This window comes from Toxotes jaculatrix, chromosome 16 (genome assembly GCF_017976425.1).
Source record: "Toxotes jaculatrix isolate fToxJac2 chromosome 16, fToxJac2.pri, whole genome shotgun sequence".
In the NCBI taxonomy this organism is placed as follows: domain Eukaryota; kingdom Metazoa; phylum Chordata; class Actinopteri; family Toxotidae; genus Toxotes; species Toxotes jaculatrix.
In genome coordinates this window covers 20,007,062-20,293,846 of record NC_054409.1, presented here as the reverse complement: position 1 = coordinate 20,293,846, position 286,785 = coordinate 20,007,062, and the positions used below count along the sequence as shown (strand labels likewise).

The following is a 286,785-nucleotide window of genomic DNA, read 5'->3' as shown; positions in this document are numbered from 1 at the left end:
CATTGTTGTTTTCGGTGTTGTCATGGGATTTGCTCACAAAAAGAAAAATGTAGAACATCTTTATCCTTTAACTGTATTTTTTTGTACAAACAAAATTCCACTCACTTCCATTGTGTTCTGTTGAAGGCAGAAATCTCAGAAAGATCAGGGCGGCTGCTGCTAGAATCCAGAGACAAACAAGGTCACCTCCCTCGCCAGTTGTGCGGTAGGAAGTCACCAGTGGGTCAGTCACGGGGGCCATTTTCATCTCTCTCTCAAAGCAGCTGCTTTGTCCTTGCGGGATCGATCCAAAGTGGCATTGTCGGGTCGGTTCTGCCGTGCCCCCGTCAGCGGGGAATCCAGGCGTTCCTAACAAGAGCACGTCGCGTGGCCTTGGTTCCCCTTCAGGGTCCAGATTCACCCAGCTCCAGAACACATGTGGTCTGGCCCACTGCCATCTCTACAGGGGCAGCACACACATGACCACAGTACCTGAGTCTGACTGTGTGTGACAGTGCGTGTGTTCATGCAGCTGCAGTTTATGACCTTCTTTCTACCTGTGGGACGACAGAAGGTCCTCACATTGGGGAGCTTTTCTATCACTACTTGCAAAAAAAAAAACAACTTTTACCCCTTTTCTTCAAGGGCGATTTATGAGTTTGGACAAGATTTTGAATCTGTCTGTGCACCTAGGATTCTTGTTTTTACAACCCAGAGGTCCTTTACACAGAGAATGATGAACATGTTGAACACAGAGTGTCACGATGATCTGATTTTGGCGCTGCCTCCTTAAGCAGGGAGTGGAGTTAAAGGGATAGAGAGATGAAAGACTAGTGAGCGATGGTGAATATCTCTGCATTGTTAACCTCGTGGCACCCTGTTCTCCTCTGCTGGAATACAGACACACTGCTTCCCACTCAATCCCATTACCTCAGCTGACCTTGTGTTGCCCCAGCAATACTCACACTCATATTGTCTCCAATTATGGGGAGACAAGCAAAGCTATAAGGTGTTTACACGCAGGTTAGAGCAGCTGTACTGATGTACAGATCTTGGCATTAACCCCACACAGATAAAACCTTGTTCTGTTTTGTTACCTTCCTCCCCTCGTTCCCCTCATACTCACCCCTCCACTCTCTTCCCAGGGCAACCATCAAGGCTGTTGCGCAACGAGCCGTAATTTTTCCAGCTCTTGTTCGGACATCTTTTTGTGTTTAATCGTGAGAGATTGAAAGGATTAAACTGGAGATTACCAATGGCGGGATTACACTGACCCCGATATCGGGAGGCCTCTGGGATGGGATGAGGAGAAAGAGGTGCAGCTGAGAACCATGGGGCTTGTCAGGGGTAGACAAGGGTATATAAATGACGAGAAAGAGAGGTGAAAGGGAAGAGGAGGGAAGGGGGGAGATGGGAAGGGATTTGGGAGATAATTGTGTGGGATGAGAGATGTGTGAAGAATGGGGAAAAAGAGTCAGAAGAAAGAACAGAGTCAGAAGAAAGGACAGCAAGTGTTTTTTGGAGGACTGGGTCTGGACAGCTTGATTCTCACTTTTATAATCTTTATCTTTCCATTTGGTAATAATAAGATTATACTAACTCAAAACTCAAACTGTCATGGTCACTGCTTTTTCTGTGCATTGTGGGATTATTGCCAGCTGTCTGGGTGCCTTCAATTTTACCAAGTACAAAAATGTTAGGGATGGATTTAACAGTTTGTTTGTCTGTACTACTGTAACACGCAAATGTTAGCATGTGTGGCTAACTAGCATACTCCCAACAGTGCTGTAGTGACCATGTTCCAGCTTCTTAAGTGGCAGCTTCTCGTTGCCACGTATCATAATAAACTGAATGTCCGTGGGTTTTGGCCTTCTGGTCAAACAAAACAAGACGTCACCTTGGTCTCTGCAAAGTTGTGATGGGAATCTGTTTTACACTTCATGAACAAAATGATTAATCGAAAAATGCCATTAATACATTTCGAATAAAAATTTGCGCTGCAGTTGGTGAACTTGTGCATGCTGTCTTCGCTGACACATGGAAGAAACGCATTCGCACTTTTATGTTCTCACGTAAGCAATAACACATGCACAGACACTTACATGCACACACAAAACACTTACGCCCATACAGAGTGGCTTATTACAAATCCACATCCCATATTGACGGATTTATTCATCAGATTCAGATCAGATTCTGTGTCATCTCTGCTTATCCATGTTTCATTCATTCAGAAGTGCCAGTTTTGGTTTAACTGGGAGTCAGAACAGATTTGTTAGAGCTATGGAGAAGAGTCAATATAATGTGTCTGGACAGAGAGAAAGAGAGAAAGTGAGAGAACAGATGCTAATGGAGAGACACTACAGTTTTAGTGGATGGAAACCTTGACTGTGCAGCATCATTCACTCATAACTGCCACATCATGTCGTAGTCATTGTACTGACGATAAGGAAGGAGTCCATTCATGAAAGTGGCTATTAAAAGCTGTCTGGTGTTGCATGTAGTGAATTTACAACTTGGGTCAAGTTCATGCCGTAACAAAACACTTCCACTGTGCAAGTTAAAACCAAAAAAAAAAAAAAAACCTCTTCATGTGTATGGCCATAAAATGAAAGATCTACCTGTAAAAGAAATGTGAATATAGCATTCAGCGTCGAGGCCACTCAGGCAGACTGACAGGCACACCTTCTGCATCCACATCCTGTCCTCCTTGTTTACTGCGGAGGCTCTCCTTTGCATTGGTTACAATACCTTGATGTCACCCATCGATTGTCAGCAGTTAGAGAGACGCTGCAATGCCCTGATTAGCATACAATTAGGATTGACCTGCTGCCCCTGGGACTGGATGGAGCAAGGGATGGATGGAGTGCTTTAGAGGGAGGCAGCGATGGAGGGAACAGCAGCCCGACACAGTGGCTTCTGTTTCTGCTGACACGCGCAGGACAGTGGCGGGGTCTCAGAGGGCACCGTGGGCCAAGGTGTGCCAAACCTGTATTGACGTCTGGGAGAGGTGTCTCGGCCGCACTGACAGACGCCACTATGAAGGCTTAATGACCGTCACAGCTGGGGAAAAGGTGTATGAACGTGTGCGTGTGTGTTTGTATTGCTGTGCAAAGTAGTTTGAGTACACGTTAAGAGAGTTCATACTAAGATTTAGGCCTTTTTAACAACAACACATGGTCTGGCAAAAATAGTTTACCGCCTTATAACCCAACTGGAAAATAAACTTTTCTAGCAGTGTGGCTCTGTGCATGGCAGTGTTGGTGTGTTGGTCCGTCCACTTTGGTCCAGACTGAAATACCTCCACAACTATTTGATGGATTGCCATGAAATTTTGTATGGACATTTATGGTGCTCAAAGGATGAATCCTAATAACTTCAGCGATCACCTGACTTTTTCCTCGAGCACCACCATGCGCTCGACATACCTGGTTTTGAGTGAAATGTCTCAGCAAAATCCATCATTAGATCAAATTAATTTATTTGAGCACTTTGGTTTATGCAAAATAATGAAATTAACCTCAGCTGTTTTTTTTTTTGTGTGTGTTTAAGGCTAATTAGCAAACATTAGCACGTTGTCATGCTAAACTAAGATCAGCACATCAGCATGTTTGCAAAGTACTGCTGTGGCAGTAGACACTCCCATCATCTGAAATAGATCGTTAAGATTGAACTCTAGACTGTTGGCCTTCAAAACAGGTGGTCAGTGATGGAGAGTTGTTCCTGTTTTGCAGGCTCTTGTTTTAGCAGCAAGAAATAATTCTGGAAAACTTCGTCTCAGGAGACACCGAAATAATAACTCAGTCACGTCATCAGCATAAAATATTTGAACTTTGCCCTTTTGAACTATGTGTTAAATGGTTCCAGGTGAGTCGCAGCATTAAGGATATGCAGCGCCGACACTGGTTAACTGTCCATGAATTCATATGAGTAGAGCATGCTGAAATATGAAAACGTTCCACTAAAATGAAGCATTGCTTTGGGAAACTGTTGTAATTCTCTTGCCGGCCTCTGAATGACCTCACATGCCTGCGCTTTAATGGAGATTTATATGTTTGAAGATTTGACCTTTCTATTATCTCCTCTGGTGAGATCCGTTGTCATCCCACTCCTCTCCTCTCACACCTCTATGCCCGGGCCAGTTACCACTGCAGCTGCAACGGTGAAGCCTTAATCAGGGGTGCGTATCAATAGTATCGAACCTAGAAATCCCCTTGTGTCCCGTGGCGTTTGTTCTGATGCATTGATGTACTATTGACGGAAACAGGACGGCCAACGGTGACAAATTAAAATGTCAGCCGTGGCAAAGGTGAGCCTCGCCTCTCCTCGCTGCGTCCTTAAGGTGGGGTGACAGGCCATCGGCTGAACGATTCCTGATAAAATGCTGACACCTCACTCACACACACACACACATACACACACCAACAAGGACACTGGTGACAAGGGGAGTTGCGTATTAAAAGGAAGTGAGTCAGGTGAGAGGACAGGGAGGTGGGGGGGGGGGGGGGGGGGTGTAGGCTGTGACATAATGGTTTAATAATAGGATTCTGGTTAGTGATTAGTGATTTTGGTTATGATCGAGCTGAAACTGTCAGTGTGACTATTTCTTAAAAGCTGCTCCTGATTCACATATTACAGCACAAATTACAGATCAGTTATTTAACCGCTTGCCTAAATCTCAGTAAAATATGATTATAGAGTACTGATGAACACTGCAATTACACAAACGAGAGCTTTTTCCCAGAATCAGACAAATTATAATGTTTGTGTGTCATTTAGCGTGAGTAGGCTTGATGCACATTGATTTCATGCAGCGTGTTTGGAGGAGTGAGATGAAATGAAGACAGAGTGACAGAGGACACGAATGCTAGGCATGCTGTCAACATTTGGCCATCATCAGGCCTGTGCATCTGCTCCCACCCATCTACCCACACACACACGACACAAAGATAGAGTATATGATAACTGCAAAAAATAAATCACTGATCAGGCTTTGCAAGAACGCGTCGTCTCTCTTCTGACTCTCTTTTGACTATTTTGACAGTTGATCTGGACGTAATTGTGGCTACTTATAAATGTGCTCCTCCGCACGTTAATCTGTCAGTGTCATTCTCCTGATGTTCCAGCTGTTCTCTGGTTGTAATGGTGCCGCGTTGTTGACGAGCACAACTCTGACAGCCAACTGTCCAACCGGCCCGGGACGGCTATGGTAGCCCGGCCCCCAGAGAACACTCATCAGCCAACCAGGGTCAAGGACTGTCACTGATTGACAGCTCTGTTTAAGTTAGATCTACATTAAGTCATTGTGTTTACATGACATGCATTCTAACTTCCAGGGATTAACGAGTGCCTCAGCTGTAGGGGTGTCTGGTTTCTCAGGCCAGAAGGCTCCTCTGATATCCTGCTGTTGTAAGTAATGGATGGAGGGAGTGGTACTGTTGGTATCAGGTTTGTTTTATTCATGTTCTCCGTTGCAATATTAAGCCTGCTATCGAGCCATCCTTGACTGACCTGTGCTAACGGGAGCCTCTGCAGTATGAACAGACCACCTCCTCAACTCGCTTCTGCGTAGCCCAGATTCAGCCTGATCAACATGAGCTGTAGTCTAATTTATGCATATCAGCATGCAATTTACAGAACAACTATTAGCATAGCATCTGTCATCACAGTCCTATACATCATGAGAAAAATGGCTTTATGTAAGGATGAATCTGCGTCATCCTGCCTTGTGCATTAACACAGATATAAAACTGCTTTGCAGACGGCATCGTGATGTGGTGCTTAAGCATTTACAAATAAAAATATGGGCAGTAAAAGGCGAACAGGTCAGCTCCTCCTGCGCCCCAACGGCCGCTCCAGTCCCCTCACTCACTCTCCGATAGACAAACGACTCTGAGTTTGTTCCGTCCTCTACTGAGAGTGCCCTGTCATTGAAAGTTTGCCACCGTCCATGTAAATCAATAAAATAAATATCTTACTATCATAGTTTAGTAAAACCCTCCTTACTGTGTGGACATGTTATTGTACTTTTTTTTTTTAATTTAAGAAAGTTTCTTAGAGACATAAAGCAAATCAATGGCTCTGGCCTAGTGCATGAAGTCCCCTCCTCAATGGACAGACCATGTCAAGCCAATCAACAGCTCTCTGACCCAGGGGACCCCATGTCAGTCATATCAGTGGATGGATCTGATTGTTACAGGTGCTGCAGCAACTGTCCATTCAATCATTATGCTGCTAAAGTACAATATAATGTATGATATGATGCCACCTTCAAAAAGTAAATATGCCTCTGGCACTGCTGAAAGAAAAATTATGAAAACAAAATTAAGACAGAGAAGAGTTCAGAGTTAGGTGATATCAATATCATCTACCTCTCAGCAAGAAACAATTTTCCAAAGCTTTTATTCTTTAACAGTGCACTCTTCTTTTTCCCTCTGTGTCTCCCAAACATAAACAGTCAAACAGAAAAAAGTTATAGTTTACACTACTTTATTTTTTAACATGTTCTGAAACATTTTATTTTCCTCATCTTATCTTTTTCCTAGTTTTACTTTTTGCCATAGAATTTATAAATTTGGATTTATTTCTGTCACTATAGATGTGACAGTTGCAGTGATGCAACTTTTTGTATAACTCTGGATATTGTCATGGGTATCTGAGAACCCATTACACATAGTTAAATCCCTCCAGTGATTCTAGCAGCTCCTCTTTTCTATATATATAGTTGCTCACTTACTGTATAGTTTATATTTTTATTTCATAGTTCTCGGCCCCAGGAAAGAAAATCTTGCTTATAGGGCTCCTTGTTATTTAGAGCTGGCCCTGTTTGCAATAAGCTAACAGTATGAAGTCCTCCAATAGGCACAAAGGATAACTTTCTTGGATATCTATGTACAATTCACCGCTACAAAACTGCAACAAAACCACTAATTGCTAACAGAAACCAACAAAGCAGGAAGCAACATAGATAAACTGCAGCCGTCACACTGATGCCTCGTCAACTCTGCAGGGAATTTCCTGCACTAGTGCTAGTTTTTACACTTAGTTTTTGTACTGATTAAACAAACAGGATAAACAATATATATAACATTAAACGTTAATTTGAGTGCTTTAGAGATGCTGGTAGTTGGATGTTGGTACCCTTGGACAGGCTAGCTGTTTCCCCTACTCCCATTCTTAGTGCTAAGCTGAGCTGAGCTAACACTGCTTCTGGTAATAGCTTCATATTTACTGTACAGACATGTGAGCGGTATCAATATCAACTGTATATCAATCACTATCTAACTCTCAGCAAGAAAGAAACTTCTTCCAAAATGTCAGAATATTCCATTAAAGCTCAAAAAGGCATCCGGTTTCTCTAAAAAGCTTGTGCAGCAGAATCTAAGACACACTATCCACACTAAGTCAGCTAAATCTGAACAAAATCTGTGTTACGTGTAAAAACATCACATTACATTAGGTTTCAGGTAGTTTTCTTAAAGCTCTTTATCTTTCTGCAAACAGCAGAATCTCTTTTTTTTCTCTTCCTTTTACCAGCAAACAGAAAAATTGTGCTAACAAGGAGCGAGTGGTTCATTGTTTTCCAAAAGCAGTTTTTGTTGTTCAGATTAAAATGTGTGGTCGGGTTTTGAATTTGAATTTGAATCTTCAGTAGAGAATATTTTGAACAGTTTGGGGTGTGAAAAGGGCCAGTTTAGTATTTTGGGATTTTTTTTTTCGTTTGTTTGTTTATTTGTTTGTTTTTTGTCTGTTTTGGCACAAATTATGTAATTATCTTTCAGTGTGTCAAAATACAAAAGACTTGATTTTATGAATTGGGACCTTCACAATCCCAGCGGATTCTTTATCAATGAGAGAATGCATAGAGACAGTCAACAGATCCGTGGCTCATTTTAGACAGAAGTCACAGCTGTGACAGGGACACCGGTCACGTCTATTTCTGTCACTGTTCTTTGCTCAGTTTCAGTCTTTCTGCATGTGACATATGGACACCGCACAAGTCCATGAGTAATTTTTTTCTGCAAATAATTTACGCCGTATATTTTTTGGAGTAACGTTTGTGTAACAGTGCGTCATTTTAGCATTTCATAGTGGTGACCAGTGTATTCAAACACTCACTCACACAGTGCTGTAGTGTTTCTCTGGTAAGCTTCTCCATTCCCATGATGATTTATTTATTTTTTATGAAGAGACAAACAAAAAAGATTTAACTGAACGTGGACAAAACAACAGCCTGTCAAGTATTTGTTAAAAGAAAAAGAAGTAAAATTCAAATTTCACTACTTGAAGCTGCTTTGAATGTTTGAAGCTGCCAATAGTTTGACAACTGCTGCAGATGACCGTGTCAGTCGCAGATTAATAATTTGCTCACCATCGCTAACACGACATGTGTTCACCTGGGTGAGGGAGCCAGTACCTTGATGTGTTGCCAAGATAATAACATTGCATAGGATACACTAGTTAGTACATTCTCTGTGACTATGGATGTTTGGAGTCACATTGGAGATGATGGAGCCAGCAGACAGTGGCATTGTTGTAAGTCATAAATGGTTTGGATAAATGATTCCCTTTCTCCATATGAGCATTTCTCTCACTCTACCACAGTATTATCATAATGAGAATATATATTTAAGTAAAATACTAAATACTCAAACTTGCATTAACTGATTTTATGATCCTTTGCACATGGTGCACAGTAGGTTTTTAGAGTGCTGCAGAGTCCTAATTATCTGTGACCTCTGTCACATCCCTGTGTGCAGGTAACGTGATCTATTGTTTATATAAAAGTATTAGATTATAGCAGCTTTAACAAAATTTAGGGGACACATCAGCCACGAATCCCAAAGAGCAATGTGGAAATGAATCCAGCTTGAAATCTGCCTCCTGCCTCACTAATTTCTCTGGCAAACATGGAACAGTTTTAGATATTTAAATTGCTTCAGTTCTGAGTTATAGATCCTTTCAGAATCATTGTATCAATAGCTGTTGGCTGTTTCTCTCTTGACTGCGAGAACAAAGTATTCTGGCTTTGGCGGACCTCTGAATTTCCATCTTTGTGCAGTGCTTGTAATGGCTGATGAGATTTTGTGCCCTTCTACCTGTCAAACAAAGGAAAAAAAACTTTGTCTGGAACTAAAGTAAAACGTTTAATTAGCTCTATGCTATTGTTGAATTATCCAAGAGACACCTGTGTGTCTGTGTTGGGTAACATTGATGTTATTGTTGAATATTTTATATATATGTAACACCTCAGTTTGTATGCTATATGGCTGACCCTCTCAATCGTTCTCGGATATATGAAGATTAGCACTAAATAATGGAGACCTAAATGGTGAGCTACACAGAATTACACTCACAAACATTCACACTAAATAATTTGCAGTGAAGTTGGTCACCAGCGCTTAGTCAAAGACCATCTCCTTCATGTTACAACAAAGTCTACTCTCAGCCTTGTTACAGAGAGTGTTCCTCCCTTATTTCCCTTCATCTCCATCATTTCTCATCTATTACCATCTTTCTCTCTCACTTTCCTCTCTGCCTCGTCTTCATTATCCCCCCCTCCCTCCCTCCCTCCCCCGCCGGTTCTCCCTCTCATCTGCATCTCTTGCTCTCTGCCTACGTTTCCTCGCTGCCTTCCCGGTGGTGGAGCCACGGCCCAGACCTAGTGGTCGTGGGGTTCCAGATGGTCTGGCTGGCAGAAGGTTCAGAACTGACCCTTCGGCAGCTGATCCTGTCCTACCTCAAGCCCCAGGGGGTCCGAGAGGGAACACGTATCTCAAGCAAGATGAGAGGCAGAGGACAGGAGAGGGACCCGAGGCTGAGGGGAGAATTGTGTAACAGCCGAACCTGTCATTTACCGCATCTCATCCTCAAACAGTCTGAGGCTTTTTCTTTGAAAGTGCCTGCACTTCGGAGTTGTTTGAAGCCCAAGCACACACACTTTGCTATCACTCAAGCGCTGTGTAACAGAAAAAAAAAACTGACTTGAATAGCAGAGGAAGGGAGTTGGGATGAGGAAAAAAAAAATCAGACAGATCATATTACAGATAGAAATGTGAGAGAAAATCCAAGACAATGAGGGAGGGAGAAAGGAAAGGAGGACTCAGCGAGGCATGGATGACAGCTTGCGACGCCACATTAGTCACTGTGCAAGAAGACAGAGGTGTCTACACGGCCTCTTTAGCACTGTCTCCTCTAATGGCTGAGTGTGTGTGTGAGGAGGTGTGGTGCCTGCAGCCTATGGTGCGTCCCGCCAATGCTGCCCGTGTTTAGACAGCGGCTGCAGCAGTGTTGATGGAAACACACGGGGTGGGTGGGGAGGTGTAGCAGGGCAGTGCTAATTGGGACAGAAGATCGGGGTCAGGAATAAAAGAAGGAGTAGAGGAGAGACAGGGAGTCCTCAAGCCCTCCGGTGGCTCACTCTGCTTAATGATGCATCCCTCTCGTAATTAGCAGACGGTAATTAACGCTCGGATCACCTGGGTCTCTGTGGGTCACATTCTCTCTCTCTCTCTCTCTCTCTCTCTCTCTCTCTCTCTCTCTCTCTCTCTCCCTCCCTCTCTCTCTTTCTCTCTCTCTCCCTCTCTCTCTCCCTCTCTCGGCCACTCCACATCCACGCCTCACTACAAACAAGCGCCAGTCACATCCCTGCGGTCCAGCTCCGCGGACCTCCCAGCAGCCCCTGTGGCTCAGACTCAGCTAATAAAAGCATTCCTTCCATATGGGACACACATTTTATGGATTTATCTATAGCTCTGTCTAAACCAGCTTGTGTTTATTTTCTTGTGTATGTGTTTGTCTGTTTGTCGCTGCTTCAGCGCTGCTCTGCTGCATGTGTGTGTGCGCGCTAAGCGAGTTTATATGGGAGGCAGCCAGTGTTTTGTACACACGGTCTGTCAGGCTGTGTTAGAGTGGGCCTCACCTCCAGGCTGGTTTAAATATTAAGACTGAGTGGTGGCTCAACATGCATATTTTAATGCAGCCCTTGTGTGGATGCAAGAAGTGGCACATTACTGGTTATTCAACATAACGAAACTTCACACTCGGACTCCAGCGCTGTGGCCTGAACGGGTCGGATCGCCTGCACTTGCCTGACCTTAATGAGCCAAAGACGCTGCGCGTCACGGAAGCAGGTTCTCACACACACACACACACACATTAAAAACACATTTGGTCGCGCACAAAAAACGCATGCAAAGAAAAATACACACAGATGGTGGCGCAAGACACAATATGCTTTTGCTGGCTTGCTCCACGACCGTTAATAAAACATGGAGTTGGTGAGACATTCATTCAGACAAACCCATCTCCAAACAAGGCTTTGTGCTTAATAATACAGATACGAATTTATCCACATCTCCCCTCTTCTATTTCTCCACTTGTGTGCCCTGGGATTGGGTCGTGTCGAGTTTTGCCCCCCCAGGGGTGGCGACGGCTCCCGGGATGTTCACTTTCTTATTAATTGAATTTTAAAGTGACCTTGCAGTGATATTGATCTGCATTTGATGAAGCGCACACACACACACGCGCGCGCACAGGGGGAGAGAGAGAGAGAGAGAGAGAGAGAGAGAGACAGACGCATCCATCCTGCCTTAAGCATCCTTCACAAGCTCAAGGTTAGTGTAGAAGCAAAGTAAGCAGCGAGTTAGAGTGCTTCGTCGTGTAGAATATTTGTCAGAGTTCTGTGATGGCTGAAGTTTGGGAGTTGTGCTGAGCCGTGCAATAAAGGGCGGGAGGGGCCAGCAGAAGAGACAAGGGGAAGAAGGTGGAGGAAGGGGAAAATGGAGTGTAAGAGTGAGAGAAGGAAGGGAGGGTTGGAGGGGCGGGGTGCGTGTCCAAAGTGCTCGGGAAAGTAAATTTGATGGTTGTGGTGGGGGGTAAAGAGGATAAAGCAGGGGGTGTTATTGTGTTATTGGATTTTTAAAGTAAGCGAGGAGGAAGCAAGCGCAGGGTACGGCCAGGTGTGAGGGAGAGAAAGACTTCTCTGACCTATTTTACAGAGTCTGGCTGCTGCTTGGCCGCAGCTTCCCCATGAGCGGCTCCCTCTTCTGGTGCACAGTGAGCAGTACACCCAGAAACTAGCTCCAGCAAGTGTTTTCATTCCTCCCAATGTGCAGTGAAAGTCAGCTTTTTGCAGATTGCGTGCATCTGAATACGTTCATTCATCCCCGCGCTTGTTAACAACAGCTGTCAGAGTGGGCTTTGATTTTCCACACCAAAGCAGACAAAAGCTGGTGATGACTGAGACTCCAGGAAATGGTCCAGAGATACCCAAATGTCTCTTATCCGTGGCAAAGATCTCACATTTTTCTCAAAGAAAAGTATTTATTACTGTGCCTTCAGAGTCTTGATTCTGCTGGATTACATGTGAAAACATATGGGATTAGTGTGTCGCATGTAGCTGTGTCATACACACAAGTGTGAGCGTGATCAGGCGAGTGTGTGTGTCTGTGTGTGGGTGTGTACTCACATGTCTGTGTGAGGGTGTGAAGGAAGAAACAGTGGAAAAGACAGTATCTCTACATAAATTCAGTTTCTGTCTCTTTAGGTCTGTCTTTCAAATTCCCTTCTTTCTTTACATTTGTCTCTTGTTTCAAGTGGGACTCTGTCCAGTCATCTCTTGTTTCCACTTTAATCGGTGGGGGGACAGAAATATGTCAGGCTGTCTGTGAAAAATGGGCACAAGCATGCTCAACCAGGACAGATTTTTGGAAGCAAAAACCCAGTCTCTCTTTTTTTTTTTTAATACTTGAGAGAGTTTTACTCAATGCAGCGACGCTTTGTTTAGCTTTCTAAAACGTGCTGACAGTCATCATGTGCTATTAGTCAGGCCAGACATGGGAGCTGGGTTAAACACAGTGAATCAGAGATCTGAGCTTTTAACTTGGCGACGTTTACAGAGACAGAAGGATGTTAAACACCCCCAAACAGTTTCTGGCATTTATCACGAACATTGACGCTGATTGTCTGCTTAACTGGTACACGCAGGGGTTAATAGCAATTGATTGGTCGCCGTTAATCACCGCGGTTTGTGATTACCTGGCAGGGTCGTATTGATTGCTCATTGATCAGTGCATCTCCGCCACATCTACCACTGTGTCTGTGAGCTCACTGTCATTTAGCGCTTTGCTGGTGCAATATTGTCGTTATTACACCCCAGGCGTCGGTCTTGCTCAATGACTCTCTGGTGGCAAATGTCTGCTGTGTTACAGAAGCACCGGTTGGTCGGCCAGAGTTTGATTTACATAGACACAGAGTGGAAAACCAAACTGGAGATAAAGTATCTGAGTTAGGCGGCACCTCCGTCTCTGGCCTTCAGGCTCCCCTCTGCTGGCTTGTTGTGGTTAAATGGTCACTTCCTCAGGTCTGTGGTGAAGTGAGAACGTGCTGTGAATTAAGAATAAACGTTTACTCTCTCTGTCTCCATCTCATTCTTTTCTGTACCTTGGTGTTCCTGGATCCAGCCTCCATTAAAAACCTTGTCTAAAGTAATGAGTTTAAAGTCAGGGCACCTGTCCCAGGGAGGGGACAGACACAGAGGCACCGTGTGTCTGTGGTTCTCTCACCTCATGTGAGTTTGTCACTGCAGGATTTTGACAATAATTGCATGTATTTGTGTGTCTGCATGTTTGTGTGCTAAGGCTTTGAGGTATGCTTTGACAGCTGTGAATTTAATAAGCAAACGTTAAAGGTAGGGGGGGTGGGGGGGGGGGGGGGGGGGTATTCACAGGGCTCCGCTTATGAAATATGAATGACTGTTTCTGCATCTTCTTCAGCCGGTTTGATATCGTCTCTGGTTTGCAATTCCCCTGTTCTGCTCAGAGCAGGATGCACAGTCCAGCGGGGGGGGGGGGGGGGGGGTGTTGTACTGTACATAGATATCTCTCCTCAACTTGTCAAACGGAGCTGCACAGCGTTTTAATAAGCTGTGTCATATCTTATCTTAAAGCGATATTTCTCTTCGGTGGAAGATTTTTTACATTTTAGAATGCAAACCACATTGTGGCTGCATGAGCGGTCAGTTGCCAGTACTGACAGACTGAGCTCTTTACTCAGTTTAAAAGTTTGTGTTAAAGTAGCAAATTACCTACAAACTAAAGCAAAGTAAATCAGATGATGAGAATGTGCTTTGCATTGTAGCACAACTTTCTTAAACTTTAGACTGGTTAATAATCAATTAAAAGTTTCTCTGATAAACCAAAAATAATATTCATAACTGACTACTTTAGGAAGTAAAAAAAAAAGAAATGTTGAAATATACCCACTGAATACATTAAAGATCACTTGGAGCTTTACTTTATGATCAGGTTATGCAAGAGATTTTGAGAAAAGAGGAAAGTCTGGGAAATAGTCTTCAAAGTTGTGTTAACAAATGACACCTAATGACTAATTCTGTGTGATATACCTTTGATTTGTCCTTGGGATTCCTGGTGTCATCTGGATCACTTTTATGACACAGGAACAGCCAAACTACAGTAGGTACAACATCATAATAATTCGTTTCAAATCCCTCTTTGACATACACGTAATCATGTAGTACAAAGGGGTAATTTAGCCATTTAATATTCCATTTCCATAAAGTCTGGGGTCTTGCAAGAGACAGATTTAGGAAAGAACTGATTCAGCAGAGGTTGAGATATCTTGACTTTGAAGCTGTGTCCAAAATCACTCCCTCGTTCACTCATTCACTCTTTCACTACTCATTTATAGATGCAAAAACCACTGTTGGTGCATTGGTGGTGCAAACTGACTATATAAAGCATAAATATTATACTCAGAACTCAGAAACATAGTTTAAATCTTTGCAGGTAAATATTACACAATATATAGTGAATTCAGACATAAGCTTAATTCCTATGAGTTCCTATGTTGAATCCTACATTTCCCACAGTGCAACAGAACGGCATCTTTTCCTTAGGCCTTTGCCACCTTCTGTTAAAATATTTTTGCTCTTTCCGATGACGTCGTCAGGGTTTTATTCTCTTACACTTGACGAAACTTCTCCAAAGCCAAAGAAAACTTTGTTTTCTGAGCATTTCCCCCCGTGATGAGTAAACTGACATTAATGTGTAAAATGACTGGAATTCCCCTTTAAGTATTACTCCCAGTCAGGCTGGAAGCATTTGGTTATAAAACATAAAACATTTCAGGTTTCACTGGGAAAGCAATATTTAACATCAGCCTTTGCTAGATTGTTTTGTGAATCCACCTTTAGATGTAGAATACGTTCCTATAATCTGCTGAGTTTTGTGAGCGTACGATAATCAAGTTTGTAGCTTAAAAAGAACCCAAACTTTAATAAGTTATTTTTTCCAGAATGTGCTTATAAATGGCACCTTATCTAATATGGATAAGGTTTTAGATTGCAATACTGCAAGGAGATGCCTCTCTCCACACTGAACTGTAATAACTTAATGTTACCTGCTCTTTTTGTCTTTCTCTCTCTAAACCCAGCCACTGCCCTTTCTGCTGCTGTTCAGTTTGGTATAATTTCTTCAGATAATAAGTTTTAGTTGTGCTGTGCATGCTGAAGACAACAACAACAACAGTTATGTCTCATGTCTCACTGTCCTGCTAACAGTTTCTTTCTATTCAATAAAATCTTCTATTGACTGAATATTTATTCAGAAGTTTAGAAATATGCCTAAAGAAGCCTCTGTCTGTCTTTGTTTTTTCAGTAATGCTGGGAAAATACAGACAAACAGAAACATTAATACAAGAAAACTTTAGTTGAAAATACTTTCAGGATGCTCTGCAGTTCAAACTGAGTGTGCAAACCACAGAGGTAAACCTCAGTCTTTCACAGCTCAGAATACAATTTAGGGACTGATGCATGAACCAGTCTTGAGAGAAACAACAAGCAGTAACACATCAAACAGTGATGAGATAGATTGTAATAACAGTTCCGTCCCATAGAGTAAGCTTCAGTGTTGGCAAGGAAGAAGCAACGATGATTTCAAACCAAAAGATCTACAGCCGAGTCCAGTTGCTGTCGATTCAACTCTTCTTGGATGTTGGTCACATTGTTTATCTGTAAGCTAATAAAATATCTCATCATTAATATTCTGCTTGATTTAGCCCGAGGCCTGAAAACCAAGTACATCTCAACCATCCGTGGAACGTGCTGACTTTCAGAAGCTTTGGTTTGGCTTACAAGTGATCGCATTAAAACAAATTTTGATACGATTTACAGCTCAGAATAGCAATGTATCATGAAAGGCTTTGTCAGACACATACTGGCGCAGTAACACTGAGGTGGGCCCGTGGTTTGAACTAAGTAAGAACCCAGAGTCTGTCTTTAAACACACCACATAAGTGAATAAAGGCAAACAAGGTCATGAGACAATTAACTTTCTTTGTTTTCCTCATCTGTTCTCCCATTTCTAATGTTTATTAATTCCACCCCCTCAACCTTAAGATTAGATTCCTTTCGTCCCAACAGAGTGGCACCCCCCCCTCCCTCCCCGGCCTACAACACGAAAAAGGGTGATGAAATGCATAAGAAAGGGATAAAGAAAAAGAAACCAGCCTCCGTTTCTACACATCACTGTGCAGAGAGGGAAACCTTCCCTCGTCTGTTCTCCCAGATGCCACAGGTCTCCATAGTGTTCAGTTTAACCCCTCCATCCTTCTTCTTCAACCCTAATTACACACACACTCAGACTCACGCGCAAAATTGTTGGTTTTTCTATAGTTGTGAGGACACTCGTTGACACAATGCATTCCCTAGCCTCTGTCCCTAGCCTTAACCATCACAAACACAGAAAGACATGTAAACACATGCACATCTTTTTCTAGCCCCACAGTAGCAGCGAACTGGTCGCATGCAGGCTAGGCTCAATAGGATGAAACTGGTGGGGTTACAGGCACATTCAACAGCTCTCATTAGCAGTCTCACACCGATAATGTGGAGATGAAAAGACACTGCACCCCTGTGTGTGCTGTGCTGTGTTCTGTGAGCTTACAATATGCATTACTGCACTGCTGAAGCCTTGAGAGAAGCACAGCAGTGCTTATGGCATTGTTTTAAACTTGCTTTGTGCAGGGGAGAGACCGTCTCTTGCCCAGCCAGGGGAAAACACTTTTGTTTCCTTGAGAACAGTGCATGACTGGCAACAGGGATGAGTAGCTAAATTAATGTATATCGTGTCAGGCAGTATGAATGATTATTGTATTGCTATCAACCAATCTGCATATTCTTTCAATAAAATTTTCATTTGACCTTTTACACGTCTCTTGAGATCAAAATCTTGTCTTTGAGCGAGCTCTGGATAAATAAAGTTGAGAGACTGCAGCTCACGGTTATTTTCTTTAGCTGTTGGTCTGACGATTATTTTCTCAAAGAATCAGTTAATTGTTTTGTTTGTAAAAAATCAGAAAATTGTTTAAAATTCCAAGGTGACATTCAGATATATGTTATCCTGTCTGACAAACAATCCAAAACCCAAAGATGCTCGGTTTACTATCACATAAGATAAAGAAAAGCAGCAAATCCTCACAACTGAGATGCTGCAACGAGGGAATGTTCAGCTTTTCTAACAATAGCAAATCAACAAACTTATTTATCGCCTAATTGTTTCAGCGATATAAAAAGTTGCTCCCAAACTCCAAGCATTATCCAAAACATGGGTGCAACATATTTTTATTTTATTTATTTATTTTTTTTACATTTTTTTTAAACCAACTTCAAAGACACAGAGACTTTTCTCCTGCTGTGTCGAGGGCAAAACGCACACAACATGCCACCAGTCACATGCGTGACTTAAATTAAACAATCCTTTGGTGAGAAAAGAGTCCACAGACACTGACACACAACACAGATGTGGTGTTCACACAAAATACCCCACTTCAGTAAAACACACACACACACACACACACAAAAAAGGCTTAATTAAAACTTTCAAAAAGACAGGGCATCCCAGTGGCTCGCTGCTTTCGAGCACATAGTGTTCAGCTATGATGAATGTGGCCTGGGGCCCCATGAACCAGTCCAGACTGTGTACAAATTTGCAGTCAATTCATCTCATCAGCAGCACCAGAGATTTCATTTCTTGCTGGGAATTAGGACTGTATGGAATTTGTAGTTACTGCGTAAATAAAGAAGGGCAGGCGTGGACGTGTGGCATTTGAAAGTCAGTTTCAAGTATCAGCTTCCTACCAACACTTCTGATGATTCGCTAGCAACAGCAGTTGTTTTTTTTTTTTTTATTAATAAAAAAACTATTAATACTTGTGTAGACAGAAGGAAGGCAGACAGCTTTGGAAAACTCTGTGACGTGTGGTGGACGAACGCTGAAGATTAGGTGTTGAGAAAACTGAAAGGATAATCTGCAGCTTAAATTCGATTGTGGGTCGGTTTTGGGGAGAGTTTTGACCAGAGCCACCAGCCACATCTTTCCCCGGCACAGTGCCACCTATAAGTCTAAGTCTTCTCACTGGTAGCAGGGCAGGTAGATGCAGTGGAATACAGTATGGTGTGCCCTCTTAAACATGCTGCTTTCTTTCCTCACTTTCTTTGGCCAGTTTCTTTTCCTCTCCTTGGAGAGTTAGCAGAGAAGTGCTAAAAGCCACTGTGGTGTTGACGGGTTGCACTTCCACAATGGCAGAGATCAACCGTCCGTAATAACCAGCTGGTGAGAGTCTTGGTACCGTACGTTTTTAATATGTGGTTAGAATTCTGTGCAGGAGTATGTATGTTGTGTGTATTTTTATACCTGAGCAACATAACTGCACATGCATTTGTGTATTGAATATGTACATAGTTGTTTTTTATGAAACCATACGATGCCAGAATGGACAAATGGAAATCTAGAAATTTCATAATCTCAGACAGAGTTTTTGTAAGCAATGCTATAATGAATGGCACAGCTCGAGTGTGTTTTATATTTTGGGTCCCTTTCAAAGCCTTCTGTGGATGTGGGTGGAAGGCGCTTGATCTTCCCTTGTTCATATTAAATAAGTCAGATTCCAGCCCCCACCTCAAAAACCTATACTCACATTTACACAGGGGCTTATTGGATGTGAATATGAGCCTGTGTTTAGCTTTCCTTTCAGCTAAGGCCAGTGAGTTTGAGTCCTTTTGAACAGGCAGTAACATGAGGCAACTATGACAGGCAGGACGACCCTTGATCACTGTTAATTATCTAAGTGGATGTGAGGCCCCCAAACCTCTAGAGCGATGCAGCTAGTGCTCTTCATCAGGGATGGTCTGTGCATGTGTGCTTTCATACCCAGCGTGCGACACCGAGTGGATGCACTTGTGTATTTGTGTGCATCTGTGTGTTACCGTCATGTTCGCGATCATGTTCCTCAGCGTCACTCAGAAACAAAGCAGAGTTTGTCCAACTTGTCAAACACAAAAGCACACTCAGGAGCTCTCGAGTAGCATGTCTTTAATGAAGCAGAAGCCATTTAAGATTTATGAAAGAATTTTCAAACCCAACTACAATGGACTGTCATTACACTTGAATTCAAAACGGTTGCATCATCTCTTTAGGAAATGATCTGTACTTGGATTATGGAGATGATGCACTGAATTCCCTGGTGCTTAAAAGTAAAGAACAGGAAGAGTGCAGTATCAGTTTCATACGTGTTCAGAGCCATTACTAAACTTTTAGATCTTGTGACTTAAAAAGGAAGGAAACTTAAAAGATATTTGACATTTTTCAAAAAAAAAAAAAAAAAGGTTCCAAGTCCCTCACATCGACTATAAAAGTGTCCTCAGTCCGGTGCACATTTACATAACGAGTCAATGTTGGGTGTTAGTGAGTCATGACAGTCCAGTCAGTGTAGTGCCCACTGAAAAGCCAGAGATTAGAACATAGATGGTCAAAGTGCCCTTGGAAGTATCGACTGGCTTACAACATATCACTGATAGACAGTAGACGTAATCCCACTGTTTCTCATGGGAGGGAATCTGCCAATAACTTAAGAAGAGATGACCTGTTTTGCACATGAAACCAGCAACCTGTGGGCGGTTTCATCAGTAGTAGAAATATACCGATAGATTTCTTTTTGTCTACGCTTTGTGCCTTAATTTGTGGATAAAACACCTGTTTTTTTTTGTATTTGCTTTGTGATTGCTGTCTTACAGTGGTGTTTGTCCCTGCAACATGATATCAGATATCAAGATTGTTGTTGGTTAGGTCACAAAGGGACAAAAAAAACCAAACATGAGAGCAGCAAAGAACTTCCACATATATCTAGCATCAAATAGCATCTCTGTAATGTCTGGGTCTCTCAGAGAGAAGAGTCAGTTGATTTTACTGGCAATATGAATAAAATGTCCCTTCAGTTTTTCTCCTTCTTTTTCCTCCTTGTCTTAAAAAAGTAAAAATAAAATCTTGCTTTCTTTCTGTCAGCCTTGAACCAAATAACAGCCATTTAACAAGTGGGATCTTGTTGTCAGTTTTCCTAAGCAGATACGTCCTTGCATTAGTTGTCAGCCCACAGAGAAATAACTTCTGAGTGCCTTTACATTTATTCCCCTAAGATGTACTGAGAAGAGACTAGAGTAAACAGAAATGCTCTGTGACAACTTACATCTGCACAGAGGATGCTGAAGGAAGTTGTGAAAAGACTATGGCTAAGGGAAATTTGCATCAGGTCCATGGACTTTCCATCTGTCATTCTTTGTGGAAGGAAGGAGCTAACTATGCCATAGGCCTGAAGTGTTAGTTACAGCAGTGCTGAGATCCTCCTTCCCTCCTTCTCCTCTCAAAACAACCACCACCAGCACTTGTTGTAAAATGAAATAAAAAATTCTAAACAACAAAGTTCTGGGGATTAGGATTCCTGTTTCCCCTCATGGTTTACTTTAAAATGTTGCTCGGGGGGTTCCTGTCCATTTCTGCAGGTCATGGTTGTTGCTCTGACTGAGTGTAAGTATTATAGCATGTGTGTGTAATCTCACCATTGTGCAGATTAATGTTTGCAAGCTTCATTGTGTGTGGAAAGAAGCAGAAAGCAAGTGAGAGATAGAGGGAGAGAGATGCAGGGGGAGCAGAGAAAACAACACTATCAAAGGAGGGCTTCAAAGACTATCAGCTACGTCTCCTGGGTAATTTGCAATCCTGCATTCTTTCGACTTCAAAGGGCCGCTGTGTGTTGGAATACTGCAAGTGGGAGAGTGAAGGGGGGAGATGAGGGGATGGAGAAGGGGGAGAATCTGATTTCTCTAATAAATGCTGACACCAGGCCTGTTTGATATTAGATTCAGGGAACAGTTTGATTTGTTATCGCCTTTGAAACTCTTCGGACGTCCTTCAGAGAGGCAGGCTGACTACCACCACATCCCAAGTTCAAGAGAGGAGAGCAGAGAGCGCCAGGCTGCTAGGACAATTGTCCAGCTATAAAGATGACCATTAAGGGGCTATTGATTAGGAGTCTCTCTGTCTGACTCTTTGTCTGTCTCTCTGTTGAGACTCATTCTGTACACACTTTAACACACTATCAACAATTCAGTGCACCCAAAAAAACATTTTAAGCAGCCAGTAAGTCAGAGTGTGCTAAAGCAATGTGGTGTGATAGAGTGTGACTCAACAGTTCTTATTCGCGTCTATCACAGTTTAGACCACTGCTTCAAAGACATGTTTTCAGTGCACTTGTATTAAGGATGAAACTATGAGGGGCCAAAATCGTCCTTGCCATTTGCAAAATCTGCTTAAAATAAGAAATTTTCAGTGGCCTCTGGAGAATTTTCTGACCATGCAGAGCTTTTAGTGAACGGCAGCAGGGAGGAATATTTTGATACCTATCACCATGGGCGCCATGTCAAGAACAAAGGTGGGAGTAGCATGAAAATGTTCGAGAAACGTTTGTTAGGGAGAGCACGAGAGATGGTTGTTTGTTTTCCGCTTCCTTCCAACAGTCAGCAGCATTTTCCTTTAATCCCTTACCACAACTGCACCCCAAAGTTTAAACCCAAAAGGTAATTCTTGTTCCTACATCTAACCAAACCTTAACTATATCAACAAACACCGTATTTTGTAGTTAAGTTTAGACGACTTGTTGGCTAGGGACTCAAGAAACTACCAACATCTAATCCTTTTCATTGCCTTTTGTCCTCAGGGTTTTTGATTTCTGAGAACTGCACAGTAAATTTAGCTTCTCCTGACTTACATCAGAATTTAGATATTTATTTTGACCCATTCCCACATTTAGTAATAGCAAAGTCCTAGTGGTGCGCACATCACAAGATTCTCTTAAAACTGGTAATCATGCAACATCACACACTGACAGACTTCAACTGGATTTTGTTCTTTTTTTTTTTTTGTCCTTGGACAAAGGCCTTCGAGGCAAGACATCATCGGCATCTCACATAATTTTCGTTTTGATGCTGGAACAGAATACGCACTTGAAGTGGAACATATCAAGCACATTTGAACATTATCCACATGCCTCCCAGGCATGTTCAGACAACTTCCTGGTGAGACTGTGAGCGTAGGATCAGCAGGACGTTGTACCTTTTCCCAGCAGGGTGCCCACACGTGATTTCTGACATACTGTTTTTAGCACATATGGAACTGGTCCCTTCGTATAGTGGTCACCGCTGCATTTTCTCTACTTGAATTCACAGGAAAACAAAAAAAAAAATCAGAATTACACCAGAGGCTGTGTTAATCTTAGGCTGATATGCATAAATCTGTTTGTACTGCTTCATTAATAAGACTCTCCTGTAGCAGCTCCCATTATATCTGTCTTCATTTTTACTTAGGCCACTAATGTCAAACTACAGTCTGTGCTCTCATGGCTCCCTGCTCTTGAATTTACCAAGGGTAGATGCAGAGCTTTTAAAAGGGCTTTTATGTGGGCAGCTCCATCTGCTTGGACTGAACTACAAAAGAATTTGAATTATTTTAAACACAAAGTCACAGACATTTGAAGGAGTGAAACTAGAGAGTGTGAATGTTTTAATTTATAGTTTTTAGTTCTTTGTTGAGAAATGGTGTGTTATTAATGTTTTAATAATAAAAACAATAACGCCCTTTTCCCCTCTTTTCCTTACTGTACATGTTGGCTCTCATAACTGTGTTGCCATTTCATCCACATCTCTCTTGAAAAACAGATTTTGATGTCAGCAGATAAAGTGTTTTCTGAGACTTTGGTTTGCTAGTCAAGCAACAACATCGCAACGAGACAATTTAGTTGTAAATAAAATATCAGCAAACAGAAGGCTCAAGTCCTCTGAGGAATGAATGTCTCTAACTCCAGCTTAATTTGAAGTCCATTCCAGTGGTGAGAAGTGGAAATCAGACCTCCCCTGAACTTTTAAAGCAAAAGTATCCTGTGACCCGGTGTCATGGTTACTAGTATTTAACTCAGCTAAGGATGTCAAATGTCTCGAAATGTTTGTCTCTTTAAAATGTCTCATATCCCGGTTTTCAACAATGCAGCATGACTCAAGATAACTAGGTTTAACTGTACGTCACACTTTCAAGGTCACTTAAAAAATCTTTTAACCGAATTCAAGTGAGGATTTTAACCGACAAGCTCAAACATCCAGAATGTACCAGCTCCGCGTACGTGAAGTCATATTTGTGGTTATACTGCACACATTCCTACTTTTCTACCAGCACGTTTTCACATACCTTCAACTCACCCCCCCCCCCCGTACGCAAATATGCAGATGCACATCAAAGTGGATGTAAGCAGAAAACACCTGCAGTGTCATCGTCTTGCCCCACATCCACAGTGTACACTGACCCAGGGGAGCAGCGTGGTGTTTGATTATGCTGAAGGGTGACTGATGTATCATACTGCCACTGCGGTTAGTATGCATATGAAAAGCTTGCATCGCCATTGATCTATTGATGCATGGGATTGTGCAATGAATATGCAAAACTGCGGCGTACAGGCTGCACATGGGAGCGATTGGCTATCGATGACATCATCTCCAAGTCACAGGTGTTTGGTCCCTGCTGTCCAGACAGGACGCTAGAGGTTTGTAAATGAGATGTAATCAGTACGTCAGTACTAACACTCTTGTATCTGTGCCAGCTGAAAAACACCCCATCATGCCACCCTCAAATATCTCTCCCCTCCTCGTTGCCCCTGCCAGAGTCCCTCCCCTCTCTTCCGTCTCTCTATCTGCTCATTAGTGCCGGGTTTGGAACAAAGAGCCATCTGGGCACGGCTACCTGCCAGCTCAGGTGGGCCTTTACACAGAAAAGACAGCTTCTCTTCAACATCTGTCTGCCAGGATCAAAGACATTTCTGTTTACCCCTTTAACTCCCCCCCCCTCTCGCTTTCTCTCTCCGTCTCTCCTTCCCTCCTTCTCTACCTCTCACTCTCTTATTTCTGCCGCCAAAACTTGCCATACATTAGATAGGGAGCAGACTAAATGCAGCGCCCTCCTCCCTCTTCATGTCTCTCTCCGCCTCTTTGTCACTTCCCGGCTCTTCTCCTAGCCCTCAGGGCGTCATGCATTCTCCCAGACTGCTTTGTTTTCTGTTTTCAGCTTTTTTAGATAATTGTTTCCCTGTATGTATAATGAGGGAGACATGATTTTGGGGGGAATTTCTCTGTGCTTTGCATTTCAGCAGTCACTTGACAAAGATATCAGGATTGTTTTGTTTTTTTTTCCTGTAGTTATCTGCTCCTGGTAGCCTTGGGTTTTAGGTGCAAACACATAAAAGAGAAACAAGTTCTTGTGAGTGTTTATAGAAACTTCTTACAATTTCAGCTAAAAGTGGTGCTGGCATTTTTATAGGTGTTTGCATAAGGTATCACAGTGTCCATTAAGATCAATAAACATGCTGAGCTATATGTGTAGACAGGGAAAAAAAAAGGGTCAGCCAGATTTACAGCTTGTAATCAGATGCAGGTGGGTCCCCAGTCCCTCAGTGAAGGCAGCTTATATCATGGAAAGTATTGATGTTTTCTTTTTTTTTTTTCTTTTTTTTTTAAATGCCATCCACTTTCAGAGAAATGATGCCGGCTGCCATTGCAGTAGGTATCCCCCTCCGTGGTTATGAGATGGTGTATTCATCTGGCCAGGCCCTGTAGATACAGGGGATCAGGGGAAGTGTTATCCTTTAAGCCAGGTGCTGCTGTTCAACACAGCCGGTTCCTGCTGACTGTAACACTTCCCTGCACGCTCCTGTCTGCTTGTCTGACTATGCTCTCGCAGGCTCGTTGTTTGTGTGAAGAGGTTACTCGGGCCCTCTGTCTGAGCGGCGAGTGTGAACAGTACGAATGCGATGAGAGCGGCTGATCGTTGGAGAGCAGACTTTCCAGAAGTCTCTCCAATATAATGCTGGCGCTTCTGTTGTTGTTTCAAGCCTTTTGCTCAGAACTAATAAAGATTGATCAGTCTTCCGTTCGAGATCAATGGCCACGCTATTTTGGTTATGCCTGTTTGCCAGGATGCATTCTGATCAATGACAAAGCTATTTTTTGTGTCGAGGGCAGGGCCCAGTCTACTTCAGGCAGGATGAAAGGGAAGGGCTTGGCTGATGGACCGTTCAAGGCCACAGCAGCACCAGCATCTCCTCCCTCCTCTGCCCTGAAACGTCTCCTATTCTGAAAACGCTGATAGTGAATTCATTTTTGAGAGATATCACATGCTCTTTGTCAGACACATTACCAGCAGGAGCAGTTGCATCACTGTCAGATTGCAACTTGCAACCCGCTGTTCTGCCAGTTTATAAAAACACTTTTGGAAACTAGCTAAAGTGTTACATGTGCCCTCTTCTCCCCCCTGTTTTTCCCCCCCTCTCTTTCTCTTCTGCCTCTCTCTACCCCTGACCCTTCTCCAGTGGAGGCTTTCTTCTGCATTGACTTGTAACTGGATGGATGGAGGTGGGGGTCATTGTCCATTTTTCTCCAGCATCATGTTCAGCAGGAGACAGCCAACTGGAGCGTAAAACAAGGCTGTAGTCTGCAGGTAGCCACCGGCTGAGCTCACCTGCTGCTAAATTCACTCTGACAGGTGAGATCACAGCCTCGTAGTGGGGCATGGCACCCGACAGAGAGGCGAGAAGCATGTGGGTCTAGCAGCTCAACCTTGTAGGACCTACTTCTGCACTGCAGCTTATAGCAACAAGATGGTTAACAGTGAGACATCTCATGGGTTACGGGGCTGGACTGGCTTCAATCTATATGTGGAATGGGCCACACAGGCACTATAGTCACTTAAAAAGAGAGATATATTATTTCAATAACAGATATCAACTTCCATTAAAGGTGGTATGAACCACACAATACCAGGAAAGACGTGGGAGGCATTTAATGAGTTTGAACCAGTTGTTATATTGATATTGAAACGATGAAGTTAAGTTATAGACAAATCTACATTCTTGTTTTAAATGATTTTACAAATTAAAAACAAGGCATCGCACACGAGGTACAAGCTGTTTTTGAGTGTAAATATGATTTTGTCGGTTTAATTTGTACAGAAGGGGTCTTTAATCTTTCATGACCCAGGGGAAGCTGAGGCCTTCTGGTCCTAACAAGATAGGAATTAAGGGTACACTAAAAATAGACTGGATTTTAGGGTCACAGCTAACATTTGTTTGCCAGCAGGAGTCCTACAGTACTGTGACCAAGTTTCAGCTCATCAGTGGAGCAGAAGAGTCACAGCGTCTCTCATCCTAGTTTTATCATCCTCTCTCCTCAGTGATAGTTGAGTGTTTTTATATTTTTATGGGATGGATGTCTGAAATGAAACAGGAGTTAAGTCAAAACTGTTCCTTTTAAACTTTGCAGGGGGAAAAACAGTGGTGTTCTGCAGAACACCGGTGTGTGTGTGTGGTTTTGTTTGTCACATTCTCTGTTGCCAGAGTGTTTTTATTTGTTTCACTCAGGTTCCAAACACACCACAGGGAAACCACACCCCTACATGCACACACACACACACACACAAACCTCCCGACTCAAACTTATCCCAGCTCCACCGCTGCAACTCAGCAAATGTGGCGGGCAGGGTTTAATTTTCTGGCCCCCCGCCTCAGCCCCAGCCTCATGCATTTTTCATCACCACCATCCTGTTCCCACCCAGCCACTGCCGCTGCACAATGCTATTGATTGGCGATTAAGCCATCAAACTGTTATAAAGAGGTTAATATTTTAAAGCTGTTACGCTTTTCCGCCCTCCTTACATTAATGTGTACCCTCTCGTGCAGTTTCAAGGGTTTTTAAGAGCTTCCGTTCTTATGCCAGGTCAGGTTATGAATGTTTGATGTAATGCAGACGGCAGTGTGTTTTTTATTTTTATTTATTCCCCCCCCTCTCCGATACAGTGCTTACTCCAGCTCTGAGGTGGTGTGTTCGATCAGCTGACTGTGCCAAAGGTCGAGAAGGAACAGTGTCAGTCAGCAGGGAGACCGGGTGGGGTCATACTCTGCTAACCCCACATGTGGGATATGTCTAGTTGTTGACCAATTTGCTTATGGTAATTCTAATAGATCTCTGGGGGCCTCGATATTGAGGGTTCAGCGTTAATTGTGACCACTGGGCAAAGAATCTGCAGTCTCATCCTATTCCAGCGACTGATGAGCATCTTGAGTTATTTTTAGGCGTTAATCCAGAGGAAAGACTCCTTTTCCTCCCCTAAAGTAATGCATGTAAATATACTGAACTCCTCTATGATATTTTCACTGTTTTCTTGCCCTCGTCGTGTTTCAAAAGGCAATAAAATTAGTCTACGTTACTAGATTTAATGGAAATGTTTTTTTTTTTAAAAAAGTGCTTTTCTCTGACAGATATTTTTGAATCTCCTGGTGCCCCACAGCCCTGGGAGAGAAACACGAGAACCCCTACGTCGACACCAAACATCATGTTCAAAATGTGCTAATTCAAACTAATTTTTAAATGGAGCCGTCATTGTTTAGTTGGACAGGTTTATATTTGCACTTCTAACACAGTTTCAACCATTTCCCCATTACCTTTAGTTGACTATTTCAGCTATTTATCCACAGCTGATAGACCATTAATTACAGAAAAGTACCCTTTACTCCACTGCTGCAAAGGATACCACAAATTTTTAGATTAATATCCTGTGTTCAAGGCAGCTACTGGTTTCTGTTCATTTCAAGGCTATGAAAATCAGCCTGAAGTGCTGTATTACATGTAGAACTGTAGCCCGGATTTTTTTTTTAAGTTTCAAAATTATTTTCATTATTTAAAATTATCACATGCCTTTTGTATACAAAGAATTATATTTTCTAAAAATATAATTTCCAGACATTGTGTAATTGCTGGTTCAAATTCTTATCAACACCACCAGGAATAAAGGTCTGGTGGGAAAATACTGAATCCTTCAAGTATTCATTTTTTGGCTGGCCTAAAAGTAGTCAAATTTAAATATATTGTCTGAAGATACTGGGATCAGGTTATAAAAAAAACCCACCATGGGATACTGTAAAAGTGTCCTCAGTGGTAACTACCGCTGTGGATACAAGCTTGAGGAAGGAAAACATAAGCAACAACCTAAAATAAAATGTCATGAAAAGAATAATTTTGGAATAATTTTGGTAATTTAAAATATTGCAGCAGCTACAGTTCAACAGCCCACTGTGAAATCTTGTATCACCCTGGAGTGTCTTTGAACACACCAGCAGGAAGAGTTTTCAAAACATGGCCTGCTAGGATTTACTTTACCACAAGATCAGAACACAGTTTGGTTTGCTCTGATAGATTATGTTTTTTTTAAACATGTTTCACAGGGCAAAACTTTTGATTTTCATAGGGTGGTGAAATTAACTGAACCGTTAAGTTTTCCAAAATCAAGCAAAATAGGACTTGAAGTTAGGGAGTGAAACAGGAGTCTTTCAGGGTGACGTGTGAACAAGGGCGAGGGTTGAGAGAGGTGAGAATGGACATGGAATGGATTTATTTTATGAGTGTGTTGGAGGATTCACACTTGCAGGACTAGGCAAGGAGAATCTCAGGAAGACAGGAACAGGGCCGCAGGATGCAGCAGAGCACTGAGGGAAAGCAACCCTGCACTGTTGTGGAAACCAGAGGCTGTGACTTTCACTTTGACTCCAAGTCAAGGTCGCGCGCTAAGAGGCGCAGATTTCACTTATGTGTTCCCGAACTGACACAACTACTCAATGTCCACGAGCCCAAAACGCATTCAGTTGATATGCCGCTTCTCTGCGCGTCAGTCATTTTCTCGCTCCACTTGACAGTGCAGACAAGTGACTCATATAATAAGAGTGGTGTTCTCCATTAGTGCCCCTCAGTTTGTGCTGTTTAAGTCCTTATGGTGCTCTCCTCCAGGGCAGGGCTGGATAACACGCTTGAGCAGTGGCCCAATCACCGTGATCACCTGTGACAAACCGCACCAAGGCCCAATCAATACACTACTCTCCCAAGGGCCGAGGAATTAATGCAGCCCTGCATGCCTGTGTATGTGTGTGTGTGTATTTATTGCTGCACACATATATCTCCCAAAAGAATGTAACAAAACTGACAAAAAAAAAATCTGGTCGCTTATGTGATTAGGATAAAAAAGAAGAAGACATTTTTTATCTTCCTCACCTGGAAGACAAATCAGAGAGAAAGAAAGAAAAACAGCAAAAATTAAATAAGGAATGGGAAATGAGGATTTGAGTAAAAAGGGAAGAAAGCAAAAAAGAAAGAAAGAAAGAAATTAAAATATTGAAAGTTGCAGAAGCACAAATGAAGGCAGTGTGTGGGAGATTCTGTACAGGCAAGGGGGAAGCGCAGAGCTCAGACAGTGACTCCTAAGGGAGAGTGTTCACAGCTATATTAATATAACACAGAGGGGGTAGTTAGAGGAGCTTTGTTTGTCTTGGGCTAAATTAACACCCCCTTACCATCATAATAGTCATGTCATTACAGGAGGAGGGCGAAGAGCTTGAGGAGTGTTTATGTCAATGTTTTTCCTCCCGCTTAATGAGCTGGGTTTACTCCCTGCAAATAAATGAGCAGATGAGACTATGGAGTTGTTAGCGAGGTGGAGTTTGGGGTTTCTGTCGCTCTGCCATTCCTTCGGTACAACAGTACATTTTAGACTCACAGCCACAAATACACACACATATATTTACACCGCGTATCTAATATCCAGCTGCTCAGTGTCTTCATTAATCTGTTGTGTGCTGTTTTTTTTTTTTTTCTCTTTTACTTGTCCGCAGCATTTTGTTGCTGCTCTTTGTTCACCTCTTTTCTCTCTGTCTCCTCTTCCTCCACCTCCCTCCTGGCTCATGTTGAACCTCCTGCTGCGGTTGCCTCCAAACACCGTCCACCCACCGCCACTACCCCCATGCCTGCAAGAGTTTGTCCCTCATTATCGGTCCTTACTGCACCCCAACCAACCTTTCCACCCAGCATGGTGTCATAGCTTCAGTATAGTATTGTCTCATTATCTCCGCAGACACCAGAGAGGCAGTGCATTATGGGACATCAGACACTCCCCCTCGGTTAGAGGGCTGGGGGCTACTGACAGAGCTGACACGTGATTAAGACAGGCCAAAGGGTTTATCTGCCCGTATCAGTGCAGCTAAACTAGACGCTGAACGCTTTTTTTTTTCCCGTCTTCGCTGCTTCATCCTCGTTCATATGTTTGTCAAGAGCAAACTTCATCTGCTTATTGTTGGTCTAAAATGAGAGAGCAGTGAAAATAAATTTACAAAGGCAACAGTTGTTCAAATTTAAACCCACAATCTCTGAGAAAAATAAATACCAACTGGAGAAGCTTAATATATGTATTTGGAGTTGCTTCATCTTCGGGTGCGCTCAAGTTACATTAGGTGGAATTGTCTGAAAGGTGTTTTACCAAAAGACACAAATGAGAGCAGTTAACGAGAGACAGAAAAAGCAGAAATAGTTTCTTGATTTGATTTACTTCATAACTCCTGTGAAGCATAGCGGCGTTGTTTTAAAAAGAACTGCTGTATTTGCTGTATTTGCAAGCACTTTGCTCCCACTTTTCTGTCATTTCTATTCGCTTCAAAGTTCCAGTCTCTACGGAAATTGCTGTCCTTCAACATTATATTCACACTGTTAAAATATTTCCACACAACGGCCGAACAACCAACTAAAAGCTCCCAAGTTAACATGAGGTAATGCTGACTTGACCTCGCTTTGATCAAATCTGTGTCGTTAAAAGAAGCCGTGGTTAAAGCAGATTAATGTAAGGAGCAGATTTATCATAAAGCTGATATCACGTCGGCTTTTGACATCCGCGACACTGAATGAATTCATCAGGCTCATTTCATATTAACAGATGGTGCTGAAGTGACACCAACAAGCAGTGTAACAGTGAGGTGTGCTGGGCAAAAATCTGAAATGAAATCATCCATTTTATGTAAATCAATATTCTAATAACCTGTAATCATTGTTTCTTAAAAAAAAAAAAAAAAAAAAGTGGTTTGTTCCAGATCATGTTAACTTGTTTAAATTCTGTCTTCTCTCTCTTCTGTGCCACCTACATTCTGTATCCAAAGAAAACTGTGTAGAAACAGGTTTGTCATAAATAAATCATCGCTCTGTCTTCTTGATGTATCAGTTTAAATGCACTTGGCTCTTCATCTCCTCATTGAGTCATCTCTCCAAATTCCTTCTGTCTTCCCAGAGCTCCAAAAAGCAACACGTAACGTCCGTGTAACTGTTGGGCCTGTTTTCTTGGTTTCGGGATGGGGGTGGCGTGGCAGAGGAGCGGGGTTGGCGAGGACACAGCGCTGAGAAGGAGAGGGAGGAAGGAGGAGGAGGGGGGTTGTCTGTCCTAGGAGACAGATGGCGCGGGGGGCTGGTCCATGATGGGCTGGTGCTGGACGGGCTCCATGTGCTGTAGTGGGTAACTGGGGCCCAGGGTGGAACGTAGGCGGCACTCTGATCCTCAGCGCCACAGTATTCCTCAGGCACAGGAGTCCACTTCCCCCGCCCATCTGTTCCTTTCATCGCAGCTATGGCAAACGTTCCTGTACACACTTGCACGCACACTAAAATATACACAGGCGAACATACACATGCGTCCTCATATACATACATACGTCAGACACTGCCCCCTGCTAATCTGCAGCTTTGGGTTCAGTAACAGTGCACCAGCCGCTCTTCCACCAACATTCCTCCTCCCCATCCTGCAAAATTAGCCTCCAGGTTTAGATCCCACCAGCTTCCGCTCCCATTTCATGTCACGCTGACTGTATCTGTTACCGAAATGCTTAAGCTCTCCCGCTCGACCTTTTGTATAATCCTACATAATATTAGACTACACCCACGCATACTTGTCGACGGCCACACCTTTGCTATAAAGTAATCTCAGCACCAGGAATTTAATTGCTCCGCTGTCACCTGTGCAGGTTAGAACAGGTACATCCACAGACTCGGAGACAGAAGCCAGAAGGGAAAAGCCAGGAAATTAAAAAAAAAAAAAATGCAAGGCTGTAAACAGCAGAAAAACATGTTAACATAAAATCTGTAATGTATGCTGGGGGATGATGTGTTTCTGTGACTGATGCATGTCTCAGGAGAATTTTTTTTTCTCAAATAATAAATGTTTTCATAATTAGTCTGGTAATAAACGCGCTAACACATGTGCAGCACCCGGAGCGAAAATGACTTGAATGGGAAGGTGACATCAGAGTCACGGTCAAAAGGCTGTTGATGAGTCAAGGTCAGATGGAGGCAGAGTACAAGATGTTTTTCTCGTTTTGCAAACCGCAATGCTGGTGGATGTTACACCGTGTTTTTATACATTTTTATCTGTGCTGTGAGATGCAAGATGCGCAATGATATTCTACGCAGTGAGTCATTTGTCATTTGTCTTCCTGTGATTCTTCCTATTCCAGATTGCACTGTGTGGACAGCAGGGAAACACCCGTGAACAGGTTGTCACACTATCACAGGTTCAACAAAAACACACAGTCATTTCTAATCATGGTCACGCAATTTGGAGTTCATGTGGCTTGTATGTCTTTGAGCTGTGGGAGGAAACGGAAGCAGCTGGGTGATATCTGCACAAAGTGGGGGGAGAAAATGCAAACTCCACGCAGAAAAGACCAAGAATCCAACTTTAGTTTTGCTGTGAAGTGACACTGCTGTAACCAGTGGCCTTTTTTTCACAGCTACAAAAATCAGAAGTTCCATATTTGAGTTTTCATACAGGAGGCAAACCACACCTGAACTCCATTTTTGCCACCACTTGCTGCTTCTATGCAAGCCCACATCTTGTTTTCCTGTCTCCCTCTTGTGTCTTTTCTCCTTTAGGACAAAAGGACACCGAGACATTCAAGTGAAAGTTTTTAAGGTTTTGCTAAACAGCAGCTAGTGTAGCCACAAGTGGCAGTTACATGATAATAGCACATTGGGTTTTTTTTCTTCATTTCACAAGGTTACCTTGAGTCACTTGCTTTTAAGACATTGTCATTAGATGACTTAATTGAGTGGAATGAGACCACAAGCAAGACACAACAAACATGTTTCCTACGGCAACACTAGCTCCTAAAAATTATGTTTCTATGCAGCTAAACTGCAATAGAAAATACCTTTTATAGGAAGCATAACTGCCACCAGACTAAATATATATATATATTGTATATATTTAGCAAGTTGCAAATACACAAGTCAGTAAAATGTTCACAGACAGGTACGAGGCTGTAGCAGCAAAATCACAGCGAGTATTAAATTGAGCAAAGATGAATTATATTTCTTACATAAGCTCAACTTTCCATTAGTAAGAGAAAGATTAAGCTATTTGTTCTTTTAAAAGTTGCATAGTCTCGCTTTAAGCAGATCAGACAGCAAGACATCATGCATTATTGTTGATAAATGCATTTAAAATGCATGTAGGCACAGTCATATGTAAGCCATGGCATTTAGGATCATTAAAAATTTCCCTACAACTAAGTATTTTTTTCTCCTTTTTTTTTTTTTTTTTTTAACACATTTAACACATGAACAACATATATGACATTCCACTGAGCGCCAGGTTTGACATGCTTTTTTTAGAGAGAGGCCCTTAGCCAGCTGTCTGAATGCCAGTTAGGGAAACATTAGACCTTAAATATTAATGCAGTAATATGGCATTGTTGGAATGCTTACTGAGCTGTGGGCTCCAGGCCTGCTGGGTTATTTGTCACACTCCAGAAAGCTCACAGCAGCCAGAAAAGAAACCTCCATGAAAGGAGGCGAGAGCTTACACAGCGCAGACCGTAGCCTCTTCAGACGATTAAAAAAAAAAAAAAAAAAAAAAAAAAATCACAACCTTTTATAAATAGAAAATTGGAATCATGTTGCTTTATATCTTTTGGTATCATTTGTAAAGACTCTAATGTTCTCTTTCTTCTGTTCCTGGATTAACACCACATTAGTTAATACTTCATAGCTGTTTTTTGTAAGTACTGAATTCAACCAAAACCCAGATGAAATGTGGGTATTCAGTCAGAATCTAACTGAGATTTGCACAATCAAAAGCAGATACAAAATGCATTAAGCTCAGTAAGTCGAAGCAGCCCTCCCCTCCACTTTCTCTCTCTGTGTGAATCTTCCAGCAACAGATGGCCGATGGAGAAATCAGCAACACGTTTATTTTCTCTGTCCTTTATTTTAACAGAAATGTGTCATAATTGGATGACTACCCGAACACACATATTTTAGTATATATTGATACCGTTCCAGTGGAGATATTTTCATCTTACATCATCCAGTGAACTGAATATTCCTGCCTTTGGGAATAAGTCGCTTTTCACCCACAACAGTTTTTTAAAATTTAGTTTTTTTGTGTAAACAGAAAATATGCAAACGTGCATAAAATGCTATGCATAATCACCACACACACACACACACACACACACACATATAAAACAGACACAAGCTGCCTCAGTGCACTGTACTTTACTGCTTGTTATGTATTAAATTAACCTTGGAGACACCCTATGGTGCTTTAGCGAGGGCTGGCAACGACGCCTTAAACTCTGCAGTGAATGAAGAGATGAGAGAACAGGAGGAAGAGAAGATATGCTAACAACTAGAGTTTAACTTCAGAGAAAGAGTGAGATCATTTTTTGGCACATGCTTGTGTGCGCAAGAGTGTGAGCAGGTGTTCACGTGTGTGTGTTTCTGTCTGTGTGAGGAGGTTATGTTGGAGCTCGACATGTGCCTGATTGGATATGTAAAGGAATGCAAATGTAAAATCAGTGAGATGATGCTGGCGAAGGCTCACAGCCGTGGGTAGCGTGGAAAGGTCGGGGGACACGGGGGGCGGGGGTGGGTTAGGGGGCACATGTGGTGAGAGGGGGGTCAATGATGTGAATTCCATCGATCGCAGGCTTCCTGACAAGTGTTTAGTGATTTCCTGTCCCTGGCAGAAATATTGTGCTTGTTAATCCATTTGAGTCAGAGCAGCAAGGGGGCTCAGTGAAAGAGGCAGAGGATCTGTGTGTTTGCCTGAGTGTGTTTGTGTCTGTGTCTGTGTGTGTGTGTGTGTGTGTTTCTTGGAAATGGTGGAGTGGTCAACGCAAACAGGATGCTAATGAGCCTGCGCTAATCAATGTGTGCTTAATCAGCTATTCAGCTCTGAGTGGCCACGGGAAGGATAGAGGAGGGGAGCGGAGGGAGCGGTGTTGGGAGGAGTTCATGAGAAAGTGCAGGCCCAACCTCTGATTCACTCCCTTTGTTGAGAACATCAGTTCTCAGGAGCGCCTCAGTGAATGCAGAATCACTTCCCCTCAGACAGAGGAGCAGCCAGTGTGCTGCAGGGTTTCTGAATGAGCGGGGCTGCTGTTTCACTCTTCTGGAAAATTACTTAATGATATGCAGTGTAAAAGATGGCGACGTCATGATTTGTGACTGTTGAATACACGCATGTAAAAAATTATCTAACATATCCCTCACTAAGGAAGCACTTTTATAGGCGACGGCATCACACCTTAAACAAACACCCCAGGCTTCTGGTCTTGATGACTAATTATTAGAATTATACCACTGCCTGTCTTCATATTTTGTCTTTCAGGGACTTGTCTAAAGGTCCCATTCATCAGCTAAACATGGAAAAATCTTTGGTCGTCAATCCAGAATGGCGGGCCTCAATCTCACTCTGAGATCCGTCTGCAGCTGGCCACTTCGGAGCTTTGGCAACCAAAGACAGTGTCAGAAATTTAGGATCAAGTTTCTCACAGCGTGACTGCTGCTGCAACCCACGTCTACAAACAACCAATCCGGATGCAAGATGAAATGACGCAGGATACACCGGCCAATTTTGTAAATGCCATTTTGAATAAAGTTTAGAAAAAAAAGAGCCCACACACTTTTCCCTAACCGCAACCTGGTCCATAATCTCTCTCTCCTCCTCCTGTGGTTCTTCAGTTTATACAAGTGTTCACACTATGAACAATAATTATTATTGTTTTACTCCATTTTCAAAACAAAAGAGTGGCACAGATGGATGATGTGCTGATACGCCTCTGCTGTCCTGTGATTTTTTTTTTTTATTTACATCGTAGTGCCACAATTCACAAGGTATTCATGTGATTGATATTGTACAATCCGACATTTCGAACAAGGATCAGAGCGACATACAGTAAACTTAAACGTTCATTGTCTAAAGATGCTTTAAAAGATGGTTTAGCATCACCAGTTCCCATTATAATAAAATCAATTCTTCTTTCAGCCAAACTACAGCATATTTATCACTTATTGACCATTCACTAAGCCCCCTTAGTTACTTTGTCTACACCTCTAAAGGTTTCCATTCTCACGTAGCACATGTTCAGTTAACAGTAATACTGGTGGGAAGTTCACTCCTTGAGTGAGCTAATTTTATCTCTATGCATTGATTTAAAATGCTGCTTAGCTCACAAACTTTTCACAATTTCCAACATTATTTTTTTTTACTTTTAATGTTGCAGGAGAAAAGGCTTGTAACATGAGGACTAATCAATTCATTTATATTTATAAACTCCCAAAATAAAATTCACCAAATCCGTGGACATGTAGAGAAATCCAAAGTTTGACAGGCCTGCTGTGCCTAGTTACAGTTGCTAGGCCAAATGATTGTAGAGGATTGGACTGTTACTGGTTTAGTGAAGGATTAATCGAACGGGTAAGTAGCTTAGTTTCGTTTTGGGCAATTAAGCACTTATTCATAAAAAAAAAACATTGCCCTAATGATCAGTGTTTGTGAGCCTGCACTAGTTGTCAAAAATAGTTCTTTTCATGCACTCGCAGTCCTCTGACCACATCTATCATCACGAATTAATAGCATAGTATATAATGCTCTTGTTCGTAAACTTTCATTATTTAACCCTCTCCCATAGGACATTTTTTTCAGCTTTTTTTTTTTTCTTTTTTCCGTGTTGGTTTCAAGAGTTACGCATTAATCCTGTTCTTTACCCACTCAGAAAAAGGCCACAACTCAATCAGTCTCCCGTCCTCAGGAACGGCGGCCTTTAAAAAATGACTCCATACCCTGAGTTGACAGCCCAAAGATGGGAAGAGAGGAATTAATCTCAAAGAAAGACCCAGAAAAAAAAAGGAGGTGGTGGTAGTGGCGGGGGAGTAAGCTAAAGAAGAGGGTGGGGAAGGTGCGGAAACAAGCCGTGTGTTTGGTGAATGTGGGTGCAGCTGGGGGCCGCTCACAAATTGTACACAAATTCTGCAGCACACAGTGTGTGCGCACACACATATGCACACCCACACATATGGTATGTGTGAAGATGAGAGGTGGGAGGGAGGGGGAGCAGGGATCAATCCACATTACGGTCTAATCTGTATCGCCCTGGGCTGCTGCAGACGCAGGGTTTTGGGGGGGACTTTATGAAGTGTTGTCAACATGTTGTGATTCCAACTGGAACTGGACCAGGAAAATAGGGCCACTGCATTTGGTTGTTAATATTCTATAACAGGCCGGGTCAGTGCAGACACTCAGTTTGTGGTTTCTACTCCCAAACAGTTAACAAAAGGACACGTTATTTGGCTAGCTGGACAGGCCACCCAAATAGGATGCGACCTGGGGGTAGCAAACAGCTGCAGGGGGAAGGTGCGGTAAAGTGGGTAAGCAGAAAAAGAGATAAAAAAAAGTGTGGATTCCTGGCAGCGGTCCATATCGATGCTCTCACGGAGTGCGTTAGTGAGTTTTGCGTTGGTGTTCGAAATGTATCGGAATTTGGATGGAGAACAGAGGCAGAAAGGGAGGCAGATTGGGGAGAGATAAATGGAGAGAAAGATAGATCGCAAAAGCCCATGCCAGAATCTCAAGCCTTGGGAGGACGGCGTCTCTCTGAGGCCGTCCATTGTGAATCAGGACTGCCAGTAAATTTATCACATCACAGCATACAACACTCCTCATTCTATTCCATTGCTCCTCTTGATCATTCTGACCATTCATCCTGCGAGACAGCAGCATGTACATGGTGATGTCCAATTGATTTACTGTTCTGAAAAATACACATTAACATGCCTAGCGATTGTCACATACTAAATCCGTGACTGTAATTTAAATGGCTCAAGTCTGATGTCGTGTCACTTGGCTTGTGCTGGAGAATATTTGATAAGACTACATCATTACACCCCCCCCCGTCCAATCTATCTATGTATCTATTCGGGTAAATGAGCAATGGTTCTCATTTGAGCCGGAAAGCCGAGCTGTCATTAGTCTGTCTCCAAATACACCCACTAGCTCTAATGATGCAAAAACATGCCTGGCTATGCCTGAGCACGAGTCGTTTGAAGAGTATGAAAAAAAAAAAAATTAAATAAAAAGATTTGAAGAAAGATGGATGTAGTGATGTGTATGTCTTCAGGTGAAGATAGTATTTCACAGCGCGGAGATGGGGAGGATGATGGGATCTTTTCGTAGGGTGGTGATATGTGTCTGTGTGTGTCGGTGTGTGTGTGTGTGTGTGTGCCTGTGTTTCAGTTTTATTTTCATTTTAAAGAGGAATGGGCTTTTAACATGCAACTCAGAATCTGTCTGTCTGTCAACCACTCTTTGATGTCCTGCAGCTTCTGTAGCCTTTGAGAGAGCTTGGGTATCATTAAGCACTTCCAATGAGTCCCACGTAGAAAGATGACTAGATCCCTAAAGTTTTTCATCATCAATAAAAAGGAGTCTGCCTCTCCTTTAACTGGGAACTTCAGTCAACTTTAATTCATTTACTGTATTTGTCCATAAACAACCTGCCTGTGATTAACCAAATGATATTCCTTTAGCATTGTTAGAAATTCTGTCACTGCCCTCTTTTCTTTCAGAACCGTTTCTTCGCAGTGATATCTCGCATGTGGTCCATAATGATGTGCAGGTATCTATATCTGTATGTGAGTGATATTAGGCTAATATGTGGCGAGCTATAATATACGCCTGTCAACAGTAAAGGAGAGCATGAGCATTCCAGAGTGCACCGCATGCTGAATTTGAACGAGGGGGAAGACATTAAATATTCTTTTTGATTGCATATCCAGCTGCATATTCTCACAGAGGGATTTTGCTTTTAACTGAATGTGCTGTACACAAGCACTTTGCAGTTTAACAAATATTTTTCCCCTGGCAATGTCTCAGCCCACCAGTGGTTTAGTACTTAATCCTTCCCAACAAATCCAACTACTAGATTCACCCAGGGGTGGGCGGGGAGCTGCCATCTCTACAAAGGGAATTATTGACATTATTAAGCTATCTGTTTACAGTAGAAAAAGCATTTTGTATCATAAACAAATGTATGGTTTCAATCCCTATTAGCCCTCTGGAGGCTATAACTTATCTCATAATGATGAAAGTGACCTTGCTCAGGAGAGTTGGGTGGGCAGGTTTTACTAATGTAGCTGGGAATACTTAAGGGAATACTAATGTTAGTTGAGGCAACATCTTAGGCCTGCTTATAGCAGTTCTTACCCCAGGTCTCCCCCAGAATCAAGGGTCCTTTTGAAAAAGCCCGTCTTCTCATCTCTGGCTCTGTTCTGAAAGCTCATTAGGACCAGAGATCAAAGAGTGGGGCAGCCGGCCTGTGAACTGGACACTGTGGGCTATTTCCATCTATTTATCACTCATACGGCTATTTTGGCTCTCACTGGAGGTGATCGGCATCCAGATCGCACCACAACTTTCCTCTGTAATCATGCCATTCTGGTGACATCCATCAGCAGCCGTGCAGTAAGAGTTCTCCAAACCCAGTGCCTGCTTCCAGCAAGTGCTGGCCTGCACATGAAAAGCATTTTATTCACAAGTTCGAAGAAAACAAACAGCTTTAACCTTGTCCACATTAGAGTAAAATGCAGAGGCTGTGCTAATTTTACACTTTATTATACAATTAATAAGGCACTGAAAATCTTTGTGTGATATACACAGAAAAGTGTCATAGGTTCAGATATTCACAAATGTTGAAATGGAATAAGGGTTAATTTAAAAATCGTTGCACCTTTTACATTGGAGTTGTCATTTTGCCCCTTATTTATTTTTCCTTTCTGCATATCTCAGTGTCAGTCAGTGTTTTAAGGTTCATTAGATTAATGCCCAGGCCTGCTAGATTGTGAAACTACATTATGCAACATTTGTGACATTTAGATACCAGCAAATTTTCATAAAGACAGACATTTTAGAGGAAAATCATACAGACAGAGAGCGTAGCAGTGTGAAATGTGGCCTGACAAGATTGATTTATTTTATCAGAAAAGACATTCCCGTCTGGTCGGTGCCCAAAAAAAAAAAAAAAAAATCCACAGTATTTACAAATGAAGGTGCAAACATGGTGAGCTAAGTTGATTGTAGCTTTTTTTTTTCCAAAGACCACTTGATTTCAGGCAGTGATTTTATACTACACCTCATAAAGTTGACTACTATGCTCACTTTTAGTCCCTAGTATGCATCAAGCAAAACTACTAGATCCATAATACACTTACTACTAAATGCTACTAGATAGTCAGACCTTATTTACTCAGACCTGACAATGCTTCTCCAGAGCCACATAAGACATTATACTTCTATTTTTTGCAGGCTGACAACTAGTAAACTCAATTTGACATGTAAAATCAGTGGCTTTCCCCTTTGCCTTTTCACCTGTAGCAGCTTTGTTGATGCTGGTTCCCTCAGCCTCTCGGACTAGATGCCAAGGGGGAACTTGATCAGGTGAGGATGAAGAGGGCAGGAATAATTATACACTTCCTGTCTCAACCTTTCCCCCCGATTTACTGTCTAAAGACAAACACACCTGCAAATGCACATGGGCTTAAACACACCTGCTCATTCACCTCACATCAGTGAATGACCTCAAACAGCCCAGAGCAGGTGATGAGCAGGGCGAGCAAGCCATCTGTCTGTCTGCCTTTATAGTTGTTTAACGATGACATTGTACATCCAAGTCAAACAGTGCTGTGCAGACAGGTGAGCTGTAGGCCTCATTCACATGGTGGTGCAACTTTTCTCCCTCAGTGGACAGACTGGGGAACACAAGAAAACTCAGTATAACCTTTAAAACCTTTCTATTCCTTTAGCTTATAGTGTCCATATCACACAACACAAGAGCGGAAGTGTGAGAAAATGCACAGAGCAGGAGTCTAAGGGGAGCTAGTCTATGATGGATGAGCCATAAGGGACAGTGTGTGACAGACAGCGTCACGCTGTAGTGACCTCTCTACACATATTATACATTATACATGACACACCTGCACTCCAGATGCATATACAGCCTCTCTACTCCTACATGTCCCCCTCGTTCGTGTCATAAACATACCAGAACAGTGCAGTGACCCATTCCCTGGAGCAAGCGTTTTTGCTCTCACAAGCTGTCCAAACATTTCTGCCTTTGATGGCCCGTCTCGGTCTTTTCTGCCTTTGCATGGTACCTGGCTTCTTTTAAAAGCAGCACTCTAACTACTGATTTATACTTCAGAGAGACTGAGACTGAGTGGGAGAGTGAAGGGAGAGGAAAAGGGAGTGAGTACGTGTCTATCTGATTTGGTGTTTTGTGTGCTTTGCTGCAGGAGAGCGGGATGTTTCATTGCAGGATTTGTGTTTTTTTTGCCAATTAAACAGGCACTAAAACCCGTCACAATGCCTGAGCTGAGGGGCTCCGGGGTTCCAGGTTGCTATCTTCGCAGTGTGCGGAGCAAACTAGGTTACTCTGTCTACATAAAAAAGTTGATTGCCGCACATCAGAGCTAAATCAGCCCGAACAAGCCAATGGGTGTCGATAGAGCTCAACAGATGTAGCTTCCTTCGCTAAATCAGCTCCTGAAAAGTTGTCAACACAGCTCTGCCAGAACTGCTGCTTCTTTTTTCTTGTCTGTTATAGCTGACTTTTTCTCTCTTTGCCTCGGTGTTTAGTGTTTGCTGACTGACTGTGAGAGAGATAATGAGGAGGGTGTTCTTTCTTTTTGTCCCCACGTCCATGTCCTCCTTTTGCGCTGTCACACACATTCACACTTCATAGAACCACTATACAGTATGGTTATGTAGTGAATGTGCATACAAACATGAATATGTGTGAGTGTGTATGAGTATATGGGACAGTGTGTAATAAAAGCATGTATGAACGAGTTTTTAGATGTACCTTAGTATCATGATAGAATCATAAAGAAACTACTTTTAAGGACCCTGCCGAGGCTGTTTATCACAGGACGAAATTTTGATTAAAAAAAAAAATTATCTTAACAGCGTTTGAAGTAAAAACCTTCTTAAAGCAGGACAGGTATCGTTTAGTTGGTTCATCATGAACCGAAACGATGAAGCTGTGGGATGTAAACCGAAACAATGAGTAGAGAGAAAATGACTTAGTTGTCCCTTTGGTATGATTTTGTAAACATTTGGGTGATCCATGTAAAAACTGACAGACATAGAAATTATATGTTAAAACTCACATTGACGAGGTTGAGCCAGAGGTTAAAGGAGGTCAAGTGAAAAGGTGATTTAACCTCTAGGAATCAATGACAGAGCGTGACACTTTCACCTCCCGGCTACAAGGTTCCAGGTTTGATCCATAGCCACTGGTGCATTCTGTGTTTGTTCTCCCTTTGTTCATATGGGTTTCTTCCAGAATCCCTGGCTCCTTCCCACAATCCCACAATCAGGTGGATTAGAGGTTCTAAATTTCCCACAGGAAGGAATGGGAGAGTGTGTGTGTGTGTGTGTGTGTTAATCTGTCAATCTGTGTTAGCTCTATGATAGACTGGCAACATGTCCAGGGCTTTCCCTGCCTTCTGCAGAGTGTGCACTGATATAGGAGCCACTTTTCACCATTATTAGCCTAGAAAGAAATAATTAAGGAAAGATGTCCCTTCTTTTTTTTTTTTAACCTGAGAAACAAAATTTGTGTCTAAGTTATTGACTGAACTGTTAAGATTGCCAATGAGCGGTACACTACTGCAAAAGCTGCATGCATGTGTGTGTCTGCATGTGTGTGTAGGTAAGTAGGTCAGTTCTACATTAATAATGGCCTGTCACAAGGTATTTTTTCGAGAAAGAGCGAGCGATTAGACCCAACTTAAACTGTGTCCCACATCTGTGCCCATGCACCAATACAATTTTCATTTTGTTCTAAATTTCATATTGTTTGCCAGAACTAACATAATGTTCAAGAAATCCATGCACTTTACTGTTTTGTACTAACAATGAGACAAGACCTGCGCCAGCAAACTTCAGTCAAGCACTGATTTTCGAACGCTGCTGCCAGTTTCAATTTTGGAAACGTAACAAAGACAAAGCTACATATTTTTTTTCCCAAGCATTTAATACTTACTTAAAACTCATGGGGGCTGTTTCATCACCATCCAGAATTTATGTCTTTTTCCAATTGTGAATAGCTCCTCCACTGACACAACACTCAATGATCAAGTGAATTTAACATTCATATTGACATCTTTGAGTATAATTTTGTCACTTTTCGCTCAGCATGCGACAGACTGTGTTACTCATGAAAAAAATGCAAAGAATATGTCCTGATTTTATTTTCCATTGTAGCACCTCCTGTATTTATGAATGTAAACACCCTCTGGACCACCCCAAATACTGTACATACACATAGACAAACTTAAACTGCTCTCCTCTGCACATCAAAAAAACTGTAAACTTGGCTTCAAATTTATATACACTTTAAAAAAAAAAAAAAGTTTCCATCACTCTGTGGTGTGTGACCTTTTAATCGGTGACTCAAATCCGTAATCATTAGATACGGGTTAAATAATGAGTGGGCTCTGCTCACCTTTTTTACCCTACCCACAAACTTCCTCATCTTATTCCTTCCAAAACTCTGTTAGGCAGCTTTTGCTTCAGGCTGCCCGATCCTAATTCAATTACTCACAGCCTTAATCACTGATCCTGTTAAATGACCCTTATGTGGATTGTAAGTTGGATAGCTATGCAGCCCAGCCATGTCGCAGGACTTTTTTGGGCCAGCAGTACGGTAACCCTCTCACCCAGGAGCTGGCATGAACTTAAGTGTGACACCTACGGACCAGACTGTCTCATTCTGCACCTAGTTCATAAAAACATGCTCTTGTCAAAAATGGGCCGAACCACTGTGAATAGACAGTGACGCATCCTGGTCAACTGCCATATTCACTGATAACACCTACCAGTACAACTGACCAGTATTACACACTGAAATAGTGGGATGAGTTGTGTGGAGAAGCAGTCACCCAGAGGGTCGATTTTTTTTTTTTTTTATGAGTGGGATTTAAAACACACACCAAAAAAAATGGGTGAGTGATAAAATTTAAATGTTACTAAAACAGAAAATCTGAAACATGAGGGACATTAGAGGGAAGTACCTAAAGTAGCATAAACACAAGAGTGATATAAGACAAGATTTGTGCAATAGAAAATAATGTCTAGTGTCCCTGAAGCAAGACCCTCAAACGCACATTAAATGCCTCCAACCTGCTGAGCAGAATAAAGGAAAGGGGGAACATTGACATTTAGCCCTCTAAAGTAAATGGAAGGTGGAAAGGAAGCTTACTGCTAAGATGATAATCTAATGAAGTGTAATTGTTCTCTGTGTCACTACATCACAGCGTTGGCCTATACACTCCGCTTCCCTTTGTGCTTTTACACCGAGAGCCGTGAGCTCACCTCGCAGGCTGAGGGCGCCTGCAGACCCTCGGGACTCCGGTGGCTAATGGAGGTGGAGGTGCGAGATAGGGAGTGGTCAGGCTCACTGAGCACCCCTGCAGCCGGTCTCATTTCATGCTCTTTGGCCCCCTTTACCCTGGCCTCAGAGTTAAATGTCAATCAGGAGCACAGGAGGGACTGGCACAGTGGAGCGGTGGGTCCCGCCATGCAAACAGGTCGACCCCGCCGTTTGAAAGCGCCATGAGACATAGAGAGAGCAGGGAGAAAGCAACAGAGAGGAGGGAGAGTTTAGGGAGTGAGACCTTCACTGTCATGGTGATAGGACAGAGGGATCTTAAAAGGCAAGCAGCTGTGCTTTCCAAAAGCCAGGGCTGCCGCCCTGTAGTGCTCCAAAGAGCAGCGCAACAATGCCTGTCTCAGCACATAAATAATTCCTGTGAGTAAATGTGTGTGTATGCATGCATGAATGTGTACACACTTACTTACAATACGCGTGTGCCCTTTCTTATATAAATCCTACCGTCTATATATACCTCTGACACTGGGGGAAACCTGTGTGCTTGTTTTAAATGTTAAAGAATTGTGTGTATATGTACCTTTAATTTTTTTGTGTGCATTGGAAAGAACCATGCAGCTCTGTTTGTTTTTTCCATGGCTCCTGTCAACGCCCCCATCTAATTTTCCCGACCTTGTCAACATGTGTTTGTTTCTGGCAGTGACAGAGTGATCTATTCTCATGCAGTATTGAGTAGGTTATGACCTAGACATCTTGTCCTCTTCGTCTAACGCCTCCCCATCTTCAGTCTCCACTGACTTGTGTCCAACCTCCACACTGATACCTCTAGCCGTCCGTTTTAATTCCACCATGAAAAGCCCACCTGAAAAATCACTCTATTGTATGTTAACAAAGGGGCCAAAGATAGAGGACCCAGATTGTTGTGGAGATATTTTTCCCTCCTTCTCAGTTAAATGTATTCAGTCATTTAAGCCTCACTGATCCCCTCCCTCTTTCTCCAACTCTCAGATGTGAGAGAGACGGAGGGCCCTGACCGCTGGCCAAGGTTAACAGAGCCTTAAACTGTGTTTGAGCTCTGCATCACACGCCCACCACCGCAGAGATCAAACACTGTTCTTCTCCCAGCTCCCACTGACAACTCTCAGCTAACTGAACTGTCTAGCTTCTCCTTTCTTTGCCCTGTCTGCCGTGAACTGTCTCCAGCCCACAGCAGACCTGATCAGACTCTAAGCCCGATGTGAAACTTCCCAGTGTGAACCAGTATGAACCTTCCCACATTCATTATGCATTTCGATCCTGAGTATTTGAGCATGGTGATTGATTGATGCCCGATTGCTGTTTCGATGGTCTGTTTCAGTTTGGGAGAGTCATTCACTTAAGCCCCAGAACGAAGTTGCTATAAAGTTCATGTTCTATGTAACATGTTCATATAAAGATTTACTTAATGTGTTTTTATTGACTTTTCTCATAGGCATTGCCATAGTCTAATCCAAATTCCTGTTATCAGATCAACTTCATTGCTTCTCATCAAGAAAACAGCAATTACATCATTGTATTGCCAGATTCTGTTACTTTAAGCTAATCCTTCTTAAATTACATTTCATCAGCACTCCCGATGCTTTCCCATACATACATTGATATGTATAAACCACCACAGGGTGCTGAGAAAGCTGAGCTTCAGGCTACTGAAATGATCAATAGTTCATGAGCACCACTGTGTGGCACAACGTAGAATGGCAGCGTTTGGTTTGTACTGAGGTGTGTAGCCTACAGACAGCAGCAAAGAGCTAACCTGCATGACCGTGATACATGTGTGATTTGGATTTGTCAATCATTTGCCAGACTGAGTGCGGTCACATGTGGGGGCAGACACGTCTCATCGTTACTGTGTATATTTTCCGTCCCGCTTCCTTAATAGAGCTAACAAGCCTTTTGTCTTTAATGGCAGAGAGGTTCACGCTGCCTCGAGAAGCCAATATTTTGAAGCCAAACTGTGTTCGTTGACCTTTGAGTTAGACAACTGCTAGGCTGATTCAAATTACAGTACTGGCAGGCTGAATGTAGCCTGTCAAGGAACGCTAAGACAGGCGCGACAGACCTAGTCTGATTGTGCTGTGAGGCCCGTCCTGTCCTGACAAGTCTACCACTGCTTAGGAGTTCATTGTCTTCCATCTGTGACTTTATCGTAGCCTCGGGGAAGGTATTTCACTCCTTCCACTCCTTCCCCTCCACCACACACGCCCACACACTCTCCCTAGCACACATACAAACAGCGAGCACTTTGCACTTGTTATATGGGTGTGGTTTCTGCTGTGCAAGCAAGAGCACAAGGGAGTAGGCATAATGACAGCCAGGGTAAATATGAACCCTTGAGTGTCAAGGCCTCCGTCTGATAACATGATTAAATACAGTTGATGATGAGGTAAACTGCACAAGACACGAAAGAAGTCTCCAACCATATATAATGAATTCCTTTATCTCAGTATTCATATACAGTATATAATATACACAGCTCTGCTTTCATGAGTGCACTGCAGGCGTACAAGCTGACCCAGATCACAAAGAGAATGCAGATTACTCTGTCAGTCAGATCAGTTATTCATAAGAAGATGTCAAGGCGTACCTGCTTTGTCTTGATATGCCAGGGACATAATCTAGGTGGCTGCTCCTTAATGGGTAGGATAATGTTCAGCACTAAGTAGGCAAAAGCCATAGTCAGCAGTTTACTGAAATCAGGGTTAAATCAAAAGTCATCCTTCTCCCTCTCTTCTGCTTCATTTCTTTAATTTTCCTGTCATAAGAACAAGAGGTGGGGAGTGGTAGATAGGAGAAAAAAAGGCAGCTACATTTTCTGCATCCAGCGAGGGTTTCACTATGCCCAACAGGGGGCTCCGTGCTTCCACTGAAGTTGCATATGGCTTTAAGTCAAACTAAACTTCAAAATTTACCAGTATATTTCCAGATGAGATGTATTTTTCATCAAAAGGCTGTAATTTCTCAGCTTTTCCTATAGTAATGTTAAAGGTGTCCATATGAATGCTATGTGTGAATGTTAATCCATCACAAAATGTGATGGGTTAACATTCCACCTTTATGGAAATAAGCGCAGGAAACAGAGCGAATTTAATGAGGTTTGTTGTTGTTCATGCCGTCATCTCCTAACACCCTGAAAAAGCTCACATATTAAGGAAATGACTCAAAAGTCTCATGCTGTCTTATCAGCGTGAGCAGTGCATGAGGAAATGCCTTGACCATGGAATGTGGGTGCACAAAAGTAGACTAGCCTTGATGCTAACTTGTAGAAGGTACAGAGGGAGGCTGTGAGGGGCTTGGATCTGGCTCAAGAAAAACTGTATTGACTAAAACAATATTCTTAGAAAGAAGATGTAGTAGAGCAATTACTCCGCCGGGAAGACACTGTACAGTGTGCCAAGGTAGTTTCTGAGGATAGAAAGTTTAAATTGGTGTATGCAGAGAGAAAGAAAACATTTTACTGGGAAAATGTTGGAATATGGACTTTAGAGAAATAACCTAAGATGCAGAATTCAGGTAGCCAAGAACCTCAACATGTGGCTGCCTGATATTGTCCTGTAGAGCTTTGTATGTGAACATGAGATGAGAATATTGAAATATTTAGCACATAAAAGAGAAGTGGCGGTAAGCCATTTGAGAGCATTTGCCTGTGTTTTGGCCTTAGGTTGTGACCTAACAAAAAAGACATACATTGCTTACTGGTGCCATCCTTACACAAAGTCATGTGTTTTGCATTTGCATAAATACTAAATGTTAACCTAGAAAGATAGGCTATAGCAGTGTTACAGCAGTCACTTCACAAAAATTAAACAAAAACAAAACAAAATGCAACTAAAGGCTAAATCATATACAATAACTATAAAGACCAAATAAAATAGAAAAAAAAGAATAAAAAAAGTATCATAGCTGTACTATACTATGTTAGAAATTCCTAAAAGACTGTTCAGTAAGGTTAGGATTGTCTGTGGATGTTTAACAGATTTAACTGTACATTGAACATACTGTTTGTCTAATGTATGAATCATTTACACAGTTATACACGGTAACAGCATGTACTGTGCAACACTAGCAAGCCCCGTGTAAATCAGTGGCCCCACCAATGCAGTGCAAACAGACAAACACTCGGGTTTGTTACAACTCTTTGAATTGAAATTGAAACACGCCCATTCCCTTGTTGACAGAATGACTAATTCCTCCCGCAGGGGGGCGCTGTTATACTGACTGAATGCTCCCTGCTCGAGTCTAGGTTCAAGACACTAGCGTGTGTGTGTATGGCTTGTGTGTGTGTGTGGCTTGTGTGTGTGTATATCCAGTGAAAATCACCCGGAGACGGACTGAGACAGTTTTTGACCGTACCAATGTGTGTGGCCTATAAATATATCACGTTAACCTCGGCGGAATCATCTCATGGACACAACAGTATATCGAAAATGAGGGAATAATCGGAGGAGACACACGGCGAGGCTCGTCTGTAGCTAACGTTTTGTTGAACTGCGAGTGGGATCACAGCTGCTGGCTACGAAAATGTCGGGAAAAATAGAGAGCAAGCAAGGTAAGTCCCTGCCCGGCTAGACTCAACCACACCACTCCACCTCGGGATACTGTATAACGGTATTCCTCACATGGGGCACGGACGGATCAAATTTGGGGTCTGTGGGCTGATACGTGCGGTAAATGGGGCTCCAGATAACGAACGTGTTCGGCGTAAATGGTGGTTTAATTGGGCCTTTATGGATTGTTCTTTTCTCGGCTATCCAGTTTAAATAAAGCGTCACCGTATCAGCTAGCTGGAATTAGCGGGACCAAATGGCTTTTCTGTGCCGTTTCAGCCTCATGCTGACTAGAGATAGCTGCTTAACTGACCAGTAAACCATTAACGTTGTTACCACTCCAGCACTTTGGCGAGAAAGGTGTCGTGGGCTAGCTGGCCCAGAAAATACCATTTAAAATGTGCTACCATTATATAGCTTTTACATGGCACTTAACCTCACCGGCATTTCACCGTTCACTCTCAGCGTAAATAAACCAAGGTTTTTTTTTTATTGTTTGAAAGCATCATTAACGTTCAAGAACAAATATCAGCTTTTCACTCGGAATGAAACAATTTAAGACAAATAAATAAACGAACGTGCGGTGATTGGGATTATTTTTTCTGTTTCGTAGTTGGCCGTTATAGGATGGGTTTGTAACGGTGGCTAGCAACAGCTAAAGGTTAGCTTTTCGGTAGCTAACGCTAGCCGCGTTGTTACCTAGCAGTGCACTGGAGTTGTAATGCGTTCACGCCCAGGACCGTGGTGTGTGTGTTTGTGTTGTGTTGATTTCAACGGTGTGCACGTGGCATTTTTCGTTATGTCCACCGGCGCCGTTCATTTTCCATGCGGCTTCAAAGGGAAATAAAGCCCCGCAGAGTGGGGTTGTGTGTGAGGGGGGGAAACAGGGTGGTCTCCGGTATGCTTTTTTGGAAGGAAACTTTATACCCGCCAGCTACACTTGCATCCCCTTCCACCAGCTGTCTGCTACATACAGTCCTGTCCGGTGATGCCTGCAGTAAATGGACACACACACTCACCAGGACACACACACGTACACACAACTCCCAGTAACAGGCGGGGAGGGAGTGTCATCCACCACTAGCTCAGTCATTCTTCATAGGCGTAAAAGTTTCCGATTCCTTTCGTGTCTTGCAGACAGATGACTACATATGGTCACAGCTAAATGAAAACTCAAAGGCAGTGTGGTGGGTTTTTTTTTCTATATTGTGGTTCAATGATAAGTTAAATACATTGTGTTTGGATAACAGCCACTATGAACCCAATCCATCAATTCTGTCCTGCATCCGTCCCCTCATGTGGACCTGCTTCACCATCCATACTAGTTGTGTTTACCGGGTCACTTGTTGGCCTGTTGTCCTTGCCCTCGTCCACATGTACCCATCGATCCCAGATATGTCCCCAGAGGACAAACTATGCCTGCTGCCAATGAAATGGAAAGAGAGGGCAAGGCTGCGGACTCATTGTAGCACTGAAAAACTGTACAGCAGGCATAGCCTTAGTGTCAGCCCCTTAAGCCTTTTCCTCTGAGAGAGAATGAGTGTATGGATTGGTGGAAATAGATGGTGTTAAAAAGGAGCCTGTTGTCTATGTGGGCTTAGGTTGTGGAGACTCTGCAGAAAGGGGACCAGTTTTAGACCTTGACAGAAGGAGATTAATTCACTGGTGCCTCGAGTAAATTTAAAAGGGAATTAAATGGGAAAAGATTTGGAGAAAGTGAAAAAAAGTCATAAGTCTGTAAGTAGGGATTCTTGCACATGGATACAGACATGCGTTAAGGTTGAAATAGTAATATGACGTTGCCAAGATGTACCATGTAAATGGAAAGCATAGCACAGTGCACGCATAGACAGCAAGCTCCAGCAGGAGAGTTCAGGATTGTGTATTTTCCAGAGTCACTAGCTGCATCAACATACTCCCGAATCACCATGGACACTGTGTCCTGCTGTCACTGACATGTCCTCTCTTAGGGGGTAAACACTGACGCAGCATTACCTGTTTGGAGTTGCCTCTGCACCCCGTTGTGTGGAGCTTAGCTAGGATGTCACCTCCCAGGGGAATCAAGTGGGTGGTTCTTGTGTCTGTTTCAACACGGAACCCCATTCTGTGTATACGCACCCACATGACTTCATCACTCAGGCAGCTCAAACTGTAAGCCATAAACAGATTCAGTGTCTGTGCTGGTGTTGCCCAAAAGGCTAACAGCAGCATACAGCTAAACTTGCACCTCAATGCTTTTCACAGTGAAAATGAACTGGGTGGAGAAGACTGAAAATAGGGTGTGTGTTTTTATTTGTCAGGGCACAATACGTGTACTGTGTTGGACTTATAGTGGGACATATAGTGGGTCCTCGAACCGGAGCATGTTTTAGGCAGAGGCGTCTTTACACGTACTTAATGTGTGTGAAATAACTGTCTATTTTGTTAGACCAAATGTGTTGAATCAGTTTTTTTCTCATCAGTGATGTAAAATAGTTTGACTGTGACTTATGTTGTTCTTGTATGAAATAAAAATGACCTAATTAGACAGTCTGGAATGACTCCACTGTTGCAGTTACAGCTGGCAGTGACACATTTATTGCCACACCCTTTGAAGCATGGCTTGATCACTGGCGACAGATTTTTGGGAAATGTGACAGAGAAGTTAAATAAGGCAAACACCTTTTAGCTTCACTTTGCAGAATGAAACTGCATCCGATTTTCAGGAAGATAAAATGCCGTAGAGATGCATCGGTGGTGACTGTGACCCTAGCAACGGCATATTTATGAAACCATGTGTTAGTACTTACTCATGGATGTTGTGCACTTATTTGCCCCAGTCAAAGAAAAAAAAGTGTTTGCTGTTTTTGTGTCTCTCTCTCTCTGATAAATGTTACAACAAGAAACATGTACAAACACATAACTCTGTGACTAAAGGAAACAAGCCTTAGTCGAGGCTTTGTATTTGAATCACTGCAGTTGCAAAATTTGTATGTCTTTATGTTCTACACGGGGACCAAGACTGTGACACAACAGTTTTGGCATGTTGTGTTGGTAACAAAGTTGTGGGAGTAACACTGTGTTTTATAATTAGCCCGTGAACTCTTCTCTTAGTGGACAGTCAATGGTAGTAGCCAGCCACAGCAAAACTGATCCATCGGTTCCTTATTTTAGATTATCTGCCCCTCCTGCATAGTGGGGGAGTGTGTATCTGTGTATCAAGCATTCCTAGAGTTAACACTGAAGTGTAAGTCCATTTCATGGCTTTGTGTTCGCTAAGTGGTTGCTGCATCGCTTCAGACCGAAATATCTTTGCGTTTGATGTACAGAAATAGCAAGCCCCACATGCCTTAGTCACCAAAACTCTGAGCAAGAGCTAAAGTAGTCATGATTACAAAAGGGTTCCCCGGACGATTAGGTCTGTGCACATTGCTGATGAGTGATCCCACTGTTGCACAGGGCAAGCTATGGGTCTTGGGTTGACATGCTGCAATTTTGAGGTTTGATGGCAGCAAGCATTTCACCCTCCCTCTCCCACAGAATGAGAGGCTTGCTGTTCCCATATAGGTTTTAGCTGTGTTGTAATTAGTTTTTTTTGTGTGTGCTGTGTATGGGAAAGCAAAAAGAGGCAGGGAGAAGAGCTTAGGGAGGGAAAGAAAAAGGGTGGAGAAAGGTAGCGCACTGATGGGAATTGAGTCTCTGCACAGAGAGAATCTGGGAGAGGATTGATGGATGGATTACATGTTGGGTAATTGCCGGACCAGAGCTATCGATGAGGAATAGAGGGCTGTCTGTGATGGCCATCAGGTCTTGGTAACATGAATATTTTCAAGGCTGTTCAACCTTTAACATTGTCAGCAAAGATTGTTTTCGAAGATCTCTTACGTAATTCAATCCGACGTCCATTTACAGGTCGTATTCATCTCCCGACTTCCATCTGTGCTCTTGAGACTTTTTTTCTCAGAGGGGTTCGCCTTATGAGATGATGCTTCACTTGATTTCACTGCTGTGTGTTGGCCTATATGCCAGAGAGCAGGTCATTTATTCCCACAGGTGGCCTGCTCGCTTCCTTGTTACTATTCAGTACATCCCCATTTCAGATAACTGTGGGTTGGACCCTCTCCAGGACCAGTGATGACAGCTAAGACAGCTTCACTCAGAGGTTCTGTCCAGGATTATGTGATTCTAGCTGTATTTAAAAGACGTTTAGAAGGGAAATAATATTTTAGTTTTTTTAATAACGTAACTTTTTAGTTCCTCTACTTTTCTCAGTGCTATTTGTGGATCTTTCCTGTGAAGCGCTGTGTAACGTGGCTGAGTCAAGTGAGGATGATCATGAGGACCGGATAGTTTATGACTAATTCTCAGCAGTGCTATTGAGTGATAGCTGTGAAAATGCCTGCCTGACCAACAAGTCTTCATTATACAAAAAGTGTATCGATCAGTATCACGCCCGGACTCGCAGCTGTGTGGATTCAGGCCTCTTGGATGGGAAACATAAGCTGGAGGAGTCAAGCCTCCTCAGAGGACACAGACTCCTCTCTGCAGGGGGATCTAGATGAGGACACAGGTAAAGACGCATACATATACACAGTGCTTCTTCTGATGCATCCATGCTAGACTGTAATATCAATGCTAGCTGTTGATGCAATGCTTGCTGCTTTCTTATTAATGCTGACATCAGTCTGTTGCTGCTGAGTAAACAGGGTCTGAGCACTGGGGAAAACAGGATTGTTGATGGCAATTTTTCCCAAAACAGTCAAATTTTATTTGGGTATTTGAAATGATAATAATAACAATGAAGTGGATATAGCTTTTTGATACGCTCTGTTTTCTCCACAGTTCAAAGAGCACAGATTCTAAATGGGACAGAAAAAACAGACAATAAATGTAAATGTAAATGAACAGAACAAAGACTCTATTTGCAGCTAATAATTATTCTAAAGCACAGAGTTTCATCATGTGCGCACTGTGCATTTATTGGCCGCATTTTTGTTCAGTGCATGCACATTTGCATTGTTTTTTGGGGATGTGTACTTCTTTGTTTAATGCTGGTGTTGCAAGCTGTTGCCAGTTTTGGAGCTTTAATGTAAAATAGGCTCGCTGGCAGAATGAAATGCAGGGGACATTCCTTGCTGTGCTTTTTGTGTCGTGTGGCTTTATGGAAGGTGCTCATTTGCTCCGCTGAAGCCTTGGGTGGACCCAGCCCGAGGAGGCTGCTCGGCAGGGCCGCAGCCTTCTGTCACAGGCCGCCTGTCTGCCTTATCACCTCCTGAGTTTGTAGACAGAAGCCATAGCCGCTCTAATCTTGCCTCAACAGGTGAGGATCTGCCAGTGTGCCTAGACGCTGCCTTCTTAATCCAGTTACACAATACAAAAAATTGGTATTGGTTACACTGTGTGGCTGTAATCTTGGCATCTTAAATCCAAGCTGCCTCCCTTGCTTCACCATGGTAGCTGAGCCTGTTTGTTGACCCACATGTTGGGGTTAACACTATTTGATTTATTAATGTTTATAGTGAGCTTGTGCTTCTCCTGTTAAGCTGTGTGAACACATCCTCCCTGGTGAGCCAGTAGTACATAGAAGCTCCATAATTAAGGTAGTTGAGTTCATCATTGTGTAATTACACAGAGCCAAGTGCCATAATGCGCTGTTTTGAAAACACACACTCTGTGGTGGCTCGGTCTAATAAATCTGTGCATTTCAGTCCAGCAGGCAGCAAGAGTCAGTGTTTGCATGGGTGTGTGTGTATGTTGTCTGTCTGTCTGTCTTGTCCTGCCCGGTCAGGACAGAGATGCTGCTGATGTTGTTTTGAACTACTGTAAATAGTCGAACAGCACAGTTGGTTTGGCTGCAGTGAAGATCCACAGTGGAGTATCATCAAGGGCACAATTCCACTTTCTAGTTTCATATGAGCTGAATCAGCTGACACCAATGGCACTGCAGATACACAAAACTTTTAAACTGCAGAGAATCTTGGGATGCAGCTGTGTTCACTAATTCCCCAGTGTCTTCTAATCTATATACATACTCCTTAGAGGTCAAGGTTGAAGAATAACTTTACCGAACCCAAAGCCTCCAAGCTATATGTTCATTCTGATACAGGTACGAATGCTGTAACTCAGTGGCTCTAAGTCCTCAAAATGCTCAGACTTCTTCTATCTTCTTAAGTTAATTAGATAAACGCACCTGGTTGGATTACTGTAAATTAATCCTTGATTAGATGCTAGAACTTAAAACTAGCAGGACTGAGAACCGCTACTGAAACTCCATGTGTGTCCTCTTGACATTTCAGTTCTTGTTTTGCAGTGAGTTTTCAATTGTATTCCCACTTCCAGGTTCTCAGATTTGCGTTTTTATACTCCAATGTGAAATCAGCGGCAGTGACTGGCAAAGTATTTGGCAACTGGAACCAACTATTTTACGTTTTTATTTAATGCACTTGCTGGCGAGGTAAAATGCATACATGACAGATACAGTAATGATCATCCCTAAGAATGAAGAAAAGAAAGAAATACCTCTGGCATTTTATGTCCAGAAGGTCAAAGATCAACTTTACTTTACTTTGTAACATCATAATGTTCTGCAAAAACATTTTCCTGGCCATTATTCAACGTCATTGGTTGGCTACTGAATTTGTGACACTAATCTTGGGTGGCCATTGTGAAACTGTGATGCTTGTATGGATCTTGTGTGGACTCTTTTTTTTGTTTTTCTCAATGAAGTTACACACTAATATAATGGGCAGCAAAACAAGAACAGCTAAGCTTAACAAAGTCAAATCAATTTTATCTATGTATCCATATATCACAAGTCAAAAAATACACTTAAAATCTAAATTCCTGCAAAGTCTTCATTATATATATTGTATGAGTCTGAACGGACATTGATGTAAACTGCAACAATCGCAAGGCGATAATCCTAGTGTCACTTTGTGTCTGTGTGTGTGCTGTTGTGTTGAGTGTGTCAAATTCATTCAGACCCCTGGGTGGCATGGCTGGGTCAGGGAGCTGGCATACAATGAAGGGGATGTCCCACAGTTGCTGCCAGTTTCCGATTCCAGTCTAAATCAGGAATGAAGAGAGAAGTTGACATTGCTTGCAAACAAGTCATCGTTGTTGTCGAGGCAGATGTGGGCGTGTTTGTGTGTGTACGGGTTCTTGTTTGGGCACATGAACGATTCCAAATCTGTGGTTTGATATCTTTTTTCATACACAAATAGTAAGTGACATAATTTCACGCGGACAATGTTTGTTCCGTCAGGGACTGTGGATGAACCTATAGCCCTGTGGGCAGAATGTTGACTTTCAGCCTTCACAGACCCGCTTCCTCCTCGATGTTCCTCCTCACACAACCTGAATGAGAGGATATGTTTTTAAAATAGTAATAAAATATGCAACACTCTGGATTTATGAGGCAACTGAGGAAACTTTGCCAAAATGGATTAAGTTGGCTCCTGTGAACTTTGGTCTGACAACGTCAAACAGAAATTATATCTTTAATTCAACACACATTCTGATTCGTTGCTCCTCATACATCTTCTATTCCATTTGAATTAATGTATTAAAGAACTTCACACTTAAATCTTCAATTGATTGTACAAAATGTGTCTGAAGTTTGGCTGAGCAAAAACACAAAGATTCTCATACATGTTTTGAGCAAAACCACAAATCTTTCTGTTCATGCAGTCAGATCCTTATGTTCAGCAGCATCTTTAATTTTTAATTTACAGCTGGAGCTGGAACAAAAGATGTGGATAGGACATTTGCAGTTGCTTCATCATGCAAAGTATTTTTCTTTATAGACTTATTGTTTCTGACTGCACCTGTGGCAGTGGAGGATGCATCACACAATCCTCATTAAAACAGAACTGAGGCGAATTAAAAACATCAGATGGATTGTTTATAGTACCAGAAGTGTTTTAAAGGGCCCACCGTGCTATTTTTTGATTGCTTTGAGTATAAATGTAAATGTACACATTTTTTCAGCGTAGGCTTTGTGCAGCTATGACAATAAAAACGAATGTTGCAGGGTTTTGTTCAGTATGACTGCTGCAGTGTGTCTGCATTCAGAGGAAATCCAGAGGACAAAACAGCAGCCAATCAATAAGTTGCTGGAAGATGATATGCAGTTATGTTGCTGCAACTTTTTGCATTCATTTTTTGACAGAAACACTGCAGCATAACATAATATGTGCAGGTTTTCTACATAATCATTGCCCTGATACCATAAATAAATCTGCTGCCTCTGATAAATATAATCATGGAATTAATACTACACCTATATTTTTACACATCAAAACTTCAATAGAGACCTTGCAGTCTGTCCCACCTTCTCTTTATACTATGCCCCAACACAATGCGGAGAAATGTCAAACCAAATTACAGTCTGAAAGCCATGAGATATGTAACCTTTAAAAAAAAAAAAGATATGACACCAGTGTGAAGCAGAGATTGAAATATGTTCATTGTTTTGTTTGTGTGCATGATAATTTAAAAGAAAAAGCAACAATATAGTTATTTTAGTGTGTGGTTGATTACCCATCGCTGACATATTTCGAACAACCACTGCCTAATTATAAGTGACTGTGCGAGGGCGAGTCTTGTTCTTTGTGACAGACACATCTGTCATCCAAGCCTGTTTTTAAGAAGCTGTGAAACAATCCAAAAGCAAAGAAATGGTTTTGCCACAGCGCATTTGAACTGCAAGATGTGATGTATCATGTGGCATCTGTCCGTCAGTCCTGTCCAATGCTGTGTGTTTGCACAAAGTGTCAAGAGGATGACAAGTAGCCAGCTGTACAGACAAGATCAGCTTTGTACAGCACTCTAACATGGGGAGAGTGGTACCACTCCCCGCTGCTTGAGGCCATTTACTCACAAGAACACTGTTGCTTATGCGTCTCTGTATCTGTCTCTGTCTTGTACTCAGGCAGTGAAGTGATTGGTTCTCTTGTGGCTGTTTGTCTGTGTGTAGGATCAGTCTCCTATCTCAAGTGCTTTATAGTGCCTGTTTGCCTCGTGCTCTCTTGCCAAACAGCTGCCGTTCATCAAGAACGCTGAATTCATCCGAGTAGATCAGAGGGTTTTTAGCTGTCGCAGTGTCTCTGTTCTGGTGCTGCTTGATGTTAGAGATACTGACAAGCGGAGTATTTATAGCACTTTGTGGTTCTTTAGTCTATTGGTTTCACCTAAGGTGAACCTGCTCCCTGCTAGTTGGTCTGCTCTCGCTCTGCTGAAACTTCTTGGGCTTTAAATGGAATGCAAAAAAAAAAAATGCAGTAAACCAATGTAGCCAGAAGGTCACTTGAAGGATCAGAATGCTTTGAGCGTGTTTGTGAAGCTCCTGTCTAATGTGAGTTTCTCCTGAGTGGGTGCATGTGTATGTATGTGTGTGCTCACTGTACTATAAGGCCTGGCCTGTTCGGGTTATGCAGGTGAGCTGCAGAAGCAGATGTACTGAGTCCAGGCTGCTGAGGACCGTGAGGTTTTTCCAGAAAAGAGGGAGCGGCTCTCAATGAGGGAGACAAGGGACAGGAAATCATGCCAGTGGCCTCGGCGTCAGGGGGGAAGGAACAGGAGGGGTACCCAGGATGGTGTGGATGTGTGTGTGTGTTGTGTGATTTCCCACTTTCAGCTCTACCTCATATGTGCCTGCATTGCCTCCTAGTAAAACATTGTAAATGCGTGTCACTGTCAGTGGCCTCATTCATTCCAAATGCCACATCAGTGGAATCATGAGCTGTCGCTGCGTTGAATTCCTATTATGGCCAAAAATCAATATCACAATTACAGCTACAGATAACGATTATTGATTAATCTGATGATTACTTTTTTGACCAATTCTTTGGTCTTCAGAATATCTGGAAATAGTGAAAAAACGCCAAGGTGATATCATCAAATGATATGTTTTGTACATGTAATGTTTCGTAATGGCTAACTGTTCATCGGTTATCAAAGCAGTAGAAAAAATCCTGTAGTGATGCACAGGGGCCTTCAAGTTCTTTTTTTGTCTTTCTGGAGGCTACAGGATTTTATAGCCTATAATAAGTTCACCACTGAACCTTTCCTACTTCACATTGTTTCGTACCCTTTTGTCACGATGTCAAACAGCTTCCATGCTTTGTTTTGGGGTTTTTTGTTTTCTTTAAACAACTGGGGCATCAAAAGCATCCTTCTCATGTGCTGTAGAAAATCCAGCTTGTTGTCGATGCTGTTGAAAACTGGGCATCCCTTCAGCAGCCTATTGCTTGTGGTTGAATAGTTTAGAGGGACTCTTTTGTGCACTCATTTGTTTCTGTCTGGGGATGTGGATGCTTAGTGTGCACGCTTGTGCATTGTGCGTATGTGTGTGTCTGTTGTGCATAGGACAATTGAGTGACCTAGACCTCAGGGCTCCCTCTATAGCTTTCAGTACAACCTAACTGAGCGGCTGTGCCAAGTGCTCCCATTAACTAGTTCCATTAGCTTCGCCCAGTACCCACTTTGAGACCTCGACCCATATAGAATCCGTCCAACCAGAATTACAACTACTGGCAGGGAATGAGGATTATTTTAATATTCATAATAACTTAAAGGTCAGTCACAGCCCACAGTCACAGCACTGTGGTATGAAAGCAGTACTGTAGTGCTCATTGTAACACTAAGGCTGCCACATTCAGGATCACTAATAAATTGCTCTTAATTTAGTTGCAATTACACACAGACATACTAACATGAAAAGGAGGGTGTGAAAGAGTGGCCATCAAAAGCAGTGGAGCGGAGGAATGAATGAGTAATAATAATAAAAGTAGCTTGGGGGTGGGGGTTAATATGGCAACTAAACCAGCAGGAGTCCCAACTGTACATTTGAAAACCCCTTTTTTTTTTTTTTTTTTTTTTTTTTTTTATTCTGAAACCTGCTGTGATGTGCAAATGTGGACAAACATTGTGGTCTGCATCAACATCACACCGTAAAAACAAAAGAGGAAATGTGTAGGCAAGCTACCAACAGCGGTACTACTGAGAATGATCCACCAGTTTCAGCAGAAGCAGTGGTGGGAAGGAGCACAGGGGAAGAAAAGAAATACAGATGGGAGAAAAGACGGTGTTAACTCTGGTCAGAGGGCGCCTTGGAAGAAGGAGTTTTGTTGGCTTCATAGTTAAACAGAGGAGGCATTGAGGCTACAGACTTGTAAATGTTTATGCCACCACACAATACACAGGCCTAATGGTCCCACCCTCTTCCAAAACACCACCTTCCAGGCTACTGGCCTATATTTGACATAATATAGGGCCCTGTGTCACAGTCATACAATAGCAGACTGAAGATAAGAGATAAGATAACACTTCATTAATCGCGGAGGGGGGAAATGTCTTGAATGCACTGATCAAATCTGGTGGTTTTTATTCCAGAGAAAAGTGAAATGTTCTTCAAGAAATTTCTCATAAATAATTAACCACTTACCATAACAATTTGTGGACTGACTCACTTCTGATTAATACCGCAGTAATACTTCATACTACCTACTTAAAACGCAGACTCTCTTTGTGAGCTGTGAATGCAACCACACCAGGTTGAATTTGCATCTGTGGTGTGTTGTGGTATTGAAGAAAGCCCCTGCTGGATTTCACTCTTTCATCTTATAGCCCCTGCTACAGTAGTTAACCTGTCAACTATTTGACAGTGTGTTGAAACACACCCCCTCACTTTGCAAATAATAATAATATTTATATATTGACACAGCTGACCAGCAGCTTGTTTTTAATTAATTAAATACACACACACGAGTGTTGAGGAATAAAAGATTTCCTATCTGGATTATTAAACTCCACTTCATGTATGTTCATGAACTCATTGAATAGCAGCATTCCAGCTTTTTTTCCTAGTCAAGAGAGATCAGTCCTCCAGTTAGAAGAGTAAAAATATTACTGAAACCACTGTCATTTAGACCTACTTCACTTTTAGAGTTAATAACAAGTACTTCAGAGCTTTACGCTGACCCACTACCCCCAGTATTAGCACGTCATCTACCACCTCTCATCTGCAGGCTGTGTAACTGTGGAACCGTTCATAACCTGTTCTAACCTCAGTAGCCTTGAGTTCAAGCATAGTAGTTTATTCTAAGCTATGTTATGACTATAAAACATTATGTTTGTTTCCTTTCACTGTTCTGTCTCAAACCCTATTTTTCTGTCAGTATAACCTTGTGGCTTTGTGCGTGCAAAATACTGTTTTTACAACACTGCTTCAGGCTGCTGTTTTATTTTAACTAAATGACAAGATGTGGATTATAGATCATGCATCCTCATTTCTCAAAGTGCCATGAAAAAAAAAACATGCGTTACCTCATATCTTGGTGACATACCAATTGCATGCAATGCCCTTGCCATCTACTATAGGGAAAACGTGTGTATCACAGTGGAAAGACAGGGAAGTTTAGTTAGTTTCATTGATAACTGCATGAACAAAATGACTGGTGGATTTGCCCCATTAAACCCTACTGTAGATGTGATGGAAATATTTGGATGTGTTGTCATGTTGTCTGGCTTCAGACATTTATCCTGTGTAATAAGAAAACACCATACAAATTAACAGGCACAAGAATGCAAGGTGTGTCACCAAGAGATTAGGCTGGGTCTTATTTTTATTTGCCCCTACATGCTGCTTGTTGCTTATTACGGCTTAATGCTACATATTTTCATCCCCACTTATGAGTCTTGTTTTAGTTCCCTTTTATATATGTCACACAGTATTGAGTAAAGGTATTTCAGTTGTTTGTTAAATTCAGATCCGATCACATCAGTGTCAGATCACCTCTGCATTTTAAATGTTAATCTCTCACAATCTGAGCTTTCTGTGCCAAACTAAGCCCCCAAAAGTGACAAAACCACGAGAAAGTGGGTGAGGGTTTTTTTTATTGTTATCTTAAAGTATGATCTCATGACTCATAGAGGTAGTGATGTCTTTTTCACAGGGCAGGAGTTTCCCTGAAAGGTGTATTTTCAATCATCAGTCTGTTGTGTTAAGCTTGTGGTTAGATTTGAAAGTAGATGGCACAAACACTCTTACCTACTTTTTTTTTCACTTTCTCATCTTCATGCTTCACAAAGGCTCAACACTGGTGACCAAACACCATCTCTCTAAGCAGTTATAGATCTGGTTTTCTCTTTTGTAATATGGATTTGTGTTACTGATAGTCGTTGTGTTGTGTGGCCATGCTCTGTTAGCCATGGTTGACCAGGCTGTCTGTTCCCGTGCAACTCAGCACGCAGAGCACCTCAATCACCACATTGATATTTGCTCCTGATCATTGACCCATGGTTGGTGAGGCTGGTTGGCTGGTCATTAACATACTGAAGGGCATGTTCGTGTAAGCTGTTAATAAATTAAAATATAGAAAGAGGTGGTTTTTATAGAAGCAGAGATCAAGAAAAGACAAAACAATACAAGCATTGAAATGATAGTAAAATAAATCGTGTAGTAAAAACACAGCAAAATTTGGGTTTTCGATATCCAGTCTTGAAAAGTAATCACATGCTGTGAATGAGCTAAGAGCAAGAGTTGCGTCACTTAAATTAAGTATTCATTTAAATAGAAATTAACTTCTAAAGTGGCTCATCATTCTTTCCGTTAGAAATTTCTAATAGATGATTGTAATCCCCGATGTAATTGCTCAGATGCCAAGTGAAAATTACTCCCCCGTTGAGTTTATTTTAGGACTTGAAAAGTCATTGGGAAGTGAGTGGCTGAAGAAATCTGGTATTTGCATGTGTCAGCTTGCATTGATAATTTGATTGTCCACGTGGAAACCATCTTCTGTCTCTCATTTACTCATTTGTTAAGTGAAATACAATAGATTATAAGTGAGCTGAGCACTTAGCATCCGCTGTATCTCATTTGCTCACTCAGTAAGTGGACTGGATGCTCTCAGTGTCCTTGTGGCTCGTTGTTGAACGGCATATTCAAACAGCACAGCTGGAAAACTGGAAAACCCACCACTGGACTTCTTCCTCCATTACTTCTCAAATCAACCATTAACCAGGGCCTCCTCCCTTCCCTGCCATCCTTGGTCTGTAGCTTGGCTTACGACACACACACACACACACACACACACACACACACACACACACACACACACACACACACACACACACAGCCTGCTATATCCTATAGTGCTGCTTGTTGATAACTAAGGGCCTAAAGAGGATTCCTATTGAAAATTGAACACAGCCAGCAGGAAGCCAACCACTACAATGGAGAGAATAAATAATTCACTAAGCACTTAACTATTTCCTGTTGAGTTTTTCTCTCTTTCCTCTCCATTTTTCTCCCACTGTTCATCTGTCGTGCCTCAGGCTTGCATTCCTCTCTCACCACAGCAGGTCTTGCCTGTGGAGATATGATACTTAGCGCTGCTGCTCCTCCGCGGTTTTTGTTTTACAGTGCAGCAGACAGTAACTCACTCACTGCTGCTGTCGTTTTTATGGACAAATGAGACCTCATTGCAGGCAGAGTCACTTGTAAACAATGTGCTGCGTATTTACATGTATCCCAGGGCGGAGTTTCTGTCATTTTCCTAAGTTCTAACCCTTAAGTGTGCCAAGAATGAATGTGTCTGTTTTTTGTTTTGTTTTTTTAAAGTACAGTAAATAATGCGTTACACCCATTACAGCCAAAGCTTTAAAGTGAGGTGAAATGCATTTCCATCCATTTATATCAGAAGCTTGTATGTGTATATGAATGTTTAGGAAGTCATTTCATTCTCCACACACCATTTCAACTGTTTCTGCTTTGTTGAACAGATTCTTGCAAACGTCATTTTAACCATCTCCTGTTCTCGCTTTGAGCTTTTTCCCCCTTTGCCTTCTACCTCCTCAACAGCTGGCCCAGTAACCTTTGTGACCCTTGTTGCAGTCTTTTAGCAGGCTCAACAGGTCCATATATGCTGGGCTTGCACACACTTTCACTGAGTTCAGCAGGAGGTGACAGCTGTGTGTGTAACCTTAAGCACAGCCTCCCCTGTATCCCTACACCCCGTCTTTATCCCATTTTGGGCAGGGGGCGGCACAGCCAGCTGTCCTGTATAGATCTCACCTGTACTCAACAAGGAACAGATCAATCTGCCAGTCTGTCTGTTCTTCAGTCAGATCTGGACAAGCTCATATGTCACCAGTCATCAGATGATGCAGGGATCGTTACCAGCTACTGGGATTCTGGGATTTCTGCTGTATGTTTCCTGTCCAGAAGTTTGGTCAGGCACCAAGAAAAGTATGAATATCAATGTAAAAGTAAATGCGTTTTTTTTATTTCATTGTTTTAGTCGATTCTGAAACAATTCATTTAATGCACACCTCACATATAAAAGTAGGACCAACCACTTGAACATGAATCAAAAGTTTTGACACTAACTGGATATATGGATATGTGTAGTCTGTCCCAAAGCTTAATTTATTCAATTGTTTCTTTGTGTGAACATAATCATATTTGCCTTTCATTTTGCTGTGCATTTTGTGCTTAAATTTTCAAGTTAATCTTGACAGTGGTAGAAACAAATGTGACAGTACACCTAAATGATAGGTAGGCAGGAAAATCCCTGTTACACAGGTTTTTTTTTAGAGATGTAAACATGCACAGACTGAAAGGACTGTATTTGGGCTGGTGGGCTCGCTAATGAAACCATAGATTCGTCAGATTCCCAGGGAGGAGACTAGATGTACCTGGATGGCTCGTATCTATGTTTAACATTTAAGCAGCAAAATTAAATTTGGGGGTCTGTTTAAGTTGGCAAATGAGAAAATATGTGAGCATTGTGAAATAAACATAAAACAAATAACAATTTAAAGGTGTATTGCATAAATTTAACAGTGTGTTTTTGCCAGAAGCACCCGTAAATTTAGACCCTTTGTGTGTGTTTGTATCTGCTTATTGTGTAATGAAGCTTTGAGACAATTCAGCAACTGGAGGGTTCCCGGGGACTCTACCATACCACAGACTTGTGTGAGAACTCTCCCAGGCTTTGTTTTCAGGAGTAGTTCAGACTGGAGTGTTTGTTTTAAATGTCCCCAAGGACTTTCAGAGCATTTCTAAGTGTCTGAGCAATTTGAATGCCTGTAAATGATGTTTACGTGCCGAATCCTTCGGTATTTATTCTCAACAATCTGACTTTAGTTTTTCGTTTTTCATATGTCCTTCGTGACATCATAAAAACATTTTTTTGCTATCCACAGAAAATTAGAAAGGAATAACAAACACAAAGTGTTTATCATATAATTTTTTTTGTTATTATGAAATTCACAGGGACCTTAATTGCTGAAAAGTGAACTCATCACACTGTACTCTAAAAGTGACTGTGAGCTTGCAGTGTAACACAGTGAGGCTCAGGGGAGCCGTGTGTTCAGTTCTCTGTGGGGCTGTAGCAGTTTACAGACGGGGAAGCAAACCTAACCCTTTATGGAAGTGTAACCACACTTTACTGTTTATCAGGCTGGCTATGCTGCTCCATTTCACTGTATCTTAGAAGTAGCAGGGATGAAATTTGGGAGCCGCAAGCAAGAATCAACAAGGAAAAAGTGTTATGAATGATGTGGTCCTTTCTGGGAATACTGAAGGCTCTGTTTCCAAGCCGTAGTCTTGAAGCAGTAAAAATCCAAATACAGGCTATAAAGAAACATTAAACTTGTGTATGAAAATGTTTTTCAGGGGTTTCAGAGTACACCGAGTCGAGGAGGCACACCAGCATAATGGCGTGTTGTGGTCTGGGCAGCTGAACAAAATAAAGGAAAAAAAATGTTTTCACTGTGAGGTTTCTTTCAGTCTTTCACTCAGTCCATGACTAGTCAGATTCAGTGTGAGAGACATTACAACCAATGACATCACCACCTCATAACTCTGGACAGCAGCAGGAAGGCATCTGGGGAGAGCAGGAGGGATGGCTGGCCCGTCTCTGGTGGAGGGGTGGAGGGGCGGAGGGTGGACGCTGAGAGGCCTACATGACTATAACAGAGAACTTCACTGTATTCATTGTACTCTCCTTCTCTCTCTCTCTCTCCCCCCTCTTTTTCTCTTTCCCTCGCTGACTTACTGTCTTTCACCCTCTTTTTTTTTTTTGTTGACGATGTCATTTCCATGCTGAGCCAGACTTCCAGTGAACTCAGTAGGGGGGTTGGGGGCTCTGTTCTCAGAAGTGAAGAGAGTGGGAGGGAGGTGGTAGAGAAGTGAATACGGAGCAGAGGATGCAGAGAACCAGCCCCGTGTGCACGATAAACAGCTGAGCCGCGGGGGCTGCGATGGTGTCCGAGTGGCCAGCTGTATCGATCACGCCAGTGACTCACTGTGCTAACGTCACTGCTTCTCAGCCCTGGACTGGGACGCTGAGTTGCAGCTGTAAACTCACACATAGTCCTTGTGGGGCTGTTCAACCTGGATTGAGTGAGAGGGGCCGGCATATTGTGATTTTAGCCACATTCCCTGTACTCATGCCAAGAATAAGAGGGGAACAGGGTCAAACAGATAGGATTATCTGAGACTAAAATTCATATGGACGTGGCTGTATAAGTAAAAGCATATGATCTGCTCTACGTGTTGCCATAATGTAAAATCATGCCAGGATAGCAGCCTAGCTTGCAGCAAAACTGGCTAGCACAGGTATGTATAGCCTCAGGGTACAAAAAAAAAATCCTCACACACTGTCAGCCCTTGCTATGCTGTTCAGACTCTATTTAGGGGCACTGAAGCAAGCACAGCCTCCCCTGTGGCTACGCTACAGAGTATTGATACAGACAGCTGTTTAGATGAGCAGGTTGTCCCCTTCTGCAGGCCCTTCACTGTGTCTCGTCCCTAGTCTGACTCCCGTAAACTCAAGCTCTTTGTCTTCTTCGTCTCCTAAATCCTGCCCTGCTGACTAACTGACGTTTTATCTCTTTACTCCACGGATGATGGCAGAACACACACGCAATTTATAACACCCTCACGGACCGGTTGCTAACTCTGTCACATAGTTGTTCTGCTTTTGAAATGACATAACTGGGCAACTAATGAAATTTACAAAAATTCTATATTTGTCCTGCATGCCTTTGAGTAGTACACTTATGTTGCTGATGTTTTAACAAAGCTAATGTATTTATGTAGAAAACTAAATTTGCTTATCATGTTCATGTGAGTGATTTGGCCTGTTTGGATGTTAGGAACTAGGTCAAATACAGGTTAAAAGCAGAACAGCAGTCATGAGATGCATTTCCAGTAACTCAGTGGTTCATTAAATCAGCCATGGATCATGAGTAACTAACTAAAGCCTGCAGAACAGCAGTTGTTGATTTATTTTTGCACAACACCAAGATAAGATTTTTTTTTTTAAAAATGCAGTGTGAAAAAAAAAAGAGCCTGAGGGGTCATGCATGCCTCATCACAGGCATTTGTATCGGCAGGAAACTCCACTGGAAGCGTTCGCATCAACATTTTTAATGAGACACACAGTCGTCCTTGGCTGCCTCAGCGAACTTTGGCTTTTGCTCGGAGTAAGGGATGATGAGGATTAGGGGTGGAGAGAAAGAACAGTAGGGTGGATATGCGCGCGGCATGTGGATCAATGGTGCAGATGAAAGCGCTGCCTGACTGGAAGTCTAGTTTGTGATGTTTTTCTGCTGTTGATTGCGATTCAGCATTCAGTGTTTTTTACGCTGATGGCTGTGGAACGCCAGATCCCGCTGTCATTGAGCTGAGGGGAGATTACAGCAGATAGAGGAGTAATTTTGTCGCTGATAAAACCCACGCTTCCTGCTGACTCCCGCTGCTGTTATTAGTATTTATCTCTTGATTCAGTTTGGTGTGGAGATAAAGGGACAGGGGCAGAGAGGTGAAGGGGGACAATGAGTGAGCTGTCCATTCTCCTGGGATTAACATAGTGGGGAACTCTTCTCTCCCCAGATACAATCAGCACTCTCTACAGTGAACAAGTGGAATTCTGTTAAATTACTCTGATATTATGAAGCCTCTCTCAATTATGTACCATAAAGCAATTTTCATCTCAGCACTAACTAGAGTATTTCATTATAACCACAGTCTTCTGCTCTGTCCTTGTCTCTCTTTGTGACATCCTGGACTGCTGGAAGATCCTGTCCAGCAGATTTGTGTTGGAAACAAAAAGAGTAGATGAAATGAGGACGTTACAAAAATACGTGATAAAATCTGTTTTGTTCTTCCTTCCTAAAAAATTTAAGCCTTGTTCTTGTATCTCACCGGTGTTGAGCTCTTCACTTGAGCATCATTTTTTCTGAATGGTATTGTGTGACATCAACACTTCAGTGTGCTCGTGCCATCTGTTTTTATCTAATTTCTATTCCCCCCTGAGAATCTCTTCTCCTTGACTGACCACTCAACTTGCACTGTTTCTTCTCTGTCCACAGACTCGCAACGGTCCCATCTGTCCTCTTTCACCATGAAGCTGATGGACAAGTTCCATTCTCCCAAGATCAAGAGGACTCCATCTAAGAAGGGCAAGCAACTGCAGCCCGAGCCAGCAGCCAAGAATACTGAGAAACCTTCTAACAAGGTGTGTGTGCAGAAAATGTGTGTGTATTGTGGGAAATCCACCCCTTTCCCACCTACTCCCTGTGTTTGTTTGCCTGTTTGCGAGAAGACCGTTTTCCTGTCTAACGTTTTGTGCGCTCATATTCCATTGTGTCAGTGTGTGTGCGAGTATCCCTGCTGGTTCCCACAGCTTCCCAGTCGCTGTGGCGGCTGGCTGCGCTACAGCAGGTGTCTAAACCTATAAAGACATGAATGGAATTGGGCCGCTTCCTGAATGAACTCCTCCGCTCCCTCTTAAGGCTTTTGGTGTAATGAGTATATTCCCCAGCAGTCTTGGTGTGAAAGACTAGAGAAGCTGAAAGAGCCTGTTGCTGTAGGACTAAGGTGGCTCCAAGCCACATCACTTGATAGATGGTGCTTTGAACTATGAGCAAACCATGGGACTAATAGAACCAAAGCATATGGCCTGGACTGCTTTGATGCTCTAAATACTAAATAGGTTGTTCAGTGATACGTATTTCATTGTGTACTTGTAAAAGTTTTGTCATCATTGTGATAATCAGAAATAGATTTGTCCTACAGTTCTAAGGTCCTGTTTGGTGTTCGTGCTTTGTTTTTTTCCAGAAGGTCAGTCGGCTGGAGGAACAAGAGAAGGAGGTGGTCAGTGCCCTGCGCTACTTCAAGACAATCGTGGACAAAATGGTCGTGGAGAAGAAGGTGCTGGAGATGCTTCCGGGCTCAGCCAGCAAGGTGCTTGAAGCCATCCTGCCTCTAGTTCAGGTGGAGGCCCGGATACAACACAGGTGAGCCCTAACACTTTCATTCCTACTTGGCCTTTTGGTTTAAAGCACAAGATGTTGTTCGTGTATTTTTAATGCACAGACTGGAACCTTCAAACTTGAATTTTCCAAAATGGATTTCCATACAGTAAAGTCTTGCTCTCTTGATTCCTTTCCCCGCTATAGATGCCGTAATTCACAGTGTACAATTTCTCAATTCATTCTTATCATTCTTGCCTCTCAGTGTAACTTAAAACAAAGATGGTATGCACGCAAGACATGTCAGAGCTAGCATGATGCTGACTACCACTTGCTGAGCAGCTTGTAAAGATTGATCATACATTGTGACAGATGACATCCCTGACCGCAAGGTTTCCTGGACTCGATGCCTGTTGTCTTTAAAATTATGTTCACATTAATCACTGTTGATGTGGCACGTTATCGGGAATGTTACCTTTGAGGAGGAGAAATGAATTTCACCTCTCAGATATACTAACTGATAGAATGAGTTTCGCTTTACTTCCTCTCTGGGCAAAGTAAACCCCCCACTGTGAAAGCAACAAAGAGTTTGTTTGACTGTCAGGGCATGTTAGAACTTCTCTGTCTCTGCCTTTCCCTATCCATCAAGGCAGATGAAGTTATGGAGGTCAGAGGTGACAGATTTTGTATCTCACAGCTCTGTGTTTAGAAGCGACTGATGGATTGTTGCTACAGCACTGAGAGGCACCCGTCCCTGGGGGTTTGACCTCAGTCTAATGGAGACAAACCCCACTAGATCACAGTAGAAGTTTAGTGTTTTGCTTTAGCCTTAGACTATATGCAGCAAGTTAAACATCACTGCCACAAACTGGTTCGGTCACAACTTCTCCTACAGCTACTGTACATCATGTTACTGTTGTGTGACAGACTTTGACAGAGGAATTTTACTCTCATGTGTTAATATTGCTAATTTAGTTTTTGTGTTTAACATGCAAAGTGCACTACTGTGTTGGATTGTTTCCAGTGATTTAAATCAATATTGGTTAGATAACTAGGTCAACAGTGGGTGTAACTCCTACCCACTGTCTGGCACACAGTGTTAAGTTGATTAAAGTTCATATTTACCAAAATCTACAAACTGACCCAGCACTCAAAGCTGCAGACTTTGCTATAATTTCACTATACCTACTTAGCTCCAGTGTAACCTACAGTCCTTAGCTCCTGTAGTCTTTCTGGGTCAAAGCTCTCCACCCTTCCAACTGCTCCACCATCCCTTAAATCCTTTTGCTAACCCCCGTAGCTACAGTCGTCTCCCACTCACTTTAGGGCTTAGCTGTGTAGAGGCGGTGGATGGATATTCCAGCACTGTGAATCAGCTGCAGCATGTTGGTACAGGCCTGTGCCACACCTTAGTGTTAGGTCTGAACACACCATTCACTACAGGCAGGAACAACACCCCGCTTCCCTGTGCGGTTATACATTCTTCTGTCAGCACACACTAGCTTATTCCAGCTCCCAAATATGTAGTCAGACATACATGCAGTTCCTCAGAAAATGTCCCCTAAATATGCAGATTAACAGATGGTACATAGATGGAAGTGTGTCGGGTATTCTTGTTTCTGTATGATTTTTCTCACCTTCTGTCTAACGTGCTTGTCCCATTGCTCCTTTTTTTTTTCACCCCTCTGTTGTGTTGTCTTGAATCATTCTTCTTTCTGCACCTCTTGTTTCTGTACCTTCCACCTCTTCCTGTACATCACCCCCTTTTGTTTTTTGATCCATATGCCACTCTTCTTTCTCTCCTCCCTGAATTCCTCTTGCCTGTTTTGCTTTGCTCTACTCTGACCCTCGCCCAATCCCATTCCCACACCCTTTCAACAGTTCGGCTCTGTCTTCCTGCCATAACCGTGTGTACCAGAGTCTGGCCAACCTCATCCGTTGGGCGGACCAGGTGATGCTGGATGGCATCGATTTGGAGGACAAGGAAAATGTAGCATCTGTCACAAGTGTCATCAAAGCAGTGCTGGATGGAGTGAAGGTAGGCTGTTCGCTGATGGAGGAAAACACAGTGAATGGTGTTGGCTACATCCTCATAGAGGAGTCTGAGGCTGGTTGTGTTGTCTTTCTATGAACAGGAATTGGTGAAGCTGACCATAGAGAAACAGGAGCAGCCATCACCCACCACCCCTAACAAACCAGCGCCGCCTGCTACCACAGCAGAGAGGTGAGTACAAAAAGTGTACTCTCCGGAATACAGACATTCAGACATGCAAAGTCGCTCATTCACTCAGACACCTTTCATGTCTGTGTGTGTGTGTAGCAGCGTGCCATCGGAGGTGCCCTTGATAGATCGCGAGCAGGAGGTCTCAAATAAGACTGCTCCGGCAGCAGCTCCTGCAGAGGCTGCCACTGAGATACCAGATGAGGACGTAGCCCCTCCCAAACCCCCCCTTCCTGAAGCAAAGATGGCAGAGCTCAGGTGAGGGCGACGCACTCTAAAACTGCAGATGTCATTTACTGCATCCTCTCTGTATGGAGTTGCTCTTCTGCAATTAATGGATCCTGTTTGAAATTCAGTGAAGTGAAATTTAAATAGAAATTGTGTAGCACTGTGGCACTGAGCTAGGCTAGTGCTTCATATGGTTTATTGACGTCAAAGGTTTCCTCATAACTGAAAGATGACGAGATTTTTTTTCTCAGTTCATGGATTTCTTGTTTCTGTTTTGCTTCCATTCCGTGAGATGTAGAGATGTGGCTTGACGGTTATGGGGCCTCAGAAAGTTTGCGACTTTTTGCACTGTAGCACAAAAGCAGAAGAGCCCGTTCTGCATTAATCCATCACGGCTGTTTCGGTTTATGATGAAGTTATTTTTAACACATTTTCTGAAAATGTTTCACACACATCAAATGAGGAATAAGGACAACTTTTGTACATTCTGTTTGTTTGGTTTACTTTCTGATGTAGTTTAATCGTCTTTTCCATGCAACGCAGCTGCCAATCCATCAATCCAAACGCAACAAAATTCCAGACTCCCTAAAATCTCTGACTACATTCACGCTTTAGGAACACTTTGGTTTGTTTGTTGTTCTCTCTTCCTTTCTTACTCTTTCTGCTGTCTCTCTCAATTTCTTTCATCTTTGGTTTCCCTTTGGATTCTGGGAACAGAGCACAGTTGAGTGCTGACGCTGGCCAAAGGAGACCCTCTCAGAAGGAGAAGTATGTTAGCCTATAGGATCATCTGTCTCCATTATAACATCCCACCCTAGACCCCGCCCCCCCAACCCCCTCCTCCATAAAGCTTCTGGATTGGATGAAAGTGTTTTTGACTTGCATGGTTGCATTATCCCAACGTTTGTGCCATCCTCGGTATCCTTTGAAGAACTCATCATCCAATCGGAAGACCGTCCCGTGCATGAGAGTGTGTGACTGACCCATGCAGTGTCTTTCCACTGGCCCCCATATCATGGTGCCTTATGTCCTGCTCTTTGCTGAATTTTGACCTGGTATTAACTCCCTGAGAGAATGTAGGTTTGACAAGCAGGACAGCTTCATGTCATAGCTGAGAGAGGCTAACATGAAACACCCTCACTTTCATCTCACTGTTCTCCAGGAGCAATGATAAATGTGCGTGTTCATGTATTCATACATGGATTTGTGTGTGCATACATGTCTGAGAAAGTGTGTTTTGTGTGCTTGCCCAGTTGTCTGTATTGAATTTGCCACAGGGACAATGAGGTCCAACATTCTTGTTATTTAATTCTGCTGTGTCTGTTTGTCAATAGTCCTCCGCCAGCTCTTCCCCCTAAGAAGCGACAGTCAGCCCCTTCGCCTACGCGGGTGGCAGTGGTTGCCCCTATGAGCCGTGGCTCCAGCCTGCCCTGCAGCGTCCACAGACAGGTGATATTAGACCTTATGGTCCATTACAGCTTACTTTCATGTTCAGTGTAAGACCATATTATCACAACATACAGGAAATAAATTAACCTTTAAGAATTTCTCTGTCTGTGCAGCAGCAGGACTACGAGCAGGAGTTCCTTCAGAGGCGTTTCTCTGGGGGGAGCCAGTCATACGGGGGCGACTCTCCACGTCTGTCTCCTTGCAGCAGCATGGGGAAGCTGAGCAAGTCTGATGAACAGCTCTCCTCCATGGAGCAGGACAGTGGTCAGTGTTCTCGTAACACCAGCTGTGAGACACTGGGTAAGACTACAAATACAAACCTTCAACAGCAACACGCACGCTTGCAATGAAGACACTGAGACATCTACATGATGAGAGCTAAACAAATCGGGGTAACATCTAAGTGTTCATTGTGTGTGTATGATGACAGAAATGTAATTTTTACCTTGTCTTCACCTTTTCAGACAACACAGAGAGTTACGACCCAGATTATGACTTCCTCCACCAAGACCTGTCAGCTGGGGAAAACCTGCCCCCTATACCAGTGGTAGGATGCCTGAGCCCCCTGCCTGAGTCTCACAGCGAGTCCTCTTCCCCAGTCCCCGGACAGCATCCCTCACATCCCCGCTTTAGCGCTCCTCCACCGCAGCAGCCACCAGAGTACTGGACCCCGCAGCCCAATCAAACCAATCCCTTACAGTCTTCCCGCATCAGCGCACCACCCGCCCTGCCCCAGAAGAAGCGGCGCAGCACCCAGACATCGCCCTTTCCTGACGGAGGGTCCAGGGTGCTGTATGAGCGCTACCCTTCACAGTATGACAACTTGTCAGAAGACGACCCTACACCGCCATTCCCCCTTTTCACACCCATCTCACCCATGCCCCAGACTAATGGAGGGGTGTTCGTCGCCCAGTACATCGCCAGCGAGAATGCAGATGTCCCCGCCAGTCCACCGCCACTCCCAGAAAAGAAAAGCAGACACAGTAAGTGAGGGGAAAAGAGGGGATGGGAACATAATGAGAAGGCAGGGAAGAAGAAAGATCATTAAATGAGATGCCAGGATGGAGGGCACAGGAACAAGGGAAGGTACAAAGACTCTAGTGAAGGGAAGAATAAAGGAAGGGATGAGGCGGGTTTAGTAAACGACAGCGGGACATTAGCTACACTTCATCATCAGTTCATTGAAGCATAGCTTATGTCAAGGAAATATTCTACTTTGAATAGAGTCAGGAAGTGAATACCAGGATGTGCTACAATGGGTCTGACGCCAAGGGCACAGAGGGCAACATGTGGTCATTTCCTGACACGCCTGCTACATCACTTCCTCTCAAGCTACTGAATTATGTCATTCCTTACCGTCAGCCCTTCCTGCTAGCTGAAACACTTTGTGTGACTATATGCATGTATCATTTCAAGTGGACGACCGTCTCAAAGTCAGTGTAAAGTGACAGTCTATTGGTTTTGCACATCAAAAAAAAAAATGCCGTCCATTCTTGACTTGGTTGAGTTCATAATTCTCAGCAGTATAAACAATAAATATTGTTTAATCTGTCCCGTCTTCCTCCTCCAGTCCTCCAGTACATGCAGTTTGTGGAAGACTACTCTGAGCCGCAGCCCTCCGTGTTCTACCAGATGCCACAGAGCGAGAGCATCTACGAGCAGCGTAACAAGCGCTTCCAGGAGGTCTACGGCTTCAATGACTCCTTCAGCAGCACCGACTCTGTCCACGAGCCGCTACAGCCCCCAGCGTTGCCCCCGAAACAAAGGCAACTGGTAAGAATCCCCACCATGTGTGCTGGTAATGACTTTCTGAAGGACCCAGAGCCAGTTAATTTGATATTGCACCACGTCTCATAAACTAAGGGTTAAAGTAAATAAGTGTCTTTTGCGCTTGGGTGGAAATAAATAACTGGGTTCACTAATTATGACTGTGTGAGCAAAGCTGTAATTTAAATTGCTGAAATTTTTCAGCTCATCTTTTGATTTAAATCAGAGCTCTGAGGCAGCGGAGCCTTCATGGAATACAATGGTAATTTATGAGATTACACCTAAACTAACGTGACAAAGAATGTCGTGAGGACATGAGAACAAAATAAACAGCCCTCTGCAGTCGAGCCTGGTGCTCCTCCAAATGTCTTCATGCTCCATGCAGGCTGGGAAGGAAAAAATGAGAAAGAATGCAGATTGCATTCTGTGGCTGAAGTACATTCCTGTGGTAATCCTCATCAATTTTCTCTCGAGCCTCCTCGTATCTTGTTATCTCTCTCACCTATTCAGCCCCTCCTCCTTACTCTCTATCTCCCTTCCTCACCATTTTTTTTTAAACCAAAGCAGACATCCGTGCGTACACAGAGGTGTTTGGTCGTTAGTGGGAGATAGGACTACCCTTTATCAGGCCCACATCAGACCCAGTCCCCTTATCTTAATCCGGGTCGGCGTCTAGGTTAATTGAGACAACTGTCTAACAATGAGTCAGTGGATAGAGAGAGGAAGAGAGACGATAGGATAGATCATAGCAGGAGAGGAGAAGATAAACCTTTAGAGAAATTAAAACCTTTAAAGGCGTTAATAACTAATTTTCTAAATCAGCTTCTTATTATGAGCAATGGGGTCCTACATGCACACACTATTTAATGCTAATGTCCTGTTATACATGGGAAATACTTCCTCCGCTGGGAAAATGTGAACTCAGACAAGCTGTGCAAGTCTCCTACGGCTTTCCAAGTAAACATGATTTTATATTAATCGTCTCAAATGCCAAATTTAATTTCCCTGTAAAGATCACCACTATAGAGCTATAAAACATGCAGATCATTGCATGTTAAGCACATGGTCCATATTTTGCCAAGTTGTCATATATGAGGCATGAAGTTTTCCCTTACCAACGCCTGCCATTTATGTATGACGGTCACAAACTGATCTGTGGTCTGAAGGCAGTACATGTGTGGACAGTAAAGGCGTGACACTGTTCTCCAAGGTTTAGCTAGATGTACAGTATCATGGTTCAGGAAAGAAAATAGACTTTGTGGCTTGGTGGCAGTTTGCACAGGCCACCTCAGAGAGTCTTTCTCATTTCTTTTTGTCCATTGTGCTCTTTCTGTCACCACTGTGTATTTGGAGCCCTGTGCCCGGCTCTTATTTTTATCATTCTTTTGTCTGACCGTACAGTCAAACTGCGCTCATCTCTGCTCCGGCCGCAATGCCTAATCTGGCCTCATGTTTTGGACTTGATGAGCTCGTGGCCCAGTGGAATAAGCCTGTTTGCATCCTCCATAAACCTATGTTCCAGGCTTACGCGCTTTGGCGACTTTACATGGCTTTGCAAAAAAAAAAAAGAAAAGTAATTTCAGCAGCTGTGTGGATAAGGAAGTGGGTGAAAAAAAAAAAAACTGTGAATCATATTGGCCCTGTTTAGTACATGTTGTTGTAGATGGCCTGGTTTCTGTAAAGCCCTTAAAGCTCAGGACATTAAAGAAGGTTTATTGGACTGTCACAGTTGACATGAATATGTGTGCATGTGACCACTACAAGTCAAATAACCCTGTAGTAATTAGGGCTTTCTAGGAATAGCTCTAACTTAAACATAACAGTAGACTCATATTCCATAACACCTCAACAGCGTTGGTCATTCACTACCTTCTCTGTTGTATTTATATCTGCGGCCAATGAGCTGATGCTTCTCAGCTGAACTACCAGAACCCTCCTCAGCTTTCACCACTTTGACCTCACCACTCTGCTGCTGGACTTTGATTAAATCTGCTTTAATTCAGTCTTGCTTACTAGTATAATCAACTGTCCCTTTTTTTCTTCTTTTTTTTTCCTCTCTTAACACCCTGTTTTCCCTTTTTGCCTTCCCTTAACCTCCATTACTCTCACTTCCTCTCTTTTCTATCTTTTCCTACCTTTTCTTTCTTTCTTTCTTCCTCTTTGTTTCCTTCTCAGGCCTCCCACTCTTCCTCCCCCTCTTCTTCCTCCTCCTCTTCTCTCTCCTGCCACCTCCAGCCGTCTGTAGCGGCCATGGAGGAGGCGGGCTCTGGGCTGGGCCTCAGCATGTCCGTCTCTAACTCCTACCTGATTGGCCAAGCGTCCTTGACCACACCCACGGTGAGTCCCCCCACCACCCCCCATCCCTCCCATTCTCCACTCTGGCGTGGGTGCTGTGTGGTCCTGGACTGGTCCAGGGGAAGCTTGACCTGTGTGTTCTCCATATGTGATACAGTCTGTTCATCTATCTACCCCTGCATCCTTTTGAGGTTTCTGATTGGTCCATCCCTCAAGGGTCAGTGGTTTGGTTGCTGTGTGGTCCTTAATTTTGCTCATCCACCCATCCGTGTGTGCATTTGTTTTCACAGTGTGAATTTGTTGTTTTTCTCTGGGTGTTTTTTTTTTTTTAAAGATATGGTGTGATTCATGTGTGCTTTGTGAATTCATGAGTGTGTGCAGTTATTTGTTGTGGTCTTGTGTAGCCTCCGGCTAGCCGAGTGTGTGTGTTTGTGTGTTCCTCCACATGACAGGTAATTATTTGACCCTCTTTTCAGTTTGCCTCAGAGATGCAGTCAGTGAGTTGTGTGTCTCGAGTAGCTCATCCAAATATCACACGAGACTGTCAGGCCTCAGGTTAGGGCTTATAAAAAACAAAATAACCCTTTGTTGGTCTAACTGGAACGTCTCAACCATCAACATGTTCTTGTTAATGAATTAGCTTGTGGTTAATCAGTGCATATATTCCAGGGCCTGAGCCTGACCCCAAAGCAGACCTGGCTATGTGTTACAGTGGTTTGGGCAGTATTTTTTTTTTTTTTTGGGGGGGGGGGGGGTTGACCCATGATGACCCCATGGTGTGCGAGGCATGCTAAGACGTGTGGATCTCCCTCAGGATATCTCCCCTGGAATGCAGCACCAGATGGACCTGATGGAAAACACATTCCTCCTGTTTGTGGTCTTCTTCCTTCCTTTCTTTTCTCGTCCTCATCTTCTTCACCCTCCTCACACGCACCCCTTATACTTTCTCGTATCTGTCTAGTCTCCCCTTCACCATCATGCTGCAACCCCCCCCCCTCTCCTCCAGACACACTTCCACACCTCCCAGTTGTCTGCTTTTGTGGAATGTTTGCATTCCTCAACTCCTTGGCATGATGTTTTTTGGGGGATGTCATGGGGGAGGTAAGCCATGCCAGGAAAGCTGCTTTGCATATGTTGAGTGGAAAGCAAAGGAAATATTGAATAGCAGAAAAGATTTCCTAATTTGATCAGTATTTTTAGGACTCGTGTTAAGAAAAAAGGAGAATGAGTGGCCTTAATTGCCTTCTGATCCTGCGTGTCTGTGTGTGAACATGTGCATGCATTTGTATGTATGTGTGTGTGTCAGCGCAAGTGTGTTTGTGTGCAGTGTTTATCAGTAATCTGTGTATGCACCGTTTTATGCCGGAATGCTGAAAGAGGCCTGGTATGCACAGCGTGTTAAAACAGGTTACCCCTACCTCCCTGCTGGCAGGCATCTCCTCAGCTGGCCACACACACACCACACACACACACACAGACACACACACACACACACACACACACACACACACACACACGCACACACATTGTCAAGACATCTCTTGTCTAAACACATTTACATACTCAGAGTTGATGTTAGCTTATCCAGGTTTCTCTGTTAAACATCTCTGTCTTCTCATCTTCCACATTATCTCACTGGAGATGTTTCTTTTGCCACTGGTTCCAGTTTTGCATTCTTGGGTGTATGTGAGTGTGCACTGCATTTCATGTTCAGGCACATCACTCCCATAGTCCAGGTTTAATGGAGGTGTTGGAGAATGAGGTGAACACTTTTTTCCCCTCTCTGCCTCCTATTGTTCAGATTCTTTTTCTGTCTGCTCTGTCTTCACCTCTCTAATCCTTTAGTCCTGTCTTTTTATTTTATTTTTTTATTTTTTTTCTTTCCTGCTTTCGTTCTTTCCACCAATCACAGAGCTTGGACCAGGTTGCCTTGACCAATGCCACCATTCTGGATGGCAGCGGGGGCGGGCCCAACGGTTCCCTGGCTGGCTCAGTGGGCTCTGTGGCTGTCTGTCTTCCTTCTGAGTCTTCTCTCACTGACTCTCTCCACACCTCAGCGGTGAGCTTACAAAGGGTTGATGGTGAAAGCACAAGCAGGATACTTATATGAACCATCTCTCTAAGACAGATTATGTGTTACCCCTTCTTCCCTTGGCAGATTGGTGTTAGATGGCAGCAGTTTGGTTTTCAGTATTGTTGCTCAGATGATAATATAATGACTCATTCACTTAGTGGCATCTTGTTGTTATTATCACTGCCCACAAACTGTCTGCTGTCTGATTATCGGTCTTAAAAGAATCCCAGTAGAGCATGTTGCACTGCATGTTCTCTTGCCAGTAAATACTATTACCTTTGCAAATGGTGCACTCCAGTGCCACCTGGTGGTCATGATGACTCTGAGCTGGAAAACACACCGCTCACTGTACAATGCCAGACCTCGGCTACATATTCACACTTGACGTCTGTCCCACCCTTAGAAAACACTCTGTGCCCCTCTCCGCTGCCTTATGCCTCGGTTTGTGTCCCTCCTCTTTTCCTGTAGAGCGAGAGCGCGAATGACGAGGGCGGGGAGGGGGAGTACGTCAACTTGTACTCATCCAGCCAGGCCAATGGGGAGCTGCCTCTCTCCCTCAGAGTAAGTAGCTGTCCGCCAAAGGTGAAAGGTCAGTTCCATTTGCACATCCCGTCACTTCAGGAAATGAATCAAGGCCTGTTTGACTGGCAGACATCTCTCTCTCACCAGTCTTCTGTTGCGCTGAGCAGCTCTTACTGATTCATGTCTTGAAGTGACGGCGCTGAAATGGAATGTGAACGCAGCCAAACCTGACTGAGCATGACTTCAGGTTCATGGGTTTGCCTGTGAGGGACTCATGTGCTGTGGTTGGTGTCTGTGGAAAAGATGTCCATCTGTATGTTGTTCTGACTGCCTGGCTGGTGATTGCTGTCTCTCTGGCTGCGCTTCAACTGTAACTAGCATTTAACCTTGTTCCGATCTAACACCTGACATGTCGCCGCTCCAAAAGGGATTCTCAATGGTTCACCGGTTTTCAATTTTCCAATAACAATCCCCATAACAGCTTATGTGCACCTGTGCATGTGTGACAGCGTGTGTGTGTGTGGTTGTGTTTGTTTATTCCTTTGGGTCGTGTGCATCTGGGGTGTATTTTGGGGTGTATATGTGGAAGCTGTAAGCGAGAATGAGAGCTGAAGAGACGTATGGATGTGTGGTTGTTTTTGTAGTTTTCCAGTTGGTGGTTTCAGTGCGAGTGACTTCTACCCTTTGGTGTCATCTGTTGGTTTTTTTTCCTCTCTCATACTGAGGAAAAGCTGCATTTTACCCATCAGCCCTTTACACCTTATTTACGTCAGCTCTAATAGAGATAACATAACCTGAGACGTTAGCATCCATCCTCCTCTCCACCAAACATGTTGCATGAGATCCTGGTGATCAGTACGATCTCATCAATAACCAGGCTCCTGTCACTGCATGGAACCATTCACCAGTGATGGTCCATGGATCCTGCTGTGCAAATTTTGATTATTGTTTTTCCGTCCATTGATTAGGAAACAATTGCAGCTGATGATGTACTTCAAGACCCCACCCCTCAGATGCCATCCACCAATAGCAAAGAGGCTTTGGACAAGGAAAGGTAAGGGTCGTAATCCTGTAAGTGATGTATGCTGTGTCCCATACTACATAGTCTGCATACAGTATGTATTATATACTAAGCTTTTCATCTCAGTCACTTAGTTTTTGCAGTTAATAAAAAATAAACTAAGCTTCAGCTTTAGAATTCCACTGCCAAATAAACTTTACAAAAAGAATCAAAAATGTCTCCAAAACTTTTATGGCATTTCTTTCTGAGGTCTCCCTTAGAGCTATTTCACCACCATTTATAATCATTTTTTTTCTCAGCTGCGAGGACCTTCTCCATTCTCTATTTTAGTATGTGCCCGGGCTGTTTTTAGTAAGATTTTGGCATTGTTTTCATGCTGGCGCGTGGTGCGAACCACACCGGTGACCTGGTGTTTTCCTGCAGCACACTGAGGTTATTTCCTCAGCACCAAAGAGGGTGTGACAAGGCAAATTCACTGCCGTGCTGAAATCTTGGTTCCATAGTATTTTGGTCACTTTATTGCACACATCATCAGTCACGATGATGACTGATGATGTGTGCTTGCAAGCCACAATTACGCACACAGTATGGATTTGGGACACAGCTATAGTCATTGGTGCCTCAGACTGTTGAGTGAGTGTTTGTCTGCTGATGATATCTGTGTGTTTGTCTGTCTGTGTTTTAGGAGGCAGAAGTCAACAGAGTCTGCTGGGAGTGATGAGGAAGACGTGGACGAACTCTCCCTCATAGACCACAAGGAGATAATGAACAGGATAACACTAAAACAAGAAGTAAGACAGATGCTACTGCTGATGTTGTGTACTGTTTTTAGACATCTGCTGTGACAGAAATGTGCAGCATCAGCACACAAAGCACATTTTATCCTGTTAGTCCTGCGCAGGCTAAAGGTCACTGTGAGTCACTCAGATGTGAAATCAGATCCTGAGATGCACCACCGATAGCCATTGCTGCCCTCTGGAGTTACGTTTCCGAAACTGCAATTGCAAACTGCCAAACTGCTCTCCTCCTCCTCCTCTTCCTACACCACCTCCTCCTTTGTCCTGTGTGGTGCAGTCTGATAGACAGATGTGTGAAAATGCTGCTCGCCACTTCGCAAGGTTAGGGACAATGTGACAGCAATGATTTATAAAAGGAAATAGGGAGAGATCAGAATTGCACAGAGGAAAAATTCCTGGCCTGTGATGGCATTTAAAGGTGTTACAGAAGACATATTGCAGTGGTGATGCTTTTATCTTAAACAGGTCTGACTTTTTCTTCGTCATCAGAGGAGCTGGTGCAGGACGTTGAGAGTTGGGGAGGGTGGGGGGCAATATAAAAAAAAAACAGCAGAAAGACTGCAACACTCCACATCCAATCTAACCACTCTTTACCTCTCTTGCTTCCAATCTCATTCACTACTCTCCCATCTCTCTATCATTCATTCATTTTCTCCAATTCTCCACACCTTGCTCGCTCTCCTTAATTTTCCCAGAATGACGATGGCCCTGATGTTCGTGCTGGATCAGGAGACATTCTGTTAGTCCACGCTACAGAAACAGACCGCAAAGGTACAGTACAGATAACAGAACACATTAAGAGTCATACTTACCCTACATATTTGTAATACAGTATGTTACTGTGCTTCGGGGTCACTGGCACAGCTTGGTTTTGCTAGCTTGACAGATCTGAAATCATTTTATAGTCAAAGACAGATTTATTTTTATTTGTAAAGTGTGATTCTTTAGTTTGACTGATGTGTTGCTACTTTTCTAATCTCCTGATCTTAAATAGCCCCAGTCCTTCTCTCTGGTTCAGTTATTTGCAGTGTGTCAGTCTGGGTTATGCAGCCTTCACATTTGATGATGTGTTTTCATCTTTAGGTAGTTTATTGGGAAGTCTGGCTGCATGTCAAACTGAAATATGCGGCTTTTTTCTCTGTTTTCTTGACAGATCTTGTTTTGTACTGTGAAGCCTTTCTGACTACATATAGGACTTTTATAACCCCAGAGGACCTCATTAAGAAGCTACACTACAGATATCCTTTTCAAATCACTCAGCGTGTCACTCTGAGCTTAATCGTTGTTTTGTTTGAAGAAGGCTGTTTTTCTTGTCTAGTGATTTTTTTTTTTTATCCCTATTTACCAAGGAAAGACTTGTTTACCTTGTTTGGTCTTATTCAAATCTTTCAGTTAAGCATCATACTGAAACTGTTGGGTGTTTTTGTGATTGTGTGCCTTTCTTAATGGCATCTGGTAAGAACAAGAGTGTCAGTACGTTCTCCCTCCAAGATTTTTCCAGCTCTGATGCAAATGACTGTGCTTTGTAGAGCTGAAATTATTAGCTGAAATCATTAGTTAATTAATGGATTATTTGATGGACAGAAAAACGTTTTGTCAGACAAAACAAGCAGTTTGAAGAATTGCTGTTTCCACGTTTTCTGACATTTTATAGACCAAATAGTTAAAGAGCTGTTTGAGTCGATAATCATCAAATTCACCGATAATGAAATTAGCTGTTGGTTACAGGCCCATTGTTTTTTACTGCAAAGAATCAATGTATAACACTGCACTGACATTGTCATGTAATGATGTATGTTGCATGCAATCATGGTCATAAATCATGGTCACAAAGCATAATTATTGAATTGATTTGTAGAACCACAAACCATCCTAACCGTGGAGGGATGTACTGTATTTAAAGAGAGAAAAACATCTTATCTTAACCCTTAATGAAGCTTGATAAATGTGTGAAACCCTGTAATTTTAAGTTAAGCATTGTTATTGATCCACATATAGTTGTTGTTGTTTTCATTGTCCTTGACCACGAAGCACATATACCAGGTTCTGCCACAGTCCGGACACCTTCAAGAAGCGAGTCAGCAAGAACACGTTCTTCGTGCTGGTTCGTGTGGTGGATGAGCTGTGGTGAGTAGGACTCAGAATTCTTGTCCTTAATCTCTTCAGGAGACCATGTTTCCAAGGAGATGTGGAGTATAGAGGGGGACAATGGTCTCTCAGTGAATTAATGAATAAATGCATGTGTAAGTTTAGAAACAAAGGTATTGCTAGTGCCTTAAATAGGACTGTGTATGCCAACTTTATGACTTTCTTCCCTCAGCTCTGTTTTCTCAATCACAAATTCTAATCATTCAGTCGTGTCCTTCTCCTTATCCTCTGTCCTCCAGCCTGGTGGAGCTGACGGAGGACATCTTGAAACAGCTGATGGACCTGGTGTTCACGCTGGTGTGCAATGGCGAGCTCAGCCTCGCTCGTGTGCTGCGCAAGAACATCCTGGACAAGGTGGAGCAGAAGAAGCTGCTGCGCTACACTAACTCCCTCAAGCCCCTGGCTGCCCGAGGGGTCTCTGCAAGGTACTGTGGGGGTCAAGGGTCAGCTCTTCATGAGACTTGTATGGGGCGTGTTGATGGTACAAGTGCAACGCTGTTGTGTCTGTTTCAGTTCTGTAGCTAAAAGCAATCTGAAGTGTAAAAATGTCATCACCTAATAGTTTGTGTGTCCCAACAGGCCTGGAACTCTTCACGACTTCCGCAGTCATGAGATTGCTGATCAGCTCACTCTTCTTGACGCTGAACTCTTCTATAAAATAGAGGTAGGGCGGAGTCTTTGTGTTCAAGTTAGCTGTTAATGTTGTCAGTATTTGTTTATTGTATTTCAACACTGAGCTCCACGTAGTCGATCCATATTCTAACTCTTCCTGTTTTCCTTCAGATTCCTGAGGTGCTGCTTTGGGCAAAGGAGCAGAATGAGGAGAAGAGTCCGAACCTGACTCAGTTCACAGAGCACTTTAACAACATGAGCTATTGGTAGATTTCAAAACCACAAACTTTATGCCCTCACATCTCGCTGCCTGTCGCTGGTACTTACGGCTTCTCTCTCACACCATCTTGCCGTCATAAATGCTGACACCATGCTGTTTCTCTCTCTCTCTATAGGGTCCGCTCTTTGATAATTCAGCAGGAGAAAGCCCAAGACAGAGAGAAGCTCCTCCTCAAGTTCATCAAGATAATGAAGGTCAGTCAACTTAAATATCCTCATTTCTGTGTGGTTTTGTTGTTGTTTAATGCAATAACATTTATACAAATATCTTATTACAGCACTTAAGAAAGTTGAATAATTTCAACTCCTACCTGGCAATACTGTCGGCCCTGGACTCTGCCCCCATCAGGAGATTGGAGTGGCAGAAACAGACCTCAGAGGTGAGAGGGTTGTGAGGGTCGAGTGAGAGGAGTTACACATCGGCATGTGAAAGTCAGGTGTCATGTCCATTGATGGATGTAGCCTTTGAATTCACACGTGTCCTCTCATTGGTAAAGATCATGATTATCACTTTTCTCTCATATCCCACTTCCTCCTTATTCTCCGTCAGGGATTGGAGGAATATTGCACGTTGATCGACAGCTCCTCCTCCTTCAGAGCATACAGAGCTGCTCTGGCTGAAGTGGAGCCTCCATGTATCCCGTACCTGTAAGCGAACGAATGTTTACATGTGTGTTTGGGCTCATATGTAATTTTTGGCCACATCTTGACTTGACTTGTGCTTCTTCCAGGGGTCTCATCCTACAGGACTTGACCTTCGTCCACCTGGGGAACCCCGACCTCATTGACGGAAAGGTCAATTTCTCCAAACGCTGGCAGCAGTTCAACATCCTGGACAGCATGCGGCGCTTCCAGCAAGTGTAAGTCAACTGGGATGAATTTATGGCGAAAAGACATATTCATGGAAGGCTTTGTAAACATCAGTCACAGGCAATATAATGCATGCTGGCTTTGTTTTTCATTAAATTCTAATATCATAAAACCTTGCTGTCATCTCCACATGGGCTGTTTGTTTTTTCGCGAATGAATTACTGCATTCATCAAACTTCGACCTCTTCTCATCTCAGGCATTATGAGCTGAAGCGCAACGAAGACATCGTCTCTTTCTTCAATGACTTCAGTGACCACCTTGCAGAGGAGGCCCTGTGGGAGCTGTCGCTGAAGATCAAGCCCAGGAACATCGCCAGGCGCAAGACCGACCGCGAGGAGAAGACCTAGGGCCCATGGGCTTCTGAGACTGACCTCCAACTGTGCTTCATGACACTAACTCCACTTTACTACAGACTGAGAGAAAGATGAATGGAAGCTATCCGCTGGAGCGAATGGGAGACTCAATGTGGGGAATGCAGAACAAACTACAGACAACTGAAGCGTGGCCGAGGTTTACAAAGAGCTCTGCTGCTCTGGGAGATTATGATTGAGATTACTGTGGCTCTGGCGTTTAGACAGGGAAAGATTGTGACTATGGTGAGATGGGAGGAAGCCTGGTGCCAAGGAGGAGAGAAGAATCACACAGAGTGGGCAGGGAGACGCTACGGAAATAACCAAAGTCTGCTCCCTGGGCTCTCTGTTTTAGAGTGGAGCTGTTGCGTGCGTGTGAGATTGAGCTGAATGGTCCATTACTCTCCAAGTTGCTCCTTCCTCTTCCTTTATGTATGTGCCATTTGTTGGTCATCTTCTGCGACCCTCTCCCCGACTCACAAGTTCCCCTCAAACAGCAGAACCCTTGAGAGCGACCTGCCGTGAACTGTGAAGTCAGCATGCAGGCTGCAGACCCGAGGGTCTGCTGGGGCGAGGGGGCGGTGAGGGGATTTGAACTTGAAGAGAGGATGACCATTAGAGACTGGAACCTATGAGTTTGTTTTGAAACATTTTGTGTAAGAATCATGTATGGTTATGAAATGTATTATATACAGTGCTCCTTTTGTTCTTAAAAAGGATGTTTATGCTTATGAGAAGAGCTTAGCTTCTCCCAAGTGCCATACATATGTGCACTAAAAAAAGCAAAGCAAAAACACAAAAAGATAAATTACTAAAGATGCTGTGATCTATGTACGTCATACTGAATCATTGTGTGCCATGTTCAAAGCGTAGAGAACCATAAGGCAATCACAATCATGTCCCCTGTCATGTCGGTGTGTGAAAGTGTTCGTGTGTGACTGAAGTCCTCAGCGACTTGTGTGTTTGTCATTCCAAAATGTGCTGTAGTTAAATCATTTCGATTCCTTTTTTTGGGAAAATGGTCAAAAACAACACATCACACTGTGCTCTCAGACTCCAATAAACAAACAAACAGCTCTGTTTCTATACACACTGTGTTGGTCAGAAACTTCGATTTCTTGGTCAAAATTCAAACGAGACTGACACTTTAGACTTTAATAACAGAATTTCCATTTATTGTTGTACAGAATGGTGCGTGGAAAATTAACTTAAAAAAGTTAAGGCATGTATTCAGCATTAAATAATCAAAAGGAAGCACTCAATACCAAACTCAGTGTGACGCTACAGAAACACACATCTAGACCTAATTTGAATTTAATAAGTTATTAAAAACAAACAGGGAAAGCAACGTAACTACAATACATTAGTATTAATATAATTTAAATATATTAATCCCCTTTAAAGCAACAAAAAAGCAAAAGCTACTAAGGTCAAAGTGCAAAAGCGTGACTGAAATTAAGCTTTGAAATAACACTTGCTACCAGCGACCGTATTACCCTCCAATTCAGTAACAGGATGTCGGACCATAGTTAACACTGGAAACAAAAACAAAAAAAATCAGAGAGTGTCATGGAAGACTGTTACACGTGAAAAGCAAACTATTTGCATATTTGTTCTGCTCCAATGATTACAATTACAAAGATGATGCAGCAGCAAGTGCTTGCAACACTGTTACTGTGGATAATATTTTAAAAAGTTAAAAATAAAAGAAGGCTGCAGAGGGCGAGACCGGCATCGCAGTTGCTAACCCACTCTGGACAAATCAGTAGCAGCAAACCCAGCTCAACGCTCGTCTTCACAGTCTGGACACATCCATCCACCCATGCATCCACACAGTCTCAGTGAGGCCGACTACTGGGCTCCATCAGGACCCTCTTTCCTGGAGGATTCGTGGCTCCGTTCTGCAGGTCACCCTGCTCAGAAATGGACCGTTTGAAGCCCCGCCCGTGGCCGTTGATGGGCCCACGCTGCCATTTGCAGATGTCTCCGTTCAGGATGTCTTGGATGTGCTGCACGATGAGGTTGATGGCCACTGATGAGAGACAGATGAAGAATTTGTCAAACATTCATGATGTTTGAATAATTATCATTTTTTGGAGAAAAAAAACCACTTACCCATGTTGTCAACTCCCCTTGGAATGATGACATCTGCATACTTCTTCGTCTGAGGGAGAACAAAATAAAAGTGACATTTAGTGCTCAAAGGGGGTTTGTTGACCGAATGACACTGGAAAATCATCATACTTACAGGCAAACAAAATTCCTCAAAAGCAGGCTTTACAAACGTCGTGTACTGCGTGAGAATCTGCTCCAGGTCTCTCCCCCTGCTCATGTCTCGCAGAACTACAGAGAAATTTGGTCAAACCATTGATTCACTGTGACCACAACTGGAATATTGTGTGTTTGGCAGAGACATTAATACCTCTGCGAGACAGTCTGACGTCTGAATCTGTGTCCACAAAGAGCTTCATGTGAAACATATCACGCACTTTCTGGGGGTAGAAAACCAGGATCCCCTCAAAGAGGACGACATCTGCTGGGTAAACTGTGATCCTGTCTTCCAGCCTATAAACACACAGAGTTCACACGCTGTAACAGGAGGTCGGACAAATTTCTCGTCCGGACTTAATCAGAATGCTTCCTACCTACCTGGAATGGGTGACAAAGTCATACGTTGGCACTTCAACCACCTTTCCCTCCACAATGTCCTTCAAGGTTTTGTACATTAAGTCATTGTCGAACGCCTCTGCAGGACATTAAACACAAACAGAATCTGATAAATAACGCACTGAACGCAGACTGGGACGGCAAGTTGCAACTCTAAAACAGACACGGGGAGGCACGTGGGTTAGGTCTGCCTGGGTCTACCTGGGTGATCAAAGTTGTACTGTCCCTTCAGCGCCTTTGCCTTCTGCTCCGGAGTCAGGACTCTGTAAAAGCTGTCTTGGCTTATAATAGCCACCTTCCTCTGGCGGTGGTCCACCTTGTTTTGGCCCAAGAGCTCCATGATCTTGGCGCAAACTGTTGACTGTGGCAGAAAAGTGACTGTTATTTACGACCTAACATAATGTTTTAATAGACTAAACTAGCAAAGGCGAATTAAAATGCAGTTTGTGGACGTGTCTTGGGGAACAAAAGTCCTGCAGGGTGAGTTGAAACGCGGTATCAGTGACCTTCTCATTGTAGAGTTTATCATTGCCAAAAACCTGACACATTTATTACAGCGGCTAGTTAGCTGAATGAAGCTCTTTTGGCGCTAAATCTGCAGCAGAGAAGTAATGGAAAAGGCAGTGAAATTAACAGAGCAGACATCTAACGAGTTTCTAGTGCGCTAATGAAATACTAGAAAGAAAATATTACCTAAGCGAGGGGGCGTATCACATGGTTTGACAGTTTAATGAACAAACTTAGCTAAGCTACTCGGGATGCTAACTTCCGCTGTCCGGGAAATCTTCCGGCTGAAAAATAACTGACCTTGCCGCTAGCGGTTCCTCCGCTAACCCCGATTAAGAAAGGATGATGCCGTGGCCTCTCTGCATCGTCTAGACACCCGAGAACATCCATCGCAGTCCAACAGAAACGAAAGACTGCAGAAATCTAGATAGCTTGGCTGAGTGCTAGCTATGGTATCTGTAGCAACAACAATGCGCCGTTCTCGCGAGAACTAACGACCCACAGTATCAACACTGGACGGGTTTTGAGCTCAGTTGCATTCGACTTTTACATAAAATACGATTAATCACTAAACGTACGCGCAGAATAATGTTTCCGAATAACTTTGATCGCAGTTTGAAGAACAGGGCATGCGTTCAGTTAGACAACATTTTCAGTTTCATTTGAAATCAGCAGGGATTACAGTTCTAGCCCTTGCTTTGAAAAACTAGTCTCATTCACTGCTTTGACTGAATGACAAAAGAACCATTAGCAATAAAAAAAATTTTTTCATTTATTATGAAATTAAATATAGACATCTTGCAATGTACAAGCACATAGTATGGACACAGCATTATTGTTTTTCTGGATCACTGTCTGATTTTTGGGTGTCTTCACTACATTGTGTCTTGTCTTTGCTGGATTCATCCACTACTATCTCCAAGGCAGCACTTCCTTCAACCCTCTTCACAGTTTCTCCTTTGGCAGCAAGGATTTCCTCAATGTTTCTAAAGCATAAAACAATAGGACATGAGTTATTCAGAAATGTACATGCAGTTGTTGGTAAATCAAAAATTCCTTCAGCTCCTCGGACAAGCTTAACTGAACACAGAGGTGCTGTTTATCTACTTCACCGGTGTTTTGTGATCAATTTTCATATACCTGGAAACACCATTATCAGTCTACTGCTGAAGATAATCTATCTGAGCCAATATTATCAGCCAATATTTACTTAGCAATTTCTTGTTAATTAATGTCTAACATATACACACTAATTAACAAGAAATTGTAGGACAGAAATGGGGTGATGCAAGATTGAAAAGTGGCATGATGCTGATTCTGAGTGGTATGTCACTATCAGATTTTGGTATGCTGATCTACTTGTGGCACTTCTAAACACCTCCTCTGATTTTTTGCCACTGTTTACTATGATATGCCTCTGATGTGAATTTTAAACAGCTTGACAAACCTGTTCCCCTGGCAGATAACACTTTTCACTGGAATACCTGGCCTGCCACTTTGACTAGCGGTTCATCACAGTTCAGTCAGCAAACGTCACTTAAAACAATATGTCACTGGTGTTCCGCTGCCACACCTACCACATCCCTAATACTGTATGCACTATTTGCCACTAGAATAAAAATGGCATACAATCAGTCACTTTTTCATCATTCGATAAATGCCAAAGATATGTTTGAGGTAATTTAAAAATAGTGTCACTGTAACAGAGTTTGTCCACCATTTATTTTAAGGAAATTTAAAGAACCCTTATCAAAATGTCTTCCGCTGTTGAACCTATATTGTGGAATAGTTTTCCACCCACTATTAGATCATCTCCCTCTATTGTTATCATTAAAACCCATCTACAGACCCATCTCTTTTCTGTAGCCTTTTAATAGTCACCATGAAGACATGAAAGACCACACTCTCATCTTTTATTCGTTTCTTCTCCGTGCAGTGCTGTTGCGTTAATGATGTTATTCGGATAATCTATACCAACCTCTTCCCTTCCAGGTCAGAGAACCAGCTGAGGTTATCAGCGATGATGTGATGATTCTTACATCCTGGACATGTCACTATCACTACACCTTTGTGATATGCCAACTTGGATATCTTCTGCATGGATCTAGTAGAGCAAACCTGCAAACGTGATACAACCTGCATGTCAGATTTATGACAAAAAACAGACCAAGACAACCAAAGCTATTTCAGGATTTCTGGATCTGCTACCTTGCATGTGTAAACTAAATGATAATGTGTTGACTGGATCTTCCCAACAGCGTCACTTCTGATACTCGGTGAAGTTGAGACTCCTCTACAGAGGCCAGCTCCACCTCTGTCATTAGGTGACAAATAACGATATCTACGCTGGTCCTGCAAGGAGAGGAACCCCGTCCCAGCTGTGGTCGTCGGTGGTCCCGGAGGTCGACGGTGAGACTCGGCGCACAGTCCGGACAGAGCCGAACTGCTGCGATAGCACCGAAACAACCGGCGGACAGTCAGCATCGTCCTGCAAGAGTCTGAGGACAACACCTGTGCACAACACCTGTGTACAACCAACATGACAACTGCCGTGTTCCGGAGTTCGGAATTTACACACGATTTCGTCAACAAGAGAGCTGTCCCCATTTGATGACATCACCGAACGGTATTTTCAAAATAAACTTTATTAACATATTGTTCCTACAACAAAATAAAATTGACATTAGCTTAAGACAAATATCTTTCTAAACAGAAAAACGAAAAAAGCATCATGTCAATTTAAAATCGATTTGTTATCCAATTATAAAATAACCTGGAAACTAATTAAGATTCTGTTCTGTGGTTTGTTTGACAGATTACTGTACAAATGAATCTTTTGTTATAAATGTACAGAATGTAGTATTTTCAATGAGCTATAAATGGTGAAAAATTACTAAATACTAAGTTTACCCTGGTAAACTTGAAATAACATGTTGAATTGTAATGTTCTTTATACATTTTCATTTTATTCTACTTTAATCTTATAGCCTGCTACAAAAAAGGTCTCTCAAATATTTATTCATTCTATAGTGATGGGTGCTGACAATACACAAAACACTGGACAATTGCAAATAGTGTTAAACACTAAATCAAATTGTGCAGTTACATTCATTTTCTCTAATCAGTGGTCATCAGTTATGAAACACTGAGTATATAGACTATTTTTGTAGGTGATAGAAACAGAAAGCGAGGAACCAGTACAGTTAATCTTGGATGTCAGCTAAGTCTCTTATTCAAATTACATGCAAATGAAGATGACTACACAGTCACAAAAATTTTACATACACATACAGTGTCCCTCATCAGTGTGTAGAGGAAATCTTATAAAAGAATAACGACCTTTTTGCTTGGAGTTTATTTTCAACATTAAAGGTCATGTGAGTTTAAACTCAAAGACAAAATACAATTTACATTTTGGTTTAGTAAACATCGAAGTGTGGTGAAGTTATATAATTTCTCTGAACATAACCACCAGAGGGTGACATACAGACTTTGATATCACCTCACAGATTTAGATTTTCCTTCCAGTCTCAAAATACCTCTGGGTGGCACAAATCGGAACCAACATCCTATATTATATTTGTATTAATATTGTACTGAGTTGTGCACAGACAGTTATCATCACCTCATTGTTTGCCAAGGCTTTAGAGGGAATAGGAGAAATAAGGGCATATTATGCATTTATGACAAAACAGTTTTCCCCATTGTTCCAACTGGCTAAGGCCAAGGCTGCTGCAGGAATGTACAGTTGAGATGAAAGGCAATCAGCACAAATGACCAATTTAGTGAGCTGGTGGTGACTGAAGGCTGTGTTTCTAAATCCTGCTGGGAAAGGTGGGGGAAGTTTGTTTAGGGGGAACTGCAGTCAGTCTGAAACTGGGAGGTTTTCCCAGTGCTGACACACTGCCTCTGTGGTGAGTCCACATACAGGTTTTGTATACTGTATTGCTCCCCTACTGACTGGAAATTAATTGTAACAACCTGACCAAAGGAACCGTTAGCATACGGCTTACATATATCACTTATGATGAACCAGGAAGGAATAAATTTCCTTTTCTTTATCTAAGAACCCAATAGGAAATGATAAGAGGGTGGGGTTTCTACCTTAAAAGATACAATCCAAGTGCTGCTGGTTTAATATCACATTATATGCTGGTCTATCTGATATTCACCACAATTAATTTCTACAGGAAGGATTCATCTGTTATTTATAAGACCCCACTTTAAGCCAACATCTATTATTTAATAGGAACATTCCTCTCTGGAAGTTTGATTGTAGACTTTGTGAAATGAATCTCTTCAGAAGTGAGTGTATGATTTCTGAAATTAAGCTGAGCACATGCCACAATGCATTTGGTGAAGAGGACGAGAGCTTGAAATGCTCTGTACATAGCTAGGGAATAAAACATTGGCTACATTTCATTTCATTTTTTTACTGACACAGTCACTTTGTGTTGGCTTCACAAACAGTGAAATAATTTTGTTCCAGAGATTAAAATGCTTAAAAACAATTGAAATAGTGCCACTCAAACACAATAATGCCTTTAAATAAACAGCACCGTGCAAAACATTTATACACTAAAAGCACAGTGAGGATGCTTTCAAAAATAATGCCACAAATAGTTTTTATTTGTCAGTTAACAGGTAGATTGTTACAAGTATCTCGGAGAACGTGCTACAATTCTTCTGTGGGTTTAGGCTGTCTCTGTGTTTTCTGTCTCTTCATGTAAGCCCAGACCGACTCCGTTATGCTGAGATCAGGGCTCTGTGGGGGCCATGCCATCTGTTGAAGACTCCTCGTTCTTGCCACTGAAGATAGTTCTTCATGTCTCAACCTCCACGTTACCCACAAAAGAAAAGAAAGAAGAAAAAAAATGCTAAAGATGTAGATGTTTCTCCTGTTGCTGATCTGCTTTTATTTTGAAATCGGCCTTGTGTCAGGACTTCCGCCAGCAGCCGCTATGTGCGTGCGAGCCGACGAACCCACTCGGCTCGTGCTTTCGTGTGGTTTTATCCTCCGTCACTGTCGCACGGGGCTCCGGCCCGGTGTCCGAGCAGCCCCAACTGCCGAGAAAGGTCAGAGAAATGTGTCAACCGTGCGCGGAGGACGCGAGAGACACCGGCTTTAGTAACACAGGTGGGTCCCCGTCTTGTTTTTTTTAAAATGTGTGTAACTAGCTAGTTAGCTGCGTGTTTCAGAGAGGGAGATTTCGCTGCCGCAGCGTGCTAACTGGGCATCGGTATGAGACATCGCTTCCCGTCGCTACTCGTCTGCCTGTTGTTGTGTAGAAGACGTGTTAATAAAAGGTCGCTGTGTGGGTTAGATTACATGTTATTATACCAGTCTGCATTACAGTCAGACTCTTAATCCTGGATTAATTTTAGCTAATGAAATATCAGTTCATCCCACAGTCGAAGGCCAGCAAGGTGTTCTGGTATTATGGCAAAAACACAAAGACTGTAAACAGTAGATTAAAATGCAGAATTTTGATATGAACCGTGGAGCTGTGTGTCAAACTGTTTGGGCCTTAAACAAATAAAGCCAGGCTGTCTTGCTGCAGGATTTCCATTGTGAATTACAGTGGTTTTTGTGGTATGTTGTAGAGCTGGAACGAATAGTTGATTAATCATGAACTATTTTATTAATCGAATAATCCTTTTAGTCAATTTTTCGAGCAGAATTGTCTCAGATTTGCTGTGTCTAGCTTCTCATATATGAAGATCTCATGCTTTTGTCACACATGGTAGTAAACTGATTATCTTTGGGGTTTGGGTTGTTGGTCATTTAAAGATGTCACACTGGTCTGTGGGGGAATTATAAGGAAGAGTAATTGATAATGAGAATAATCATTATTTGGAGCCCTAATATATTGTTGAGTTCATGCTGAATTTGTGTTTCTATCATAACAAATATTGCAATAGGCTATAGTGTTACTGTAATACGTATGGAAGAACTTATATGGTTGGTGTGGTATTTGTATTTTATCTATTGAAGATCTTTTATAGCATTATTGTAGTGTTTTGTGGTAAGGGGGATCTGACTGTGCAGTATTGGCCTAATAACTGGCCACATTAAGGCCAGCCACATTAGTCAGATTATATCATCAACACTAAGTGGTTTTAAGTGGGGCTTGTTTCAAATGTGCAATGTGAACGTGTGTGTGTGTGTGTGAGTGCGTGTGACATTGGCAGTGCTGTCTTCAAAAAGGCAAAAAGTAGATTTTTGTGAGCCAGAACTAGTTCAACCTGGTCAGGACTGCCCTGACTGCTCCAGCCTCTTAATGTCTCAAGTCTGCCATTGGCAGGATAGGGCAGATGGGCTGAGATCTGAGGCTGTGATAACCCTGTTACCTGCAGACGGCCCATCAAGAAGGGTTTTGTTATCAAAGGACAGGGAAAATCTGATGTTTTGGAAGGATCTGTGGGTGTTTGTGATCCCCTTATCAGCTGCTGAGAATATGGTCCTGAATCCTTTATACCGACAGTACAGCTTTTAAAATGCACAGCATTTGCTCCTGCTTAACCCAGCAACAGGTAGATTAATAAAAATCAGAATGCTATATTCACCTCTTAAATATATTTATTTGTGTAAAAGCTATTTGTACAGAAAAGACCAGATTCGTATAGTCAGGTGTTTCGAGTCATAAGGGACTCTTGTTAGAGATGATCCGATTCAGTCTGTCAAAGCGGTATCAAAGCGGATATTGACCCCATTAATCAGAACAAGTAACTGCTAGATGTGAGCAGTTCACATTAAATATAGGTTGTGTTGTCAGTTTCATTATAAGATTAACTATTTGAGATATGTACCATTTTGGTGGAATAACCCTTCCACGAGATGACAGTCAGCAGTTCTGAGGTTTACACAGTGGTGAAACGAAGACCAGTATCAGTCCAAACAGGCTGCCAGAGCTCTGTCTTTTGTTTTTTGAAATAGCAAGCAGGCATGATGGATGCAACATCATAGATGTTAGAGACTCCAGCAAAACAGTGCCCTGATCCCTCTTCATATATATGTAGAGGATCACCAAACTATGTTCACAACAATCACAGGTATGACCAAAAAATACAAATGCTTAGAAAATACCCAAATCCTATAATATTAAACTAAAGAATAAATTATGTGAGTATTACTGTTAGAAACAGAACGGTGACTGGAAACTGAGCAACAAAGAAACTACATCAAACCATACCCAAACTAGATGACCCCCTCCCCAGTCCCAGTTGGTATGGTCCAATAAAAAGTAAAGCTTACCAAACGAGCGTTTGCGTCATGTGTACGGTCAGTCTCACAGCTCCCCCACAAGCAATAAATTTGTGGCGTGCCACTGACTTAGCTTTTAGCACCACAAGAATCCCTGGTCTCATGTTACCTCACTGTATCAGCAGATACCTGGAGTTGAGGTATCAGAATTGTTTTGGGAGTGAAAAAGCTGCTTATTAGCATCCCTTTGTTTTGTCTAGAGCATTAACTTCTCTGTGGCTGCAACTAACAGTTGATTTTAATTATCGATTAAATAATTTTCTGACACTTGGTTAAATTTTTCCCTCTAGTTGAAGACATGTAAAGAAACAACTATAGGTTTCATACTGGAAATAATGGTTTCAGAAAATGAGAACTAGTGAATGAATCCAAAAACATATCATCCGTGGAAAGTTACCCATTCATGCTGAATCACAGTGTGTGCACTATCATGGGTGGGGAATCCATCCAGTCAGTAAATGTGTTGGAAGGACTGGGAGGGTCCTTTGGGTGTAATCAAGTACTTAGAGGGAGAATACTGACATAAGTACAAAACATTAAAAAAAAGCTCATATCAGTCTAATGGAATCTAATAAAAGTTCAAGCCTTCTATAAATGATGGGAATGCTGGCATTCTTTCCATCTATACATCCATCGATATTCTAAACCACTTATCCTATTAAGGAGTTCAAGGGTGCTGGAGCCTTTCCCAGCATGGATTGGGCAAGATGTGGCGTGCACAGGCAGGGACTGACACACAGACAGAAAAACACATTCACACCTAACAGGCAGTTGTGTTTTTTTCCCTAACCTCACCTAAGGTCTTTGGACAGATGGAGGTAACATTAGCACCCAAAGTAAATCCACAAACACAAAGAGAAAGTGACCACTCCTCAAATGAAAGGCCTCAATCAGCTGTCGGATTCAGAACCTCTGATTATTTATTCAATTTGTTGATGCTGTATGTTTTCAATAATTCAGTTAATCCTTAACAATCTTTTCAGAGGGAGATGTAGATTGAGAGTATGCTGCAAAAAGACATGCAAGTCAGGATGTTCTGTTCGCTCTACTTTTTCTGTTTGACTTCAGTTGAGAGACACTAGTGTCCTTGAGGAAAATTGTGCTTGGCTCTGTAATATATTGGCCCTGACGGTAGCCAGGTTCACCTGTACCTCTCTCAGTCCATGTGTCAGAGCCTCTTTAACAAAAATCACCTACACAAAAGCAGCTCTGTTCAGGGAACAAATTCAGAAGAAATGTACCTTCTCTTGGTTTCCTGCACACAGGAAACCCAAGAGAAGAGTCGCTGCTTAATCCAGTCTTGACCTTTTTCTTTTTTTAATCCAATTTTAAGTTTACGATCAGGACACCATATTCCTTTGGTACTGTTTGTGGTGGTGAGAATGATCAGATGGCTTAGATTCACCAGAGGAAATTAGCTGAAATTGTAGGGGAGGTTTGGGAAGACGTGCAGTGTGATTCATAGACTAGATAAGCAGTTTTGTTTATTTTCCAGGATAATGTGAAACAAAACTTGGATGTTCTTTTGGACTAAAGATATCAGAGTGACAGAGTTTACAGGATCTTTGTTTTTCTAATGTTCTGGATAGACCAGAGAGAAGCTCTATAAAAACTTTCAGTGGTATGTAACATGAATCTTACAGTTACAGTTTATTTGACCTTATCAGTGCAGTCATGTGACAGGCCATTATCTTTAGTTTGAATTGGGAAACATGCCTACTGCTTCAAGTTTCTCTAGCATCTGTGTTTGGCAACAGGAAACAGTGAAAGTGAGCAGACTGTTGTTTTATGTGTGCTGTAAAACAGTGATTTGCATGTGTCACAGTTTCACTCTAAACATATTTAATGCACTGTTCAGGTTTTGGGTGTGTAATTAATCTTCTGCTGTGCAGTGGAATAGAAGCCGTATCAGTGTCAAAGATTGTTCATTGTTGTTTTTAATACCAGGTGAATTATCACATTTAGAGGTGCTTTGGCAGCTGTTGGGGTCTGTGCGTGTTGTAGTCTCTGAGTTGAGGTAAAGCAGCGGCCTGACAGAGGAGGCCCACAGCGATTGTGCTGCCATTCTGGTTTGAACTGGATAAAACAATGTTTTTTTTGTGACCACTTGACCAGCTATCCTCTTTCAACATTTTCCTGTAAGTAAGAGTTGAGCAGACAGGGAGATACAGTTTTGGAGAGGTTTTTTTTTTAAATCAACTACTCCCAGCTTTGTGTTCAAAGAGGAAACAGAGCAAGACCATAATATTTCATTATTCTCTTGTGGATACAACAAAAAGCTTAGTCCAGGTTTAACAAAAAGGTTTGAAACAACAACTCGGATTTGAAAAACTGCTTAGTCGTTTCTTGCATTACTCACACATTTACTGTGTCAGGAAGTAGCACAGTTGTGGCTTGACAGATGTCAAACCACAACTGTGCTGTAACCGTCAAGTGTAAATGGATGCCTGGGAGAGTCTTTTGGTTTTGAGGTTTATTTGTTACGTGGTCAGAGGCCCAATCTCACTTGGTTTTGCTTCCATTTTGCTGAAGGAGTTTTCAAGTCCAAGTTCTTGACTTGATTTAAGTATAATTTACTCTGTAAGTAGCGGAAACAACCCGTTTGACAAAAATCAGGATCATCAGGGAAGTAGCATTATTCACTCATGTCTTGTTTTGAGAAGTGTGATCTGTCCCAGCTTCTAAGAATTAATACTTAACCATTAACTTGAAGGAGGCACTGTTACAACTTCAACACACTGTGAACATGTTCATGCAGAAAAACCAAAGCACACGAGGACAGATGGAGAAACTGGGACGTGTGTGAACAAGCGTGCTGTGTGTCTTGAGATTGTGTACATTTTTAAAAAGGATGTGCAGGATGTTGTGAAAACTGCTGTTTATTGGCGTTAAGTATGCAGCTCTGGACTCAGGACTCAACAGGAGGTTAAACTAAGCGTCCCTCATGCTCCAATATAACATTTTGATATACTAAGATTTTACCACAAACCCACATCAAGATTTCCAAAATAGTCCATTATGTTTTAAACTTGACATGTCACTAACTAATTCCTTGTTTTCTGTGTGTGTTTTTTTTTTTTTTAGATAAACCATCATGATTCCCATCACCGAGCTCCGGTACTTTGCTGACACCCAGCCAGCGTACCGTATCCTGAAGCCATGGTGGGACGTGTTCACCGACTACATCTCAATCGTCATGCTGATGATTGCGGTGTTCGGTGGTACGCTGCAGGTCACACAGGACAAGATGATCTGCCTGCCTTGCAAGTGGGTGGTCAACAAGTCATGCGAGACTATGCCAGTCTCAAACGTGACCACACCCTATGCACTGGAACCCAAAGGCATTCAGTATGACCTTGACCGTCATCAGTATAATTATGTCGATGCTGTCTGCTACGAGAACGAGCTACACTGGTTTGCCAAATATTTCCCCTATCTGGTGCTACTCCATACCCTCATCTTCCTGGCCTGCAGCAACTTCTGGTTCAAGTTTCCCCGCACAAGCTCTAAACTGGAGCACTTTGTTTCCATCCTCCTCAAGTGCTTTGACTCCCCGTGGACAACAAGGGCTTTGTCTGAGACCGTGGTGGAGGAGAGCGATCCCAAACCTCTCGGCAAAATGAACGGTTCGATGGACAAGAAGGCCTCATCTGTGAGCGAGGATGTTGAGGCCAGCGTGCCCATGCTTCAGCGAACAAAGTCCAGAATCGAACAAGGGATTGTAGATCGCTCCGAAACTGGGGTTTTAGATAAAAAAGAAGGGGAGCAGGCCAAGGCCCTTTTCGAGAAGGTGAAGAAGTTCAGGATCCATGTAGAGGAGGGCGACATAGTCTACCGTCTTTACATACGTCAGACCATCATCAAAGTAATCAAGTTTATACTTATAATTAGCTACACAGCCTACTATGTACACTACATCAGGTTCAGTGTAGTGTGTGCGGTGAACCTACAGAAGCTAACAGGGTACAGCACGTTCTCTTGTGCCCATCCGTTAGCAACACTTTTTAAGATTTTGGCCTGTTTCTACATTAGCCTGGTGGTGGTTTATGGTCTTATCTGCATGTACACCCTGTGTTGGATGCTCAGCCGCTCCCTCAAAAGATACTCCTTCGAATCAATCCGGGAGGAGAGCAGCTACAGTGACATCCCTGACGTGAAAAACGACTTTGCCTTCATGCTGCACATGATAGACCAGTACGACCCTCTCTACTCCAAGCGCTTTGCTGTTTTTCTGTCAGAGGTGAGCGAGAACAAGCTGAGGCAGCTGAACCTGAACAATGAGTGGACATTGGAGAAGCTGAGGCAGCGCATCACCAAGAACTCCCAGGATAAGCTGGAGCTGCATCTGTTCATGCTCAGCGGGATCCCAGACACAGTATTTGATCTGTTAGAGCTCGAAGTGCTCAAGCTGGAGCTTATCCCCGACGTAACAATCCCACCAATCATCGCCCAGCTTTCCAACCTGAGAGAGATGTGGCTCTATCACACGCCAGCTAAAATTGAAGCTCCAGCTCTGGCTTTCCTGAGGGAAAACCTGAAGTCTCTCCACATCAAGTTCACTGACATCAAGGAGATCCCTCTGTGGATCTACAGCCTGAAGAACCTCAGCGAGCTGCACCTAACCGGGAACCTGAGTGCCGAGAACAATCGTTACATCGTCATTGATGGGCTCAGAGAGCTCAAGAGGCTCAAAGTGCTGCGTCTGAAAAGCAACTTGACCAAGCTGCCGCAGGTGGTGACAGATGTGGGCGTGCACCTCCAGAAGCTCTCCATCAATAACGAGGGTACCAAGCTGATGGTGCTCAACAGCCTGAAGAAAATGGTCAACCTGACGGAGCTCGAGCTTGTCCGCTGCGATCTCGAACGCATTCCTCACTCCATCTTTAGTTTGCACAATCTGCAGGAGATTGACCTGAAGGACAACAATCTGAAGACAATAGAGGAGATCATCAGCTTCCAGCACCTGCACCGGCTTGTGTGCCTGAAGCTGTGGTACAACCAGATCGCCTACATCCCCATTCAGATCGGCACACTGACCAACCTGGAGAGGCTGTATCTGAACAGGAACAAGATTGAGAAAATCCCCAGCCAGCTGTTCTTCTGTCGCAAGCTGCGCTTCCTAGACCTGAGTCACAACAATCTGACCAGCATCCACGCTGATGTAGGCTTCCTCCAGAACCTGCAGTACTTTGCTGTGACTGCAAACAGGGTGAGGATAAAAAAAAATTACCTTTAAAGGACCAGTGTGTAGGATTTAGAGGGAATCTATTGTACTTGTAATATTAATTTCGTTATTAATTTAGTTTTCATCAGTGTACTATCACCTAAAACTAAAAATTGTTGTGTTTTCATGGCTATAGACGAGGCCTTTGTGGCCATCAGAGGATCTCCTACAAGTTTAGAAAGGGAGGGGTATTCGGTTGGTTGCAGTGTGCAACCTCACAGTTAGATGCCACTAAAACCTACATTCTGGTCCATTAAATTTGTTCACTGCATGTTTTCATTTTAATGAAAGTTTGACTCATTTCCTTACTTTCCCGTCTCCACCCTTCTGTCTCTCTATCATGTGTAAATAAGATTAGCTCAGAGGTATATATGTATAGATAAGGTATTTACAAAGGTCAGCTTATAAATGCTGAGATGTTCATGGTTAGGTTGGAAATTATGGCTTCAAAGGTAACCACATGACTGACTGATAAAGTATTGTATATTTCCCAGTTTTAAATTTGCCCTTTGAAGTTTAGAAATTTAGATTTTTGCTTCATTTCATGTGGAGAAAACATTTTAGTTCGGGTGACAAAAAGGTCGGAAACACTGATATGATCTTGGTCTGTTTATCTGCGTTCCAGTGACTGGAATAAATGAAGACCAGAATTAGTGGCATGTTGTAAACGCAGTCCTCTTCTGTGCACACCAGTCTAATTATGCTCGCTGCTAACATGTTAGACAGAAGTCCTCCTGTGTGGAATGAAGTACAAGTTTTTACTACAAGGCTATATTCTTTTCTTCTTTCAAGCCAACCAGTAGAAACCATTAGGAAGCTGGGTTGGTCCATTTGGTTTGTGGTGTTTAGTCGATCATTCCAGTCTTAACAAAATGCTGTGTATTTGATTCGCAGTGTAGAAATTTCATTCAGTGAGATGCAGTTCGTTCACTGTGAGAATATAGAAAAACGGAATTGTCCGGAAGGTGCTGTTTTTCACTCTAAAGCATGCACACTGGATCATGCGTTTTCAGTAAAGGCTACTATTACTGCCATTTTATTGTGTTTGTTTGTGTGGTTGCACACTGGAAATAGGTTCCAGCTGGTTTGTGTGCAGCCAAAAATAGCTCCATTAAATGGGACCCTTCTGGGGTCTCTTGTGTTTTTAAGGCCTCTCTTGCCTGCATCCTCTTTACACTGTTAGCACATTATCAATCCAAATTAGTTATGTGATTGTGAATATTGTGTATATGTGATTTCTGTGGACGTTAATGAATAATACACACTTAAGGAGTTCATGGCTGGTTGTTGGTTTTAAATTATTCGCCAATGCCTTAGAAGCCATTTTGTCTGTGTTTACTTCTTCCAGTATCTTAAATATGTTATGACACTTTACCCTTTAAAGCCTGACAGCAACTTTTGAGTGCCCTTTAATCTTATCCTGATTCGTTTCCTGTGTTGAGGTCTGGCTTGTGTTATGGTTTTTTTTTTTTAATTGGGTAACATCTGAAATGAACAGGATCTATAAACGAACCATTCTTCGCTCACTATAGTGGAAACAGCTGCCTCTTTTTCTTAATGCCCTTTGCTCACATCTCAGATCCCTGCCTCGTCTGGCCATGGCATATGGATTAAAAATTGAACAGCTCAGCCCTTCTGTTCACTGGTAACTTATACCCCTCATTATTCTGCCGCTTGTCCTCTCTGCTTCAGATCGAGACTTTGCCCCCGGAGCTTTTCCAGTGCAAGAAGCTTCGTACACTGAATCTGGGAAACAACTGCCTGCAGACCCTGCCATCACGCTTCGGAGAACTCACTGGGCTGACCCAGCTGGAGCTGAGAGGGAACCGTCTGGAGTGCCTCCCGGTGGAGCTCGGCGAGTGTCGGCTGTTGAAGAGGAGCGGTCTGGTGGTGGAGGAGGACCTGTTCAACACGCTGCCTTCAGAAGTCAAAGAGCAGCTTTGGAGGGCTGATAAGGAGCAAGCCTGAGCCAAATCTCAGTGGTGAGCTGCAAAAAGAGAGAAGTTTTGATTTGAGAAACAAACAAGCAGTGATTTTGTTTATAAGGTGAGGCGAACCTTGAGAGGTTTGCAGCACTGTTGGGCCATGTGGGCTCAGAAAAGTGATGAGGCTTCCCTGACAGGATCTACAAAAGCATGGATGTCAAATTTCATGACGTCCAAGGATGTCTTTTTGGCAATCACTCGCTTCGTGGTCGTCAAGGGAAAACCTCATAACCAACCGCGGTGATGAAAGTTGGTTTAGTAATGTGGCTTTTCTGTAATTTCATTCTAAATATCAAGCTGCGAGGATGCAAGCAGGTGACGTCAAATATGCATGCCACAGTAGGACCTGTCTAAAGCAAATCTGCTTATTGGAAAGAGGCAAAACACAGAAAATAACTTTGCACGATTCAGCCTTGCCAGTGAGCTAAACATGCCCACTATCACTTCTTTGCTGGCTGTGGGATACATGCACAAATTGAACATGCACAAAGCAGTGTTTGCCTGACATTCCTCTGGCCTTGAGACTCGAAATTTTGCTTTTTGAAATTTTTACAATTACATTTGCAGTCGCAGTGAAGTGTGACTCTGGATACTGGCAGATGTTAGAAGAAAAAAATTACAGTGCAACTGACAGCCAGTTTGTTGAGGCGTGACGGTTTGGCCCTTTTGTTTTCTTCAGGCTGTATCTTGGCTCAACATGCTTGGAGGCATCTTTTTTTTTATTCGAACAAAATGACTCTGTGATGAAGATCAGCGGATCATCCCGCAGGTGATCTCACAGCTTAGGCCTTAACTTAGAAGACTAATAAAAGAACATCAAAGAAAAGCTGTCAAATATTCAGCTGTCAAAAATGGGAACAAACTCTACAGTATAATGTCTAAATAACCTGCAGTCATTAATTTATAATGTTGGCCTGTAGGCAGGCTGTTTGTTAGCTGTGTGGGTGGAGCTATGGTGGAGAAGTGCACCATTCTTCTTGGACTCTTTATTTTTCTTCACGAAACATCATGTCTTATTCAGGCATGTGAAGCAAGCTTTACTTTATTTTGCATGACTGAACATCACATACATTACTGATGTGTCTTATTAAGATGTGTGTGATGGGCCATTTATCAAAGCTTTTTTCGAGCCTTTAGAAACAAAGTCAAGAATTTATTTTGACTCCACGATACATAATTTGGTGCTGCAGTGTGATTGGTTTAACGTTCAAGTAATATGTGAGGAAAATTCAGTGAGTGACTGAATGCCTACTATGGAACATATACATGTACTCAAAGATCTTAAGTGACCTTTGTTCAATTTAAGGCTAAGATATGTTGCTTCACTGTCTTGATTGTAATGCAACATGCCCCCCCCCCCCCCCCCCTCCCCGCTCACATGAAGTTTGCTGTCCCTGTATCAAGGCTACAGAGACACAGACATTGAGAAAACTCACAGTTGATTCCTTTTGTATTTATCAAATAAAATCATATGCAAGCTTGCACACTGCTAATCATACAACTTCTAGATGATATAGACCAGTAAAAGGGACAAGAATCAAGGTACTTTTTATTCTCAGACCTTAGATGATTATTGCTTATATGGCACCTCCAAGTGGATGAACTGCAGATGTGGGACAGGAGAGTCTTAACTAGCTGCCAGGTACTGCCAGTCTCAAAAAGAGAAGTGTTGATGTTGGTGACTCAAGTGCCCAGCTGTTTGTACGCTAGCCCTTATATTTATCATGCTCAGTTTATTCCTGGACATTTGTCAGCACTTTGTTTATCCATCCAAGAGCAAAATGAGGACAAACAGGAAATTACAGAGGGAAGGAAACTGGTTTTGACCGACCTACACAAGGGAAACATTTATTCGCAGAGAGTATGCAGAATATGTGATTTCCACATGCATGGTCCAGATTAGTGCAGCAGTGCTTTGTCTGCTTGAAACACTTTTCTTGTTAAGACCTTGGATTTAATAGCATCATTTGGAGTATACCAGATATGTTTACTCCAGCCAGGCATCTCTTGTTGCTAATATGGCCTTACCTTTTACAAGCTGTATGCCCTGCTAATGATCACAAACATCACGTTCATGACTCTTTTTTTTTTTTCATGTGCTGTAAAACGTATAGGTGAAATGTTTAACATCTTTGTTTCATACATATCCATCATACTGTATGTGGTCTTATTGTTACCAGCTGTTTTTTTTTGTTTGTTTTTTTGTTTTTTTCACTTTAGCTATTTAAGAGTTTCAGCGCAATAATACAACTGCACCTTTGTTCACAGTGAATTTTGTTTCACTGAGGCCTTGGTTAAATCCAAATGCCCTTCTGGGGGTCACTAGTAAAGTGCCCCCCCCCCCACCCCCACAGTCTTAAAATGCAGTCCTGTTGTCTTGGATGTGTTGACTAGAAACCAGTTGGATGCAAAGGTCACAGAGAGAAGTTCAACGCAAAAAAACATACGAGAGAGTAAAGGTGAGTAATTCAGAGAGTATTTCAAAAGAAACCGGACCTTTTCCTGCATGTGTAAAAACATAACTGTTTGTCAAACGTCATGTCCACTTTGATAAATCTGCTCTGCTCTAATTTTTGTGGTACCAAGTAAGAGTAAAAGCCAAATAATGAAGTACCTGAGGCACTAGCACACAAAGCTGCAAATATATATATACCTTATAGTACAGTAACATGGCTCATTGTAGTGGTGCAGTGCAGTGCAGTGCTGCTGACACCAAAAATCTCCCTCCTGCAGTGCACCACAGAGTGTCAAATTAGGACATCTAGACAATGCACATCAGTGCTTGTTTAAAGTGTCTTCTGGCTCTGACCTGCTGGTTGTGTTAACAGAGTTTAGATAGTCACAGTTAAGTATATTTTCATCCTTATGCTTGTTAAGGAGAAGTTCTGACCTGTATCTAACCCTAAATTCATTCTTGGCGGAGCAGGTGAGCTCAATCATGCCATAGAAATCTTTCTCAGGGGCATCACTGGGAGCATATTCACACCTTATCAGAATAGTCGGATTTGCCAAAATTTCCATATACATGTGGACATATTCATATATCAGGCCCTTTTCCATTTCAGCTTTATTTTGTGGTCAGTCTGCATCAGCATCACAACACATCTGTAGTCACCCAAATGTTTCTCAGTTGCATTTTTTTTTTTTTTTTCCTGCTGACGTTTGGATTTGTATCCACAAATATTTTGACCGGGAATTGCCTCGGCCGTTTTTGTTGATCTCTGGAGCTATGACTACAGCCGTATACAGTCCCTAACAGTCACTTCCCTCTGAGTCACGAGATGAGCACTTTTAACCTGTGGCCCCACTCCCTTTCCTGTACGTCAGCGTCAGCGAATTAGTGTGAAGGTCTGAGATGAGGTCAGCCATTTGCAGGGCACCGAAAGGAGGAAGTTGTAGTGACTAATAAAATGCCCCCTTGGTTATAAGAAATCTCTAGCACTTTAATAAGTATCATGTCGCATCTAAACACATTTAATAGCCTCAATCAACACATTTAAAACTTTTTTTTTCATTGTGTGCAAACGTGCTAAAATAGGTTTTGTTTTTACTTTTGTGTTCTCTCTCGCATTTATGTTAAAGTATGAAATATCTAAATTTCTATTTGTATGTCATGTATGCCTTAAGTAGTGTAGTTTGCGTGAAGCAGCCTGATCGAGCAGTTTATTCGTATGCGGAATTAACTCATGTGGATCTGCAGAGGGTTTTGCAGAGGTCGGACAGTGAGTTGCTGATTTCTGTGGACGCAGCTCCTGTCCCCAACAACAAGACAAGACTTTTCACAACTGAAACAGAAACAACTTTTGACAATCTAACATTACTGTAAACGGAGGTGAGCTCACCTTCCAGTGTGGGCATTGTGTGTAACAGTACACATCATTATCTGTTAATATCTGTAATATTTCTGAGGAGTGTACATTTTTGGACGGTCATGTACCATTTAACTTGAACACACACACAAAAAAAAAGAAATTGCATTATTCAAAAAAAAAAGAAAAAACTGCCATGATTGCGTTGCATTGACATCTAATCTCTACCTATGTATAAAATGTTTTTTAAATACATGATTGTATTTACTATGTACGATAAATTCATCTGTATTCTGATGCCTGTACATCAGGGATATATGAAAAACATTTCGTTGCTTCCCTTTTTGGGGTTTCATATCCATTTCACTTTGCAGCATGAGTTTGTTGATGCTGAACTTGTGTGCATTATAGCCATACTGAGAGCCGACCACTTAACCCCTAGCAACAGTCACTGCTGAGCATAAGCTTGTAAGCTGGATGGACAGACTTGTTTTGTTCAGCACTGTCTGTATCACACGTGACAAAGCCTTTATCAATTAATTGTTGCCAAGTGGATTGAACACTGGCTTTTTAAGCGGGACGTCTGTATCAATGAACAGCTGAACTTTTATTTCCTAATGTTCAGACCCTACTTTTGTACCATTCTGACACCATTCTGATAAAATAAACACTTAACACTAAACCCTGTTGTAAAGAATATGTTAATTCATCTCCTTGTGGTGGATTAATCTTCTTTCAGGGGACAGTCCTGAGCTCTGCTGGGGGTTTTGCTGAGAAGCGGTTTTTAAAACACTTAAGAAGTAGGCTAATAGAATTTTTTTTCCACTGTTGACATTTTGACTTGTCTTGGCAGAAAAACACAAAGGTGTAATTAATATCATTAGCCATGGCTCAGTGGTATTAGGTGCCACAGTTAAATCACCGCAGCATGCAGCGAGCCAGCATGCACAGTACCAATACTCCGGGGCTCACTCAACTAAATTAAATGCAGTCGTGTTAATGTTAATTAATTACAAAAGTGCATTTCCTGCTGCATCATCTCAAGTTATTAAACATTATTTCTTTCTCCAGGGGAATATTGGTTACGCTAATGCTCCATTGCTCCTCCCCAGGAACAGTCAGGGTATATAAATGATGGCAAATTATTTCCTCAGCTGTTTCACCTTTTCACCAGCCTGTGTGCCCTCACTGACTGAGAGGATGATAACTCATTAACCGGTTGCGCAGGATCGTAGGTTACACAGGTTATTGTCAGTGTTACAAATAAGAAAAGCAGAACTGCTGCAGCATTTGACTGTTGGTCAAGCTGGAAGTAATTTTAGCTATTTTCTGCTGGGTAATCAAATCTATAACAGTGCATCACATTTGAAAAACCCATTGTGTGTTTTGTTTGTAACATGATCGTCTGTGAAGTGACTCAAGATGTCAAATATATATGGAGGAGCAGCACTTAAATAAATACTTAAATAAATGTACTTGTTCATGTTCCACTGGTTTGAGCAGCCACACAGAACGGCCACAAGATGGTGCTGTAAGTCATTTGTGTTTGTTTCCATTTCACAGCAGCGACATGAGCGACACCTAGAGGCCATTCCGGGCTACCACTGCACGACCGTGAAGCGCAAACGTGGGCTTTCTGTGTTGCGACGAAAGAGTTAAAGTCCAAAATCCTATTAGGGCCAATGAGCGGTTACATTTTAATTGATTTAGACGTGTCACGTGGTCGGAAATCAGTGCCTGCAGACTGGAGTTTAACCGGATGAGACGCGTTACGCGCAGAGTGTCTGTCCCGCGAGCTGCGCCTCTCCGAGCTGAGCACCATGGACTTCATGACAGATCGTGATGTGCAGAAGGTGAGCGACATACAGTCTGTTTAAAAAACGAAGCCAGAGCTGCATCTAAACCAGTACCCTGCACTAAATGTGCTTTTACTCTAACTGCAAATGCTTAACGAAATATTTATTCTGTTTATTCTAAGAGGCAAACAAAGTCTGGAAAACTCTGAAAACTGTATAATCTTTTTTTTTTCGTGTAAGTGTATCACATTCCTGCAATGCTTTATTTATTGGTTATATTCTCGTAGTTTGCACGTAGTCACGTTTCGGCCTCATTACATAACATGCAGCAGTCACAAGTCTGTTAGAGGAAGCCCCACACCGTTATTCGCCTATTTTTTCTGCTGTGTAAAGCAACAGATCTGCCTTTAAGGATACATTTCTCATGTGGAACTAAGATAGTTAAGAGTACTAGTTCTTTACTTCAGCCTCATTTCTCTATTAGTGTGCTCAGTAGTAAGTAAGCAAGCAGTCATAGCAGATTCTTTCACATTAGCGAGTAAGTTAGTTTATTTATATATCACCTTTCAAGAGATGTCACAGATCAGATGTCACAAAGTACTTCACAGCATAAAAAAAAAACATTAAATGCAATAAATTATGTAACTGAACTGAAAATAGCTTTTTCAGGGCTGCAACTTGTTTAAGTTCATTATGGATTAATCTGTTGACTGTTTTCCCTATAAACCAATTTTCTGGTTTGTCTATAAATCTGGAAAAAAATGGTAACAGTTTTTCAGTCCAAGGTCTCGTTTTCTCCAATTCATCTATCAAAAAACCCTCAACTTGGCTAAAATTTGAGAAAAACAAATTGTCTCTTTGTGTGGAAAAACTGACAACAGACATAAAAGGAAGGTGCTGAGTCTTGAGTCTTCAGTCAATGCTTCTTTGTCCCTGCGAATTTTGTCCTTTCTTCCCTCATGACAGTACATGGAGGATGGGTACGTGGTTCTGGACGGGCTGCTGACCTCTCAGGAGTGTGACGAACTGCGGCAGAGGATGGCAGAGATCGTGGACCGGATGGACGTCCCCGAGCACTGCCGCACCACCTTCTCCACCTATCATGATGAGCAGCTTAAAACACAGGTGACCAAATGAACAGCGCTGCACAGCATGAGCCTTTACCAGTGTCCACAGTTTATTCAACAGTGTTTCTTTCACATGCTTTCCATCACATTGCACTTAAAGATGCAGGTAAAGTTAGAATTTATATTCTTCATATGCAGAAAGTCTGTGTATTTCTCCTTCATGCTTTGACTCACATAGTCTGTAGTGTAGATACTTTACCTCTCCACTGATTCACCGTGTTTACCTCGACCCCAGGTGTCCTTCCTTTCAGGCTAATAGCAAACTCTTATGTCAACAGTGTAGTCAGTGTCCATGGAGTGTGTCTCTTGCCTCTGTAATGTAATCATTCCCTGGCAGATCAGGTGACCGATGTAAACCTTTTGACCTGCAGGGAAATGCTGACTATTTCATCACCAGCGGCGATAAGATCCGCTTTTTCTTTGAGAAAGGAGTTTTTGACGACAAAGGTGAGCTCTATTAAAATTATTTCTAGCCTGTCGAAATGCCAGATGAGGTGGGTAAAGCCTTTCTTTGCTTGCAGGGGAATTCATTGTACCAAAACAGCGGTCGCTGAATAAAGTTGGCCATGGTAAGATTTCTGATTGAATTCTCCTGACAACATCTACACAGGGCTTTCCAAGAGTCCCTAACTAATCCCAGTTTTCCTTGATTTAGCACTACATGCCTTTGAGCCATTATACAAAAAGGTTACACATTCACCCAAAGTTCAGGTGAGTGAACTGTTGAACGATATCAGAAAATTATGTATTAAGTCACAGAATAACCAACACTCATATCACACTTTGTTCTTTTAGGGCATAGCTAAAAAGCTGGGTCTTGTAAATCCAGTGATACTGCAAAGCATGTACATTTTTAAGGTAAAGTATTATCTGTCTTTCTACCTGTAAAATGTCATGTAGTTTTAGAGTATGCTACATTGGTAGCATAATAAGGTATCTTTTTTTTTTTTTTTTTAAATAAGGTATCATTTTTCATTCTCTGTCTTTTCCAGCAACCAGGAATTGGTGGGGAAGGTATGAAAATGAAGAACTTTCTTGATATGAACTCATACAAAAACATATTTTCCATAGATATCCTGATATTATGAATATGTAAGAGATTCTTGTCTGTTTCTCAGTGACACCTCATCAAGACGCCACGTTTCTGTACACGGAGCCCCTGGGCAGAGTTATGGGTCTGTGGGTCGCCCTGGAGGACGCCACTGTCAACAATGGCTGCCTGTGGTTTATCCCGGGGTCGCACAGTAACAGTAAGCTCTCAGAATATTATAACTTAACTTGTTCTGTGGTTTGTACAGTGCTGACTCAGTTCAGTTCAAAACTCCTGCAGCCACTATTTAATTATTTAACCATAATCTGGTATGATTTGGTGTTTGAAATCAGTTTCTGTCCATATTTTTATGGTATATCCGTCTCTCAGGTGGTATTTCTCGCCGTATGGTGCGTACCCCAAAGGGCACCTTTCCCCTGACGGACTTCATCGGAAGAGAACAGGACTATGATGAAGGGAAGTTTATCCCCGCACCAGTTAAAAAAGGTAATTCTGATCAATTAGATTCATGTAAATAATCTACTCAGAAAAAAGCCAAACAATTGTTGTTTCTAGCTTCTCAAAAGACTTTATATTATTGCAGACTTAATATGTGGATCCTTGATAAATGTTCGTATGAAACAAACTGTGATGGGCTTTTCTCAGTATTTCCAACATTATATAGACTAAATGATAAATGAAAAACAAATGATGGATTCATTGATTTCAAAAGTTGTGAGAGTGGGTCAGCTGCTGCACTTCCCAACCTGTCCATCAACCTCTCCGTGTTCAGGTGGTGTGGTCCTGATCCACGGGGAGGTGGTGCATCGTAGTGCTGAAAACACCTCAGAAGACTCTCGCCATGTCTACACCTTCCACGTGATGGAGTCCCAGGACACTCGGTGGAGCCCTGACAACTGGTGAGAGCGTGTTAGAGTTGGCGTGGATTTGTGTTTCTGTTATTCACAGTAGGTTGTTCAGGTGTTTCCAGCAGATGGCTGTCACAATCAGCACATACAGGAAAGAACTTAAATTAAGTCCTGAGAGGTGAAAGTAATACTACGAGTACTGCGTTTTTGTCCCCCATCATTTACATTGAAAGCACATTTGGACGGGATCTTTCAATGGCTGGATTATAGCAAGCTAAACCTGCTCAAATGAGCCCATGACTATTATTTAACCTAATCTTTAACCCATCTGTCATGTTAAAGGTTGCAGCCCACTGAAGAGCTCCCTTTCCCAGCTCTCTACACTAAATGAAGAGTATCTTTGGTGCTTGGCTGCACAGAAAGACACAAGGCCCTGTCTTTCCTGAAGAAGGACCAACACGTATGACCTGTTTTAACCATAACAAATGTGCTGTAATTTCTCACAGCTTGTTTTTTTTTATCTTATATGACACCATCTGTTTCTCTGAGCCATATGTAGACTAGGATGTTTTACTCGATCCAGAATTACTTCAACAGAAAAGTCCAAAGTGGATTAATGGTGACTAACTCGTTTTTAAAGAATGTATCAATGTTTTAAATGACAATTTTTTAATAGATGGCGAAACTGATTTGTAAATATTTTTAACCTTTTAAATCAACTTTGCATGGACACTTAACAATACAAGTGATATTTAGATTTACCTTTATTCAGTCTCCTCATCAGCATTGTCACCAACCAGCATTTTTCTTGTTGAAGGTCTTTTTTTTTTTTTCAAATTTATGTCAAAACAAGATGGCAGATTTTTACAGACAAACAGCAAGCCTTTCCATTTTCAAGTATGTTGATTTTAAGACGCAACTTAAATGAAAAACTGCTTGTGTTAATTTTCAAATCAAACTGAGAAAGAGAAGGCTTAATGTTGATGTTGTCAAAGTGCAATCAGTCAGTCAGCCACACAGCTTCCTCTTCTCAATCCTCAAACGAGTATTAAACAAATGGACTAAAAATTGTAGGCGTATTAATTTTATCTTTCTCCTCGGATGCGCTCAACATGCAATAATACATTTTTAAAAATGTAAGGATGATGGCAAAAACAACATTACTAGTAGGATCATGCTAATAAACTGACATCACAGCATAAAAAAAAAACACCAAAGATTTTTTTTTACAAGTGAACATAAATTAACTGCTTCTGAAAACAAGTTTCAGGTTATGAACTGTAACATCCTCGTGTCAGAGTGATGATATCAAACCTGATGACATCTGAGGACGATTCTATGACGCAAATATTACATGATCATTTGGATTAAGTAGTGCTAAAAAAAGTTGCTAAAAAGGAAGGGCCTGTGTTCATCAGTTTGGCCTAAAGTATTTCTACAGATTCCAAAAATATGCGGTGTATGAAGGCTCAGCATCACAAGGAAATGTACATATATATTAAGTTTACCTTTACAGGGTCCCGACAAACCACAGAAATATTAAGCAAAGTAAATTTACCAAACAGAAATATACTGTAGTATACCTGCGTACATGTTACAGTACTGGATTTCACATTAGTGTCATGCAGGAGCATAGTGAGTTTCTGCCATGTCGAAGTATAAACCAGCCCTTTTAAAGAAGAGTTGAGAGGGGCTGCCATGCTTTGATCTACAGCATCTACAATAGTAGGTAATGTGTGATAGAAAATATACTTCTTAAGGCAAATATTTTCAGCAGTAAGTTCGTCATATTGCCATCAGGGAGGCAAAAATAATATTCTAATAATGAAAAAGGTTGATTAAGAAAAAGACATATCAACAAGCTAACTTTAAATAATGTTCTTCAAAGGCAAAGGCATGTATTCATTTGCAAGAAAGGGACAAGATAGGGAAACCTCCTCTTTGATGATCACAATGTGCCTTTTAGCAGCATCTGTAACGTCCAGAATCCAATACACGTGTAAAGGACGTCTGTCCATTTCACTGAACTGAATTTCCTGTTGCATAATTCACAAGTTGTAATTGTTGAGTACCTCAGGGTCAGGACGATGACACACAAAGAAAAACCATACATACCATACACCACCGCTGTCACTTAGCTCAAAGAATATTTAGCAACTTTTCTTCACATTTCCTCGTAACTTAGTCTGAAATGATCGTTTCATTCCTCAAAGCTACTGATACTGAAATGACTTGTGATCTGAAGACAGCAGACTCTAATATCATGCTAACATCATGTCTGCTGCCAAATACAGTGAGGAGCACTTTTTTTTTTAGTGCCACATTGGTTCGCTGACTTAACAATTACCCGACTTGATTAAGCTGTCAGCTTTTCCCCATTTCTTTCTTGTGCTAGAGGACCACTAATTCCTAAAGGGACTTGTATAACTTAGATTATCATATTTTTTAGTATTTCGTTCTCTTTTTTTTTTCTAAATCCACCATTCTTGCCCCTTCCCCTCCAACAAGGGGTTGAGAGGGGGAGGAGTCTGTTTTTGTTTGGGCCATCTGTCCATTCAGAGCAACAGCAGGATGAAGAGGTAGAGCGGGAGAAGGAGGTTGTCTATTTGAGAGGTGTAGGCCTCCAACATGGCCACCAGAGTGATGGAGCCAACAATCCACGAGTAGGTGGAGTTCAGATTGATGCTCCCATCGAAGATGAGAAACATGGCCACGGCGATGATCTGGGCGAACACAGATGTTGCAGTTCCCTCCATGGTTTTCTTGGTGCCAGGCCAACGGATCTCCCCCATGGTGCTGCCAAACACAGACGCCACAGTGTCTCCAACTCCAACGGCCAGCACACCCGCATAAGGCACCAGGCCACCCGCACCAGGAAGTATCCCCTTAGGGGCACAGGGCCCAGGGAATAACCATATGGGCAGAGACATGCCCAGCAGCAGGTAGATGTGGGTCAGGATGAGAGGCCCAGAGTCCCGCTCATCCAGGAACAGGGTGAGCAACTGCCTGAGCAGCTGACCCAACGGCCTGATCCTAAAGTAACGCACGTACTCCAGGAACAAGAAAACCGCCAAGCAACCCACAGATGCCACGTGAAGCAGCTGTCTGTCATATATCAGCCCTGGAACATACGTGGCCACTACAATCAGATGGAAGTACTTCCTGACAACAGTGGAGGCCTGGTGCTTCTTGGACCCTGACTGGCGCTGGTAGTTCTGGTGTAACACAACACAGGTGGCCGTGACAGCCAGAAACACCCAGTACCCCAACAGACAGAGTCTTCTGTCATTTAACGTGAGAAAGTCCAGCAACCACATAATGGGGTGCCGGCCGATGAACAGGGAGAGCCACGGCATGAGGATTCCCAGGCCCAGAACGGCTGTCATCATGTGAAAGAAAAGCGACGACACCCAGGTCTCTGACTCCATGAAACAGAAGAGCAGGGCAAAGAAAACACCCAGCAACAGTGAGCCCACCACTACCACCGGCAGGAAATAGTTCACTGGATCACCTTTGACCTCTGCCAGGTTCAGGGAGCGCTTGATGAGCTGGTTGACAATGAAACTGATTCCGCCAACGATGAGAAGCGCCTCTCCAGGTGTGAAGCAGCGTGGCAGCAGATAAAGCACAATCAGGCTGAGATAGACGAAGATCAAAAGTACCTCCAAGACCTCGATGACCTCAGACACTGTCAACGTCTGTTTTGTCGTGTAGAGAATTGCGCTGCCGGCCATGCCTGCGATCACACAAGTGTTTGTAGGCACTGGTCTCGTGATGCCGAGTGCAATCAGAGAGAGAAACAGAGCCAGCATCATGCCTGTGATGGTGATAACCATGGAGAAGCGCTCAAAGTAGACATTCCCTGAGGCAGAGCACTTTTCTCTCAGTGCCAGACCGAGCAAGGGCATCACCATGGAGGCTGGGACAATGCCGCTGTTGGCTGCAGGACGAAACTGGAACACGGCACCCCCTGACCTGAGCAGACGGTCCCATTTGTGCTGTACGTAGAAAGCCTGGATGACAAGGGCTATGCTGCACCAAGAGTGCTGGTTCCAGACCGCCATGTGGACGCACAGCACCACGGCCAAAACTATGGTGGACTCCACGAGCACTGGGTTGATCTGCATGGCTGCGGGGTGGAGGGCTTGCAAGGAGGGAGGACGGCTGATCTGAACAGATGGTCTGCAACAATGAAGGCCTTCTCCTGTCAGTTCCTCTCTCTGGGACACTTCATCATTTGGCAGCACTCTTCACTTGCTGAGGATGTCTGGAAAAAAACGGCAGAAATTATATCAGGTTTCGAGTCAAGAGAGGAATGTCAGTCAGCATAAAACAGAATAAGGAAAATATGTATGAACATTTATTTAAGCAATTCTGACTTTACAGAATCCACTCACTGTGAGACCAGATGTACTGTATTTCAGTCCATGAGTCATTTTAGCTTATTCCAGTAGTGAACCTTGGTCATGCTTTATCTGCTCTCTCCCATGAACTATGCCACACTGAACATTCCCCTGGTCAATGTGAAATCCACACACACTATCTGACCATGTGAAGGAGACTCTAAGGAATACATGCTCTTTCTAAACCAGCTGTAGCCTTTTGTTTCCTGTGGGGGTGACACACACTTTGTGCTGGGCTGAATCAGCTGCGTTAACACATGGTCATCACATCTGACAGATACGGCGAAAATAAAATAAATAAAATAAAATTTCTCCAGTCGTTTGTTACATCCATTGTGCTAATAAAGCCCAGTCGGGCCGCACCAAAGTGAGAAACTAGTCCCCTCTGCAAACCGGGGATGCTGCAGCCTCGGACAACATCAAGCTAACGGCAAAATACAGCTGAGTCTACCGAGGGAGCTAAACGTTACAGAGCACAGCGCGGAAATAAAGCACAGGCTGACAAAGACACGCGTACCTACCACATACGAGCAGTGTTATCTGGACGACGGTATGTAGCGATATGACAGATTTCTTTCCTTTGTCAGCTGTCGCTCCTCTCACACCCAGAAGGACGGGGCCATATTTGACAGCCGGGTCACGTGGTATGAAAGTAAAAATACGTCTTAAAGGCGTGTCATATTCAGTTATTTATTTAACATTATTATTACACAGTAATTTTCTATGGTAATAAGGTGCTAAGAAAGCATATAGTGATTGTCTAACATATATATGTTTTTACATTTTTAAATCAGGTGCACCTTTATAATTTGCGTTATAGCAAGTTCAGTGTAAAAACATTAACCACACACATTACCGTACACTAATATACAAATTACACTGGATTATAGGGGTAAAGGAAACGGCAGACGCTGATTCTTTATTTTTTTTATTCTGAAAGATCCATGAATTTATAATCAGTTTGCTCCAGAAGATGGCGCTAAAGTAACAACAGCGATGCAAGCTGCCCCACGAAGAAGAAGGCAGTGATGACGACACAGAACACCAGCCAATGACATGGCAGGAACGAAGATGGCGGAATCGGAGATCAGCGTCAGGTAGGCAGCTAGCAACGAATTTTTTAAACTACCGTCTACTTTGTCTAAATTGTTTTTAAACTATTTGCCAGTTAATAAACATTTATACGCAACCTATGCGTTTGTTAGGTCCTCCCGACAGTCGCATTTACTTACGACAGTGAGTCTTTTGAGCTGTTAGCACCACGCTGACTTAGCTTAGCAAGTGCTAGCAGTTAAACATTTGAATGGCTTTTCAGCAGCGCGGTGTGTCAGCCGCATGTCAACAACCCGAGCCTTCAGCTCGTTAATAAAACGGTACTTTCACAGTTAGTCAAAATTAACTGACTGTCTTAATTTGAAGGCTAATTTAACTGAGGTGTAACGTAAAAGGAGGGCGCTTAAAATCCAACCGTAACCATAACAGTCTATGAGTGCACAGCAACACAAAAGACAGATATTCTTATATAGGACTTCAATGCACGTATTCGAATATAATTTAATGTTTCGATTAGTTTTGCAGTTGCATTGACATTCTCTGCATGAGTCTATACAAAAACCCACGGCCAACATGGCAAAACCCCGAACTCTTTCACAGCTGGTCCGTGGCCCGTAATTTTATATTCCGATACCGATGTACTGGATTGTATTACATTTCTTTTTTTCAAAGATAAACTGTTGACGAATTATCACACAGATATGTTTGTTTTTGGCTTATTCAGTTAAATAGTTTACCGGAGATATTAAAAGAATAGTTACCGTAATATTGTAGTGAAAAGCCTTTGACGTTTGACAAATTTATATCGTCTCATATAGATTTGAAATGAGTAGTTTTAACAGAACAATAATTACTTTATTGTAAACTAAATATTTTTAGGGATTTGGACGTTAGGCATTTGAAGGTCTTTTGTTCGGAATTGTCAAGTTGTAAATGACATTTTCGACATTTTCAAAGACTAAACAATTAATTGAAAACATTTGCAGAATAATTGATGATGACAATTATCATTAGTGCTCTTCCTTGTCTCGCAGTACCTTCCTGTGTGATGTGCTTCAATGTCAATTAACATTTCCATTCTTTTCTTAGGAGCTGTCGAGAGTTATGGACCATATTGTTGGGAAGATCTGCATTGCGAGAGCCGGTATGTGTCTTCTTGCCACGTGTTGTCACATATCTTATATGCAGGAGTATTTCTTGCACACTTGCAACAAAAGGCATTTTCTTGTTAAGGTCATACAGAAAATGACACTAGAACCAATAACATGGGATTTCTCCCTGTTTTTATTATGAAATGTCTGACGGCCACAGGCTCAGATAGAGGCAGAACTTGACAGACACTGGGACAGACTGCATCAAGGACTCAGTTACTACAAGCCTCCCAGGTATTGTTACAGTTCTTTAGATCCTTACATCAGATACTCTTCTTCATAACGACTGAAAGGGTAATTGTCAGCATTACTTCTTCTTCTAGCTCCTCCTCTGCTGGGAAAGTGAAGGAGAACAAAGATGTTGCACAACCACTAAAGGATTTTGGTCTGAGGATCAGCAAACTGCTGGTAAGAATTAAAAAAAATATCTGTTTTATGTAAAATGTGGGATTCACTGTTTGTATGTGGTGGTGAATTCCATGGTGATTTAATAACAATTTAATAATGTAACAGGGTCTTGATGAGCAGCAGAGTGTGCAGCTCTTACAGTGCTACCTACAGGAGGATTACAGAGGAACCCGGGATTCGTTAAAGGTGTGTCTTCTCATTTGATTATTTAGCTGTGTTGAAATCTGTGTCTGAAATGTTGGCACTCTTGTATGTGAGACTGAGTATTGTAATCTTACATTGTAAAAAAGATATTCAGATGGTGTATAACTGAGTCTTCTTTACAGGTTGTTCTCAAGGATGAGCGACAAAGCCAGGCACTGCTGCTGAAGGTCAGTACAAGGATCTGCAGCTATTTACTTGGTGTTAAGTTCCTATTGGTTCACCATGGCAGTTATACTTCCATATTTAATCCAGTAACTGTGAGTGCCTGTGTGTGTGTGTATTTACAGATAGCTGACTATTACTATGAGGAGCGCATGTGTCTGCTCAGATGTGTCCTCCTCTTGCTGACATACTTTCAGGATGAACGACATCCCTACAGGGTGAGAAACACACAGACTTGAGTCGCATCAGAAGATTGAAGAATAGAGCTTTAATTGTGCATTTAAGTTTATTCTTTGTTGCTTCTGTGACATAATTCTTGGTGTGTTTGTTATTTGTCCAGGCTGAGTACTGTAACTGTGTCAATAAACTGGAGAAGGACCTGGTGAGCAACTACCAGTCACAGTTTGAGAACCTCTTCAAAGCAGAGGCACCAACATGGGAAACGCACGGAAACCTCATGGTGATAATTTGCTTCATATGTTTGGTTCATATTTTTGATAACATACTGTATATTGTATCATAGATCGAATGTATTATTACATATTATTCACACTTTTTGTGTTGACAGTGGCATTTGTTTGTCAAAGCTTGTAAAATAATCTTTTCTCTTTTCCAGACCGAGAGGCAGGTGTCACGATGGTTCCTGCAGTGTCTGAGAGAACAGTCTCTGCTGTTGGAGATCATCTTCCTGTATTATGCTTACTTTGAGATGAGCCCGTCTGACCTGCTGAGCTTCACAAAGATGTTCAAGGAGCAGGGTTTTGGTTTGCGACAGACCAACAGACACCTAGTGGACAAAAGCATGGATGCGTTGGTTGACCGCATTGGGTAAGAGCACTCAGGTTTTGTGTATATGTACCATGTTGTGTGTAAATAGGATACCTCGTTGGACTCTAGTAACTTTCTTATTATATAATTCCTTTAATGTCATTCATTAATATTATCTGTGTTTCTATGGCCTGCAGATATCTGAGCTCTCTCATCCTGGTTGAGGGAATGGACATAGACTTTCTGCACAAGTGTGCCCTGGAAGACTGTACAGAGCAGCATCAGTTCTCCAGCGCACCTGACGTCATTAAGGTTCGATTTGAGTCTCTAAATACAGATCACAGGCTGAGAAAATACTTTTAGGAACTTAGAATAAACCACACAGATGTCTGAACCTGTATATTTTATCTGTCTCTTCCAGGAGATGGATCAGCTGCTGCTGACATTCGGCGACATCCCTCATCACGGGCCAGTGCTGCTGGCCTGGGTCCTGCTGAGACACACGCTGAGACCTGACGAGTCCAGCCCCGTGATCAGGAGGATAGGCAACACCGCCCTGCAGCTGGGGGTGTTCAAATACCTTTCAACCATGCTGAAGGACCTCAGCGTCTCTGGGAATAACGTAAGAGAACATGGATACACACTTGGATCAGGTGCAATGCAAACTTAAAAACTTAAAGTTTTTAATATGTGAAGGTGGAAAAAATCCCATCGCTTTTTCTTAAAGGATATTTAAGGATATCTCTTTGATGTTTTTTTTGTTGTGACAATCACTGAAATCGTTTAACATTTTTGGAGAGCCGTGTCTCTTTGCTGCCTCCATTCACTTAAACTGCTGAAATTACATGGCCCTGCTCCAACTTTCTGATCACAAGTTATGGAAATAACCTCCATTCACAAGGTCTTAAGTGAAAGCCTCAGAGCAGTGGTTCTCAGATCGTGTCCTCCGGGCTCAGAGTGCTGCTGGTTTTCTCTACCAGGTAGTTAAATGTAATCACATGGGGCCTCAGACTTAAATCAGTCTCTAATGACATGGCTAGAATGAAAACCATGTGGCAGACAGGAAGCTTGTACTTTGGATCAGTTTTATAGGCGAGATCTGAGCTAAATCAGACTTTCATAATGATTCCCTTCAATCTTTGGTTTATATTTGTTGGGCAGCCAGACACTGAAGATGCATTGAACATTGAATATGTGAAAATTGGCTTTGTTTGACCACTGGGAAAAAAAACAGGTTGAAAACAATGAGTTTTACATCCAAACCATCACAGTTTGTTTACCCAAAATCAAATTTTTCCCTGATTTTCACAAATTAAATATACGTATACCAGTACGTACCAGTGTCTACTCACACATATGTATTTATGTTGTTGTTATACATTCAATTTTATCTGTCACTCTTTGACTCTTTCTCTTCAGTGCACGGCAAGCACAGCAAAGATGTGTATCTATGGACTCCTCTCATTTGTGATCACATCTTTCGAAGAAGAAAGCCTGCAGGTACATAGTCAGGTTTTACACAAATTTAAATCGTCTCATTCATATTTGTATCTTGTGTTGGTAACTTGCCTTCATTCAAACTGAATGTGACAGACTGGTGGTGTCGCCACGCAGTGCTCCCACCTGATCGACGCTGCTTGTGAGGTCCTCTCTGCTCCCAGTCTGGCTGAAGTCTTTTGGGAAATGGTGAGGAAAGAAACACAGAGGAGACTCTTTGCTGGTAAATTAGGATAAAAACACAACAAAACAAAAAGACCACTGCTGATAATCTGTCCTGTTTGTCACATTTTTAATCCAGAAGCCGAACATGGGATTGGGAATGATCCTGGACAGTGCAGTCGGCATGTTCCCTCATAAAATTGGACCGTTGTTACAACTTCTAACCACTCTTCTGTCGAACAAGTCGACGGTTAAAAAGGTAGATTTCACACACGCACAGATAGATACACACACTGAGCTTTGCACTGTGCAAATGGTTTAACAGTGTACTTTTACTTCTGTGTGACAGGTGTACAACTTTTTGGATAAGATGTCCTTCTACACACAAGTTTACAAACATAAGCCCAACGACATCATCTCCAAGGACGATGAGACGCTGTGGAGGAGACAAACACCAAAACTCCTCTACCCTCTCGGTTAGTTTTATTTTTTTTTGTTTTAGTTATTGCTGTGAGATTTGTATACAGATGTAAAATAACCAGCCCAAGGGTCTATTTATTTTCATGAATATTTATATTATGTATAATTATCAAAGATTTAACATTTATTGTCCTCTAAAATTTTGTCTCAACCGCCAGGCACTGGGCAGACTAACCTGTGGATGCCACAGGGAGTGCTGGGCCAGGTGATGATTGGAGGTGACCAGGGCTACGTGGTGCGCTGGGACTACTCCTACAGCTCCTGGACTCTCTTCACATGTGAGGTGGAGATGCTGCTCCATGTCGTTTCAACTGCAGGTACGCAACTGATCATTCATACTTTCACTAGCAGATTATACTCTTATTCAGAGGACAGTTTGGGTCATATGGACTTCTAAATTCTGTCTGTTCCTCTTGGCCATGAGAGATAATTCCCGATGATCGTCACAAGTTACCATCAGCTTTAAGGTTTCTTTGCTTGGTGTTTGTTTTTTTTTTAAACATGATTATCTTGTTTCTGTTTCTCTATCTTTACTTGTGTCAGATGTGATAGCTCACTGTGCACGTGTGAAACCAATCCTGGATCTGGTCCATAAGATCATAAGCACAGACTGGACTGTGTCGGACTGTCTGTTACCTCTCACTTCACGCATCTACATGTTGCTGCAGAGGTAAGCAGAGACATTTATCAAACTCTGGAATGCATTTGTTATTTTGTACTTTGTATTAGAAACTGTCTCCATTAGAAACCACTAACAGATTTGTTTTGTGATTTCTGTGTTTGCTGTTTTTCAGGTTAACGTCAGTCATCAATCCTCCAGTGGACGTGATTGCCTCCTGTGTGAACTGCCTCTCTGTTCTGGCTGCAAGGATGCCTGGGAAGGTGGGTATCTTGAGTATCTCTAAACAGGAAGTCCCATTTACAATTGTTCTTGAATCCTCTTCACACACCTCATCCGTCTCCTTATTTTATTCATCCTCAGGTGTGGTCCAGTCTGCACCACACTGGTTTCCTCCCCTTTGCTTCCAACCCTTTGACCAGCATGGCTCAGTGTGTAAGGTAAAGTAAAAAAAAAAAACAAAACCTCAATATCTGTGCTGCCAGTTTTTTATTTGAACAGTAAACACCAGACTTTTATTTTAGTTAAGAAGTATTGAATTTTTTATTTTTTATTTTTTTAGTGCTGAGGGGATGAAGGCAGGTAACTATGGCAACCTGCTGGTCCAGATTGAACAGCCCAGGGGGGAGTATGCTGTGACCATCGCCTTCCTTCGTCTCATTACAACCCTGGTCAAGGTAATAACACAATTTAACCGAATCAGACACACGGAAATGGCTTCTACCCGACATTCTGTGATAGCAGCTGAACAGTGTCATTTCACCTCAAATGAAGGAGTCAGTGTTATTTTCTGATGTATAAATGTGGCGTCCCGCTTCTGTTATCGGCATCATATATATCTCTTCCTTCTCTGTCTGTTGATTATTTCAGGGTCAGCTTGGCAGCACTCAGAACAAAGGCCTGATCCCTTGTGTGCTGCTGGTGCTAAAGGAGATGCTTCCCACGTACCACAAGTGGCGTTACAACACCTACGGAGTCAGGGAGAGGATAGGTAAGGGCGCCTTCCTGACAGTGGGATGCTTTTTTTCTTTTCCCAGACTGGAAACATGAAAGCAAAAACTGAATAAACACCGGCTGCTCTTTGTCGCTGCAGGTTGTCTTATTTTGGAGCTGATCCATGCCATTCTCAATCTGAGCCCAGAGGGGGAAGACCAGGGCAGGTAAGGACAACAGTTTTGTCCAACTGTTGGGTGGACAAAACCAGACACATGAAAAGTGTCAACCTTTTTCACTATTTCCTGATGTTTTCTTGACCAAGCAGTTAATCATTACGATCATCACCATCAGTTTCAGTCCTTATTAGTTAATTGACAAACATTAGGTTGTTGTTTGACTTGAAAAGCTGTTGATTTGCACATTTCTTTCTTGATGCAGCACTCCCACCCTGCAGTCTCTGTGCATCTACAGCCTGGCAAACACTGAGGCTGGACAGGCAGTCGTCAATATCATGGGAGTTGGAGTGGACACCATAGATGTGGTCCTGGCTGCACAGCCCAGCAGGTGAACAGTCTGATGTGTTCATGCCTTGTTTTCCTCATAATTAGATGAGATGACTGATTGTGTTGTAATAGTTTTGCTGAGATAGTTTTTTATTTTTGTTTTTTTTCCTTTCCTCTCCATGATGCTCACCAGCTGTGGCTCGGAGGGTCCCGGTCAGATCCTGATCCAGACGGTCAAACTGGCCTTCTCTGTCACAAACAATGTCATCCGACTGAAGCCGCCGTCTGATGTTGTGTCCCCTCTGGAGCAGGCCCTGACACAACACGGTGGTCATGGCAACAACCTCATAGTTGTCCTGGCCAAGTATATTTACCACAAACATGACCCAGCACTGCCTCGCCTCGCAATCCAGCTGCTTAAAAGACTCGCCACGGTAAGACTACCATTATATGCATTTTTTTACTTAATGGGTTTGTTTTGCACAACAGAAAATATCGATGTTGAACTCATGTTTTGTCTGTAGGTGGCTCCCATGTCAGTCTACGCCTGCCTTGGCAATGACGCAGCCGCCATCCGGGATGCATTCCTCACTCGGCTGCAGAGCAAAACCGAAGACATGAGGATCAAGGTCATGATCCTTGAATTTCTCACTGTTGCTGTAGAAACTCAGCCCGGCCTCATTGAGCTTTTCCTCAACCTGGAAGTCAAAGATGGCAGCGAGGGATCAAAGGTGTGAACCATGGGGATACATGTAGTAATAAAAAGAAAGAAATTTGTTTGTACTTTTAGTGGTGTTGCACCTGGATTCAAAACGTGTTTTTCTTTTTGTTTTTTTTTAACCTGTAGGAGTTTCTACTGGGTGAGTGGAGCTGTCTTCATGTGGTGTTGGACCTGATTGACTCCAAACAGCAGGGGAAATATTGGTGTCCCCCGCTGCTCCACCGTGCGGCCCTGGCCTTCCTTCTCGCCCTCTGGCAGGATCGCAGAGATAGTGCCATCTCCGTCTTGCGAACCAAGTGAGCTCATTTACCCAGACAAAATTCTTACGTTGACTCTGAAAGAAAATGTGCAGCTGGATGTTTTGAAAGAATTTGTTTTGATGAATCTGTACTGCTTCCTTTTTCACACAGAGAACGCTTTTGGGAGAATTTGACGACACCACTCTTTGGAACCCTCACCCCACCGTCAGACACCACAGAGGTATTAATGTTTGCTATGCTGATTAAGAGAGAGAATTTGCATCATGAGTCATGTGTCTATTTAATAATTTTAAACGTTTCCCCACAGCCTTGTGTTCTGGAGACCTGTGCGTTTGTCATGAAAATCATCGGCCTGGAGATCTACTATGTTGTCAGGTATTTTCAGGCTCTGCAATATTTTCACAAATGAATCATTTTCATTCGCAGACATTCCCTCAAATCTCATGGGGTTGATGTTAATTATTGCGTTTGTGTTGTTGCAGTGGCTCCTTAGAGCAGTCTCTGAAGGATGGGCTGCAGAAGTTCTCCACTGCACGACGATACGAGTACTGGTCCCAGTATGTCAAGTCTCTGGTGTGCCACGTGGCAGAGATGGAGGAAGAAGGCATCTGTTACTTCGCAGAGACCCAGATGTTGATCTCTGCCTGGCGGATGCTGCTGATTCTTTCCACTAGCCATGTAAGTTACAGTAAACTCAATCACGTTGAAGATGTCGATAAAGATTTCACATTTTGGGACAAATGCTTATTCACATTTTTGACAGGAGTTAGAATAGAAAGACGAGCAGTTAGTATATTTTATTGTCTATTTTATGTTTTCAGTCCGATGTGATGCAGCTAACAGAGGACTCGATTAAGCTCAAGCTTTTCATGGACGTCCTGGATGGAACTAAAGCCGCTGTAAATATCTTCTCCTTACTCTTTTTACTTCCTCTCTGTTTGTCTTTTTTTTAACATCGCTGTCTCACTGTAACTAAATTCCATCCTTTTGTCTCTTAGCTGACGACACCTATGTCTGTGCCTTGTCTTCGTCTTGGATCCATGATGGCAACGCTACTACTCATCCTCCTCAAACAATGGAAAGGGTGTGTATTCATGCATGTGACAGAGTCGAGGGAGTCAGCACTGCACGCTTGACATATTCTAACTCCTTTATCTCTGACAAACTCTGTCACTGGGCTCTTCTTCTCTCCAGTGTGATAGCAACAGCTCCTGACATCCTGTCTCCCCTCTCCCTGATCCTGGAGAGTGTCCTGCAAGCTGACCAACAGATGATGGAGAGGACCAAAGCCAAAATCTTCTCTGCTCTTATTTCTGTGCTGCAGATTCAGGGACTCAATGGTAAGAGGTGTTTGTGTGTGTCTTCTGTTGTCTGTATGAATGTTGCAGGGGTCTGTAGTTTGATCTTTTTCTTGATTCAATTTTTTGTCGACCAGGTGGAGACATTTCCCAGCTGCCCCAGCTGTTGCTGTCTGTGTGCGAGACGGTGAAAGACGAGGCCTTGGCGCTCATTGACAATACTCGCCACATGAGCCAGGTAGGAGACACAACGGAGGACGAGGACAGCATGGAGACGGACTCTCCCCGCGGACCACAGAAGGACCAGAGAGATGGGGTGAGTGAGGCGGGAACAGTGACCAGAAGAGTTTTTATTTGTCGTTGCTGCTTTTCGCACTTTAATTTGGTTCCTTCCAGAAGTGTCAAAAACTCAGTTTCATATTCAAGCTAATAATTTTCCATAAGTTTGACCCTTTGTCCCTCTCACTCTGTTTTCATCAGGTGTGTGTTCTCGCTCTGCACTTGGCGAAGGAGCTGTGTCGCACCGATGAGGATGGTGAGCACTGGGTCTCAGTGATGAGGAAGGTTCCGGTGCTCCCGTCAGTGCTCAGCGCTGTAGAGCTCAGCCTGCGCTCCAAACACAACCTCTACTTCACTGAGGCTGCACTTCACCTGCTGCTCACACTGGCCCGCACTCCACAGGTCAACACAGACACTCTTCTACTGTGAATCGTTTAATTACTTCATTTAATGTTTTTAAATGAATCATTTACATCAAATCAAGGTGTCAAATGTTGAAGGTGTCTTTGTTTTTTTTCTCCAGGGGGCAGCTGCTGTTGCAGGAGCAGGTGTGATTCAAACTATCTGCCTCCCTCTTCTGAGCGTATATGAAGTCTCTTCAAATGGGGCATCACAGGTAATACAAATATAGTGCGCACTTCACGTTTTTCTGCCTTGCGGTTGCTTAATGATGGAGATAATGTTTTTTTTTTGTGATATATAATAACGTATTCATGTCCCTGGACAGAGTTTCTCCCGTAAGTCCCAGGACTCCGCCTGCTGGCCTGGGGTGTACCGCCTCTGCATGTCTTTAATGGAGAGTCTGCTCAAGACTCTGCGCTACAACTTCATCAATGAAGCCCTGGACTTTGTTGGAGTACATCAAGAACGTATACTACAGGTATGACTGAAAGGCTGTTAAAATTTTATTATTGTATTAACAGAGTGAAATACTGATATAAAAGTGATGATAAAGTGATAAAAAAAAATTTATGTACTAACCACTGAACCTGCACAACTAGGGGTCCATCTAGACCACAGCCTCTTCTCAAACGTTTTGTTGTCATCGTCCCTGCACTCACTGCAGCCAAGCAGTATCTCTTCTTCTCTGCTGCTTGTGTTATTTCATCTTGCAGTTTAAAAACAAAATAAATAAACACAGTTTCCAGAATGAGAGGTCGGTCTCATGCCCTCTCTCAAACTGACTGGACATTGGAGCATCCAATCAGATTAAACTCTGATCCACAAAGAAATAAATGGCGGCGCTGTGAGGCTGTCTTTACATTTGTTTCATTAAAGGTGTAATAAATAAATAAGTTAATAATAATAACAGTATTCACTGTTTTAAGCGTGTAATGCGTGTTGTTGCCTTCAGATCTAAAGATCAGCAGGTGGATGTCTGTATGCACACGTTACACTCTGTTTTTCTTGCTGACGAAATTAGTTTTTCAACACTAAGCTTTATGTTTGCTTGTCTCTCCCGCTCAGTGTCTGAACGCAGTGCGAACAGTGCAGAGCCTGGCTTGTTTGGACGAGGCCGACCACACAGTTGGCTTCCTGCTGCAGCTCTCGAGCTTCTGTAAAGAGTGGCAGTTTCACCTGCCCAAACTGCTCCGAGACGTACAGGTAGGTCCAGAGGAAAGCTCTACATCAGCCATGAAAACGCCACAGCGCCGCTAGTGCGATTACACCTCTGCATTCAGTTTATTCACTGTTTTTCTTTTTCATCTCCTTCGTGCAGGTAAACCTGTGCTATCTGTGTCAAACCTGCACGTATCTGCTCCACAGCAAGAAGATGCTTCATCACTACCTCCAGGTCAGAAACCAGGACTTTTACTACCCTCGTTTGGTTTGATAATGGGCAGGCACTCATTACATTCCTTTTCTATTCAGTATCATAACCGTGACTTACAGTGAGTGTGTTTAGAGTATAAAAAATAGTCATTGTAAGCTGCCCAGAAAACTTTTCTGCTACAAGAATCCAGTAAAATAAAATGTTGAATGTTTGTATATTCAGATAAATAACAATTTTATGTTTGTTTTGGAATTTTCTCAGGCTAAAAACGGTGAGGCGTTGCCCCCTGCTCCCCTCCCCAGGACCCAGCGGCCCCCACAGACCCCGTCTAAAGAGGCAGCAGGTGGAGGGGAGAGAGAGGAGGCAGAGCAGAAGGCCCTGCTGGCCGTGCAGTGCAGTCTTCTGAAGATCCTCAGCAAAACCCTGGCAACTCTGCAGCACTTCACCCCAGACTGCTGCCAGATACTCCTGGACCAGGTCAGACTACTTGTTCCTCTGACTCCAAACTGGGCCTGATTATTAGCTTTTATCCTGATTATTAGTTCATGTTCCCAGCTACATCCTAAAAAAAACTGTGCCTCATTTTCAAAGATGTTATGCAAAGATGTGAACACCAACAAAAAGAGATTAAAATGCTGTTTGTCTGTTTGTGTGTCAGTGTATGGACTTGGCAGAGTACAGGACCCTGTTTATGCTCAGCTTCACAACTTCAGCGTCCGACCCTGATGTGGCTCCTTCATTTGGAACCCTGCTGGCCACCATCAATGTGGCTCTGAGCATGTTGAGCGAGGTACACGTTCAGTGAGTTCAGTATAGTCTCAAGTAACTTCAGCTACACTCAGCCTACATTTCTAAATGTTTTTGCATCGTTTTTTTTTTTATAGATGGAGAAGAAGAAAGAGCCAGTTTCTTTGAGCATAGCCTCATTAGCTTCATCAGAGGAGATCCAAGCTCTGAAGTGAGTAACCTGAGACCGTCTTCTCTGCCATATTAAGTATTTGGACTGTTGTCACATGGAAAATCAAAATTGTTTCTAACTTTCTTTCCTCTTTTCTACAGGTCACTGCTGATGTTCACCATGGAGAACTGTTTCTACGTCCTCATCTCTCAGGCTGTTCGGTGTCTCAAAGATCCCTCCATCCTCCCCCGAGACAAACAGAGGCTCAAACAGGAGCTCAGCTCTGAGCTGGTAAGACATCACATCTCAGTCTATTTTAAGTTCTCTGTCTGTGTTTACAGAACAATTCTGTTGGTACTCTATATTTTTTTTATTGTCTGCAAATCCAATGAAAGGACCAAAACCAATGAATTGATCCTGTAAATGAAGTTGAAGCCTGATGTAGCTTATTCCTCTCGACTATAGAGCTCTGTTGTTGTCCAAAACACATCAATGAGATCAAAAGATAAACACCAAATAACACCAGTCTCATCCTTTATAAAATAGAGAATATTTTTTTTAACCTCTTTGGTTTTCTCTTTTCGTCACCTTCAGAGCACTCTTCTCTCCAGCCTGTCCCGCCACTTCCGCAGGGGCTCTCCATCGTCTCCAGCCAGCGGCATCCTCCCCTCCACCCAGTCCAAACCACCCACACCAGGCTCCAAGGCCAGCCATGAAGGTCAGGAGCCGTTCATTCAGCTTGTTCAGGCCTTTGTCAGACTTGTGCAGAGATAGATTACAAAGACTCACTGTTCTTTAACAAAGCCAACGTTTTTTTTTTCACCTCCAGTAGTGCAATCAGAAAAGTGTTTCAAGTGTTAGGCCTTGTTTTATGTAGTATTATTGCAGTAGTTAAAATAGCACAAATTCTGACCTGGAGTGAGTGTGTTTCTTCTCATAACTTAACTTTTAATAACAATTGGAGCCAGACCTTTTTTATTGTTATTATTGTTATTGTTATTATTATTATAATCTCTTGAATGTTTAATTTTGCCAAAACTGCTGTTATAACTGAATCTGACATGATCACAACCAAAGTGTTTACTCTGAAAGGTCTATGAGAAGCTGCCTGAATCCAAAAACTGTTTAATATGAAGAGAGTCTGTAGAGATTTTGGTGCTAACAGTCGCTGACTGTGGTCCATCTTTCCAAGGCCTAGTTTTATAGGTCACATTAACAATACGCGATGACAGACATGTTCCAAGTGCTACTTAACAAATTGGACGTTTCAGCTATAATTTTATCATGTATAATGATTAAATGTAGTAGAACAGTGTACTCTGTAAAGTTATACTTTTTCTAATTCTCTTCATTTTCACTATATCTTGACCTGAATTTTGCTATTTTCTTATCTCTGTTTAACCTTGTACACATTTGGAAACAGCTGCCAAGATTTGTACTTAAAAAAAAGTGAAAATGTATATGCTAATAAAGGGACTTTTGTACCACAATTGGGTTTTAAAGTTTTTTCTTTACTGCATTTGCACGTAATTCTTTGATCACACAGTTGCCCCGAACCATCCTATACATAAACTGACAGGTGAAAACAAAAGGTAAAAACGATAAGTCCGTAATAAAATACATTTTCATGTTCTTATATGCATCATATAAAAAGAATAAAGGAAAACTATTTAAATTGCAGGAAATACTATTTACAGAAGCGTTTTCTTTTAAAAGAAAGGGGAGGAAAAAAACTTTTACAACTTCAGTACCTAAAATGAATCAAATTATAGGCTGGTTTTGTGCAAGTATAGTACAAAAAGGCTTTGATATCTGGAGAGTAAGGTGACAGTTCTACAGCAGGATAAGGCCTGATGAACTTTAGGTAGCTACATTAACAGAAGCAGTGCAGGGCGCTGAACCAGCAGATTTAAAAGCTGCAGTGCAACGAGGCGTCACTTGTGGTCCTCTGAGGATTCAGAGAGTCTACCTGCAGTCTGTGTGGAAACAGGTGCACTCGTCTGCTCAGGCTGAGGGTCTGTGGCGCCCCCTACTGGCCATTGACTGGGAGGTCCTGAAAGAGATGAGCCAAGATGAAAACATAGTGTAACATCAGCCTGCAAATACAAACAGAAACCTTTAGCTTTAGCCTCAGACATGCAGAGAAAAAAGTTGGAGCTGAGAATACTGAACAATTTCAAGCTTTTACAGCTGCTTCCAGACACATGCATCTAATAGCTGTCTATTAAAGGAATTTAAGCATTTGGGAAATTTGCTTCTTTCGCAAAAGTCAGATGCAAAGGTTGATACTACTTTAAAATATCTGTCTGTTCAATATGAAACTACAGCCAGGAGATGTTTAGCTTAGTATAAAAACTGAAAATGGGGAAACAGCTAGCCTGGATCTCACATACATGTGTTATCAGGTCTGTTGTAAAATGCAAGTGAAAACATTACATGTTGTGGTTTTACAGGGGGAATAAGAGCCTGTTTTTTGATGAGGCATCTTCAGGGAGTCTTTAATTTCTTACCTTTGGACAGAGCTAGTTGTCCCTTTCCACCCCTGCTTCAAATCTTTATGCTAAGCTAACTATCTCCTGGATATAGCTTCCTATTCAGCAGACTTGATTAGTAACACAAACTCTCAGCAAGAAAGCAAATAAGTGCATTTCCCAAAATAACTATTCCTTTAACAATGCTTCAGCCATTCTTATCCAGTCTTATCGTGCATCATAAATGCAGATTTTTCCCATAGTCAAAGACAATATGACAAACTTCCAGTTCATTAGGTACAGTGAGCTAAATCCAAAGCAGTTCATACTGTGTCTACTTTGGACTCAGTATGAATGTTAGGATTTATTCCATGACTGACAGATTTTGGTATTTGCTTCATGCAAAAGCTAAAACCAAATCAACAGGGTCTCATGACCCTCATGCATCAGATCACTCTTAAAGCCTGCACCTCAACACTAACCTTCGTCTGGTCCTCCAGACGGGCCTTTCAGGCCAAAGAAGGTACAGTTATTTGTCTATGATTATTTCATACAGAGGATGAAAGGGAGAAGAAGAGTGATTCATTGAAGGAAAACAGTTCACAGTTCAAAAAAAGGGTTTGACATTTTAGCTGTGGATTGGTTATTTGGGTGAACTCACCTCTAAGTTCCCCCTGGCTTTCTTCAGCACTCCATGGGTCAGGGACACTGCAGGGCGGATATAAAGAGACATTTTTCTGATAAATTGTTTAATCTAGAAACTAACAGAAAATTGTGAAAAAATTCCCAAGGTGACTTTTTTCATGAAAAACAGATAGTAAGTTTGCAAAAATACAGAAAAGTTGCAAATCCTCACACTTGAGAAGTTCTTGTATATAGGGCTGGGTATCGAATTCAATGCTTCCTAAGGTATCAACCGAATTGCCTCAATACTATACTGGAAAATAAGTATTGGAAATGTCATTTTGTTCAATAGCTAACGGGTTAATCTGGTCAACGTCAGTGAGCCAATAAACTTAAAATGTAGCTGACAGCTTTGTGACAGCGTGAGCTACGTAGCTCAAACGAACATAGCTGCCCCACAGAAATGTAGCTGACAGCTTTGCGACAGCGTGAGCTACGTAGCTGACAGCTTTGCTTAGCTTTTGTTGCGAGTTCAGAAAGCATTACTTGAGTGTCCTTCATGCCTATAGTTAGCATCTGTTAGCATGGATGTTGCTAAAATGGAGCCACGCTCTTGATCGACACATTGCCAAACGATTGATATGGTGTCGATACTGTATAACTGAATACTGACACTTCATAGACCTTAAAAATCCCTACAGACAACCTAGCTGACAGACTTTTTATGACAAATGTCATAAAAAACGTCATAGGCGTCAAAATTGGCCAAAAAAAGCCAAAAAAAATTTTTCACCTCAAAATGTCATAAAAAACGTCATAGTATAGTAAGGCGTTTTTTTCGGCCAAAAAAAGTCAACATTTTTTTTTACCTCAAAATGTCATAAAAAACGTCATAGTATAGTAAGGCGTCAAAATTGGACAAAAAAAGTCAAAAAATTTTTTGACCTCAAAATGTCGTAAAAAACGTCATAGTATAGTATGTCGTTTTTTTCGGCCAAAAAAAGTCAAAAAATTTTTTGACCTCAAAATGTCATAAAAAACGTCATAGTATAGTAAGGCGTCAAAATTGGACAAAAAAAGTCAAAATTTTTTTTGACCTCAAAATGTCATAAAAAACGTCATAGTATAGTATGTCGTTTTTTTCGGCCAAAAAAGGTCAAAAAAATTTTTGACCTCAAAATGTCATAAAAAACGTCATAGTATAGTATGTCGTTTTTTTCGGCCAAAAAAAGTCAAATTTTTTTTTGACCTCAAAATGTCATAAAAAACGTCATAGTATAGTATGTTGTTTTTTTCGGCCAAAAAAAGTCAAATTTTTTTTTGACCTCAAAATGTCATAAAAAACGTCATAGTATAGTATGTCGTTTTTTTCGGCCAAAAAAAGTCAAAAATTTTTTTGACCTCAAAATGTCATAAAAAACGTCATAGTATAGTATGTCGTTTTTTTCGGCCAAAAAAAGTCAAAATTTTTTTTCACCTCAAAATGTCATAAAAAACGTCATAGTATAGTAAGGCGTCAAAATTGGACAAAAAAAGTCAAAAATTTTTTTGACCTCAAAATGTCATAAAAAAACGTCATAGTATAGTATGTCGTTTTTTTCGGCCAAAAAAAGTCAACATTTTTTTTCACCTCAAAATGTCATAAAAAAACGTCATAGTATAGTATGTCGTTTTTTTCGGCCAAAAAAAGTCAAAAAAAAATTTTTCACCTCAAAATGTCATAAAAAACGTCATAGTATAGTATGTCGTTTTTTTCGGCCAAAAAAAGTCAACATTTTTTTTCACCTCAAAATGTCATAAAAAAACGTCATAGTATAGTATGTCGTTTTTTTCGGCCAAAAAAAGTCAAACTTTTTTTTTACCTCAAAATGTCATAAAAAACGTCATAGTATAGTGAGGCGTCAAAATTGGACAAAAAAAGTCAAAATTTTTTTTGACCTCAAAATGTCATAAAAAACGTCATAGTATAGTATGTCGTTTTTTTCGGCCAAAAAAAGTCAACATTTTTTTTCACCTCAAAATGTCATAAAAAAACGTCATAGTATAGTATGCCGTTTTTTTCGGCCAAAAAAAGTCAAAAAAATTTTTGACCTCAAAATGTCATAAAAAACGTCATAGTATAGTATGTCGTTTTTTTCGGCCAAAAAAAGTCAAAAATTTTTTTGACCTCAAAATGTCATAAAAAACGTCATAGTATAGTAAGGCGTCAAAATTGGACAAAAAAAGTCCAAATTTTTTTTGACCTCAAAATGTCATAAAAAACGTCATAGTATAGTATGTCGTTTTTTTCGGCCAAAAAAAGTCAAACATTTTTTTGACCTCAAAATGTCATACAAAACGTCATAGTATAGTAAGGCGTTTTTTTCGGCCAAAAAAAGTCAAAATTTTTTTTGACCTCAAAATGTCATAAAAAACGTCATAGTATAGTATGTCGTTTTTTTCGGCCAAAAAAAGTCAAAATTTTTTTTCACCTCAAAATGTCGTAAAAAACGTCATAGTATAGTATGTCGTTTTTTTCGGCCAAAAAAAGTCAACATTTTTTTTCACCTCAAAATGTCATAAAAAACGTCATAGTATAGTAAGGCGTCAAAATTGGACAAAAAAAGTCAAAAATTTTTTTGACCTCAAAATGTCATAAAAAACGTCATAGTATAGTATGTCGTTTTTTTCGGCCAAAAAAAGTCAAATTTTTTTTTGACCTCAAAATGTCATAAAAAACGTCATAGTATAGTATGTCGTTTTTTTCGGCCAAAAAAAGTCAACATTTTTTTTCACCTCAAAATGTCATAAAAAACGTCATAGTATAGTATGTCGTTTTTTTCGGCCAAAAAAAGTCAACATTTTTTTTCACCTCAAAATGTCATAAAAAAACGTCATAGTATAGTATGTCGTTTTTTTCGACCAAAAAAAGTCAAAAAAATTTTTGACCTCAAAATGTCATAAAAAACGTCATAGTATAGTATGTCGTTTTTTTCGGCCAAAAAAAGTCAAAAATTTTTTTCACCTCAAAATGTCATACAAAACGTCATAGTATAGTAAGGCGTCAAAATTGGACAAAAAAAGTCAAATTTTTTTTTGACCTCAAAATGTCATAAAAAACGTCATAGTATAGTAAGGCGTTTTTTTCGGCCAAAAAAAGTCAAATTTTTTTTTGACCTCAAAATGTCATAAAAAACGTCATAGTATAGTAAGGCGTTTTTTTCGGCCAAAAAAAGTCAACATTTTTTTGACCTCAAAATGTCATACAAAACGTCATAGTATAGTAAGGCGTCAAAATTGGACAAAAAAAGTCAAAAATTTTTTTCACCTCAAAATGTCATAAAAAACGTCATAGTATAGTAAGGCGTCAAAATTGGACAAAAAAAGTCAAAATTTTTTTTCACCTCAAAATGTCGTAAAAAACGTCATAGTATAGTATGTCGTTTTTTTCGGCCAAAAACAGTCAAAATTTTTTTTGACCTCAAAATGTCATAAAAAAACGTCATAGTATAGTATGGCGTTTTTTTCGGCCAAAAAAAGTCAAAAAAATTTTTGACCTCAAAATGTCATACAAAACGTCATAGTATAGTATGTCGTTTTTTTCGGCCAAAAAAAGTCAAAATTTTTTTTGACCTCAAAATGTCATAAAAAACGTCATAGTATAGTAAGGCGTCAAAATTGGACAAAAAAAGTCAAAATTTTTTTTGACCTCAAAATGTCATAAAAAACGTCATAGTATAGTAAGGCGTCAAAATTGGACAAAAAAAGTCCAAATTTTTTTTGACCTCAAAATGTCATAAAAAACGTCATAGTATAGTATGTCGTTTTTTTCGGCCAAAAAAAGTCAAAAATTTTTTTGACCTCAAAATGTCATACAAAACGTCATAGTATAGTAAGGCGTCAAAATTGGACAAAAAAAGTCAAAATTTTTTTTGACCTCAAAATGTCATAAAAAACGTCATAGTATAGTATGTCGTTTTTTTCGGCCAAAAAAAGTCAAAAATTTTTTTGACCTCAAAATGTCATAAAAAACGTCATAGTATAGTAAGGCGTTTTTTTTTCGGCCAAAAAAACTCAAAATTTTTTTTGACCTCAAAATGTCATAAAAAACGTCATAGTATAGTTCGGCGTCAAAATTGGACAAAAAAAGTCAAAATTTTTTTTGACCTCAAAATGTCATAAAAAACGTCATAGTATAGTATGGCGTTTTTTTCGGCCCAAAGAAGTCAAAATTTTTTTTCACCTCAAAATGTCATAAAAAACGTCATAGTATAGTATGTCGTTTTTTTCGGCCCAAAGAAGTCAAAATTTTTTTTCACCTCAAAATGTCATAAAAAACGTCATAGTATAGTAAGGCGTCAAAATTGGACAAAAAAAGTCAAAAATTTTTTTGACCTCAAAATGTCATAAAAAACGTCATAGTATAGTATGTCGTTTTTTTCGGCCAAAAAAAGTCAAAAAAATTTTTGACCTCAAAATGTCATAAAAAACGTCATAGTATAGTATGTCGTTTTTTTCGGCCAAAAAGAGTCAAAAAAATTTTTGACCTCAAAACGTCATAAAAAACGTCATAGTATAGTAAGGCGTCAAAATTGGACAAAAAAAGTCAAAATTTTTTTTGACCTCAAAATGTCATAAAAAACGTCATAGTATAGTAAGGCGTTTTTTTTCGGCCAAAAAAAGTCCAAATTTTTTTTGACCTCAAAATGTCATAAAAAACGTCATAGTATAGTAAGGCGTCAAAATTGGACAAAAAAAGTCAAAATTTTTTTTGACCTCAAAATGTCATAAAAAACGTCATAGTATAGTATGTCGTTTTTTTCGGCCAAAAAAAGTCAAAAATTTTTTTGACCTCAAAATGTCATACAAAACGTCATAGTATAGTAAGGCGTCAAAATTGGACAAAAAAAGTCAAAATTTTTTTTGACCTCAAAATGTCATAAAAAACGTCATAGTATAGTATGTCGTTTTTTTCGGCCAAAAAAAGTCAAAAATTTTTTTGACCTCAAAATGTCATAAAAAACGTCATAGTATAGTAAGGCGTTTTTTTTCGGCCAAAAAAACTCAAAATTTTTTTTGACCTCAAAATGTCATAAAAAACGTCATAGTATAGTTCGGCGTCAAAATTGGACAAAAAAAGTCAAAATTTTTTTTGACCTCAAAATGTCATAAAAAACGTCATAGTATAGTATGTCGTTTTTTTCGGCCCAAAGAAGTCAAAATTTTTTTTCACCTCAAAATGTCATAAAAAACGTCATAGTATAGTAAGGCGTCAAAATTGGTCAAAAAAAGTCAAAAATTTTTTTCACCTCAAAATGTCATAAAAAACGTCATAGTATAGTATGTCGTTTTTTTCGGCCAAAAAAAGTCAAAAATTTTTTTTGACCTCAAAATGTCATAAAAAACGTCATAGTATAGTAAGGCGTTTTTTTCGGCCAAAAAAAGTCAAAATTTTTTTTGACCTCAAAATGTCATAAAAAACGTCATAGTATAGTATGTCGTTTTTTTCGGCCCAAAGAAGTCAAAATTTTTTTTCACCTCAAAATGTCATAAAAAACGTCATAGTATAGTAAGGCGTCAAAATTGGACAAAAAAAGTCAAAAATTTTTTTGACCTCAAAATGTCATAAAAAACGTCATAGTATAGTATGTCGTTTTTTTCGGCCAAAAAAAGTCAAAAAAATTTTTGACCTCAAAATGTCATACAAAACGTCATAGTATAGTAAGGCGTCAAAATTGGACAAAAAAAGTCAAAAATTTTTTTCACCTCAAAATGTCATAAAAAACGTCATAGTATAGTAAGGCGTCAAAATTGGACAAAAAAAGTCAAAATTTTTTTTCACCTCAAAATGTCGTAAAAAACGTCATAGTATAGTATGTCGTTTTTTTCGGCCAAAAAAAGTCAAAATTTTTTTTGACCTCAAAATGTCATAAAAAACGTCATAGTATAGTATGGCGTTTTTTTCGGCCAAAAAAAGTCAAAAAAATTTTTGACCTCAAAATGTCATACAAAACGTCATAGTATAGTATGTCGTTTTTTTCGGCCAAAAAAAGTCAAAATTTTTTTTGACCTCAAAATGTCATAAAAAACGTCATAGTATAGTAAGGCGTCAAAATTGGACAAAAAAAGTCCAAATTTTTTTTGACCTCAAAATATCGTAAAAAACGTCATAGTATAGTATGTCTTTTTTTTCGGCCAAAAAAAGTCAACATTTTTCTTCACCTCAAAATGTCATACAAAACGTCATAGTATAGTAAGGCGTCAAAATTGGACAAAAAAAGTCCAAATTTTTTTTTACCTCAAAATGTCATAAAAAACGTCATAGTATAGTATGTCGTTTTTTTCGGCCAAAAAAAGTCAACATTTTTTTTGACCTCAAAATGTCATAAAAAACGTCATAGTATAGTATGTCGTTTTTTTCGGCCAAAAAAAGTCAAAAAAAATTTTGACCTCAAAATGTCATAAAAAACGTCATAGTATAGTATGTCGTTTTTTTCGGCCAAAAAAAGTCAAACTTTTTTTTGACCTCAAAATGTCATAAAAAACGTCATAGTATAGTAAGGCGTCAAAATTGGACAAAAAAAGTCAAAATTTTTTTTGACCTCAAAATGTCATAAAAAACGTCATAGTATAGTATGTCGTTTTTTTTCGGCCAAAAAAAGTCAAAAATTTTTTTGACCTCAAAATGTCATAAAAAACGTCATAGTATAGTAAGGCGTTTTTTTTTCGGCCAAAAAAACTCAAAATTTTTTTTGACCTCAAAATGTCATAAAAAACGTCATAGTATAGTAAGGCGTTTTTTTCGGCCAAAAAAAGTCAACATTTTTTTTGACCTCAAAATGTCATACAAAACGTCATAGTATAGTAAGGCGTCAAAATTGGACAAAAAAAGTCAAAAATTTTTTTCACCTCAAAATGTCATAAAAAACGTCATAGTATAGTAAGGCGTCAAAATTGGACAAAAAAAGTCAAAATTTTTTTTCACCTCAAAATGTCGTAAAAAACGTCATAGTATAGTATGTCGTTTTTTTCGGCCAAAAACAGTCAAAATTTTTTTTGACCTCAAAATGTCATAAAAAAACGTCATAGTATAGTATGGCGTTTTTTTCGGCCAAAAAAAGTCAAAAAAATTTTTGACCTCAAAATGTCATACAAAACGTCATAGTATAGTATGTCGTTTTTTTCGGCCAAAAAAAGTCAAAATTTTTTTTGACCTCAAAATGTCATAAAAAACGTCATAGTATAGTAAGGCGTCAAAATTGGACAAAAAAAGTCAAAATTTTTTTTGACCTCAAAATGTCATAAAAAACGTCATAGTATAGTAAGGCGTCAAAATTGGACAAAAAAAGTCCAAATTTTTTTTGACCTCAAAATGTCATAAAAAACGTCATAGTATAGTATGTCGTTTTTTTCGGCCAAAAAAAGTCAAAAATTTTTTTGACCTCAAAATGTCATACAAAACGTCATAGTATAGTAAGGCGTCAAAATTGGACAAAAAAAGTCAAAATTTTTTTTGACCTCAAAATGTCATAAAAAACGTCATAGTATAGTATGTCGTTTTTTTCGGCCAAAAAAAGTCAAAAATTTTTTTGACCTCAAAATGTCATAAAAAACGTCATAGTATAGTAAGGCGTTTTTTTTCGGCCAAAAAAACTCAAAATTTTTTTTGACCTCAAAATGTCATAAAAAACGTCATAGTATAGTTCGGCGTCAAAATTGGACAAAAAAAGTCAAAATTTTTTTTGACCTCAAAATGTCATAAAAAACGTCATAGTATAGTATGGCGTTTTTTTCGGCCCAAAGAAGTCAAAATTTTTTTTCACCTCAAAATGTCATAAAAAACGTCATAGTATAGTAAGGCGTCAAAATTGGTCAAAAAAAGTCAAAAATTTTTTTCACCTCAAAATGTCATAAAAAACGTCATAGTATAGTATGTCGTTTTTTTCGGCCAAAAAAAGTCAAAAATTTTTTTTCACCTCAAAATGTCATAAAAAACGTCATAGTATAGTAAGGCGTTTTTTTCGGCCAAAAAAAGTCAAAATTTTTTTTGACCTCAAAATGTCATAAAAAACGTCATAGTATAGTATGTCGTTTTTTTCGGCCCAAAGAAGTCAAAATTTTTTTTCACCTCAAAATGTCATAAAAAACGTCATAGTATAGTAAGGCGTCAAAATTGGACAAAAAAAGTCAAAATTTTTTTTGACCTCAAAATGTCATAAAAAACGTCATAGTATAGTATGTCGTTTTTTTCGGCCAAAAAAAGTCAAAAATTTTTTTGACCTCAAAATGTCATAAAAAACGTCATAGTATAGTAAGGCGTTTTTTTTTCGGCCAAAAAAACTCAAAATTTTTTTTGACCTCAAAATGTCATAAAAAACGTCATAGTATAGTTCGGCGTCAAAATTGGACAAAAAAAGTCAAAATTTTTTTTGACCTCAAAATGTCATAAAAAACGTCATAGTATGTCGTTTTTTTCGGCCCAAAGAAGTCAAAATTTTTTTTCACCTCAAAATGTCATAAAAAACGTCATAGTATAGTATGTCGTTTTTTTCGGCCAAAAAAAGTCAAAAATTTTTTTTGACCTCAAAATGTCATAAAAAACGTCATAGTATAGTAAGGCGTTTTTTTCGGCCAAAAAAAGTCAAAATTTTTTTTGACCTCAAAATGTCATAAAAAACGTCATAGTATAGTATGTCGTTTTTTTCGGCCCAAAGAAGTCAAAATTTTTTTTCACCTCAAAATGTCATAAAAAACGTCATAGTATAGTAAGGCGTCAAAATTGGACAAAAAAAGTCAAAAATTTTTTTGACCTCAAAATGTCATAAAAAACGTCATAGTATAGTATGTCGTTTTTTTCGGCCAAAAAAAGTCAAAAAAATTTTTGACCTCAAAATGTCATACAAAACGTCATAGTATAGTAAGGCGTCAAAATTGGACAAAAAAAGTCAAAAATTTTTTTCACCTCAAAATGTCATAAAAAACGTCATAGTATAGTAAGGCGTCAAAATTGGACAAAAAAAGTCAAAATTTTTTTTCACCTCAAAATGTCGTAAAAAACGTCATAGTATAGTATGTCGTTTTTTTCGGCCAAAAAAAGTCAAAATTTTTTTTGACCTCAAAATGTCATAAAAAACGTCATAGTATAGTATGGCGTTTTTTTCGGCCAAAAAAAGTCAAAAAAATTTTTGACCTCAAAATGTCATACAAAACGTCATAGTATAGTATGTCGTTTTTTTTCGGCCAAAAAAAGTCAAAATTTTTTTTGACCTCAAAATGTCATAAAAAACGTCATAGTATAGTAAGGCGTCAAAATTGGACAAAAAAAGTCCAAATTTTTTTTGACCTCAAAATATCGTAAAAAACGTCATAGTATAGTATGTCTTTTTTTTCGGCCAAAAAAAGTCAACATTTTTCTTCACCTCAAAATGTCATACAAAACGTCATAGTATAGTAAGGCGTCAAAATTGGACAAAAAAAGTCCAAATTTTTTTTTACCTCAAAATGTCATAAAAAACGTCATAGTATAGTATGTCGTTTTTTTCGGCCAAAAAAAGTCAACATTTTTTTTGACCTCAAAATGTCATAAAAAACGTCATAGTATAGTATGTCGTTTTTTTCGGCCAAAAAAAGTCAAAAAAAATTTTGACCTCAAAATGTCATAAAAAACGTCATAGTATAGTATGTCGTTTTTTTCGGCCAAAAAAAGTCAAACTTTTTTTTGACCTCAAAATGTCATAAAAAACGTCATAGTATAGTAAGGCGTCAAAATTGGACAAAAAAAGTCAAAATTTTTTTTGACCTCAAAATGTCATAAAAAACGTCATAGTATAGTATGTCGTTTTTTTCGGCCAAAAAAAGTCAAAAATTTTTTTGACCTCAAAATGTCATAAAAAACGTCATAGTATAGTAAGGCGTTTTTTTTTCGGCCAAAAAAACTCAAAATTTTTTTTGACCTCAAAATGTCATAAAAAACGTCATAGTATAGTTCGGCGTCAAAATTGGACAAAAAAAGTCAAAATTTTTTTTGACCTCAAAATGTCATAAAAAACGTCATAGTATAGTATGTCGTTTTTTTCGGCCCAAAGAAGTCAAAATTTTTTTTCACCTCAAAATGTCATAAAAAACGTCATAGTATAGTAAGGCGTCAAAATTGGACAAAAAAAGTCCAAATTTTTTTTGACCTCAAAATATCGTAAAAAACGTCATAGTATAGTATGTCTTTTTTTTCGGCCAAAAAAAGTCAACATTTTTCTTCACCTCAAAATGTCATACAAAACGTCATAGTATAGTAAGGCGTCAAAATTGGACAAAAAAAGTCCAAATTTTTTTTTACCTCAAAATGTCATAAAAAACGTCATAGTATAGTATGTCGTTTTTTTCGGCCAAAAAAAGTCAACATTTTTTTTGACCTCAAAATGTCATAAAAAACGTCATAGTATAGTATGTCGTTTTTTTCGGCCAAAAAAAGTCAAAAAAAATTTTGACCTCAAAATGTCATAAAAAACGTCATAGTATAGTATGTCGTTTTTTTCGGCCAAAAAAAGTCAAACTTTTTTTTGACCTCAAAATGTCATAAAAAACGTCATAGTATAGTAAGGCGTCAAAATTGGACAAAAAAAGTCAAAATTTTTTTTGACCTCAAAATGTCATAAAAAACGTCATAGTATAGTATGTCGTTTTTTTCGGCCAAAAAAAGTCAAAAATTTTTTTGACCTCAAAATGTCATAAAAAACGTCATAGTATAGTAAGGCGTTTTTTTTCGGCCAAAAAAACTCAAAATTTTTTTTGACCTCAAAATGTCATAAAAAACGTCATAGTATAGTAAGGCGTTTTTTTCGGCCAAAAAAAGTCAACATTTTTTTTGACCTCAAAATGTCATACAAAACGTCATAGTATAGTAAGGCGTCAAAATTGGACAAAAAAAGTCAAAAATTTTTTTCACCTCAAAATGTCATAAAAAACGTCATAGTATAGTAAGGCGTCAAAATTGGACAAAAAAAGTCAAAATTTTTTTTCACCTCAAAATGTCGTAAAAAACGTCATAGTATAGTATGTCGTTTTTTTCGGCCAAAAACAGTCAAAATTTTTTTTGACCTCAAAATGTCATAAAAAAACGTCATAGTATAGTATGGCGTTTTTTTCGGCCAAAAAAAGTCAAAAAAATTTTTGACCTCAAAATGTCATACAAAACGTCATAGTATAGTATGTCGTTTTTTTCGGCCAAAAAAAGTCAAAATTTTTTTTGACCTCAAAATGTCATAAAAAACGTCATAGTATAGTAAGGCGTCAAAATTGGACAAAAAAAGTCAAAATTTTTTTTGACCTCAAAATGTCATAAAAAACGTCATAGTATAGTAAGGCGTCAAAATTGGACAAAAAAAGTCCAAATTTTTTTTGACCTCAAAATGTCATAAAAAACGTCATAGTATAGTATGTCGTTTTTTTCGGCCAAAAAAAGTCAAAAATTTTTTTGACCTCAAAATGTCATACAAAACGTCATAGTATAGTAAGGCGTCAAAATTGGACAAAAAAAGTCAAAATTTTTTTTGACCTCAAAATGTCATAAAAAACGTCATAGTATAGTATGTCGTTTTTTTCGGCCAAAAAAAGTCAAAAATTTTTTTGACCTCAAAATGTCATAAAAAACGTCATAGTATAGTAAGGCGTTTTTTTTCGGCCAAAAAAACTCAAAATTTTTTTTGACCTCAAAATGTCATAAAAAACGTCATAGTATAGTTCGGCGTCAAAATTGGACAAAAAAAGTCAAAATTTTTTTTGACCTCAAAATGTCATAAAAAACGTCATAGTATAGTATGGCGTTTTTTTCGGCCCAAAGAAGTCAAAATTTTTTTTCACCTCAAAATGTCATAAAAAACGTCATAGTATAGTAAGGCGTCAAAATTGGTCAAAAAAAGTCAAAAATTTTTTTCACCTCAAAATGTCATAAAAAACGTCATAGTATAGTATGTCGTTTTTTTCGGCCAAAAAAAGTCAAAAATTTTTTTTCACCTCAAAATGTCATAAAAAACGTCATAGTATAGTAAGGCGTTTTTTTCGGCCAAAAAAAGTCAAAATTTTTTTTGACCTCAAAATGTCATAAAAAACGTCATAGTATAGTATGTCGTTTTTTTCGGCCCAAAGAAGTCAAAATTTTTTTTCACCTCAAAATGTCATAAAAAACGTCATAGTATAGTAAGGCGTCAAAATTGGACAAAAAAAGTCAAAATTTTTTTTGACCTCAAAATGTCATAAAAAACGTCATAGTATAGTATGTCGTTTTTTTCGGCCAAAAAAAGTCAAAAATTTTTTTGACCTCAAAATGTCATAAAAAACGTCATAGTATAGTAAGGCGTTTTTTTTCGGCCAAAAAAACTCAAAATTTTTTTTGACCTCAAAATGTCATAAAAAACGTCATAGTATAGTTCGGCGTCAAAATTGGACAAAAAAAGTCAAAATTTTTTTTGACCTCAAAATGTCATAAAAAACGTCATAGTATGTCGTTTTTTTTCGGCCCAAAGAAGTCAAAATTTTTTTTCACCTCAAAATGTCATAAAAAACGTCATAGTATAGTATGTCGTTTTTTTCGGCCAAAAAAAGTCAAAAATTTTTTTTGACCTCAAAATGTCATAAAAAACGTCATAGTATAGTAAGGCGTTTTTTTCGGCCAAAAAAAGTCAAAATTTTTTTTGACCTCAAAATGTCATAAAAAACGTCATAGTATAGTATGTCGTTTTTTTCGGCCCAAAGAAGTCAAAATTTTTTTTCACCTCAAAATGTCATAAAAAACGTCATAGTATAGTAAGGCGTCAAAATTGGACAAAAAAAGTCAAAAATTTTTTTGACCTCAAAATGTCATAAAAAACGTCATAGTATAGTATGTCGTTTTTTTCGGCCAAAAAAAGTCAAAAAAATTTTTGACCTCAAAATGTCATACAAAACGTCATAGTATAGTAAGGCGTCAAAATTGGACAAAAAAAGTCAAAAATTTTTTTCACCTCAAAATGTCATAAAAAACGTCATAGTATAGTAAGGCGTCAAAATTGGACAAAAAAAGTCAAAATTTTTTTTCACCTCAAAATGTCGTAAAAAACGTCATAGTATAGTATGTCGTTTTTTTCGGCCAAAAAAAGTCAAAATTTTTTTTGACCTCAAAATGTCATAAAAAACGTCATAGTATAGTATGGCGTTTTTTTCGGCCAAAAAAAGTCAAAAAAATTTTTGACCTCAAAATGTCATACAAAACGTCATAGTATAGTATGTCGTTTTTTTCGGCCAAAAAAAGTCAAAATTTTTTTTGACCTCAAAATGTCATAAAAAACGTCATAGTATAGTAAGGCGTCAAAATTGGACAAAAAAAGTCCAAATTTTTTTTGACCTCAAAATATCGTAAAAAACGTCATAGTATAGTATGTCTTTTTTTTCGGCCAAAAAAAGTCAACATTTTTCTTCACCTCAAAATGTCATACAAAACGTCATAGTATAGTAAGGCGTCAAAATTGGACAAAAAAAGTCCAAATTTTTTTTTACCTCAAAATGTCATAAAAAACGTCATAGTATAGTATGTCGTTTTTTTCGGCCAAAAAAAGTCAACATTTTTTTTGACCTCAAAATGTCATAAAAAACGTCATAGTATAGTATGTCGTTTTTTTCGGCCAAAAAAAGTCAAAAAAAATTTTGACCTCAAAATGTCATAAAAAACGTCATAGTATAGTATGTCGTTTTTTTCGGCCAAAAAAAGTCAAACTTTTTTTTGACCTCAAAATGTCATAAAAAACGTCATAGTATAGTAAGGCGTCAAAATTGGACAAAAAAAGTCAAAATTTTTTTTGACCTCAAAATGTCATAAAAAACGTCATAGTATAGTATGTCGTTTTTTTCGGCCAAAAAAAGTCAAAAATTTTTTTGACCTCAAAATGTCATAAAAAACGTCATAGTATAGTAAGGCGTTTTTTTTCGGCCAAAAAAACTCAAAATTTTTTTTGACCTCAAAATGTCATAAAAAACGTCATAGTATAGTTCGGCGTCAAAATTGGACAAAAAAAGTCAAAATTTTTTTTGACCTCAAAATGTCATAAAAAACGTCATAGTATAGTATGTCGTTTTTTTCGGCCCAAAGAAGTCAAAATTTTTTTTCACCTCAAAATGTCATAAAAAACGTCATAGTATAGTAAGGCGTCAAAATTGGTCAAAAAAAGTCAAAAATTTTTTTCACCTCAAAATGTCATAAAAAACGTCATAGTATAGTATGTCGTTTTTTTCGGCCCAAAGAAGTCAAAATTTTTTTTCACCTCAAAATGTCATAAAAAACGTCATAGTATAGTAAGGCGTCAAAATTGGACAAAAAAAGTCAAAAATTTTTTTGACCTCAAAATGTCATAAAAAACGTCATAGTATAGTATGTCGTTTTTTTCGGCCAAAAAAAGTCAAAAAAATTTTTGACCTCAAAATGTCATACAAAACGTCATAGTATAGTAAGGCGTCAAAATTGGACAAAAAAAGTCAAAAATTTTTTTCACCTCAAAATGTCATAAAAAACGTCATAGTATAGTAAGGCGTCAAAATTGGACAAAAAAAGTCAAAATTTTTTTTCACCTCAAAATGTCGTAAAAAACGTCATAGTATAGTATGTCGTTTTTTTCGGCCAAAAAAAGTCAAAATTTTTTTTGACCTCAAAATGTCATAAAAAACGTCATAGTATAGTATGGCGTTTTTTTCGGCCAAAAAAAGTCAAAAAAATTTTTGACCTCAAAATGTCATACAAAACGTCATAGTATAGTATGTCGTTTTTTTCGGCCAAAAAAAGTCAAAATTTTTTTTGACCTCAAAATGTCATAAAAAACGTCATAGTATAGTAAGGCGTCAAAATTGGACAAAAAAAGTCCAAATTTTTTTTGACCTCAAAATATCGTAAAAAACGTCATAGTATAGTATGTCTTTTTTTTCGGCCAAAAAAAGTCAACATTTTTCTTCACCTCAAAATGTCATACAAAACGTCATAGTATAGTAAGGCGTCAAAATTGGACAAAAAAAGTCCAAATTTTTTTTTACCTCAAAATGTCATAAAAAACGTCATAGTATAGTATGTCGTTTTTTTCGGCCAAAAAAAGTCAACATTTTTTTTGACCTCAAAATGTCATAAAAAACGTCATAGTATAGTATGTCGTTTTTTTCGGCCAAAAAAAGTCAAAAAAAATTTTGACCTCAAAATGTCATAAAAAACGTCATAGTATAGTATGTCGTTTTTTTCGGCCAAAAAAAGTCAAACTTTTTTTTGACCTCAAAATGTCATAAAAAACGTCATAGTATAGTAAGGCGTCAAAATTGGACAAAAAAAGTCAAAATTTTTTTTGACCTCAAAATGTCATAAAAAACGTCATAGTATAGTATGTCGTTTTTTTCGGCCAAAAAAAGTCAAAAATTTTTTTGACCTCAAAATGTCATAAAAAACGTCATAGTATAGTAAGGCGTTTTTTTTCGGCCAAAAAAACTCAAAATTTTTTTTGACCTCAAAATGTCATAAAAAACGTCATAGTATAGTTCGGCGTCAAAATTGGACAAAAAAAGTCAAAATTTTTTTTGACCTCAAAATGTCATAAAAAACGTCATAGTATAGTATGTCGTTTTTTTCGGCCCAAAGAAGTCAAAATTTTTTTTCACCTCAAAATGTCATAAAAAACGTCATAGTATAGTAAGGCGTCAAAATTGGTCAAAAAAAGTCAAAAATTTTTTTCACCTCAAAATGTCATAAAAAACGTCATAGTATAGTATGTCGTTTTTTTCGGCCAAAAAAAGTCAAAAATTTTTTTTGACCTCAAAATGTCATAAAAAACGTCATAGTATAGTAAGGCGTTTTTTTCGGCCAAAAAAAGTCAAAATTTTTTTTGACCTCAAAATGTCATAAAAAACGTCATAGTATAGTATGTCGTTTTTTTCGGCCCAAAGAAGTCAAAATTTTTTTTCACCTCAAAATGTCATAAAAAACGTCATAGTATAGTAAGGCGTCAAAATTGGACAAAAAAAGTCAAAAAATTTTTTGACCTCAAAATGTCATAAAAAACGTCATAGTATAGTATGTCGTTTTTTTCGGCCAAAAAAAGTCAAAAAAATTTTTGACCTCAAAATGTCATAAAAAACGTCATAGTATAGTATGTCGTTTTTTTCGGCCAAAAAGAGTCAAAAAAATTTTTGACCTCAAAACGTCATAGTATAGTAAGGCGTCAAAATTGGACAAAAAAAGTCAAAATTTTTTTTGACCTCAAAATGTCATAAAAAACGTCATAGTATAGTAAGGCGTTTTTTTCGGCCAAAAAAAGTCCAAATTTTTTTTGACCTCAAAATGTCATAAAAAACGTCATAGTATAGTAAGGCGTCAAAATTGGACAAAAAAAGTCAAAATTTTTTTTGACCTCAAAATGTCATAAAAAACGTCATAGTATAGTATGTCGTTTTTTTCGGCCAAAAAAAGTCAAAAATTTTTTTGACCTCAAAATGTCATACAAAACGTCATAGTATAGTAAGGCGTCAAAATTGGACAAAAAAAGTCAAAATTTTTTTTGACCTCAAAATGTCATAAAAAACGTCATAGTATAGTATGTCGTTTTTTTCGGCCAAAAAAAGTCAAAAATTTTTTTGACCTCAAAATGTCATAAAAAACGTCATAGTATAGTAAGGCGTTTTTTTTCGGCCAAAAAAACTCAAAATTTTTTTTGACCTCAAAATGTCATAAAAAACGTCATAGTATAGTTCGGCGTCAAAATTGGACAAAAAAAGTCAAAATTTTTTTTGACCTCAAAATGTCATAAAAAACGTCATAGTATAGTATGTCGTTTTTTTCGGCCCAAAGAAGTCAAAATTTTTTTTGACCTCAAAATGTCATAAAAAACGTCATAGTATAGTAAGGCGTCAAAATTGGTCAAAAAAAGTCAAAAATTGTTTTCACCTCAAAATGTCATAAAAAACGTCATAGTATAGTATGTCGTTTTTTTCGGCCAAAAAAAGTCAAAAATTTTTTTTGACCTCAAAATGTCATAAAAAACGTCATAGTATAGTAAGGCGTTTTTTTCGGCCAAAAAAAGTCAAAATTTTTTTTGACCTCAAAATGTCATAAAAAACGTCATAGTATAGTATGTCGTTTTTTTCGGCCCAAAGAAGTCAAAATTTTTTTTCACCTCAAAATGTCATAAAAAACGTCATAGTATAGTAAGGCGTCAAAATTGGACAAAAAAAGTCAAAAAATTTTTTGACCTCAAAATGTCATAAAAAACGTCATAGTATAGTATGTCGTTTTTTTCGGCCAAAAAAAGTCAAAAAAATTTTTGACCTCAAAATGTCATACAAAACGTCATAGTATAGTAAGGCGTCAAAATTGGACAAAAAAAGTCAAAAATTTTTTTCACCTCAAAATGTCATAAAAAACGTCATAGTATAGTAAGGCGTCAAAATTGGACAAAAAAAGTCAAAATTTTTTTTCACCTCAAAATGTCGTAAAAAACGTCATAGTATAGTATGTCGTTTTTTTCGGCCAAAAAAAGTCAAAAATTTTTTTGACCTCAAAATGTCGTAAAAAACGTCATAGTATAGTATGTCGTTTTTTTCGGCCAAAAAAAGTCAAAATTTTTTTTCACCTCAAAATGTCGTAAAAAACGTCATAGTATAGTATGTCGTTTTTTTCGGCCAAAAAAAGTCAACATTTTTTTTCACCTCAAAATGTCATAAAAAACGTCATAGTATAGTAAGGCGTCAAAATTGGACAAAAAAAGTCAAAATTTTTTTTGACCTCAAAATGTCGTAAAAAACGTCATAGTATAGTATGTCGTTTTTTTCGGCCAAAAAAAGTCCAAATTTTTTTTCACCTCAAAATGTCGTAAAAAACGTCATAGTATAGTATGTCGTTTTTTTCGGCCAAAAAAAGTCAAATTTTTTTTTGACCTCAAAATGTCATAAAAAACGTCATAGTATAGTATGTCGTTTTTTTCGGCCAAAAAAAGTCAAATTTTTTTTTGACCTCAAAATGTCATAAAAAACGTCATAGTATAGTATGTCGTTTTTTTCGGCCAAAAAAAGTCAACATTTTTTTTGACCTCAAAATGTCATAAAAAACATCATAGTATAGTATGTCGTTTTTTTCGGCCAAAAAAAGTCAAATTTTTTTTTGACCTCAAAATGTCATAAAAAACATCATAGTATAGTATGTCGTTTTTTTCGGCCAAAAAAAGTCAACATTTTTTTTGACCTCAAAATGTCATAAAAAACGTCATAGTATAGTATGTCGTTTTTTTCGGCCAAAAAAAGTCAAATTTTTTTTTGACCTCAAAATGTCATAAAAAACGTCATAGTATAGTATGTCGTTTTTTTCGGCCAAAAAAAGTCAACATTTTTTTTGACCTCAAAATGTCATAAAAAACGTCATAGTATAGTATGTCGTTTTTTTCGGCCAAAAAAAGTCAACATTTTTTTTCACCTCAAAATGTCATAAAAAAACGTCATAGTATAGTATGTCGTTTTTTTCGGCCAAAAAAAGTCAAAAAAATTTTTGACCTCAAAATGTCATAAAAAACGTCATAGTATAGTAAGGCGTCAAAATTGGACAAAAAAAGTCAAAAATTTTTTTCACCTCAAAATGTCATAAAAAACGTCATAGTATAGTAAGGCGTCAAAATTGGACAAAAAAAGTCAAAAAATTTTTTGACCTCAAAATGTCGTAAAAAACGTCATAGTATAGTATGTCGTTTTTTTCGGCCAAAAAAAGTCAAAATTTTTTTTGACCTCAAAATGTCATAAAAAACGTCATAGTATAGTATGTCGTTTTTTTCGGCCCAAAAAAGTCAAAATTTTTTTTCACCTCAAAATGTCATAAAAAACGTCATAGTATAGTAAGGCGTCAAAATTGGACAAAAAAAGTCAAAAATTTTTTTGACCTCAAAATGTCATAAAAAACGTCATAGTATAGTATGTCGTTTTTTTCGGCCAAAAAAAGTCAACATTTTTTTTTACCTCAAAATGTCATAAAAAACGTCATAGTATAGTATGTCGTTTTTTTCGGCCAAAAAAAGTCAAAATTTTTTTTCACCTCAAAATGTCATAAAAAACGTCATAGTATAGTATGTCGTTTTTTTCGGCCAAAAAAAGTCAAAATTTTTTTTCACCTCAAAATGTCATAAAAAACGTCATAGTATAGTAAGGCGTCAAAATTGGACAAAAAAAGTCAAAAATTTTTTTGACCTCAAAATGTCATAAAAAAACGTCATAGTATAGTATGTCGTTTTTTTCGGCCAAAAAAAGTCAACATTTTTTTTCACCTCAAAATGTCATAAAAAAACGTCATAGTATAGTATGTCGTTTTTTTCGGCCAAAAAAAGTCAAAAAAAATTTTTTCACCTCAAAATGTCATAAAAAACGTCATAGTATAGTATGTCGTTTTTTTCGGCCAAAAAAAGTCAACATTTTTTTTCACCTCAAAATGTCATAAAAAAACGTCATAGTATAGTATGTCGTTTTTTTCGGCCAAAAAAAGTCAAAAAAATTTTTGACCTCAAGATGTCATAAAAAACGTCATAGTATAGTATGTCGTTTTTTTCGGCCAAAAAAAGTCAAACTTTTTTTTGACCTCAAAATGTCATAAAAAACGTCATAGTATAGTGAGGCGTCAAAATTGGACAAAAAAAGTCAAAATTTTTTTTGACCTCAAAATGTCATAAAAAACGTCATAGTATAGTATGTCGTTTTTTTCGGCCAAAAAAAGTCAAAAATTTTTTTCACCTCAAAATGTCATAAAAAACGTCATAGTATAGTAAGGCGTTTTTTTCGGCCAAAAAAAGTCAAAATTTTTTTTGACCTCAAAATGTCATAAAAAACGTCATAGTATAGTATGTCGTTTTTTTCGGCCAAAAAAAGTCAAAATTTTTTTTCACCTCAAAATGTCATAAAAAACGTCATAGTATAGTAAGGCATCAAAATTGGACAAAAAAAGTCAAAAATTTTTTTGACCTCAAAATGTCATAAAAAACGTCATAGTATAGTATGTCGTTTTTTTCGGCCAAAAAAAGTCAACATTTTTTTTGACCTCAAAATGTCATAAAAAACGTCATAGTATAGTATGTCGTTTTTTTCGGCCAAAAAAAGTCAACATTTTTTTTCACCTCAAAATGTCATAAAAAAACGTCATAGTATAGTATGTCGTTTTTTTCGGCCAAAAAAAGTCAAAAAAATTTTTGACCTCAAAATGTCATAAAAAACGTCATAGTATAGTATGTCGTTTTTTTCGGCCAAAAAAAGTCAAAAAATTTTTTCACCTCAAAATGTCATACAAAACGTCATAGTATAGTAAGGCGTCAAAATTGGACAAAAAAAGTCAAATTTTTTTTTGACCTCAAAATGTCATAAAAAACGTCATAGTATAGTATGTCGTTTTTTTCGGCCAAAAAAAGTCAAAAAAATTTTTGACCTCAAAATGTCATAAAAAACGTCATAGTATAGTATGTCATTTTTTTCGGCCAAAAAAAGTCAAAAATTTTTTTCACCTCAAAATGTCATAAAAAACGTCATAGTATAGTAAGGCGTTTTTTTTCGGCCAAAAAAACTCAAAATTTTTTTTGACCTCAAAATGTCATAAAAAACGTCATAGTATAGTTCGGCGTCAAAATTGGACAAAAAAAGTCAAATTTTTTTTTGACCTCAAAATGTCATAAAAAACGTCATAGTATAGTATGTCGTTTTTTTCGGCCAAAAAAAGTCAAATTTTTTTTTGACCTCAAAATGTCATAAAAAACGTCATAGTATAGTATGTCGTTTTTTTCGGCCAAAAAAAGTCAACATTTTTTTTGACCTCAAAATGTCATAAAAAACGTCATAGTATAGTATGTCGTTTTTTTCGGCCAAAAAAAGTCAACATTTTTTTTCACCTCAAAATGTCATAAAAAAACGTCATAGTATAGTATGTCGTTTTTTTCGGCCAAAAAAAGTCAAAAAAATTTTTGACCTCAAAATGTCATAAAAAACGTCATAGTATAGTATGTCGTTTTTTTCGGCCAAAAAAAGTCAAAAAATTTTTTCACCTCAAAATGTCATACAAAACGTCATAGTATAGTAAGGCGTCAAAATTGGACAAAAAAAGTCAAATTTTTTTTTGACCTCAAAATGTCATAAAAAACGTCATAGTATAGTAAGGCGTTTTTTTCGGCCAAAAAAAGTCAAAAATTTTTTTGACCTCAAAATGTCATAAAAAACGTCATAGTATAGTATGTCGTTTTTTTTGGCCAAAAAAAGTCAACATTTTTTTTCACCTCAAAATGTCATAAAAAACGTCATAGTATAGTATGTCGTTTTTTTCGGCCAAAAAAAGTCAAAAAAATTTTTGACCTCAAAATGTCATAAAAAACGTCATAGTATAGTATGTCATTTTTTTCGGGCAAAAAAAGTCAAAAATTTTTTTCACCTCAAAATGTCATAAAAAACGTCATAGTATAGTAAGGCGTTTTTTTTCGGCCAAAAAAACTCAAAATTTTTTTTGACCTCAAAATGTCATAAAAAACGTCATAGTATAGTTCGGCGTCAAAATTGGACAAAAAAAGTCAAAATTTTTTTTGACCTCAAAATGTCATAAAAAACGTCATAGTATAGTATGTCGTTTTTTTCGGCCCAAAGAAGTCAAAATTTTTTTTCACCTCAAAATGTCATAAAAAACGTCATAGTATAGTAAGGCGTCAAAATTGGTCAAAAAAAGTCAAAAATTTTTTTCACCTCAAAATGTCATAAAAAACGTCATAGTATAGTATGTCGTTTTTTTCGGCCCAAAGAAGTCAAAATTTTTTTTCACCTCAAAATGTCATAAAAAACGTCATAGTATAGTAAGGCGTCAAAATTGGACAAAAAAAGTCAAAAATTTTTTTGACCTCAAAATGTCATAAAAAACGTCATAGTATAGTATGTCGTTTTTTTCGGCCAAAAAAAGTCAAAAAAATTTTTGACCTCAAAATGTCATAAAAAACGTCATAGTATAGTATGTCGTTTTTTTCGGCCAAAAAGAGTCAAAAAAATTTTTGACCTCAAAACGTCATAAAAAACGTCATAGTATAGTAAGGCGTCAAAATTGGACAAAAAAAGTCAAAATTTTTTTTGACCTCAAAATGTCATAAAAAACGTCATAGTATAGTAGACAAACATAGTCTACTATACTGTCATAAAAAACGTCATAGTATAGTATGTCGTTTTTTTCGGCCAAAAAAAGTCAACAAATTTTTTTACCTCAAAATGTCATAAAAAACGTCATAGTATAGTAAGGCGTCAAAATTGGACAAAAAAAGTCAAAATTTTTTTTGACCTCAAAATGTCGTAAAAAACGTCATAGTATAGTATGTCGTTTTTTTCGGCCAAAAAAAGTCAACATTTTTTTTCACCTCAAAATGTCATACAAAACGTCATAGTATAGTAAGGCGTCAAAATTGGACAAAAAAAGTCAAATTTTTTTTTGACCTCAAAATGTCATAAAAAACGTCATAGTATAGTAAGGCGTTTTTTTTCGGCCAAAAAAAGTCAAAATTTTTTTTGACCTCAAAATGTCATAAAAAACGTCATAGTATAGTATGTCGTTTTTTTCGGCCAAAAAAAGTCAAAAATTTTTTTGACCTCAAAATGTCATAAAAAACGTCATAGTATAGTAAGGCGTTTTTTTCGGCCAAAAAAAGTCCAAATTTTTTTTGACCTCAAAATGTCATAAAAAACGTCATAGTATAGTAAGGCGTCAAAATTGGACAAAAAAAGTCAAAAATTTTTTTCACCTCAAAATGTCATAAAAAACGTCATAGTATAGTAAGGCGTCAAAATTGGACAAAAAAAGTCAAAAAATTTTTTGACCTCAAAATGTCGTAAAAAACGTCATAGTATAGTATGTCGTTTTTTTCGGCCAAAAAAAGTCAAAATTTTTTTTGACCTCAAAATGTCATAAAAAACGTCATAGTATAGTATGTCGTTTTTTTCGGCCCAAAAAAGTCAAAATTTTTTTTCACCTCAAAATGTCATAAAAAACGTCATAGTATAGTAAGGCGTCAAAATTGGACAAAAAAAGTCAAAAATTTTTTTGACCTCAAAATGTCATAAAAAACGTCATAGTATAGTATGTCATTTTTTTCGGCCAAAAAAAGTCAAAAAAATTTTTGACCTCAAAATGTCATAAAAAACGTCATAGTATAGTATGTCGTTTTTTTCGGCCAAAAAGAGTCAAAAAAATTTTTGACCTCAAAACGTCATAAAAAACGTCATAGTATAGTATGTCGTTTTTTTCGGCCAAAAAAAGTCAAAAATTTTTTTGACCTCAAAATGTCATAAAAAACGTCATAGTATAGTATGTCGTTTTTTTCGGCCAAAAAAAGTCAAAATTTAAGGCGTCAAAATTGGACAAAAAAAGTCAAAAATTTTTTTGACCTCAAAATGTCATAAAAAACGTCATAGTATAGTATGTCGTTTTTTTCGGCCAAAAAAAGTCAAAAAAATTTTTCACCTCAAAATGTCATAAAAAACGTCATAGTATAGTATGTCGTTTTTTTCGGCCAAAAAGAGTCAAAAAAATTTTTGACCTCAAAATGTCATAAAAAACGTCATAGTATAGTATGTCGTTTTTTTCGGCCAAAAAAAGTCACAAATTTTTTTCACCTCAAAATGTCATAAAAAACGTCATAGTATAGTATGTCGTTTTTTTTGGCCAAAAAAAGTAAAAATTTTTTTACACCTCAAAATGTAATAAAAAACGTCATAGTATAGTATGTCGTTTTTTTCGGCCAAAAAAAGTAAACATTTTTTTTCACCTCAAAATGTCATACAAAACGTCATAGTATAGTAAGGCGTCAAAATTGGACAAAAAAAGTCAAATTTTTTTTTGACCTCAAAATGTCATAAAAAACGTCATAGTATAGTAAGGCGTTTTTTTCGGCCAAAAAAAGTCCAAATTTTTTTTGACCTCAAAATGTCATAAAAAACGTCATAGTATAGTATGTCGTTTTTTTCGGCCAAAAAAAGTCAAAATTTTTTTTGACCTCAAAATGTCATAAAAAACGTCATAGTATAGTAAGGCGTCAAAATTGGACAAAAAAAGTCAAAATTTTTTTTGACCTCAAAATGTCATAAAAAACGTCATAGTATAGTATGTCGTTTTTTTCGGCCAAAAAAAGTCAAACTTTTTTTTGACCTCAAAATGTCATAAAAAACGTCATAGTATAGTAAGGCGTCAAAATTGGTCAAAAAAAGTCAAAAATTTTTTTCACCTCAAAATGTCATAAAATACGTCATAGTATAGTATGTCGTTTTTTTCGGCCAAAAAAAGTCAAAAATTTTTTTTGACCTCAAAATGTCATAAAAAACGTCATAGTATAGTAAGGCGTTTTTTTCGGCCAAAAAAAGTCAAAATTTTTTTTGACCTCAAAATGTCATAAAAAACGTCATAGTATAGTATGTCGTTTTTTTCGGCCCAAAGAAGTCAAAATTTTTTTTCACCTCAAAATGTCATAAAAAACGTCATAGTATAGTAAGGCGTCAAAATTGGACAAAAAAAGTCAAAAATTTTTTTGACCTCAAAATGTCATAAAAAACATCATAGTATAGTTCGGCGTCAAAATTGGACAAAAAAAGTCAAAATTTTTTTTGACCTCAAAATGTCGTAAAAAACGTCATAGTATAGTATGTCGTTTTTTTCGGCCAAAAAAAGTCAAAATTTTTTTTCACCTCAAAATGTCGTAAAAAACGTCATAGTATAGTATGTCGTTTTTTTCGTCCAAAAAAAGTCAAAATTTTTTTTCACCTCAAAATGTCGTAAAAAACGTCATAGTATAGTATGTCGTTTTTTTCGGCCAAAAAAAGTCAACATTTTTTTTCACCTCAAAATGTCATACAAAACGTCATAGTATAGTAAGGCGTCAAAATTGGACAAAAAAAGTCAAAATTTTTTTTGACCTCAAAATGTCGTAAAAAACGTCATAGTATAGTATGTCGTTTTTTTCGGCCAAAAAAAGTCAACATTTTTTTTCACCTCAAAATGTCATACAAAACGTCATAGTATAGTAAGGCGTCAAAATTGGACAAAAAAAGTCAAATTTTTTTTTGACCTCAAAATGTCATAAAAAACGTCATAGTATAGTATGTCGTTTTTTTCGGCCAAAAAAAGTCAAATTTTTTTTTGACCTCAAAATGTCATAAAAAACGTCATAGTATAGTATGTCGTTTTTTTTCGGCCAAAAAAAGTCAAAAAAATTTTTGACCTCAAAATGTCATAAAAAACGTCATAGTATAGTAAGGCGTTTTTTTTCGGCCAAAAAAAGTCCAAATTTTTTTTGACCTCAAAATGTCATAAAAAACGTCATAGTATAGTTCGGCGTCAAAATTGGACAAAAAAAGTCAAAATTTTTTTTGACCTCAAAATGTCGTAAAAAACGTCATAGTATAGTAAGGCGTCAAAATTGGACAAAAAAAGTCAAAAATTTTTTTGACCTCAAAATGTCATAAAAAACGTCATAGTATAGTAAGGCGTTTTTTTCGGCCAAAAAAACTCAAAATTTTTTTTGACCTCAAAATGTCATAAAAAACATCATAGTATAGTTCGGCGTCAAAATTGGACAAAAAAAGTCCAAATTTTTTTTGACCTCAAAATGTCGTAAAAAACGTCATAGTATAGTATGTCGTTTTTTTCGGCCAAAAAAAGTCAAAATTTTTTTTGACCTCAAAATGTCGTAAAAAACGTCATAGTATAGTATGTCGTTTTTTTCGTCCAAAAAAAGTCAAAATTTTTTTTCACCTCAAAATGTCGTAAAAAACGTCATAGTATAGTATGTCGTTTTTTTCGTCCAAAAAAAGTCAAAATTTTTTTTCACCTCAAAATGTCATACAAAACGTCATAGTATAGTAAGGCGTCAAAATTGGACAAAAAAAGTCAAAATTTTTTTTGACCTCAAAATGTCGTAAAAAACGTCATAGTATAGTATGTCGTTTTTTTCGGCCAAAAAAAGTCAACATTTTTTTTCACCTCAAAATGTCATACAAAACGTCATAGTATAGTAAGGCGTCAAAATTGGACAAAAAAAGTCAAATTTTTTTTTGACCTCAAAATGTCATAAAAAACGTCATAGTATAGTATGTCGTTTTTTTCGGCCAAAAAAAGTCAAATTTTTTTTTGACCTCAAAATGTCATAAAAAACGTCATAGTATAGTATGTCGTTTTTTTCGGCCAAAAAAAGTCAAAAAAATTTTTGACCTCAAAATGTCATAAAAAACGTCATAGTATAGTAAGGCGTTTTTTTCGGCCAAAAAAAGTCCAAATTTTTTTTGACCTCAAAATGTCATAAAAAACGTCATAGTATAGTTCGGCGTCAAAATTGGACAAAAAAAGTCAAAATTTTTTTTGACCTCAAAATGTCGTAAAAAACGTCATAGTATAGTATGTCGTTTTTTTCGGCCAAAAAAAGTCAAAAATTTTTTTGACCTCAAAATGTCGTAAAAAACGTCATAGTATAGTATGTCGTTTTTTTCGGCCAAAAAAAGTCAAAATTTTTTTTCACCTCAAAATGTCGTAAAAAACGTCATAGTATAGTATGTCGTTTTTTTCGGCCAAAAAAAGTCAACATTTTTTTTGACCTCAAAATGTCATAAAAAACGTCATAGTATAGTAAGGCGTCAAAATTGGACAAAAAAAGTCAAAAATTTTTTTGACCTCAAAATGTCATAAAAAACGTCATAGTATAGTATGTCGTTTTTTTCGGCCAAAAAAAGTCAAATTTTTTTTTGACCTCAAAATGTCATAAAAAACGTCATAGTATAGTATGTCGTTTTTTTCGGCCAAAAAAAGTCAACATTTTTTTTGACCTCAAAATGTCATAAAAAACGTCATAGTATAGTATGTCGTTTTTTTCGGCCAAAAAAAGTCAACATTTTTTTTCACCTCAAAATGTCATAAAAAAACGTCATAGTATAGTATGTCGTTTTTTTCGACCAAAAAAAGTCAAAAAAAGTTTTGACCTCAAAATGTCATAAAAAACGTCATAGTATAGTATGTCGTTTTTTTCGGCCAAAAAAAGTCAAAAATTTTTTTCACCTCAAAATGTCATACAAAACGTCATAGTATAGTAAGGCGTCAAAATTGGACAAAAAAAGTCAAATTTTTTTTTGACCTCAAAATGTCATAAAAAACGTCATAGTATAGTAAGGCGTTTTTTTCGGCCAAAAAAAGTCAAATTTTTTTTTGACCTCAAAATGTCATAAAAAACGTCATAGTATAGTATGTCGTTTTTTTCGGCCAAAAAAAGTCAACATTTTTTTTGACCTCAAAATGTCATACAAAACGTCATAGTATAGTAAGGCGTCAAAATTGGACAAAAAAAGTCAAAAATTTTTTTCACCTCAAAATGTCATAAAAAACGTCATAGTATAGTAAGGCGTCAAAATTGGACAAAAAAAGTCAAAATTTTTTTTGACCTCAAAATGTCGTAAAAAACGTCATAGTATAGTAAGGCGTCAAAATTGGACAAAAAAAGTCAAAATTTTTTTTGACCTCAAAATGTCATAAAAAACGTCATAGTATAGTATGTCGTTTTTTTCGGCCAAAAGAAGTCAAAATTTTTTTTGACCTCAAAATGTCATAAAAAACGTCATAGTATAGTATGTCGTTTTTTTCGGCCAAAAGAAGTCAACATTTTTTTTCACCTCAAAATGTCATAAAAAACGTCATAGTATAGTATGTCGTTTTTTTCGGCCAAAAAAAGTCAACATTTTTTTTCACCTCAAAATGTCATAAAAAAACGTCATAGTATAGTATGTCGTTTTTTTCGGCCAAAAAAAGTCAAAAAAATTTTTGACCTCAAAATGTCATAAAAAACATCATAGTATAATATGTCGTTTTTTTCGGCCAAAAAAAGTCAAAAATTTTTTTGACCTCAAAATGTCATAAAAAACGTCATAGTATAGTAAGGCGTCAAAATTGGACAAAAAAAGTCAAAATTTTTTTTGACCTCAAAATGTCGTAAAAAACGTCATAGTATAGTATGTCGTTTTTTTCGGCCAAAAAAAGTCAACATTTTTTTTGACCTCAAAATGTCATACAAAACGTCATAGTATAGTAAGGCGTCAAAATTGGACAAAAAAAGTCAAAAATTTTTTTCACCTCAAAATGTCATAAAAAACGTCATAGTATAGTAAGGCGTCAAAATTGGACAAAAAAAGTCAAAAATTTTTTTGACCTCAAAATGTCGTAAAAAACGTCATAGTATAGTAAGGCGTCAAAATTGGACAAAAAAAGTCAAAATTTTTTTTGACCTCAAAATGTCATAAAAAACGTCATAGTATAGTATGTCGTTTTTTTCGGCCAAAAGAAGTCAAAATTTTTTTTGACCTCAAAATGTCATAAAAAACGTCATAGTATAGTATGTCGTTTTTTTCGGCCAAAAAAAGTCAACATTTTTTTTCACCTCAAAATGTCATAAAAAACGTCATAGTATAGTATGTCGTTTTTTTCGGCCAAAAAAAGTCAACATTTTTTTTCACCTCAAAATGTCATAAAAAACGTCATAGTATAGTATGTCGTTTTTTTCGGCCAAAAAAAGTCAAAAAAATTTTTGACCTCAAAATGTCATAAAAAACATCATAGTATAATATGTCGTTTTTTTCGGCCAAAAAAAGTCAAAAATTTTTTTGACCTCAAAATGTCATAAAAAACGTCATAGTATAGTAAGGCGTCAAAATTGGACAAAAAAAGTCAAAATTTTTTTTGACCTCAAAATGTCGTAAAAAACGTCATAGTATAGTATGTCGTTTTTTTCGGCCAAAAAAAGTCAACATTTTTTTTCACCTCAAAATGTCATACAAAACGTCATAGTATAGTAAGGCGTCAAAATTGGACAAAAAAAGTCAAAAATTTTTTTTACCTCAAAATGTCATAAAAAACGTCATAGTATAGTATGTCGTTTTTTTCGGCCAAAAAAAGTCAACATTTTTTTTGACCTCAAAATGTCATACAAAACGTCATAGTATAGTAAGGCGTCAAAATTGGACAAAAAAAGTCAAAATTTTTTTTGACCTCAAAATGTCGTAAAAAACGTCATAGTATAGTATGTCGTTTTTTTCGGCCAAAAAAAGTCAACATTTTTTTTCACCTCAAAATGTCATACAAAACGTAATAGTATAGTAAGGCGTCAAAATTGGACAAAAAAAGTCAAATTTTTTTTTGACCTCAAAATGTCATAAAAAACGTCATAGTATAGTATGTCGTTTTTTTCGGCCAAAAAAAGTCAAAATTTAAGGCGTCAAAATTGGACAAAAAAAGTCAAAATTTTTTTTGACCTCAAAATGTCATAAAAAACGTCATAGTATAGTATGTCGTTTTTTTCGGCCAAAAAAAGTCAAAAAAAATTTTCACCTCAAAATGTCATAAAAAACGTCATAGTATAGTATGTCGTTTTTTTCGGCCAAAAAGAGTCAAAAAAATTTTTGACCTCAAAATGTCATAAAAAACGTCATAGTATAGTATGTCGTTTTTTTCGGCCAAAAAAAGTCACAAATTTTTTTCACCTCAAAATGTCATAAAAAACGTCATAGTATAGTATGTCGTTTTTTTTGGCCAAAAAAAGTAAAAATTTTTTTACACCTCAAAATGTAATAAAAAACGTCATAGTATAGTATGTCGTTTTTTTCGGCCAAAAAAAGTCAACATTTTTTTTCACCTCAAAATGTCATACAAAACGTCATAGTATAGTAAGGCGTCAAAATTGGACAAAAAAAGTCAAATTTTTTTTTGACCTCAAAATGTCATAAAAAACGTCATAGTATAGTAAGGCGTTTTTTTCGGCCAAAAAAAGTCCAAATTTTTTTTGACCTCAAAATGTCATAAAAAACGTCATAGTATAGTAAGGCGTTTTTTTCGGCCAAAAAAAGTCAAAATTTTTTTTGACCTCAAAATGTCATAAAAAACGTCATAGTATAGTAAGGCGTCAAAATTGGACAAAAAAAGTCAAAATTTTTTTTGACCTCAAAATGTCATAAAAAACGTCATAGTATAGTAAGGCGTCAAAATTGGACAAAAAAAGTCAAAATTTTTTTTGACCTCAAAATGTCGTAAAAAACGTCATAGTATAGTATGTCGTTTTTTTCGGCCAAAAAAAGTCAACATTTTTTTTCACCTCAAAATGTCATACAAAACGTCATAGTATAGTAAGGCGTCAAAATTGGACAAAAAAAGTCAAAAAATTTTTTTACCTCAAAATGTCATAAAAAACGTCATAGTATAGTATGTCGTTTTTTTCGGCCAAAAAAAGTCAACATTTTTTTTGACCTCAAAATGTCATACAAAACGTCATAGTATAGTAAGGCGTCAAAATTGGACAAAAAAAGTCAAAATTTTTTTTGACCTCAAAATGTCGTAAAAAACGTCATAGTATAGTATGTCGTTTTTTTCGGCCAAAAAAAGTCAACATTTTTTTTCACCTCAAAATGTCATACAAAACGTAATAGTATAGTAAGGCGTCAAAATTGGACAAAAAAAGTCAAATTTTTTTTTGACCTCAAAATGTCATAAAAAACGTCATAGTATAGTATGTCGTTTTTTTCGGCCAAAAAAAGTCAAAATTTAAGGCGTCAAAATTGGACAAAAAAAGTCAAAATTTTTTTTGACCTCAAAATGTCATAAAAAACGTCATAGTATAGTATGTCGTTTTTTTCGGCCAAAAAAAGTCACAAATTTTTTTCACCTCAAAATGTCATAAAAAACGTCATAGTATAGTATGTCGTTTTTTTTGGCCAAAAAAAGTAAAAATTTTTTTACACCTCAAAATGTAATAAAAAACGTCATAGTATAGTATGTCGTTTTTTTCGGCCAAAAAAAGTCAACATTTTTTTTCACCTCAAAATGTCATACAAAACGTCATAGTATAGTAAGGCGTCAAAATTGGACAAAAAAAGTCAAATTTTTTTTTGACCTCAAAATGTCATAAAAAACGTCATAGTATAGTAAGGCGTTTTTTTCGGCCAAAAAAAGTCCAAATTTTTTTTGACCTCAAAATGTCATAAAAAACGTCATAGTATAGTAAGGCGTTTTTTTTCGGCCAAAAAAAGTCAAAATTTTTTTTGACCTCAAAATGTCATAAAAAACGTCATAGTATAGTAAGGCGTCAAAATTGGACAAAAAAAGTCAAAATTTTTTTTGACCTCAAAATGTCATAAAAAACGTCATAGTATAGTAAGGCGTCAAAATTGGTCAAAAAAAGTCAAAAATTTTTTTCACCTCAAAATGTCATAAAAAACGTCATAGTATAGTATGTCGTTTTTTTCGGCCAAAAAAAGTCAAAAATTTTTTTTGACCTCAAAATGTCATAAAAAACGTCATAGTATAGTAAGGCGTTTTTTTCGGCCAAAAAAAGTCAAAATTTTTTTTGACCTCAAAATGTCATAAAAAACGTCATAGTATAGTATGTCGTTTTTTTCGGCCCAAAGAAGTCAAAATTTTTTTTCACCTCAAAATGTCATAAAAAACGTCATAGTATAGTAAGGCGTCAAAATTGGACAAAAAAAGTCAAAAATTTTTTTGACCTCAAAATGTCATAAAAAACGTCATAGTATAGTAAGGCGTTTTTTTCGGCCAAAAAAACTCAAAATTTTTTTTGACCTCAAAATGTCATAAAAAACATCATAGTATAGTTCGGCGTCAAAATTGGACAAAAAAAGTCCAAATTTTTTTTGACCTCAAAATGTCGTAAAAAACGTCATAGTATAGTATGTCGTTTTTTTCGGCCAAAAAAAGTCAAAATTTTTTTTGACCTCAAAATGTCGTAAAAAACGTCATAGTATAGTATGTCGTTTTTTTCGTCCAAAAAAAGTCAAAATTTTTTTTCACCTCAAAATGTCGTAAAAAACGTCATAGTATAGTATGTCGTTTTTTTCGGCCAAAAAAAGTCAACATTTTTTTTCACCTCAAAATGTCATACAAAACGTCATAGTATAGTAAGGCGTCAAAATTGGACAAAAAAAGTCAAAATTTTTTTTGACCTCAAAATGTCGTAAAAAACGTCATAGTATAGTATGTCGTTTTTTTCGGCCAAAAAAAGTCAACATTTTTTTTCACCTCAAAATGTCATACAAAACGTCATAGTATAGTAAGGCGTCAAAATTGGACAAAAAAAGTCAAATTTTTTTTTGACCTCAAAATGTCATAAAAAACGTCATAGTATAGTATGTCGTTTTTTTCGGCCAAAAAAAGTCAAATTTTTTTTTGACCTCAAAATGTCATAAAAAACGTCATAGTATAGTATGTCGTTTTTTTCGGCCAAAAAAAGTCAAAAAAATTTTTGACCTCAAAATGTCATAAAAAACGTCATAGTATAGTAAGGCGTTTTTTTCGGCCAAAAAAACTCAAAATTTTTTTTGACCTCAAAATGTCATAAAAAACATCATAGTATAGTTCGGCGTCAAAATTGGACAAAAAAAGTCCAAATTTTTTTTGACCTCAAAATGTCGTAAAAAACGTCATAGTATAGTATGTCGTTTTTTTCGGCCAAAAAAAGTCAAAATTTTTTTTGACCTCAAAATGTCGTAAAAAACGTCATAGTATAGTATGTCGTTTTTTTCGTCCAAAAAAAGTCAAAATTTTTTTTCACCTCAAAATGTCGTAAAAAACGTCATAGTATAGTATGTCGTTTTTTTCGTCCAAAAAAAGTCAAAATTTTTTTTCACCTCAAAATGTCATACAAAACGTCATAGTATAGTAAGGCGTCAAAATTGGACAAAAAAAGTCAAAATTTTTTTTGACCTCAAAATGTCGTAAAAAACGTCATAGTATAGTATGTCGTTTTTTTCGGCCAAAAAAAGTCAACATTTTTTTTCACCTCAAAATGTCATACAAAACGTCATAGTATAGTAAGGCGTCAAAATTGGACAAAAAAAGTCAAATTTTTTTTTGACCTCAAAATGTCATAAAAAACGTCATAGTATAGTATGTCGTTTTTTTCGGCCAAAAAAAGTCAAATTTTTTTTTGACCTCAAAATGTCATAAAAAACGTCATAGTATAGTATGTCGTTTTTTTCGGCCAAAAAAAGTCAAAAAAATTTTTGACCTCAAAATGTCATAAAAAACGTCATAGTATAGTAAGGCGTTTTTTTCGGCCAAAAAAAGTCCAAATTTTTTTTGACCTCAAAATGTCATAAAAAACGTCATAGTATAGTTCGGCGTCAAAATTGGACAAAAAAAGTCAAAATTTTTTTTGACCTCAAAATGTCGTAAAAAACGTCATAGTATAGTATGTCGTTTTTTTCGGCCAAAAAAAGTCAAAAATTTTTTTGACCTCAAAATGTCGTAAAAAACGTCATAGTATAGTATGTCGTTTTTTTCGGCCAAAAAAAGTCAAAATTTTTTTTCACCTCAAAATGTCGTAAAAAACGTCATAGTATAGTATGTCGTTTTTTTCGGCCAAAAAAAGTCAACATTTTTTTTGACCTCAAAATGTCATAAAAAACGTCATAGTATAGTAAGGCGTCAAAATTGGACAAAAAAAGTCAAAAATTTTTTTGACCTCAAAATGTCATAAAAAACGTCATAGTATAGTATGTCGTTTTTTTCGGCCAAAAAAAGTCAAATTTTTTTTTGACCTCAAAATGTCATAAAAAACGTCATAGTATAGTATGTCGTTTTTTTCGGCCAAAAAAAGTCAACATTTTTTTTGACCTCAAAATGTCATAAAAAACGTCATAGTATAGTATGTCGTTTTTTTCGGCCAAAAAAAGTCAACATTTTTTTTCACCTCAAAATGTCATAAAAAAACGTCATAGTATAGTATGTCGTTTTTTTCGACCAAAAAAAGTCAAAAAAAGTTTTGACCTCAAAATGTCATAAAAAACGTCATAGTATAGTATGTCGTTTTTTTCGGCCAAAAAAAGTCAAAAATTTTTTTCACCTCAAAATGTCATACAAAACGTCATAGTATAGTAAGGCGTCAAAATTGGACAAAAAAAGTCAAATTTTTTTTTGACCTCAAAATGTCATAAAAAACGTCATAGTATAGTAAGGCGTTTTTTTCGGCCAAAAAAAGTCAAATTTTTTTTTGACCTCAAAATGTCATAAAAAACGTCATAGTATAGTATGTCGTTTTTTTCGGCCAAAAAAAGTCAACATTTTTTTTGACCTCAAAATGTCATACAAAACGTCATAGTATAGTAAGGCGTCAAAATTGGACAAAAAAAGTCAAAAATTTTTTTCACCTCAAAATGTCATAAAAAACGTCATAGTATAGTAAGGCGTCAAAATTGGACAAAAAAAGTCAAAATTTTTTTTGACCTCAAAATGTCGTAAAAAACGTCATAGTATAGTAAGGCGTCAAAATTGGACAAAAAAAGTCAAAATTTTTTTTGACCTCAAAATGTCATAAAAAACGTCATAGTATAGTATGTCGTTTTTTTCGGCCAAAAGAAGTCAAAATTTTTTTTGACCTCAAAATGTCATAAAAAACGTCATAGTATAGTATGTCGTTTTTTTCGGCCAAAAAAAGTCAACATTTTTTTTCACCTCAAAATGTCATAAAAAACGTCATAGTATAGTATGTCGTTTTTTTCGGCCAAAAAAAGTCAACATTTTTTTTCACCTCAAAATGTCATAAAAAAACGTCATAGTATAGTATGTCGTTTTTTTCGGCCAAAAAAAGTCAAAAAAATTTTTGACCTCAAAATGTCATAAAAAACATCATAGTATAATATGTCGTTTTTTTCGGCCAAAAAAAGTCAAAAATTTTTTTGACCTCAAAATGTCATAAAAAACGTCATAGTATAGTAAGGCGTCAAAATTGGACAAAAAAAGTCAAAATTTTTTTTGACCTCAAAATGTCGTAAAAAACGTCATAGTATAGTATGTCGTTTTTTTCGGCCAAAAAAAGTCAACATTTTTTTTGACCTCAAAATGTCATACAAAACGTCATAGTATAGTAAGGCGTCAAAATTGGACAAAAAAAGTCAAAAATTTTTTTCACCTCAAAATGTCATAAAAAACGTCATAGTATAGTAAGGCGTCAAAATTGGACAAAAAAAGTCAAAAATTTTTTTGACCTCAAAATGTCGTAAAAAACGTCATAGTATAGTAAGGCGTCAAAATTGGACAAAAAAAGTCAAAATTTTTTTTGACCTCAAAATGTCATAAAAAACGTCATAGTATAGTATGTCGTTTTTTTCGGCCAAAAGAAGTCAAAATTTTTTTTGACCTCAAAATGTCATAAAAAACGTCATAGTATAGTATGTCGTTTTTTTCGGCCAAAAAAAGTCAACATTTTTTTTCACCTCAAAATGTCATAAAAAACGTCATAGTATAGTATGTCGTTTTTTTCGGCCAAAAAAAGTCAACATTTTTTTTCACCTCAAAATGTCATAAAAAACGTCATAGTATAGTATGTCGTTTTTTTCGGCCAAAAAAAGTCAAAAAAATTTTTGACCTCAAAATGTCATAAAAAACATCATAGTATAATATGTCGTTTTTTTCGGCCAAAAAAAGTCAAAAATTTTTTTGACCTCAAAATGTCATAAAAAACGTCATAGTATAGTAAGGCGTCAAAATTGGACAAAAAAAGTCAAAATTTTTTTTGACCTCAAAATGTCGTAAAAAACGTCATAGTATAGTATGTCGTTTTTTTCGGCCAAAAAAAGTCAACATTTTTTTTCACCTCAAAATGTCATACAAAACGTCATAGTATAGTAAGGCGTCAAAATTGGACAAAAAAAGTCAAAAATTTTTTTTACCTCAAAATGTCATAAAAAACGTCATAGTATAGTATGTCGTTTTTTTCGGCCAAAAAAAGTCAACATTTTTTTTGACCTCAAAATGTCATACAAAACGTCATAGTATAGTAAGGCGTCAAAATTGGACAAAAAAAGTCAAAATTTTTTTTGACCTCAAAATGTCGTAAAAAACGTCATAGTATAGTATGTCGTTTTTTTCGGCCAAAAAAAGTCAACATTTTTTTTCACCTCAAAATGTCATACAAAACGTAATAGTATAGTAAGGCGTCAAAATTGGACAAAAAAAGTCAAATTTTTTTTTGACCTCAAAATGTCATAAAAAACGTCATAGTATAGTATGTCGTTTTTTTCGGCCAAAAAAAGTCAAAATTTAAGGCGTCAAAATTGGACAAAAAAAGTCAAAATTTTTTTTGACCTCAAAATGTCATAAAAAACGTCATAGTATAGTATGTCGTTTTTTTCGGCCAAAAAAAGTCAAAATAAATTTTCACCTCAAAATGTCATAAAAAACGTCATAGTATAGTATGTCGTTTTTTTCGGCCAAAAAGAGTCAAAAAAATTTTTGACCTCAAAATGTCATAAAAAACGTCATAGTATAGTATGTCGTTTTTTTCGGCCAAAAAAAGTCACAAATTTTTTTCACCTCAAAATGTCATAAAAAACGTCATAGTATAGTATGTCGTTTTTTTTGGCCAAAAAAAGTAAAAATTTTTTTACACCTCAAAATGTAATAAAAAACGTCATAGTATAGTATGTCGTTTTTTTCGGCCAAAAAAAGTCAACATTTTTTTTCACCTCAAAATGTCATACAAAACGTCATAGTATAGTAAGGCGTCAAAATTGGACAAAAAAAGTCAAATTTTTTTTTGACCTCAAAATGTCATAAAAAACGTCATAGTATAGTAAGGCGTTTTTTTCGGCCAAAAAAAGTCCAAATTTTTTTTGACCTCAAAATGTCATAAAAAACGTCATAGTATAGTAAGGCGTTTTTTTCGGCCAAAAAAAGTCAAAATTTTTTTTGACCTCAAAATGTCATAAAAAACGTCATAGTATAGTAAGGCGTCAAAATTGGACAAAAAAAGTCAAAATTTTTTTTGACCTCAAAATGTCATAAAAAACGTCATAGTATAGTAAGGCGTCAAAATTGGACAAAAAAAGTCAAAATTTTTTTTGACCTCAAAATGTCGTAAAAAACGTCATAGTATAGTATGTCGTTTTTTTCGGCCAAAAAAAGTCAACATTTTTTTTCACCTCAAAATGTCATACAAAACGTCATAGTATAGTAAGGCGTCAAAATTGGACAAAAAAAGTCAAAAATTTTTTTTACCTCAAAATGTCATAAAAAACGTCATAGTATAGTATGTCGTTTTTTTCGGCCAAAAAAAGTCAACATTTTTTTTGACCTCAAAATGTCATACAAAACGTCATAGTATAGTAAGGCGTCAAAATTGGACAAAAAAAGTCAAAATTTTTTTTGACCTCAAAATGTCGTAAAAAACGTCATAGTATAGTATGTCGTTTTTTTCGGCCAAAAAAAGTCAACATTTTTTTTCACCTCAAAATGTCATACAAAACGTAATAGTATAGTAAGGCGTCAAAATTGGACAAAAAAAGTCAAATTTTTTTTTGACCTCAAAATGTCATAAAAAACGTCATAGTATAGTAAGGCGTTTTTTTCGGCCAAAAAAAGTCCAAATTTTTTTTGACCTCAAAATGTCATAAAAAACGTCATAGTATAGTAAGGCGTTTTTTTCGGCCAAAAAAAGTCAAAATTTTTTTTGACCTCAAAATGTCATAAAAAACGTCATAGTATAGTAAGGCGTCAAAATTGGACAAAAAAAGTCAAAATTTTTTTTGACCTCAAAATGTCATAAAAAACGTCATAGTATAGTAAGGCGTCAAAATTGGTCAAAAAAAGTCAAAAATTTTTTTCACCTCAAAATGTCATAAAAAACGTCATAGTATAGTATGTCGTTTTTTTCGGCCAAAAAAAGTCAAAAATTTTTTTTGACCTCAAAATGTCATAAAAAACGTCATAGTATAGTAAGGCGTTTTTTTCGGCCAAAAAAAGTCAAAATTTTTTTTGACCTCAAAATGTCATAAAAAACGTCATAGTATAGTATGTCGTTTTTTTCGGCCCAAAGAAGTCAAAATTTTTTTTCACCTCAAAATGTCATAAAAAACGTCATAGTATAGTAAGGCGTCAAAATTGGACAAAAAAAGTCAAAAATTTTTTTGACCTCAAAATGTCATAAAAAACGTCATAGTATAGTAAGGCGTTTTTTTCGGCCAAAAAAACTCAAAATTTTTTTTGACCTCAAAATGTCATAAAAAACATCATAGTATAGTTCGGCGTCAAAATTGGACAAAAAAAGTCCAAATTTTTTTTGACCTCAAAATGTCGTAAAAAACGTCATAGTATAGTATGTCGTTTTTTTCGGCCAAAAAAAGTCAAAATTTTTTTTGACCTCAAAATGTCGTAAAAAACGTCATAGTATAGTATGTCGTTTTTTTCGTCCAAAAAAAGTCAAAATTTTTTTTCACCTCAAAATGTCGTAAAAAACGTCATAGTATAGTATGTCGTTTTTTTCGGCCAAAAAAAGTCAACATTTTTTTTCACCTCAAAATGTCATACAAAACGTCATAGTATAGTAAGGCGTCAAAATTGGACAAAAAAAGTCAAAATTTTTTTTGACCTCAAAATGTCGTAAAAAACGTCATAGTATAGTATGTCGTTTTTTTCGGCCAAAAAAAGTCAACATTTTTTTTCACCTCAAAATGTCATACAAAACGTCATAGTATAGTAAGGCGTCAAAATTGGACAAAAAAAGTCAAATTTTTTTTTGACCTCAAAATGTCATAAAAAACGTCATAGTATAGTATGTCGTTTTTTTCGGCCAAAAAAAGTCAAATTTTTTTTTGACCTCAAAATGTCATAAAAAACGTCATAGTATAGTATGTCGTTTTTTTCGGCCAAAAAAAGTCAAAAAAATTTTTGACCTCAAAATGTCATAAAAAACGTCATAGTATAGTAAGGCGTTTTTTTCGGCCAAAAAAACTCAAAATTTTTTTTGACCTCAAAATGTCATAAAAAACGTCATAGTATAGTTCGGCGTCAAAATTGGACAAAAAAAGTCAAAATTTTTTTTGACCTCAAAATGTCGTAAAAAACGTCATAGTATAGTATGTCGTTTTTTTCGGCCAAAAAAAGTCAAAATTTTTTTTGACCTCAAAATGTCATAAAAAACGTCATAGTATAGTAAGGCGTCAAAATTGGACAAAAAAAGTCAAAAATTTTTTTGACCTCAAAATGTCATAAAAAACGTCATAGTATAGTATGTCGTTTTTTTCGGCCAAAAAAAGTCAAATTTTTTTTTGACCTCAAAATGTCATAAAAAACGTCATAGTATAGTATGTCGTTTTTTTCGGCCAAAAAAAGTCAACATTTTTTTTGACCTCAAAATGTCATAAAAAACGTCATAGTATAGTAAGGCGTCAAAATTGGACAAAAAAAGTCAAAAATTTTTTTGACCTCAAAATGTCATAAAAAACGTCATAGTATAGTAAGGCGTTTTTTTCGGCCAAAAAAACTCAAAATTTTTTTTGACCTCAAAATGTCATAAAAAACATCATAGTATAGTTCGGCGTCAAAATTGGACAAAAAAAGTCCAAATTTTTTTTGACCTCAAAATGTCGTAAAAAACGTCATAGTATAGTATGTCGTTTTTTTCGGCCAAAAAAAGTCCAAATTTTTTTTGACCTCAAAATGTCGTAAAAAACGTCATAGTATAGTATGTCGTTTTTTTCGTCCAAAAAAAGTCAAAATTTTTTTTCACCTCAAAATGTCGTAAAAAACGTCATAGTATAGTATGTCGTTTTTTTCGGCCAAAAAAAGTCAACATTTTTTTTCACCTCAAAATGTCATACAAAACGTCATAGTATAGTAAGGCGTCAAAATTGGACAAAAAAAGTCAAAATTTTTTTTGACCTCAAAATGTCGTAAAAAACGTCATAGTATAGTATGTCGTTTTTTTCGGCCAAAAAAAGTCAACATTTTTTTTCACCTCAAAATGTCATACAAAACGTCATAGTATAGTAAGGCGTCAAAATTGGACAAAAAAAGTCAAATTTTTTTTTGACCTCAAAATGTCATAAAAAACGTCATAGTATAGTATGTCGTTTTTTTCGGCCAAAAAAAGTCAAATTTTTTTTGACCTCAAAATGTCATAAAAAACGTCATAGTATAGTATGCCGTTTTTTTCGGCCAAAAAAAGTCAAAAAAATTTTTGACCTCAAAATGTCATAAAAAACGTCATAGTATAGTAAGGCGTTTTTTTCGGCCAAAAAAACTCAAAATTTTTTTTGACCTCAAAATGTCATAAAAAACGTCATAGTATAGTTCGGCGTCAAAATTGGACAAAAAAAGTCAAAATTTTTTTTGACCTCAAAATGTCGTAAAAAACGTCATAGTATAGTATGTCGTTTTTTTCGGCCAAAAAAAGTCAAAAATTTTTTTGACCTCAAAATGTCGTAAAAAACGTCATAGTATAGTATGTCGTTTTTTTCGGCCAAAAAAAGTCAAAATTTTTTTTCACCTCAAAATGTCGTAAAAAACGTCATAGTATAGTATGTCGTTTTTTTCGGCCAAAAAAAGTCAACATTTTTTTTGACCTCAAAATGTCATAAAAAACGTCATAGTATAGTAAGGCGTCAAAATTGGACAAAAAAAGTCAAAAATTTTTTTGACCTCAAAATGTCATAAAAAACGTCATAGTATAGTATGTCGTTTTTTTCGGCCAAAAAAAGTCAAATTTTTTTTTGACCTCAAAATGTCATAAAAAACGTCATAGTATAGTATGTCGTTTTTTTCGGCCAAAAAAAGTCAACATTTTTTTTGACCTCAAAATGTCATAAAAAACGTCATAGTATAGTATGTCGTTTTTTTCGGCCAAAAAAAGTCAACATTTTTTTTCACCTCAAAATGTCATAAAAAAACGTCATAGTATAGTATGTCGTTTTTTTCGACCAAAAAAAGTCAAAAAAAGTTTTGACCTCAAAATGTCATAAAAAACGTCATAGTATAGTATGTCGTTTTTTTCGGCCAAAAAAAGTCAAAAATTTTTTTCACCTCAAAATGTCATACAAAACGTCATAGTATAGTAAGGCGTCAAAATTGGACAAAAAAAGTCAAATTTTTTTTTGACCTCAAAATGTCATAAAAAACGTCATAGTATAGTAAGGCGTTTTTTTCGGCCAAAAAAAGTCAAAATTTTTTTTGACCTCAAAATGTCATAAAAAACGTCATAGTATAGTATGTCGTTTTTTTCGGCCAAAAAAAGTCAACATTTTTTTTGACCTCAAAATGTCATACAAAACGTCATAGTATAGTAAGGCGTCAAAATTGGACAAAAAAAGTCAAAAATTTTTTTCACCTCAAAATGTCATAAAAAACGTCATAGTATAGTAAGGCGTCAAAATTGGACAAAAAAAGTCAAAATTTTTTTTGACCTCAAAATGTCGTAAAAAACGTCATAGTATAGTAAGGCGTCAAAATTGGACAAAAAAAGTCAAAATTTTTTTTGACCTCAAAATGTCATAAAAAACGTCATAGTATAGTATGTCGTTTTTTTCGGCCAAAAGAAGTCAAAATTTTTTTTGACCTCAAAATGTCATAAAAAACGTCATAGTATAGTATGTCGTTTTTTTCGGCCAAAAAAAGTCAACATTTTTTTTGACCTCAAAATGTCATAAAAAACGTCATAGTATAGTATGTCGTTTTTTTCGGCCAAAAAAAGTCAACATTTTTTTTCACCTCAAAATGTCATAAAAAAACGTCATAGTATAGTATGTCGTTTTTTTCGGCCAAAAAAAGTCAAAAAAATTTTTGACCTCAAAATGTCATAAAAAACATCATAGTATAATATGTCGTTTTTTTCGGCCAAAAAAAGTCAAAAATTTTTTTGACCTCAAAATGTCATAAAAAACGTCATAGTATAGTAAGGCGTCAAAATTGGACAAAAAAAGTCAAAATTTTTTTTGACCTCAAAATGTCGTAAAAAACGTCATAGTATAGTATGTCGTTTTTTTTCGGCCAAAAAAAGTCAACATTTTTTTTCACCTCAAAATGTCATACAAAACGTCATAGTATAGTAAGGCGTCAAAATTGGACAAAAAAAGTCAAAAATTTTTTTTACCTCAAAATGTCATAAAAAACGTCATAGTATAGTATGTCGTTTTTTTCGGCCAAAAAAAGTCAACATTTTTTTTGACCTCAAAATGTCATACAAAACGTCATAGTATAGTAAGGCGTCAAAATTGGACAAAAAAAGTCAAAATTTTTTTTGACCTCAAAATGTCGTAAAAAACGTCATAGTATAGTATGTCGTTTTTTTCGGCCAAAAAAAGTCAACATTTTTTTTCACCTCAAAATGTCATACAAAACGTAATAGTATAGTAAGGCGTCAAAATTGGACAAAAAAAGTCAAATTTTTTTTTGACCTCAAAATGTCATAAAAAACGTCATAGTATAGTATGTCGTTTTTTTCGGCCAAAAAAAGGCAAATTTTTTTTTGACCTCAAAATGTCATAAAAAACGTCATAGTATAGTATGTCGTTTTTTTCGGCCAAAAAAAGTCAACATTTTTTTTGACCTCAAAATGTCATAAAAAACGTCATAGTATAGTATGTCGTTTTTTTCGGCCAAAAAAAGTCAACATTTTTTTTCACCTCAAAATGTCATAAAAAAACGTCATAGTATAGTATGTCGTTTTTTTCGACCAAAAAAAGTCAAAAAATTTTTTTACCTCAAAATGTCATAAAAAACGTCATAGTATAGTAAGGCGTCAAAATTGGACAAAAAAAGTCAAAAATTTTTTTGACCTCAAAATGTCGTAAAAAACGTCATAGTATAGTATGTCGTTTTTTTCGGCCAAAAAAAGTCAACATTTTTTTTCACCTCAAAATGTCATACAAAACGTCATAGTATAGTAAGGCGTCAAAATTGGACAAAAAAAGTCAAATTTTTTTTTGACCTCAAAATGTCATAAAAAACGTCATAGTATAGTAAGGCGTTTTTTTCGGCCAAAAAAAGTCCAAATTTTTTTTGACCTCAAAATGTCATAAAAAACGTCATAGTATAGTATGTCGTTTTTTTCGGCCAAAAAAAGTCAAAAAAATTTTTGACCTCAAAATGTCGTAAAAAACGTCATAGTATAGTATGTCGTTTTTTTCGGCCAAAAAGAGTCAAAAAAATTTTTGACCTCAAAATGTCATAAAAAACGTCATAGTATAGTAAAGCGTCAAAATTGGACAAAAAAAGTCAAACTTTTTTTTGACCTCAAAATGTCATAAAAAACGTCATAGTATAGTAAGGCGTCAAAATTGGACAAAAAAAGTCAAAAATTTTTTTCACCTCAAAATGTCATAAAAAACGTCATAGTATAGTATGTCGTTTTTTTCGGCCAAAAAAAGTCAACATTTTTTTTCACCTCAAAATGTCATAAAAAACGTCATAGTATAGTAAGGCGTCAAAATTGGACAAAAAAAGTCAAAAATTTTTTTCACCTCAAAATGTCATAAAAAACGTCATAGTATAGTATGTCGTTTTTTTCGGCCAAAAAAAGTCAACATTTTTTTTCACCTCAAAATGTCATAAAAAAACGTCATAGTATAGTATGTCGTTTTTTTCGACCAAAAAAAGTCAAAAAAATTTTTGACCTCAAAATGTCATAAAAAACGTCATAGTATAGTATGTCGTTTTTTTCGGCCAAAAAAAGTCAAAAAATTTTTTTACCTCAAAATGTCATAAAAAACGTCATAGTATAGTAAGGCGTCAAAATTGGACAAAAAAAGTCAAAATTTTTTTTGACCTCAAAATGTCGTAAAAAACGTCATAGTATAGTATGTCGTTTTTTTCGGCCAAAAAAAGTCAACATTTTTTTTCACCTCAAAATGTCATAAAAAAACGTCATAGTATAGTATGTCGTTTTTTTCGGCCAAAAAAAGTCAAAAAAATTTTTGACCTCAAAATGTCATAAAAAACATCATAGTATAATATGTCGTTTTTTTCGGCCAAAAAAAGTCAACATTTTTTTTCACCTCAAAATGTCATACAAAACGTCATAGTATAGTAAGGCGTCAAAATTGGACAAAAAAAGTCAAAAAAATTTTTTACCTCAAAATGTCATAAAAAACGTCATAGTATAGTATGTCGTTTTTTTCGGCCAAAAAAAGTCAACATTTTTTTTGACCTCAAAATGTCATACAAAACGTCATAGTATAGTAAGGCGTCAAAATTGGACAAAAAAAGTCAAAATTTTTTTTGACCTCAAAATGTCGTAAAAAACGTCATAGTATAGTATGTCGTTTTTTTCGGCCAAAAAAAGTCAACATTTTTTTTCACCTCAAAATGTCATACAAAACGTAATAGTATAGTAAGGCGTCAAAATTGGACAAAAAAAGTCAAATTTTTTTTTGACCTCAAAATGTCATAAAAAACGTCATAGTATAGTATGTCGTTTTTTTCGGCCAAAAAAAGGCAAATTTTTTTTTGACCTCAAAATGTCATAAAAAACGTCATAGTATAGTATGTCGTTTTTTTCGGCCAAAAAAAGTCAACATTTTTTTTGACCTCAAAATGTCATAAAAAACGTCATAGTATAGTATGTCGTTTTTTTCGGCCAAAAAAAGTCAACATTTTTTTTCACCTCAAAATGTCATAAAAAAAACGTCATAGTATAGTATGTCGTTTTTTTCGTCCAAAAAAAGTCAAAATTTTTTTTCACCTCAAAATGTCGTAAAAAACGTCATAGTATAGTATGTCGTTTTTTTCGGCCAAAAAAAGTCAACATTTTTTTTCACCTCAAAATGTCATACAAAACGTCATAGTATAGTAAGGCGTCAAAATTGGACAAAAAAAGTCAAAAATTTTTTTTACCTCAAAATGTCATAAAAAACGTCATAGTATAGTATGTCGTTTTTTTCGGCCAAAAAAAGTCAACATTTTTTTTGACCTCAAAATGTCATACAAAACGTCATAGTATAGTAAGGCGTCAAAATTGGACAAAAAAAGTCAAAATTTTTTTTGACCTCAAAATGTCGTAAAAAACGTCATAGTATAGTATGTCGTTTTTTTCGGCCAAAAAAAGTCAACATTTTTTTTCACCTCAAAATGTCATACAAAACGTAATAGTATAGTAAGGCGTCAAAATTGGACAAAAAAAGTCAAATTTTTTTTTGACCTCAAAATGTCATAAAAAACGTCATAGTATAGTATGTCGTTTTTTTCGGCCAAAAAAAGGCAAATTTTTTTTTGACCTCAAAATGTCATAAAAAACGTCATAGTATAGTATGTCGTTTTTTTCGGCCAAAAAAAGTCAACATTTTTTTTGACCTCAAAATGTCATAAAAAACGTCATAGTATAGTATGTCGTTTTTTTCGGCCAAAAAAAGTCAACATTTTTTTTCACCTCAAAATGTCATAAAAAAACGTCATAGTATAGTATGTCGTTTTTTTCGACCAAAAAAAGTCAAAAAATTTTTTTACCTCAAAATGTCATAAAAAACGTCATAGTATAGTAAGGCGTCAAAATTGGACAAAAAAAGTCAAAAATTTTTTTGACCTCAAAATGTCGTAAAAAACGTCATAGTATAGTATGTCGTTTTTTTCGGCCAAAAAAAGTCAACATTTTTTTTCACCTCAAAATGTCATACAAAACGTCATAGTATAGTAAGGCGTCAAAATTGGACAAAAAAAGTCAAATTTTTTTTTGACCTCAAAATGTCATAAAAAACGTCATAGTATAGTAAGGCGTTTTTTTCGGCCAAAAAAAGTCCAAATTTTTTTTGACCTCAAAATGTCATAAAAAACGTCATAGTATAGTATGTCGTTTTTTTCGGCCAAAAAAAGTCAAAAAAATTTTTGACCTCAAAATGTCGTAAAAAACGTCATAGTATAGTATGTCGTTTTTTTCGGCCAAAAAGAGTCAAAAAAATTTTTGACCTCAAAATGTCATAAAAAACGTCATAGTATAGTAAAGCGTCAAAATTGGACAAAAAAAGTCAAACTTTTTTTTGACCTCAAAATGTCATAAAAAACGTCATAGTATAGTAAGGCGTCAAAATTGGACAAAAAAAGTCAAAAATTTTTTTCACCTCAAAATGTCATAAAAAACGTCATAGTATAGTATGTCGTTTTTTTCGGCCAAAAAAAGTCAACATTTTTTTTCACCTCAAAATGTCATAAAAAACGTCATAGTATAGTAAGGCGTCAAAATTGGACAAAAAAAGTCAAAAATTTTTTTCACCTCAAAATGTCATAAAAAACGTCATAGTATAGTATGTCGTTTTTTTCGGCCAAAAAAAGTCAACATTTTTTTTCACCTCAAAATGTCATAAAAAAACGTCATAGTATAGTATGTCGTTTTTTTCGACCAAAAAAAGTCAAAAAAATTTTTGACCTCAAAATGTCATAAAAAACGTCATAGTATAGTATGTCGTTTTTTTCGGCCAAAAAAAGTCAAAAAATTTTTTTACCTCAAAATGTCATAAAAAACGTCATAGTATAGTAAGGCGTCAAAATTGGACAAAAAAAGTCAAAATTTTTTTTGACCTCAAAATGTCGTAAAAAACGTCATAGTATAGTATGTCGTTTTTTTCGGCCAAAAAAAGTCAACATTTTTTTTCACCTCAAAATGTCATAAAAAAACGTCATAGTATAGTATGTCGTTTTTTTCGGCCAAAAAAAGTCAAAAAAATTTTTGACCTCAAAATGTCATAAAAAACATCATAGTATAATATGTCGTTTTTTTCGGCCAAAAAAAGTCAACATTTTTTTTCACCTCAAAATGTCATACAAAACGTCATAGTATAGTAAGGCGTCAAAATTGGACAAAAAAAGTCAAAAAAATTTTTTACCTCAAAATGTCATAAAAAACGTCATAGTATAGTATGTCGTTTTTTTCGGCCAAAAAAAGTCAACATTTTTTTTGACCTCAAAATGTCATACAAAACGTCATAGTATAGTAAGGCGTCAAAATTGGACAAAAAAAGTCAAAATTTTTTTTGACCTCAAAATGTCGTAAAAAACGTCATAGTATAGTATGTCGTTTTTTTCGGCCAAAAAAAGTCAACATTTTTTTTCACCTCAAAATGTCATACAAAACGTAATAGTATAGTAAGGCGTCAAAATTGGACAAAAAAAGTCAAATTTTTTTTTGACCTCAAAATGTCATAAAAAACGTCATAGTATAGTATGTCGTTTTTTTCGGCCAAAAAAAGGCAAATTTTTTTTTGACCTCAAAATGTCATAAAAAACGTCATAGTATAGTATGTCGTTTTTTTCGGCCAAAAAAAGTCAACATTTTTTTTGACCTCAAAATGTCATAAAAAACGTCATAGTATAGTATGTCGTTTTTTTCGGCCAAAAAAAGTCAACATTTTTTTTCACCTCAAAATGTCATAAAAAAAACGTCATAGTATAGTATGTCGTTTTTTTCGTCCAAAAAAAGTCAAAATTTTTTTTCACCTCAAAATGTCGTAAAAAACGTCATAGTATAGTATGTCGTTTTTTTCGGCCAAAAAAAGTCAACATTTTTTTTCACCTCAAAATGTCATACAAAACGTCATAGTATAGTAAGGCGTCAAAATTGGACAAAAAAAGTCAAAATTTTTTTTGACCTCAAAATGTCATAAAAAACGTCATAGTATAGTATGTCGTTTTTTTCGGCCAAAAAAAGTCAAAAAATTTTTTTTACCTCAAAATGTCATACAAAACGTCATAGTATAGTAAGGCGTCAAAATTGGACAAAAAAAGTCAAATTTTTTTTTCACCTCAAAATGTCATAAAAAACGTCATAGTATAGTAAGGCGTTTTTTTCGGCCAAAAAAAGTCAAAATTTTTTTTGACCTCAAAATGTCATAAAAAACGTCATAGTATAGTATGTCGTTTTTTTCGGCCAAAAAAAGTCAAAAAAATTTTTGACCTCAAAATGTCGTAAAAAACGTCATAGTATAGTATGTCGTTTTTTTCGGCCAAAAAGAGTCAAAAAAATTTTTGACCTCAAAATGTCATAAAAAACGTCATAGTATAGTAAAGCGTCAAAATTGGACAAAAAAAGTCAAACTTTTTTTTGACCTCAAAATGTCATAAAAAACGTCATAGTATAGTAAGGCGTCAAAATTGGACAAAAAAAGTCAAAAATTTTTTTCACCTCAAAATGTCATAAAAAACGTCATAGTATAGTATGTCGTTTTTTTCGGCCAAAAAAAGTCAACATTTTTTTTCACCTCAAAATGTCATAAAAAACGTCATAGTATAGTATGTCGTTTTTTTCGGCCAAAAAAAGTCAACATTTTTTTTTACCTCAAAATGTCATAAAAAACGTCATAGTATAGTATGTCGTTTTTTTCGGCCAAAAAAAGTCAACATTTTTTTTCACCTCAAAATGTCATAAAAAAACGTCATAGTATAGTATGTCGTTTTTTTCGACCAAAAAAAGTCAAAAAAATTTTTGACCTCAAAATGTCATAAAAAACGTCATAGTATAGTATGTCGTTTTTTTCGGCCAAAAAAAGTCAAAAAATTTTTTTTACCTCAAAATGTCATAAAAAACGTCATAGTATAGTAAGGCGTCAAAATTGGACAAAAAAAGTCAAAATTTTTTTTGACCTCAAAATGTCGTAAAAAACGTCATAGTATAGTATGTCGTTTTTTTCGGCCAAAAAAAGTCAACATTTTTTTTCACCTCAAAATGTCATACAAAACGTCATAGTATAGTAAGGCGTCAAAATTGGACAAAAAAAGTCAAATTTTTTTTTCACCTCAAAATGTCATAAAAAACGTCATAGTATAGTAAGGCGTTTTTTTCGGCCAAAAAAAGTCAAAAAAATTTTTGACCTCAAAATGTCATACAAAACGTCATAGTATAGTAAGGCGTCAAAATTGGACAAAAAAAGTCAAAAAATTTTTTGACCTCAAAATGTCGTAAAAAACGTCATAGTATAGTAAGGCGTCAAAATTGGACAAAAAAAGTCAAAAAATTTTTTCACCTCAAAATGTCATAAAAAACGTCATAGTATAGTATGTCGTTTTTTTCGGCCAAAAAAAGTCAAAATTTTTTTTCACCTCAAAATGTCATAAAAAACGTCATAGTATAGTATGTCGTTTTTTTCGGCCAAAAAAAGTCAAAATTTTTTTTCACCTCAAAATGTCATAAAAAACGTCATAGTATAGTAAGGCGTTTTTTCCGGCCAAAAAAAGTCCAAATTTTTTTTGACCTCAAAATGTCATAAAAAACGTCATAGTATAGTATGTCGTTTTTTTCGGCCAAAAAAAGTCAAAAATTTTTTTCACCTCAAAATGTCATAAAAAACGTCATAGTATAGTAAGGCGTCAAAATTGGACAAAAAAAGTCAAAATTTTTTTTGACCTCAAAATGTCATAAAAAACGTCATAGTATAGTAAGGCGTCAAAATTGGACAAAAAAAGTCCAAATTTTTTTTGACCTCAAAATATCGTAAAAAACGTCATAGTATGTTGTTTGTCTTTTTTTTCGGCCAAAAAAAGTCAACATTTTTCTTCACCTCAAAATGTCATACAAAACGTCATAGTATAGTAAGGCGTCAAAATTGGACAAAAAAAGTCACAATTTTTTTTTACCTCAAAATGTCATAAAAAACGTCATAGTATAGTAAGGCGTTTTTTTCGGCCAAAAAAAGTCCAAACTTTTTTTTGACCTCAAAATGTCATAAAAAACGTCATAGTATAGTAAGACGTTTTTTTCGACCAAAAAAAGTCAAAAAATTTTTTGACCTCAAAATGTCATAAAAAACGTCATAGTATAGTATGTCGTTTTTTTCGGCCAAAAAAAGTCAAAATTTTTTTTGACCTCAAAATGTCATAAAAAACGTCATAGTATAGTAAGGCGTTTTTTTCGGCCAAAAAAAGTCAAACATTTTTTTGACCTCAAAATGTCATAAAAAACGTCATAGTATAGTAAGGCGTCAAAATTGGACAAAAAAAGTCAAAATTTTTTTTGACCTCAAAATGTCGTAAAAAACGTCGTTTTTTTCGGCCAAAAAAAGTCAAACTTTTTTTTGACCTCAAAATGTCATAAAAAAACGTCATAGTATAGTAAGGCGTTTTTTTCGACCAGAAAAAGTCAAAAAAATTTTTGACCTCAAAATGTCATAAAAAACGTCATAGTATAGTAAGGCGTCAAAACTGGACAAAAAAAGTCAACATTTTTTTTGACCTCAAAATGTCGTAAAAAACGTCATAGTATAGTATGTCGTTTTTTTCGGCCAAAAAAAGTCAAAATTTTTTGACCTCAAAATGTCATACAAAACGTCATAGTATAGTAAGGCGTCAAAATTGGACAAAAAAAGTCAAAATTTTTTTTGACCTCAAAATGTCATACAAAACGTCATAGTATAGTAAGGCGTTTTTTTCGGCCAAAAAAAGTCAAAATTTTTTTTGACCTCAAAATGTCATACAAAACGTCATAGTATAGTAAGGCGTCAAAATTGGACAAAAAAAGTCTAAATTTTTTTTTACCTAAAAATGTTGTAAAAAACGTCATAGTATAGTATGTCGTTTTTTTCGGCCAAAAAAAGTCAAACTTTTTTTTGACCTCAAAATGTCATAAAAAACATCATAGTATAGTAAGGCGTCAAAATTGGACAAAAAAAGTCAAAAATTTTTTTCACCTCAAAATGTCATAAAAAACGTCATAGTATAGTATGTCGTTTTTTTCGGCCAAAAAAAGTCAAAATTTTTTTTGACCTCAAAATGTCATAAAAAACGTCATAGTATAGTAAGGCGTTTTTTTCGGCCAAAAAAAGTCAAAAAATTTTTTGACCTCAAAATGTCATAAAAACGTCATAGTATAGTAAGGCGTCACAATTGGACAAAAAAGTCAAAAAAATTTTTGACCTCAAAATGTCATAAAAAACGTCATAGTATAGTAAGGCGTCAAAATTGGACAAAAAAAGTCAAAAATTTTTTTGACCTCAAAATGTCATAAAAAACGTCATAGTACAGTAAAGCGTCAAAATAGGCCATATAAGTCCTATATATAAGTTCATATAAGTCCATGAACATAAGTTCATTGTGTTTATTTGCTGTTTTTTTACTTTTTTCACTTTTTACTTTGCATCTTTTCCATGCACGTATGAATGAAAAAGTGCAGAAACTGAAAAATAAAACCAAAGCTTTCCAAAGTTGTATGTAATGTAGAAAAATTTGATATTGAAAAATTATCGTTCGGGAATCAGCATCAAAGGCAAGGTATCAGTATTGAAAATGCCCAGCCCTACTTGTACTCAGTATAAAGTGTTGAAGTAAAAGAAGAAAATCATACACTGATCGATGATGACCCTCTCCATTCCCTCTTTGAGCTGGTTGGTGGTGCGCAGGCGTTTAACGGCTCCACTCAGCATCCTCTCCTGCTGCGACAGCCTGCTCTTCAGTCTGGCAATCTCATTTTTCAGCAGCTCGTCCTGATGATGGAGAGTAAAAAGGGTAAAGTTTGTTCTGTGGATAAATCACTGGACAGGATACATACAATATGTGTTTGTACATGTTTACCTGCTGGTTGTTGCCGCCGTCCCCTGCTGTGTTACCAGCTGGCAGAGAGACTCTCCACACCAGTTTGAGCAGCCGACCAGCCTCCTCTAACACCTGCTGCATGGTGTTAATGCTGCAGGACAAACTCTTCAGATGCTGCTGTTCTGCCACCTATGAATAACACAATGACATGAACTCTGTTGACTATATGTTATAGATAATTTATGCAAATTGTAGATCGTTAAGTCAAGTTTTTTACTATTAAAAACAATTTAAACATTATTGGAACTTTCACATTCCGCTTCTGTGTTCCCATCATCATCAATCCATACATAGACAAACTGCACCTAAAACATGATTGTCAGTACCTTGTTGTCAGATCCCTGTTGCCTGAGTGTGTACATACACTCCTGCAGTTGTGTGTCCATGCTGCGTGACAGCTTACGGCCCTCTGAGATCTGCTTGCGCAGGGCGTTGTAGTCCTCAATCAGACCCAAAATATGTCGGCCGTTGCGATTGGCCCACATCTTGTGGCCTGGCACCAGGCGAGAGGGAGCGCCAGAGACGCTGTCACCAGAGCTGCTGCTGATGGATCCACCGTCCACCTCTGAATAAGCATGATGCTTCTCATCTGAAAAGGTGTTTTCAAATAAGCCCGATTACAATGTTTATCTGTATAGGTTTGTATTTACTACTATAATTAAACATGTCAACTCTGATGAGGTTTTCTTACCATGGAGGACACTGTGTTCATTGTGAGACTGAAATGAGTGACGGAGGGGATCACAGCCTTCACGACCTGGTGACCTGCCCCCTTCATCTAAGACAAATGCAAAACCAACACTGACATGACTGGCAGGTTCCTGTGCATGTGCTGAAGTGACTTCCTGTATGTGCCACAGGCAATTAGCATGCGGGTCTGTGCCTTGTGTTTACCTGGAGAGGACAGCAGGTAGTTGATGTTGATGGTTTCAGAGCGGTTGGGTCCTCTGAGCAGCTGCTCCTCCAGTCTCTGCCGCAGGGCCGTGTTGGTCTGGATGCTCCTCTCCAGCTGTAGCCTCAGGTGCCTGATCTCCGACAGCAGCTCACTCAGGTCCACTGAGCCAGAGGAAGGGATGGGGACCGGCTCTTGGGCCATCTCACTGGATTCTGGTTAGAGGTGCAATGAAGGAAACAATTGCATTATCTCATTGGTGTGACAGGAAAAACAACAGGAAACAGAGGAATAGAACAGAAGCAAACTGGAGCAGAACATGAGACAATTTACATTTGTCCAACTGCTTATTAAAAGGAACTTCACTGAGGTAAAAGCTGAACTTGTATTATCTTGTTAAGTATATAACACCTCAAAGATTTGGTTAATATAAATTATAGTATCTTTACTTTCTCGAGACTCCAAATGCAACTATATAAGATTTCAACAGGCTCCTAAAGAAAACCAAAATAACATTAAAAAAACATGCAGTACCTTTGTGATTCTGGGTTTCAGTCTTGATCTTTTCATAAACTTGCAGCTCCACTCGCAGTGACTGGAGGAGACGCTGGGAGTCAGACAGCTGCTGCCTCTGGAGCTTCACCTCACACTGCAACCTGGAAACACAAAACAGGAAAAACACAAAATTCAGTGAGCGAAAGAATGAAAACAAAACATGATACATAATCGCAAAGAATTCATGAAAAGCATATACTCTTAAATACATAATTGCAAGTATTAAACTGATATGCTTCTTTAAAAAAGAAGTATTATTCAATGAAAATCAGTAAAAAAAACCCTAAAACAATATATAATACACACACACACAGTCAGAATGACAAGATAAGGAAAGCGAGAGGAGAAGTGATCTGACAGTAAACCAGACTCCAGGTTTCAGGTGTCAGCCTCACTCAACTGTGTCAGTAGGACTCGGGGCAAGAGGTCACATACCATCATTACGGCGTGTGCATGCGTGTGCTCATGGATGAGCCTTTAAATGATGGACTATCATGTTTCCAAGTTGTACTAATAGTATGGAATAATGGTAATAGTAATGACTCTTTAGAATGGTAATTAGCAGCCTTGTGTAGTTTCAGGTTGCATGGAGGAGAGTAGTAATGATATTAATTAATTAACTAATTTAGTGTGTACTGCGAAAAGACTTTTAGATGTGTGTGTGGTCCACAACCGCTTGTTGTGGTAGCGATGCACTGATGTTACCTGTGTGTTTGTGAGTGTGTACCTGTGCAGCTCCTCTTTGCTGTAGTGCAGCGAATCCTGCAGCTTTGAGTTTTCTTGGCTGCTGTGCTCCAGCCTCTCCTGAAGTCGGCTATTTTCCTGCCTCAGAGCTTCACACTCCTTTCTGCTCTGCTCTAGTTTGGCAGTCCGCCTGGCCAGAGTCTCCCGTAGTTTCTCGTTCTCCTTCTGCTTGTCTGGAGGAAGTGAAAGTATTTATAAGTTAGTTTTACGCACCGTATGGGTGATATATTTGTTTATGTGTTTGATAAAGGTAAGGGCACACTTTTAGAGGTACGTGTGTGTGCCAAAATGAGCTGTATATTCATGTAGGTAATGTATGTTTTACCTCTAGATCCCAAGTTGAGCTGTTCCTTCAGGGCTTGATTTTGTCCCCAGAGGAATCGCACCTCATTAGCCAGCTGACCCTGCTCCTCATTGCCATGGATGAAGATGTTGGTAGCTGCTGAACCAAGGATACACACACCCATCAGTCAGCCAATAAGAGCATGAGTACAGTGGATGAGAGCAAATATATTTTCATTTTGTGTGCAGTGTGTGCAGAATTTCCTTCTAAAAACAACAACAGAAAGAGACTGGGACAGTGTTCCATCTTAGGTACGTACCTGGGTCTTTCTCCACCTCAGCCAGTCTCTTCTCAAGCTGTTCCCTGAGACGGTCGTTGGTGCGGATGCTTTCCTCCAGGCGTTGTCGCAAAGCTCGGATCTCCTGTAGATGTTCTGCCAGGAGGTCTGACAGACACATGCACAAAGCTAAATCAAAGAGCTACTTTAAGGAAATTTAATACTATACTTACATAAAAAAACTGGGTGCTTAAAAGAGAGACTAAACAAGGAATAGCCAAAAATTAAACAGCAGAGGCAGAGATATCCTCACAATATCCACCTGAATTCATTGTGCGAGGCTGCTCGGCAACATTCTTTGCCGCGATGACTCCGTCTCCTTTATGTGCTTCTGTCCGAGGCCCTGACCCCTCTTGGTCGTGGCCTTGATCCTGTTCCTGAGAGCTGCTCTGGGCCATAATTGAGCGATGCAGGTCCAGTTCACTGCGCAGGGTGGCGTTGAGCTCTTCGCTGCTTCTCAGCTGCTCCTGCAGTCGCCCGTTCTCCCTCTGCAGGCCCTGCAGTCTGCTGGCGGCGTCCCTGTGACCAGACACACCTTCCTCCTGGGCTCCGCCTACAGGAGGGACAGCTGCTCCCGTCCAATCAGCGGGGTGTCGCTGGCCTACACCTGTGCAGGGAAACAACAACGGATAAATACATTAACAACAAAAATTGTAAATGTAAAAAACAGATATTCAGCGTACCAACTGATTCATCTTTTGTGGTCTAAAAAAATATTTTAAATTATTATTTTGTGAAAAACCTTTCTGTTTCCTCTCATCTCTCAGTACTAAATTTCTAAATTAATACTAGGCTATGCTTCAGGAGCAATAGTTGGGGCTGGTAAAGCACAATGTCATCGATAGCCTTCATGCTAACACAAATGTCCACTGCAATGTCAGGCACCAAAGTGAAGCGTTTGTAACCACACAGTGTTGTAGCATTGAGGGAAACGAGTTTGGGTCAACAAGCCCCTGTGCCTGACCTCTCACATATCCACATGCTTCACTTCCCTCTGTAATAGCCTTTACTGTCTCTTTTCCCGAGGGAAACACAATTTGAAGATTGAACCGGATAGGTGCCACTGAATAATGCAACTTTGAGTGGAGGTGGACTGAAACTGGACACCTGTTCTGCCCTTGGCCGGCGTGCTTTGTCCTAAGGGACGCCTCACTGCAACAGAATGGATCTGAGTGGAAAATAAGTGCCATTACAGGCTGTGACTAGACTGGCCGGGCAGTGGACAAGGACAAGGTAATCTCAATGACATACCACTGAGGCAAGAAAAGGGGAAAAATATGCATTTTTAATGGAGCAAACAGAGTTAATCCCAGTCTAGCACACAGTATACCTGGATGGACCTGGTGTCTGTGACACTGAAGGCTTTATTTGGACTTGGCTTTCACACCCGCTCAAAAATAAATTCCATTATTAAGACTATGTTTAAGTATTGCATCTGGAAATACTTACTGTGAGCTCGACTGCCACCTTGTGTGCTATGGCAGGGGGAGGAGGTCCTGTCTGAGTAGTACAGATCAGAGTGAGAGCTGTGGTGGCTGCTGGGACTTTGGCCTCTGAACTGGCTCTGCAGGCTCTGGATGAGACGGTTCTTCTCCTGCAGCTCTTTAGTCAACCTGGGAAGAGGAAGAAGAGAAGGAATGAGTCATGTTAATACCAGCTGGGATGCCTCTGTCCTTAAGAACACCCAACAGCTGGATTTTATCCATCACATCATCTTGCTGATAGCAAAACAATGTGAAACAAATACACAGATTGAGGAACAGCACCCAAAAAAAGAGACATCACTGAGAGAAAAAAAAAATATTGCCAACCAGAAGAGCTGCAACTTTCAGTGGAAACACACAGCTGGAAAATACAGAAGAGGAGTTCACAGCAAACGTCATGCTGTCTGTCTGGATCAAACCCACTCACAGGTCCAGCTGCTCCCTGGTGCATTCAGCCAGGGTGAGGTTTTGGTGGACGAGGACACTGATGCTCTGATGCAGCAGCTCTCTCTCGCCCTCTAGCTCCAGACGCAGAATATCTAACTCCTGCTGGATTCTAGCCGGGCTGTCAGGAGAATCTTTCATGCTCTCCTCATAGGACAGTGACTGTGATCCCTGCTGAAGCTCCCCACGGCTGCCCACATCAGTAATAATATGAATGAACGTACATCACTATGAGCTACTTTAATTTCTAATCTAATGATACAAAAGTGCTGTTGAAAAATGTATTAATTGTTCACAATATTATATAACAGCAAAGTCAACGTTATTGCGTCAAAAAATCTAAATAAAATAGCTTTTTTTTTTTTTTAGAAACACTGAATTCCGAACATAGGATGAAAAATGCACTTGGAGTTCCCTGGTAATTCATTTCCTACAAATAGTGGGAAATGAAAATGTTTTTAAAAAAGTAATAAAAAAGAAAAGAAAGTGTTCCCTAACATATAATTGATTTTTTTTTCTAGAAAATGCTACTTGAACTGTGATGGACACAGATGCATAAAAATTGACATGTGCTGTATGTGTTGTGCTGCTCTGATGTCTGACAGACAGCAGTGGCCCAGTCAGGGGCACTGTGACCTTAATGTTTCGGTTCACACACAAACAAAATGAGGTCAATAGCGGGACGCTATTCAAAACCAACAACACATAGGGCAATTGGCTGGATGGAGGTGGGGGTTGGTCTTTAAAAGGGTCATGAGACAAACATCATCAAAACAGCTCAGCTAATGACCCTCACATGTATACTATGACCTTTAAGTAAATACAGAACCATTTAAAAAAAAAAAAAAGATAAGGAAATGCAAAGTAGGTTGGAAAATAAAAGAGACGGAAATAAACCATATGGAAATAAAATAAACTGGATGATATACATATTGTAGATATTTGTTTTCCACCATGAATAATCACAAAAAATTGGCTACAAGTAAATTAATCAAGATATAAACAATAAGCAAGTACAATATGACAGTTTGAAACGTACCTGCGAGACAGTTCCAGAGCCGCCACGTCTTCATTATCCAGATGAGATTCTCCTGGCAGACAGAGGAAAACATGCTGTCAGAGACCTGTCTGTAACAATCAGTTACAAATGACTGCTCTTTGGTGTTCATCTCTCTCTGCTTTCTCTTTATTAAACCATAACAGGTCTGTTTTCATTTGACTAAAACTCCTTTCCCGCTTTAAACATTGAGATTAAGTGGGATTTATTTATTGCCCAGTCAGATAACAGTCACTTGTTACAGATCCCAAAATCATCATTCATTTGCATGCATGCTGGCTGCAGTTTTGTGTGTTTTGGGAGAGTAACGTATCATAAATAACTAAGATAAAATAACTGACTGTGTTTGCTCAGTGTGGCTTTGATTAGCAACATTTCTCAAAAGATAGTAAACGCAAATACCTTTGTCCAGCCGTCCCTCCAGCCTGTCCAAAAGACTCAGGCTCTTATTCAGCTGCTCTTTGACCGCCTCCCCCATGTAGTAGTCGACTTCGCTGGTTTGCAGCAGCTCCTTGAAGGCCTTGCTCAGCTCCTCCAGCTGCCGACGCTGCAGGGCTCCCAGCCTGCGGCTCTCCTTGATCTGCTGCCTCAGTTGTGACAGTTCCCTGGCCTGTGACTGTACCAGGGAGTCCAGTCTGTGGAGAAGACAGAATGAGGGCAAGCAGGGAAGAAACACCAAAGTTGACAGCATGAGTCAAGATTGGATTTACAAAATGACTGTGCAGCTTTTACTCAGTGTAAAAAAAAAAGTATAATATCAATTGAGTGATCACTGAAAAAGACTGCTCACCTGGCAGGTGATGTAGAGCGGCTGCGGGTCTGTGGCAGCTGTTCACCTGAGCTTCTATTCAGCGTCCTCTCTCTTTCCAGTTCTATATTCAGGCAGCTAGTTTTATCCTTCATCGCGTGGTTATTCCCCTCCTTCTTCTCCCTTAGCTTCCCAGTTCTGTAGCTCCTATCTTGGCCATGGTTGTCCTTGTGTGTCCCTTCTTCATCCCTCATAATGGTGGGCAGGTCAGAGGTGTTGGCAATAAGGTCACTAGAGTTCCTACGCAGAAGATTTTGCATTTGGAGGATGAGTTTGGTCTGGTTTTCCAGCTGGACTTTCAGCTCTCTGACTTGTGCCTGAAGCTGGAGGGGGTCCTCAGAAACGCCGTACTCATCATAAGCGTGCAGGCTTTTCAGACTGACCTTAAAACAGACAGGAGAAGGTTGATTTTGTTTCTGCTGATATTTTGGTTTACATTACCTAGTTTGACTGCTTAGATTACATTCTTTTTCACATTTTCAAACAGTGTATGTTTCCACTTTTAACATGACAAGAGAAAAGTACAAAGAATAAGCAGTGTGTTTGGGAAAGTACAGTTGCTAATCTATGATCGGACATTTGCTGTTAAGCCGAGGGATTTAGCCAAAGATAAGTTGAATACCTTGGCTGAGCTGAGAGCTGGGGAACTAGGGTATGGGGTGCTGGAGGTGGAGTCCAGGTTTTCAGTAGAAGAGAAGTTGGCCTGATCTTGTTTCAGCAGGGAAGGCAGGCTAGAGGCACTGCAACTGGGGTTCACACCAACCTCTAGATCTGGAAACACAAGGGACACAGAAAGAGTCAAATAAGGAACAGGAAAAGATTAGAAGTTGTGGAAAACAAAGGGTCAATCTGTTGATATATAAACAGTAAAGTAAGAGTGAAAGGTTAATGAGTGCTGAAAAGATATTCCCAAACTTCAGAGAAGAAACATGCAAGAATCTGTCAATGCAGAATATTGACAGCCCGTTCAAATTTGGGAATAGTGCCAAGAAATATCAGGTTAAAACCAGAAGACACCGTGTGGTTATAAGACCCAAACAGAAAACATTTTTCAAGGTAAGAGACAGTGTGTTACAGTTGCCTTTGTTCAATCCTCATGCACACATAAAGAGAGAATCTATCCACATTTGAGATTAGTGTCCGCTCAGCAGACAGACATGCAGAGTCTGTCTAGAGTCCGTCTACCTGTGCTACTGCTCTCTTCCCTATCGTTCTCACTCTTGCCACTGGTTTCGTAACCCAGGTCCTGCAAATCCACCTGCACGCCTTTGTCATCCTGCTCCAGAGCTGGCATTGGAGGCAATATATTTTGGGTTAGGAAGAAATCATTTAACGTGTACAGAATCTTGTCTCTTTCCTTTATGGAGTTCCTAATCAATCTGGATTAATGAAAAGGTTGAACTTTACATGTTATTACAATTACTGTTACTGAATTGCTGAAGCAAGCACCTCTGCATGTGATAATTTACCTTTCCGTGCAGTTTCAGTGGAGGGTGCCTCGGTAAGAGCAGTGGCCAGTTTCTCCTCCAGGTTTTTACATGCTTTCTTCTTCTCCCTCAGTGCCTTATGGAGAGTCTCCAGTTGGATCTGAACACTTGGTGGTAATCCCTTGTCATCCTGCACTGTCCTGTGGGCCTCACTCTCCTCTCTACGGCCCCTCTCTTCTTGTAGGGAGGTCTGCAACTCAGACATCCTGTGGGAGAGATTGCTGAAGACCTCGTAGAGGAGACAGAGATTTTGATGGAGCGCTCTGTGAGGTTGTCCCTTTGTCCCAGCTGAAGCAGTGGACTGATTGCTGCTGGATTTGGTTGTTGGCTGGGTGGGTTCTGCCAGTTCTTCCCTCTCTTGCAGGGCTCTCTGAAGTTGGTCTAAATTCATCTGCAGGTCAGTGCTGATCTGTGATGATCTAGCAGAAGTCAAGGAGCCAGGATTTGTGCAGTGTTCTGCGAGAGAGGCAATGGCTGACTCTGCTGCACTAAGGCAGTTCGTTAGAACTTTGTTCATCTCCTGATCTAAACCCCTATGATGCTCCTCTGACTCCTTGTCTGCTGATATCTGCCTTGAACATTTACCATCCTGGCCAGCACTGTCACTGTTGTAGCCCTTTTGTGCAGCAGCATCTGCAGATCTCAGTTTTTCCTGCAGCTCTGCATTGAGCCTGTTCTGCTCCCAAAGTGCCTCCTGCAAAGAATCTACGTGTCGCTGCAACTCCTGCATAGAGTCGTCGGTGCTCCCAAAAACACCTCTGGGGCTCTCTTCCTTTGAAAATGCCTTCACCTTTTCTAAGGCACTCTCTATCTTTAAGCAAAGATCACGGACTTCTGGACTCTTTTCTTGGCTGTCAAAGGAGGTCATGACTTTCTCTGTCATGTTCAGAAGCTCTGTAAGCTGGTTGTTGAGCTCCTCCTTGTCCTGTAGGGCTTTCTGCAGCTCCATGCATCTGCTGTGTAGGGCAGCATCTGATCCTGCAGAACCAGATCCTGCACCCGAACTGCTGTGTGACCCAAATCCTCCCTGGTTGTCCAGACTGCAGGCTGTCAGGTAAGCAATAGTAGATTCTGCAGCCTGTAAGGCTTCTGCATACTGGCGGTTAAGTTGTTCCTTTTCCTGAAGCTGAGCATGGAGTTCTTCCCAATCAGAAAGCTGCTCACTGAGCTTGTTGATCAGGGCTTCTTTCTCCTGGCACTCCTGGTGGAGAAGCTCTAACTGAGTGAAAAGAGCAGAATCAGCCTGGGTGTGATCCACTCCGTGTTCAACTTCAGAGCCCTTGTCTGGCCCACATGGACTGCCACTACGGTGTCCATTTCTGATAGTGGAAGAAGGGGAAGTGCTTTGCTGGAGCGATACTGGGGAGTCAGAGTCTGTGTGCAGTTGCTGGTCAGACCCATAGAAATCACCTGAACGAAGGTGCTGAAGTGCATCTGTTCTCAGATGCTCAGAGCTGACAGACTGTCTGCTGCTGCTGCTGCTGCTAGCTTCCATTCTCAGTCTCACAGGAACAGGGAGGCGAGATCTGACACCAGCCTACAATTGACACAAATTCAACAGCAGATATTACAAACACCGTCAGCTAGACTTCATGCAGACAGAAATGTGGTATGTCATTGTAATACTGTTGTTGCACCAAACTTACCCCATGTCTAGTGACATCCTGCTTTCCACTCTTCCTGTGTGACTGTCCTTTAGTGCGTGGACTCTCCATACCCTCTGCAGTGCTGACAATTACCTCTGTTGTGACAGGGGTCTCCCCATCGAACACCTCATCAGAGTTCTTCTCTCCCTTTTCCTTCGACATCTTGACCTGCTGTGTTTCCATACTTTGTCTCAATTCAGCCTGTCCATCACTGCTGTTTCCTGAGGCATCTGTGCTCTCTTTCTCTTTAAACTCAAGAGATTTTTGTTCTTTTAGGAGACCCCGCAGCTCCACATTTTCTCTCTTAAGTCTGAGCAGCTTCTCTCTGCAACAAGGAAAATCTGATTAGTTTAGTTGAAAATTAGAAGTAGGATCTGGACACTGTTGAAGAAAAAGCCCACCTAAGATGCAAGGCTGATGTAGCCCCACAATCAGTCAGCAGGGCTTTAAGCGCCATCATATCTCCCCTGGAATCTCTCTCTCCAGTGTCCACAGTGATGTTGCCAGACTGAGCATGTTCTCTACTCTGGCCAAGGCCACTGTCCATACTCTCATCATCCAAAAGCTTTGCAGACACCATCTAAAAACAACATAGTTTAGAAATATGATCTAAAGTCACATGAAAAAAGGTAATTTCCCATTGTATTTACATTAAAATTTTATCTTAAAATATTTCAAAAGCGCTTCAGTTTAATAAATGCTCATCCCTTTCATACCTGTCCAAGTTTGATGTCAGTCTGGCTCTCTTTATCTGTACCAGGGTGATGTGTCCTATCACTGTGAGCCAGCCAAGGCTGTGTCTCCTGCGTCTTCTCTAGCTGCTAGAGTAATGGGATGGAAGGCGAGTATGACACACATGGCTCGGTAAAAGAAAAACTTAATGAGGGAACAGAATCCATAAAACACTGCACAGCAACAGCAGAATGGCATGACGTGTCTAATGTGGCGTGGCGAAGAGAGACCATTTCATGGGACACAGAGATAGAAAACAGGGACTGGTTAGGAAAGGTGAAGGATAGAAAAAGGGTTCTACAGACAAGAAACACACTTGTTAGAGAAAAAGACATCTAGATCCACAAAGTAAAGAGACACTAGTAACAGGCTAGACAGAGCAAAGGTCAAGATGTAGGTTCAGTGGTTAGAAAGGAGCTACTAAAGGTGGATGTTAGACAATGACTCAGACGCGATTCACCAAGTATTTTCTAAATGTGGACTATACAAAAACACTGCTGATAAATGACAAAAAGATGTGTACTGTAAGGTTTAGGAAATAAACTTTGACACCACAATTTCCTCCATTTGCCGCTGGTTTTTTTTGTGGCTTCTAACCTCTTTCCAGGGGCCACTGCTGGCCACGTCTTTGTCTTCCTTGTAAGCATCATGCTCTGGCTTCTCCAATAGTGACAGTCGGCTCTGCAACTCACTGTTTACAGTCTGCAGTCTGTTAACACAATCCTGCAGGTCCAGCACCTATCAAAGTCATAGATACAGTTAATAATTTTTGGAGAATATATATTCATAAGAGTGAGGGACAATAGTTAAATTACTTCTAAATGATTTATAAGTTTAAAAAAGATTTTACCTTCTGCTTGAGTTCTTGTGGAGAGAGTAGAGATAAGCTGTCATCCTGTCCCTCTCCCACACAAATACTCATGTAGGAAGTCTGATCGCCAATGAAACTCAAAGTGTCGCCTGAAGCGCAGAAAAAAAATTGTGGTCACAAAAAGACTCCCTTCTGCTGAAACTGCTGCTGTACACGTTAGAATGTGAAATCCAGTGTATTATTTCTGGTCGTACCACCATCATTGGCCCCGCCGACCCCTCCTCCACGGTTCTGGATGGCTCCTAAACGAGCCTGCAGAGAGGCATTCCAGCGCTGTGCATCTTCGAGCTGATGTCTCATGCTCTCCAGTTCTTTAGGATCAATTAGGTCCATACCTGACGAGATACATAGAGGGTTACACACAGCCATGTGTCTGGGAGACATGAAAGTACATATTTGTAAGAATAAAAACCTTGGTAACATAATACATACATAATTATGTATACACAATTCAGAATAAATTCCCCATGATTTGAATCAGGTATGCTAGTGTTGGATTTTAATACGCCCAAAGGCTGCAGCCTCAGAAAAATGCATATTCAAAAAACTTTTTGTGTACTTGTCTACATATAGCATACGTGCACATATACATGCTATATGCAAATTATAATGATTATATAACCAAAACAAGATATGTGGAAACCTAATCAGTGGTAATTAGTGCAGCTACATCTATTTTATATTCAGTGTGAATGTGAACAGTGGGCCTGTTACTTACAGCTGACCTATTTATACACCTGGATCTATTTAGATAGGGGCAGGGTATAAGCATGCACTCGACATGCACACACAGGCGAGCACATACATGCATGTGGACAGACACTGAAGCAATTTGGCTTAGATGACTACCTGAGCACACAGTGACACTTTTAATCAGTCTCAAAGCTGTGTCCTGACGTCACGCCACATCTAAAGCTTAACTACATTAACTGTGCGATGTCATAAGATATTAACCTTAGGATTTTTTTGTCAGGATCAATTTCGGGGGAGCTATTCTATAGAAGGATACCCTGTCATTCTATATCAGTATAATATCCTCTAATACGTTTCTTAAAGCTGTTATATAATGACATGCTTATGCAATTGAATCTAATTCATGTGACAGATGGTTGGATGGGTTGGGTTAATAATCAGAGGGGAGTTAAAAGAGGTGATGCAATCAACAGACAATCAAATGTTTTAATGGAACAGTCAAAACAAGCAGACAGCATGTTAAAAGTGAGAGACAGAGAGAAGACCGGCCAACAGCAGCCTTTATTCACTTTTTTCTTTCAAAGGACAGACAGACAGTCAGTGTGAATAAGTGTGAAGCCTTTACATTTGTAGAGTGTCAGCAACATTAGTATGGACAAAGACATGCAGATGAGGAAGTGATGATGTTAAGAACAGTAATCAGAAAGTGCACAAAGGAGAAGAGTGAAAGGACCAGGTGTTCATGCAGAATGAAGTGACACATGGAGGACAGGAGGTATTAATGGAGTAAACACACTGGACAATGAAGACAGGTGTGTTTGTGTATGCGTGTTCCCTAGGAGATATGGATTTATGTATTCCTGATCTATAGCTACCTAAGTGTTCTATCAACTTCAGTGATAAACATGCTCTTTCCTTTTCTATTTCCCTTACATATCTTTCCCTTGATTCTTTTCTTTCATTCACTCCCCATTGCCATGTACCACCCAGTGTGTTTGCACTGCACCTTCTCTGAGTTTGGCTCTGTGCATTTCTCTCTCCAAGTCGTCCCTTAGCTCCTCATTAGTTTTGATGCTCTCCTCTAGCTGCTGCCTAAGGAGCTGCACCGCTGTCAGCTCCAGTTGGAGAGCATGGAGGCGCTGGGCACTGCAAAACACATATGCATATCCTCAGAGGTATGTTTATTCATCAATTAAAAAAAACACATAACCTAATCAACATAATCTTTTCATTTTCACTAAGACATTGCAAAGATGTTTTGTTATAGAGACCATTCTTCCTACCTGTCCTGCTCCTTTACAGTTCTGACCAGGTTAGAGTAGAGCTGCTGTTCAGCTCTCAGGGCTTTGTTCAGAGCATCATGCTCCTGTTGCAGGGCTGTAAGGCTGGGCAAAGCCTTAAGGGAGAAAGAAAACGAAGGGGCAGTGGTCTTAATGTCAAAGCATTTGTTGAAAAATATTTTGTTTTCTTGTACTTTATTCAGCATAAAAGTATGTAAAGCATTCAGTTTACTTCTTGCTGGCTGTCTCCACCAATCATGGTTCTCTCTCTTTGTGGGAGGCCAGGGAATGATCTTTCCATGCCAGAGCCAATGATCTGATCCTGGGTATGATCAGCCCGACTGTCCCCTCTCTGACCAAGGCGCTGGTGAAGAACCTGCTCAGAGACAAAAACAAAATATGAGATATCAGACTGCAGGAGGAGGGGCCATGGAGTTCGAATGCAATCAAGAGAAAAGCTTATTATCCAAAGCTGCTGTGTGTTTCACTGAGAGAGTTTGAGCCTGTGAATGGGGGAATCCTTACATTGATAATCTCATCCTTGGTCTTTAGAGTGGCAGTCAGCGACTCAATATTAGCAGCCTGACCTTCACTGCGACCCTCGAGCTCAGATAGCAGTGACTGTAGCTCTGCCAAAGAAATCTGGATCAAGAAAATAATGAAGGGGGGGTTATACAAAAAGACACGTTTGCAACAGTGTCCAAATTATGGACGTAATTAAATGCTTATAACTGACTGACCTTCAGTTCATTCTCCCTCTTCAGGGCTTTGTTGAGCGCCTCAGTTTTCTGTGCTAGCTCCTTCTTCAGGATGACGACTGCCTTCTTTGATACTGGAATATTCTCCACATTATCCTCACTGTTCCTCCTGGACAGCTCAGCTTCAGTGCAGACAAAATAGAATCAAATGTAAGACCAACATGTACTCTAACTTATAAATATCCAGTGAGCAGGTTTAAAGGTCTAAAGGCGTTACCTTCCCTCTCATCCAACTTCTCCTGCATGATTTGGATAGTTTGTCTGAGCTCCAGCACATGATCCGGCTCCTCCCTCTGCCTCATCTCTGCCAGGAACTGGTCCCTCTCCTGACCGCGCTGCAGAAGCTTCTGCAAAATTATTAAAGGTATAAAGTCAGCTCGCTCAAACATGTAACTGATACCTTAAACTCTGTCCAGAGACCAGAAACTGGCCACCAAATAATTTGAAAACAGAATGGAGGAAAGGAGTATGTTTAATTCCCTTTGGGAGTTTTGATTTCCTCTCCTTGTTAGGCTTCTAAGTCAAGCACATTTTACAGCTGAGTGCTTATGTTGTATCCCAGAGGAACTTACGTTGATGAGGCTGTCTTTTTCAGCAAGCAGGGCTCTGAGCTCTGCAGTCTCTAAACAACCCTCCTGGGTTGTTACGGAGCTTTGCTTCTCAGCAGTGGAAAGCTGCTGCTCTCTGTCAGACAGCTGCTTCTTCAGTTCCTGAATCTCTTGAGTACGCTCAGACAACATGCGGTTGTAGTGCTCAGCTGATTCCTGGACAGACAAAAGAGGAGATATTTAGTGACTGAGTGAATACATTTAGATGTAGTGATGTATTTCTATACATATTCTATGAATTTAGTTCCCCAAAATGAATCACTGAGACCACTGAAAATGTTTTCATCATCAAATGTTGACCTTGAGAAGTTGGTCCTTGCTGCTAATGGTAGCCAACAGCCCTTCCACAGCACTCTCATTTTCAGCAACCAGTCTTTCCCTGGCCTTCACGGCCTCAGCCAGCATAGCCTCTGTGACCTTTAACCTCTGGCCCATCTGTTCAGCAAGGTCACGTGCATGAGTCTGTGACTGGTTCAGCACTGATTCAGCCATTTCCTACAAACATAAGTAGACAGACAGACAAAAATCAATCCTTAGTCTATCCAGGTTGGAACGTTGAAAAACCACCATGAACACCGCTGAACATTTGAGGGCATGTGAGGATGATTATCTGTCAACTAACCTCCATGTCCTTTGTCTTGCCCTCCAGAGAGAGCTGCAGCTGGCTGATAATGGAGTCTTTCTCCCTCAGTGATCTGTTGAGGTTATCTTCTACATCTTGCTTGGCTCTCTGCAGATTTTTCAGTGTGTTTGCAAGATGCTGCAGCTCCACATCCTTCTCTTTGATCAGACTGTCAAAACTCTAGACGGAGAAGAGCATACAGATGGAGACAGATGAAGTCCAACCTCCCAAAACCAATTTCATTTCTGATTACAAAGGCAAAATGCATTTTCTGATCAAAAATGGTGATGGCTACTAACATTAATGGTTTCCTCGTTGTGAGAAAGCAAGTTATTTAGCCTATCCAGATCTCTTTCCTTCTCCCTTAGGGACAGCTGCAGCTGGTGAATCTCATTATCTTTCTCCTCAATGGCAGCAAACTTCTCATCCAGTGCTTGCTGTGAGAGAGCAAACAAAAGAGTGTCAGAATCAAATTATAATCACCATGGTGTGAAAATTACACAGAAGGAATGCGCACCTCCAAAGCCTTCTCCTTTTCTTTCAGTCTTTGTCGCAGCTTGGAAAGCACATTATCGTTTCCTCCTGGGCTTTTGCTTTGTTCAAAGTCTCTGACCATGTTAATGTACTCCTGGTGAAAAACAATATAAAAACTGAATATATTCAATGGTGGATTTTCCACTCAAAAAAAATCATTAATACACACAAAAACATCTCATATTTTGGTCTAGAATCTGTATATGTTTAATGTTGTTGTTTCACCTGTAGCTGCTGGTCTTTATCAGCTAGGGTGGACGTGAGCCGCTGGATGGTGACCTCATGGGCTTGTAGTTTCCTTTTGGTTTGATCCAGCAGCTCCTGGTACTGCTGCTCCAGAGCATTCTCCCTCTCCCCGATCTCACCGCTTAGCTTCTTCAGCTGATTGGTCATATCCTGGAGGGGGAAATGATAATAATACTGTCAGACAAAAGCTGATATTTGTAAGGGGACAGATAACTAAAAAGAGGTTTTAGAATGCCTAATGGCTTCAGTGGAAATATTCAGTAGCCAGCTTCTGTCCTCCTGCTGTCTTACATTGAGGGCTTTGTCTCCTTTCTTCTTCTGCTGTTGCATGTCCTCCAGTTCCACCTCCAGCTGGTCCTTTGCCTGCTGCAAGTCAGCCAACTCTTGCTCCTTCCTGTCCAGGGCTCGCTGTAGCTTTTGGGCTTCAAGCACCTTGGCATGGTGTTCCCCCTGGAGCTGGGCCAGCTCTGATTGCTTTGCCATTAATAGGTTTTGGTGTTCCTCTACTCCCTGGGGGAGACGTACAAAATGTGTTTATCTGTATTTATCTTTACAGAGAATGTAATTTGTATTTGTTGATAAGATGGAGATAAAATACTCCATTCTCTTTAATGTTTCTTTAACATTCGAACCGCTATGAACATACACAGAGTAAGGAGTTAGTGTTAACAATTACATTATTATACAGAGTCAAGGTTTGGTTCTCCATTAAAGAGATGCAGAACTTGCCTGGTATTTCTGCAGCTGGGCTTTATGTGCCGCCTCTCTTGCCTTGGCCAAAGCATCATCCCTGTCCTCAATCTCATGACACAGTTCTGCAATCTGTGCAATACAGAAAGGCAGACAGGTTGGTGTTAGAGCCTTGCATAATACATTCTTGTCACAGTGAACAACAGCTGTTACGATTCCCACAATAAATAAAATCTCTGATAATAGTATTAACCTTACCTCTTTTTCCTTTTCTCTGAGAACCTGAGTCAGCCCCTGGATTGTTTTGTCTCGCTTCAGAGAATTTTTCTTCTCTGAGTTGAGATCATTCTCCTTCTCCTCCACCTTCCCCGACAGGATCTGTATACATAAAATTAGAATCTTATAAAAAAAAGAAACTTCTCTGTGTAATTCAAAAATATTTAGCTAAATGTTTTTCATTTATTTAGTCGCCTCTGCGTACCTTGTTCTGATTCTGGGTATCCTCTAGTGTTTTTGTCAGGTTCTCATTGGTGCTTTTTGCCTGAGTGAGCTCTTCAATCAGTTGCTTATTGACGGACTCCAGTCGGCTAACCTCACTCTTCTTCTCAGCAAACCCAGAGAGCATAGAAACACAATAAAGGGAAATTTAATTAATACTAGCAAGTATTTTTAGCAACAAAGATGTGGTCTGTCACAGCCTAATACCAGTGCTACAGTGGTTGGCCAACTGGAATTACTGAAAGAACTACCTCCACTGTGACAGAGGTGTATTCATCATCAAATTCCTCTGTAAGATCGTGCAGAGACTTCCATTCTGCCTCTCTGTGTCTGCGCTTGGCTCGGGGGTTGAGGTGGCCAGTACTAAATCTCTTCAGGACAGGGATACGGCTCCCTGCAGGGGCAGAGACTTGTTGCCTGGAGATGCAGCGTAAAAGCTGGATCAAGTCAGAGATCACAGATGGTTGACTTGGGGAGCTGTGGAGCAGCGCTCTTGCCTGAACCTTTCCTTCTGGGTCACCAGTGGAACCACCACGTCTGGCAACAAACACCTTGGCCTCTCTTTGTTTTAGTTTGGGTGGGGGGTCTGAAGAAGTGTCTGAGGAAAAGTCTCGATTCAAGGACTGCAGGGATGTGGAGAGACCTTTGAATCCAGGTCTAGTCAGTATACCCTTACGTTGGACCAGTTCAAAGTACATGCTCTGTGAATGGTGGCGTTTGCCTCGGAGACCAAAGCTCTTCATAGAGCTGTCGAGACCTGCACCTGATCCAAGCCTGCTGCTCCTAAGGCTTGAGCGCCCAAGGAACATCCCTCTAGTAGCAATTATATCCAGACTCACACACCTTCTCATGCGGTTCTCCAAGTGACCACTTCCAATCTCCCCAAATGGCTGTCCTTCAGAGGCCAGCTGACATCCAGCCTCATCATCAGGACTGCCCACCTCACAGGACCTAGGTGGAGTCTTCTCCTCATCACTCTTGTTGTTGTTTTTGTTGTAGACGTGGATGATGCACTGGATCAGGTGTTCTTTCTCTGCCTGCAGCTTCTGGATCTGATTTTTGTGTTTATCCTGCACTTGGCTGATGTTAACATCACACTGTACCACCTTCTCCAACTGGAAAACACATTTCCCACAGAGGAACTCTCCACGACCATCGCGAGTCACCTCCCAGCCCAGTACATGGGATAAGATGACTTGTAGCTTCCTCTGTGCTGATGAGCTGAAGATCCAACGACACTGGCTACCCACCAGACGAACACCACATATACGACACGGTTCCCTCATGGCACCTTATATCTTCCAGACTTACCCACTTAAAACGGGTCCAAAAAGCCTCTCACTTAGATAAAAACTGTCCAGTAACCTAATCGTCAGCCTGCCAGCCATGGAAGAGACATCTATCATTTTCTCTCCCTGCATCTGTGAGAGAAGCACAGAGTGCAGAGCACTATAAGCCCTAAGCCTTCAATAATCCCTGCTCCCGCCTCTATTCCACTTTCCCCAACACATTCAATCAGATCAAATCCTCTAGGACTGCTGCAGTGATCTGTGTTATGGCCAGTGCCAGAAAATCTCTCGAAAACCTACTCCCAAATGCCCTGATGAGGACATTGGGTATGAAGGACTGCTCCGTACAGGTGTCTCTCCAAGGGACTGGTAGAGATCACAGCAGCAATAAATTCCATATAGATTCCATTTTACCTGGCAGCACATCTAAAAATCCGCTTTAGGGGAGGTGTTTTCCGGCCACCATTGCTGTCACACATCCCATTATGCTTCTGTCACTGACAGGCCATCAGAAGTCCTGTTGTGCCCAAAAGCACCCAAAGTAGACACACTTTCCCCAATTTTCAAAATCCTTTGCAAGACATATTATTGTGTTTACTCAGGTCTGACAAACAGTAACAGATTTTTCCCTGTCTGTTTTATTTAATAAAGAAGGGTGGCCATAAATAACTCCCAGAGGAACTGTCTCCAGACAGCATGGTAATCCAGTCTTAACACCGTGACCTGAGCCCAGGCGCCAAGTCCTGAGGAACCACGGACACTGCTCAACTAACAGCTTTCTACTCTGAACGAAAGCAGCACAGTACTTTCGCCAACAGCCTGCATAACACTTTTACAGTCATTTCCAAACTGCACTGCAAAACACGATTTGCATTTCTCAAGCTTTCTGAAGTGTCAAACTAAGTTATCTGAACACCATCCAAGAAACATTAAAATATATTAGGGGTGGTTAATCGGTCCAATTTCCTGATTCGATTACGATTATTGAGGTCTCGATTCGATTACGAGTCGATTGTTGAGGTACCACTTGACAACAGTAACCCAAGACACACCATAAGCGTAATGCACCATTAAAAAAAACAGTCAGCTGCTGAATTAATCCACTTCTCTTTTATTGAGAAACATCTCAAAGCACCTTGAGTATTTTGTAGTATAGCTGTTACTTCCAAATTAGTTTTTAACTCGTTTTAGATGTGTTTCACCAGGGATAATTTTGTTGTCAACTCGTGGAGAGTACGTTGATTCGGTGGAATGACAGGCTTCAGGCGGTTGTCTTTAGCCCACGCAGCCTCCTCTGGACGAAAGCGCGACGTGAGAGCCCTCATCCGTCCATCCGTTCTCTGTACCGCTTCATCTGTTAGGGTCGCGGGGAGCTGGAGCCTATCCCAGCTGACTACGGGCGAGAGGCGGGGTTCACGCTGGAGTGGTCGCCAGTCAATCGCAGGGCCGACACGCAGAGACAGAACGACACACGCACCAAGGAGCAATGCGAACTCCGCGCAGAAGAGCTCAGACAGGGTTTCGAACCTGAAGCAACCGATCACCAATGGCCACGCTTCACTGTTGTGTGCCGTTATGTACCGTTTCGTCACGTTACAACAAAGAAGTCAGCTTTCATGCATTCCCCGTTAACGCTGCGGAAAAAAAAACTCTCTGTATCATTGTCATCATTACCTTAGCTTTGGGTTTTTACTGACTTCAAATGAAAATGCACCAGATCAAACACCTGATGCACGGACAATTTTGATCGCGGCCATTGGTGAGCGGTTGCGATACTTGTCTCTAGTTTTCTGAACCAATACATTACAACACAAACCAAAACAAACAAACAACTATTCGGTAATCCCGCCTCTGACAATCTCGATCTTTGGAAATTTAATAATTGACTCATAATCGTCCATAATATAATCGCGATTAATCAATAATCAAATTTTTTCACCACCCCTAAAATATATCAGCCCATTCAACAGAGTTCACATTAACTGTTCAGCCTGTGTTATAATATTCATGCATCAAACTTACAAAATGTAAAACCATATAGCTAGTATAAAGCATAAAGACAGACATACATGAATTATTTTAAAATACTCCATGGCAAACTGTTATTTAAAGGATTGTGGGATAATGAGAGATTACTCTATATGATACAAACATCAATTTAATGTCAGACAAAACAAGTGATGATCATTGAGAATCAGTATAGGAAACAGTAGCTATTACATGGATGTAACAATCAATCCTGACAGCTCAAAACTCCCTCCTTTCCAAAGTAGTAATAATGTGAGCTTCCTATTGTGAGACTAGTGCTATGCGATAATACGATATATATTGTTAAACGATAGAAAAATGTCTATCGAACGATACAATCCTCTATCGTTTTTATCGTAATTTTAACGTGTATGGGCTGTAATTGCTCAGATAATGTAACTGCAGCTGCGTTGCCGCTTTCGGCAGCATTTTACGACACGAACTCCTTTACGGCTGACTGTTGACCATGCGGGCTGACTGCTCACTGTTTTCCATTTGCATGAGAGCTAGTTATGGATTCCGCTAGTGGTAGCATGGTCGTAGAGACGGAGTGCACAACAAACGTCGAACCAACAGCGGAGGAATTGGTCCCCATACGAGGGAAACGCTGTTTGGTTTTGGTTTGGATATAAAAAGACAGACATCGACCAAAACAAGGTTTTTTATTGCAGTACTTGACAACTGAATACTGTATCTGAGTGGGTCTGTTACTGTACTTTATTTCTTTGCACTTTATTGCATTACTTGAAAACTGATTGCACCATCAGATATTTCTGAAAGGTATTTGTTCATTTAATATATTATATTTTAATTTATTTTATTATAGTTTTTTTAATTGACCAGTAAGAAAACAGTAACAAAAAGACTTCATTGTTTCAATCTTTAAAACTGTTCAATAAAAGAAAAGGAGAAAAGATAAGATAAATTTGCATTCTTGTGTGGATATATATAATTTTAAGAAGAAATTCTATATCGGGATATATATCGTTATCGGGATATAAAATTACTTATATCGGGATATAATTTTTTTCCCATATCGCATAGCACTATGTGAGACCAATGTTAGACAAACCATTCAATCCCCAAGATTACGTCAAGAAAGCAGGAGCACCCTGCCTCATAACTGAAGCATGGAACAAAAATAAAACTGCACCAGGAGGTACAACAAGTAAAAAAGCAAGTCATTAAACCTGCCAAAGTACATTTCCTGAGGGCCAAGAGAACACCACACACAATCCTCTAAAGTCAACAGAACCTGCTCTGTCACAGCAAGAATGTGGCCTATGTTTATTTTTTTGATCTGTGAATCTTTGGGTTTGAAAGACTTCACACATTAATGCACATTTGAATGAGGTAGCTTTTGGTTTGAGGCAAAAATGGCATAAAAATGACTGACATAAAAAAATCTTTGAGTGGGAAATACTATAACAACAGCCAAAGATCTTGGAATGGACTGGTGGAAAAAAGCCAAAAAGATAGAGTCTGAATGGTCAGCGAGAACTCAGTGTCATTGTGCAGTGGTCATTTGATGGCACAAGACATAATCAAAATATTTAAACAACACCAACCTGATGGTCTGGTTGCCTTTTGTCCCTCTCATTATGTAGCTCGTCCCTCAGCGCCTGAAAAGAGACAGCCAAAGGTCACTCAGATGTCTTTTCATTTTTAAAGCAGTGCTGAATCTGTGTTTAAATTATATAGTGACTAGAGGTGGCAATAAAATATTTGTTTCTGAATAGGCTGTATATACTCTCAAAACATGGCAACAAAAGTAAAATATCAAAGCACAGTATGAACGTCGTACCTCAAGTTCCTGATCTTTCTTGGTGATAAGATCAGACAGCTGTTTAACACAGTCAGCTGAAGGTGTATCTGTCTGTTGGTCTGCACTTTTCTTTTGATGGATCAAAGCTTCCTGGTTCTTTAAAGTGATCTTGAGCTGCTCAATAATACTGGTGCAAGCAAAAAAAGCAAAGATTGGAAACACTTAGTTCTCAATACTGTAAAAAGAAAACATAAATGTGTCTGTGCTTATCTCTTGTGTCCCTACTTGTCTTTCTCCTGTAGGACCTGCTGTAGGTCGTGGTCTGGGCTTGGGACAGGGACAGACGTGAAGGTGCTTGGCAGACCCAGGGCTTGGAGCTGCTTCTCCATGTTAATGTTCTTACGCTTTTCCTGCTCAGCAATGGCTGCCATCTTCTCGACCTCTTCCTCTGCTGTTCGCAGACACTGACATGGGGTAAAAACATAGAGTGTTTTACTGTTTTGCATACTGGATTCCAGGTTGGGCAAATGCTTCTTCTGCAGATTATATTTGCCAACAAAAGTGAATATAAGACTAAGGAGAGGTGTTAATTTAAGGGGAAAAAAGTAAGTGAAACTAACAATGGACACAATTTATTTAATATGACCGGTTAAACAAGGTGAAGACAAGGAACTGGTATAGCAAGATTTTTGAGCGCAAAGACAGCATTTTACTAGTATTAAACAACAAATTACTGCTCTCAGGGAGAATAGTAAAGCAATATATTACTTGTGGCTACTAGTAACACAAACTGTTGTGTTCAATAGTTTGAAATAATTTTTTTTGACTCACCTGTTCTAGGTCTGCTATCCTCTTAGCGAATGTGTCTCGAAGTGCTTCCATCTCTCTCTGAGCTTGCTCTCTCACACGCTGGGGTTCTCCTGATTCTCGACCAGCCAGACTCTCCAACGCTTTCCTAAAAAGAGAGATTAGGTTAGTGTTCATATACATCTGTGGGATGCACTAGGATTCTACGGTATCTGTGAACTGTATTGGGAAGCATACTTACGATGCAGACACAAGTAGCTCCTGTTTCTCTGCCAGCTCCCTCTTCATAGATTCCAACTCCACCTTCAGCTCAATGTTCTATAAACAGACAGCATTCAGTCCATTATAGCGCAAATCGCACATCTGGAATCATCACTAGAAACACTGGCACAAACAGTGAAAAACATATTACAGAGATTCCTAGAAATCAATCTACCTGAGAGTTGCACTGTTAATAAGACAAATTAAATCAAAGCTTATCTTGGAGCGTGTATATAAAGACAACATTCTTACATGACATTTCACTTCTCAAATTCACTGGAAAAAAAGAGAAGATAAGAAACACAAGTGGCCCTAATGAGACTAGGAGATTCCAATGGGCTTACATCTCACTTCAAAAAAGCAACAACAATGAAAAGGCAAGATGGTTGTTCTAAGACCATAAAAAATGAGATTTTGGTTGAACAAAACCCAGCTGTTGTTGTGGCTGAAGCTGTGTGATCTCATTTAATCCCAGTAGGAACCACTGAGTCACATGCAACATGTGGCACTGAGGGGCAGCATATATGCATGACAAAGACACAGAGGCTTGTTTGCATATTAAAGTAAATACAACACCGTTTTGAATATATCCTCAGTGGAGTCGTCACATTTCTGCTGCATGCGCTCCTCCATGAAGTAAATGCGCAGCTTCAGGTTAAAATTCTCTTTCTTCAGAGCTGTGATTTGCTGCAGATGAAAAACATTTTATTATACACAAAAATAACTGAACAAGTAACATTTTTGTTGAAAAATGTTAAATCAGAATCAGAATTTCTTTTACTTATGTGAAATGATAATGAAACAAGGTTAAGACAAATAATTTGGGTCAAACAAAAACATCAGTTAAGCACTTTATCTAGGGGAAAAGCAGGATGACATGTTTACATGGCAGAAAAGGACAGTGTGTATGGTTATTGTTCAAATGAAGGGAGGCCTTCATGCTTGTATGTGTGTCTGAGTGTTTATGTGTGTGAAGTAGACTGTGCATCATTGTGCTCCAGGCTCAGAACAGCATACATCTGGTAATGGGGGTTGGGGATGACTGTCAAAGGGAGGAGGTAGAAGTCTAGACCCCTCCGTAAAACCTCTAATCATGCAGCCAGCCAGGCAGAAGAAGCCAAAAATCTGAGCATGCATTCCACTCAAATGCTGAAATATAGGCTTTAGCCCACCTCAGTCCTCCTCCTACAAACACACTTCATCACTTAATCTCCATAAATGGTCAGCACAGCTAGGTTTTAGTCAGACTGAAGATCAGGTTTAATAAATCATAATACCCTGTTTGTTGTGGTGGGGTAAAGTTGACAGCATGACCTCATACTGACAAGCTCAGTGTTTCAATGTATTGCATTCACATAAATTAACAAACCACAATAAGAAGTCACTATCATTAATTTACCTATATGTTATATATAAAATATAACCTTGATACAAATCACTCACATTCTCATAGTCCTTCATGGTGAGAGCTTTGATGGGTGACATCTTGTCAGGGAAGGATGGAGCTGTAAAAAAACAAAGTATTACACTTTAACTCAATTGAGTCAAACCTACTGTACAATATAGTCTCTTTGACATAAAGAAACTTCTGTGCTTACAGGACCAACTCATACTCTCAGCTTTCCTCTGTCTGTTTATCTTAGAGAGATAAAGAGAAAGTAGTCTTGTTTTTCACCACAGAGGCAGCAGAGGTGAGGCAGCTTCTGGAGCACTGCCCTGTTTGGACCAGCTGAAAGCGGCCCACAGCTGATCATGTACCACTTGTCAACAACACATTTCGCAACAATAACTCCTGATTCATAGTTTGATGGCCTGACGGGAAAAGATACATCAACACTCATATTTGCAGTGTCAGTTGCTTGTTAATGTACATTTCATTTCTTTTATCAGCTATAAGGAAGAGACCGTCTTCCACTCTATATTACTATTAGGGCTGGGTATCATCTGAAATTCTTTGGTAGTAATGTCACTATGATACAAGTTTTGACATGGATACCAAAATAATACTTATTTTTTAACTGAGATCAAGATACATACTGAGCAGGACATTTTATAGTTGAAACATGAACTTGTCAGTGCTCTCTAATGGACAGAACTATGTAAAGGTGACACTTCTCAATAACCTCGAGCCCAGCTAGGCATTTCTGAACTGCAATTTCTTGTTACTGACTGGCCGACATACATGCCTGGGCAATTTATTGGTCTTGTTCTAATCATCATACAGAAAGTTTTGGGTTACTGTTATTAATGTTCTGTTCCTGGCTATCTTGGCTATGGTACTTTATCACATTGATCTAAAATTCTTAAATAATACAATTATGAAAGAATGTGCACAAGTTTTACATAACATAATACTGCTATTGTCAGTGTTTGCCTTGGTGTCTCTATGCCTTTATGCACACAGCTGACCTGACAGAAAGTCACAGATGCTGACCTATATCTATAAATTAGTTGTTTACTGGCTTATGTGTATTGGTCTAGCTCTGAGTAAAGTGTTGGCACACAACAAGAGCATGACAGTAAATTAGAAATAGGATTAGCTAATTAAGATCACCCAGCCAATCCCTCATCAAATCTTTGGAGACACAACTGTGGGAGGTAACAGCAACAATTCAGCAGCAGTATTAATTAATACACAGGGGAGACTTACACCTGAGCAAGAAAAAGAACAGAGAGTGAACAAAAGACAGTTTTACTGTACCTGTCATGCTGTCTGTAGAATAGTCTCCAGCATCTATGGAGTCTGGCAGTCTGCAGCTGGGGACAAAATCATTTTGTTAGCGATGCAGACTAGTCACTATGAATATTTACAATAGGGATTACTGTTACATTTCCGCCACATTCAGCATTCAACAAGACAAATCACATTTTTAAAAATCACAGAAACCAAAGCAAGCTCTGCTCTCTGTCCCAGCTGTACACATATACACCGATTATTATGGTTTTTGAAAAACACCAATGCCAGGACTTTATGCATTACTCACGCTGGCCAGTTCCACTGAGCCCTAAGGACGCTCCATAAATAGCTTAAGAATGACTCTCTGCTTCATTTACATCCACTCTGGCCTCCTTTCAGTGTGTGTGTACATGTCTAAGTGTGTGTGTGAGAGAGTGTGAGACCATGTGCCAGTGGCAGCCTAGCTCTCATGTTCACACAGACAGGAGGAGGGAAAAACAGACAAACCAGTGGATGGGGAGGGCTTTCATTGGTAGACAAGCAGAGTACTGTGGCTCTGATCAGCTAAGCATCACACAGTGCTGGGACAGTGGCGTCACTCACAGACAGGGTACAATGCAGCAAACATCAGCAAAACACATCTGGATCACAATGACACCAAAGGAAGAGAGGCTGCACTGGCACAACTCAAATTTATCACTTGCATGTAAACTAATACCAGATATTAAAAAGTGCAGATTTCTTCTGGCAAATATGTTTCATGAGAGAAATTACTTGCACAAACAACAACATGAACCATCTGAGTCCAAGCTCGTGTTCCTCAACTCTGACCTTTGTGTCTAATAATACATTGTCCTGCATTGAATAACTTCCTCCCATACCTCCCCTAGTAGTGGAAGCACAGAAGCTCTGCTGCTTCTCTCATATAGTTTAGTCCATAAGTATTTCGACAGCGACACAGTTTTCATAATTTCGCCTCTGTATACTCTGTACACCACCACAATGGATTTGAAACAAAGCCATCAAGATGTGATTGAAGTGCAGACATTCTGCTTGAATTCATGAAATTTAACAAAAATATTGCATTGTGTGAATTGCAATTGTTTTTCTGTCAAAAAAATTGTGAATGTGACTGTATTTCTAGACGAAGATTTACAGTTCCATATTTCTTTCTTTTTTATTTGTTTACATATTGACATGTTGGATATTCTTTGTATATAGGACCTGGGAGATTGATTTCCCTGGCTTCTTCTGACTCTGGGAACTCTGGGAATATCCCTGCTAGATTTACACTTTATTTATATCTCACAGGGTGTTGGACTGCAAAAGTAAACCATAATGAGACACCTCTTCCCCATCTCTGTTTTGCTTCAACAACCAGCATACTACAAGGTTAACCAACATGAACCAACATGTTATACTGGAGAATAGGAGATAGAAACTGAAAATACTTGTCCTTACTTATACTAGACCCCTTGTACTAGTAATCAGGTTTTTGATGCTGACCAACTCATCATGCTGTGATACAACATGAAACAATAAAACATGGAGAATATAAGCAGTAAGATCACAATAATCCTCCACAAAACGCTGAAGGTCGGTGAAAATGTGTTTACAATTATTGCATCACTGAGGTTTCACATGCCAAGAAACCCCTTCCTGTGTTAATGGAGAGGAAGCACTCTAAAACAAAAGCCATGATAAGAGTAAAAGCAACATCAACATGTGAAACAACTTCCATAGTAACGAAATGAAACTCTCATAAAGAATTGATGACATTAAAACACATCTTTGTCCGTGTTATTAATGCAGTCAGTGCTGCAGTTGTGATAACCCCGTCCAGCACACAGTGGAAACAATGTCAGAGCCTGTAAACAGTGACTTCCTCTTTTTTCTCACTGTGTTCAGCTGCTAGTGACAAATATGAAAGCAGCTCACAATGATCTCACAGTAATTAATCAGAAACAACAAGGGAAGCACCTCGCACTACATAACATTGCCATATTTTTTAAACTGATGGAGTGAAGTGAATCAGGTTTCAGAATTACAGAATAAGTAATTTACACCACGCATATCAGCTAACATCTTGGATTACTGAGGCACGCTTACCACCTGGATGACCGCTTTTACACAGAACACAGCTGGGCTGGGAGATTTAAAAGGAGACTAACAAGGGACATTACAGACTTAAACGCAGAAATACTATATAGCTAGTTTTTCAGTGAAGCAAACAGAGAAGCTATATTCATAGAGCTATATACAGCAAGAGCTATCTAGCAATAGCACTGTAGAGCGGAGCTAATATTGCATGGTTCACCTACCACAATCACACTCTTCTCTCATGTCATGGAGAGGACGCGGAAAAGAAAAACAAAACAAATATGACAAGTTAACTCCACATTTTGTGAAAAGAGTGCAGGGAGACGTCGCTGCTGGAGTTTGAAGCCCGCTGAAAAACTGGCTCTGATAATTTCCGCTTTCTTTCACTCTCTAAATGACAGGTCAACAAAGCCGACCTACCAACTGCGGCAATATCACAGCAACATCCAATGAGCTGAATATGATTTATAACGGTAATAACAAGTGGTAGTATGTGCATGACAGGCTTTATGTGCAAGTGGTGCTACAGCACGCCTTTGTGTGTCAGTGAACGAGGGTTCATTTTGCTTTGGGTTCCCCTGTTTCTTAATTTAGTATCCGTCTTTGGACCAAGCGTACCACAAAAACTAATCTCATCTTGTGGTAGAAATATTCGCAGATTTTGATAAGAGCATTTGTCATGTAAAAATAAAGACCATTATTTCTCATACAGTCAGTCATATGTTGCTACAAACATAAACCTCAAAACGAAGGTTAACAACTTACTGTTTGCTAATAGTTTGCTATATAAAGTGATTAGCGCGTGTTTAGTTTTTCCCGAATAAGTATCGAAAACGATACTGGATGCATATTACAACATAATGATAAATGTGATCATTATGATCCTCCAAATGTCAGAAAACCTAATGTTACTACAAAAAGGAGAATAAACAAGTAATTTCTTATTAAACTTAAGGTTATAAAAACTATACAAGAAGCTATATGTCGTTATTCAAGAGTGGTAGAGCTAAAGTATCTTAATTCAGTAACATTTTATATCTAAGGCACAACAGCTTGATAAGTTCTGTGTTGTTCCAGTTAATAGTCAGGGCCAATGCAGCGGTAACTAGTCATTGCTTTCGGATTAGTGAGTTAGCTGTAACGTACAGCAATGCTCCTACATGCTAGCGCTAGCTCGCTAGCTATCGTTGGTGGTTTTACCTTCCGTTGATGTCAACGGGGAGCGTCACGTCGTCCCCCACGACGGAGTCCATAACAGCGATTCACTTATTTTATGTTCTCGCCAGAAGACTATGACATTTTACCGACCACACGCAGAGTAAACTTCGAAAAGCGGGACGGAATTCAAAATAGTCCAGGCTACCGCCATCATGATATGGTAAACGTCACCACTGTGCACGTTGGAAACTGGTGCGGCCTTCAGGCAGTGTAGGAAATCTTTGAACCCACGACTGAAATCATGCAGTAGATGCCTTATTAAAGATGAAAATAACGATATGAAGTTACTGCAATACGGGCTCGGTGCTATGTTTATTTTAAGCCCCATATCATTATTTGTTTAAATATAATGCTCAAATTCAAGATCATTGCTCGCGACATTGATATAAATAATTTCCCAGGAACAGGAAAGGCAACATAAAAACTGGGTGGACACTGGGAGAAAGCGATTGGCCAAAACAAACACTTTGGGGTGGTTCAAAAAGGATCAAAAATAAGGACATTGTCCAATGCTTCTTTAGTTTCCAGTCATGTAGTAAGGTCACTGTAACTCATACCATGCTTTTAAGCACAAAAGTTACATATTTTTATCTATAAGGCCGAAGGATCCATATCTTCTTGACATATGAAGACTACTACGGTCTTCATAAATGCTGTCTTGCGTGTGTGTCTCTCTCATAAAGATGTTAAGCGCATACTTCAATATAATGTGTATGTGTGTGGTGAGTAAGAAGCTGGGTGTGTTGCATGGTGGCGCAGCATAATTAAGACTTGCGCCAGTGAATGAGTTAATTATAACATCTGGTGGAAATACAGTCTATAACGATGACTACAGCCTGGGCATGTTATCGTACATTTACCAAAGATCGGGAACGGCTTGGGAAACTTCCTTGGTGTAAAGGGCTGGCTCACCTGCACTCGAAATCAATCCAGACAACAACAGCGACATCATGTGGTGTAACTGTTAACTTCAGTGGTACTAAAGTAAGTGTTTTGTTGTCAGGCTTAAAAGCAGTGTGTTTCACCAGGGCGCTGGTCGGATTTAATGTAACTGATGTTAATCATATGATATGTGCTCTTCCCTTAGATGCAGTACATTCGTATTAGCATCTACCACACACAACACTGGTGTCTTAGGCAAGGACATCATAATGAGTTTCTGTGAAACACCCACCACTCCCCTTTCTCTTACAACTGGCTCATTCGGGGCTGGATCACCAGCCATGCAATGCAGACAGCTGCACCCGCCATCAGTTCACTGCATGTCACTTGGTTTTGATGATTTGATTAATTGCAAATTGTTTAGGGAATCTGCACCAATAAAGCAGAATATCAACTACGGTGGGTCATATATTATGAAGTAATTGTGTGGGCCTGTCGTGGTGAACAACCCTGTGTAAAAATCTGTTTTATTATTATTTATATATCACACAGGACATGTTCCTAATAAAGCTGTGTTCATTGAAGCATTTTTCCAGCATAACAGTGATGTGATGGTTGCACAATACTTAATGGAAATGTGGAGGTGACAGGGCACATACATACTGCAAATCTTTGGCCCAGGGTCCCCTAACAGGTTAATCTGGCTTTGGGCTCAACACATTTTCAATCTTCCACAAGGCAATCCTCCTCTTAACTATTCCACCTCTCTACAGTTTTCGAATTATACTGGGACATGAGCTTTGTGCTGGATCATGGAGGTCTATGCTTCTGTTGTGGCTGCTATAAATCTAGTGGAAATGGTGTTTATCTGTCAGCTAGTGGGAAAAGTTAAACCTGTCTGCAGTTTCACAAGCCAGCAACATTAAAATGCAGTGTAAAATGTGTTGCAAAACCACTGAGCATCATCACGACTCTGCATTTTGTATCAATGCAGCTGTCAACTGTATCTTTAGAAACACATTAGGCAGGTAGATCCTTGCATCTTTATTAATCTGCATTCATATCATCTTGTTAGTGTACAACCTGCTAATGTAAAAGTTGCGTGATAAAAGTGGTTAAAGTTCTTTATGAAATTTACTTTTCAGTTCGTTTGCAGGTATTCCAGCCACCCAAATAGTTGAAAATTAATCATCCACACACAAATTGAAAGTATTTATTGAACAAATGGACACTGAACAATGATTAAAGCGTAGACAGATAAAAGATGTAGGCACCAGAAATGGTCTTGTTCAGAGTTTGATGACTAACTGTATTTGGCGGATAATTCCAAACAGGTTTTTGATTATAAAAGCTATAGAGAATCTTTGCTCCAAGTGATGTGTAAAAATGTGAGGTATTCTTATCTCGTTTTAATGTCTACAACAGATTTACAAAAAGAAGAAACAATTTTCACATATTTGCATAATTCCTTAAAACACAAGTTATAGTATAGCACAGAGTCCTGGTACAGTACATGGTTGATTATCATAGAGGAAATACAACATAAAGCAAAATAACAAAAATTAAAAAAATAAAAGATAATTAACATTGCAATAAATTTGTTCTCTGGAGCCCCAAATTTACACATAAAAAAATCTATAAACTCCAAGACCAGTTGGGCAAACTGATATATAAAGATGTCAGAAAAAGTAGTATTGCTTCAACCAACAGAAATTTGCTCAGTCGGCAACCACGTTAACAACATTAAATTACATTAAATTAGCAAGAGGGGATTCACTGTATACAACAAGCTTTGCACAATTATACACACTTGTGCCAAGCTACAACAAAGAAACTTTTATTTAATTAAAACTATCTCCACTAGATGTGTTTCTAAAAATATTACATACAGCTGGGGGGGGCTTTGTACAGAGAAAAAGACATTTATTTTTAAAAATGTTTCAAACCCTGTGATTTATGTAGAACACAAAATAAGAATCTGTTTTTAGGTTTAACAGTTATCTCTAAAATACCTTCCCTCAGAATAAGCATTTCTATGAACTGCAGCATTGAAAAAATCTGTTGTTTTGAATAAACAACAGATGGTTGACTATGAGGGAACTATGTAGTTTTGGATGGGATATTACCATTATAGTGCATTATGGAAGCTATGGCAATTTATTATATGGACTTTTCTTTATTCATCTAAGCAAGCATGCACAAAAAGCATCAGAATATTTTAGCAAAGTGGTGTAATTACAGCACTATGGTTAGCACCTTAGATAATTTACTTAGCACCATGCATTAGAGAGAGGGTGAGATTAAAGATGGCAGTTTTATTTTGGTTCCTGGACCTGCTCTCCTCTCTCCTGTGGCTCAGTTCTCCTAAAAGGATTGCCTGTATCTATAGTCTGTCTACTGTAAGTCAGAAGAAAAAGAGACTCCTGGTCCCATGTGATGCTAAGTAAATAATAATATCTACCCTCCTATTTTTTTTAAATCTTTACGTAAGGAAATTGCAAGCCTGATTTTACGCTCCACAGTTGCAGAGAAATTAATAAGACTATTGAGAACCAGAGTTCCATACTCTTAAGCACATGTTCCTGTGATCCTTAATCTTCACAACCACATATTTTCCCCATAATTATCAGTGGCATCCGGTTCAATAGTGTATGAGTAATAACTATAGCACTGACTTTCTCCAGGTGGACGGTTTGTGTGCTGACTAAGTGTCACTGGTTTTCCTACATTAGGGAGGAAAGTGAAATCTCCCATTTGGAGCACTGGTTAATACACATGTGATTTCTGCTCAATTTAAGCAAATGAACCTGCCTCTGGAAAAATTCACATGGGCAAGATCACAAGGAGATGAGCACCAAAGGCAAATATAATGGCACCCCTGAAAAATCCTTCCATATAAGTTTAAAATATCAAATTATCTTCTCATTTTCTATTGCACTTGAAGATTATTTCTTTACATAAGATATACATGTATAAAAGTAAATAATAAGCATACTTATATATGTACATTTAACTGATCCCAATTACTTTAATTCTTCTCTTCTGGCAGAACTGAATTCCTGGTAGTTTCAAAAAAGTACACACAGTATACAGACTGTATACAGTTACAAAAATAAGTTACTATAATGTCCTCTGATTGACTTGGCCTTGGTCTCCCTTCACTCAGCAATGTTCCAGAGAGATTGTGTGGCACACAGCTTTTTTCTCCTCCAAGCAGGCGTACATGTGGAGATCCTTCTTGAAGAGCTTGAAGAAGCTTTTGAAATATCGAGAAGCTATTAGTGCAAGAACTCCCCCTGCTCCTCCTCAGCTCTTCTTTAACCCCCCAGCTCCTCGTGCTTCCTCCCTCTGTGTCTGCAGTCCAATGGGAGTTTGGCAGAGTGAAGTAGGAGCTGTCTGGGGGGGAGGCTTGTTCTCTCTTGGGCAGTGTTTGGCCGTGGATTGAAGGAGACTGCTCCAAGCTCCACGCTAGGTATCATCCAGGGGTGATGATCCATCCCTCCAGGCTCAGAGGACTTACACTGTAGCCCTCACAGGAAGCACACAGGACCTACTTCTAGGTGGTAATGTGAGCCAGGAGTAGTGTTTGGAAGGTTGTAGATGTCGACCACAGGGAGAAGGGTGGGGTCCAGGGAGTGGAACACAAAATGAGTCTGGTGCCAACGACCATCTTTTATCTGAAACCCAAATAGACAATGCATTTAGTAATTCCAGGAAATATTATAGTATTGTTTGGTATGTTATGACAGTCTGAAAGTCAATAATGATACCATCTAAAAGGCACTGAACTAGATGACAGAATCCTATTCCTACCCAGCAGGAGTCTTCTATAACTTCTGGTTCAAGCTCTCCTCCCACCTCGAACACCTCCCCAGTCCAAGCCTTGAATCTTACAGACCCCTGGGCAGCTGGTTGATCATCAGCTGACCTCCAAATCGAGATGTTCAGGCAGTGGATGATGATATGCTGCACAGCCTCTGAGCTCAGCAGGTGCAGGAAGTTCATCTGAACACGACCGACACTGACTGTTGGCTGCTCAAACAGGCAGAAAAATGCTGGTTAACAAGTTTGATATGTGCTCATGTATGTATTAATTATGTCTGTAAATATTACAGTTTTGTAGATGTCATTTGGGTTGTTACTATGTCTTAAATACCTTGGATACTGTTACTGGTTTCAGGCAAGTTTGTCCACCTCCACTAAAGTTGCAGGAGACTTCAATTGTATCTGATGAACAGCCCAGGTTGGGGTCAATCCAATAAGTGCCTGAAAAATCAAACACATTTGATATGATTTCTGTATCTAAACATAAAATGACTCTCCATCTTTGTCTTGTCATCAACACAACATACACAACCCTCACCATCATTTAACTTCTGTTCACAGCTGTGCAGGTCCCTGCAGATGCGGGCAGGGTTGTCCCGCGTGCCCAGTGGGTTCTTCAGGCTCTGGACCAGGTTACTGAGGTAGTGGAGGGTCTTAAAGATCTCTGCGCCCTGGTCCAACATCGGCAGGTCCATCACTGGCTTATTCTAGAGGACAGACAAAAGAGGACAAGTCTGTGTGGTTTTCAACAGATTGTAAGATGGAACAATACAGAGAAATATTTTCATGTTGTACTCCACTAACCTCAGTCCTGAGTGAGGTGTGTGAGTCCACAAACATAAGACCATCTTCTTTCTGCAGCAAAGTAACAAAATCTTATAGTGTCTTATTTCATCAGTGCTGTTGCATCTTTATGTATTACGATATATTTTGACTACTCCATGACTACATCTTATTGAATATAATGAAATCAGCAAACATAACATGTCTTACAAATGATGGAGGGACAGCTGGTGGACCCTAAAGGGCAGAAAAAGAGTTATTCAGACAATGAATCATGCAATTCAAATATGGCTTTATGTGTGTTTGACATTTTCAACAACCTATAAAGATGGGAAACTTACTGGTAGTCCAGGGGGTCCACGGGGTCCAGGAGATCCCTAATAAAGAAGAAAAACATACATGCTGTGTGAGCTTATACTGTATGTTGTCAATCAAGTGTCCACAGTAAAATAACATGATTTGTAACAACAGAAAAGACAATGCTATGCAAACGTACCCTTGGTCCTTGCAATCCCTGCAGAGAAAAAAAAAAAGCATATTATTAGCATGGATAGTCATCAAAAGTTCGTTTCACACAGTAGACAATGTAAACAAAAAACTGAAAAGGATAGATGTGGTAAGAAGTCAAGAAGACTCACAGTCTCTCCACGATTTCCCTTCTCTCCTCTAGGACCCTGTAAATAGATGTGCACAGTCAGTAAACCGAAGAAAAACTGTAGAGAGAAATGTTCAAGTTTATATTTATCTGTGTAATACGTACTGCGCTTCCACTGGGACCAATAATTCCCACAGGGCCAACTACTCCTCCTCTACCCTGATGGAGAGGAAAAAATGAGAAAAAGTATGAAATAGGGGTCTCAGTGCATTTCATCAATGTAATCTTGATCACTAGTCTACTTACCATTGCACCCTGTGGCCCCTTTGGTCCCCTTATGCCCTTTGGTCCAAGGTCTCCTGGAGGCCCCTGAAAACAGCCATGATAAATACACACTCATCACACACTTTGTACACCTGTTTAAAACTGTAATACTTGATGTCAGTTTTGCAAAATGTCTTTTTACATACTAACTCCTATCTCTGACTACATCTCCAGCTCATCATGGAACATTTGACAGAGCTAACTGTTTCCATGTTGAAGACAATGTTTCCAGCTGTCCTAACAAACTCTGGCTTGGTTGTGTGCAGTGATTCTAATAGAATACAATAGATCTTTATTGCCACACAACCAATCTGCAGATGCAGAATGGATGCATGTGTCACATTGCAATTATGTGAATCATAAAACTATTCTTAAAGCTGATGATTGTGAAACTGTTCCAGGAGGGATTATAAGGAATAGATCATGGGCAGGAAGTGAGGAGAAATGTTACTGGCTTGCTTCAAAGTGCGCTATTTGTAAATGGGATCTGGTGATGGGAGAGAACAGATTGTAATGTGGAAAGACTTGAGGACATTCTGCTATACACATAACAGTGAAACACACTTCACACATAGAAGACACACACACACATGTGGAAGCAAACATGTAATTATTGTCACCCAAAGAAGCTCAGATTAGACATGGAACAGGTGTTGCCTACAGTCCCAAAACAAGCCACATTTGTTGAGGTTTCCTAATTAGAGACGTTGTCACTTTCTGGAAAGGTTTAATTACTAAGGGAGAAGTGGTAAATCAAACTGGTTAGAAATTAAATAACTGTTTCTGGAATCAGGTTGATGCATCTTTAGAAACACCAACCTGATATAAGGGCATCATTTCAAGTAGCTATCCCCCAAAATGACAGATAAAAAGTTTCTGGTATATGTTTTGTCTGTCAACATGGTAACTGTTTACCCAGGCATGCAGTCATTCCTATCATCACAATGTGTTTGTGAGTATGTGTGATCTACAGTGAGTGGGCCATGGTACAACAAAGTTGCTTGGCCAAAGTGAATGGGCTGATTTCTACTTTTAAAGGTGAACAGGATTGATGTTTAATGTACATATGCATGAAAACAGTTGTGAAAGATGTGCTGCTGTTTGGTGTTGAACATACCCTTGGTCCAAAAACTCCCAGAATTCCTGGAAAACCTGGTTCCCCTGTATCACCCTGAACAAGAATTCAGTCAAGAATCAATAATATATAGTTTTCAAAAACAAACTTAAATAACACTTATATGTGTGTGTGAGTATGTGTGGCTGCTCACGGGTTGTCCTTTAGGTCCTTGGTCTCCCTGTGGCCCTGGCAGCCCCATTCCACCTTTAAAGCCTCTTTTCCCCGGAGGTCCACTCTGGCCTCGAAGACCCCGCTCACCCTGGACAGATGAATAAAGGATCAAATGACTCAGTGAGGATCACTCATGGGCAGTAACTGTTTCTGCAGTCATACCAACACATCCCTTTCATGGCAGCAAATTATATTTAACATTACTTTTTACTTTTTATGCACCATACAGCATTCTACAATTCCCCTTTACCTTTGGTCCAATGCCTCCCTGATCTCCTGGGAGTCCTGGAACGCCGGTTTTACCGCGTGAGCCAGCTTTGCCAGGAAGACCAGCCTCCCCATCATCACCATGCTCTCCCTAGATTAATATTCAGAAAATAAGATGAGGAAGAATCTTCCCTTAAACAAACAACAGATTTTTGACCTGATAGTAGTGGCTAAATGGCAAAATGGTCTGCTCAGCACTTTGGTCCACAGCAGGATGTCTCACATCTGCTCTAGTAATGCTCTCCGGTCAACATGTCAACTATTAACAAAATACATCACATCATTTATTAGAAAGCCATGGTTTTCTGATTACATTCATGGTTCCAAGTGGATAAACCAGTTTAATGACCCTGTGGACTTTCCTCTAGCACTAATACAAGCACAAACAGGGCATTTTTTTCAACCCACTACAGGAAAATCTCTAAACATAGCAAACTAATCACATTGTTATTTGTTGTGTCCAACACATTTCAACTGTGTAGTACAATGAATATTTAAGCCTCTAGGGTGTGTTAGAAGGACTATAAACTGTTGTTTAACAACTAGTTATTAATATTTCTTTTTTTGTCTCACCGGCATGCCTTTACTGCCATCTTTTCCTGGGACTCCATCCACTCCGGGCACACCCTCCTGCCCTTCTCGACCCACCACACCTCTGGGACCAGGAGGACCACCCCCACCCTGAGGAGAAAAGAGGCCGTGTCAGAAATATACCCCGAGCATGACAATTTTCCTCTTTTCTTTCTTTTTTCAGTCTTTTTTCAGGTGCACCTGTGGAGAATCGTTGACTTACCTCTTGGCCTCTGGATCCTTTTTGTCCTGTCTGACCCCTTTTGCCTTTCTGACCCTTTATGAAGACAGAAAGTGTGTTAAAGATAAAATTGACCATATTGTTGTTTGTCAGTGCCAATAACCTGCAGTTTTACACTTTACACCAGGTGAAGACATTTCTGGCTTTCTAAACTCACTTGCATGCTACCCAGAGAAGGGAGAAAGCACCAGCAAGTGACCAGCATGGCATTTACAGTATTACTCAAGCCAAAAATAACAAATGACCTCTCCAGTACTTCTGTAATATTACATTACATTCAGACTGATTAATGACCTCTTCACTGGCTGGATGTTTCTGTTGGATCTTTGCTTTATTAGCTAACTTTCTCACGTTGCCAGAAACCTGCTAGTGCAGTTGCAACCTCATACAACAGGTCAAATAATAATTTTTTACCTGGGTTGATTACTCATTACACATTCAACAATAGTTATAAATAGTACTGCATGTCCTGCACTCTTCAAACATGCACACAGATGCACCACCTTCCGCCACACACAGCAATCACACAAAATGTTTTTGTTTTGACTTCCTTACTTGATCTCCTTTGGCCCCTTTGAGTCCTTGTTGCCCGCGAGGTCCAGGTTGTCCCTGAAATTACCAGTTATGTTAATGAAAGCATATAAAGACAACCTGTCTGAGCATGCCTACTGGTTGTTTATGTAGACTTAATGAATGAACTGTGTCCGGAAATCACAAGCTTTGACACTCACAGGTTGCCCAGGAGCTCCAGGTCTGCCTCTCTCTCCATCCACACCAATTTGACCCTGAGAAACAGTAACAGAATGTTAGCCTCATAAACCCAGATACTGTTAATAATCTTAAGATTATCTGGAGGGATGGGACTTACTTTGTACCCCGGATCTCCTGGTTCACCTCTCTCTCCTCTGTCTCCCACAGGACCCTGATGAAACATGAAATTTATGAGTAAAAGAACAAATTATTTGATTTCTGCAACCATATTCCAGACAAACAGTAGAAGGAAGGAGAAACGTAAGTCAGGTGTGACTTACTATGTCACCTGGAGGACCAGGAGGACCCTCTACTTTTCCATCATCACCCTGCTCGCCCTGCGGATGAAAATCAGAACAGTGGAAAATTTAGATGTTCTATATGAGACACACATCCCTGCAAGGTTCATCAGTACAAGCTGCCTTCAGAGAGAGGTGCATTTTGGGATGCTTTTTTGTAAACATCTGCTGTTTCTGATCCACTTTCAGCTTATTTATGGCCAATCTAAACTGTAAATGTACAGTATCTGGCTTCTGCAAAGATGCTCTGGCAACAGACTGAGGATTTGACTTAAGGAAGAATAAGGAAAAATAATACGACCAGTATTACACATAAAGTAAATGAGGTGTACCTTTTCACCTTTTGGTCCAGGAGGCCCCATGGGGCCCTGTGGTCCCTGGTGGCCCTGAAAAGACAGACACAAGAAGCTGTTACGTGAAATTACAACACCAAATGTAAATAACCATAAAGGACTTGTTCAATGTTTAATGTCCACACACATTCAGGCACTTACTTATGATAAGGTAGTCTTACCTCATAACCTGCAAGACCAGGTTCTCCCTGTTGACCCATTCGACCAGGAGCTCCCTAAAGAGAGCAAATGCCATGTCTTCAGTCACACTATGTGTAATTTAAAATATTAGATGGTCTTTTAACTTATCATGTGGCGTGCCTGTGATTTAAAAAGTGATTGATAAATATCTGTATCATTATTGTTCCACCTTACCACGTGTCCAATAGTTCCTCTGGACCCCTTCTGCCCAACAAAACCAGGCGGCCCTGTCTTCCCCACTGGCCCAGTCTCCCCAAGGTGACCTTGATTACCTTTGGCACCCTGAGCATATGCAAAGAATAACTTACAAAATAGCTGACCACACTGCATTTCTGTGTGATTCTGTGTGAATATTTGTGGTTATCAAATGATGAAACTATCATCAGGCATGATTTGACATTGATACCTTTGATCCTGGTTTTCCTCTTTCCCCAATTTTGCCAGGTTTCCCTTCTGGACCCTACAGGGAGAAAAAAAGAAGCAGCTTTAACTCTGAAAGTCAGTTTGCAGAAACTGTGTGTGTGCGTGTGAGTTTTTGCACAAAGACAGGAGACTTACTCTGACGCCATTGAGTCCAGGACTACCAGGTGGGCCCTCCTTTCCCTTTAGTCCAATTTCACCCTTTTCTCCTTTGTCGCCCTCCTGACCCATGTCACCTTTTTCACCCTGAAAATATACACATAAAACATGACTTTTTAATAGTCTATACCTAAAATATGTAGAAAAGCAGGTTAAAGTTGCATTGTTAAAGTTTAAGTTGTGTTGGAGTTGTTGTCTCCACATCCTAATAATACAACATTAAGGATATTTTGGGAAAACACCTCACCTTGGTTCCATCAGGACCAGCTGGACCAGCTTCTCCCTCTAAGCCTGACTCTCCCTGTATGTAGACACACAAGTTAACAAAATGAAAAGCTCCACCTGATAAGAATGCATAATACAAAATATGGTAATACTAATAAATGTACCCGCTGTCCAATTAGTCCCTGCTCTCCGATGTTCCCAGCAGGTCCAATGGCTCCCTGAGAGGAACAGACAGATGTTAGACTTAATGTAAAATGTTATCAAATAAAGAAAAACATATATCCAGATAAAGACTGCTGCCTAATATTGTCTCACCTTCTCCCCTGGCTCGCCTGGAAGTCCCGGCTCCCCCACCTTACCTGGAGGACCCTTATTAATGAGTAGAAATTGGAGAGAGGAAAATGTTGAATGATTGTGGACTAAGTTAAGGGCTAATGACTCTTTGGCATTAGACATGAACAATATGTCAGGAGTGAGTTCCATTATGTACTGTCATATGAGAAGGGAGAGAGAGAGACAGAGAACACCTTTATAATGCAGGTTAATTAGTTTAATTGGACAGATTACTTCAATCAGAGCATTATTCACTGGGGTAGCATGAACAACAGATGCCACATATTTAGTCTTCACAGTACCCTTTGAGTGTGTGGATGGATTAACACAATGAGTGTTAGGGTACATGGGGTACGTGTGCATACAGTACATATACCTGAGCATGTGAGTGTTTGTGAAGTCTCTCACCTTTTGACCTATTTCTCCTAACAGTCCCACAATCCCTGGTGGCCCAGGTGGTCCCTATAAATGACAACACAAATACTTGAATGAGTATAAGGCTAAAACTGAGCTAGGGATGTTTCACACTAATAAACATCAGATCTTATTTAGTGCAAAAAAAAAAAAAAGAAAATCTCTGGCTGATGTTGATTATGGATGAGCCAACAATAAATCAGTAAACCATCTGTACACAGTTTGACTTTGAAAGTAATGTGTCACAAATTATGCTTCAAAAACATTGACGTGTTGCCATGAATACTTTTTAATCTCAGCGCATATGAATAATGGTTGCTCCCTGGTTGATTTGCATCCAGTCCAAACAATAGTAATAATATAATAAAAGTCACCTGTGTGGTCTTTAATTCATATTACTGGTTGCAAGCCCAAAGAAAGTTAACAACAGGGCCCAGAACTGAATATTCTATCAGTGAAAGCAGCTGTGCAGCACAAGAGATGAGACAATGGAGAATTGCTGGGAGGGGAAATGATGATTTGAACTGTATGTACAATGGGGGATTCGCAAGGGGAAACTCCAATTTAATTATATCTTTGTTTACTGGTAACCACAGTGTGGCCTGCCTACATGCAAACTAAGTCAACCAACTACTAACAAAGCACAAAAGTGTTCAGATCAAAACATATTTTATAGCTTGTAGTGAACATGTCCATGCAATTACACCACTGCAAACCAAAGTAAATTTGAAATTCAGTCATTCACATAATATTTGTCTTTACTATTGTAGGTACAAACAGTCAGCTGTCTGAAGTACACTACATTATATATTAGGCCAGAGATCCACATTTTATTTAATAGGAAATATGAGAATTTTAGCCAATGATCCACTGAAACCAGTGAAAACAAGAAGGGAATGGGCACCTGTTTTAATATTTGTGAGTTAAATTATCCATATGCAAACTGACACATTTTCTACACCTCTATTTCTGCTCTGTGTCTCTCACTACTCATAAAATAAAACCACAAGAAGGACGGCAAATCTTATACACTAAAGGTTTTATTCCTTATGGCAATAATCACATCTATTTTCCCTGCAAGTTCAGCAGTTTAGGACTTCTATAAATATGGTGCTTCTTTTTTTTTTTAAAAAGAAAAAAAAATCCATCTCCCGGCCTTCTTGCTGTTCCCTCTCCTGCCACTTCAGAACAGATGTGTGAAGGATGATACAATTTTCTGGCTGCTCCAGAGGAAATATTTAATACAGACGAATATATTTTTAATAAGCACTAAAATATGTCTCATAAACTACTTCCTGGCTACAATGTTTTGCAGCTAACAGGGACGGGCAGAGAGAACCAGGCTGCTGTTTGTGGCCAAAGTGAATCTAATAAAACTAGTAAGTATGGCTATGAAGAGGGAGAAAGGAAAACTTTGATGATGGAGGGATAAGTGAGAGTGAGATTTAACCTCAAGTGAGAAAACAGAATGAGAGAGAGAGGGAGAAAGAGACTGAGGCAGCTAAGGATATTTATGTGGAAGGGGAAGTGTAAAAATACTGAGAAGATGGGCAAACTGTTGCTGAATGCAATTTCCCCACTGAGGGACTAATAAAGGATTTCTTATCTTAAACACGGGAGAAAGGTATGAAAAGATGGAGACGGTTGGAAGATCATACCGGCTCGCCTGCTATTCCTTTGTCCCCTGGAGGTCCTGATGGCCCTTGGATACCCTGAAGACAGAAGGGTCAGTGAGTTCAGAAAACATGTAGATGCCCACACATCATCTTACGCTCACAAAACAATACATAAAGTACATGTGTACTTTTTATGAAGTGTTGCATTTTTCATTGTGATATCATGAGCAGCAGAACATTGCTAATAATGGATTGTTTACAAAAAGCGGCTCCAAATTAATACTTTTGCCATTTTTCAAGAGAAGCAGGATTTATCCAGTCTATATGAGGCCTCAGTAGATGCCAATATGAATTAAAAATTAAGCAATATAACACATTTACACAGTGCGTACATACAGTATACTGTGTGCAGAATATACAGCAATGCTTGTTATTTTGGGGTCCATTAATGCATCTAGGTTTCATCAGTTGTATATGTGTATTATTTTTGTGTATAAGTGAACTCACAGGAAAACCTTTAGGTCCAGCTTCCCCGTCCTCTCCGATCTTCCCCTGCAGGGACACAAGAAACAGAAGGATATGTATGATGGGATTAATTAGATCAGGGTTCATCAGCACAGGATCTGTGCTCACAAAATCAGAGTTAAAAACTGTACTTGACAAAGACATTACATTAACATAGGGTCAAATTTACTGAGGCTTTCATTTTCAGTGATGGTGATGAACAAATACTTTTCATAAGTGGAGTTTAATTGCTGGCATATTCTCAAGTTTCACTGGTGAGCAGTGAAAACAACAATGTACACTCCACTTTCAGGTATGTAAATCTGTCAAAAACCTCCCAAGGACAGTTCTCTCCCCCAAAATAATATGTTGTTTCTAGCTGTGGGCCTCCATTCTGCTGGTATCATGCAGTCCTTCTAAATCATGCAGATGCCTTTCCTCTCCAGAGGAACATAAGCACCAAAAATATATGAGAGAAAGGAGTGGAAAAGTAGAAAAGTGCCCCAGTGCTTTACCTGTGGTCCAGGGAAGCCTATTTTTCCTGGAGGACCATCAAGACCCTGTGGAGAGAGGGAGGGATGAGAGATGGCCATGAGTTGAGAGATGTCAGTTTACTGTATATTTCCTGTCTCTTGAGTTGGTAGAGAAGATGTGCAGCTTGCTGTTTTTGGTGCACAAGAACCATTTTCCCTGTTAGGAATCTATTACGTATGCAGGAGGAAATATTTCTACGCTACTTTATGCTGTTTTATGGTCATTACTCTTGTGTCTGTACAGTTTGGCTTCGTGAATATTTCTGGTTTTAAATATCACCAAATAAATTCCAAAGGATGCGCGCAATCAAGTCAGATTTCTTACCTCCTTGCCCTCTAACCCCCTCTCTCCCGTTGGACCGTCAGGCCCTCTTGCTCCCTGAAACACATGACAGTTGTCACTTCACCAACAGAGGTCACTGTAGCACAGCCAGACATCTATAACATACTGTAAATAAACATCTCCGTATAGTATGACACCAACAGTATCCACGTCAGTGGCAATGTGAGGGTTACTGTGCGTGTAAACCGCACTTTCTAGGGTAAATAAGGAAGTATGTTATTTATAAGTGTGTGTAAAAGTGAATGTGTGTATGTGTGCATAGAGGGGCAGTGTAGAAATAAGTGCAGAGCTCTTTGCATGGTGTCACACATGGCAGTGAAAGCTACTGGTCTATGACTTGCATTATCTTAATACTACAATGAAGGCATAAAGTCTGGGCGCACACAGACGCACACTGTTCACACTTAACCACACACACTGTCAGAACAGTCTGACTGTTTAGATTACATGGGTGCAACTGTCAAACATAATCAATCTAAACTGCTTAAAGGCCTGCTAGTCCAGTCCAGTTAGCAGTGATAATAAATGGGAAACAGGCAGTGAACCAATACAGTCCATCTGCTCTGCACTTGCACCCAGACAAGTTTCTCATCTATACTGTGGAAGATGCTTGCTCACCGACACTAAGCTGATAATTTGTGACACTCTAAGGGTCAATCTCAGCTAAGAGATTATAAATAACACATAGAAAAAGGCAGTGATTTCTCTCATTAATTATTACAAAGGTGAAAGCAAATATAACATGACACAGCCACACAGGCAGCCTTGTTGTGAGAGCGGTTGATGACCGGGCACGGTGGGAGTTTGGCCCACAGAGAACGCCGCTAGCTGAGGTGCGATAAGCCTATTATACATAGAGCTGGATGAGCAGCGCTCATTAACATTCCTGTCTGGGGTACCTGCTACCCACTGGTTACGTTTACATAGCCTGATTAGCCGATGTGTAGGGAAAATATTTCACCCTATCAGGCCACGGAAAAACACTCACATACGATTCTTCAGAGTTAATTAATTACACTCAGTTAGATTAATTTGCAATATCAGAGAGTGACCTTTTTCAAACGAAGACAGAAAAGGAAAGCTATGAGCATGAATTCAAAACAAGCAAAAACATCTATTTAAACCAGCTCAATAATAACCACCAACTGCTGAGAGGGAGGAATGATGAGGTTAATATGCTCTTCAATACGGAAAACATTAGCTAAGGATTTGCAGGTCAGACGTCATGAGGCGTTATTATTTACAAAGCATGATTAGTCAGCCTGGTAATTCCTCATGGCTGACATACACAAGTTTGAGTGCACGAGTTTAAATATTTTTTATACTGTACATGCAAATGAAACACAGACACAGAAATACAGGGTCAACTGTGGTACCAGTTTCCTAGCTCGTCTGATGACAAGATGCAGTTTCATCTCTTGTCTCAATGCCACAATATCTCCATGTTAGAAAACAGTCTTGTTCCATGTTTCCAAGAGTGAAGCCAGTTGTTACATTTCCGTGCTCCCTTCATTTTCTTTTATCAAAAGAGTTGTTTAAATAGTCTGTTTTAACCTAGACTTCGTGTTGTTTTGGTGTTGACAGACAATTCAGGACCATTTAAGTAAAATCTATTTTACTTTGTCTTTATTTACTACATTAAACAAATGTGTTTAGGGAGTTGGATGAGTAAGTGTCTGTGGTTGCACAAGCTTATGTCAGTGAGAGAACCACTCCTATATCTTCTGGCTTGCTACACTCAGGTTTCTAAGCTTGGACTACCCCAAAAAAAGCCATGAAGCAGCAGACAGATTTACTGGCAGTGGAAACTGCTGACATTAGTATTAATTGAAAACACAGCTTGAAGCATGAGAGTATGTCCAAGCCAACCACAGCAAGGCCCATCTCCCATGGACAACTCAGATAGAGAAGCTCAATGCTATTTCATTCCACTTTCCAGCTGGCTCAGTGGACCGTGGTGATAAAAGACATCTTCTAAAAACCTTTGAAAAAGGTCAGCAGCATGGTCTGTACTCCACAAGAAAACAAATCAATGGCAGAGGGAATTATACTGCCAGCAACATCGGTTTTACTGTATCATGCATCATCGCCAAAGTTACAGCCATCACCATCAACTTCATCATTCATTACTGTCATCAGTTATTGCCATTAAATTCTCTTTGAATCCACTTTAATTCCCTCTCTGAACTGTGAATTCAAGAATTTATTTTCTGTACATTGTTCCAGAGGCCAGTTTTTATGAACAGCATTACTCTGGTCTAAAATGTGTGTTGGTGGTATTTAACCAGCAAAAAATTCCAGCTGTTATGCCTTTGTTTTCATCATTCACAAAATACACTGGAGTTATGTACAGTTTCTCTTTTACTGAGATTGCAAATCTATATTATTTTTCTTTTTGGTGAATGTTCTTGCCAGTTTGCAGTTACAATTATAAACTTCTTACCCACATTTCTATTTATCATAATGTCATCTATCATATTAGCACTGAAACAGCAACATACAATGATGTACAGATGCAATCTCTTCAGATTTTTGTGAAACACCTTTCCAGTGCAATATTTCATGAATTAAATTAAATCGGGCAGTTGCTATTGTGATGTTAAGAAAACTGATCAGTTCCACTATTTTCTAACAGTCCTTCTTCTAACTGAAAAATATAAAACTCAGCTGTATTTCCACAGCTCAATCCATCCAGGTTACAGGTCTGAAAACTGCTATTTTGGTTTTTATGAATGATGTTTTATAAGTTTGGAGTCCTCTGCAAACCAAGAATAACTGAAAAAAAAAACAGAAAAAAGCTGATACAAGCCTTTGTTAATCCTCCCACAAATCCTGTTTCCCCAGTTCAACTAAATTTATCTACAGCAGCTTCCAGAATAGCCACAAAAGCCAGGTCACATTTTCCACGACAAATGTCATGTAGTTGGACTGAAGATGGGTCTTTCCTATAAGTAGTAGTTACCGCTCCATTTATAAAGAATGAAAAAATGAGCTGTTTGTTTTACATCACTGGAGTTCTTCCAGCAGTTATAATGAGCACTGACCTCTGAAAAGGATGAAACAGACTCATTCTTTGACTCTGAATCCGAGAAAGTGTTATGCAAGCTCCCATGTCCATTAAACACACATGACATCAGTTCAGAGGCAGTGCCATATCACTTCATTATGTTCACCCACTCAAGTTTTTCCAACAGCTCAACAACAGCAGTAGCACATGGCTCCCATAAACACACATGGGAGCACATACAAAAACAGAAAAGGGATGTGTATCTACACTCTTTTGCCAAGTTTATAATCTGTCCTTACGGCCGGGAACTATGATACACTGACCGCAGAACACCAATCAACACCTAAGCTGCAAAAACAACAGTTGTGAAACTTCTAACTTACCCGCAAGCCTTTGGGTCCTCTGGTACCGGCTGGCCCAGTCGCTCCAGGGGGGCCCTGATGAACAAAAGAAAAAAAGAGAGGGGGAAAGGAAAATGAGCAGAGATAAAACAAAGGTTTGCACTGACAGAGCACAGAGCCCCCTGGTTGCTGACCCTGGGGGGCAGCCTGACCTCGGGAACACACTATGGAGTTTGTTGTTAGATCTGTCACTCGCACCAATTAAAAGGCCTGCTCTGGAATCCTGTCCTGCTGCACCCCGGAGCCCCATATTTATGTTTGTTTTGGTGGCTCAGTGGCCCCCACCTTCAACCAATGGCAAGGACACAGCAAAGGGAGATGAAGGGGGTGGCAAGGGCAGCTTCTAATTGGTTATAGGTGTTGGGCTTTTGACTGACAAGAGGGTAATGCGGGTTCAGCAGGAGGCTGCCAGCTCTCATAATGCTCAGAGAGAGCTTTGCTGCAGATGGTGCATGCTGCTATCATGTGCTCAAAGAGGACACTGGCTACCAACACCATAATACAATTTTTGTAAATGGATGGTTACTCAAAGTTACTGATCACAGCTGGGAAAATTCAATTCAAAACCTAGACAGACTCCCTGTGGTTGAAGACCATACAGCTCATGGATTATGCAGAATCACCCGCAACAATATTTGAGTGAAAAGAGGAAAGAATGGGGACTTACAGGTCTTCCTGGTGGTCCTGCAGGTCCGGTCTCCCCTGGTGTCCCTGGGTGACCCTATTATATGTTTACAGACACACACACAGGACATAGATTACAACAGGGTATTATACAAGTTATCAAATCCCACACACGATGACTAAGGATGATATGTAAGTTAGTTTTCCAATGTGACTTTATCATTAGAGGCATTAAAGACTTAGTTATACATACAGGTTTGATTGTGTTTGATGTAATAAATTGGATTTCATTGACACACACACATGCACACACGCTAGCATTAGTACAAACATTCATCTGCAGAAATGCTTTGTGCATTGGAAAGCACATCTAATGTTGCAATAAGAGACAATGGGGAAAAGAGAAAAACAGACAGCCTGAGGAGATGATTTTATATCTGAAAACATACTGCTTTTGGCTGCTTTTTTCTGCTTTATTGGACATCATTTCTTGGTCAGGCCATTTGTAAAAAGCCTAACTATATAATAGGGAGTATTTTCAGTCAGACTACTCAGATCAGCTGAGTGCAATAAAATCTAACCAATAAGCAAACCTATAGCACAGTAGGCAGCTCTGATCTCATGCACCCACAGGAATAAATCATAAATGCCTACAGTATGAGCTCTCTGTTAGTAGCTATAGATGTCTGCTGGTCAGCTCCCTTCAGTTTGTATGATGCAGTCTTTTCCAGAGGGTCTGTTTCTGTTTTGCAGCTGAGACAGTGGGCCAACAGAGAACTTCCTTATAAGTGTGTGAGTATGTGTGTGTGTGTGTGTGCGTGTGTGTGTGCGTACGTGTGCGCGTGCATGCGTGTGTGGTTAAGTCCTCGGAGAAATCCAGCTGGCTGTCAGCCAGTAGGAAACTTCTCTCCGTTTCAGCATGAATGATGACTAAATTCTTATCCACTGCAGCCAGTCACTTACATTAGACAGTCCATATCAGTTAAGGACTCTACATGAGAGAGAAGCCACTTGGGCTGAGTAAGTGTGTGACAGGAGTGAAACCTATGAAACTCAGGACCCACTCGGATGGATGTCTGAAAATGGAACATGCTCTTTTTTCCTTTCTTCATACCTTTGAGCAAATCCCAGGAGCACTGGTGTTTAAGCATGAGAAGGCAGCACGTCTTGTGGTCATTAAATACTGTCCAGGTGGTAAATTGTTGGAAGTGATCCATTTGAACTATTTCATCCTTTTTTGATGACTTTTTCCAGTTAAAGCCCTCCTGCCAAGTGCCAAACCGCTGCTTAGAAAACATGGTTCTAAGTTATCCTCTTTTCTGATCAGTCTCTTTCCCCCTCTGGCATGTTCTTGTGGCACTGACATAATACCACACATCAGTAAATTCCCATGGGAATAACACACACAGCTTACTTTAATATGGCCAGTGAAAACAAACTCATATTTTAACATTCTCATAGTGTGTTTTTATTAAACTTCAATCCCTCAGTGCTGTCTTCCTCATTATACCTTACCGTTGATCCCTTTTCTCCAGGTGGTCCGGGAAGGCCCATCGCCCCTCGGTCCCCCTAGCAATACATGGACAAAATTCAGTCTTCAGAGTCACCGTGTGAGGACTTGTAACATCTTAAAATGAATTTACAAGAATGGAACAAGGTTTTATACCTTCTCTCCTGCCAGTCCTGCCTCTCCCACAGGTCCGATGAAACCCACCAAGCCCTTAAATACAGAGACTCGTGTTGGATGGATGAATGGATAGATATTTGCATACATGGTTTGGAAAATGTGCAATTATTCCACACAGGAAGAGGCAATGTCAGGATTTCTTACTCTTTCTCCCATGGGTCCAACTTTCCCTGTGATACCAGGCTCCCCCTGAAGAGACAAATATATTACTAGTCTTTTGTTTACAAAATGATTTCAATATTTCTCATATTTTGAGAAAAAGATAAAAAAAATGTACGTGTTGTCTTTATTCACCTTAACTCCTTCTGGCCCAGTCTTCCCAGGGAACCCTTTTCTGCCCATTCTACCCTGAAACAGGACATAGCACAGAATGACGAATAGTGAGTAACAGACATTCACTTGCCAGTTAATGCATCATTAACATTATTCACAAATTGTCTATGTATATAAAGGATCTGCTTCCCATGAAATGACAGTTTGAAGAGAGAGTTGGGAAGTAGCCTGCAGCTGTTGCAGCTTAGTTTACATGCTGCTGAAATATGTAATGGCGTGTACAGGTGATGCTGACAGTACATTTTGGCAGACTGTGAAAGTGCACGACTGTAATGTTCCTCTTGCACAGACAGTAATTCCCGGGGTTAAGAGTGGGGCTAAGAGCTTTATAGCTCTAGGTCAGAAATGTCTAAGCCAAACTCCTAAGGACTGAGTGACTCAACAGTTCCAGTGCTTTACCCCAGAAAGGTTGGCAGCTTTCACAAGACAGTACCGGCTGACACTGTATTTCACTCAGAAGCACACAGTAAAAGCAGATTTTTTTGTAGTAACATGAGAATTAATATGAGCTGTCCAGGATTTGTGACTTCTTATCGCCTGATTTAGATTTATTTCAGTGACAGACCACATAAACCCAGGCAAGAAAGAAATGCTTCAAGAAAGAATAGAAATTGCACCAAGAGAGAAGGACGAAGAGCAAAAAAAAAGTAAAAAAAAAAAAGGAAGATTGAAGCAAAGAGAGGGCGTCATTCTGAAAAAGCTAAAAGACAGCTGGCTGAGGAGGTGGACGAGGTGGAGGAGCAGGCAGACCTGTGGCACCTAGCCAGAGATCAATCACAGCTCCTGAAGGAGTCATACACCACTTCCCCTCAGATGGAGGAGAGAGGGGTCAGAGAATAAGACAGGCAAGTAGGTGGGAGGTGTAGTGGGATGGGGGTGGGGGGTTGTGGAGGGGTAAAAAGTGAAAGAAAGTTCAGGATGACTGGGGATAGAAAGAAGAAAAAGATAATCCAATAAAGAAAAGGTAAATATAGAAAAAGAAAATGACATTTAAAAAAGAATATGAGAAATAAAGTCAGCAAATATTCTATTTCTGCTGTTACCCATTAACAAACTATGGTACTTTATTGCAGCAGCAGATCTTACCACCCATAAACATGGTGATGGCAGTTATCACCCCCTGGTGGCCAAGCACAGGGATTGCAAGCAGTCCTTTGTTAAAAGAGGACAATCATCCAGAGAAAGACTTCTCTGTAACAACCTCTATAAAACTCCAAATATACACTGCAGCTCCTCTCCAGCGCAAACTAAGAAAAATCCTTAATGACGACCTACTTTACTATCTCAAATAAATTTCAGATTAACTCTCACTGTGATACAACAAACTTTGGGATGCATGATTAAAACTAAGCAATTAAATTGCTGGCCAGGTGGCTGTGACTTAGGCATGATTTAGATCATATATTGATCACATCAGGCTGAAATGCCTTCTCCTTTTAGAGTTATATTAACGGGCTTTCACTGCAGACAAGGCAGCTAACACCATGCAAGTGTTTCTTTGTTCTGTGAACTAAAAGGTTATGAATCAGTATGTTTACTGTCAGGCACATGGACTTAGCCTCATACTGCAGTTGTGTTTCCATGGAGTCCGTGATATTTCTATCCCTTCCTCTCTCTCCCTTTCTCTTTGAGGATGAGTTTACCACAGATATAAGTAGGATGTGTGAAACCACAACGATGCACATGATAGATGGTTTGATTGTCTTGCATGGGATACAAACATGCAAACTTACGTACGTGGGCACACACACACACATACACACACACAGACTCAGTGTCTATGAATACACACACATGCATGCTATTCTTTCATATGTTATAAGGGTGTGAGGCAAACAAGCAGTTAAGAGGGCCCTTGGGTCTGGGCTGCCTAAAATAAAGTTAACAGAAATCTCTGTTATCTTCCACCAGCCAGGAAGTGCCAGGTGTTTGTATAATAACTCACCTCGAGCCCTGTTGGGCCTGGTGGTCCGATCGGGCCCTCATCACCCTGGAAACAGATGACATTGATCTTAGCATGAATTATGTTTGGGGACATTAAGCGCCCCTTAGCAAAGCGAAGCCTCGTGCCATAAAACTTTAAATGCCTTTTGGTGCTTTAGGGTTGTTCTGATGTGGCCGATGTCTGACATCATCTGTCTTACCTCCAAGCCAGGCACCCCTCGAGGCCCTGGTAAACCTCTGGCCCCTGGCTTTCCCTGGATGGGAAATAAAAGCAGTCAAATGAAGGGTAGTGTGCAAAGGTAAACTGTAGTATTTACACATTTGTTTTAAGCCATGGTAGCAGCATGGCTCAAGGGAAAGCCATTTTGGTCTTGGTTCACCACATAGTTGATATGGAAACAGCTATTGTAAGGATTACCTTGAAAATTTGTACAGACATTCATGGTTCCCAGGGGGTGAACCCTGATAACGCTGGTGATTCACTTCTCAACTATTGCCATCATGAAACATATTCAAGGTGACAGACTACTCAGCCAAATGATCGTTATACTCACCTTTGGTCCTTCTAAGCCATTCTCTCCTGGTGGCCCCATGTCACCAGGGAAACCCTGTTGGGATAAATAACAAAAAGGATTTCTTTCATGTCACTGAAATACAGAAGCACACACTCAATGCAGCAATGAACGCGTGAATACAAACCTCAGGCCCAGGAGGCCCAGGTGCACCATCAGGGCCCCTCTCTCCTGGCTTGCCCTGTAGCAGAGACAAATGAGAACGTGAGAAATGTCCTACCATCTGTAAGTCTGTCCTCAGTTTCCAGTCTTTATGCTAAGCTAAGCTAATTGGTTGGTAGCCTTATATTAAATTGTCACATTAGTGAGTGGTGACTCTCATATTTAACGTCAATATGATAAGATAGGATAAAAACCTTTAATAGTCCCACAATGGGGAAATTGCACATGCAATGCTGATCTACCTCTCAGTAAGAATGCAAATAAACACATTTTCACATTTTTTCTTTAGATAAAATGCATTATGTTCACATTTTAACATTTTAATGGATTTGGGGTCATTAAGAGCTAACCTGTGGTCCTGGTTTCCCACGAATTCCTGGTAACCCTGGAGCCCCCTGGATGCCCTGTCCAATACAAAGACAACACATAAAAACCAAGACAGACGGTCAGACAGTATTCAGAAGCAAAAAGCAGAACTCTGATTCATTTCTACAGGAACAGACATTAGACATGCATGACTCTGCTCTGTATGTCTGTTATCTCTTGGGACCACTCTGTTCTATGATGCTAAAAGGCTTAGATTTTGCTTACACACACAGACAAATGAGGAGGGTTTACATAAGAATTTCCAGCACACATCCGCACACAATGGAAAGCACACATCTGGCTAAGTCATTTTGCAAAGACACAGTTCTGCAACAAAGCCTGTGTGTCTGTGGATGTGTTCGTGCTGGAGGCAGCGTGTAGAGCAGAGGCTGATGAGGGGAAAGGATGTGTGAGTTTTTGTGATGTGTAAAAATGTGCTGATCTACCTTGTCTCCTTTGTACCCGATCTCCCCTTGCTCTCCAGGAATCCCAATATCACCCTGACGGAGAAAGGAGGGGACGAACACACGCAGGAAGATGGATGACATATGGACAGAGAGAGAGAGAAATGAAGAACATTAGGGGGGATGGTAACTTTATACCTGGTCAATCACACTCAGCTTTTTTTTAACAGACAATATTAATTATTATGAATTATTATTAAGTACATTATGAACATTCACACAATGAATCTTTGCCTTACTTGATTAATTTTGGCTTTAGCTCCATACCTAATTCTGGTGTAATGTTTTATTCATAAGCTCAAGTAAAACTAAAATGTTTTATTTTAGCATGTTTAATCAGGCAAATCACAAAGAGCCTTCCTGCCATTTGGAGATATGAAAGTCATTTATGCTTTCAAATATGAGCCTACTACATTAAATACAAATGTTCAGGCTTCTGCTTAAATCTATAAGATTATATCTATGAGACTATTCACTTTTTGAGATACTCTCTTGTCTAGCCAGGTTAGCTAGATGGTTGAAGGTGGGACCTAATGAAAGCATGCTCTATGTCTAAAGGTAGGACAGAGATGGCTACACTAGGGTGCAAAGGAGTACATATCTATCACATGCTGCTCAAAACCAGGCCAATAACAGGAATATTCAGATCACCTTATCACCTTTCAGTCCTGGTTCTCCTTGATTTCCGGGCACCCCCTGGAACAAGCACCAACAGATGGGTTAGTAAATGACCCCCCAGACCTGACCTAAAGTTCACCCTCATGTTTTGTGCAAAACAGCTATTTCTGATTATTATTAACCAGCAACTTATCCAAACTTTTCCATTTGCTTGTTCTAGTTCACGCATAAAATAACGAAAAGGCAATCCAGACACGACAAAGTACAGTGAGAGAGTGAAGGTAACAGTTTCTATCTGTGTGTGTGTGTGTGTGAGTGAGTGAGTGTGTGTGAGATTACCTTCAGTCCATTAGGTCCTGGAAGGCCCATCTCTCCCACAGGCCCCATATCACCCTGAAGCCAGAAGCAGGGACAATATAAGAAAACTGTTCATATTCAGTTATATCATATGCATACAGTACAGATAAACACATGGCTCATATCCCCTAACCTTCAATTAACAAAAACACACACACAGACACACACTGAGTACACTTGAGTTCACATTGTCATTTATTACTATAAATGCAAGAATAAGCTTCATTGTCTTGCTTCCAGATGATCCATACGGCTGTCACACTGCACACAACACAAAACAAGTGATGATAATATACGGCCAAATTTCAAAGATAAGGAATAGATCTTTCAGTTTGAAGCCAAGATTGTGCTATAACAAATAAATGCTTGAAATAACATCTGTCCCATCACTGGAAAAGGAACCAGCACTGGTCCTCACTGCTCAGAGCAGAAGAAATACAGAACATGATTGTCATCCCAATGACAAGAGATAACTGTATTTTATTAAGGACCAGATATGACGGCCAGTTAAAGACTTGATTGGATTAATTGCTTTCTTGTCAGTGTGTGAAAGAAGGAGAGACTGTTTTGGGGCCATGTCGATGAAACTGCTTGTGAAACGAGTCCTTTCCACAGGAAGGAATCAAGGGCTGCTAGTAGTTATCTTATTTTCATTCTCCGCAGCTCTGCATTTTCAGCTTGCAAAGACCTACGGGGTGGCCTTGGCTCATTGCATTAAATATTTGTCTCTCTGTGAATACTGTAGCATCTGCATGTGTGACAGAGGATGTTGTTGTAGTATATGTGGCAAAAATGACCTGCAAAACAAGTCACTTCATTTGGTCTTGAGAGCTGAGAGGTTCAAAAGCTTCTTCTTCAGCTGGGAAAATCTAATGGCAGGGAATAAAGTCTTATGCACAATCCTGTCTGAGTCATTTGCCTTTCAGACTTCTGCAGACCTCTAGAGGGCTCACTGATACTTAACAGTTTCAGTGAACCACATATTTCCTGCTCACTTGTCCAAATCACAGAAATCCATGAAGAAACACAATATATTGCAGTGTATAATGTCTTTAATTGAATTCAGATTTGTGCATTTGTTATCATGCCTGCCACAGGGGGCATCCAGGGGAATTCCTGGCCTGTACAACAACCTTTCAAACCTCCATCATATCAAAGCAGGATGAGTGGAAGATGGGCGGGGGATAAAGAAAGACAGAGAGAAATAATTAAATAAAATATAGAGAAATGCTCTATTTCCTTTATCCTCTGGATTGTGAATTTCTGAACCAGTGTTTGTGTAAAGGTTAACACTTCTTCGCTTCCCTTCTTCAACACTGGCCTGCCTTCACTCAAAGTTGAGGCCTGTAGTTCTCAGAGAAGGCTGCTTGTATATTTATATCTTTGAAGTGTAGCTCAGTGCTGCTGGTGTGTACTGTACATTATACTGTCGGGTCAGATGGATGCAGAGGACACAGAGCTCAGAGCAGAGCTGTAATCAGAGAGTCCTCCAATTACAGGCCTACTACCACCACTGGTGGCCTAGAATAGACCGGGAGGAGCGGCAGCGATGGGTGAAGACGGGACACGACAAGAGAAACCAGGGAGACATTATAATCAGACACAATTATGTGGCTGTCGGTCTGGGCAGGAATGGAGGGCAAGGTGATAGGTGGGCAGAGGGGGAGTTCCTGTTCAAAAATAGTTAATAAGAGAGAGAGATTCAAGAGGAAAACAAGATGTCTTGTAAAGGTTTGTGTGATTGATCAAACAGTGCATCACTGTCGTGTTTGTCAGGACAGGAAATGAGAGGGACAAACTTCATAATTCAGGCTTTAGAGTCAGTGCAAAAATAACTATCTCCTCCATCTTGGATTCCAAAAGCCATCCACTCTCTCTATATTACATGTGTGTGCAGCGGTAAAGAACCTACGGAGAGTGGTTAGTTTTCCACCAAAGTGGCTGGCAGTGTAAATTATGAGAGCTAATTGAGAGTCTTTTTGCAATTAAGCAGGCATATTTTGTTTCATTTAAACATACATTTTATGCCTATGTATTTATGGAATAATTGTCTGTGAAAATACAGTGTTTAAACTGAGAAGAGGACGCTGACTACACACAGAAACACACAAACTACTACTCACAATAAGTCCAGGAACTCCGTTTGGACCAGGGGCTCCCATGTCACCCTAGAGAGAAGAGAGAGTCAGTGAGATGAAGGCAGAGGGAGAAGGAGCAAGTTTCTGGGGTTATTGGCTCTTTTTTAAACAAACATGCTCAGAAGAGTGGCTCAGTGTTCATAGTAGCTTATGAGAGGGGGCTGTGTGCACGTGTGTGTGTCTGTGTGTGTGTGTGTGTCAGAGGTGAAGGTGGAGGGGGATGTGAGCCCATTGCCCCATAGCGGCTTTTTCAAATCTGCAGGTTCACTCTTGCTCAAAAAATTAAAGAGAATGACAGATTGATATGGTTTTCTACAGTCATTCATGGTCCTTAGAGGATGTATCTTTGGTGGCCCCCTCACTGAGCACCACCAGAAGGTAATGAAATCTTTCAACATCTACCAAAAGAAATGGTGCAAAGATTCATGGTTTCAAGATGATGGCTCTTGACTTGGCACCATCATCATTGGTTTATGACCAAACACCCACAAAGCTAACGGCAATCCCATCAACGTCAGTTGTACTTTATTTTCAATGTTAGTAAACGTTTTAGTAAATGTTAGCATGAGTGCCAAAAGTCTAAATTAAGATAGGCTCAACAAGCACTGCCTCGCAGAGCTACAAGCTTGGCTGAAGACTTTTGTTTGTTCAAGATAAAAGCACTACTTTTTCTATTTAATGAAAAAAAAAAAAAAACACAGACTGCGGAGCCTCCCCCTCTCAGATACGTTCCCCTAGTAAGCTCTTTTGTTTTGGTGAGGAGAAGGAAAAAGCACCAGACTTTCTTTTTTCAGATGTAGAGACAACAAAGAAGGGCTTATGTGGGGCAGAAAAATGTAATGTATATTATCTTGGATTTCATAAGCCCATTGCACAGATTATTCAAAATATACGCTCAAGATGTATAATTCCCATTCTGGAGGATGAGGCCTTGTGCTCAGGAAAAAGTAAAGCAGCAGGGCTATGAAATGATTCATCGGGAGTTAAGTTTCCTGATGTACAAGAGCAAACCATCAAAAAAGTCCGGCATGTGTGAGCAGTGTTTCTTTAAACACGAATGCGCTTCATGCTTTTGTTGAGTGTGTTAATGAGCAGCTTGCTGATGTGTTTATGTTTTTATTTTAGAACTTTCCACCCTGACTGATGAAGCGCTACATTTGCAAGAATGACAGTGAATATCTCAAAAGAATGAAAATGCTCCGATCAAATAATCTGATGTCTTCCATATGGACAGAAACATGCGACAGACCGTGTTTGCTGATCTGTTGTGACTGAACTTGGAATAATTACTCCAAATTCCATCCTCTTACGTCATTTACTATTCTTGGATATCAGCTCCTAATAATACGGTTTGTGTGTGTATGTGTGTGTTGGTGGCCAGTTTACAGTAGAGAATGGAAAAGGTTGCATTTGAAAGCCCCTCCACTCCCCCAATACTGCAGGTTTTGAAAACCAGTGCCAAGGAAAATCATCTACAACAGAGGAAGGGATGGGAAGAAATGAAATACAGCAGTAAAACCTGTCGGGAGCAAAAAAAACCTAACTTCAAATAAAGCAGAAAAACTGCTGGACTGCCAGATGATTTACCCACCAGCACTGCCAAAATGTCACAGTACTAAAACACGAGGGGAGTGTGTGTGTGTGAGAAACCACAGCTCTAAGTGTATGTGTGTGCATGTGTGTGTGTGTGTGTGTGTGTGTGTGTGTGTACATGTGGATCTGTTATGTATTTAGGTGTATGACTGTGTGTGAGTAGCAGAGTGTGTGACATACTGGCTCTCCATCTGGTCCAGGTGGTCCTCTCTCCCCAAAGTCCCCTGGAAACCCCTGAGGACAGAGAGAGGAGCTTTAATGTTCGGCTGCACACAAATCGCCACAATTAAACTCAGACAACCAAAAAAATTAAATAAAGTGTCCTGTTGCTTTTTATAAGTACTGTTTGCTTTAATAAACCTGTGATAAATGGCAAACAAGTTGTGAATGCATCAATGATATATTATCACTTTTTATGTTGATGGCCACCTGACAAATGTAAGTCCAATATTAACACTGTTGTTTGTTCTGTTTCTGGTTTTCACTAACTCTAGAGGGAAATGTCTGGCACTTTAGCTGCTAGTTGCTAATGGCCTGTGAACTGACGTGCCACAATCAAAGAAAAAAAAAAAAGACGTTCCTTAGTCACGGAATTAATGAAACTCATTCTAAAATACGACCCAAAAAACATCTTTGTTGAAGGAGGGTGTGTTCGTGTTAAGCACCTTCAGTGCCACTAATGCAAATGTAGAGTAAATCATTATGTCTCTAAACATGGAGTCAAATTTACGAAGCACATTTTCTCAAATATCGCTGACTGTAACAAAACCCAGAGGGCTGCTACTGTAATTGCAGTGCAATTACATCCATTTCCCTGAGTCAAATATAACATTAAACATGGTGAAATCTGAAATATGTGCAAAATAAGAGCATAATGGCATCATTATAAGCATTAAATCTATCAGCTGTAGGGTGTGGGCTGAACTGTTAGCCTGAATACACTTTTTTAGGTTGAACAAGAGAGATCAGCTGCCAAGTAATTATTCTGTCCATTTAGCAGTAAACGGGGATGCTAATCTGAGCTATGCTAACAGCTGGTGGTGCTGCAAAGAGAAACCACATCTGCAGAGAGCACGAGGGCCACTGCACTTTTAACCGAGACCATTCAGAAACACTCATAATGTGTAGGTTCTGCTGCTCGGGCCTCCACACATTGTTTCAAAATGCTAATTACTGAGATACCTCCAGCAAATGTCAGTTATTTTAGAAAGAGTTGAGATGTTAGATATACAACATGTATATTTACTCTAATCTCTGACTCGCCCCTTAGAAATAAAATCTGCTGACTAAATGTAACTCTTTGTCTTTGAGTTTGCGGTTTTTCTTTTTTTTTTTTTTTTTTTGGAAGAAAACCACTGGTGGTATGTGAATGTTCACCTATTTTTCAATCTACTGACACATCCCATCAGGTCAATGAAGCAATCATAACTCAATGCTGTACTTGTACAGTGTAACAAAAAGCTCTTTTCTATCCCTACAAAGCTTCTGCAGTGGGTTTGGAACCGTCCCCAAGAAAACGCATCAAAATAAGGTCAATGTTAAGCATGGGACTACTTTTTGAGACTAAGAAATTGTGTGCACTGGGGGAAGCATAAGTTCAGCACAAATCAATGAAGCATGAAAGTGACCCAAGGGATGAATCAAACAGTTGTCACTGCTGCTGTACAAACTAAGGACAAATGTGGGAAAAGCAGCTTTGCCAAGTACAGCGCTTCTTTGAGGAGAGTCACATGAGCCTTTAATGGATCTCTGCTTTTACATGATGCCAGACAACCCTGTTCTTCAGCTTTAAAATCAAAAACGATCACACTACAGCGGCACATGCTGTCAGATACCGGGATGATGATGTGAGGGAACTGCAACTGATGAGCCTGATAAAGAAAACCTCAAAAAGACAAACAAAACCAGACCCTGAACAGCTGTAAGCTAGTGCCACTAAAAAGGTTAAGCTGAAATGCAGAACTGCTGGTGATGTGCTTTGGAAAATCTTTTATTCTTTCCGATATATCAATTTCCTCATCACTCTTTGGTAGATCTTGGACTGTGTTTGTGTGTGTGTGTGTGTTTCCTCGACAGAGTACTGTGGTTATGGCCATTAAAATGTCTGGCACCGGTTCAGGTGCTTCTTCTGTTCTTTCTTCTCCATCATCTTGTTAAGTGTCTTAGCTTTCTATTTTCCATGCAGGGGCATGAAATCAAATGACACTGATGAAGATAATATATGCGTGTTTTCCAGTTACGTTTAGATTTAAGGGGCTGTAACAGTTGAAGTGGCCTTCTGCAGATTTTGAAATCAGTTGTAAACAGTGTTATTTATGCATGGTGACACATTGTCATTATTTTCTTTTCTGCCTTGAAAAATAGAGCTGAGTGACACTGCCCTATTTGAGTGGGGAGAACATGCACACAACACAAAAATCAGATGAGTATGCAAATTTATCACATGCGTAACATGCGATACAAAGCCTCCCACACCCAATTAACATCCAAAGCTACTTCGTAAACATTTGTCTGGTTACAGAATAAGCTGCAGTTCTCAAAGCCTCACACTAAGCGGACACTGGCTTGCGTGTGTTCAGACGCTTTGGTCTATAAATGCTTTATTTACTGAAAAGCCAATAAGCAACAGCTGCAGAATGATCTCAGCAATGCGTTTCAGGGTTACACACTCTTTCTGAAACACTCTGTCAAACTGACTTTGAACACTATCCGACACACACAACAGGACTGACTGACTGACTGACTTCCTCCAAATGGCTTGGCTCCATGCTGGGGGGGACCAAAAGCCCTTTACTCCAACAAAAGCCTTTTTCTTGTTGCATCCAAGTCCCCGACATGCGGCTGTTAGGACTCCACAGTCTTCAGGCTGGTGTTAACCCTTCCAACAGCCATGGAAATACTGAGCTGACTCAAACAATGACGTAAATACAGACCTTATAAATTCTCACATATGTAGGTGTTGGAGTCTTTGCACCAAAAGCTCTCAATATGATCCAAATAGACAAATGAACAATAAAACTTTATTGTATTACTAATTTATTTCAGTGCCTTATTTGAGTGGGGTTGTGAGCCTGCAGCATTAAGAGCTATAATCAAAATAATAGTTTGAATGTTGTTTGACATGTGTCACCATCTCTCATTAACAACAGACGGTACATTCAAGGTAAACACTTAAGCACAATTCATCACACTTTTGAAAGATTATCTGTAAAGTATGTTGAGACAAAACTTTACCGGCCTACCCATCTTGCCCCTCTTCCCTGGTTCACCGGGAATTCCCTGAAAATCAAAACAAGAGATAGTAGAGAGAGAGAGAACAGAAATAGGATAGAAAACATAGCAGAAAGGGAAAAAGAAATGTTCAAGGAAGACAGAAAAGCAAAGAAGAAAGGGAAAGATAGACACGGTGTAAAAAACATATCAAAACCAAAACATAACACACTTGGGCATAACTGATTTAAGCCCAAAACACACAATTAAAAAGCCACTGCTGTAAGCCTCTCTCAACCCTTGCTTTAACAGATGTGAGGAACAGCTGACTGCAGCCTATCCAACATTTTTCCAGCCTATTATGAGGGATTTGGGCCTCGTCTTGTACATATGTATGTTAAATAAACACCAGTTTCTCCTGGGAGAAGACAAGCAGACACCGTCTGTTGTGTGCAGCTATGGTAAGAACCATCCCGCTGGCTGGTTGGCTGTGGAGGGTTCCTGATTACAGCCTGACCTTCGCTGACGCAACCCCCTGGGTCATGTCATAAGTACGCTAATCGCTCCATGTTTTAGAGGCTGCACAGAAGGAGGAGGCCTTGACGAGTTCAGGCAGTTCAAAGGCTCAAAGAGGAGGCTTTTATCACATGAGTCATCGACACTCCCACACAGCTTTATACAGCATCATCTCGGACAGCTGGGGACTGTTTCTCGCATTATAACAACAACAAGACAGCTGAATGAAATAGCAGGAGAGGCCCTGTTGTCATCTCATTGGGCTGTTAGCTGGTTTTAGTCAGTCACTGTACATTTTTGCACTTATAACCAAGAGAGATATACATTTGACAAGAACTCACTCTTTCGCCATCAGGCCCAGGCAGGCCAAAAAGCCCTGGGATTCCAATGAAACCCTGCAGGAGAGGAGAGGAGAGAGGTAGACAGGAGAGAGAGGAGAGAGGAGGAATATGGGATGTGAGTATTTGGATGCCACAAAAACAGCTGGAAGAAAAGGAACTCCCAAAGGCTTTAGGGCTGAGTTTCAAGGGCCGACGGTCCAGCATGGATAGGGTGGACTTCCATGAAGAACCAAGCCATGAGGCAAGTGTATATGCCCATGGACTGCATGGTGCTGGCTTCCACGATGTAGTCCAAGGGCACATACCCTCACGCCAGGGATCTCTGAAGATAGCCAGGAACTCACACTGGGCTGTCGGTACGGGGGGAGACACATACAGAGGAAAACAAGCACAAACACCACAACAGTCGAACACTAGAGGAACAGCTGGTTACAGGCAAGCATGAGCTGAGCAGGTTTACTTTTACACAATATGGAGTATGCTGCAAAAGAGAGTGAAGAATATGTGGAAAGGTGGCTCAGTGAGAGAGAAACGACTAGAATGCCTCCTTAACACAGCAGGGCCTCATACGGAGCTTAAACAGGAAATTCCAGCCAGTGGGGGCAGGGGAGGCTTCGGAGCAGCCGAGGGGAACTGATAAAGAACCTTTATTGGAACGCAACATAAAAATCACTGTTTGTGTCCATGAGTGTGTGTTTCTTTGTTTGTGTACCTAAAGGGTGTGTGTTTGCATGTGGAGGCTTATCAACAGTCAGTCTTTCAGAAAGTGTCTGTATACAGTAATACAATGTTTATATAACAAGTAAAGGCTCCTACATTTAGCAAACTATTAATAGTGGCTCACACTGGTTGAGTGTATCAGTGTGTTTATGTGTGCAGAGGTGGATGCTGGTGCATGACTGCTTTCATACAAATATGAACCTGAATGTTGTTGCATTTACATGCTCAACACGTTTACAGGGCAAAATATCAATAGTCTGCAACCCTTGATTCAACACCTTTCTGCGTGGTTTCTTCTATAAATATTGTAAGGTAAAAAGTGTCAGTAAGCTGTCAGGCTGGCTGCCTTGCCTATAAACATATTCAATGGTCCTGTTAAAGCACCACTTTCTGTAATTTAGAATGATAAAATCAAACGTTTGAAGGGAAGATGTTAACTTACCCGAACGCCTTTAGGCCCCAGTGGTCCTATAGGCCCTGGTAAACCCTGAAAAACAAAGAGAAGAACTATTTTTAGCAGCTCGACATTTTAACTAGTCTATACCTGAAATGAAGTTTGCCCAATTGATAGCATTTAGAAGTGGCAAGCCAACAACTACAACCTCTATTATACTGTTAAAATAAAGTGATATAATAGACAAAAAAGGCAATATACTGTAATTCATTCTTATACATAAGCATGAAATACATGCTCCATTTTAGCTTCATTTCTGAGGCTGTAGCTTGCGATGTTGTTTTCTTGGACCACATTTTTATTTTTTTTTAATATTCCAACTCCTCTGTTTAGTATTTACTCAGATATTTTCCTCCAAGTCAGCTGCTCAACATAACCTAATTCCACTTGGCCCTCTGCCCTTACTATGGCCCTGACTACAACTGTACCAGTCACAGCAGAGGATTTACTGCACCTGCCTGCCAGGATAACCTTTGGCACCTGGGCTTCCGACTGGACCTTGCTCTCCCTGCAGGTAAGAGAGAGAAAGAGAGAGAGCGAGAGGGAGGGAGAGAGGGTGGGTGAGGGAAGGGGGAAAGAGAGGGAGAGAGGTGAGGTGGGGTGGCTGATCAAAATTACAGGAACACAAACACAGGGAAGCCGTTCTGCACAGTAGTAGACAGTTTCAGAGAGGGAGACAGAGCAGAAGGGACAGACGGAACTAAAATGAGCCATTTACTGTGAAATGACGACATGAATGATTTTTGCTTTTCATAGTTGTGGAATGTTGAGAGTATGAGCACAGTTAGCTGGTGCACTCCCACTGTATGCACATTTTTAGTGGCACTGAACTCTTTTTGCTTGGTTATCCTTGTAGATTGAGATATATTTACCAAAAGACAATATAAATGGTATAAAAATAAATTAGTGGTGGATCAGAGGTATAAAACAGTATCAAATGAAAATATTTTAATTTAAATTGGTACTTAAGTGCAGCACTTGAGTAAATGTACACCTTATATCACCCATTCGTACTGAGTATGACTGTTCAGATACTAGGACTAGTTTGGTTTGATGTGTGTGTGAGTAAGGATAACACAACCACAAAAGCAGGTTATGCTCAAAATCCGCAGAGCACAAGTGTTCATGTATAACTTCCTTTGACACACTCCGGACGTGTAGCCATGCACATTGCTTGCCATTCCCTCTCTTGGATAAATATAGTGCATAATACAGCCAGTTAAAACCAGACAAGAATTTGGCTGAGTGGATTTTGGACCTTTAACTGGCCGGCAGTGAGGAGAGGCTCTGAGCACGGCCCATGGTGTGTTACAGTAACAAAGAGTCATCAACGCTTGCACACCAGCTGGCCTTTGCACTCAATAGCTGGAGAGTCCACGCTGCCAAACAGTTGTGCTTATTACTCAGTTATTAGTGTAGCTGTGATTCACGCTAAAGGCCGGGACTGTGATCAGCAGCAGCAACTCTGTGGGAAAGAGGGGGGCGTTTGAGGATGGACAGAGTGTAAGGACATGACGGTGAGAGAGAAAAAGTGCTCCTTCTCCATGATGAGTAGTGCGGGAACTCCCTGCGCTGATGACATCACTCCAAGAACGTGAATTTTAAACTGTGGGACAATGAGGAGAATGTTCCACTCTGCTTTCCATGACTAAGGTCCTTCCTTAATACCAACAGTAGTATAACCCAGCTTGACTGAAAATAGCTCTGGACATGAGGCTGGATGCTCCATACTTAAAATAGTCCTGTTGGGCTGGACTCATGTCTCCTCCCACTTGCAGCAGCAAATAAAAGAGTTCATTGAACCGATTTTCCCCAGTTTAAAGTAAGATGGACAGATAGAGGAGGAAGAAACTAAGAGACATGAAATGCACAATAACATCAAAGCATCAGTGTAATATTGTAGGAAAGAGGTTGAACACTAAATGACGTGTGGCAGTTCCAGAGAAAGAAAATCAGACAAAGGGAAACTTCTTCCAAAGCTGCAGTGTAATGGCCGTGAGTGTGTCACTGTTGGCCTAGTTGGCTTGTTCCTGTTTCTTTTCTCTCTATTTTCTCTCTATTTGGCATCGCTTTCTGATATCCTGGAGAGCATCGCTGAAGCACAGCACTTTGGCCAGATGTCTGTCCTCACCAGTGCTTCATAACAGGATAATCTAATCTTACTGCCCTACAGTCATTCTTTGTGCACGCACAAAAACACACACACATACGCACACAGTAACAGGTTAAGTGACCTGGGAGTGGATGACGACTGTTAAAAGAATGAGGTGAGATGTGAGAATATTAGTCATCAGTGAGGGTCTTGATTGTGGACACCATCAGAGGAAAACATTACTCAAAGACTCATGAAAGCAAATGCATAAAGTACAGGTAATGTGGTGTGAATCAGGTAAAATGATGTAATATCAATAAGCAAGAAACAAGGAGCTGATAGGAATTTTATATTTAGATTTTTTTTATTGTAGAATAACACTACATCATCTTGGCACAAGCTGCAAGATAAGGGAATAATGAATGTTTTCATGTGTGGTGTTATCGGGAGTGTGAAGAATAGCACGAGCACAGGTGAACAACATTTATTATCAAAGCCGTGAAAAACGGTATCTATAAAATGGAGAAATATACTTACAGGCTCTCCAGGGAGTCCAGGTGGACCAGGGTAACCTTTCTGTCCCTACAGAGACAAACATGAGATGTGGTAAGTGAGCTGAAGAATAAAATAATGGAGAAGTGAAAGAAAACACACAAATTCTGAAACAATTCACAGATGGGGAAAAATCTGTCAAGCACGGGGGAATTTCTCCCCTGGAGTGAAAATGACAAGTGGAGTTTTGTGCAAAGTTTAAAAAAAATGCATGTTAACACTAACAGCACAGGCAGACAAGTTGAGTGCCATATGCAAAGAATCAATCTGCCCTCCTGTCAATGGATCAGACTTTCCACTGGCCATGTTCTCAGAGAAACTGTGCTGGAGAGGCTGTGCCAGGATCATGGCATGTTGAGGATATAAATGTCTTCCTGTGTGAGTCAGATAGCAGGTCTCTGCCTGCAGAGCAGACTACAACACAGAATCCAGTCTGGCAGAGTGCTTTTCTACACTTCTGCTGACTGCAGCAACTCATACCCCCAACAAACTGCGGAGTAAAACTAAATCAAAGGTGGCCACAGTTTGATGGAGTGAGAGGGCAAAAAAGAGAGGAAAGGAAAGAGGGAAAAAACCCAAAACAAAAACAGAAGGGCAAAGAAAGGAAAGATTCCTCCTGTCCCGTTTTCCTAAACCACAGCTGAAAAAGTACCAAGCCAAGACTCCCACAGTTCCTGTAAACCATCCTTTAGCTCTGTCATCTGACTGTAGCAGGGGAAGAGGACGCAGCATCCCTCCACTCATTATGTTACATGATCACTCTCACTGGCTGAAACCTTCATACCAGCACTTTAAACTGTCACTGTCAGCATTATTCTCCACATTCAGAACTTTTGGCAACGGTGTCAACAGTTTTTTAACAAAAATAAATAAAAATTCTGGATATTTTAGTTAATGCTTACAGCACAGAGCTAATCTTTTTGCATTATAGTGTTCTCTGTGTATCTAAGATATATCTAAGATATATCTAAGCCTACTTTTGAAGAACTTCTCTGTCTCGTTGTGATCTCACATCATCCGCTGCATATCATCAAAAGACCAGCAGGAGGAGAAGCTTGGAGCTGGGATGAAAATCCATGAGTGATACACATAAAACAAACAGAGATGTCACCAGGTGCTGACAGACGACTGCTGTAACAGAGCAACACATGCAGAACCACGTGTGTGTGTTTTCCATATTTTTGTGAAAGCCCTGTTGGTAAGCAGTGCAGCAGAGAGAACAGGGATGGTTGCACTTGCACACACATGGTGCCTGTGCTTGACCATTAGAAAAATTTCCACTTGTAAACTCATACTATCATGATGACGGCCTGTGTGCGGTTACAATAATGTGTTGAAGAATTTGTGTCTGTCTAGCTCACCTACATGTGTCTGAATCTGCATGTCCTCAGTTTACATGGACCGTTTGCCATTTTTTCCATCCACTCCTTGACGTAACCAGCTTTTCAGGAGATGCAGTGACCCGATGCCTTTCTCATGACATGCACACACATATGCACACGTGCACACATACACTGTATCCACATAAGCAAAGGCAGACAGAGGAGCACACACACAAACACACATATCCAAACACCCACATTCACACACAAAGATACATGTACTCAGTCATCTTATTACATGGCTTACTTATAGTACAAACATGTGTAGCGGCTTATGTTCCCAAGCTGTGCTGTGAGGTCCACTAGCCACACACACACATGCTGTGAGTCCTGGGTATTAACCATAGCCTCCTAACCTCAGCTAGACCATCTCAGATCCTTATCTCACTCATTATGAGCTTGCTAATGAGAGCGGCCATTCCCACCGGTTTGCCTGTGTTTACAATGCCACTTGCTTAATGAGCATGTGTGTTCAATCAGATAAACCCAGCAGAATGCTTTTCATTTACAGCAGCTCCCCAGTAGCACCCTATAAGCACCCTCACCCACCTCCAGCCCTCACCCCACTAAGCCAAGGAGTGGTCCAGGGAATGCTGATGGTATACCATTCCTCTGACTCCTTACCAGCCACTCTGTACACACTTACATTTGTGGGTGTTCATATGAGGGCAGGGCTCATGTCTGTTAACAACTGTACACCACAAATAATGAATATGTCCACTGTCTGCCTCCACTGGGCAGTGTTGTGGTAGCAGAAATTTACCACTCACCTCATTAATCTCTCCAAAATCACTCCATGACATGGAGCCGGATGATTGCTCAGAGTAATCGTCCGGCTCCATGCATGTGTTGCATGTACAGCAGAACATAAACCCTGCATGCGGATGTCTGGCGGGGACAGACGGAGCAAACAAATGCACGAACCTAACCGGACAATCTGGTTGAAATCTACCCGGCAGAAAAACATCCCTCATCTCATCCATGTCTGAACCGCAATTTCAGCAGCATGTTTGCTTGCAGGCAGTATCGCTACTAAACTACTAGCATGGTGGAAGACAGAGCAATGATTTATTGTACTCCTTGTGAAACATGCAAAGAAAATGATGGTTGATTTGAATTCTACCATAATTATAATGTTGATGAGCATGTGGATTTGTTAGTTTGAACAGTGGGCAGGAGCTAAATGGAGAGAGCTTGGTTTGGAACAGGTCTTGGGGAGCTTCAGACAGATTAATGCTGTACAATAAACCCTCTTGTGTACATGAAGGAAACTAGTATGATTAATACACTGTCTAGCCACTGCAGGCAAATTACAGTATATCGCTCTACTTTGTATTCATGGGATGTTCTTGTCAGGAGAACTATGGTTTGGACTTAATTTTAAAGGAAAATTATAGGTGTAAAATCTAAACTACAGTAGGTGGCAATACACAAATATACATTTTCACTGTGTGCTAAAAGAGGCAATGAAAATCAGTAGTGGTCTTTGCACAGTGTCAAACATAGTTGACTCTAAAACCCTCACGTGAAAAGTGCATGCAGAAGTGCGTACTTCCGGACAACACTTACTCTTTGAGCTTGTAGTCTTTATAACTACCTGCAGCGCTCAACTTTAAATCAAATCTACTTTAAAAAGTGTTGGAAAACACCAGCTAAAGCATATAGACATTATTAGATTTGATATTCACTGATAGTTGATGTCCAAATAAAACAGTCTTTAAAATCTATTCCCTCCTTCCCATCACTCCTTTTTAAAGCTCTCATTACACAAAAAGCAAACCCTAAAAGTCTAGTGGTACTGAGACAAAGTATAAACAAATACAAACACAAACTGTTCTCAGACCAAACACTTCTTTTTTAAGATGTGAAAGGAAACCAGAGTCTCAAAAATCATAAGAATGTGTATTTAAAACCTTGCAACTGAAAGCTACTAGACGGCATGTCTTGACTTTCGGGGGAAAAAAAGCAGAGCTAGTGGGAAAGACAGATGTAGAAAAGATAGAAAATAAGTGAGAAGAGACAGATCAACTAGCGGTGGGAATAGACATAGAAAAAGAAAGGATGGAAGCAGTAAGGTGAGACATGTGGCTTGTAATGTGGCCTTGTAGTTGAGGTTTGGCCCTGTGTGTGTCCCCTCTCCATGACCCTGGCCTACCATACTGAAAAGCCATCGGAGTGTGCTCAGTAGAACAAATGTTGTACAGAGCGGAACATGCTTGGCTTGTCTGCCAGTGTAAAATCACACTCTCCTATCACACGTTCAAAGCACCACTGCTTTCTCCATTAAAGTTTTCCATGGAAAATAAGCAGCCAAATTCCAGAATTCCCGGTCGAAGCGTCAGGCTAAGGCTGATTTAGAGCCTGTATGTGTGTGTGTGTGTGTGTGTGTTTGGGTGAGTGTGTGAGAGAGACAGAGAAGGTGGAAGGGAAAAATACTGAGGAGAACAGAGGAAAAGCTGCTGTTGTCCCGTTTTCCTAAACCACAGCTTCAGAACACCGTGCCAAGCATGCGAGACACAGCAAGTCAAACAGCTACAGAAGTATGAAGAGGAAGAAACAGCACACGAGTGTTTCAGGGTGGCCCGCCACTGCAGCATAATTGCAATGAAAGCAATCATCACCTTTCAACATCGTACTGATGTTGCACTAGGCCTCAACGTCTCAGCAGAGAGACCTGCATCAGGGAACGCCTGGGACTTTCCACCTGAGCTGACCGAAAAGGAACAGGACAAAGCCTGTGTTTTCGAGACACGGTCCGCGCCACTGCAGCGCAGTTTGGAAATTGACTCACACCTCAGTCATAGCGCTGCGATGTGAAGGTGCGTCGGATTATGGTTCGTTAAAAGCAACGTTGTACAGCACAGCTGCGAACTATAAGAAGCCATTGTACATTGTTCAGCGCAGGATGAAAATGGGTTAATAAGCCTCGCTGTGTTTGTGTACAGAAAGGAAGCTGACTCCATGTGGTTAAGTTAACAAGTTTCCTCTACAGTCATCAAGTCTGTGGTTCATTGACCAATACCTGAGGCATGCTCTCATGATGTCAGAGTGTGTGTTGATGAGGTTGCCGTAGCAACAACTTCCCAGACATGAGTCTGTGATGTCATTCTGATAGACTCCTAATAAGCAGCTATGATGTGCCCTTGGGCTTTATTAAGACAATCGACCGAGTCTCTGCACTGCTCACCTCAGAGTAGAAGGTTACAGAGTGCAGGCGTATGTATACACTTTCTGATTCTGTCCCTGCCAGGTGGTCTCACCTTTATGCTTAATAATAATCCTTGGCTAATCTCATATCGGAGGTCAGCCTTGGACTTGTACTCTCCCACCTGCAGCTCGGATTCCCATCTCACTGTCTAACTCTGTGATAGGCTGTCAAATCACTGCCAAGACTCATTTAGTTAGAGGGAAATCTGTGAATGTTTTCCACCAGCTTTTCACTTTCCACTCCGACTGAGTGTGTGTGAATGAGAGAGACAGAGACATACAAATGGACATACAGACACACACAGACAGAGAAAAAAGCAGATTCCTAACAAAAGCCATGTGTTAAGCATGAGGCAGTCGTCCAATAAGACTCCGACTCTATGTTACAGAGCACTGGGTTCTGGCTCCGGGAAGACAGTGAACACATACAGAGGCACTTTACAGCTCTGTTGTAATGTATACAGTCTCCTTGCTATATTCGAGTACTCAGCTAATTCTTCTACTTTGGCTGAAATGTGTTCACGGCTCAGCTGAATGTAATACAGAATGAACTCTTCTTCTGCCACCTCTGTGTGAGATGTATGTTTACATCTGATTGTTTGGGAAAACGTGAAACAGATGATTTTAGTTCAAACCTGGTGACCACACAGGACATGTAATTTGTGGTGATCATGTCCTATGCTTCAGTGTCTTACTTCCCACTACACTTGGAGTGGCAGAGGCTGGACATTTCAACCACTGATCCATTACTTTTAACTTTTACTATTACTTTTTTTTTTTTTCAAGTTAGCTATTTATTTCAACCATTTACCATTATTGTTGGTTAAATGGTTCGGCTGTTTATCTATTATGTGTAGCCACTTTTATCTGACTAATTATGCAAAACTGTTTAGAGCTTGCATTTGATTGATGTCAAACACAAAGGAATGCAAGTACACAATCAAGAACACAGACAAATACACAACTCAAAACTTTTCCCTCTGTCCTACTACGTACTAAATTTGGTCTGCATGTTCTGCTATTCCTATTTACCAGAAGCTCTGTCCCACTTTTTCTTCCTAACACTCATGAATCACTCAAGTGCCGACTTCAGTAACATCTAAGACACTCGCAATTTTGTGTTTGAGTGCATGAGCGCATGATCTCCCCATCCTCTTTCCTCTGATGACAAAAATCTCCCCCTTCATCCCTCATGACAAACTTCCTGCCAACATTAAGACCCCTCTGTGCAGGATCCAGCAAGCACAGATGGTAGAAATGGTGAGCACAGCACAAACAGAGCAAGAGAGATGACGGGGAGAATTGTAAAAAAAAAAAAAAAAAATCACCACAGAAGAAACAAGAAGGGTTATGAAATGGTGACACTGACTCATACAAACTGTCTTTGCCTGGGCTTTCCCACACAAATAACCTCACTATTCAAAGTTTGCAGCAGTAAGCACAATGCTCACTTACAACATCAACTGGTAAATGGGAGCTCTTGTGGCCAGCACTTAAGAACACTGAATTTTATTTAATTGTAAGAAATTTGTTGAAAGGTTTTTGAGACGTTTTGGAGGGACCTGAGCCGCTCAGTCTTACCTTTCGACCTGCTTGTCCAGTCAGTCCAACCGGGCCAAGAATCCCTGAGTCTCCCTGGAATGCAAAGCGAGAGTGTTAAACAGCAATAATGCAAAACTGGCTGGTTGCACAAATAGCAATCATAAATGTTCTAGGAGCTTGCCAAACAGGACGTTGTTACAAACTAATGTAGCATGTAAGAAATAGAGGGATATAATACCTTCTCTCCTTTAGGTGCTGGCCCAGGTGAGATGCCAGGGTCTCCTTTTCTCCCCTGATGAGAAAAAAAACACAAAGGTGGACTTTATACGGGTGAAAATTACTCATTCAGTGATTTCAATCTCTGTCAGCAACTAACTAACAATCGTTTTAACTAAACAACTGCACTCGCCATCACCTTTCATTTGGACGGGGGAAAAGGTTAAGGCTACAAATGTTTGCACGTATAAATAACATACTCAACAATGTGAGGCTGACCAAAAACAAGACGTCTTAGTTATATGTGACTGATGAATTTGCATAGAAAAACTAGTACAGATGCTTTTCTAAGTGGCAGTGCTTTATGTAGGCACTGAGCCCAGGTAATGCACACACACACACACACACACACACACGAAGCTTCATTGTCAGCAGGTAACAATAACTGGGCTTCAGCACATCAAAGCTATGCATCGGAAATTACTCTGAGCTCTGACTCTCTTTCCGTCCTCTTGGGCCCCTGCTATTTACAACCTTGTTTCATTTATTAACGATGAAAGAGTAGAAACTGCGGTGCACCCCGAGACATCAAACACATCTCAGAGCGCACCTGCCAGGTAGAAGAAGCATTCTCTGCACCGTTCTCATTGAGGCAGAGTTTCAGATGTTTGCCTTGCAGAGTGTGTCTACTGCACTTTTTTTTTAACTCCAGTGGTGTTCCCTTCATGCTCTTGGTTTTTTTAAAAAAATTTATTTCAGTTCTTTGGAGAATGACATACAACAATGGTCCCCAGCAAGAATTGAAACAGGGACCATAATGCACTTATGCAGCTTTGCATTAAGACTGGAAACAGGGGATACAACCAAATGGGATGGGAAGAATTTTGGGAAAAGTGAGGAATGTAAATCAAAAGAACAAAGAAGAAGAGGGAAACGACAAACACAGTCCCTTTTGGGTGACCTGGGGAGGTCAGGGCTCCAGTGAAGGGAGTGGCCGGTGTGACCACAGTTGTCATTTACGTATGTAAGGCATTTTTATAATACACTTTAAATACGGGTAGTGCCCCTCACTATGTACTCTGAGCACATAGTGCCAGAGGTCAAGGGTGCTTACTGAGGCATACATCAGTCTGGACAATCAGATGAGGGACGTAGAGAATTTGTCTTGGGCACAGTCACCTCCTGTTTGCATGTTAAAACTAGACAGATTTATTAGGAGTTCTCACTTTCCGACTTGTAATGTCTTCCCCTGGAGCTCTGATAAATCACTTCAACTCCCCGGGTGTTGAACTACCCCTCTCTCCTCTCTCTGCTCGGGTTGCAGCAGTAGCACATAGACATTCGTTTTACACAGACACAGCTTATAAATGCATGAACATACACACACATTAGAGCATATTTGGTCAACACAGAAAGCTTAATCTGAGACAATCTCCAAGAATCTGAAAAACCTGAAGGAACTTTAAACAGAAATGGGAATTCTGATATTGACCCCTGCAGCACACATGTTAAAGTGATACAACTCCTCAGTATTAAGTGCTGTTGTGTTTGTACTGACTCCCAGGTGTGGCTGCACTGCAGTGAACTTAGATGGCCCTGATTCTTCAGCCATGAAAACCCCATTACCCTTGTTGCTCTGTGTGGATTCAAGCTGATATAGAAAAACTGAAAATCTAACACATCCTCACAGGATCGTCATTCATGTTAGAGGCGAAAGGAGGTCATAAACCTCTTATTAAATTAGCAGTACAGGCAGGTACGTAATCATGTAATGGTTTCATGTGGAAATATCAACATGGCTCCTGGGCCCTTGGCAAAAAAAGAAAGGCTCATTTGTGATAGTGACATAGACTGAAACTGTGCAAGATACCTTGAGCCCGGGAGGACCAGGTCGGCCAGGGTTTCCATGGGGACCAGGAGCGCCCTGTGGAAAAGCCAGAAAGAGAAAAACATAATCAAAAGGTGATCGAGGTCTCAATCAGTCTTCATGTTGGGACAGATGCAGACTGATGCAGACCGTGGCTTTGCTACTGTGAATGAGACCAGAGAAGGGGGGCTGGGGGCTGGGGGGGCACAGACTGTCTGGAGAACCTCAACTTTCATGCTACTTTAACCTATTTTCCTAGACATCAACTGTGTGTGTGTGTGTGAGTTGGGTGGTGAGGTATTTGGGGTTGGTGTTGGGGGTAGAAGCTTATGGAAAATGGGGCTCTGTGGAGCTGCTTCACCATATGGATGTGGTTTTCCTGCCCCTTGTTGCCTCACACTCCTTAGCCCCCCTCCACACACACACACACACACACACACACACACACATGCACACATTTGCCAAGCATCTTAATGAGTAATGCAGATCATCCTGTATCATAACATTTTGAATTCCTCCGCTGGTGTGTGTTTCTGTCTGCATTGGCTGTTGCTGAGGAAAGGAACACAACTGTGTCTGAAAGCAAACAAAGTGAGATCTACAGTAGCAGCATATTGGTAATGTGAACCATTGCTCCTTGTCCAGCAGCCCCCATGGGGAGGTTTAGCAGAAAACCTTTGGAAGCCAGCGAATAAATCTACACCAATTTTTCTTTTGTTTCAACAGCAGCCATCAGACAGAAGCACGGGGGTTTGCTACGTCTCCACCAGCCATCTATCTGTCTGTCTGTCTGTCTACCTTTTCTTCCTCTGAGTGACTTTTTCCTGTGGATCTCTGACCTCACTCCTGCCCTCCACACAGTGTGGCACCCTTGGGCCCCTCACCTACCCCTCCTGTACTGGGTCAAGGGTCGAACGAGTCAGAGAGGGCGGAAAAAGATCCACAACTGCTTTAAGAGCCGGGTCAGCAAGTTTCACTGAGGCGAGTCAAAACAAATCAGGAAGCCATTATGTGATCTCATCTGCAGCATCAAAAAACAACATCTATGAGCATCCAGACAGGCAGCTCTCTATTATCCTACAGAGAACACAAAAAAAAGAAATCTGAGGTTTGGGCTGGGTTATACAGCTCAACAAAAAAAGCCTTTGAGCAAAGTTCATAAACAGACACACTGGTCGGGTGCAGACATGACAACACAAATGTCTTTTACTGTAACTGCTCTTCCTGTCGAAGACCAGTTCGATGACAGTCATGTCTGATTCACTTGAGAGAGAGCTTCTCATGAATGAATCAAGCATGTGTAAAGTTACTGTGAATCACAGAACACTCAAGATTTCCAAATTGACTAATGGCTAAAATAAGGTTTTGATAAGATCTGAAATATTCTGAAAACCTGATCTGTTTTCAACTTGTTATGTTTTACACACAAGATATTTCCATTCCAAGGATTCTCGGGTTTTACAGATCTCGCCTCCTTTCCTCCCACACTCTCTTCCCCTTTCATTTTCGGTTTGTATGCAGCTGGCGCTCCCTCGAGAGTTACTGTGCCCAGACAGTGTTAAGCGACGCTGTTGTGCCTTAAATAAACTTAAACAAACTAGACATGTTTGAATTACATGCTTCAAAATTAACCCTGTGGTTTACCGCAGTTTGGGCAGTACACTGGTAGGCACGGGCTGGCACCAACATTTGGTACTGTGCTCTTGCCTCCATGTCGTGTCCCTTTCTCTTGCAACAGGTGTCTAATTAGAGAAGACCAGGGTGGGGTGCACACTAGCTGAGGGCTATCAAATGAAAAACCACCAACCTCTGAACAGCGATGCAGGGCGTTACTGTGGATCCTGTGGTAATAATACCACTAGCTCTGTGCAATTCATACTGATTCTAAGTTGAGACCAAATGGTCAAAATCTAAACAAATGATAGCTCCTGATGTTTCATGTTGTGGTAACATGCGTGCTGCCTGTTCTGAGGTATATAAATATCTGTGCTTGAATCTACAAAATTTCACATCCACACCATATGTGCAACTTAAGGCCAAGACATACTGTACATGATGGATCTTAAATCTGGATGCATGAAAACATTCCCAAGGCTACATTCACCCACAGAATATTTTAGACAACCCCTTCTAATGGGCTATGCTGTAAACATAGTCTGACTTTCAGCACTAGCTTGTAACTGTTTAAATGTATATACAGTCACCATATTAAAGATAAAAGAGAGTCTGTATGATGCTGTGCCAAATTAGAGCCGAAGGGGCAATGTCTGATTAACTAACATTAGATCAAGAGAGCATGTGAAACTGCTGGACGTCTTCATAATTAAAGGTCCCAGTCAGAACACACACACACACCCACACCCACACCCACCCACCCCCACACACACACACACGAACACACATATACACAGAAGAAGCTTTGCCTCTGAGGATTCAGGAACATATTTCACTGTTCATTGAAGTCTCAATAGCATGCCTTGCCATCGCTGAATGAAAAGAGCAGAATTTGCCACTCAGCGCCGCATAAATTAATTCGCAGACAGGGCAAGTGAATTAAACTGTGCTGGTAAAAGGCCAACCTCTTAAATTTATTTGCTTCAAGAGCCAAAGTTTTTAGAGCTAAATACATCATAAAGTGACCAGAACATATGAAAAAGGAAATAATAAGTAATTCAAAGTATTATTTAGGCATTTACAACAATAACAGTAAAAGCTCATAATAGCCATGACCACTTTGAAAATCATAATGGAAACCTAGAGCCAGCTTTATGCCAACCTTTTAAAATCTGATATTAAAAAATGTATTGAAGCACCCAAAGGGTAATTGCAAAAATAATGAACTGGAGCATGGCCGGTGCTTTTTACTGTCCTGAAGCCTATTACAGTAATGTTCCACAGGAGTGATCCACAAGCACAGTTTACACTAGAGATTAGACAGGCCCTTAAAAAGCTGTCGCCTGGTGTTACCAAAACAGCCCTAAGCAGAGCTCAACACCTTTACTCATTTGAACGTTCTTTGTAGTCATAGCTTCCCAGGTTTTTATGTGAAATGTCCATCTGGGATCTGAATTAGTTTTATGTGCAGGTGAAGCAATGTGGAATAAGCTTATGTGACAGAGGAACAGTTTGGAGGGGAAGCATGAGGAAAGATGGGCGACAGAGGCTTTTTTTTCACCCAGACAAAGACCCTTTTGACCCAGCAGGATCCAGACGGACATATGCAGTCGGTCCTCAGATAGATACAGAATTGTGTACCGGCGATGCATCCACCGTATGTTTCCTCTCGCACCCTTCTACCACCGTCGTCATTGTACACCTACAAGCAGACTCGAAAGAGCTCGCTCTGACTAGCAGAGGTTTCTGTACTGACTGCCGTTGCCATAGCGACGGCGTCTCACACTCATATGTGTGGGATCAGAGGTCAGGGTTCATGGGTGGTGCTTGGTGGGCTCAATGGTGCTCTGTGTGTCATCATACAGACTTCCAGTAATCCAGGGCTACGAAGGGTCATGTAAAAAAAAAAAAGAAAAAACTGGCAGAGCTGCAAACTGCCCTCTCTTCAGCAAAACCCTGTGACTGGACTTTATGGTTTTTTCATGTGAGGTTAATTATTACAGTGATCAACGGGTGAATTTCTTTTCCCAAATTGAATCCATGCTCCTATCTTGGCAAGAGGGGAGAGTTTGGACAATATGTGTTTGTGAGTTCATGTTTGCAAGTGTGTACGTATGTGTGTAATCGTCTCAGTGTTTGCACACACACATGGCAGCAGCAATTAAACTTGATAAATGCTTTTGTTTACAGGAAAGCTCCATGATCTGTCTCACTCTTTATATAGGCAGGTCATAAACACAGCCACATATGTCTGTGCTACACGCTAAGGGATTAGTGCTGTAGCGTGTATACTCTTCTGCGTGAGCGGTGATGTGTACTTGTGTGTGTGTTAAACAAAATGACTGTGAGGTCAGAGTCAGACACTGGTGGCGTGTTTGTGAGTGACCCCCGTTAAAATGGCATCAAAACCAACGTCCTTTACAAGTGCTTTTTTATTGAAGAGGCTTGTTTTCTTTGTTTGCGCTTTGCAAACCAACCACTTCCACTGACAATGCCACAGGCAGTTCAACAGCTGGTTTGCCGGGGCTGACAAAGCCACGTCTAAGCCACCAGGATGTAAATCAGTATGAGGTGACTGGCTGGTACATAATGCTGATGAATGAGGCTCGACGCAGACACAGAAGCTTTACCAAGGACAACTTAGAGTCATAATTTTATGCCCAAACCAGTCCAGACTCCACCCAAAGTTGGAAGGACCGTAGAAAATTTGTAGAGAAATTATCAGTACCATTCCTTATATTGATTAATCACTTGCTAGTCCTGAATAGAGAAATTGTTCTTAAAAATCTCTAGTTAAATATGGGTTATATTTTGAGTAAAACTGCTGCTTTGTTACACCAAAATAGCTCCAACGAAAATCATACTTTAATAATACTTGGCTTGACCAAGTTCACACACTCCTGTGCTTAGATTTTTAAGCCCAGTTAAAGTTTTATTCCAGGTAAGTTTGATTTGGATCATGAGAAATCCACCTAAGTGGGGCTGATGCTGGGGAACTTTCTACTAGAGACGGGATGGGAGGTGCTGTGGGGCTTAAATAGCTTTAATTAGAGCCAGACAAAGACCTCCTTATACATCTATAGTGGTGGCGGATCACAGAGACTTTAGCTTAAGAGTCTCTCAGACACAGACACAAACAGTGAGTACTAATTAAAAAATACACAAGCGCATTCATTCAAATATATGCAGTATGTATGTACAGTGTAGACATGGACTAAAAGCATAAATAATTTATATCTGGTGCATTTAGATGATTCTATTGTTTGAACTGACTGAGTTGGTTGTTTGGCTGAGTTTGCTTGGTCCTGATGATGATGCTGGAGAAAAAGTTTAGGGATCACCAAAGTTATTACAATTGATCCTGAAGGAAGGATGAAGGAAAAAACCAAATCATTAAAGTCTTTGGGATTCACCTTCACGGCAGCACGGTATCAAATATCATGGCAATGCATCTGATAACTGGTGAGATATTTCAGTCTGGACTAAAGCGATGGGAAGACTAACATGTGCAAACATATACAGACGCACACCATCCCTTTCATGGCGAGGACGTGAGGAAGTGAAGGAGAATTCCTGTAGGAAGACCCAAGAATGAGACAATATCTATTTAACTGCCTTGGAGAAAGAGGTCTTTCATTAGTCCAGAATGGGATTCCTATGAAGTGTCGGTGCAGCCTGCTGCAACAGCTCAGTGAGGGGAAGAAAGTCCAGTGGAGCCATGTGTTCCCTGTCTGTTTACAGTGCTTTTATTAGGCATCCTGTGGCACAGGCAGCCTTTTGAAAGGCCGTCTTTATAGGAGCTTTCCTGTTTATGCTTAGGGGTGGGAGGTCAGCACTCACAGCCCTGTGCTGAATATGGTCAATCTCCCTGCATAGGAAAACTTTGTGCGTTAGTATGTGTGTGTGTGTGTGTCAGCTGGGTGATGGGAGGGATTTAAAGTGATGAGGGAGCCTGGCTTGGCAGGTTATTATTGTAACTGCAGAAAATGGTCCAGGACTTTGCCTTCTAGGCTGGAACACGCAGATACTGTCCCCTCTGTCCTTGTCTGTCTGTTTGTCTGGCTGTTTTTCTGAGTCACTTCTCTGCCAAAGGGGTTATTACTGGCTGTTTGTGTTTGTGCCTTCAGTCAACACGTACGTCAGCAGCAGTAGCAAAAACACAAACAAACACACACACACAAACACACACACACATACCCACAATAAACCTAAATAAAGACACACTCATTAGCACAGTTACATTTAAAAAATCTTGGGGTTGAACACCAGACAAAGTTACTTCTAGAGATTTGAAGAGGAAGTGTGTTAGATGTGGCTGGAGGTGTTTGAGGGCATGCAAGGAAACTTACCCGAGGACCCCTCTTGCCTGACAGGCCTGGCTTCCCCGGAGGTCCTGGCAGTCCCTGGAGAGAGAACATTCAGTCAGTGTTGCATACCGACATATACCCTACAGATGACTGTCTTATAAGCAAACTTCTTTTATCATAATCAATCAAAACCATTAGGTCATTAAGACTCCTCTGTGTATGTGTGTGTCCAGAGACAGGCTGCACACTGGCTGCAGGATAAAAAGTGACACCTTTTCCCTCTGATGTAATTCCACCCCAAGGTGATGAGAGTTCAGCCTTATCCATCAGGAAGTTCTGAGGCTGTGCGGCAGGAAACCGTAGAAACACTAGAAATAACAGGTCATTTCCTGCACGACTCAATGCTCCTGTGTCGTTTTATCAGCCTTGTGCTCATTCGTTTTCTTTTAATCAAAATAGAGGCAAAGGAGAGGTGGAAAAAAGGAGCACTTGTGGGCGCTGTGGCTAACTAAGATCCACTTATAGGGCTCTGCATCCCAATGTGTGTTAAAGCTTCTATATAAAATGTTTTGTTCACTGTAAAATGCATTACAGTATTTTTACTATGTTGTTAAATTCGATGCCTGACATATCATAGATACGAGGATGTAGTGAAAAAGGCAGCAGTGTCTACTATAAAGCGCAGTTACTCACGTGTGAATGTTGTACCCTTTCTGTAGTTTCCTCATCTCAATTTTCACAAGGCTATGAACTTTAAGAGACAGAGGGCAACTTCAAAAACAATCTCAACTTCAAAACAATGCCGACCTCCACACAGCTTTAAGTCTAAAGGTTATTGTATTCACAGCTAATACCTGTGTGCCTGTCTGCGATCTGGTTTATATCGCTCTGATGATTATAATTGGCCCCCCACCATCTCTTCCAGGACGACCTCCATGGTTGAGACCACCCCTATTGTTACAGGTGGTGTGCTCAGTGGTAGCCAAAAGACCTGTCAACATCAACACACACCGCTGTCCATCTTCACACTTCCACCCCCTGGTTTGGCTCTCCTTCCTTACACTTGTTTGTTTGTTTATTCCTGCTGTCTTTTCCTCTTTGCACCTGTCCATCTTTAACATAGTTCTCTCTTTTTAGGAGAATTTCTTTGTTGTCTAGTCTCACAGAATTCCCACAGCAGTAAGTATTTTCCAATCACAACATTTCAAACACACTCTGATGGCAAAGGTTGTTTTCAGTTATGAGGTTTAGACTTGTAAACTGTGTCCATCAGGAAGTTAAGGCATGATTTGTGCCACCTCACATCTGAATCTGAGTTATTCATTCAGTTTTGCTCTGATTGATCTGTGAAAGCAATTATTTCAAAGTTTTAAAATATTGTTTGAATTTACTGGTTTGAAATTCATTCATAATTTAACATAAGTACTCAGGCTCGCAGGTACAAATCAACTGAATACAGAGGACTAGGATCAGTTCAGGGTTAAATTAGATTTAAAGTCACAGCCAGTACAGCTTCAATTAAAAGTTAATCAAATATAAAGTCTCACTTTCAGCTATCACATATAAGTTCGGAACATATTCAGGTGTGCAGTGGAACAGATCTCAGAGGAAGACATTTTTAAAGCCCCAGTAAGGAGCCAAAGGTGATTCAGATGTGGGGCTCTGCCATATCTGTGCCTGCACTGGATGTTTCTCCTGGCAGCCAGAGTGCAGCTTCTGCACACTGAAAACATCAGTCCATGATGGTTTCAGTAGAAGACGTTTTACACAGCACAAGTGATGAATGAAAAAGCTAGTGGCCAAAACCTCAATGAATATAACGCTTTTCATTGGCTTTTCACTTTGTCATGTATGTGTGTGTGTGTGTGTGTGTGTGTTGTGTGTGTGCGTGTGAGTATACACATGGCATATGTGTTTATGAAATCCAGACTGTGTTGAAAAGGAAGCCTAACTGGGTTCATCTGGGATCTCCCAGGGCACTACATAGCAGCACAGACACACACCTACACACACACCCAAACACACACACACAGACATGAGTGCAAATACCCACATGCACACATTCATGCATGCATGCTCACAATAAATAATCCATCAAGTCTAATATATCCTACCCTGTCCTGGGACTGCATGTAAGTCAGGACTCTGACAAAACACACAAACACACATTTCTAAGCACATGTAATAGAAAGCCTAGAACATGTACACAGATTCTGCATACTCCTAGGCCCATAATCAGACCACATGCTACAGTTTCTGTTCTGACCCTTTTGAGTTTCATATAGTTGCATAGAGCTTCAGCAGTTGAAAATGTGTCAGACAGTCTGTCAGTAAATGAATGAAGGACTCCTAAAATCTGTTTTCTATCACAGATCCCTTTCTATTGAGACTGCAAGTAGTGCTTTGGTTCATTGTTATGACAATCAGGTCTGGTGTGGACATCCGTTTCGAGATAAATTAGTCAACACAAGACAATCAACACTCTGCAATCCACAGAAGCAAATTACAGACCACTACAGAGAATAAGGTGCATATATCAGACAGCCTCTGCTCACATGTCAAACTATAATGACTCAGTCACAAGGGCTTTAAATACAAGTACAAACACACCCAAAACATGCTGAGGAGACACTGAGGTCTGACTGTTCAGGCCACATTTGGCAATCAAAATCTGTGTAGGCCATTATACGTGGCATATAACATGGTAAAACTCCCAAGCACAGTTTGTTGAAACTGAAAAACTTCTTAAGTATTTAACTGCTCACATTTGTGTGAGTGTGCTGGCAACTTTTCTGTTAAGAAGCAGTCACAATTTTTTCTCAAATAAAATCATCTATGGGAAGCTAAATTTGGTCTCAAGTGGTCAGACAAGATGAAACTGAGCTGCCCTCTGATGCTGGGTGTGAACTGAAATCCTACTTCCTGTGATATACTTTAGGCCTAGCCTACCTTTGCGCCTGCACTAGCAAGCTGAATGATGGTGTTTACTGACTGCTTTGACCCTTGACTCAGCTTTGAAAGAGGCCCATATGACCTCCACTAGCCCTCTATGACAGAGGAATCTGGTGCAGAGACGGCAAGGCGTCAGACCTGACACGTCACACCCAGCCTGGAGGGTTCTGGTGCACACAGGAAGGAAGAAAGGAGGACAGAAAAAGTAGGATTTCTAACCTGTGTGGGAAAGGAAATAGTGCCACAGTAACCTACATATCTCTGTGGTCTCTTATTTCCAGCCCCAGAGTGACTAGATTCAAACCTGGCCTTTCAGTAGTGACAAAGACCAGTACAGATTGGGATGTCTCTAATGGAAGTACTTAAATTCACTTTCACCTCTTTGCTAATGTAAATCATCCAATTCCCCACTCGCAACTGCTGGCACAAACAGCTGAGACAGTCCAAGCCAAGCCAAGCCAAAAAGAACGCACTCAAGTTCATATGTGCCTATGATGTAAATTTACTCAATTTGCCCTTTTTTGTTGCTTGCTCACAGAGACATGCTCACATAACCAACCCAAGAGACCATAGATGCTTACCAGTGGGCCTGCTTCTCCTTTCTGTCCTTTAGATCCAGCCAGCAGGGAAAACTGAGTGGGTGGCACCTCCCAGCTCTGGAAGCCATCAGTAGCAGGTGATGTTACTGTGTTGTATGAAGGTCTGGTTGGTGCTGGGGTGACTGGAGCCTTGGTTGTTTTGACTTGCTTTGTTGGCTTGGTGACCTGTTTGGGGACTGGCTTGGAGGTTTTAGTAGTTGTAGTTTTGGAAATTGTTGATTTTGAGGGGTTGACTTTGGTAATTGTTGGTTTAGAAGGGACAACTTTGACAGAATTTGCTTTGGGTTTGGATGGAGTGGCTTTGGATGTCGTAACTTTAGGATTGGGAGATGTTTTCTTGGCTGTGGTGGGTTGTGGTTTCTTTGGAACTGCACCTTGGTCTGATAAGGCTGAGTCAGGTTTTGTCTTGGAGGGTTTGGTGCTGGTAGTGGCTGGAATAGTAGGTTTTTTCTTGCCATCTGTTCTTTCAATTGTCTTTTTGGGGCTGTTATTAGGAGTGGGCTTTGCGGCAGTGGGTTTGGAGGGTTTCTGATTTGAAGCTTGAGAAGTGGTGGGACTTGGGGTTGATGGTTTTGTGGGGGGTACTCTTGTCCTGAGTGGTGCTGTGACAGTTTCGGTCCTGGCCTTCTGAGGCGGGGAGACCAAACCAAGCTGGACTGTGACTGGCATCACAGTTCTCAGCAGGGGTGTAGGAATGGTCCCAGGGTTGGGCTTCATTGTTTGAGTGGGGGCCACATATCTGACAGCTGAGGCAGCAGCAGCGACACTCCTGGCAAGGCTCAGCCCCGTAGTCTTCCTGGCTGTTTCCGGGCCACCACGTTTAGGGGTAGCAGCGGTAGCTGTGATGTTTGTTTCTCGTGGTAGGATTGGAAGCAAGGGAGGAAGGTTAGGCCTGTATGTGTCAGCTTCCCTGCACTGTTTCTTAATGTACCTGCAGTAGTTGTGAGCTGCCTGTGCAGAAGGGACCAGGTCAAATTGGCAGATGGCTCCTTCAAAGTGTGCTGAGGCTTGCTGCTGGCTTGTCCGTCCCAGCAGGAAGGAGCCCTGGAGCTCTGGAGCCAGTCCCTCCTCACTGTCCCACTCAAAGTCCGCATGAACACTCTGCTCTCCGCAGGAGGCATATAGAGTCACTCTCTGTCCGTTAATTCCAACCGCCAGCTGGTGCCACTGACCATCATGGGGCTCATAGGGCAATGCCACCGAGGTGTTTGGCCCTGTGTGAAGAACCAGATTGCCCGGTACAAGCTGCAGACCAAGAAGGAGCTTCCTGCGCTCTGAGAGCAGGGTGAAGAAGAAAGCACTGTTGACACGATGAGAGCGCACACTCAGGACCAGTGCCAGGTTGGGCCAGATGGCCGCTGGGAAGACTGAGCGCAATGGAGCCTCGATCTGTGCCCGCTGGTTGAGGATGATCCCTGATCTGAATGGAATGACCCCTGCTGGCACCGAGCGTGACGGCTTTTCTCCCTTAAGCCCCAACTTTTGGAGGATGTCCACATCTGGATAGAAGGGAGAGTGGTGTTAGAGGTGCAAATAACTATGACTGAATTATTTATGAAGGTTACACACCAGTGCTGTTAGACAAAAGTAAAAATGAAATACTATTATATGCTCTCTTTTGAACATGGAGAGATTTAAAGTCATTCCTTCCATGATTTCTCTGATTCATTATCTGTCTTATATGTTCTGTAACCTTCCTATACAGAGGTGACCGTATTTCCTGCCATAACTTAGTACCTGGAAACACATTATCAGGTACATCCTCTTGCAATTTCCTCTGCAAAAAAGAAAACTGGCTACATATGTAAATACAGAGGGGAAGTTTAGTATTAACAAAATTCAAACATCACACAAGGACAATGGCAGCACAATTGTAAGAGAACAGGAGACCAATTGTTTTCACACTGAGCATCTGGACTGAAATGTTTGCTATTGCATGTGCCAAAAGTGGACAGAATTAATACCAGTTTTGTTGATGTGATAAAACTTAGGCTCATGGACCCTTCAGCAACAATTACACACACACATCAACAAGTCATGCTGAAGAAAACTATTAAACATCTTAAAAATATTAACAGAACATACTGGACTTATTATAAGAATGTGCTCTTCCTGAAACAAATGAGGCTTAGGAAAAATATTTTATCTATCTCTGCCGGTTGGATTTACTATACTGGCTTATGTGCAAATTTTAGAAAAATTGGCACAACTTTTTCAAAATAGAACCCATCTATATTTTGCTATCACCCATGACAGGCATGGCAATATCACAGCCATATGTCTTGTCAGATTCATCTTTCAGCCAAAACAGAACAGCATTTCATGCAGAAATGGAGCTCAGACACTGTACGGTGAAGAGATGGGAAAAATAAAGTTAAAACAAAAAATGACATACAAAGAATAATAAACTCACTGGGTTTTGAGGCCACCAAACTGCTTCTGTAAACTGTCTAGTGCAGCTATGGTCAAAATAAATGACTATGTATAGGTCCAGACAGACAAAAACTAAGCTGATGGTAGGGGAGTGTGGAGTCATCCTTGTTTATTGGTTGGTTCATGATCTCTGAGTGGGTGGATGTTGCAGAGGTGCTGTGGTGGCTTTTGTTTCAAATGTCAGTGGATTGCAGAGTCATGCTTCTTTCCAGCAAGGCAAGCTGTGGCATAGTCTTGATTGTATGGCTCTCATGAAGCACAAAACAACTTTAAGCATGCACACAACAAATGGGCCCCATCATATAGCATGTTTATTGCTACACAGGCCTGCAACTTCTTAAAAGGACCTACCCAATGCAGGGAATATATTTATCGTATATATTTATCCCTTAACAATACCATCATATTTTTGTAGGGATTGAGAGTGCCAATAACTAACCAGGGTCATGTGAGACACAGAGCAAGATAAGACTTTGTCGTTGGTGTTCACCCCGTGCTGACAGAAACATGGCTGGTAGAGGTAATTGTGAGGGGGCTCAGTCAAGGCCAAAGCAGCCAGTACCAGGAACGCACAGTCAGGCTAAAGGACCTAATCCTCTCTTAGTAACCATCTGGCCAACGCACTCCTCTATGAGGCGAAGAGAACTTGTTGCTGTAAAAAGCTAACAAACGTGTTTGTGGGTTTTGAGGCACAGGGGGCAGAGTTCAGGCTCTATATGTACATTTTCTGACAAAATTAAATTACTTCCACACCAATTGGCAAATCTGAGTGCTTGTTAAAGTATGTTCAAGTATATGTGCTGGAAATCTTTGCTTCACTGATATCAAGGCATGGCCTCTTTGTTTTAAGGCTATAGGGGATTAATGAACCGAAGGACATCGGCATCATCAGAGAACTTCCCCTTTTGCTTTCTACTCTCTGTGCTTCTCACCAGTATAGTTAGTCTGGACATTCAGAACATGACCACAGTAACCACAAGTCAGTCCAGGATCTCCCTGCCTGGAGGCCAAATACAGTTTCCAGCCTGGAGGCCAACTGTGACTTTCGGTTCAGTTCTTCAGTCTCAGTGGTCCCAGCACTTCTCCATATGACCTGTGATCTCAGACCTAGGGCCCTCGCTATCTTTATTGTCTGTTGGTTTATTCTGACCTGTGGTCATAGGGCCTTGTCTAACAGGGACATGTGTATAGAAGATATAGAAAAGATAGAAAAGTGGACAAGCGGTGTTGATGAGTTGACAGAAAGGACAAATGAGGGGTTAGACAGATAGGAAGTCCTAACATTTGCTTATGAGCCATGGAGAGCAAGGACTTCAGTGAGATGCTTGTTTTCCTAGTGTACAGGGTTTGCTTTATTAGGCCACTGCTGATCCATCAGATGGTGAAAATATATAACTGCATGGAAACTGTTTTTAAAAACTGTTTTGAGCAGGAATTTGATCCTGGGCAGCACTGGCAGTTATCAAGGAATTAGACCTGAGGGAGGAAGCAGCTCAGAACTCAAATGTTTTTTCCTGTCAAGCAAAAACTTCACTTAAACTAATCTGTCCAGTCTGGAACTACTGACTGCAACTAGTACGTAACTAGTTTTAAAATTTTACACAGAATTGCACTCATACAACACACATCTAAAACAATAATTTTTTGCACAGTGAAAAGTGATCCAAATGTAAGCATGCCTTTTATATAAAGATTTCTTTATGGTATTTCCATGCACTGTATAGGGTTGTAAGACTTTCCTTTGCCTCAAAACATTAGGGTTTTATAAAATAGTCTGATGAAACAAGACCTACGTGGGTTTTAGTGTATACCCATCCACACACTGAATTCTCCTATATGTGTGGTCTCTTCTGCAATAAAGGACAACAGGACTTGGCAGTGAAGCAGGGGGTGCATTACATGTATCTGTTCTGTACATAGATCCCTGTCTCCAAACCTCTTTATTTAAATACCACTTGCACTATTACTGGGGCATACATTACCATATGGTTTTAAATATACAGCATACTGTGTGGATGTGAACACATACACACACACAAATACACACACAGACTTGTGTTTAACACATGGCTGGAGTTCATAAGCCTTGCTCTGTGCCAAGTCACTCAAGTCGGACAGAGAGAATATCCAAGGCTCTTCACTCTGAAATGTTATCCCTTGTAGAGGATGAAGTCACCGATTCACTCGAACACACTCAAATGATCGCTCTTTTGGCTGGCCAAACACTCGTCTACACTGAGCCATTTATGATATTTCTTAGCGGAAAAATCATCCTCACACCAATACATTGCATGTATTCCCACAATATCAGTTTTGGAGTCAACACTTGCGAAAGCAAATAACACTCCTGCAAATGTATAAAACAGAAAACTGAGGCTGCTTCACATGATTTAAATCAGAGACTAATTTTTTGGCACTTTGCTTTCATTTGGAAAGAGATACACACAGAAAATGTAGGGAGAGATGTAGAGGGGTATGACGTGCATCATTCATGCCCAGCCAAAGTGAGACCAGGGACACTGTGGGAATTTAGCTGTGCAACTTAGCTTAAAAACTTGACAGCTGACAAGAGATAAGGTGAGAGAGAGATGTAATATGCAGCTAAGGCCCCTGGCCTGAATCAAACCATTGATTTTGTGTTATGTTTGTGAAATTTAATTAGAGCCTGACCTCATTGCTGATATATTATTAGTATTGGTGTATATGACAGTTGATGAATGCCAAAGATGTTCTGAAACAACAGTGTCACCATTCTGTAGTTTTCAGAAAGTAGCAAAAGTTTATTTTTCGACTGTAAAATGCCTAGTACATTTCTTGCTGAGGAAAATTTAGTTGTATTTATTTAATGGGATGTTAGGGTTTCATGGGATGTTAAGCTACGGCAAAACTGACCATTTTCTGAAATAAAACGATCTCACAGTACAATACAATATGAAACTTTTTGTTTGTTTGTTGTTGAATTATTGTTAGGTAAGCATTTGGTCAGCCCTGAGCCAGCTGTCTACCAGTGGGCCCGAAGAGTGATTTTGTGGAATACACTGCTTCTTAACAGGGTGATCAGGAGGAGCTTTTTCCTCTATAAAATGCAGCTTGGCACTGGCTTTGCCTGGTGCCTCACTGTGGTAGTGGTGGTAGTGTGAGAAGCAGAGTTGCTATTTCAGAAACCAAAAAAGTCACACTCCCTTCCCCACTCACTCTGGACTGTCTGGATGTAGTCAGTCAACTTGTGCTGAAGAAGTCCCTGATGAATCTACTGCAGTGGGTTTGAAGATACATTTTTTGCATTCATCATACACAGTGTTACCAGATTTGACTGACACCAAGTAGCTCAATCTTGGCCTAAAACCACCTCAGTTGTGATAAACATAAGCACTTTTTTTGTTTTTATTTCTATTGATTTTTGCCAATCTGATATGCTTGTTTTTGTAAAGTCTGAAGCAGGGTGGGGGGAAATGTGATAAGGCATCACGTAAAATAACAGATGTAAGCTTTTACATGCCTTATCACAGAGCTTTGACTTTGCAACCACACAACAATTTGAAGTGGAAAAAAAGATTTCAGCCTCATAGTAATTAACTGAGGTGACATTTGGTTTTTCAGCCATCAGTTTTCAGTTGCTGTGTGTCGGGCCCATTGAACTCTGTGCCCCGTCAGTCTCAATCACAATAACCAGAGAAGAGAAGGGGCCAATTCACTCAACTGTAACTATGACTTCTCATCAGGGGAAACTGCCAAAAGGTACAAAAAGAAGCTCAAATGATCACAAGCTGCCCAAAACAAATTTTAACCACCCTATCAAATAAAGAGTAAAATGTAGTATCTGGCAACAGTGGCGACAGAGGCTGATAAGCTGTCTGTAACACACTGTGTTATAAATGCTCCACTACAGCTACTTTCTGTGTCCGTCTGCACTTGGTGCAGTGTATAGTGGGGTTATAAAGGATTTTTCACTGAAAACATCTGCCTGCTGCAGCTGTAAATAAAGCTACGAGAGCAGTGAGAGTGAAGCAAACCAGTAAATTTGAGGGCCTGGGAGATAAACAATGATAATCAATTATCAATGCACTGATCGTTGTCACTTTAAGCTGATTAGATAAGATTAGAAATTAGATTAATACTTTTCTAAGAGGAAACTTCAGCAATAGTAGTCGTGTATTTGAAGTGGTTATCTTGTGTCTGGAACAGTGACCTTTACTCCCCGTCTACTGAACGATGTAAATCATAGAAGTGAGACAGGAGTGTTTTGAGAGCCATTTTTCTCATTAATGACCAGCTTTGAATCTATGATCTGATCACTCCCTTACTCACTCAACTTAGCTTACTCAACACTTGTTGTCAAGACAACGGTCGGCCCAATTCTCATAGCAATGTGTTTACGTGCTTGGGCAATGACCAAACAGGCAAAGGATAACTCCAAATCCCCCCCCCCCCCCCCCCCCCCCCACCCCCAACCCCCAGTGTTCCAATAATCTTTACAGTTTTTTCCACTGGTAAACTTTACAGTACAGAAAGAGGTGAGAAAGTGAGGTGGCTGAATGGAGATGAGTGGAAGCCATGTCTTACCTTCAGAGTGTACTTGTGTAAGTCCCAGGTAACAAGTACAATATAAAACGGTACAGAGCAATAGGGCTCTCCTGGGGGAGGAGAAGAGAGGTCGTTAGAAACAGACAGCAGTCACACAGTGCTGAATCATGCAGTTACTGATGTTTAACTCTTAAAATAATTTGGTACCATCTTCTACGAAGGCATATTTTATGACGGTGTTTATAAGTTGTAACTAATGGTTTTAATACATCACTTAAATCATAAATTAAATTACTACTAATGCTTTATTAACACATTTTGGGTTACCAGGTTGTTAAAACCCTATTGGCTGCTGTGCATTTATTATCTGGTTACAATGCAGTTACAAATGTTAGTAATCCATTAATGACTTTTTATGTGTTTCACACTTTCTATAAACCCATAAATAAAAATAAGACATTAATTGAGGGTTTTAATTATCAAGAAGCAGTTGTAAGTGTTAATACGTTGTTTTTAAATTAATTTCTGTACAGACAGTCGAACAGATGAATAAGTCCAAAGCATTTTTCACAACTTGGCAACACAAAACTTGTCTTCATTAGCACTTGTAATAGATCAATAAAGCATTTGTAAAGTATTTATTAACTTTTAATAAAACCATTAGTTTTTGGAGCCGTTATAAAGAGTGCCTTGTTAAAATGTGGTACCAGTAGTTTGAAGAACTTGAAGCTGACTGAGAAATGTCCTGAACTGTGCTTTAATGAAGACAGAATGGCTGGGATTAGGAAATCTATGGCATGTGTCTTGATAGGCTACAAAAACATGACATAGACTGAGATTACAAAACTGATGCCTTCAGTATCATAAAAAAAGATTATCCGTAATCATTGTTTTTACATCACACCAAAACATATGCTTTGCTGCTGAGCTACTGATATCATGTGAACAAAATAGGAGCTGGATTCTGCAAAAGCACTTACAACTCAGAGCACCTCTCTCCAAAACACACACACACACACACACACACACACATAGCTTCAAGTTGTGGTTTGTAAGGCAGAAATACTATTGTAGACATGTCCATCAACCCTCTACCCCAAAACCAAAAGTGTATGCACACACACACACATGCACACAAAACAAAAATGAAATGGTCTCTCTCAGCACCCTCACCACATCCAGGTGTGCAATAAAGCTAAAGGAGACTGATTGGCAAGTGGACTGAGAGCTCAGTGGGGGACTGAGATCTGGTGACAGGCAGGGGAGCCACTGTTTACCGCTGGAGGTCATCCAGACACACATGGTCACACACAAGTTGGGGGAGGAAATGTGTATAGCAGCTGTGGCTGGAGGACCACAGAGAAGCAGGCAGACACAGGCATGGGCCAAGGACTCTAAATACATAAATGTGGGAAAGACAGTAACTATTGTGTAAACAAATTTACCCACAAAAATGTGAACAAAAACAGGAATAAAAAGGCCTTCTCTTTCTCTTTTAAGAAATATTACTCCAAACAACTTCCACATTAACCTGCGGCTGCTTCCCCCACTGGCCTGAATGATTATAATCAAGGTGTGTGTACATATCTAAGTGTATGTGTGTGTGATGGTGTGCTTACATGTGTGTTTGTGGTGTCTATGTCTCCTGCTCCTAGTTGCTAATAAAGCTTCATCACAATCAGCCCCACACACAGCTGGCTGTGGTTACTCAGGATGTGTGTGAGTGCTTGTCTGTGTGTGCGTGTGTGAGTGAGTGTGTATCTCCCAGACTTCCAGCTGGTCGTGGTCTCAGTCAGGTTCTTATCAGCTGAGGAGAGATCCGCTTTCTGAAAATGACTCATGAGTGCTGAGATTTTTTACTGCGGCAAATTACGCTCATTCTGTCCCACAGGCTGTTTACATCTGTGGAAACTGAACCAAGTTTCCTGGGCAACAGCGTGGTTTATTTTGGCTTTTCACACTAAAAACTTCACGTAGCTTGTTCAGAGTTTCATTAGGGTGCTTTTGTAGTGTATGTGACAGGTTAGGATTTTTCTTGTGTAGGGAAGTTGACGGCAGTCGCGCTCAGGTGGGTTTGTGCACAGTGGACATTTAAATCAGCAGGGCTGACATCTGTAAGTGACCCTGTCTGGGGCGGTTTTCATACAGCAACAGTGAGCTACGACAAGACTCCCACAGGCAATTTTGGCTGAGTGGACAAAATACAGGCCCAATGAACAATACCTCCTCATGCGTCATCCATTAAACCAGACAGTCTAACCTGTATATTGTGCTGTGAGCCACTGAACTCACATTTCAAAGACAGGAGGGGGAAGAATTCTGCTCTGTACTGCTGATACCATCTTCCCTTACCCAATGAACCTCGGCTGATCTTAACTGTGATTAGTACACACATCTCCTTTGCTATCAAAAAGCCAAGTCATTTAGTGGGAAAAAAACATAGTGGAAAGACACTACTTGTGTGACTGAGCAATAAACTGATGGAGAGGGTGAGTCAGAGTATGTGGATGTTTGTTGCAATGTCTTCAAAATATCCTAAACTGGCAGAGGAATTCACTCACTCAAACTGTAATCTGCAGCAGTTATCTGCAGATTATAAACTCTCTTTCTCTGTTGCACTTCTCGTCATTTTTTTGGCATTGCTGTCTTCATCTATTTGCCTAAAACTTGACAGCATTAACCATGTCTAAACTCTGATTCTAACCTCTCGACCCTCGAAACCACCACCACCCCCTCTCCACGCACACTCAAACAGCAGTCTGTCTGCAGGCCAGCAACCAGTCAAAGGTTGAGAGAAAGCTGCTGAGAAGCCAGTATAGTTTCTCTTCACAAGCTTGGACTCACTGATTCCCTGAAAGGATTTCCCAAAGGTGATTCTGCCCCCTCAACACACACACACACTTTGGAAAATTCCACAGTGTGGATGAACTGACACTAAAGCTGATGAGGAGAATATAACTGGCATCTCTGAAGACCACTGGTATTTTTGTATGTTCATTATTTGTTTCCCTGCAGTCAGATCATTTCTCACTTCAGACTGTTTACTTCGTGCTTGTCAAATGACCTGCATCAGCTTTTGTTTAGGAGGAGATGAAAGGTGCGAAATTGTATGTGACTCATTGTGATACACTGCTTGACTTGGGTTTACTGGCAGCTGAAAGGAATTATAGAGCAACAATGACTGACTCAGAAAGTGTATGAGTGGTTTTATTTCACACTTACAAAAAGTGTGTAAAAAGTGTGCAAAAAAAAATTCTAATATATACCAATATTTTGTACATGAATAATTGCATGCAAAAAGCCAGGAGTTAGGCATAAAGGGCGACACCATGTGGACATGTGGGTAATGATGCTCCACGCAGCTGACACCTCGCAGGTTGACCAATGCACATTGTAAATGAATGATGTAGTTGAACCGAGGCTACATTTGTGAGGATATAAAAACCCCTAAAACCATTTGTTGACGTTTCTTAACACCTGACAGTTTCTGCACAACATCCAGCCACGTGTGATTAACTGATACCATTTGGCCAATTTGTTTTAATTTAAAATTGGGGGGCGGTGGGTCAAATGTCTGGACTTTCCTTCTTCCAAGACTTGACTGTATCGCCACTATCTCTGTCACTATCTGCACCATTACCCAGACCAGATGTTCACTGCGCAATAAAATCAAACATCAACCAAAGGTACGAATAACGCACGCATGTATAAATGAATGAATGAAATACTTTACGCATATTGTGCAACAGCTGGCTGCTGCATGCCGTAGCCAACTCCAGACCAAGGTCCATACATTACACTAGCCCGATGTGTTTTTCATTGTCTGTGAAAACCTGTGCTGTAAACACTTGCCTTTAACATCTGTATTTTATGTCACAGAGCTGTAAAACTCATGCCATCTGCAGATGTTTTCGTAAATAAACTGATACGTGGTGTTATCAGGGAAACTATTGCATAAGTTGATGTCACTGTTTTACCTCACTAACTATAACAGTCTTTTCTTTAAAGTTGGAAATCTCATCCACCTTTTTTTTTTTTTTTTTTAAATCTCCTTTTAACTACCCTGCGTAAATGTGGCTGTGGACTCTGAATGCGTAAACGGGAAAACATGGAAAGCATCCCAACAAAATCTGTGTTAGGCTCCAGTGGATGCTGATGAACCTCTCATGAAACTTTATAGGTCGGAATAATTGCCTGCTTTGCTTGCTCTATCAGATGAGTCAGTTTACTGAACACTATTTAACAAAATCTCTGCATGCACCCATTGTGTATTTGCTGCAAAGACTTTCAAACACTTGAATGAACACGATCTTTCTTGCACAAATCAACACAGACAGGAGGGGAAATTAAATATAGCCTCCACAAATTGCTACCAAGTGAACTTGGTGATAATGTTCGGTCTTTCTGTGCAGTTTAAATAAAAGTTATAATGAAAAATTAGAGGGAAAATGAGGGAAACAAAGATTTTGACAAATACATCTTTTTTTGGCAAAAATGATAGTAAATGTCATTCAAATTAAAATCGTGACAAATGAAACCCATGGTTCAAAGAGACCCATACAAAGCCTCAGTGGTCCCTAGTGGACACCTTTCCTGGACCACAGCCAGCCGGCACACCACAGGTAAGCACATGGAGACATACAGCTCCTTAAACTGCAAGTCAGACCTCGCCAGCGACCGGTGACACCTCAGTTCTTTCCAACATCCTCGCATAAGAGCACACAGAAGCAATAAAATAAATGAAAATAAATGTTACTCACTTTGTGTCTAGATGAGAGGTTCTGCAATCTCTCCTTCGGGTGCCTAAATTCATTTGTATTCATTTGTCCTGGCAGTCAAAAACCTGATCCGTTAATCACAGCGTGACTCCTTTGCAAAGGGGGCAGAAGACACCGGTCGCCGTTTTACACATTTGACAAGCTTGAGGTGAACTTCCAGAGGAAAAAACTCATGTTGAACTGCCTGTCAAGCCCGACATAAATTCCTTCTGGCAGGCTGGTTTGACAGAGAGTTTTCCTGTGCGATTGCCTGTCGATATTCCCCTGTGTTTCATTCATTTATGCCGATCCAGATTGAGGGACGCGCAGCCGGAGAGAAAGCTGGGTTCTTTTGGAGGGGGTTACGGAGTCAGGAGCGTTGGACTCATCCCTTTCCTTTTTAAATAGGCTTTCTGTGGGTAAAGCGATGGCAAATGCACCGCACGACCAGGTGTCAAGTTACAAACCCAGCGGTTGTATCGAGCAACTACACGCCTTCTCCAGGGGGTGGCCACATGGATCCTTCCCAAAGCCTCATGCACCGGTAAAAACCAAATGAATGAACCACGGCGACACTCGTGGGGAAGCGCTTCACAGTCAGAAGCTGCCAAACAGGGATGCCTACAGTCACTGCAGAGACTCTCCTTTATTTCTGCACCTTACTGTCCCTCAGTGTGTGGAACAAGGGCGATGGTGTGTGAGAATTATTCATCAAAGCAGCGCTTTATGACTTTATTGAAAACTTTGTGTCTCATTCCTCCTAGGAATTAAAATGGAGAAAAACACAAGGGGAGTTTGGAAACAACTATGAGCAACCTACTGGAAAGGTTACACATTTTCATTCTCTGGAAAGATCTATCTCTTATTTTGTCACACACATGTAGTCATAATGTGCTTTGAACACTGTGGAATATCTTGGGCCACTTCATACAGATATTTTCCCTATGTGGGATATCTGTTTTGCCCATTGTGTTTGAGAAGTGTTAATGGAGACGTGGAGAGGGGAGCAGCACCTGGATCAGCTCCCATTACCTTAAGAGGGGTCATGGCCTGGTGCAGGATGAGGCCTACCCAAGACCTCTGCAGACCCAAAAGAGCCAGTAATTACCACCTGACATCTGTTTGAGATGTTTCATGAACATTTACCATTAACAGGGTGATAACACTCTGAAGAGGCGATGGTTTACCCAGGAGCTATTTCGTCAGTATAAAATGTTTTGAATGGACAGTGTCCATAGCAAGGTCTATGAATTATCGACAGTGATGGTGACATTGATTCTGCTGAGTTTTTTTTAATTGATGCGATCACCACAAACAAAATTCTTCTCACCTACATTCACCTTTCCAGATGACAAGCTCAAAACCGGGGCAAACAAAACCTAAGCTGCCTGCATGGCTACACACTTGTGGTAAGTGAGAAAATACGAGTTTGTAGGTTATTTAGTTTTGTGATTTTTGGAGAATATATCCTTTAACTCACGGGGCAAATGAATGAACAGTACTAATACCTCCCATATCAGCTGGATTAATTGCCTTGGGCATTTCTGAGAAACACACACCTGCGTGGGCCTCAGCCAATCATCTCTTGGAGAATTTTCTAAATAAGGAGTAATCTTGTTTCAATCTTGTTTTGATTGTAATTAAATCAATTTGAAATAAATAAATGGAGAAATGGAAAAGTAGGAGGATTTTATCACTTAAACATGGCATTTAACTCATTATATCTGAATGAATGGTATTACAGCAAACTGCTTGTTGAGATTAATGATGCACACAGCAACATCAGTGGACAAACAATGGGCTGGGGAGACTATAGAGTAAGGATGCTGACTTAGGTCCATTAGCGCTCACTCTTTTAGCTGACCAGAGGCCTTGAACACTGAAAGGTCGCCTTGAATGACACTCTGTTGGGGCGGGGCTGGTTGCGTGTGTCAGCCACGGCGATCTCTCAGTATTTCAGCCTAAGGCAGTGGGTCAGCCAGCCCCAGGGGTGGGTGCTAATGGACGCGAGTCATTAACATCCTCTTTACAGTCCCCTTCACACACTCTGTCCCTTGTGTTTCGGTGCTGGGTGCCACCCGACCCTCCCATGTGCTTCCAATGAGCCACAGCGACTCTGCCCCCATCTTCCAAATTACAAACTCTGCGCTTGCTAGCGCGCTCACTGCCACCCCTTAAAGCTTCTTAATTATGGTCATTGGCACCACGTCTGAAAGCTCCCTTTATCCCCCCCACGCTCCCGAAATAGGCCCTGCTGAAGCACACAGGCAGCCCAGATCAAACGCTCCCCATAGGGAAGGGGTCATTACTGGTACTCAGGGCGGACACAGCCCAATGGGTGCCGGGCCACGCCTTGAGCCCAAATTGCAGCCTGGGCCTAGTGAGGACACAAGACTGTTCTTTGATGCACAGCAAGAGTAACAGCAACATAAGCTGTTTGCATATTAGTGTTTACAGTGAGCTGTGTACTGTACATACACACAACCAATACAGTGTTTTACAGACTGAAATCTTAGAAAACTGGGCTCCGGGCTTGGTTTGGTGTTCCCATGCTTCTCATGGTTTATATTTATCTGGATGTCACTGCTGTTTTACATACTGTAAGTAACATGTTCTGAATTGTTTCCAGGTCCAAGTTTTTTATTAGTAAAATTATCATAGATTGAATATGAAAAGTAAGCAAAGGGTGCTGTGATTTTATTAAACATTTTACAGTATCTGTGTAACATTAACAATTTAAAACACCTAAGAAAAGATGTTAACTAAATAAATTAAACAGTGGTGGTTCTCAGAGCACGTGAGGACATAAAATAACCTCGTGTCACTCAATAAATAAATAGGTTGTAAAGACAGTCACCTCTGTGTAGGTGTGTTTTCATGCTGGGCAGTGGCAGAGGTTATGGAGGTGGTGGCGGTAAACCAGACAGTGCTGTCTCTCTCGGCTCCACTGCACACAAGAACACTGTTCATACAAGGAATGTGTGTGTACGTGAGTCTGTGAATGCACTCGAGCATGTGTGTATATGTGGAGTGTCTCTGTGGTTGGTGTTTTTCCTTTGCAGGTGGTTCTGTCCTCTTGTTTGTGTTCCTGGTTCTGTCTCCTTCCTGTGTACAGGGATGGTTTGGTGATGTACTGGGAGGTGGAAAGTGGTCAAACAAGCTGCTGTCTGCTGTGATTTCTCTCACTGTCAGTCCCATTTTGGTGGCTTTCTCTTTTTATTTATGTTTGTCTTTTGCCTTGATTCTCTCTGTTAATCTACCATACTCTGACTTCTCTATCTTTTTCACTTTTGTCTACTAAACCCTCTTCATTTCTCCCTGTTTCCTCTGCTGTCTTCTGTCTGTCTGTCTTTCTCTGTCTCCCTGTCATTCCGTCACCACAAGCATTTCCACTGCTGGCACACCAGCATAGTCAGCCACCCTGAAAACAGTGCCACAACCATAATGAGCATGTTGAGTTCTCATAATAACGCCAGAATAACCTGCTGGGGGAGTCTAGCTCATTTGGGGGCAGGCTCACAGACCTGGCTACTCTGGTTTGAAAGACAACACCACACAGACCTGCACTTGTTGAAGAGTGAAATATGGAGTTGACTTTTGCCACTATGTGCTGTTTATAGATCGATCTTCACAGTGTTTCCTAGTTTCTTACTGTACTTTTGGTTGAGAAGGTTGAGAGTTGGTGAAAGGTGCTAAAATGATTCACATTTACTGTAACTATAACTCGGTGGTTTTCACACTCTGTGTAGACTCTAAACAGAGAGTGTGAAAAGTGTAAACTTTAGAGGTTGTAGGAAAATTATTAGGAGCGAGGGGGAGTTCAGAAAAGGGCGAGAGTTTTGTACCTTTTCCTTTTGCTGAAGTGATGGTAGTCACATGGTCATTTGATACTTCGTTATATAATTTTTTTAAAATTATTATACCCGCTTTAATTTTTTGGTACAGATGGTACCAAAAAAACAGATGGTACACAATATCAAGATTTTAATAATTCATAATTTGATATATTTTAGCCCCTCTCCAGACTAATTTCTGCACAGGCCATTACACTTTCCTTTAAGGAAGGACTTTGTGAATGCACACAAGCAGCAGGTAACGCTAGTTAGCCTGCAAAAGAAATATCTTGCAATATGTAGAAGTAGAGCAGAGGGGTTGAGGGCAGTATAGCTTTTGCCTCTTTTCATTCCTGACACATTTTTTTGGCAGCCAGAAAGAGTATTGACACAAGACCAACTTGGCACCATCAGAAAGGAGCAACACACTAGGAAGTTAGTCCACACCTGTGTGAGTATAAGCATAGAAGATGTACTGTGTTTACTGTAAGTGTGTGCACAGGTATGCAGGGTTTTAGATGTGTATGTGAGAGAGAAATTGGCTGAATTAGGTGCTGTGAAATTCCACCTTTCAAGCTCCTCCCTCCATAAACAGAAGACTCTGACAGCATGTACAGTAGGAGAAATGCTCATTTTAAATTCCAGGCGAGTTCTTATTCAGTTCACAGTATAATGAAATCCCACCTCAGTGTGCAATTCATCTCCTGATTAAATCCAACTTCAATTTCCGATTCAGTACTTATCATCTGTCAAACAGAGCCATAATTCATTCTTATTCTGGACACAAGGCTCTGTATTGGATTTGGATTGGGCCACCAGAGACCAGGGTAGCCTAAGTGGAAACAGCAGGGCCTAGTGAAACCTGCTCTCTCTGGCACAAAATCAGTGTCCAGATTCCAGTGATGCCTTCTGTAAAAGGACTTCATTATGCGCTCAGAATATGGACTAGACAAATATTTGGCTTGGTCATTATGATGCTGTATCCACTCCCCCCATGGAACCAGGTCCTACACCAGGCTCAGTGTTTCTGCATCCCAGAGATGGCTCACCCTACCCCCCATCAGCGTCTCTCTGTCTCCTTCCTGACACAAGCCAAATGGAAAGAAAAGAAAATGAAATTCTGCAAGAAATATGATATAATTGTTTTACATTAGGGGAATATTAAAGGTAAAGAAACAGAGGAACAGAAACAAATTTCTGACAACAGGGAATAATAAAACTTTGGGAGTAGAAAATCCATGTTCACTGAAAGTATTGAACGTTTGGTGGTTTTAAGGAAGAGTTCCCGTCAACGTTTGAATAACCCCATAACTCCTCTGTCGCCATGATTCTGACAATTCAGAAGTGGTCAGGAAGTGTCACTCCCTCAGACCCCCAGATCCCTCCAAACAGATGGTCTTTCACTCTAATTTTTCAGATACTGCTCCACTACTCCCTTCTTTACCATCACTCCCACCTTCCTCTCCACACACACACACACACATACATTCCTTCACTACCAAGAGTGGACTGTTGGGTTGGTGTGGACCACTATTTCTAGTCATTTTTGAGATAGTAAAGGGAGTTAGAGAAGTGTTGTGCCTTTGATGCTTGTGTGGTGCATTGAATTTTGAACTCCACTGTCCAAAGGAAATTGTCAAAATCTGTAATAAAAAGAGCTCAAGTGTCTCTGTTCAAACATCTTGTGGAGCAGAATGACTACTCTGGACTTATGCGGTCTTGACGGATCTGCAGTGAATTTTGAAGTCCAGCATCCAAAGTAAACATTCAAAGGCTGTAAAAAATAAGTTTCAGTTGTCTAATCAAATAACTTATGGTGTTAGTGGACTGCTTAGAGGGTTTGAGGTTGTGAGTTTGATCCTTGTGAAGTCCAACACTCAAACTGAAATGTGCTCTCAGAAGCTCCCAGTATGAATTCTGCTGGGTTTCTTTGTTACCATAAGCTGTAAATGTTTGTTTTGAATCCTGCCAGTTGTTGGTTCTTGGAGCATCAAAACCAGTCCTTCCGATTTCAAACAGATAAAAGCAGGAGGTTGTGTCATGGAAAAATTCTACTGCCACAAGGAGGTGGAAGAGGTTTGTATGTATGTATATATATACATATATATAGTAATGTGTAATTTTACTATGTATGTAGTTAGATATTGGCTCCTCAGTGTGGCTGCCCACTGCAGGCTGGGGCCTCTTCTGTGCCCTGCACTGTCTTCCAAACCTGGCCATTCCAAACAGTTATGGTCATGGCTGTACAACATGTTGCACAAAGTTCATTCATTCATTTTCTACTGCTTAATCCGTCAGGGGGAGCTGGAGCCTATCCCAGCTGACTATGGGCAAGACGTGGGGTACACCCTGGACTGGTCGGCAATCGCAGGGCTGACACACAAAGACAGACAACCACA

At 39.9% G+C, this 286,785-nt stretch overlaps 9 protein-coding genes and 1 long non-coding RNA gene across 21 annotated transcripts; 5 read left to right on the top strand and 5 right to left on the bottom strand.

Moving 5' to 3' along the window:
• The first annotated feature begins 49,270 nt into the window (after positions 1 to 49,270).
• rapgef1b (Rap guanine nucleotide exchange factor (GEF) 1b) lies at positions 49,271 to 87,575 on the top strand. 9 transcript variants are annotated; one of them, XM_041058495.1, is made up of 26 exons: positions 49,271 to 49,540; positions 68,901 to 69,046; positions 69,649 to 69,827; positions 71,664 to 71,820; positions 71,918 to 72,006; positions 72,103 to 72,261; positions 73,566 to 73,680; positions 73,794 to 73,980; positions 74,145 to 74,663; positions 75,251 to 75,453; positions 77,623 to 77,784; positions 79,655 to 79,801; positions 80,285 to 80,377; positions 81,307 to 81,392; positions 82,045 to 82,150; positions 82,852 to 82,927; positions 83,310 to 83,394; positions 84,191 to 84,283; positions 84,544 to 84,729; positions 84,884 to 84,968; positions 85,088 to 85,182; positions 85,312 to 85,390; positions 85,474 to 85,575; positions 85,746 to 85,843; positions 85,927 to 86,055; positions 86,263 to 87,575. In XM_041058495.1, exons 1-26 carry the CDS (start codon positions 49,513 to 49,515, stop codon positions 86,411 to 86,413), a joined length of 3,555 nt encoding a protein of 1,184 aa, XP_040914429.1. In that variant the 5' UTR covers positions 49,271 to 49,512; the 3' UTR covers positions 86,414 to 87,575. The 9 variants fall into 9 exon arrangements, with proteins under 9 accessions (XP_040914429.1, XP_040914428.1, XP_040914427.1 ...); XM_041058494.1 differs by lacking the exon at positions 49,271 to 49,540 and adding an exon at positions 53,753 to 54,087 and having other exon boundaries at positions 69,652 to 69,827; XM_041058493.1 differs by lacking the exon at positions 49,271 to 49,540 and adding an exon at positions 53,753 to 54,087 and having other exon boundaries at positions 72,106 to 72,261.
• A 21-nt stretch (positions 87,576 to 87,596) lies between these two features.
• uck1 (uridine-cytidine kinase 1) lies at positions 87,597 to 90,085 on the bottom strand. Its single transcript, XM_041058500.1, has 7 exons — positions 89,891 to 90,085; positions 89,285 to 89,444; positions 89,066 to 89,162; positions 88,839 to 88,981; positions 88,665 to 88,759; positions 88,532 to 88,580; positions 87,597 to 88,448 (listed from the first exon to the last, which is right to left on the bottom strand). The coding sequence occupies exons 1-7, from the start codon at positions 89,978 to 89,980 to the stop codon at positions 88,255 to 88,257; spliced, it is 828 nt and encodes a 275-aa protein (XP_040914434.1). The 5' UTR covers positions 89,981 to 90,085; the 3' UTR covers positions 87,597 to 88,254.
• LOC121195200 lies at positions 89,440 to 91,977 on the top strand. The gene is made up of 3 exons (XR_005895447.1): positions 89,440 to 89,563; positions 91,583 to 91,732; positions 91,849 to 91,977. It is a non-coding gene; the product is annotated as an uncharacterized LOC121195200 (long non-coding RNA).
• On the bottom strand, positions 90,344 to 92,131 carry dnlz (DNL-type zinc finger). Its single transcript, XM_041058501.1, has 3 exons — positions 91,799 to 92,131; positions 91,569 to 91,708; positions 90,344 to 90,576 (listed from the first exon to the last, which is right to left on the bottom strand). The coding sequence occupies exons 1-3, from the start codon at positions 92,129 to 92,131 to the stop codon at positions 90,423 to 90,425; spliced, it is 627 nt and encodes a 208-aa protein (XP_040914435.1). The 3' UTR covers positions 90,344 to 90,422.
• Positions 92,132 to 94,579: 2,448 nt separating this feature from the next.
• Positions 94,580 to 106,414, top strand: lrrc8aa (leucine rich repeat containing 8 VRAC subunit Aa). The gene is made up of 3 exons (XM_041058212.1): positions 94,580 to 94,727; positions 99,939 to 102,063; positions 103,771 to 106,414. Exons 2-3 carry the CDS (start codon positions 99,949 to 99,951, stop codon positions 104,044 to 104,046), a joined length of 2,391 nt encoding a protein of 796 aa, XP_040914146.1. The 5' UTR covers positions 94,580 to 94,727; positions 99,939 to 99,948; the 3' UTR covers positions 104,047 to 106,414.
• Positions 106,415 to 109,483: 3,069 nt separating this feature from the next.
• On the top strand, positions 109,484 to 113,762 carry phyhd1 (phytanoyl-CoA dioxygenase domain containing 1). The gene is made up of 11 exons (XM_041058214.1): positions 109,484 to 109,725; positions 110,635 to 110,793; positions 111,167 to 111,242; positions 111,317 to 111,364; positions 111,451 to 111,506; positions 111,591 to 111,653; positions 111,788 to 111,809; positions 111,914 to 112,045; positions 112,216 to 112,332; positions 112,619 to 112,745; positions 113,037 to 113,762. The coding sequence occupies exons 1-11, from the start codon at positions 109,693 to 109,695 to the stop codon at positions 113,083 to 113,085; spliced, it is 882 nt and encodes a 293-aa protein (XP_040914148.1). The 5' UTR covers positions 109,484 to 109,692; the 3' UTR covers positions 113,086 to 113,762.
• A 1,284-nt stretch (positions 113,763 to 115,046) lies between these two features.
• dolk (dolichol kinase) lies at positions 115,047 to 117,732 on the bottom strand. The gene is made up of 2 exons (XM_041058213.1): positions 117,619 to 117,732; positions 115,047 to 116,961 (listed from the first exon to the last, which is right to left on the bottom strand). The coding sequence occupies exon 2, from the start codon at positions 116,819 to 116,821 to the stop codon at positions 115,250 to 115,252; it is 1,572 nt and encodes a 523-aa protein (XP_040914147.1). The 5' UTR covers positions 116,822 to 116,961; positions 117,619 to 117,732; the 3' UTR covers positions 115,047 to 115,249.
• Positions 117,733 to 118,133: 401 nt separating this feature from the next.
• Positions 118,134 to 131,759, top strand: nup188 (nucleoporin 188). Of its 2 annotated transcripts, none has more exons than XM_041058220.1 (43): positions 118,134 to 118,194; positions 119,240 to 119,294; positions 119,462 to 119,535; positions 119,625 to 119,709; positions 119,815 to 119,895; positions 120,036 to 120,080; positions 120,201 to 120,293; positions 120,416 to 120,535; positions 120,692 to 120,903; positions 121,041 to 121,155; positions 121,265 to 121,465; positions 122,263 to 122,343; positions 122,458 to 122,529; positions 122,642 to 122,761; positions 122,852 to 122,978; positions 123,141 to 123,299; positions 123,526 to 123,652; positions 123,777 to 123,864; positions 123,965 to 124,041; positions 124,164 to 124,278; positions 124,472 to 124,592; positions 124,695 to 124,761; positions 124,976 to 125,101; positions 125,234 to 125,474; positions 125,565 to 125,771; positions 125,888 to 126,057; positions 126,172 to 126,241; positions 126,329 to 126,396; positions 126,504 to 126,699; positions 126,843 to 126,920; positions 127,020 to 127,105; positions 127,216 to 127,361; positions 127,457 to 127,635; positions 127,800 to 128,000; positions 128,122 to 128,214; positions 128,326 to 128,478; positions 129,066 to 129,203; positions 129,319 to 129,393; positions 129,634 to 129,849; positions 130,031 to 130,162; positions 130,257 to 130,330; positions 130,432 to 130,561; positions 130,865 to 131,759. In XM_041058220.1, exons 1-43 carry the CDS (start codon positions 118,154 to 118,156, stop codon positions 131,042 to 131,044), a joined length of 5,235 nt encoding a protein of 1,744 aa, XP_040914154.1. In that variant the 5' UTR covers positions 118,134 to 118,153; the 3' UTR covers positions 131,045 to 131,759. The 2 variants fall into 2 exon arrangements, with proteins under 2 accessions (XP_040914154.1, XP_040914153.1); XM_041058219.1 differs by having other exon boundaries at positions 122,437 to 122,529.
• Position 131,760: 1 nt separating this feature from the next.
• On the bottom strand, positions 131,761 to 214,238 carry cdk5rap2 (CDK5 regulatory subunit associated protein 2). Of its 3 annotated transcripts, none has more exons than XM_041058215.1 (51): positions 214,081 to 214,238; positions 210,805 to 210,860; positions 209,547 to 209,608; positions 208,680 to 208,790; positions 208,084 to 208,160; positions 207,867 to 207,990; positions 207,321 to 207,499; positions 207,075 to 207,222; positions 206,839 to 206,892; positions 201,937 to 202,056; positions 201,714 to 201,833; positions 201,495 to 201,587; positions 201,057 to 201,275; positions 200,745 to 200,915; positions 200,503 to 200,613; positions 200,285 to 200,422; positions 199,986 to 200,165; positions 199,664 to 199,858; positions 199,328 to 199,519; positions 198,973 to 199,102; positions 198,738 to 198,877; positions 198,523 to 198,639; positions 198,230 to 198,373; positions 198,001 to 198,113; positions 197,724 to 197,863; positions 196,219 to 196,359; positions 196,004 to 196,113; positions 195,751 to 195,891; positions 195,138 to 195,242; positions 194,823 to 195,001; positions 194,422 to 194,746; positions 192,758 to 194,312; positions 192,474 to 192,575; positions 191,911 to 192,059; positions 191,271 to 191,671; positions 190,883 to 191,115; positions 190,463 to 190,514; positions 188,945 to 189,108; positions 187,758 to 188,102; positions 187,478 to 187,603; positions 187,201 to 187,317; positions 186,859 to 187,048; positions 186,111 to 186,232; positions 185,579 to 185,791; positions 185,376 to 185,462; positions 185,011 to 185,273; positions 184,664 to 184,813; positions 184,437 to 184,575; positions 133,403 to 133,449; positions 133,224 to 133,278; positions 131,761 to 132,323 (listed from the first exon to the last, which is right to left on the bottom strand). In XM_041058215.1, exons 1-51 carry the CDS (start codon positions 214,131 to 214,133, stop codon positions 132,205 to 132,207), a joined length of 8,817 nt encoding a protein of 2,938 aa, XP_040914149.1. In that variant the 5' UTR covers positions 214,134 to 214,238; the 3' UTR covers positions 131,761 to 132,204. The 3 variants fall into 3 exon arrangements, with proteins under 3 accessions (XP_040914149.1, XP_040914150.1, XP_040914151.1); XM_041058216.1 differs by having other exon boundaries at positions 187,201 to 187,314; XM_041058217.1 differs by lacking the exon at positions 133,224 to 133,278.
• A 1,940-nt stretch (positions 214,239 to 216,178) lies between these two features.
• On the bottom strand, positions 216,179 to 280,900 carry col27a1a (collagen, type XXVII, alpha 1a). Its single transcript, XM_041059369.1, has 61 exons — positions 280,557 to 280,900; positions 275,836 to 275,906; positions 268,822 to 270,338; positions 265,331 to 265,384; positions 259,371 to 259,424; positions 257,523 to 257,576; positions 257,324 to 257,377; positions 251,139 to 251,183; positions 248,964 to 249,017; positions 248,498 to 248,542; positions 247,336 to 247,389; positions 246,503 to 246,547; positions 243,449 to 243,502; positions 241,661 to 241,705; positions 239,520 to 239,573; positions 239,214 to 239,258; positions 238,545 to 238,598; positions 238,083 to 238,136; positions 237,698 to 237,751; positions 237,553 to 237,606; positions 237,199 to 237,252; positions 237,000 to 237,044; positions 235,016 to 235,069; positions 234,866 to 234,910; positions 234,701 to 234,754; positions 234,550 to 234,603; positions 233,078 to 233,131; positions 232,393 to 232,446; positions 228,985 to 229,038; positions 228,642 to 228,686; positions 228,130 to 228,174; positions 227,665 to 227,718; positions 226,001 to 226,054; positions 225,575 to 225,628; positions 225,424 to 225,477; positions 225,282 to 225,335; positions 225,014 to 225,121; positions 224,862 to 224,915; positions 224,630 to 224,737; positions 224,437 to 224,490; positions 224,255 to 224,308; positions 223,905 to 223,961; positions 223,742 to 223,795; positions 223,605 to 223,658; positions 223,429 to 223,482; positions 222,856 to 222,909; positions 222,636 to 222,743; positions 222,046 to 222,153; positions 221,776 to 221,883; positions 221,625 to 221,678; positions 220,490 to 220,552; positions 220,349 to 220,402; positions 220,227 to 220,262; positions 220,085 to 220,102; positions 219,930 to 219,965; positions 219,799 to 219,825; positions 219,610 to 219,660; positions 219,344 to 219,512; positions 219,137 to 219,246; positions 218,794 to 219,012; positions 216,179 to 218,657 (listed from the first exon to the last, which is right to left on the bottom strand). Exons 1-61 carry the CDS (start codon positions 280,607 to 280,609, stop codon positions 218,511 to 218,513), a joined length of 5,301 nt encoding a protein of 1,766 aa, XP_040915303.1. The 5' UTR covers positions 280,610 to 280,900; the 3' UTR covers positions 216,179 to 218,510.
• Positions 280,901 to 286,785: the final 5,885 nt, after the last annotated feature.

What these genes read in the sequence shown, in the direction of transcription:
- rapgef1b (XM_041058490.1), top strand. Translation starts at nt 54,006, where the DNA reads ATGGGAAACATAAGCTGGAGGAGTCAAGCCTCCTCAGAGGACACAGAC. An exon ending in ATTAAGAAGCTACACTACAG is followed by an intron (nt 83,395 to 84,190) that starts ATATCCTTTTCA and finishes ACCACGAAGCAC; the next exon opens with ATATACCAGGTTCTGCCACA. An exon ending in GCCCGAGGGGTCTCTGCAAG is followed by an intron (nt 84,730 to 84,883) that starts GTACTGTGGGGG and finishes GTGTCCCAACAG; the next exon opens with GCCTGGAACTCTTCACGACT.
- uck1 (XM_041058500.1), bottom strand. Translation starts at nt 89,980, where the DNA reads ATGGATGTTCTCGGGTGTCTAGACGATGCAGAGAGGCCACGGCATCAT. An exon ending in GAGGAACCGCTAGCGGCAAG is followed by an intron (nt 89,445 to 89,890) that starts GTCAGTTATTTT and finishes TTTCTGCCACAG; the next exon opens with TCAACAGTTTGCGCCAAGAT. An exon ending in TTGAGGAATTTTGTTTGCCT is followed by an intron (nt 88,581 to 88,664) that starts GTAAGTATGATG and finishes GTTCTCCCTCAG; the next exon opens with ACGAAGAAGTATGCAGATGT.
- dnlz (XM_041058501.1), bottom strand. Translation starts at nt 92,131, where the DNA reads ATGTTGGTTGTACACAGGTGTTGTGCACAGGTGTTGTCCTCAGACTCT. An exon ending in ATTTAGTTTACACATGCAAG is followed by an intron (nt 91,709 to 91,798) that starts GTAGCAGATCCA and finishes TCACGTTTGCAG; the next exon opens with GTTTGCTCTACTAGATCCAT. An exon ending in TCTGACCTGGAAGGGAAGAG is followed by an intron (nt 90,577 to 91,568) that starts GTTGGTATAGAT and finishes TTTATGCTTTAG; the next exon opens with AAACATTGAGGAAATCCTTG.
- lrrc8aa (XM_041058212.1), top strand. Translation starts at nt 99,949, where the DNA reads ATGATTCCCATCACCGAGCTCCGGTACTTTGCTGACACCCAGCCAGCG. An exon ending in TTGCTGTGACTGCAAACAGG is followed by an intron (nt 102,064 to 103,770) that starts GTGAGGATAAAA and finishes TCTCTGCTTCAG; the next exon opens with ATCGAGACTTTGCCCCCGGA.
- phyhd1 (XM_041058214.1), top strand. Translation starts at nt 109,693, where the DNA reads ATGGACTTCATGACAGATCGTGATGTGCAGAAG. An exon ending in CCCGGGGTCGCACAGTAACA is followed by an intron (nt 112,046 to 112,215) that starts GTAAGCTCTCAG and finishes TCCGTCTCTCAG; the next exon opens with GTGGTATTTCTCGCCGTATG. An exon ending in CCCCGCACCAGTTAAAAAAG is followed by an intron (nt 112,333 to 112,618) that starts GTAATTCTGATC and finishes CTCCGTGTTCAG; the next exon opens with GTGGTGTGGTCCTGATCCAC.
- dolk (XM_041058213.1), bottom strand. Translation starts at nt 116,821, where the DNA reads ATGCAGATCAACCCAGTGCTCGTGGAGTCCACCATAGTTTTGGCCGTG.
- nup188 (XM_041058219.1), top strand. Translation starts at nt 118,154, where the DNA reads ATGGCAGGAACGAAGATGGCGGAATCGGAGATCAGCGTCAG. An exon ending in GAACCCGGGATTCGTTAAAG is followed by an intron (nt 119,896 to 120,035) that starts GTGTGTCTTCTC and finishes TCTTCTTTACAG; the next exon opens with GTTGTTCTCAAGGATGAGCG. An exon ending in CACCGTCAGACACCACAGAG is followed by an intron (nt 126,242 to 126,328) that starts GTATTAATGTTT and finishes GTTTCCCCACAG; the next exon opens with CCTTGTGTTCTGGAGACCTG.
- cdk5rap2 (XM_041058215.1), bottom strand. Translation starts at nt 214,133, where the DNA reads ATGGACTCCGTCGTGGGGGACGACGTGACGCTCCCCGTTGACATCAAC. An exon ending in AGGTGGCAGTCGAGCTCACA is followed by an intron (nt 188,103 to 188,944) that starts GTAAGTATTTCC and finishes TTCCCTGCACAG; the next exon opens with GTGTAGGCCAGCGACACCCC. An exon ending in GAGGGTCATCATCGATCAGT is followed by an intron (nt 133,450 to 184,436) that starts GTATGATTTTCT and finishes TCCGCCCTGCAG; the next exon opens with TGTCCCTGACCCATGGAGTG.
- col27a1a (XM_041059369.1), bottom strand. Translation starts at nt 280,609, where the DNA reads ATGAATTTAGGCACCCGAAGGAGAGATTGCAGAACCTCTCATCTAGAC. An exon ending in GAGGACCCAAAGGCTTGCGG is followed by an intron (nt 229,039 to 232,392) that starts GTAAGTTAGAAG and finishes CATGTGTTTCAG; the next exon opens with GGAGCAAGAGGGCCTGACGG. An exon ending in TGGGAGTTTTTGGACCAAGG is followed by an intron (nt 220,553 to 221,624) that starts GTATGTTCAACA and finishes GGCTGTTTTCAG; the next exon opens with GGGCCTCCAGGAGACCTTGG.